The 238535-nt window shown below is 39.5% G+C and overlaps 8 protein-coding genes and 5 long non-coding RNA genes across 16 annotated transcripts; 5 read left to right on the top strand and 8 right to left on the bottom strand.

Moving 5' to 3' along the window:
• Positions 1-52002: 52002 nt before the first annotated feature.
• Positions 52003-62485, bottom strand: LOC135075624 (uncharacterized). The gene is made up of 3 exons (XR_010258074.1): positions 62309-62485; positions 52596-52739; positions 52003-52111 (listed from the first exon to the last, which is right to left on the bottom strand). It is a non-coding gene; the product is annotated as an uncharacterized LOC135075624 (long non-coding RNA).
• Positions 62486-71691: 9206 nt separating this feature from the next.
• Positions 71692-90752, bottom strand: LOC135075344 (ATP-dependent RNA helicase DDX42). Its single transcript, XM_063969778.1, has 16 exons — positions 90294-90752; positions 89984-90077; positions 89331-89500; positions 88691-88931; positions 87944-88100; positions 87252-87391; positions 86846-86945; positions 86601-86732; positions 85414-85588; positions 84518-84614; positions 83236-83386; positions 81713-81906; positions 78080-78189; positions 77207-77351; positions 74991-75169; positions 71692-74664 (listed from the first exon to the last, which is right to left on the bottom strand). Exons 1-15 carry the CDS (start codon positions 90521-90523, stop codon positions 75038-75040), a joined length of 2268 nt encoding a protein of 755 aa, XP_063825848.1. The 5' UTR covers positions 90524-90752; the 3' UTR covers positions 71692-74664; positions 74991-75037.
• A 479-nt stretch (positions 90753-91231) lies between these two features.
• On the top strand, positions 91232-91805 carry LOC135075623 (uncharacterized). Its single transcript, XR_010258073.1, has 2 exons — positions 91232-91508; positions 91608-91805. It is a non-coding gene; the product is annotated as an uncharacterized LOC135075623 (long non-coding RNA).
• Positions 91806-91876: 71 nt separating this feature from the next.
• LOC135075341 (partner of Y14 and mago) lies at positions 91877-93093 on the bottom strand. Its single transcript, XM_063969775.1, has 3 exons — positions 92914-93093; positions 92360-92632; positions 91877-92276 (listed from the first exon to the last, which is right to left on the bottom strand). Exons 1-3 carry the CDS (start codon positions 92945-92947, stop codon positions 92005-92007), a joined length of 579 nt encoding a protein of 192 aa, XP_063825845.1. The 5' UTR covers positions 92948-93093; the 3' UTR covers positions 91877-92004.
• A 10463-nt stretch (positions 93094-103556) lies between these two features.
• On the top strand, positions 103557-105621 carry LOC135075326 (uncharacterized). 2 transcript variants are annotated; one of them, XR_010258009.1, is made up of 2 exons: positions 103557-104134; positions 104655-105621. It is a non-coding gene; the product is annotated as an uncharacterized LOC135075326 (long non-coding RNA). The 2 variants fall into 2 exon arrangements; XR_010258010.1 differs by having other exon boundaries at positions 103557-104142.
• Positions 105622-106081: 460 nt separating this feature from the next.
• Positions 106082-109954, top strand: LOC135075325 (protein lin-37 homolog). Its single transcript, XM_063969738.1, has 6 exons — positions 106082-106303; positions 106738-106855; positions 107319-107504; positions 107965-108100; positions 108815-108963; positions 109744-109954. The coding sequence occupies exons 1-6, from the start codon at positions 106207-106209 to the stop codon at positions 109751-109753; spliced, it is 696 nt and encodes a 231-aa protein (XP_063825808.1). The 5' UTR covers positions 106082-106206; the 3' UTR covers positions 109754-109954.
• On the bottom strand, positions 109911-112438 carry LOC135075323 (rRNA N6-adenosine-methyltransferase ZCCHC4). Its single transcript, XM_063969737.1, has 6 exons — positions 112075-112438; positions 111686-111927; positions 111211-111414; positions 110620-110827; positions 110214-110543; positions 109911-110040 (listed from the first exon to the last, which is right to left on the bottom strand). Exons 1-6 carry the CDS (start codon positions 112369-112371, stop codon positions 109924-109926), a joined length of 1398 nt encoding a protein of 465 aa, XP_063825807.1. The 5' UTR covers positions 112372-112438; the 3' UTR covers positions 109911-109923.
• A 155-nt stretch (positions 112439-112593) lies between these two features.
• Positions 112594-118897, top strand: LOC135075322 (complement component 1 Q subcomponent-binding protein, mitochondrial). Of its 2 annotated transcripts, XM_063969735.1 has the most exons (6): positions 112594-112942; positions 113078-113116; positions 114043-114193; positions 114905-115101; positions 116436-116524; positions 118072-118897. In XM_063969735.1, the coding sequence occupies exons 1-6, from the start codon at positions 112705-112707 to the stop codon at positions 118222-118224; spliced, it is 867 nt and encodes a 288-aa protein (XP_063825805.1). In that variant the 5' UTR covers positions 112594-112704; the 3' UTR covers positions 118225-118897. The 2 variants fall into 2 exon arrangements, with proteins under 2 accessions (XP_063825805.1, XP_063825806.1); XM_063969736.1 differs by lacking the exon at positions 113078-113116.
• An 811-nt stretch (positions 118898-119708) lies between these two features.
• On the top strand, positions 119709-183646 carry LOC135075472 (amyloid protein-binding protein 2). The gene is made up of 18 exons (XM_063969911.1): positions 119709-120239; positions 158726-158839; positions 161584-161698; positions 162689-162815; positions 163299-163499; positions 164035-164151; positions 164339-164455; positions 164491-164607; positions 164643-164726; positions 165731-165799; positions 165837-166178; positions 169372-169579; positions 170838-170996; positions 172570-172675; positions 178467-178609; positions 180013-180178; positions 181340-181468; positions 183365-183646. Exons 1-18 carry the CDS (start codon positions 120048-120050, stop codon positions 183469-183471), a joined length of 2613 nt encoding a protein of 870 aa, XP_063825981.1. The 5' UTR covers positions 119709-120047; the 3' UTR covers positions 183472-183646.
• LOC135075321 (uncharacterized) lies at positions 128692-134832 on the bottom strand. The gene is made up of 6 exons (XR_010258008.1): positions 134124-134832; positions 133156-133362; positions 132793-132906; positions 132451-132609; positions 130757-131863; positions 128692-130216 (listed from the first exon to the last, which is right to left on the bottom strand). It is a non-coding gene; the product is annotated as an uncharacterized LOC135075321 (long non-coding RNA).
• A 2470-nt stretch (positions 183647-186116) lies between the features above and the next one.
• LOC135075320 (annexin B10) lies at positions 186117-207693 on the bottom strand. The gene is made up of 9 exons (XM_063969734.1): positions 207438-207693; positions 206573-206749; positions 198720-198812; positions 197113-197224; positions 196191-196270; positions 193022-193135; positions 189761-189893; positions 188597-188778; positions 186117-187274 (listed from the first exon to the last, which is right to left on the bottom strand). Exons 1-9 carry the CDS (start codon positions 207447-207449, stop codon positions 187218-187220), a joined length of 960 nt encoding a protein of 319 aa, XP_063825804.1. The 5' UTR covers positions 207450-207693; the 3' UTR covers positions 186117-187217.
• A 4773-nt stretch (positions 207694-212466) lies between these two features.
• LOC135075319 (uncharacterized) lies at positions 212467-223466 on the bottom strand. Of its 2 annotated transcripts, none has more exons than XR_010258007.1 (3): positions 223348-223466; positions 219069-219133; positions 212467-213648 (listed from the first exon to the last, which is right to left on the bottom strand). It is a non-coding gene; the product is annotated as an uncharacterized LOC135075319 (long non-coding RNA). The 2 variants fall into 2 exon arrangements; XR_010258006.1 differs by lacking the exon at positions 223348-223466 and adding an exon at positions 223006-223074.
• A 76-nt stretch (positions 223467-223542) lies between these two features.
• Positions 223543-228771, bottom strand: LOC135075471 (SPRY domain-containing SOCS box protein 3-like). Its single transcript, XM_063969910.1, has 6 exons — positions 228472-228771; positions 227707-227903; positions 225070-225298; positions 223860-224081; positions 223688-223783; positions 223543-223646 (listed from the first exon to the last, which is right to left on the bottom strand). The coding sequence occupies exons 1-6, from the start codon at positions 228620-228622 to the stop codon at positions 223543-223545; spliced, it is 999 nt and encodes a 332-aa protein (XP_063825980.1). The 5' UTR covers positions 228623-228771.
• Positions 228772-238535: the final 9764 nt, after the last annotated feature.

The raw sequence follows: 238535 nt of genomic DNA, 5'->3' as shown, positions 1-238535 counted from the left end.
CGTTAACCCCGTCTTTTTTCAAGTTTAAGAACATGTTTTAGTACAAATAAAACAAGAACTAGTTACTCCTAACTAGTACGAAATGCATTATTTCCAACCTTCTCATTAAATTCCAGCAAAACATTACAGTTGTGGATAGCAGTAATTAAACAGTCACGCTACGGCTACGGTGCTACGCGCTACGACGCTACGAGGCACGTAGCCGACTACGAACTAATTCGGAGCAATACTGCATTCGCTAGAGTTAGATCTTTAGCATACTAAATAGAAATTAGACTGGTTTAGTTTGTATTAATGCATTATGATTTATGTTTTAAATTTTAAACACCATAATTTATGAAATGTCTATTTTAGACTCGAAAACTAATTTACTCGTTTATGTTTTCTTAAAATAATGCTGTACATTAATGTCATCGATCGATTTTAGTCCTTTCACTTGGCTAGGTACGTCTAATCATGCGAGATACCTCTGGTGTTAACTATGTGTGACATTTATGCCATACTAGCAGCTGCCCGCGACGTCGTACGCGTGGATCCCGTTTTACCCCTTTAGGAGTTGAATTTTGCCGTTTTATTGAGCACCTACGTTCTAAAAGGAACCCCCATGCAAAATTTGAGACTCCTAGCACTTGTAGTTTCTGAGATTTCGTGATGAGTGAGTTAGTCACTCAGTGACTTTTCGCTTTTATAGATATAGATTTTTCAACTAAAGTTTAAAGTCTGATATGCTGCCGACTACAAAACATCATTTTTGCAATTATTAGAATCACTCCCAATTAAATGATACCTACCTTTAACCAGATAGAAACACTTTTATCAATTCTATTGACGTTAGCAGACAATTCTCTCAAACTTGAAACCGAATCAACTGTCAATATAATCTGTTCCATGAAAATGGACACGTAGTAATCCGTTCCACGCGCCTCCAGAGTCCGAGCCCGGGACAATTCCAGGAGCTTCTGGAATATAATCCTGGAATGCCGACTGGTCAGCATGCCGCAGTAATCCTCCTAATGGGACATTAGGGCAGCTCAGGAAGCGAGGCGACGGAATCCCCGGCCTCGCAGACGTATTGGCTCTAGTGTTGTGCAGGACTCGATAGTTTAGACATCGATAATTTTGTATGTTTGGCACTAATCCTGTTAGTGGCACATTAGGGCAGCTCAGGAAGCGAGGCGACGGAATCCCCGGCCCCGCAGACGTACTGGCTAGTGTTGTGCGGGACTCGATAGTTTAGACATCGATCATTTTGTATAATTATAATTTAATCTTTTTGGTGCTGGATGTACGTCTGATTTCAGTACCATAGTATCGTGCTGGGATCTATAGGACATCGATAACTTTAACTTTTTTGCAATATTGGATTTTTTTTACTTATTGCTAGCTGGACCTATCGCTTCATTGATATCTTGCAAGAGGGGGGAACCTTAAACCAATTTTTATCAACTCGTCTAACCAGAATTTAATATTGTACCTTGTAATTGTAATCTCTCAAAACTTTAGAATGGCTCTCTCCTTACCTGTTACGTTTCTGTCTCAGTTTTTCTTCTATGGATCACAAAGAAAGACAGCAGAACATAGTATATTATACTCTCTAGCAAGTTAAATGTTTTGCCAGTCACAATCACTCTAAAAATTAATAAATAATTATTTTAATAAATAACAAATTCCATATACACAAGCCTATTTCAGTGTAGTGTGGTGAGTCAAAAAATTAACAAAGGATAAAAAACATCTCATGAACCTGAAATAAAAATTCTGCTGAACAAACATTTTAAAATAAACCTAGACATAGATAAGCTCGATAGAAAATCGTCACAGAACGAGGATTCCGGAAAATCAGAATTTCAATGTCGGAGTTGGCTCATTCTAAAAGACGATTTTTTAATTAACCATCCGTTCGTATAAATATTTGAGGTTGGCGAAATTGATTTCAATCGTTTTAATTGACTTCAGGAAAATTATTAAAAGAGAGTACGTAGTTTCATAGCTTTTTTGTAGAAAAGTTTAATTTAACGCTAGTAAATGTTCTGCGGTTGTTTGTATTGCAAGCAAAGTCATTGCTGTTGTTGGATTTGAAGTTCGCAATTTTATTCTTAATATCATTTGATGTATATTACGTAATGAGGCCTAAACTTGTGTAATTTATAAAAAAAAAACATAACAATTCACATCACTACCCTTAAAGTTTCCACTTTAAACTTTTTCTTTTTCAATAAATCAGCCCTAAACTAAGCAGACTATGTACCTACTAGCGCCACTACGGAAAAACCTAGATACATTTGAATACACAATTTTTGAAGATTCACAACTCAAGTAACCCCCGTTGGTAAACAACCAAAAAAATGCTCTAACGGTCTAAACATATCAAGAAACATAAGTCTACTCGTAGATTTCAGTGGTTAACGATTCATCAAACAGTCTTCTCGTACATTTGAGTCTACCATTCTACGAACATCACGAAGCTGCCTTTATTCTATTTAACGGCGAACATGCCAACATTAGTCCTGCCTTTCATACGTCCTAGCCCATCACTCACGGTCACCGAGCGACGAGCGAGCGCTCTCGCACGTTCTTTATCCAATCTACCAATAACACGTTCGCCGCCACGTGACGCGCACGGGCCATTGTGTTCGGGGCACAATAGACCCAGGCGTAGTAGTCACGTTGTAAATGCTCACATGTATCAATTTTACAATCTAAGAGGTACGACCAAGGATGTGCGAACTGGATTTTGTAGGGGATACTTAACGTAAAAATATTAATGGGAAAGAAAATTATTACCAAAGAACTGGGGCAATATGTATAATATTTAGATATTATGTATCTTTGTAGTATAAAGATTATAATTTAAAATGACACAGAAGACGGAAAAGACTTTGGAAGTGCCTCTTAACGTTACATCACAAATTTTGGTTTTATGATAGGTATGTTTGCTGAAAAAAAAATTTTTTTTTCTCATAACTTTGGCAGCCCTGGCCTACTGCATCTAGTTTTGTTGTCATATTATAGTATGTAGACGCAAATATACTCGCACATACGAGTATTTGCTCTTGACGTAACTCAATAACAAATAACCTTATTTCTATTTTCAGTCCTTTTATTAGGACAACTTGCCCCTCTTTGTAATAAAGTAACTCTAAACGGAGACTTCACGTGACATAAAGTCATGGTTTAATTTTTATTATATTAAATTACCCAAGTATGCCGCCATAACAACAATGTTAACAGCATATTTGTGTTTCGGCAGTTAAGAGGTAAGATAGCCAGTTCCTCTGTGGTTGAGGATTCCGGGTGAAGCTCGCTTTCACCTTCGGCCTGATCATCACTTACCATTAGGTGAGATACAGCTACAGGCCAAGAGCTTCCTCGTTGTGGTTAAAAAAATTAAGGCATTTGAGTCGACAAGCGACCAAAAATGTTTACTTTTGGGATATTGGAATAGATAGAAAGATTATTTATTATTATAATATTCGAAGCTACCGTTTCAACCATAAGTACACTATAGCCCGCTTGCGAAGGTTTGCTTATTTATGAACTACCCTGCAGGCGCCACGTTTAAGCATAATTTCACGTCTGGCGTGTTATCAATTAGTCAGCCTATTACAGGATTACTTAATGCTAGAATTTGGGATTAACCTTTGATACGAAGAATGTTACCTTACGATTCCGAAATACTTCTGTGTACATTTTGACCTCAGATCATAGAAGGGAATAGATGTGAAACGGGGGCGTGGCGCGTGTCTCCGCGATATGCCCAGAAACGAACATCGGCCGCGTATCTAGGTTAGTCGCGATTCAGTCGTACTAAGGAAATGTTCTCCGATATTTTGGATAATGCGTCGTTACGTTCAATAAAACAAGTGAAACGCAGAACTACAGGAACAATGGAGTCATTTACTACATGTAAGTATTGCAAATCCATTAGTATTTTGCTTATAAATAAAAAAAAACTAAACATTTTTACGAACGAATTCAGTGCCGTAACAGTTACTGCGATATCGAAATCAGTGGTGATAAAAATTCTAACACACTTGTACATTGACGATTTAGTTAGCAACCACTTTATGTCATACTCAACTACTGCGCAATGTATTTAATTTCTTCCGATATCCACTGTCGTGTGAAAATACACAGTACGGCCGCATGTGCCGGTCGTAACATAGTGCCGTGCTCGTGTTCTAGTGCGGTTTCTTATTATCGATAAATAGAAGTAAATTATAATTTTCTATTTTGTAATTTTAAATAAAAAAATGATGTGTTACTTGCGATTACAAGATTTTACAAAAAAAATAATAACAGTAGAAGTAATTAGTAACTGTCAACTATGTAATTACTATAAGAGCTAGTTGAAAGCCTAATATAGGCATTATTTTTGATAAACATTATGCGGTACGCAGATCGCCATAATTAAAAAGTAAATGCGTGATAGTAGTTAATAATAACGTATAATAATAAAAAGGTTTTCATACATAATTTTTGCATTTTGTGAAATCAGTTTCGATCCTTGCCCCTAGCGATTTAAAGTATCGATATCTTGTCGACTCCATTTTATCTTTGTTCTCTCACTAGCGTTTTCAATGTGTGCGTCACGTCACGCGGCCATTGATTGGCCATAAGGCATGCCTTCTGGCCAATCACAGCACTTTTAAGCCGGTTGCACATGTTGTCGTAAACTCTCAGTCGCTTTGTTTTTACACAGTTGAATGTGTGTGTGGGAGCTGTGGTGGGGGAAATGTGGGGACACTGGTTCTCGTTGTAGTTACGCGCGACTTCATATCTATTCTCTTTCTATGATCTGAGATTTTGACTTTCTTATTAAGATACTCGTGTTCTTACTTTCAAATAACGCCACATTACCTTAACCCGTTCCCTGCCACAAACGAGACCCAATATGAAGTCCTACATAATCTATTAGTCTATTAAACTGTGCATTAGTACTTGTTTACTTTTCTTGAATTATCGTCATGGAAATGAAGTAACTTGTGAGTAGGCGATTTTATGGATAGATTAAACTCTTTGCGGAATTTTATAAACACATCATAATGTAAAGGGTATTAAGTTTCAGCTGGATAGAGACCCTGAAAAATATAAAATAAAAATAACAAAAGTAACTCAGACAATATAATTGAGGGCCGCACTTGGTAACCCGATCGCTGCGTGTCGCGTCCCCGATAATGTAGCAAACTTGCTACCAACAGAAACTGATACAGAAATGTCTCTTCTCAGATACTGTTACTCGCTTTATTTCCATTGATAGGCTCATTGATGTAGTGCCTTATGTATAAGCAGGTATAGATGCGAATTACAATATAAGTAAGTCTAAATATACCAACTATTAAATAAGTAAGTTCTTTATTGTGCTTATTATGTTGTAATACTTTATTGCTGCAAACTATCAAACTTTTCAGTAGAGACAAAAACTTTTTGAAACTGAGTGTGATTTACGAGGCATTTTCAGGCAGACATCTTTGGACTATTTCACAACGCTATCTAGCCCCAAAGTAAGCAATTATTTGTGTTACCCGGGACCGGAACCGTTATCGAAACCGGGACCTCTCGGAATAGTAGTCCGTTTTAGAACCACAACACCAAACGCCCGAAAATAGCACCTATCATATTATATTACCTACTTAAATTATACATAACCTATGAAAAGTGAACCTACTCAGTATAAAATGATTCTAAAAGTACGTGCTACCCCGTATAAGTTGCTAACTTCTTACTCGCCCTTTGAAAAGTGGTTCCACAAAGTTTTGTTCGCGAACTTATAGTTGGATATTTGATACATTTGTCTAGCTTTTTACCCTTATTTTTAATTAATAAATAAAGGACATAGATGAAAATAAAACATTTGGTTATTCAGTATAGTTACATTTAATTTAAGCACGTGATCAAAAATAACAATATTAAGTACCAACTAAGTCATGAAAATCATATTTTCTCTAAATTTCCTATAATAATAACAAATATTATAAAATATTGAAATCAATAACTTTATTAATAACACCTTGGTCAATTCTGAAGTCTATGAAACTACAAAATGGTTAGAACAATCATCTTTGGCTGCACATAATAACAAATATAGAGAACCTTTTTATGTTATTTTAACATTGTTAGTAGGTACTGTTTCTAAACTATCTTTCGCCGTTGTCTAATTCAAATTCAAATTCTTTATTGCTGTTCCACACGTTTAAGGATGTTCTAACATAATAAAATCTCTTACTTAAATATTTTTTTCCTATTAATTAGTAATTCACTACTCTGTAGATCGAGGAATTGCATTTATTTTTATTTAATCAATAGTCGCTCTACTAATCTTGTACGAGTCGCCCACCACCTCAGCCGTGCTAAACCGCTGGAAGAAATTACTCTTAGGCTCCAAACCCGTCTCCCCAGTCATACCAGTGATCGCCGTCACCACATCATTGGTTCTCCTCCCACTTTTATGTCCTAGAGTTATATTGTACCTGGTAATTTCTAAGTTAAGGTTTTTGTTACTGAAACTTCGACCGAGGGATTTTGATCTCTTAACCCTGAATTTGTCTCGGGGTATTTTGATGTCGTATATGGGGTTGATGATGCCCGTGTATTCTTGGGAACGGTTGGAGTGCTGGTCGAGGTTTTTGTAGGTTAAGTCTAGAGGCTGGAGACGATTTGGTGGGTGGAAGTCTGGGTAGCGCGTTTGGACCTGGAAAAAAATGGATTTTAAATTCTGTTGCTGTTATGATTATTGAGTTTTTCTCGACAAATTCTCTTTGGTAGTTATTGAGAAAGCCTACGCCTTTACTCGCACAATAGAATCATTGTGTAAGTCGTAGCTTAAGTTCTTACACGTGCTCTAACATACATACGCAATACGCATTTTGGAGGGTTTTGAGATGTTGATATTCTTTGTTAGGGAATCGAGAGCCGCATCGACAGGGCTAGTAAGAAACGAGAAACTTACTTCCAAGTGAGACTCACTGAGTAAAAGAAATGGTGCAGTACTAAGTACTAATGTGTAGGAAAAAAATCTAGGTTTTTTGCCCTTCTGAAATGTAACTCCACAAGGCATTGTCTGGAGAAACAAAATTATCTTGGGACAAATGGAAGGCAGACGTGCTCGGGGCAGGGCACCGATGAGATGGTCGGACGCGGTGAGGAAGACGGTGGGCGGGAGCTTGTATCGTGCGGTCCACACACCTTATGACCGCAGTCTGTGGAGGAACACTATCTGTGGTCGCGATCCTCATTAGTGAGGGACCGAGGAAGAAGAAGAAATGTAACTAATTTTTCTAAGGTTTACGCGTTGCGCGTTGTTAGAACTTAAGCGACGATATGTATGTGTGTGACTACTATCTACTATCGTCAAGTATACCTACAGATTGTTGTTTGAAATTAATACTAAATTATATCTAAGGTATATCCAATTTAAGAAGCCCACTTTGCCAATCTCACATTCACATTTCATCGTCCATTTTTCTGTCGCAGTTCCGGTCAAGGCAATTGTACGAGATTGGCGCACCTTTGTTGTCCAATTGTATTTTTGCTCCACCTTTGTGATTTCATCAACTTCTGTAATTTTCTGAGTCGCGACACAGGTTACAGTGTACCTACATCATTTATTCCCAGGATTGAGTCACAATTTTACCCAGGAATGGAATAGATGTGAACAATTATTATTGATTTTATTAATATAATCTATCTATCTATCTACATGATGAAGTTTAAGTCGTTGGCATCCTTTTAAAATAAGACTCTACTCATGATACATAACATTCCCCAAATACCAGCAAATACAGAATACCAGCGTTATACTCTAGGTCTTGACCTAGGGCATAGCACATGCTGAGTGGCTGCCATTTTAGTTCAAATTTAACTACATAAGTAAGTAATTATGTTGTTGTAAGTAGTCTAAGGATGTTTGGACTAAATAAAAATATTTTTCTTTCTTTCAAAATATGTAACATGAGTAGTCTTATATTAAAAGGATGCCAATGATTTAAACTTCGTCCTGTATAAGTATTATTTCTAAAATTTACATTAAAGCCACGTAGTAATGCGTATGTACTACACGAATAAACTTTAGGAATCCTTTACGACTTGAATTATGTGAACAAAATGCGACTGTGAATTCTAAATTATTCATATCTCAGTCGGATTTAAAGTTCTAAACAAGCAACGTCGTAACAAACTGCAAGTAAACAAGTTAAGAACACGAGCTTAGGACTCGAGGCACATTTAGAAGTATTTCCAAACGACGACGTGAGCTCAACTTACTCGTACTTAAAGTTTTATATCAGTATTTATTATATTCGTAATGTAAGAGAGTGCTTTTCTACGTACAAACTAGACAAAGGATTGATTTGATTATATCTATACCATCTTTTCTAGAAGTTTCCGTGACCTGAAATACCTATTTGTACCTGTTGCTATACCTGGGCAGTAACCTCGACCTAATTGTGACCTGATCATACAACTGTACTTATTTGTACATACTACACCCTGGGCATTAGCGGTACTGTGTCTTCATCTCCAGGCAAAATCTTTCGTAAGGTTGCTTCTATACCTTTACTTCTGGAAGCTTCGATAAAACTGTACGTTTTGGTACTTTCTTGACCTTGAAAGTGTCAATTCTGGAAGTTTCCACAATTTAACAGTGGACGTTCAACACTATACCTGTTTGTGCCTGCTGCAGCGTTGCCAGACGTCCCGATTTTGGCGGGACGTCCCGATTTTTAAATCAAATTTAAATGTCCCGCGCGGGACAGGCTCGGTCCCGCTTTTCGGAGAGCGACACTCACACTTCACCAGATTTTTTTTTTTTTGTTCCATTCGTTCCTTCTGGAACAGGCTAAGGTCAAAGACCATGCTGCCTAGTCATCAGTAATCTTCTTGATTTTTTCATTTCAGACTATTGTTTGAAACGCCATATTATTCTAAAGAATTTTTCTTTTTATTTCGATTTTTGTTTTTTTTTCTTTTTTTATTCTAAAGACGAATTTAACGATTAAATCTGATTTAAATATTTGAAAACCTTTGATTATACATATACGTTTTTTTACTATGTCCCGCTTTTGACGGAAGAATCCCGCTATTTTCACTCAAAAAGTACCAAAGTCCCGACTTGGCGAAAAAAAAAACTGGCAACGCTGGCCTGCTGCTATGCCTGGGCAGAGGCGGGGGCGGTGGTGGCCCTTCGTCCCCGGACACGTAGTCCGGAGAGCGGACGCTGTACTTCTGTGGTGGAGCTGGAGCTGTTCCTTCGGCTTCTGGAAGCTTCCATGATTGCGGGGTTACTCCGAAAAACGTTATCCGAAGTTTTGAATGTTGCCATCTCTCTCACGCAAAGCGAGGTGCCAGTATGAGCGACGGTGACAGACAGAACCGAAACTACGTAAACAGCGTTTCGTAGTAGCTCTCCTGTTCCTTCCGCTTCTAGAAGTTTTCATAATCCAGCAGGGATCTTGTAACTGGACAGCGGCGGTAGATTGTGGGCTCTGCTCACGGGACGCGTAATCGGGAGAGCGGGTATAGTAGCTTTCTCTCTTACCTTGATCCTTCTACCATGATCTAGCAGGGATCATGCAACTGTACCTGTTTGTGCCTGCTGCTATGCCTGGGCAGAGGCGGTGGTGGTGGTGGTCCCTCATCTCCAGATACGTAGTCCGGAGAACGGACGCTGTACTTCTGTAGCGGAGCTGGAGCTGTGGGGTTACTCCGAAAACCGTTATCCGAAGTTTCGAATGTTGCCATCCCTCTCACGCAAAACGAGGTGCCATTATGAGCGACGGTGACAGAGAGAACCGAAACTATGTAAACAGCGTTTCGTAGCAGCTCTCCTGTTCCTTCGGCTTCTAGAAGTTTTCATAATCCAGCAGGGATCATTAAACTATACCTGTTTGTGCCTGCTGCTATGCCTGGGCAGAGGCGGTGGCGGTGGTGGCCCTTCGTCCCCGGACACATAGTCCGGAGAACGGACACTGTACTTCTGTGGCGGAGCTGGAGCTGTTCCTTCGGCTTCTGGAAGCTTCCATGACCTACAAGATTTTAATTCAAAATAATGAGAAAATTCTTAATTGCTATGTAGGAGCTTTTATTTAGAGCAACATGTAAGTTGAGGTGGAAACTTCAAAAATGATTTTTTTTTGTTAGGAACAACAAACAAAATACATAATATTATGGCTTAATAGTATATCCTATATCTGGAAAATCCTAAATTTTCGCTAAGCTTACACGCTATATTATTACACGCTACTCACGTAGTGGCCCTTTCACTGCTCCTCGACCGGGCAGCGCGAGCGAGCCGGTGCAGTGCGAACAAGGCACCCTCGCTGGCATCACCGAGCCATGAGCACAGCTCTTGAAGGATCTGGAAGGTCATAAGACTTGGTGGAAGAATTGGAAGAGTTGAGGTCTGATCGATAGAATTATCTGTCTCGTTCTTTCTCACGACATTTAGATGGTTCATAGCCTGTTAAACATTCATTACTTTGAAACTGAACTACCTAACCAACCTCCATCCTCGAGGTTAAGGCGTCTCGTGACCAACGTGTCAAAGTGACCGTTACATGACATATTATGTAGGTATACCGAGGTTTGGCATTTTGTTAACAGAACTGTAGAAGCATAATTTACAAAATATCCTTTTATTATAATACGACGAGTATATCCTCTTACTGTTAAAACACTCTAGCCAAACGTTATAAGAAAAGCACTGGTAAATTCCATAAATGAGTTTGTATTGGATAATCTTAAACGTGTATTATGTAACTTACTGTAAACCTTCCCCTCTGTAGCAAAGCTAGCACCAAGTCGCCTAGCAGCAGGTGGAGCGTGTGCGACCCTGACCTTGCCACCAGCAAGTTCAGAGGTGCTGTCTGACCAGACAGCCATTCCTCTTGCGCAGACCAGCCAGAGTCTTCAGCATCTGATGCGCCTGATTCTTCAACTAGACAATAAACATTCATGTCTGAATAAACCACGGTATACGGATACTCTCGGCGCACTTAAGGGACTCTTATCTAGGTATAAATAAGACGTCAATATGTAGGTGACAATTTATTGCTTGACACAGGTTGTCAATGGTTCACAAAGGTTAACAGATGTCAAAATACTCCAGGTATATAAAGCCGGGGGAAAAAATCTGGACACCGCGGTACAGCTTTACGCGTCTCAAAGAGCAGTGACATCTCTCGGCAAATAACACAAACAAGTTTCATGGAAGGTTTATACAATGTCTTTCCTAGAAGACTACTTTCACGACTAAGAACTACTTTGCTGATGCACCGATAAAAAACAAGAAGGTAGTTACCCCATAAATAAAAGATATCCTTACCGCACAACGCATCCTTCACGCTATTAATGAAGTCCAAAGTCTCCAAAAGGCTTGGCCTGGTCAACACCTCCTTATTCCTGACAGTAGACCCAGCAGACCGCGGCCTTTCCCTCAACTCTCTAATACTTTCCACCGGCTCAGTATACACCAAACTCTTCAGCGTATGGTACTTCCGCCTCATGGTCTTCGTATCCCCTTGGTCTGTCAAGGAAATTTCTGGAAACCCATAGGAAGTGGCGGGACGGCTTCTACGGGACCGTCTTCTGACTCTGGGAAGGTCGTCTTTGCTGATGTCCTGTATGGAGGTGGAAGGTATGATGTCGGGCTTGGTGTTGTTCCGCCAGTAGTTGCCAGTTTTGACGCTGGCCAGGATCTCGTCTGTGCTCTCGTGGCGGGTGATTTTTCTTGGTTTTACCCTGTAAAGGAAAATAAATGTGTTAATCCTGCAGGAGGGATTCCTAAAATGTTACCTATGAAACGGCAAATAGGATAATATGGGACCCATTTATTAAAGTTATTATTCAGTTTTATCGTTTTTAGTATTTTTAATAAGAATCGAATACCTTCAGAGCCTGTTGGGTGAAAAGAATACACTATAGATCAAGTCGAACGAGTTGGATTTGCTTTTAATCATTAGCATCATCTCGATTGCATCATCGACGAACTAATTAAAAACCTCATAGCAAAAGTAATTTATTGAATTTGATTTATAAGCCACTTACGACCCCTTATTGATGGATGTGCCGGGAGAAGTGGGACCATAATGTAGAGAAATTCAGTAACATTATCAACAGACATTCTTTTACTTGGATTTTCTGTAAACTTAGTATTTAACTCAGATCATAGAAGGGAATAGATGTGAAACGGGGGCGTGGCGCGTGTCTCCGCGATATGCCCAGAAACGAACATCGGCCGCGTAGCTAGGTTAGTCGCGATTCAGTCGTACTAAGGAAATGTTCTCCGATATTTTGGATAATGCGTCGTTACGTGCAATAAAACAAGTGAAACGAAGAACTACATGAACAATGGAGTCATTTACTACATGTAAGTATCGCAAATCCATTGGTATTTAGCTTATAAATAAAAAAACTAAACATTTTTACGAACGAATTCAGTGCCGTAACAGTTACTGCGATATCGAAATCAGTGGTGATAAAAATTCTAACACACTTGTACATTGACGATTTAGTTAGCAACCACTTTATGTCATGCTCAACTACTGCGCAATGTATCTAATTTCTTCCGATATCCACTGTCGTGTGAAAATACACAGTACGGCCGCATGTGCCGGTCGTAACATAGTGCCGTGCTCGTGTTCTAATGCGGTTTCCTATTATCGATAAATAGAAGTAAATTATAATTTTCTATTTTGTAATTTTAAATAAAAAAATGATGTGTTACTTGCGATTATAAGATTTTACAAAAAAATAAAATAACAGTAGAAGCCTCTTTATTTATTTATTAGAGAATAAATTTTACAATAATACATTAACTTAAATTAGTAACTGTCAACTATGTAATTACTATAAGAGCTAGTTGAAAGCCATTATTTTTGATAAACATAATTATGCGGTACGCAGATCGCCATAATTAAAAAAGTAAATGCGTTATAGTAGTTAATAATAACGTATAATAATAAAAAGGTTTTCATACATAAGCATTTTGTGAAACCAGTTTCGAGCCTTGCCCCTAGCGATTTAAAGTATCGATATCTTGTCGACTCCATTTTATCTTTGTTCTCTCACTAGTTTTCAAAGTGTGCGTCACGTCACGCGGCCATTGATTGGCCATAAGGCACGCCTTCTGGCCAATCACAGCACTTTTAAGCCGGTTGCACATGTTGTCGTAGACTCTCAGTCGCTTTGTTTTTACACAGTTGAATGTGTGTGTGGGAGCTGTGGTGGGGGAAATGTGGGGACACTGGTTCTCGTTGTAGTTACGCGCGACTTCATATCTATTCTCTTTCTATGATCTGAGGTATTTAAAGATACCTTAGTGGGAACTGATTTCTCGCTACATTTCAATTGAATCAGTAATGAATGATTTCTTATTCATATGCAAAATTATGTTACTCATAATAAATATTACCCATAAGATGATTGAAAGAGCCCATTATATTTGTTATAACAAAATGTTAACTGTTAACAAAAGAAAACCTTTTTTAAGGCCACGAATTATCCTGTACCTACTATTTCAACATGGTATAGACCTAATATATAAACCTAATACAGAATGAACCTGCTGTAATATAGCCATATTTCGGCTTAAGCCATAAAAATACCTTACCATCAAGTTTCGAGAGCGAGTGAAGCAAGATTGATCGTCGCCCGAACACTAAGCTATATTTTCTTTAATTATCAGTCAATGGTGGCAAACGTATTTGAGTTTTAGGGTTCCGTAGCCAAATGGTAAAAAACGGAACCCTTATAGATTCGTCATGTCTGTCTGTTTGTCCGTCCGTCCGTCCGTCTGTCCGTCCGTATGTCACAGCCATTTTTTTCCGAAACTATAAGAGCTATACTGTTGAAACTTGGTAAGTAGATGTATTCTGTGAACCGCATTAAGATTTTGATGCAAAAATAAAAAAAAAATAATAAATATTGGGGGCTCCTCATACTTAGAACTGAAACTCAAAAATTTTTTTTTCATCAAACACATACGTGTGGGCTCTATGGATAGGTCTTCAAAAATTATATCGAGGTTTCTAAAATGTTTTTTTTCTAAACCGAATAGTTTGCGTGACAGACGCTTCCAAAGTTGGTCCCCCCCCCCCTCTAACTTCTAAAATAAGAAAATGAAAAATCTAAAAAAAACATGATGTACATTACTATAAAAACTACCAACGAAAATTGTTTTGAACGAGATCTAGTAAGTAGTTTTTTTTTAATACCTCGTAAATTGTAAACCACTTATAATCTTTCATACAAATAACTTAAATTAAAAAAAATATATTTTCATAAATCAATGGTATGGAACCCTTTGTGCGTGAGTCCGACACGCACTTGGCCGGTTTTTCCCAAGTGTCTTTGACATAAATTAGGTAGTATTTGTATTTTTTGCTAAGCAGAGTTTCAAGACACTACCGGATCCAAAACAAGCTTAAATTAAAAGTCTCTTGATGCTCGATGCTCGTTAAAATTAAAAGACAAACAATATTTTTGACGCCCTCTATAACTTAATAACCTCAAACCTAATAGACTCGTAATATTTGAAAATATTTTTCTTTAATTTCAGATAAATAAGTGGAGTCGACCTAACATGGAGCTGTTTTTCAAGAATAAAGCCGTTGGAGTGGCTGGCTTACGGTTAGGGATTGCAATCCGGTATCATTTTCAATCCGGCCGGATTTCACCGGATTGACGCTAATCCGGCCGGATCCGTAATTGTAATTTTTGGTAAGTACCATTTGTACTAATAAAATTATGAAAATTCTAAATAATAAAGTTAGTAATCAGTCTGACTCTCACTTATTGCTGTATGTAAAGTATCTGAAAGTACTTAAGTAATAATACTATTAAACTCTTATTAATAAAATCTACACAGACTTAAATCAACAAAACAGTCTTTTAAAGGACATTGTCAGAAATCGCCTAAAAAACCGCCCAAAAACATTAACCCATCATAATTATTTTTTTAATACATTAAGCACCCTTTCATTCTAATGGACACTTAAGCATTGAAAAATTAAATAAATAAGTCTTTTAACGTTTATTCTATAATGCTATTACAACTTCCGGACGTTTTGGTGCGTGGCATGGTCTAAAACCTATCAAGTTCCATAATTTTTGCCGATAAAATCTGTACGAGGCATTACCGTACTTTATTGCTGGGAGTCCATGTATAGTGATGTTCCTGCGGCCATCATAGACAATAAAATATCGATTTTGAAAATAAAATAAATCGATTAAACTGCTTTGAAGACTAGATTTGCGTTAAAAGCTAAAAAGATATTGACACTATTACAAGAAGCTATCTAAAGTGTCCAACTGGTCGAAGGTCGTAAATAAAATAAAAATAATTAGGACCATAAACTGATATTCATGGTATCATAACTGTAAAAGTATCAGAATCCGATGTTGAATCCAATGCCAGTTGAAGTGAGAGAAACATAATAATATATCAACCTAGTATAGTTGCCAGTCTCTCATAATCTATGCCAATGAGGGTTTTCGCGATTGAAAAATCCGCCAGATGGCAATACGTAGACGTGAGGTCCAAATGCTGCATGATTGGTTATTTTTGACATGACATTGACAGATATGTCAAAATCCACCAATCATGCAGCATTTGGACCTCGCGTCTACGTATTGCCATCTGGCGGATTTTTCAATCGCGAAAACCCTCACTCATAGCACATGTATAATAATAGACCAAATGAACTTTTATAGATTGTGAAAGAGAAGATATCCTAGATTTTATTATTTTATTAAAATCTTGCCACGAGGTAGTTTTTCAGTAGAAACCAGGATTGGATAATCGCTACAGGCAAGTATCAGAACATTTTATAAATATTTTTAATCGATTATATCCTTGTGAATCGTTTTATTAAATTGTCATTTTACTTTTTCAATTAAAACTTTTTCAATCCCTAGTCTTGTCAAACTGTCATAATGTCAACAAATTATAAATGTCACGTCTGTTGACTCAATTTCAGTCTTCTGTGCGTTTATTGTATTTTTATTTCAATAAAATAGTGCTAAAGGGTTAGTACTAAAAGTGAAAGCCTTTCTTCAGAAAGAAAACCAATGTGGTGTCCTTATTATTCATACTGTTTGAAAGTTACAAGTCAGTGATACAGAGTTGCCGCCATTATAACTCCGTGGTGATACCATACCAAAGAAGAAGTTTTCCTAAAAACTTGTGTTATTTTTATATGTGATCAAATAAAAAGGATTAATTCTACTGCTCAAATGGAATAACTTATCCCAAGAGACCGAATATAAAAAAAAACCTCTCCATAGAAATTATCACCATCACGAGGATGTGAATTTTTTTGAGAATTTGATATTGGTCCTGTAAGAAAAGTAGTTGTATTTCAGTAGTAGAATCAACCCTTTTTGTTTCATCAGCAAGAGTAACTATAAAAACGCCCTGTAGGTAGGTATTATTAAGCTGAAGAGTTTGTTTAGTGTCAAAGACTGTCACACAGTGTAACTTAAATTGGCATATTATGATAATGAACATAAAAACTTAAATAAATATTTATGTTAATATTTTTTCTATTTATTTATTTTCCCAAAGCTTCACAGTGACAGCTGAAACAGCAATACTGTTGTAAAACTAAACTTAGAACAAACTGTTACAAATATTTTACAAATTAAAATAAAACCGCATGTTGCTTTACTTTCTCGTATAGGTAATAAATGTAATTAATGGCTAGATTATTAATGTTACTTTGTTACCCTCAATAGTGAGGAGATCTTATAAAATGGTAACCCTGATTTTCATTGTCATTCAAGTGCTCTTTCTTCGCATAGGCTTCTGTGATTTGGCCAAGGGCCACACACATTGCGATAACATTATGCGACATTGATTTGACAGCAGCGGAGTGAAGTCTTGCGACTTTGCAAAATGATACCCTGTAATCGTACCGCATATAGACATAGACGGGGCGGGGCACATAGCTCGTAGAGCTGATGGCCGCTGGGGCAGGAAAGTTCTTGAGTGGCGACCACGAGCCGAAAGACGTAGCGTGGGCAGGCCTCCCACTAGGTGGACCGACGATCTGGTGAAGGTCGCGGGAGGTGCCTGTATGCGAGCGGTGCAGGATCGGTCTTCGTGGAAATCCTTGGGGGAGGCCTTTGTCCAGCAGTGGACGTCTTTTCGGCTGAAACGAACGAACGAACGATACGTATTACCACTATTTACCAGACATTACTATTTATTGTATACTCGCCGGATTACACGTAGGAGCACGCGCGTTACAGCTTCGGCCTTGCATTATTATAAGATCTTGTTCCGCCATTTTTCGAACTTCCTCCGTGAGGATATCCCCGCCGAATTCTATGATAAACCTATCAAAAGTCATATTCTGCAATGTCAAAATTAATTTGCCGAAATTCGCCGAGCCAGCTATGTCAAATAATATTATTAGGTGTCAAACAGGATACGTTCAGAAATTAATATTACGATTTTAAAGACATGACAAGACAACTTTTTATTGACGAAGTTGCTGGGACAGCTAGAAACTATTTTTTTTCCGGCACTTTAAGAAAATAATAAATGAATGAAAACGCAGCGTGGGACGTCCACCCACAAGGTGGACCGACGACCTGATAAAGGTAGCGGGAAGGCGCTGGATGCAGGCCGCTACCAACCGTGCGATGTGGAAGTCATTGGGGGAGGCCTATGTTCAGTAGTGGACGTCCTGTGGCTGAAATGATGATGATGATGATGAAATGAATGAAAATGACAAATCTTCGAACGTGTATAATACCGTGCCAAAGTAATCATATAATTTTGGCACCTTAATAACTATTGCCGTTTTTGTTGTAAAGATCATGCAGCGCTACTTGCGGCAGGCCAGAGCCCCGATTACGGTAATTTTTAACGTCAACAATCCAGACACGCTTCTCGATTCTGCGATACGATTGGTCGTTCAACAGCGTACGTCAGCTGTTTTGACCAATCGTATCGCAGAATCAGAAACGCGTCTGGATTGTAGACGTTAAAAGTTACCGTAATCGGGGCTCTGGCTCACTCCGCGCGGTACATCCTATAATTACCTACAGCGAAGCGCCCCGCCGGCGGGTATTATATCAGTCGAGTGTCACGCGCGCGCCCGTCATGACGCTGGCGTGAGTTGTAGTACCTAATTCTATGATCGAAGTATTATTTAAAAATGGACATATAAAGAGAAAGAAATATTGTGCGGCGTTCGGGTGTTTAAATTCGAAAAGAAATCTACCGGATTTATCTTTTTTTTCGCTTCCCAAAGATGCTGAAAGGTATGTTGGCCATGTAGGTAATCAATAATTCTTAGGATAGTATAGGAACCTAACCTACTATGACTACTGCTCAGAATGCGTTCGTTCGTTTCAGCCAAATGACGTCCACTGCTGGACAAAGGTTTTCCATAATGAATGCGTACTTACCTACATACGTACCTCATCACAAATAAGTAGATTAATTATTTTTTCACTAGACAGCAACCCTAACAGCGTAAGAAGAGTTCAGAGGCACGCGATAGAAAGAGACAAAACTTGTAGGTGAATAAAATTGTAGGTACGTAGTGCTGTGCGAGCTGAATTCCACTGTATCGCGTCGTAGCAAGACTTGCATTTATTTAAATCGTCTTGCGGAGTAATCCTTCTGTACCTGTACTATTACTTATTCTGTGCTTGCGGATATTATTGGAAAGAAAACTATGTAGGCTCTAGATCTGAAGCCGCTTTAACGAACACGAAGTGCTCATACAATGCGGCGTATTTTCTTCCAGTCTTTAGTCAGGACTTTAGTCGAATTAAAACCCCGGTTGAACGTGATATAGCCGCACTAGAATACGGTGCTTTTTTGCATTTCGTTCCGGTGTCGACCGAATGTTATCACGATGTATGTGGCCCAGGGGTTACTGTAGCCGCTAAGGTTTGAAACTTCTTGCTTAAAATATTGTAGTCTTTGGCATAGACTACGACGGTAGTCATGGAGATAGGAGTTTGTTATCTCGTGTCAGATGTAAATGGTGAAAAGAAAACTCATGATTCGTGTTATTTTTATGCAATATGTAGGTATTTTATAAAAGTGGAACCCCGAGTGATCTCCCAAACCCATTCTATTATTATATACGATTCGGCTTCGATATCTATAATACAATAGGAGTTTATTTCATGTGTCAGATGACAAGGGTGGAAACAACCTACGATTCATGTTGTTTATTTACGTGCAATATGTGGGCATATTATAAAAGTGGAATGCCGAGTTGTATTTCTAAAACTTGTTCTATTATTTTATACTATTTGGCTGCGACTCGGCGTGACGACAATACAAAACATTTTTCGCGAATCGGTGTTCATACATTCACACAATACAATCAATGTGATTTAGACGCCATGTTGTCATAAACGACATATTATAAAATCGCTGTGATTTAATATTCATAATCATTAATTTTATGGCAAGTGTCCATCAGGAATCATTGTTCTTACACACAGAATTGTATTATTTCGCTTTCGGGTAGTAATATGTCAAAATTGTTGGTTCTTAGGCGAACAATGTATGGAGAACGAACATTGTCCTTTGTACTTATAAATTCAACTTCAGTTCTTTTTAAGAAACAATCTGACTCCTAAGAAACAATAAAACTAGAAGCATCAATTTTTTGCAAAGGAAAATGCAATGTGGGACCTAGTGTTGCGACACGTCTAGCGATCTGGGAAATGCGCGCGCGCTCGACTTTCCCAGTTCACGTTCGCGTATTTTTTGCTTTACCGGATCCGCCATCGGATCCGGCGCCGACTCACCGGATCCAGTAGGTCCAAAAACACACCGGATCCGCCGGATTACCGGATCCGCCGGACCGGATTGCAATCCCTACTTACGGTAAGTTGTTTTTTATAAATCCAAAATATAATGGTTTCACAGTTATAGTTTTTATGTCCAACCACGCACACCCGAAAAATTGTTAATACTCGTAATTATAATCTCGATCCTGCCACCTGACCGTACCAGGATCTACAATTTAACCGCCAATTGCTATTAATTTCCCGAAGCAAAAAATTAAGATAGATCAATATGTACCGATAACCTTCAAAGGTTTCCCAGACGAATAGGCTGTGCTCAGCTGAAACAACAATGGATCAAAACTCAGTAGGCTCTATATGATTGCTAGCTGCTTTTTTCAGTAGGAATTGTAACTACTATAGGCTGGTGTCAAAACAAAAATGCAGTCACTGGAACTACAGGGCTCTTAATTTTTTTGATATTTCCATACTGTCGATAATATCTACCTAGAAGTAGACGAATAGGTTCTAATTAGAAAAAAGTTCTGTACCTCTAGCATGAACAACTTTCGTCTTCGAATCGTTTGCGTATTCGATGAAATTTGATACTCAATCTTCGTATTAAATGATAACGTGACAATTTTGATGCTCAAAATAAGTTTCGTGCAACCACATCTCATACTAAGTTTACTTTACGACACGTTCACAAGGGCGCTGTTGTAGTTTTCTTACTAAATCTTTTGATGGTGATTCGAGTACGCAAACGATTTGAACTCGAAAGTTTTTCGTGCTAGTGGTACTGTTCTAAACCATGTACCCAACAGGTTAACTCAAGAGATTTTTTAGTAAACCCTTTAACAGTCATAATACAATCAAAATTTCACGATCGACTGGTCGATCGCGATCGACTGTGTTCGGAAGAGGGTTAGTCAAACTCGTAGAGTATGCTCGTGTAACTAGGGTTATTCTGAGAATACAAATTCGGTCATTTGACCCTAAGTGAGTTATTTTGTATGGTTGTTTTTATTTGTATTTAATATTTTCCGAAATAAGACCTTAAAATTGCTTCCGAACATCCTATATGGAATTCAGACCTCATTTGTTTTGTCTGTTTTACTACGCGCTGCGTCACCTACAACATGTTTTACTCGTACGCGTACAATATTAAACTGTAAGACTTTAAAAGCTGCTTTTCAAACTAAATTCACACACTCACTAGGCCAATGTCGCTTTATTTCCAGTGTCTCTAATAATAAGTCACTGTAAAAGTTTTAACCACCCAATCGATAGACCCAGATTCAGCTGCCAGTGCCGGGCCCGTTCCCGTGCTACCCTCGTTACGGGACGCGGGACATAAAACGCCTGGTTTATAACAAACAAACTACCAACTTGACTTTTCTAGCAGTTTTCGTGAAAAAATCTTGACTTTCTTGTATGGGTATTGGAGATTAAAGTTGGGTGTGGAATGACCCATTTAGTTCTAAAATAAATCCAGTTAGTTTTAACCTATTATTAATTTTTTTGTAGTCTACTTTCAAATTGTGTAAACTATTTTTTGATGCGTCATCTTAGAAGAGAATTTATTTTGCAACATTGCTAGAAGCAATCATCGCTGCTCTTTGCTTAGCAGGTTGGCAGCCCCCTAGGCTCTACATTAGAACCACCGTCTGGAGCAAGCTAGGTTAGATAAAGACCTTTACCTGTGGTTTCCCACTAAGGCAGTGCTAAATGCCACCTACGCTGCTTCTCCCCTAGTATCTCCTGGTAAGTATTACAGCCAAATCTAAAGCAAGCTAGAAGTCCGTTATTTACCTGTGGTCTCCCACCAGGGCAGTGCTGAAGACAACCAGCACATATCTCCTCGCTAGCCGTAACTTGGCTTCCAACTTATCCCTTCTGCTAAGCGTGAGGGTGCGAGCTGAACTAAGCTAGACTAGATCAAGTCCGTTATTTACCTGTGGTCTCCCACGAGAGCAGTGCTAAAGGCAGCCAGCACAAACCTCCACGCTAGCCATAGCTTGGCCACCTTATGGCTTCTACTGGGTGTGAGAATGCGAGCTGAACTGAGCTAGACTACACAAATGCTTTCTAGAACCAATTCTTAATTCAACTAGACTGAGGTCTTTATTTACCTGTGGTCTCCCACCAGAACTGTGCTGAAGGCAAGCACACACCTCGCTAGCCGCAGCTTGTCTTCCACCTTGTCTCTCCTGCTAAGAGTCAGGGTGCGAGCTGAACTGAGCTAGACTAAGACTAGATGAAGCCTTATTTACCTGTGGTCTCCCACCAAGGCAGTGATGAAAGCAGCCAGCACACACCTTCTCGCTACCCGGTTCTTGGCTTCCACCTTTTCCCTCCTGCTGCCTATTAGAGCCTATTCTATACTGAGCTAGATTAGACCAAGTCCTAAATTTACACGTGGTCTCCCAACCAAGGCAGTGCTAAGGGCAACTATCGCTGCTCTTCCCTTAGTCTCTCCTCTTAGAGCCAATTCTCGAGCAAGCTAGATTAAATAAAGGTCTTTATTTACCTGTGGTCTCCCACCAGAGCTGTGCTGAAGGCAGCCAGCACACATCTCCTCGCTAGCCGTAACTTGGCTTCCACCTTATCCCTCCTGCTAAGAGTCAGGGTGCGAGCTGAACTAAGCTCGCGGCGCGTCGGCAGCCTGATGGGGTAGGAGATCGCCATGCCGTCACCCGTTGGGAATACTAGGCGGAAATCTAGAAACAAAATTCAGTATATTATGAATAATACCAATGTGTGTTACCAGTGATAACTTATGGCTCGGAAACGTGGCCTCTCACTATAGGATTTATACAGAAGCTCAAATTGCACAGCGTGCTATGGCTATGCTTGGTGTTTCTTTGCGAGATCGAATCATAAATGAGGAGATCCGTAAACGAACTAAAGTCGCTGAAATAGCCCGACGGATTAGCAAGCTGAAGTGGCAATGGGCAGGGCACATAGTACGCAGAACTGACGGCCGATGGGGCAGCAAGGTTCTGGAGTGGAGGCCGCGTACCGGAAAACGCAGCGTGAGACGTCCACCTACAAAGTGGACCGACGACATCGTAAAGGTAGCAGGGAAGCGCAGGACGCAGGCCGCTACCAATCGATCACAAGGAAAGCATTGGGGGAGGCCTATGTTCAGCAGTGGACGTCCTATGGCTGAAAGTGGCAGAAAATTTCTTCGTCATCATCATTTTCATAATTAGGTAATATAGTAGGTATCTACTGCAGGAGCACGAGTATTTTAATTCATCAAGCATTCAGCATTGGGCCACACCTACGCGCTAGCCAGACGTGTTTGTTGTTGTAGGTACTGGTTTCCTAATACGATATGCTAAGCCATACCATGTTAATCAAACAAACTTATATTTTTCTGTATCTCAATTAATAACAGCTAATATCGATATACGATATTCAATTACCTAAACACTAATAAAATCGCATAAATCTGCAACGTTACCAGAAACCTATAAGTATTCTATATCACATAACAGCATTGGGATTACTTAATGAAAATATATTTCTCAGCTACAACTAACTTCTTCAGTAGCCAGATTAGCTTTGTATCCTTAAGGTTTCATATTATAATGTTTGGAACAAGTTCATTTTAATATCGCGGTGCTCCCATAAAACTTGTTTGTCTGGTCTTAACGTTCACGTAAATCTGAGAAAGCAATATGTTTTGACAAGTTCAGACAAACAATTCGGAAACTGTAAACGTCGGATCATAATTTATTAGTTAATATGAGCTAAAATCCTGTAACAACAAACACCGAGTTTCGTTTACCACTTATTTCTATGCCTCGAAGTAGTGGTAGATCAAGTAGTCATTTAATTGGGAGGAGAACGTGCCCTGAAATCATCAATCAGAAGACTTTAAACTTTAACTACTGTAAATTTAATAATCTTAAATCAAGTCATAAAACCTTTATACTTATTTCAGTTCAAAAAAATCTAACTAACAAATAATTAATTAATTATTATTAGTCCATAAAACTTCGTTTATAAGTTATCGTTTTCTTCAATAAATAGCAACCTTTATTCAGTGAAGAAACCCTTGGAGAGCCAAAATGTTTCCATCGTCTCATTGAGGATAAACAATGGGAACCCCTTCAAGTGAAGATGGGCAATACAGCTCGTCAATTGAGTTCTTATCTCTTAAATAAAAGGCTACTGAAACATTGAAGTTTCAGACTCTTTGAAACCAAATAAAGGTTAATTCTCATCACTGAGGACTTGGAAAATTAAGTAAAATGGTTATTTGTACAATGAACTGTAGACCTAGATCTATAATATGCTAGAAGTTTGATACTACGCTATGAATGGACGTACTTGCTTGCACGGAATTTTGAAAAAGCTCATGTTGATTAAGAATAACATTACCTATACCAAACAAACGTAGGTACCTACATAATAAGTATAATACATTTTAACCTTAATTGAACTAAAGAAAGTACATATAACATGATGCTAAAATTTAATATTTTTTCCTCTATCAGTCGACCTGTCGATAAAAATTGGTTTTACCTAATGTTTTCCATTAACGTGTTTCTAGATTCTATACCTACTAAGGATGACGATGTATACTATACTAATACGTTTTACTCGTATATTTTGTATTTGTTTTGTTGTTGTTAGTTTTAATAGAAAATTCAGATAAAGGCACTCGGATAAAAGGCCTGACTATAAAATCCAAAATATTTCGGCGAAACGAGCGGAACCCGCCGGAAGTCCCTGGACGGGACCGCTAATTGCCTGGGCTCGTTCCGAATTCCGAAGTAACGATATTGTTATTCCAGGATTTCCTATTACAGAGTGCTGAAGCGAATGTAACAGCTGTAGAATCTTATGTAGTGGTATTAAGTTCGATTTTGCAACGTAATAGAGCCTGATGTTCTCGCGACTGTACAACTTGAATTGAAACTGAAAGTTATTGTTTCCTTCGCAACAGTAGCTTTTCCCAAATGTTTTTAATCTAATTTAAAAAGCCCCGCCCCAAAGCTTTTTATTTTTGAAGTACTAACTGAACATAATATCTTCTTGCCTACATTTTACTCGTACATTTTTTTTTTTGTACATCAGCTGAAAAAGTTTTAGTAACTAATTAAAAGAAAACAGAAAAAGTGAGAAACAGAAAAACTTAAGTAATAAATATTAAGTTGTGCACTTTACGCCAGCCATTAAAGCCTACGAAACTGCGCAGTCTTTTAGTGAAATATGAAGATAGATCATAGTCTATGTTCACTAAGTATTACGCTTCAGTAATTCTATTTGCTTAATGGTCTATGAAAATATTTTCTTCTGGTTAATGAATAGACTCCACTAACTACACTCGCGAGCAAAAGTATGGAATCACTTACATGAAGTTGTATCCACGCGATCTTGTGTACTAACGAATTTGTAAGTAACAAAAAAAGTAGCACCATTTTAAAGATTTAACTTTTAACTTTAAATTGATACCAAATTCATTTAAATCACACCGGTATTTAAAAAGATATCCCGGCTGATGTGAAGAAGTAAGAAAAAAGACATGTACCAACTGTTTGATACGTCGCGAGTTGCGGCCTATTTACCCCCTATAAAAGCACGTGTTTTCGGATTTTTGCGTTCACACGTTGATCCATACACATCTCGGCTTCTTTTGACACTTTACCTGGGATTCTACACCTACAGAAGCAGCACAAATCGTTGCACTGTTGCAAGAAGGGCTCAGCCAGCGGGCTGTCGCACGTCAGCTCCACATAAGCCAGTCCTGGGTTTCGAAAGTTTTAAGACGCTTTTGGGAGACTGGTGGCTTTATCCCGAGACCAAGTTCTGAACAGCGCCGGTGCACATCGCAGAGGGATGACCGTTTTTTCATGTCAACCTCTCTATGAAATCGTCATTTGACTGGCATCGACGTCCAGCAAGAGCTCAGAAATGTTCGTAGGATAGCTGTTAGCGAGTGGACAGTTCGTCTAAGATATGAGCAATAAAATTTGACTCCAAAAAGGCCTGCCACAGGCTGGAAACTGACGGCAGGTCACCGACAAGCACGCTTTCAATTAGCTCGCACTCGGAAGGCGAGTAATGGAGGCGAGTTTTGTTTTCCGATGAATTCAGACTGTTTTTGCAGTGCAGCAGTCGAAGAGGTCGGGTCTATAGACGGCCTGGGGAGCGATTTGTGCAGTGCTGGTTCGCTAAAACATTGGCTTATGGGGGTGGCTTGCTCGACTTCCCATCGAGATGTGTAGGAGCAAATTGAAAGCGTGCTTATCGGTGACCTGCCGTCAGTTTCAAGCCTGTGGCAGGCCTTTTTGGAGTCAAATTCTATTGTTTATATCTTAGACGAACTGTCCACTTGCTAACAGCTATCCTACGATCATTTATGAGCTCTTGCTGGACGTCGATGCCAGTCAAATGACGATTTTGTAGAGAAGTTGACATGAAAAAACGGTTTTCCCTCTGCGATGTGCACCGGCAATGTTCAGAACTTGGTCTCGGGATAAAGCCACCAGTCTTTCGAAAGCGTCTTAAAACTTTCGAAACCCAGGACTGGCTTATGTGGAGCTGACGTGCGACAGCCCGCTGGCTGAGCCCTTCTTGCAATAGTGCAACGATTTGTGCTGCTTCTGAAGGTGTAGAATCCCAGGTAAAGTGTCAAAAGAAGCGGAGATGTGTATGGATCAACGTGTGAAAGCAAAAATCCGAAAACACTTGCTTTTATGGGGGGTAAATAGGCCGCAACTCGCGACGTATCAAACAGTTGATACATGTCTTTTTCCTTACTTCCTCACATCAGCCGGGATATCTTTTTAAATACCGGTGTGATTTAAATGAATTTGGTATCAATTTAAAGTTAAAAGTTTAATCTTTAAAATGGTGCTACTTTTTTTGTTACTAACAAATTTGTTAGTACACAAGATCGCGTGGAAACAACTTCATGTAAGTGATTCCATACTTTTTCTCGCAAGTGTAGTAGATACTACTAATAATTCTGTATAAAACGTTAATCCCCGCTCTATCATCTAATCAGTTATGATTCAATTTGAAAATAGTCATTTATTTTCTGCTTTTAGGCTTTTAAAAAGGGTTTATAAGGTGAGTAAAGTAGACTAAGGCCCAGAACACACGGTGAAACGCAACTGCAACGAAACTGCAACTTCTAGTTACTTTTGAGTTGCATCTAAGTTTTTGCCATAGATTCCGTTGAGAGACCACACATGACGCGACCAGTTTGAAACCGGTTTGAAACGCGTTGCAATGTGTGGTCTCTCAACGGACGCCATGGCAGAAACTTAGATGCAACTCAAAAGTAACTAGAAGTTGCAGCTTCGTTGCAGTGGCGTTTCACCGTGTGTTCTAGGCCTAAGAGAGCATTATTGTAACAGAACAACGAGTCGCTCTATGAAATGTTCTAGTGTTCAGGGTGAACGTACCAAACGTCTTACATTGTAACTGTATTTTACCATTTGTAAGAAAGTTACATTACATAGAAATTATCTAATCTACGTTATGTATACTCACCTTTACATGTACGTTCACTGTCTCTGTAAAGATGAATCCTTCCATATACGAATACATCTTTCTTACGAAATCATTGCATAAACATGTAGGTGTTTGAATATTTATAAAACGGAATAAAACTCAGTTACTGTGGATATAGCGTGGGAGTGAAATTAAGAGTTCTTGCAATAACAGGTACCAGCATGCAACGCTATAAAACGAATTCTGATAACGTCACTCAAACTGTTGCCAATTTAAATAGATAAGACAAGTACTGAGCTGATTTCGCAAGCAAACCATTTAACTACAAAATATACCTGAAATGATAGCTTCTTCAAATTGTACAAACAGCGCAAAAGGTGCAGCAAAATTTTCTTATCCAAACTATTACAGCACTTTCTGAGTCCGTGCCAAGAACTGTGAATACACAGTAGTAAGAACATTGGAGTATCAAATGTCTTCTTTTAATACTGTACAGTTATTCGTAGTTAAAATTAAAACGTTTTGTGAACGAATACGAAGCGTTCGCACTCTATAATGATCCGAGCGAGCCGGTGAAAGGTCACGTACTTTGCGAACGTTTAAAACTTTTCTAGCGGCAGATGGACGGCGGTTTTGATAAATTTTGCACGTTGAACGGGCTGTGGTTGGGTATTTAGTTTGTAGTTTGTGAGGATTATTGTATCTTCTATCATAATACTCGTACAACGCCTCTACCTACATATTTATGGAGTTTAACATACCTACTTTTAGAAATCTGTAACTGTTCTTTAATATCAGAAATCAGGAATGTAGATATTTGTAAATATTTTCTCTCCATGAACACGATTTTTAATGTGAATATCAGGGTAGTAATTTTGTCACACTTAAAATTAATAAACATTTTACTACCAAAAATTAAGAAAACTAGGCAAATACAATTTAGTAATACTCCCGTTAACCCCTCGTGGTAAGCTAAATATGCTTGTGTTACGAGTGGCTCTAAATAAAACAAAGAAATGCTATTGGGGATTTGTTAAAGTTTTACTAAATTCTCTCTCAAACTTAGTAAAATGACTTTGGAACTTTGTCTCATAATAATTGACTATGAACTACTTCTCGTCAAATGAAACCGTACAATTTTCTGGTCGGTCAAACTGTGTTCATCAAAGGACAATAGTGAACCGACACAATCGCACAAATGAGTTCACCGGGTAATTGATTCGCAGCGGTTATTAGCTACGCTGTCCGACTGTACAATGCACTTCAAGCAAAATGCACTCGAAATTATGAACTAGCTATTAATTTTCTCATCATTATTATCCTTTGTGATCATTTATATTTACAGTTTAACCTCGCTTGATATTCGGAATGTATATTTTAGTTGAGTGTACTGTAGAAGGAATTTTTTTACAGATATACCTGAAACTAATGATTGTTATCATTCCATAGTATAAAACAAAGTCGCTTTCCACTGTATGATTTTATCTTTAACAATTTATTCAACGGATTTTCAGGCGGATTTTTTTTAATTAGGGAGATTTCATAAAATTTTGCGTTTCTCTCTCAGACTTAGTTAAATGCTTAGGCTTCAGTACCCATATCATCTACTTCGGGCTGTGTCTCAACTCTCAACATCATTGACTATGAATGAACAATATTTCTCGTCAAATGAAACAGTACAATTTGCTGGTCGGTCAAACTGTGTTCATCAAAGGACAATAGTCCACCGACAATCGCACAAATGAGTTCACCGGGTAATTGATTCGCAGCGGTTATTAACTGCGCTGTCCTACTGAACAATGCACTTCAAGCAAAATGTACTCGAAATTATGAATAGCTAGTTATTAATTTTCCCATCATTATATGGCTTGACCTCGCTTGATATTCGGAATTTTCGTTTTAGTGTACTGAAGAAGGAGAAAACATGCCAGATACCTATCATCTAATCATTTTACAGATACCTATACCTGAAACTAATATGTAATACGAGGGAAAAAAATATTTGAAGTTGGCATCCTCTCCACAAATGAGACAAATCCAATTAGTTGTTTTTTGTGAGTGTACTTACTCTTTTATAGAGTTTGAAGTTGTAGTATAAAGTTTTTAATTATTGGATTTGTCTCATCTTATCACGAGTAGAGTCTTATTTTAAAAGGACGCCAACGATTTCATTTTCACCTATAGTATCTATACTATACCGTTCTACTTCAGCTATGAACTTAATTAACTTACAGACATTCTAAAAGCTCATTTACTTTTTGATTAGGTCTCTCACTAACGGAAATTAAAGACTAAAATAACGTTAGTATTTTAGTTAGAACTTGTTTAATTAGTGCGATGCTTAAAGGGTTTGAATTTTTTAATAAACTGAAATCCACCGCGTTTTTTTGTCTTATTAGTTTATTAAATCATGCATAATAATGTCTTAATCCAACGACTGAATGTTCAATTGCAACTTTAATGAAGAATTTTCCATAACGAAAATATCTTCAGGGGAGGCCTTTGACCAGCTGTGGGCGTCATTTAGCTGAAACGAACGAAGCATTTTCTTTTATGTACCTATAGTTTGTGGTTTGTGGCCTTATTAAGATTGTTCTGGGTTGTCACAAAAACTTTAAGCAATTTTTTACGTCCATGAAAATTGTATGAGACCCAACAAAACTTGTATAAAACTAGTGGATAAACTAAAGGATAGAGGAAGCCTGACAGGACACTGTATCGAACTTTGCAGATTTGCAAGTCGCCAGTCTCCACACTCACCAACTTTGAGGCACCAATCTAGAGTCACTGGATTTGACAGCCTATCCTTGACAAAGATCCATAAAATAGCTAACGTTAAGAAGGTTAAGGCCGAGTAGCACCACCAACTTTGACCGTAACTATAACGATAACCGGTGTGTTTATGGAAATTGACAGATTTTTGACGTTTGTTAAAGTTAAAGTAAGATGGCGCAACTCAGCCTAAGTGAAGGACTATAATATACCTACCAACATTCGTCTACCAACGTATTATTTTTGTTACGAATTTCGCGTGGAAAAGGAATATGACGGGGGATAGGCATACAATTCTGATAAGAAACGGAAAAACTCTCGCTTGCTGAAGCGTGAGATTCACCAAATCAGTATTATAGGGCCAAAACGTTTAATAGAAAAGAAATCAAACTATGTATCTCGTGCTAAAGTGGCGCCGCTTTATTAGCAAAAAACTAATATGATCCCATTGTTTTTATCATCAAACCTATACAAAAATTAGCACGTCCAAAATATTTTAAGTCCGTTAAAACTATCCACTATCACGTCCAGCGACTCTACGTCTAAAACCGCAGCCTCAAACGGAATTCACTTTTGACCAGCCTCACTTGACCTGCCGACTTCACTGCCTTCCCCTAAATCACTCCACGCGAACTATACTCAGAGCTCTACTTACACTGGCTATAGTTTGAAAGTTAACGTCATATGCAAAACTCGTGGAAATTTGATCCATTTAGAAGAGGGCCTACTCTGGAAAACGAGTTCGATGAAGTTGTGATGCGTCGCTGTCACTCACTATGGAATCTTATCAAGTGGGAAAGGGATATAGAAAATATTTTAAAACGTTTTCCTAATTAAGCATAGGGGATGCTGGAGAGTCTACCATAGGCTTGTCATAAAATGACTGAAACGGAAGGTTTAGATTTTTCAAGAAAGTTATTTTATTACTAGGAGCTCCAGTACACAAGTACAATTTCATAATCGTTACAAGATTGAAGTTGAGTGTTTAATATGACTCATTTGAAAAAATAAACTCGTATGTATAAAATTATGTTTATTTATGTGTCACTTTCATAGAAATCTAAATTTGGAGTCTACCCCGAATTTCCCGTATCCAATATCCATTATTTCACTAAAAGATCCTACAAAGCCTTTCAATTGCGAGTAATTATACTACTAATTAAGAAGGCTGATACCACATCATCACATTATAGCTATTAATACACAGTCATTCTTTGATTACTCACACAATACCATAGGGCTCTATTGATGGTTATCAAATTACATTAGATGGAAAATGACTTATGTATTCTGTGGGATTACTCCAAAAACGTTATCCGAAGTTTCGAATGTTGCCATCTCTTTCACGCAAAGCGAGATGCCAGCATGAGCGACAGTGACAGATAGACCCGAAACTAGTAAACAGCGTTTCGTAGTAGTTCCCTGGTGTTGTGACATGCGGGTCCTATTACTATTGTTTGGGAATAAAAGAGGTTCTATAATGTGAGAGTATTTGTTTACTGGACTGATGGGTCACCGGATGGTTACCGGATTACTATGGCAAAGGTCGAAGGTTTGATTCCACAATACAAATATTGAACATATTCGTTTGTATTGGTTTGGGCTTATTTATTTAAGAACCAGTTTTTTGCCAGTGACCTTGTCTATGTAGATTTAGATTAAGAGCCATTTTACATTTTCGTGCAAATTTCTAAGATTTTGGAAGCATGAATTACTATCTTAAGCAACACCCAGAGATTATTTAATTACTGCAAAAGATAGTTCAATCCTTGTTGTTGACCAATAATGTAACGGATTTACTAAAACTCTTTTGATTAATTCTCAGTACCCCATCTCCCACAACCATTTTACGGAAAAATTGCCGCAGACTCAATTTCAAAGTCCTGTATCTATTATTTATGCTCGTATAATAAGCTTAAAAATATATAGAAATCATCGGACATATATTCTTGTAGTCCAATAATCAAACGGATTCTTGAATTTCATTACCATTATTGAGTAAAATCTAAAAATATTTTGGCAAATTTTTAAGATTTACGTCACATTTTGATCGTGATTTTTGGTTTTAATACACAGCAATAACAGCAATAAAAGTATCCCAAAATAAAGAATATTCATTGGAGAATTTATTTCCACAGTTATTGTTTAAATATTAGTAACTACTTTGTCAAAATATTGATGTGAATATCGGTATAAATTACAATGCGGAAGCCGACATTGATTAGTACGGCGCGAGCGCCCGTCAAGGCAGGACCTGTGTCATTTTTCCCGCCATGACGTTTACGTGTGTTCGTGTCATGAAGCGGAGATTTATACGGCGACCAAATACTTTTGATACTATGCCGGGAGGTCCGTTTTGAGTCTGCCGTTTGGTGGTTCGAAACGGACTAATATGCCGGGACCTCTCGGCATATTAGTCCGTTTCGATTCCCGGCCGAGCAGAAATTGAAATGATGAAATTTAATTTCTTTGACGGGACTGGGAGTAACTATGTATTTATGTATGAATTTAATTTAATAAATAAATTATAAAAAAGGTTGTAAGTACATAGTATATCCATTAAGCTAGCACCCTTAACACAAGCATATTAGTTGCTTATTTTGGGACTAGATGGCATTGTGAAATTGTCCAAAGATTTGTTTATTTATTTATCCGCTTTGAGTTTTGTTTCGTGAAGAAGAAAAAGAACCGTTTTGTTTCGAGAGGGAAGTTTTGTTGTTAAATCAATAGTAATAAAAGAGGAAAGATTTGATTATTTGTTTGTTTGAAGGCAATAGGCTCCGAAAAGAAATTCTTTCACTAAATGTTTCCTATGTTGGCTATAAAATATTTTCAAAAACTTTACTCCAAAATCTTCGATAATTGGTCGTTTAATAAATAAATTAGATAACATATTAATATTATTTTATTGTTTCCAGTACGATTTCAGTACTAGTTTTTAGAAATTCTATGATTTAACTAAAGTGTTATTTTATGCATAATTTATTAACTTCTAAAATATATTCCCTATTGATAGATGACGTGCTTCGTATTTGGTTAAAAAGGTGTAGAATGTTATTTTGAAGATAACTTGCTTCCATAGAGATATAGAAAGATGCTAAGTAATGCGCTGAGTTCGAAACTCAGTGCCAAAGAAATCAAAATATGTGCTCATTATCCACTGCGGTATCAGTATTCAACGTTCGAATAATCTTTAGTAGTATGCAAGCAATGTAAACTGTTTACATTATAACGTCGCTGCTGTCATCATTGCTATCACAAGCAATATGTTCTGTTTTTGGGCATATTGTTGCGACACCGGCTCCGCCCCCTTATCACATTTCCCTTTAGTTTCTGTGATCTGTGCTTGCTTCGAAGTTGATATCAATTAAATATTCCTTAGTGCTTTTGATTTAAATTATTTTTTTTATTTTGACACGTGTTTGAAAAATCAAGAAATAGTCAATAATACAACAAATGAAAACGAAACATTGCATTGCAAGTTGCAATGTTTCAATATTGATGAGGAGATTCCATTGGAAAGTCTGTATTCATTCCTAGGATTCCCCTAACACCATCAAATTCAAGAGAATTCTAGAGAGTGCAGTTTCCCATCTCATGCTTAGGGCCACGGTTTAAAATAGCGTGGTTGCATAGAGCCTGCAACGGGCAACCGCGTGCGCTGCTCATACTAATTTTCGATACAAAAACAAGTGTTGGCTCACGAGTTTTAGCGGAGTTCCATGTGGTAGCGGGAGTAGACTTAAGGGAAATCTATGCTTCTCCGACGGCCAGTTGTAAGTTGTATGCTCCAGAGTGTGCACACAATAGCCTGGTGATTTTAGCACCCGAAGGAAATGTTTCAATTTTGTTGTAGAAAGATATCATAATTTTTACCCGACTACGGCAAAGCAAAAGGAGGGTTATGATTTTGACAGGCTATGTATGTATGTATGTATGTTCATCTGTTCCCTCGTAACTTCTAAACTACTTATCAGAATTCGACAAATGACATATCACTAGAAGCGTCTTAATTGTCCACTGGTTATAGGCTATATGGGGTTTCACAAAATCTAATGTGGCGCCCTCTAGCGGACGAAACATACAGAGTAAAAAAATAAAGTTAAGATAAAGATGCCGTGTTTGGTATCATTTGAAAGCGCTTTACTTGTACATTTTGAATATCAATTTAACTTTTCTTAATATTATGCGCCACAAATACACTTTAACACCAAAATAGTACAAATAATAAATAAAAAGTAAAAAAACTAAAACCCAACTACGACAAAAAACGACGCTGAAAAAGTATAAAACAAGATTTTCAGAATACTGAACTGAACAAAGTTGCTAATGTAGTTGCATAGTAATTTTCATGTTTGGAAAGGCGTAGTCACACGTTACATATACCTACCTACCGTAGCACTTTGATAACGTGTGACTGCGGTTTTCCAAACATTAAAATTACTATGCAACTACATTAGCAACTTTGTTCAGTTCAGTATTCTGAAAATCTTGTTTTATACTTTTTCAGCGTCGTTTTTTGTCGTAGTTGGGTTTTAGTTTTTTTACTTTTGTAAGTATTCAGATATTTAAACATACCTAATAATTTGTAGGTTTTATATTAAAAAATATTATCATATAACAAAATTAATAATTTCTTAGAATAATTTAGTTTTATTAGAACCAGTTTCCACTTCGAAAAAGTCGCGGGCAAAAAGCTAGTATGGAATATGTAGTATTGCCCGCGGCTTTACTCGCGTGAAATTTAGTTTGCTACAGATCGTCATAAATATATTGTTATTCTGGTCGACGCCAGGGATGGATGAGCATCGCTGTCGCTGGCGACAGGGTCTTCTGGTTAAGGGTTCATGACGTAGTTCTCAGGCAAAATGAAATCCACTCATAGAAATTAATAAACTTAGTGTATTCACGAGAATAATTACACACAGCACTAGAGTCGTATCGGAACTGAGTGAACCAACGGTCTTGCGATAGGAACGTCCGACCCGAGTGATAGTTGAACACAAACTGCCTAGTACTGCTGTACTGTACTGTAAAGCTTCATCAAAATTTGTTCAGTAGTTTTTACGTGAAAGAGTAACAAACATCGAAACATCCATACAAACTTTCGTATTTATAATATTAGTAAGACTTGTAAGAAGAAAGATAGTAAGATGAATTTATTTTAGTTATTTGTTAAATAATAATAATATTTATTTATTTCTTAGCTCTGTCTGATAATGGATCTGGAGGAGTTGCAATGGCCACCTCCATTGCAACTCCATAACAAAACAATAGAACCCTATGGAGTTTGGGCTTGTGTAATTCGCCTTGACGAATACTTCGTCTAGGTAAATGATAATATCCAGGGTCCGATGATGGAGCTGCAAGGGGGCAGATTTTTTTTCACTATGTGACTGTCTTTATTTTGTACTTAATATAATATATTTTACATATTATACCTATTCGTGTTTCATTATTAATCGAAATAAGTATAAAAATCTTTAAAAGACTAAATAAACTCTATTAAAATTTTAAATTAATTTATCATGTTTTAATACCTTATTCTACCTTAAAATTAATAACTTATATTAAGTCATGGACCTATAAAAAAAGGCGGACGGAACTCGCGCTGCAACAAAACTGTGACGCAAAATTTTGGCGTTTGTCTATTGTGTGAGTGAATTTAGGGATGCCATGTTAGCCAAAACATTTTACCCATTTATTTTAAGAAAAACATAGATCGGCAGATGTTACTTGGAAATGTAGACAGAATTATTCCGTGCCATTTTAAAAGGATGAAAGGTGAATGCGGTGAGGTTGAGGCGCGAAATTTTCAATGTTCAAATTTTCTTACATTGTTTGCAAGTCAGTGTGTCAGGGTATGTACATAATCTTGATCAAAAATGATTCACGCAGTTACAAATTACGAATCTTGTGTACATTATAATCATAAGCTTATGCATCATCAATATATTATTATTATCTCTGATAGATTTTAACATACAACCTGACACTGACTTGCAATCAATGTAAGAAAACTTGAATTTCGCAGTTCCACATTTTTGGGAAGGATCAAATTTGCCTATGAAAATATATCCCATTAAAACACAATTATTATGATAAATTATTTTATTTCCATAGTATGCGTAATAAATAACTAAAAAGTCCTAAAATTATTATTAATTTCCCATATTTCGGGTAATTTTCCCACGTAAATAACTGAGAACACTAGTCTTTGACGTATTATTTTTTCGAGTGAATGACGTTTGATTTCAATTAATTTCAATATTTTAATGTCGGGAAATAAGTGATTGGATTATTATTTTGCCTGTGAAATGTGATTCCTTAATTTTTGTTTGTTCGAACAGAACGGTTTTTACACAATTTCGTCACACAAGACATGTCGTATTCTTGTTGTTTTTTCGCTGCTTAAATGAGTCAACTGTGTGAAGTTTGCATTCGAAGTGGTGTATCAGGGTGTGAATGTGTGCGTGCCGGCCTATACGTACAGGCAAGCTGGTGTATCCTAATGTCACAGTATTTTGTTGATGAGAATCCGTCCGACTTTTTTTATAGGTCCATGTATTAAGTCTTAATACGGTCACGGCTCAAGATTTTTTTGTCCATTTCGGCGTTCTTTTTACTCTTTTGTCGTTGCGTTGACAGTTTGTAGCTAAATTCGCGCGGAATATTTTTGTGAAATGGCTCTTAAATGTATCCTATAAATTATAGCGTATTTAGTATTTACTACTAGCTTTCCGCCCGCGGCTTCGCTCGCGTGGAATTTTGTCTGTCACAGAAAAACTTTATCGCGCGCGTCCCTGTTTCAAAAACCGGGATAAAAACTATCCTATGTTCTTTCCCGGGACTCAAACTATCTCTATGCCAAATTTCATCAAAATCGGTTGCGAGGTTTAAGCGGGAAAGCGTAACAGACAGACAGACAGACAGACAGACAGACAGACAGACAGACAGAGTTACTTTCGCATTTATAATATTAGTTGGGATTATGTCGATGAAAAGTTATACCGGTACTTTTTACCATATTCACGTAATACAAGTAAATATGTATCTAGTTTTATAATGAAGAAAACCATTAAAACAAATGACTACTCACCAACATGCCGAAACCGGTCCACAAAGTCCACCATTGCCTTAGCCCACGCCATCCTCTTAGCTGCATCCAGCAACCCCATACATGGCTCAATATTCCCATCATGTACCCCTACGCAATACTCCTTCAGCCCCTCAAACTCCTTCTCACAGCATTTCGCGTCAAAGTCCTCCAAAAACCAGGAGTTCTCCAAAGAACTTGTGAAAAGACCATCTAAATACGGCTTTAGAACTGGTCCCAAGTACTTTTTATCGTCTTTCGCTCCTTTGTGTAGCCAGTGGAGGATGTTCTTCATGATGTTGAGGGGGTCTTTCAGGTCTTCTCTTCGGAGGTCTGGGTCTCTTCGGACCGCGTCTATGAGGCAAGCGGATGACGCGTCGTAGTATTCTTTGAGCTTGTTCCACTTTTTTGACCTTGAAATAATAGCATTTTGGTTAGGTCAGGTTACACTGAAAAATACTTTATTTTGTTTAGAAGGAAACTTAAATATTCTCCCAGTTATCGTAGATGCTTCAGGATTGCAAGAAACTTGAAGATGTTTCGTTTTTCATAGCACTTATAATGTACGAGTATGTTAGTTGTTACTTCTCAGGTATTTTTTAAAACGATAATAATATTACAAACAGAACCTACTCGTAATGGCATAAATTATGTAAAAATAACGGTCACTAGATGGCCATAGTTTTCTAGTTTTGTTGCCTGCGTTGAACTTTTATTGTGCAATTTAGAAAAGTTTAAAGTAAGTTTAAGAATAAAGTGGATTTGCAAGGAAGTTTGTTCTTTGTTGGCTTCCTCAGCTCTTTGTAGAGAACTGTCTTAGCGGTTTTGATTTTGTTTAATGTGATATCAGATGCTTTTATTGTACGCAACCTCGCATAGACCAGGGGTAGGAGGTTCGAATTTAAAGGAAAAACCAGTGAAAGCCAAGTTTTTCCCATGGGAAGTTAAACTATCGTGGGACCAGCAACAATATGAGTTCAACGTCGAGGATTGACTTCCCAAGTAGTTAGTGACATATGAAAAACAAAGATATAATGATTGAGAAAGATATTCACCACTATGAGAACCCATCTCGTGAGCTGTTGTTAAAGGAATTTTCAATCCCCATAAAAACACAGGAAGTTTCTGTCTATTGCGACAAAGATAATACAAACAGGAGAGAATATTACCTGTACTGAAACAGTTCCCTGTCGAACTCGCCCAAGCTTCTGTACTGCAAGGTGTTCAAGTAAAGGTCTCGAGCCTGGTCCAGGGCGATGGCGAGGATGTGGATCAGTTCCTCTATAGGCTCATCACCCGGAGCCGTTGCTTGGATCAGGTTGGCGCGGAAATTGCTGTGGCTCTCCTGGTAATGGAGAATATCATGGAATTAGGAAATACATTGAAACATTTTGGAGATGGATCATGATTATTTGGTGGCATAATGTCTTGAGAAAGGTATTAATAAAAGGAGTTGTTCCTCAACGACTATCCACGGGGCAGAAAGGTTCTGGAATGGAGGCCGCGTACCGGAAAACGCAGCGTGGGACGTCCACCTACAAGGTGGACCGACGACATCGTAAAGGTAGCAGGGAAGCGCTGGACGCGGGCCGCTACCAATCGATCAACATGGAAAGCATTGGGGGAGGCCTATGTTCAGCAGTGGACGTCCTATGGCTGAAATGATGATGATGATGATGACTATCCACGAGTCTAATAAATAGACGACATGCAGAACAGCAGCTGTCTCCTGGAGTACTTTGAACCGAAACCCGGCTTCATCTCCCTGTTGAAGCTCTCCCAACAGCTGAACAGGACCATCTCCTGGGATTCCCACGGAGTCATGAGTATCTATTGGTGAAATAGGCCTAACCACCAGGCTGTTAAGAACTGCCTATACCCAAACCACCAGGCCATTGGGAGCTGGTTCATACCAGATATTGCACCTTGCTACTTGCGCAAACCACCATGGTCTCACTCATGCACTGCAACAGCTCGTTGGCCACTCGCCACAAGTACCACAGCTGTCTCCTGGAGTACGCCGACCTGGAGCCAGCCTTCATCTCTCTGTTGATACTCTCTCAGTGTCTGAAGAGAACCCTCTAGAGAATATGGAATATCTTGATGATACTTACCTGTACTCGAACCCTCTAAGCCAAATAGCCATCAAGAGCTGGGACATACCAGATGTTGTATCTTAGAACTTACACAAACCACCATGTTCTTGCACCGCACCAGCTCGTTGGCCACTCGCCACAAGTAACGCAGCTGTCTCCTGGAGTACGCTGGACCGGAGCCTGCCTTCATCTCTCGGTTGAGACTCTCCCAGCGGCTGAAGAGGACGGTTTCTAGGGACTCCGATGGCGTCGGCGGTATCTCTTCGCTACCTGATATTTAATAGAATTATCATTCACTATGAAAGGGAGAAGATGTTTCTTGCTCACTAATTTAAAATCATTCATCCCTCGGTGTACAAAAATGTTTATAACTACGCTCCAAAGTTTCGAAAAGTAAAAATTGTTACAGCAGTCATGTTAATGTATAGCCCGCTGGCTGCCACAATCTATTCAGGGAGAATATTTCACGGAGTAATAGCTGCGGGCTTTCTTTAACAAAAGGGCTGACCCTAAATATAAGGGAAAAGGCACTGAAGAAGAAGGTAGTTAAGGGGCTGATCATCTCTTTTCATTTGGTGAGATGCAGGCCAAGGTTCCCCCGTCATGGTTAAAAAGAAGGCTTTTACACTGTAAAGATTAGCAAACCTGTAGTCCACTGGAGGTGCGTGACACAGTTTTTTTATTTGGTAAGATGCAGGCCAAGGTTCCCCTGCCATGGTTAAAAAAGAGGCTTTTACACTGTGTCGGCCGTTTGGTGTAGTGGTTCGAAACGGACTACTATTCCGGAGGCAGCGGGTTCGATTCCCGCACATTTGAAACATTTGTGTGCATGAACATATTTTTTTGTATTGGACTGGGTGTTTTCTATGTATAATAAGTATGTACAAAAAAAAGTATTTAAGTATGTTTATATCCGTTATCTAGTACCCATAGTACAAGCTTTGCTTAGTTTGGGACTAGAAGCGCAGTGTAAAATGTCCAAGGATATTTATTTATTACTAGCTGACCCGGCGAACTGAGTTCCTCCTTAAAGGCAATAAATAAGCAAATCTTTCCTTATTTGCTCACCGTTTAGACCTACCCTGGACTACGACAAACATTTTAACACCAAAATCAGCTCAATCGGCCCAGCCGTTCTCGAGTTTTAATCAGACTAACGAAACATCAATTCATTTTTATTTATAAAAAAGATTATTTTATTATTAAAGTAAGCAAACCTGTAGCCCTCTGAAGGTGCAGCAGACAGTTCCTGAGGCAGGCAGCGTCGGAGCCCCACTCGGCGTCGCGCCCCCCGCGCCGCACCACCGCGCCCCGCTCCACCCCGCACACGTAACCAGCCACGCCGCCGCGGAGGCAGATCGACACCAATCTATAACACCGGTCAACAAAAAAAAAATTTTTTTTTGCGCATGGATTTTACTTATTATATTCTGATTATATAAGCAAATTTATATAAAAAAGTGCGATTACAAATCGAAAACATTTGCTTTTTAAGAAGTTATAGCGATTTCAATTTTCCATCTTCATAGTAGAATGTCTCTAAAGATGCACGTCACATTCTCATTGGGATATATTTAAAGATAATTATGTGGGCTTATTCGCAAGAACAAGGGGCACGCTTTCATCAAAATATAGTGGGATTTGAGAAACGACGTTACCAAGGCCAGTATACTGAAAGCATGATAGGGTTAGATTTCTATGAAAAAAAATCTTCTATGGAACTTGACTGGAAATTAGAACTTTTCATTTTTAATAAATATTTGGACTCTATTTTAATTTTTCTCTTGTGAGAATGAATCTTAAATGGATGTTTGTTATGTTTTATTAATTAGAAAGAATGAAAGAAAGAAAGGAAAAAAAATATTTGGCAACAAATTAAATCACCTCTATGTTCATATTTCATACATTCATTGATATGAATTTTTCTATTTTTTACACATAAAAGCAAATTCAGAACAATTTTTTGTTGTTATTCTTGTTTCTAGGTTATAAAGCAATAAAAATAAGCTATGCATAACCCGTGCGCAAAAATACTGTAGACAGTTGTAATCGAGGAATGGTGAACTTTAACCTGAGGCAGGCAGCGTGTAAGGTCGCGGGAGGTACCTGGATGCAAGCGGCGCAGGACCGGTCTTTGTGGAAATCCTTGGGGGAGGCCTTTGTCCAGTAGTGGACGTCTTTCGGCTGAAACGAACGAACGAACGAACGAACTTTAACCGCCTAAACCTTTAATGGTTTAACCGCCTCTGTGGTCTAGAGCAGTGTTTTTCAACCTTTTTCATGACACGACCCCCCCTAGAATGAAAAAAAAATTGGCGACCCCCCGACCGTTCTCTTTTTTTCATGCATTTTATAATGTCACAAAGATGTTTGTAGGGACCGAATACTTCAATCCATACAACATTTGCATAATTAGATTTCGGATTAATCTGTCTTTATAAGAATATTTTTATACTCAAGTAGTTTTTACGACCTCTCGCGACCCCCCTATAGAGGCTTCGCGAACCCCCGGGGGGTCGCGACCCACAGGTTGAAAAACACTGGTCTAGAGTAAGACCACCTGCTTCAGACGCAGAGGTCCCGGTTTCAATTCCCAGTGGGCAGATTTTTCTGTTCGGTTTGGTTGGTGGTACGGCTTGTTCTAAGTCCGCCTGGCTAGCTACCACCATCTTACCTAAGTCTGTCGCCATAACAACAATGTTAACAGCATTGTTGTGTTCCAGCAGTAAGAGGTAAGATAGCCAGTTCCTCTGTGGTTGAGGATTCCGGGTGAAGCTCGCTTCCACCTTCGGCCTGATCATCACTTACCATCAGGTGAGATACAGGCCAAGAGCTTCCTCGTTGTGGATAAAAAAAAACTTCCAGCGATTTTGTTCTAAATCAGTACTAGCCAGCGGTTTAAAACTCCAGCGATTATTAGTGTCGGCGCAAATGGGCCACCGACCACAGCCACCGGTGGCCAGCGACGGCGACTTAACACACTTTTTAAATTTTGTATAGACGCGCCCCGCGCACACACACGTGTATCCGGTGACGGTCACTCGCTACATAGTGTCCGCGACTCGCCACTATACAAAATGACGTGTAACACACTTTTTGTATAGTGGCGAGTCGCGTCGATGTCGCGTCGCCGTCGCTGGCCACCGGTGGCTGTGGTCGGTGGCCCATTTGCGCCGAGCATTATAGATGCTTATAGTCTAAATCAGAGCTACCTAAAGTCTATATCAGCCACCAGGAGTCTATTTCCAAGGTTGCAATGCAAAATTAAGCAAAGCATTACAGTAGGAGAATAGTAGTGCATATTTTAAATAGGTACATAATTATACAAAATGCTGAGCAGGAAAAGGATTTTTATTTACAAAAAATCTTCATTTTTTAAACGAAGAAGGTTCTTACGAAGAAATCAACTTATTATTCCGGTATCATTCACCTTAACGTACAATTTCAGCTTAACTCTGGGAATTGAGCCAAATTAAACTTTATGATTTGATTACTCAAAGAAGGACACCGAGAAAAGTGATATTAAATGAATAAAGTTTGTAAATGGTGTCCCTTTTACAGCTTTTAAAATATATCAATCAGTTCAAAATTAAAACTCACTCATCCAGTATGAGCAGCAGGTGGTGCGGCGCGTGCGCTGACACGCACACACGAGCATGTGTTTGCGCATACGCGGCGCATCGGTGTGCGCGCCTTCGTAGAGCGCACATAGCCATGTAGCGGCTTACTACGCGAAGTGTGCCCTGGGGAGAACAAACATTGTCACTGTCATCATTAGTTGCTGCTGTCTGGCATAGTGGTCCATGTACCGGTATACTCGCATAGTGACTGAGTTTCTAGCCCCAGCTTCTTTTCAACTGATAGGTAAAAATTATCCAGTGACATGTGTTTTTAGCACCCCCCGCCCCGCTGTCACCCTGACCGCTACCGTAGCCAGGAACAGCGTAGTCATTGGAGACAGGGGGCCTGGTCGCTGTTTTAAAACTTTCTGTACACATTTTTTTTCGTAAGGAAAATACATGAATTTGTATACCCACCAGTCGCAGGGGCAGCTAGTGAGTTTTGTGGGGGTTTTCCCTGCCAGAAGGGCAGGACCTATCCACAAAAAATCTGACGTTGCCTATCGGCTTTTTTCTTCAAGCATTCATCTGCGTTAAACATCGCTACCTGAACCTCCTATTGAAGACTACACATACCTAATAAACCCCCTCTCTCATCTTGTCAATAAGCGCGTTCAAGGCCCCAGCAATCCTGGCTACGGTGGACTGGTCCGAGCAATGGGCATCCAGAGTCGCCTCCAAAGCAGGGTGCCACAGCTGCCAGGTGACTGATCGCTCGCCGCACACTACTGAGAAAAGCTAACCCACTGCTGCTAATAACTCTGGATGAATAGACTCAGTAGATACCTGATAAACCCCCTCCCTCATCTTATCAATAAGCGCGTTCAAGGCCCCAGCAATCCTGGCTACGGTGGACTGGTCCGAGCAATGGGCATCCAGAGTCGCCTCCAAAGCAGGGTGCCACAGCTGCCAGGTGACTGATCGCTCGCCGCACACTACTGAGAAAAGCTAACCCACTGCTGCTAATAACTCTGGATGAATAGACTCAGTAGATACCTGATAAACCCCCTCCCTCATCTTATCAATAAGCGCGTTCAAGGCCCCAGCGATACTGGCTACGGTGGACTGGTCCGAGCAGTGCGCGTCCAGGGTCGCTTCCAGGGCCGGGTGCCATAGCTGCCAGGTCGCTGATCGCTCGCCGCACACTACTAAATAAAGCGGGTCTACTGCATCTGCGTAGTAACCCTGGATGAATAGACTCCGTAGATACCTGATATACCCCCTCCCTCATCTTGTCAATAAGCGCGTTCAAGGCCCCAGCGATCCTGGCTACAGTGGACTGGTCTGAGCAGTGCGCGTCCAGGGTCGCTTCCAACGCAGGGTGCCATAGCTGCCAGGTCGCTGACCGCTCACCGTACACCACCGAGGATGGTGGGCCTACTGCAGCTGCGTAGTAACCCTGGATGAACAGACTCTGTAGATACCTGATACACTCCTTCTCTCATCTTGTCAATAAGCGCGTTCAAGGCCCCAGCGATCCTGGCTACAGTGGACTGGTCTGAGCAGTGCGCGTCCAGTGTTGCCTCCAGGGCCGGGTGCCATAGCTGCCAGGTAGCTGACCGCTCACTGCACACTAGTGCACACCACCGAGGATGGTGGGCCTACTGCCGCTGCGTAGGAACCCTAGCTGAATAGATTCCGTAGCTACCTGATACACTCCCTCCCTCATCTTGTCAATGAGCGCGTTCAAGGCCCCAGCAATCCTGGCTACGGTGGACTGGTCCGAGAAGTGCGTGTCCAGGGTCGCTTCCAACGCAGGGTGCCACAGCTGCCAGGTCGCTGATCGCTCGCCGCACACTACTAAAGAAAGCGGGTCTACTGCAGCTGCGTAGGAACCCTAGATGAATAGATTCCGTAGCTACCTGATAGACTCCCTCCCTCATCTTGTCAATGAGCGCGTTCAATGCCCCAGCGATCCTGGCAACAGTAGACTGGTCCGAGCAGTGCGCGTCCAGGGTCGCCTCTAGAGCTGGATGCCACAGCTGCCAGGTTGCTGAGCGCTCGCCACACACCACCGAGGAAAGCGGGCCTACTGCGGCTGCGTAGGAATCCTAGATGAATAGATTCCGTAGCTACCTGATACACTCCCTCCCTCATCTTGTCAATGAGCGCATTCAAGGCCCCAGCGATCCTGGCTACAGTGGACTGGTCTGAGCAGTGCGCATCCAGGGTCGCTTCTAGTGCTGGATGCAACAGCTGCCAGGTGGCTGATCGCTCGCCGCACACCACCGAAGATGGTGGGCCTACTGCCGCTGCGTAGTAACCCTGGATGAATAGACTCTGTAGATACCTGATACACTCCTTCCCTCATCTTGTCAATAAGCGCGTTCAAGGCCCCAGCGATCCTGGCTACAGTAGACTGGTCCGAGCAGTGCGCGTCCAGGGTCGCTTCCAACGCAGGGTGCCATAGCTGCCAGGTGGCTGACCGCTCGCCGCACACTACTGAGGAAGGCGGGCCTACTGCCGCTGCGTAGTAACCCTGGATGTATAGACTTTAGTATTATGGATACCATACTATAATGTCTTAAGTGCGCATTCCATTATTACACATACATCAAGCTGGTGTCTACACCTTGGCATGGGAAAACCACTTAAAAGTTGTTTCATCAAGTATTAAAAAACAGAAGTGAAAAGAGAATTAATGAAACAGCATTCTCCAATTACTCTCTTAAAAGACAACCCCACTGAAATTATGAATGCCAATGAGCGGTATGAAGAGTAATCTTACATAAAAAAATTACATGGAGTAGTAAATTCAGGAGTACCTACTAAGATCAACTCACTAATGAGTCAACTTTAGCTGCTAGAATTGATTTAGCTTTTTGTTTGAGAGCGGAATAGCAAAAATTTAGGAAGAGGAAAATGAAAAGGGTGCTAAAATCTAGAGAAACTCACCCCTTGAGCGCTAGTATAGTGCAGCATAGCCAGCGGATGCGTTAACGGCACCCTGGTGGTGTACGCCGCGGCGCTGCAGCCCTCGACCCTGGCTCCGAGCACCAGCTTGGCTTCAGCTTGGCCCCCACCCACCCGTACCATCACCCAAGCAGCTCCTTCCACTATGGCCAGTCGGCGATCGGAACTGGCCTGGGTGGTGGTTGCTATGGAAATAAAAATGTCTTTAAAGATAACGACAAAAACTTTGTTGAAATTTTAACATCACCGTTTACACTGGTCAAGCTCTTGGTTTTTTGGTCTGAAGCAATTTGTACAATTTTATATAACGCCTCATTTTTTCTTTTTCTTATTCTTCTATTTCTTTTTTCTTCTTTCTCTAAAAGGGTGAACTTAGTTACTCGAGAATAATCTTTAATATTTATGTACCTAAGTGCTCAGAAATACAAGTTCAGAAACGTCTCGTTTACCCACCCAGAAGGTCCCGTCACTGCCGTCTATTGTATTTGTTGAAATAATATTTACATTGTGGTATCAAAAAGTTCTCCTCGCTACAATCGCTCACAGCAAATTGAAAAGTTGTGCAAAACTACAATAACATGTCACAGTAAGTTCAACAAGCGGCGTAACTGGGACATAATGAACTGTCATCAACTGTCCAACTTTAACGAGTTCCCAGATTTCCCACAGTTCACAATAATATGCGTCGGGAACATTGTCGTATGTTATTACATGTTATTAAATCCAAAAATGGACAAAAATGTCTATTACATCCCTGTTTCAAACTGAACCGCCTCAAGGCACAAATTTTCACATGTATAGTTGTATGAGATACAAACTTATTCATTCGAGAATCTCACACAAAATATCTTTACATTTACCTAGCTTGCTGTTGTTACATATCATTTAAAGAGAGAAAGATTATGAGACCATTGGGACAGACACATTACAAATACTTAGTCAGAACCTTTTTTTTATAATGTCTACTTAATGGCAAATAAAATGTTTGAGTTTTGAGTTTTTAAAACGAAAGGGGGAAATTATTTAGGAATTTCGCCATTTTAATAAATTTATATACTGAAAAAGATTAGGTAACATTTATTTATTTGGTAAATATCTAAATCCCATCAAAAACAATACTTGTCAGAAAAACCAAGTCTCGCAACTCAGTTGTTCTACGGTAAAAAGTTGTGAGATCCATGTTATACCAAGTCCAGGCCAGGAAATCTTTAACGTTTTACATAAATATATTGACTTGTCCATCGCATGAAAACACGTGTAAATTAAATTATTTAGTGCGATGGCCAAGTCAATAAATTTATGTAAAACGTTAAAGATTTCCTGGCCTGGACTTAGTATTACATGGATCTCACAACTTTTTACCGTAGAACAACTGAGTTGCGAGACTTGGTTTTTTTTGACAAGTATTGTTTTTGATGGGATCTCATTTCTTTTTGTATTTTGTAAACAGTTCTACTTTTTTCCTTTTCGGTACCTTCTACTTATTGTATGTATATCTAACCAGCAACGAATTTTCTTAACGTCCTCTCTCTGACTTATGAAATTTTCTTATTTTCGTAGGTAGCCTTCCGTTTTCTCTTTTCCGGTTCTACTTCTTGAACTGAAAACTGGACCGAAATTGAAAAATGTTACTCGACTTGGCGGGGACACTACCGTGTGCCTTTATATTTAATTTTATATGGTATTACAAACTTATTTAGGTAAGTAGTTAAATATTTATAAAACTGGACCGAAATTGAAAAATTTTGCCAGACTTAGCGGTTGCACTACCGTGCCCCCAAATATTTTAGTATTTCCTTGATTCATACACCAAACACTACTTATATTCCAAATTTGAAGCTTCTAGGTCTGCTAGAAGTGCCTTAGAATTTTGATGATCGGTGAGTCAGTCAGTCAGTCAGTGAGTGACAAAATTAAGAAACTTTGACCCGTTATAATTCTTAAACTACTGGTTCAAATTGAATGAAATTTGAAATATACCGTGTCTTTACAATGCCTGCATGGTTACTGAAAATTCAGTCTTCTAGTTTTATCCACAACGATGATACAGGGGGTCGAAAATGGCCTGAATTGCTTCGAGAAAAGGATGGTGCCGCTTTTTTGCTCGACTTGGTGGGGGCACTGCCGTGCCCCCAGATTGACGGACGTTTCGATAATACGATAGTTGTCAACATAACATTCTAACATTCTCCGCTAATCATGCTATAGCAGCTGTACAGCGTCAACCAGCAAGTGTAACGATAACTTCGTCAGAGCCGGCAAGTTTCCGCCGCCTAACAAGCTCTACTGTGGCGCTGGGCTGTACAAAGGCTGTATAACTAGCTGCCGCTAGTTGTATCATCTCAATGCGTAAAAAACTAGTTCATTTATTATTGAAAATTCTTCCTTTAGAAAGAAAGAAAATACATTTATTTGGCACACGTTATAAAACACAAATTACAAAACTGAACAATATAATAAATTAATTAGCAAATGATGCCAAGAATGTTTATTTTCAATAAATATTGCAATCTTTACGAAAACCTAATTTTACAAAAACCTTATCTTTCCGAAACCCTAACTTTACGAAAATCTAACTTTCCAACAACCTAACATACGAAAACCTAACTTTACAAAAACGTAACTTACGAAAACCTAACTTCATGAAAACCTAACTTTTCAAAAACCTAACCTACGAAAATCTAACTTTCCGAAAAATTAACTTTACGAAAACCTAACTTTGCAACAACCTACTTTGCGAAAACCTAACATTCCAAAATTTTTGCCACCTGTCTCTGACGTCACAGTACACTAGTATACTCACCCCGCTCTAGGTAGCAGTAGTGGTAGGGGCGGGCGCGGGCGGCGGCGCGCGCGCACAGCACCCGCGCGCCTGCGCACAGCGCGCCACCAGCTCCACCCAGCGCTCCACCACCTGTCTCTGACGTCACACTCACCCCGCTCCAGGTAGCAGTAGTGGTAGGGGCGTGCGCGGGCGGTGGCGGGCGCGCACAGCACCCGCGCGCCTGCGCACAGCGCGCCACCAGCTCCACCCAGCGCTCCACCACCTGTCCTGACGTCACACTCACCCCGCTCCAGGTAGCAGTAGTGGTAGGGGCGTGCGCGGGCGGTGGCGCGCGCGCACAGCACCCGCGCGCCTGCGCACAGCGCGCCACCAGCTCCACCCAGCGCTCCACCACCTGTCCTGACGTCACACTCACCCCGCTCCAGGTAGCAGTAGTGGTAGGGGCGGGCGTGGCGCACTGCGCTACCATCTCCCCCCAGTGCTCCGCCACCAGTCTCTGACGTCACAGTACACGCCACCCATCTCTGACGTCACAGCACACTCACCCTGCTCCAGGTAGCAGTAGTGGTAGGGGCGGGCGTGGCGCACTGCGCTACCTATCCCCCCAGTGCTCCGCCACCAGTCTCTGACGTCACAGTACACGCCACCCGTCTCTGACGTCACAGCACACTCACCCCGCTCCAGGTAGCAGTAGTGGTAGGGGCGGGCGCGGGCGGCGGCGCGCGCGCACAGCACCCGCGCGCCCCCACCACCACGCGCCTGCGCACAGCGCGCCACCAGCTCCACCCAGCGCTCCACCACTTTGTCTCTGGTGAACAAATTAAATTCATCATGACACCAGACCTGCGAGACATAAGGGAGGCTTGATTACGTCAGAAACTGTAAATCCATGTAGATCCTGCTGAACCACCTGATTTTGGACAACTAGCTCGCTGCTCCACCTAGCTTGGAGCACTTTAATTCTGACTGACAAATGTGGAAGATGGTCATCATCAATCGCTATGCCAGTAGATGAAGGGCCTTGACTCCTCACACCTCGAAAGGTTCCAATATTGTCACTATAAGGAGTTGAGTAATTAAAAGGAACCTAGGACCAAGCTCTAGTTCAGATAAGAGGCTCTGAACTTTATTAAACCCGCCATGAAAGGTTTTGATGACCATCGCGGAATAGCGAGGGCAACCCTTACTACTCACAGTCAAGGATAATGAAGGGAGGAAAAAGGTAGTCATCTCATCCTCTTCAATAAGGGTATATCTATACTTATAATAAATCTGTAGAGAGGTCAATTCTGTACATGAAACATATTTTCAAAATAACTATCACGGGGTGATTAGTGATCGATACTGATGCAAAAAATGCAATCAGTAAAAATTTTGTCTGTCTGTCTGTCTGTCTGTCTGTATGTTTTTTATAGAAACAAAAACTACTCGACGGATTTTAACGAAACTTGGTACAATTATTCTTCATACTCCTGGGCAGTTAATAGTATACTTAAGAATTCCCACGGGAACGGGAATTAGCGGGAAAATCCTTTTGTATGAAAAATCTAAACCGCTTAAGTTAGACGCTTGAAATTTGGTATGCAGGTACCTTAGTAAACTTAAAGCTTAGTTACAACAGGATATTGCAAAATTCCCACGGGAACGGGTATTAGCGGGAAAAAACATTTGTATGAAAAAATCTAAACCGCGTAAGATAGATGAAGGGAGTAAAACGGGATCCACGCGTACGAAGTCGCGGGCGGCCGCTAGTATGAAATATGCTAATAAGCGGTGGTTCGCATGTCTTTTAGCAAGCCACAAACCCATTTCACTCTCCTCTAAAACCATTTTCTTACCTGCATAGATACCCCGAAGGTGTCATGAACTCCTCCCATTTATCAGCGTCCCTGCCAGCCATCCTGATCTTCCCGTACCCCAGGGGCCCGTCCTGCAGGCGGCAGTTGTCGCCGCTGTTCAGGACGGGCAGGGAATCCAAGGTCACCAGGTATTCCAGGGAGCGGGATCGCATCTGGTTTGAGAAAAATAGGGCTCAAACACGAGATGATGCTGTTTATTTGTCAGGAACATTTTATGGATATAATCAGCACTAGTATTATTTAACAATAGGTAGTTACATTTATACGAGTACGAGACCATTTTAAAAAAACACATAACAAGCATCAGTTAGTGAGATCTCCAAAGAGATTTCTTCCAGCTGACAGTAAATTATTTTATTTTATTTTACCTACCTACTCATAATGACTGAAAACTTTTTAAAACTCATTTAAAATCATTCGTTTCATTCCCTGGACTAATTTTATCAATGTAACACTTCTCAATTTATTCCCAAAGTCATCTGGCAACTTTAGAGCCATTATTCAAATCCTGTGGTTTCGCTCCGGCAGTAAAACCAGGGTCAATAAAAGTTCCTCATTGCCGGGTTGTCGTAGCACTTGTCAACCGAAACTTTTACGAGCATAGAAAATGTTGTTTTAGCTGAATCTGGAGCCATTTCATTAGAGGCATTGAGTTAGTGAACATTTTCATCAATTTTACTCATTTATTTATTTGTATTTGTTTGTTAAAATAAATATGTGACGTCCCGTACGCGCACATTTTTAGATACTTATTAAAATAGTAGGTATTTCATGTCACTGCATTGTTTCTTAAGAATGTTTTATAAATTCTGCAATCAGAACTTTTCTTCACCTTTTGCTTATCAGGGTGAAATAAGTTCAATGCATCGACTCAGGAACATATTTCAAAAGAACCCCACAAGAAAGTGAAGATCTTTCTGGCTCTACCATGTCTAAATATCTATACTTATAATAAATCTGTAGAAAGGTCAATTCTGTACATGAAACATATTTTCAAAATAACTATCAGGGGGTGATTAGTGATCGATACTAATGCCAAAAATGCAATCAGTAAAATTTTTGTCTGTCTGTCTGTCTGTCTGTCTGTCTGTATGTTCCTTATAGAAACAAAAACTACGCGACGGATTATAACGAAACTTGGTACAATTATTCTTCATACTCCTGGGCAGGTTATAGTATACTTAGGAATTCCCACGGGAATCGGAATTAGCGGGAAAATCCTTTTGTATGAAAAATCTAAACCGCTTAAGTTAGACGCTTGAAATTTGGCATGCAGGTACCTTAGTCAATTTAAAGCTTAGTTACAACAGGATATTGCAAAATTCCTACGGGAACGGGAGTTAGCGGGAAAAAACATTTGTATGAAAAAATCTAAACCGCGTAAGATAGATGAAGGGGGTAAAACGGGATCCACGCGTACGAAGTCGCGGGCGGCCGCTAGTTTCAAATAAAAGTTTATTTTCCAAAGTGTGAACAGGTGAGCGCTAAGTAATATGCTACGAGTATTCTGAACTATGCACAGTATATTACATATTTATAAATAGACATGCCTAAAAGATTTCACTCCAATGGTTCCTTTAACTTTTAAAGTAACAAAGTAACCAATCATACCTTCTTCCCCCTGTGTAGAGCAATTAGATGGCAGCACCTAAAGCGAGGGTCCCTCTGGCCTGCTCCGTCCACGATCCTCTGGACCAATCCCTCCACTGCACCTTCCATCTCAGTCGTCATCCGGCCTGGATACGAAGAAATCATTAAACTGAGTGAATAGTGACTGAGTTTCTTGGGCTGCTTCTTCTCAGCACTGGCTCATTTATTGTCCCGTCCCGAACCGTGGTAGGGTTAATACTGAACCTTGTAAAAGTGCTTTTAAAAATGTGTTTTATAAGTTTTAAAGTAGTAAAAACAGTGTAGAATCCATTCTGTGCTGCAGTAATTGAACTATGTACCTAATTTTTGTACTGACTTGAGTTTCTTTCGTTGCTTCTTAGCATTGTTAAAGTATTACTGGGACAAATCAGATTTTTGAATGTATAGAAATGTATTCTTTATACTGAAGGCCATTAATGACTCAATAGTTGCTAGATAAGTACTCCTTTTTTGGACCTCCTGTTTACAGATTTCTATTGGAGCTAACTGCCTGTGCTTGGTAACATCTCTTAACACATTGACATATAGAATTACCTTAAATATCTCATGGTAAATAGCTCTTTGTCGTACCTTTCTGGTCATCCTCATTGAGCGCGTCCACGTAAGAGTTGAGGGCTCGGAGCTGGTTTGCGGTGAACTTCAGCCCGGTGGTCGGCAGCCGGAGATCTGTGCCGGGCACCTCGCCAGCCACTGCTGATGCCCCGGAACCCATTGCTGGAAGGGATTTAGCTTTTAGATATGTTTGAAGTGGTTTTAGATTTATTTCCATGGTCAACAACAACCGGTCTTGCGCTACCATCCAGGAGCTTTCAGCGACCTTCACCAGATCGTCGGTGCACCGAACCTGCCTATTTTTTTAGGTCCGTGTTTGATCACCGCTCGAGAACTTTCTGCCTGCCTCTAATAGCCATAATCTCTACGAAACATGCCCATTGCCTCCTAAATGGCAATGCCAGATATTGTATGGAAGGTGGCGTCTTTTTTTTTCACGCGGCCATCGACCAAACTTTGTTTTTTGATTACAATATAGTGTAATAAACCAAACTTACTATCACATGTATACCTCTAAACTCAGTCTGAACTGAGTTACGAGCGTTAAAAGTTTGATGATTTACATACTAGATTTGCTTTTTACGAGCAAGTTTTGTAAGAAATGCAACAAAATATTCCGCTATTTTTTTATTGCGCTGATTCTACTCCACACTGATGTCTGGAGCCTTTAATGGATGGTATTGTTTGTTTACACATACAATGTCACTATATTGTTGCAATTTCATACAAAACTTGCGCGCAAAAAGCAAATCTAGCCTATGTAAAATCATCAAACTTCTAATGCTCGTAACTCAGTTCAGACTGAGTTTAGAGGTATACATGTCATAGTAAGTTTGGTTTATTACACTATTTTGTAATCAAAAAACAAGGTTTGGTCGATGGCCGCGCGAAAAAAAGAAAGACGCCAATTTCCGGCATTGTCTTTTATCAATTCTGCTGTGCTGCTACTTTGGTCCTCCTACCAATCTCCTCATTTCTGATTCGATCACGTAGAGAAACTTTGAATATACTCGTAGCACGCTCCATCGTATTTTTGGACTATAAAAATTGGATGGAATGCTCCAGAACCAAAACAATAACCTTGAAAAACTGTACCGCAGGTGACCATATTGTGTAACATCGATCATGCGCGCGCACAATGCCAGATCAACATGGCGGCGCTTCCGCCGGAAGCGCATTATCTGCCGGTCAAGCGCAGGTGACCGTGGGGTGATGCTGCACTCACTAATGTTAACGTTGGTTATTCGGTTAATGGTGTGGATCATTATGCGAGTAACATTAAGTGTTTGTTTTCGGTCTTGTTAATGAGGCGATTTGCGTAAAGATACAACTATGTACTGAAATTTGTTAAGACTCGTTTCAAAAATAGACCCAAAACTCTCACACTCCGAGGCTTCGAATCGTACATAGAGCAAATACTGTTAATATCGAATTTATAGTATCTTAGGTATATTAAGGCTGAGTTGCACCACCTAACTTTAACGGTAACTATAACGATAACCGGTGCTTTTTGTATGGAGCTTGACAGAATTTTGACGTTTGTTAAAGTTAAAGTAACATGGTGCAATCCAGCTTAAGAATCCTCTTTTTAGGCTTAAAGTATTCTCATGAACCCATAACATGTACAGTCAGCATCGAATAGTTTGTGACACCCGAAGTAAGAAACCAACATGTTCGCAATACGTCTTTGTTACATTTGGAATAAGGTAGTGTTATCAACTATGTGGCCACTTTAAAATGGGGTAAAATGTTACATTATTTTATTCAACATTTACACGATCTACATGATAGCCTGTTAACCCAATAAATTACTTCTTTTAAGGCTTGGTATTTCTGCTAAAGTAGGTATTTCGCGCTGTCAAAATCTGCGCGCGCAATACTTCGCCGAAGACAGCGCGCCAAAGAGCTCTCGCGGCTACACAGTATAGAAATACGCAGTTTAGAAATACGCAGTTGGTTAGGTTAGGTTGACTTCCTTCCGTTCAAGCGTCACACTCACAGCACTTTCTAATACAAATCATATCTAAGTGATACAAATTAAAACAACTTTAAAAATTTTTGGGAATATATTTTAGAATCGAATAAATATAGAATATAATTTCCAAAGTAAACACGGTTCAAAGAGGCGTGGCGTCACCCGACCTTCCGGAAGTTCCGCGCCGGCTAAAAGAATTTCAAGATTACGTCACCCGACCTATCGGTAGATCCTCGGGAGCTTGAGCGATTGGAAAAACATTTTATGATCAGTTACTCGTAGTAGTGATTATTTAGAGCTTGGATAATAAATTATAGTTGTTGCAATTCACAAAGCTTTGCATGTGGTTAATTACATTAATCAGTACACGCATCAATTTTGTTCAGTCTTTTTGTTTATTAATAAATAAAAATATCATACTAAAATTGCATACATATTTGTTTGTATTGGTCTGGGTGTTTTCTTTCCATAATTTATGTATAACGTATGTACGGGGCTCTGTATCGAAAATCACTATGAGCAATAAGCATCACACACGGTTACCTGGAGTGCATTACCGCAGCAAAAAGCTTGCCATCTTAAATGAACGGTATAATATCGAGGTTTCGTCAGTACAGTTGCGAACAAAGGTGTTTGTGTAGTGTAGTTGAGTTGAGAGGTCAGATTATTGAAATAATAAAACGAACATTTTATTTTTTAAATACATTTTAAAAATAATTTACATTACAGATAACAATAAGATGATGACATTGCAAGGTGGTGCCAGTCCAGTCTTAAATCCGTTGATATATGCTGCATCTGCCATGTTTTTGGCTAAAAGATTCTTCTATCTTGCAGCTTAGACCTTTAGCTACAGACCTTAGACAGTATTTTTGAAACATTCTTACGCATGGTGGAGGAAGGGACGCTCTAGAGACTCAAGTCTACAAGGAGTCATATGAACTCCAGTTTTAAATCCGTTGACATCTGCTGCATCTGCCATCTTTTTGGTTAAAAGATTCTTCCATCTTGCAGCGTAGACCTTTAGCTACAGACCTTAGACAGTATTTTTGTGAAAATTCTTACGCATGGTGGAGGAAGGGACGCTCTAGAGACTCAAGTCTACAAGGAGTCACATGAACTCCAGTTTTAAATCCGTTGACATCTGCTGCATCTGCCATCTTTTTGGCTAGAAGATTCTTCTATCTTGCAGCTTAGACCTTTAGCTACAGACCTTAGACAGTATTTTTGTGAAAATTCTTACGCATGGTGGAGGAAGGGACGCTCTAGAGACTCAAGTCTACAAGGAGTCATATGAACTCCAGTTTTAAATCCGTTGACATCTGCTGCATCTGCCATCTTTTTGGCTAGAAGATTCTTCTATCTTACAGCTTAGACCTTTAGCTACAGACCTTAGACAGTATTTTTTATTATTTATTTGTGTCAGTGTGCTCTTCTAAAGAGTGTAAGACGATTGTATGTAGGTACTATTAAAATGTAATTTTAACTCATTGGTTTTGTCTCATATTTGAGGAATGTACTATGTATCATGAGTAGAGTCTTCGTTTAAAAGGATGCGAACGATTTAAATTTCAATAGGTAGACAAAATTGATAATTTTTAATTATCAAAAATTTAAGCTTTCTCCAGTAACACTGATATTATTATACTGTGACTCATCAAAGTCATCATTGTCAAAAATATTGACAAATCGCGAACTGTCACGGCCAAAAAACTGACACGCGTCCGTCCTCCGTAAGCGCCACCGCGCGACTGATTGAGATTGTCCAAGCCGTCATGGACGAATTTTTCCACATTTTTTAACATAGTAACTAAATAAGACGCAATATAAAAATTTCATCCGTTAAAAGCCCTCAAGTTATTTCTGAACTTTAGTTTAGTAAAAGATTTAGAATCTCAAATCGCTTATTTTAAAAATAAAACCATAAATAGAAAACGAATAGAGGTAACTTTGGGAATTTATTCTATCGAGTCAACTTCATCAAATCGTGTTTCCATCCGTTAATAGCCCTAGAAAATATCCTCAACTATGCCCAATAAAAATCTTAGCCTTTAATTTTACTGTTTAGTACCTCAAAAATGAAAAATGAAAACCTCATTTTCGCCATTTTCTCTGCTACCCGGCCTTAAGTCATCATTCCTTTTATCTCAATGGCGTAACAAAGGCCTTCCTTATCTTACATATTTCAGCTGGAGATTAGGTCACAAATCTCCGACCGCGATACAAGCCCTGCGAGACGAGCTATGAATCATATATTGCACACATTCAACCGAGTTCTTAACGTGAAAAGATACAAAACTTTTTTAAACTTTTATAGACTTCACCTTAGTGGCGGCGTAGCATGGGTTGGCACCCGGGGCGGTAACCCCCAGGATTTTGGGGTTACCAACCGATTGATTCGATAGAAAGACAATCGCATCCCCCACCCCCCCCCCCCGTATCATGACATAGACCGCAGATTTGCCATGCAGATGTGCCAGTGAGTACTAATCTACGCGACTTGTGTCACCCCCTGATGCTTGGCACCCGGGGCGGACCGCCCCCACCGCCCCCCCCTTACGCCGCTACTGTTCACCTTCTGTGACTGAGTTTCTTGCGCTGCTTCTTCTCAGCACTGGCCCATTTATTGCCCCGAAGCAGTGGTAGGGTTAATACTGGGACGTGTAAGTGCTTTTTAAAAGCCTACTTGCAAAATAGAATGAGTTTTATGTAGAGTGGCTGGGTCTGAAAATAGTGATAACCTAGTTTTAATTCAAATTTAACGATTAATGGGTATTTACACTGCAGCATTTCAATCTTTCATGATCAAAACAAAAACCTTTTTGTATTTATTTTCGGATTTTATATCACAGTTGCATGCCCCATGATTACCGATGAATTACAAAAGAGCACAATATGGTGGTAATTCTGATAGCGTAGGTAATTAGCAATTCTAACAAAAATACCTACTCATTAAATAAATAAACATGGAAGTCCAGTAAGCGTTAACTCTTATATCTATAAAATTAAATAATAAAAAAAAATATCTTTGGACATTTTACATTTTATCTACTCTGTTAAAGTGAGTATAGAGTAGATAATCTTCTAAAGCATTTCTATGTAATGTAACTTTCTTATGAATGGTGCAATACAGATGAAATGTGCGACGTTTGGTTCTTGAAAGGGTTTTGAAGGGTTCTAAGGTATCCTTAGAACAGGGGTGGCCAACCGGTCGATCGCGACTATTAGTCCAGTCGATCGTGGCAAGGCAAAAAATACTACATGAATGTGTACTAAAAACTATGCTGTTTCATTTAAGATTTCAAGAAGTATGAAAGTGGTAGATGCCCAGGGTTTCGTTAGTAAACAGTAGATCTTATGTCTAATCAAGTTGGCCAGGCCACCCCTGTCCTAGAACATTTTATATGTAGAACGGCTCGTTGTTCTGTTACAAGTAAATGCTCTAGTCTATACACACCTTTACCTTTTATAAAAAGTCTGACTTAATTATAAACGTCACGCTTGATGCATGTCATCAATCAAGTTCAATAAAGGCTATACACAGCCTTATGTATACCTTATACCTAAGTAGAGCAGTAGTCTAATCTGCCTGCCGGTATACAGGGTGGAAACGATAAGTGATCTCACTCGATTATTTCTAAACTATACAAGATATCTAAAAATTGGTTACTGATCCTGAAAGTGCTTCTCCAGCTCTATCCAACGGTATCAATAATAGGTTACAAAATAAACTGGATCTATCCGAAAATTCAATGTTTCCAGCTTCCATACATTTAGTACTGCCACAGTCATAGCAAGTAAAGCCTAAAACCAATATTTTCCATGATTAGTTGTAAATTAGAATGCAATTTACGAGTTCAAATTAAATGTTTATTATTTAATAAAAAAATTAACACTTCTAATATTGTGTGGCTGGCATACATTTAGTATGGAGACTGAAAACATTTAATTTTCGGATAGATCCAGTTAATTCTGTAGCCTATTACTTATACCTACTATTGGAAAGAGCTCGTGAAGCACTTTCAGAATCAGTAACCAGTTTTTCGATATTTGTATAGTTTAGAAATAATCGCGTGAGATCACTTATCGTTTCCACCCTGTATACTCGTATAACATAATCTTTACTAATCTTGTGCTACGTTAATTGCTCGTAGGAATGTGTGCCAGGAATGTCATTAATGGTAATCGGTGTCGATCAGGATACACCTGCCGGATAAAGTGCGTGTCTAACGCCCGTATCCACAAACGATGCTTGCTTAAGTGAAGCAGCAAATCGAACGCATAGCGTTGAATAGAGCTCTGTGATTGGTTCGTGTGTCACCCTGTGCGTCCACGCGCATTATAAAAACTCATAAAAAATCTGTCTAACGCCCGTATTCACAAACGATGCTTGCTTAAGTGAAGCAGCAAATCACGCACAGCGTTGAATAGAGCTCTGTGATTGGTTCGTGTGTCACCCTGTGCGTCCACGCGCATTATAAAAACTCATTTATTTATACAAGTAGGCTTTAAAAAAGCACTTACACGTCCCTGTATTAACCCTACCACTGCTTCAGGACAATAAATGGGTCAATGCTGAGAAGAAGCAGCGCAAGAAACTCAGTCTCTATTATGAGGCCTCATAGTAATGTTAGTGAATACGGGCGTTACTTAATTATGTTGATACAAGTACATATGTACAGTCGAGACAGCACATTTATGTTGCAAAATAACACGTATTACAACGACATTGATGCCATAGTCTGTGCCTTGATGTGCCGTTGGTGTACTTTGTAGTCGAGTTCGGGATATGCCGGTAATCGTTGGAGAAATTGAGTTTCCCGGTGAAATGAATGGCGTACGTAATTCCCAAGGGAAAAAGGATAGGTTCAGGTAGTTCTGTGAGTGTAGATTTTTATAAGGCAGCTGAAATTAAATCAACTTAATCGGATATCTGTTACGTGGTCCAATCAACAATACTTCTACCTTACTTCAAACGGACAGAAACCAATGGTTTCTACATGCACTTATTTTACTACAAAAATACATTATTATCTCACGATATCAAGAAGTATCTAGATTTTATTAAGCTGTGTAGAGTTAAAAATTACTTTAGTTAAATATTACATTAGTACCTTTACTTTAGTTAGTGTATGAGTGTGGTTACGTGTCTAATCTTACTTAATATTAAAATTAGAAAATCTAAGAGTATGTATGAATGAACGGATTATAGAGAGATGTTCAATAGAGATCCACTAAAAAGCGTTTCAATATTTGTACTTCCGATACTTCCGGCCCATTCAAGTATTTTGAATCACTCTATCAATCGCCTTGGCCAGAACCAAACCCATCGATTGTCATCACAACCAACAATCACAGGCCATTGTGAGAGGCGGAAGGCGCCCGCGCAGTCGGCTGTGACGCGTGATTCGGACAAAAACAACACTTAATTAGGGAGATGATTGTTAGTTGTTTACCCAAATAGACATGTGCAAAGAGTATGGATGGGATTAACTTTGGGGCCCAAATAGTTTTACTATACCTCCGTGGTTGGACAATGTTGATACGAAATACCAGGACAAGAAGTTATGGTACTTTTTGACCGCTCCGAAAATCGAATCCCTTGAGACAGCGAGGTAACTTCATACATAAAAACGCCGGAGCAAAAAAAAGACTAGATTACAACTGTCACGTTTTACCACTCTTGCCTCCGGGCTGAACCGATTCACAGTAAGTCACACTACACTTCATAATCTACGTCACTACTCTCTATAAATCTTTATAATCTATGGTAATCTAGTAAGTCCTTAGTAAGCTTAGGTCCAATACATAATGCTGTTTGAGAGTGTGGCCTATAGTTTCCCTTCGAAACCTATTTCAGGATCCAGTATACCTCACTATTTAATCTACATTCTACAGTTCTACACCAAGTATGAGATTCGTGTTACTTAGGTCATTATAATTAGAAGCTAAAATGTGAGGGGATTAAAAATATTATTTGAATTGTGGATTAAGGGGAAATTAAAAAGTTTTGGTGCGTATTTTTTACTACTTGACCTGTTGGTGAATAAATAATAATAATTACATGATGACATAGCTAATGCGGTAATAGCCGGGCACTATACATACATAGCTTGTCAGTACATAACGTTATTAACTTCAACGGAAATCATACATCAAATGACCAGCGCTTCGGCAATTATTTAGCATTATACTTGGCGAGTTATTCGAATAAATAATCTATTTCCTCTGTGACTGCCATTTGCTTGATTAAAATAAACTTACGACTCATCGTGTGGATATTACGAGTACCTACTTTGACATTAGATAATTTACCTAATGTGATGGCTTTTATTTATTTGTCTGTCACATCTTTTTTATTTTATGAGTAGGTAAATATGTATTAGGTATAAAATCAAAATCAAAATCAAAATTTTCTTTATTTGTTTAGACTAATTAAATTAGTTCTTGCAAATCGTCAAATGCTCTTAAGGAGCCTATACATGTCTCATTCTTTTTTTGCCCTACCAGCGCTTCGAGACAAACATTTGGCAAGTGCTGAGAAGAAGCGCCGCAACAAACTCAGTCACCACTGTCTGCCGGTTTAAAAATATAAAAAAGTAGGAAGTTACAATACATTCAGAAGCAAGTTACTTACCACGCGCTCCCGTTGATAGAAGGTGGCCTTTAAGAAATATATATCCAAACAGAATACCAAGCTACTCAATGGAGTTCACTACGTAGTTTCGAATGTCGCTGTAGCGACAAACGCTATTGCGATTTTTTTTAACTGCTTCATAGGTTCGAAAGCTTATGAACTCGAATGATGTACTTACTTAGTTGCGAACGATGCTATTTCGATAAACACTCAACCACCCACTCTACCCATATTCACAAACGATACTTGCTTAAGTGAAGTAGCAAATCGAATGCACAGCGTTGAATAGAGCACTGTGATTGGTCCGTGTGTGACCCTGTGCGTCTACGCGCACTGTGAAACCTCATAGTAATGTTTGTGAATACGGGCGTAAGACAAAATCATTTCTAAATTAATCCAATCGGTAATCGATCTCGGGACTCATAAATACTGAAGATGAAATCCACTGCACTATTGAGTTTAGAATTATTGGCACAGTACAATATATTATTCATTTTAACCGTTTCATTTCATAACGAATCAGATGCATTCCATACAAACTCTCTTTGTCTTTTTCTATACCAACTAATTTATTCTAGAATATTTTCTAGAAGAGAATATAATTTATTTCAGAACTGAACTCGCGATCCCTCATGCCCAAAGTAATTAGCAGCACCACTGTGCCATCTGACCGTCTGCATACACTCTTATTGCAATTTAGCACCTATTCCTAACACATAAAGATACCGCAGTGTTCAGCTTACTGTACATAAAGGACACATTTCCATGGCTGTACATTATCTACAGCTGGCAATTACGAAATAAATCACAATAAATAACAAATAGCGACAATAGGCTAAGTTTTTACATGCATTGTTTTCAGGTGCTAATTGTGGAAGTATGAAATTTTAATTTAGTAACGGTCAACGTGGACAAAAAGAATAATGTATAATTAATTACAGTGGGCTTAAAATACTTTTAACACATTTTGTCATGAAGTACGAAAGGCGATATACCGGTGATAAGTAGGTATTTGTTGCATTTTGTTAAATCCCAGATTAGGCAACCAAAACCATCATTTTTTTTATTTCAAAAAAATAAAATATAAATTTATTTTAATAGTCTAAAGTAAACGCTTACCTTTATCCTTGTTTTTCTAAAAGGTGCCAAAACCCATTAGTAGCATAACTAATTTTTATGTTCATAAAAAAATCCACCTGAAAATCAAGTTCACTACTTTTCACAAAACAAACCGCGCGAAATCACAGTCTCACAGACAAAAAAAATAAATTAAAAAAATATCCTGGCGCGCAAAGGCGTTCACAGTTCACGCGTTGGCGGCGCGCCATACAGCCAGTGTTTGTGTTTCGTTCCACGCAGCGCGGAAGCGTTTAGCTTGTCCATTATTGTTTTGTTGCAGCTTACAACGTCCGATCGTCGGATAAGCGGTGGACTTGGAACTAAAAATACAAGAATGGCGATGTTTATCCGAATTGTTCGACTGATTTCTGGATTTGATTTTTGCTTTTGTTTTGTCGAATATTATTTTAATACTGTTCATTTGTCCTGCTGTGGACATCTCTCGGCTGAAACCAACGAACGAACGAACTGTTCATATATTTTAGTTCACAGGGGAATGGAACACCCTAATGGAACTGATTAAATTTCTATAGCCTGAAAGTTATTCTTACCCTACTTATAATTACAGAATTGCAAATGACACATTTATGGCAGAATCGGTTTACTAATGTGGACCTAAAACACTACTTGACTAAAAGCCCCTTATGCAAATTATGATGATTGATCATGTGCCATTTTCAGTCATTAATATTATTAGCACTTAGTTTAGTTATTTTTTGTAACTTTTCCATGCGGTTAGAACTAACCCGATCCGATTTATAATTTGAGTCGCAAACAAGGTGTCGCAAACTAAAACTATTTCCTAGACAAATGAGCGCCAGCGCCGTATCGGGTGGGTGCACAGCCCAAACATAACAAATTCATTTCCAAAACATACTCGTTTATGGCTAAATATTTTTTCCACGGGCTTTAATCACCCCGAGAAACCAATGTGATCTCTCAAACATTTTCAGGAACTGACGCGTACCTACTTATCTATCTATGATCATTAGTGATATTGTAATTAGTTTCTTTCATCCCAAATGACTATTGATGTCACACCTTTATGGCATTACGAATCGAAAGCAACCTGACTCCAATCCGCTATGAGATTAATTGTGTTAATAAACAGTATGATTATAAACCTGAAATGATGGTAGCTAGCTGTCCTGACCGAGGTTTAGCATTGACAGCTGAAGCTGACACGGACAGCTCTACATTTATTTACCAGTAAGATAACAGTGTGAGCAGTCCTCACACTAGGTGGATCGATCTTGGGGGAGGCCTTTGTCCAGCAGTTTTCATCATTTGGGTGAAACTAAGGAACGAAAATACGATACAAGCCCAGAAAGAAACTAAGGAGTCGATGCATTAATGTGCTTTTTCTGCAAGTATCTTTTTGATCCCAGTGAAAAGAATGGCTAAGTTTAAATCGAATTGAGCTGGCTGTCTTGCCCGAGCCAGAACAAAGATGGCCGAGGCCGACATAGTTCTGTTATCAGCCGAAACGCTTATCCGCTGCAAGTAGGGCGCTTGCTCAGTGGAATTAAAAAGCTATTAAGGAACTTCCACGGCCTATAAGGTATACCTATGTAGGATTAAACGTGTTGTAAAATTACGTAACAGCTGAACGTTAAGTTTAGTCATTAAGCTACTTTTAATATTTTAGGATTCTCCTTTAATCGCAAAGGATTTTCAGTTTCAAAGTGTATGAATGTTGAAATAAAATATTTTTTTCGTTGAGCGGCTGGTGGTTCTATCTAGAAGTCCCAGTATCACTACGACCGGTACCAATCTATTGTGATCGCCACTATTTTCCTTACAGTTCGCCTCCGAGTCCTGCATCCATTAGGTAGTGCAGTATTTATTGGGGGGTGATATTTTTTACAACTCGTGGGCTTAGGATGTGTTTGCCCAGGTGTAAGCTCCGCTTGCGCATCAAGGTCCGCAGTCCGTGAGAATGTGTAGTGGCGTTTCATCTGCCTTTTGGCACATCCTGTACGTTCTTGTTTCGGACAGTCCCATAGTGGACAAGTGCTTGTTTAAACTGCAGTGTCCAGTGAGGGCTCGAACTAAGAAATAGAATAAAAGATTCAAAGTTTCACCATCATGAAACTCCTAGCAGCTATTCCATTCTTTCTCTAGACACCGTAATTTACTTACTTAACTATAACACGCAATATTACACCTCGTTTTTAACCGACTTCAAAAAAGGTGGAGGTTCTCAATTCGAGTGTATGTTTTTTTTGTAATAATTTTCATGGTTTACATAGAGATAGATCTAAGTAAATGCAATGGACGTTTTCAGGTCAAATTAGATATAATGACTCTACATCACTCAGATACTAACGATGCTTGCAGCAAATCTAACGCACTGCGTTGAATAGAGTTCTGTGATTGATTTGTATGTCACCCTGTGCGTCCACGCGCTCTGTGAGACCTCATAGTAATGTTTGTGAATACGGGCGCATCATATTCTTATTGAACGATTTCTCATGTTTGTGAAGAAGTCAGCTGTATAAGCAGGTTTGTTAGAAGTCATTGATTAAAGGGTTTTCAGGGAACCTCTTAATATCCGTGCCAATTTCAAATCCAATTTCGGCTTGTTGCTGCAATTTGGCAATAATAATAAAGTTCTAGACTGGCATTGAATTTATACAGGGTATCTCTATTGATATTGCTTCACAATTATCCAAAATTGTATACTGATGACAAAATCGAATACCGAACAATCATGCTTGTTATAATGTAGTTCGCAGTTGATAAGTTTTTTAAAGCAAATATCTCAAATAATCAATAATCTCAAAGAAAGATGAAAACAGTGACGCTACAGCCACACAGACAGCCATAAAGCTATTAAAAAAATAAAAAAGTAGTTCCTTCTAAAAACCAGTCCTCGATTAAAATTACGCATTGTATAGTGTATAGTGCAGAAGTTGTGCAGCGACTGAAATAAAAGAATAACAAAGTAAGTAGTTCCTTTAAAAAAACACTCCTCTATTAAAGTTACATCCTGTATAGTGTACTCATATAGTGCAGAAGTTGTGCAGCGACTGAAATAATATTTCATTTCGTACACGTGCAGTAGAACAAAACGCAGCAGAGCGAGGGACAACAGTTGAAGCGGCTCCAAACTACTGATTAACCTCGCACAAATGAATACCCAACTTTCTGTGGCGTGTGGAAACATACGGATGGGAATAACAGGCGGGCGCGTCGATTAAAATTTAACATAATTTTTAAAAGAATTCGTTCACAAAGCGATGTAACTCCATACAAAACAACGGCCTTTCGACCGTCTTTGGCCATTACAACTGTCACGTTTTGCCACTTGTCTAGGGGAGCAGCTACACTAATTAACTGCGCCTAGCCTAGATTGTAGTCATTGGTATTATAAACTAACTGATTTAGGGTTTAGTAAATTCAGTCGGCTTTTAAGAAGCTCTCTAGTAAACCCTCTACATTACCCCTCTTAAATGCCTCTATTATTACCTTCTACGATTAACTCTAAACATTGTGTGGTGGTGAAACTTAATCAAAGATTATCTACTGCTGCTTACATTGGCTAAGCTGTAGAGCCTGGTTACATAATAATGGCAAGTAAAAGAGAGGTAGGAAAATCATCTATGTATTCAATTTGCCTGCCAATACTAACAAACAATATAGCAGCTAGCTTTTCTATTCTAAAGACTTTATTCGACACAAAATAAACAAAAATAATAACAGACTAAACATAAAATATAGGTAGATAATATTATTCGCGGACTTGCCCAAATTCTGCCCCCGTGTGTCCCCAAACTAGCGGCGCAAGTTCATTTCGTTTTCAATTTGGGCGGAACACATGCTCGCGAAGTTAAACAGCCGAAATTAGGACAAATAGGACTAAGCCGTGTTTTAAGTATTCCGTGAATGTGCCTAGTTCCGACGTGTTAGATTTGGTTAGATAAAATGTATATCTAGGTACCTACTATTATGCCAGACTCCCCAAAGACTGTACCTACTACCAGGCCTGTTCATCTCCGCGAGTTTACATCGAAAACAAAACACGCACGATGGCCCACCTACAGGATACTATTCGACAAGGCCTCACATACGAGCGAACATTAACTCACGCACGCGTATTCTTGTGTATGATGGAAGAAGATAAAGAAAATGGTGTACTAAATACTGTGCAGTATTTAACTGCCTAAATAATAATAAAAACACAGAATGTACTTTTTTAAGTTGCCTCAAGACACTGAGAGGTAAATAAGTAGTTAATATTATTCATGATAATTCATGCTAAATCATGTATTTTTTTAATATTTCATCGGTTTGACTATTAAACAAACTCCATACCAATCGAAAGTATGAAGCCCATAGAATATGCAAACGTTAGGTTGCCTATTCTTTTCCAGTCATAACTCTCGGGTTGCCAGGTATAAACAGGTAAATTGATAGAGCATTTTGCACCGGTCTGATAATTTAATCAAATTTAAATGAAAATAAAGATTATTTCATTATGAACACGGTGGTATAGGGTTGCCTGCGAAAAATCAGTCCTGAATGACGGTTGTCGAATTTTGTAAAGTGAAATTAAAACTGAAAGGTGACATTTTTCGAGTAGTTGGCAACATTTGGGAAAGACGAGTTGTATGAGGCGTTTGTGTGTCTTGTCAAGAGGTATCGCTTGGGTGAAGAAATTTCTCCAGTGTTGCCATGCTTTGGGAGATTTGGTCCAAAAATGTCGAAAGTGGAAATAACGACTTCCGGTCAAAAATTTGGATGACGCCTCCTGCAAAAGGGTCGTGCAAATGATATTTGACCATTTTCATCTCGATCACCTGGCAACACTGGCAGCTACGGGGAAAAGTATTTTTTTTTGACATGGGTGTCTTTAAAGTTAAGGACGGACAGAAGGAGATATGGCAGAAAAAATCCAAAAATGGGGTTTGGTCGGTTATACGACCCAAATTATGGGAAAAATCCGAAAATTCAGAAAATCAAGATGGCGACCGAGTGAGCGGCCATTTTGTAAAAAGTTTCAGATTTCTGATTTTTCAAACGCATTTTTTTGGCAGTTGGCAAAATTTGGGAAAGTCGAGTTGTACAGAGCGATTACGTAGTTTGCTGAGGAGTATCGTTTGGAAAAACAACATTTTCCAGTGTTGCCATACTTATTGCATTTTTCGCTTAATCTAGACCATTTTCCGCGCCGAAACCCATTTTTACTTTTTTTCTAACTTAAAAAAACCGTGAAACAATTCCTTAAAACCACCCAAGTCCCAAAATTTTGTGGCCCCGTAACTGCCAGTGTTGCCAGGTAATCGAGATAAAAATAGTCAAATGTCATTAGTTTGACCTATTTGCAGGAGGCGTTATCCAAATTTTGGACCAAAAGTCGTTATTTCCATTTTTGACATGTTTTGATCAAATCTTTCAAAGTATGGCAACACTGGAAAATGTTGTTTTTCCAAACGATACTTAGCAAACTACGTAATCGCTCTATACAACTCGACTTTCCCAAATGTTGCCAACTGCCCAAAAAATGCATTTGAAAAATCAGAAATCTGAAACTTTTTACAAAATGACCGCTCACTCGGTCGCCATCTTGATTTTCTGAATTTTCGGATTTTTCCCATAATCTGGGTCGTATAACCGACCAAACCCTATTTTTGGATTTTTCTGCCATATGTCCTTCTGTCCGTCCTTAACTTTAAAGACACCCATGTCGAAAAAAAATATTTTTCCCCGTAGCTGCCAGTGTTGCCAGGTGATCGAGATGAAAATGGTCAAATATCATTTGTACGACCCTTTTGCAGGAGGCGTCATCCAAATTTTTGACCGGAAGTCGTTATTTCCACTTTCGACATTTTTGGACCAAATCTCCCAAAGCATGGCAACACTGGAGAAATTTCTTCACCCAAGCGATACCTCTTGACAAGACACACAAACGCCTCATACAACTCGTCTTTCCCAAATGTTGCCAACTACTCGAAAAATGTCACCTTTCAGTTTTAATTTCACTTTACAAAATTCGACAACCGTCATTCAGGACTGATTTTTCGCAGGCAACCCTATACCACCGTGTTCATAATGAAATAATCTTTATTTTCATTTAAATTTGATTAAATTATCAGACCGGTGCAAAATGCTCTATCAATTTACCTGTTTATACCTGGCAACTTGAGAGTTATGACTGGAAAAGAATAGGCAACCTAACGTTTGCATATTCTATGGGCTTCATACTTTCGATTGGTATGGAGTTTGTTTAATAGTCAAACCGATGAAATATTAAAAAAAATATCTATTTTTAATTATTTATTAATCATATCCTGGACTGAAATTTATTAGGCAACCCTTAAGCAATATAATTATTGACATGTTAAATTGAATATAAAATATGTTTCATCAAATAAGCATCTCGGTGAAGGTCGTTGTATAGCGGGATCTTATACTATGTGCTACTACTGACAAGATGTCTTGAACTGAATTCATATTGTTAACTAAGTTTGTGACACCTGACCACAACTTGTTTAGTTGATTGCGAGCAAGCAAGAGCAGCGGATAAATCAATGCCAATCGAGACTTAGTAGTTAGCCGGTGCACGCCCGCACTATGACACGGTGTTTATTTCTACACTCGACATCAAATAAATCGCACCTCCCGCGACAAGCATTTTCAAACGTATGCATCCCCACTTCTCACCAATATTGGCACCATTTAAAAGCCTAGTTCTAACCTTAATTTCATTAAAGGAAAGGTTTTTACCCCAAAAATGTGTCTTTAGAAGGATCCAGAGTCACTATTCAAAAAATAGGTAGTTACGCTTGAGCCAACTTTTATGGATATAAAACTGTTAAGTTGGGATTAATCGCGGTCCATCTGTTAAAGAGGACACGTGTGATCATTATTTGGTTTTATAACCATAAAATTTGGTCTAATTGATCCCAGAGGTGAGCCCAAAGTGAGGTCTTTTTTCAAGTCACATTTATGGTATATGTTAATCATTTATTAAGAAATTAAATGTGTTTTTCTTAAAGGATATTTATTGGGCTTTCAAATAACACCAATATTGTTGGAGCACTATGATTGTGTCAGAAGAAAATCTTTAAAGTTCGCGTCGCGGAAGGTGCGGTTTATTTGATGTTGAGTATAGTTACTATCTGACCTTGTCTAGTTCAAGTAGATATCGATAGGGTGTGTATCATATTAGGCCCTACCTGTAGCCCTAGATATTCAGCCATGTACCTAATAATGTTCGTAGGCTGGAAGTGTGTAACAACCCTGCCGTCAATGTATGAGTCGCCTTCAGCGTCTGCTACAACTCAATTTCATGTTTTAACGCGCACACAGATATGTGATTCTTGCCAGTAGATAATTTTCCAACTACATATTTTTACATACAATTTTTATTATTCGTTACAGGTGGAAGGCGATCTTTATCAGTCCATGTTCATCTCTTGCCGCTGCAAAAAGGTAAGTGAGTTCTTATTACACCATGATAGTTTTTCAGCTGAATATTTTGTGCGATTTAGTGATCCTGGAAAATGCAATAAATCACTTCCGCTATGTACACAAAGCGCGAATATTATCGTGCCTTGATTCTTTGGAAAACATGGAAACATTTTCTTCACAGTTAACATTATAAAGATTCAAAATGTTTTCAAATCTTTCCAAAAAAGTACGCAACAAAAACAAATTGACTAAACTGTAAAGAATAATATCAGAAATGAGATATAACATCAGAAAGTATCCTGAAGGTGCCAAAACTTTGTAAAGAGGGGAAGGCGTTTTTTATAACGGCCCTGAAAGTTGGCAAAGCAATTAGTGCTGTAAAAACTTGGGAGTTGTATCACGTAAGCGATCAGATAACGGTTCAACTATGCCGAACAACTTTGCCACCACATATGTACCTACAACACACGTAAAGGGGACTCTACATTAGAATTACAATGTAGCATTTTAATTGTAAAAGCTCCTGAAAATTTGAGTTAAGGTACAGCAATAGAATGTTTTAATAAGGTAAACCGACAGTCATTGGACGCTGCCAGTCATTGGACAAAACAACCCTTGAATTTTCTTAAAATGAATATTCCTTCAAATACAATGAATATTCCTTCCAAAAAAAGGCCCTTTTATCTCCATCAGTCGGAATCCCTCAGTTGTTGAAATAGAAATGATATTATATTTTTAATTCAGTAAATAACTATCCAATACTGGCAGTTTACCCTACCTAGGTACAGTCAGCGTCAAATTTTTGGTTACTTTACGTTTACTTTTTGTGTCACGAAAGGCTGTATAAATTACTTTCAAGTTCAACTTATTATACACAGGATGAGTCATAATACCTAGTTTTTCCGGCGACTTTTTCCACGTTATTGCCGTAAGTTACTGCTAAATAGATAAGAAAAAGTCAACTTTCAGGCCTCCGGTTCACGTTGTGCCATCCCCTTTACAGTGATAACGATCTGCCAGCGCGTGGGAAGTCCGCCTAATTCGCGATTTGATTTTATCTTGTTATGCTTACCCACACCGCCCACACGAGAAAGTGACTGCCTGTGTTTGTGAACACTGACTTTGCATTATGGAAGCTACCTAGGATCAGAGGTGAGGATCAGTTGTTTAATAGGATGAAAAAGGTCCTTAATGTACCTATGTTTTTTTTTGTTTTGGTGTCAATAAAGTTTTTTTTCTAGCACTGATGCTATAGTGTAGGCATTTGACTTTACAATGTAGGCATTGTGCATTGCTTAATGCTTATGTCTAGTTAAATCTACGAGCGAGCATGTAGTACACATGTTAGTAGTACGTCCTCCTTTTTATTCTTTTTCGTGTGTGTGTAACAACAAAAAATAGATTTTACACTTTACGCCCATATTTCTGATCTTAGAACGCACGACAGCAGCGGGCAAAAGCTGTACCTACTTCATAAGTTACAGTCGACATCAGACTATTCGCAATAGCAATCACGAAAATGGCTACGTCCACCAGTTTCATGAAAGCTCTTAATTCAGTTCACAACTCAATCGGAGTGTGCCGTGTGGAGTGGCAGTTAACGCGCTTCATATCGAATGATCATTCGATTCCACGGCAGTAATCGTTTACAATCGCGGTTGATTGCGAACGATTATAGGCATCGTAAAGTCGTAACCCGCAATTTTTTTGTGTGATGTTCTGTAAATGTTTTTCCTTCTTTCTAATATTTCAGTGACTGGAGATTGATTGTGTGTTATGTTTCAACGAATTCTTTTGTCTATTATTAGAGTTTTGCATCAAGTGTCGTGTCAAGTATCATGCTTGCCTCAACTGGAAACTTTTTTATGTGGCGTGTAGTTAAACATAAAAGTTAATCTTTGGCAGGCTGGCGCGTTCGATAAATTCCCTCACGTTTTAAAGGTTGTGTGATAAAAAAAAACACAGAATAACCTTAAATATAATTTATTTCTATTTACAGATTATATGAATTAATTTACATACAATCGTTCACTCCATTTCAAACAAAGATTTTAAATAACCACTCGGTATTTGACACACTGTACAGAACCCTGATAGAATCTGGCAATCTTGTAATCGGATAGGGCCGACTAACATAGCAATGAGCGGTTGTTTTGTCTCTTTCTTTCCTTCCTTTATTTCTTTCAAGACAAGGCAAGTCCTACTTCATTTTAACTTGGGATGCGTTTCAGCGTTTGCCCAAAATTATGTACGCTATCTGCACATATCTGTTTTAGTAGATTTTATAATATACTAGCTTTCCGCCCGCGGCTTTGCCCACATGATTTTTTTTCAAAAACCGGGATAAAATCTAACGTCTGTCCTTTACCAGGATTCACCATCTCTATGACAAATTTCATCGAAATCGGTTCAGTGGTTTAGGCGTGAAAGCGACACAGACAAGCAGTTACTTTCGCATTTATAATATTGAATAGGGATGTTATTTATAAGATTGGCAAATTCTATTGGCACTGACTTTACATAAGACAGTCAAATTGTATGAGTTACTAGCTACGGGGCACTAACAAAATACCTTAGCGGTATTGTATAAAAGGATTTCATTCGTTGGTGTAGGAAAAATAGTGTATTTTACAATATTATTGCTTCGAACAAACGTGTTTTATATCTATTTACTCGTACAACTCTAGTATATTTGACATTTAAATATAAAAATAAAATGTTAACGTGATTGTTTTTGCTTTATTTTAATAGGCTATACGACTCATTCATTATTTACTGAAAGTATGACTTAAATTCATATTTTAATACTTTATATGCACGCCCTACAGCAATATTACGTCATACTGACATTTGACATGTATAAATCTATGCCAGTTGACAGGCGACACTCAGAGACGTCATGTTGAATGTTGATATTGACGTCATTAAACAGAATCTGATGTGTTATTAATATTTTTAAAAAATTCTAGAGTTCAAACTAGCTGATCACATAGCCTATTAACAAGATCTATGTATATTATCTTTTATAATTCACATAAAACTAATGCCACGGTATGAAAAAAATTGGCAGGGGTTTCAAGGCAAGGCGTGAAACTGAGTGAACGTATTTACCAATCTATCAGGGCTACCTTATTTGGCGCCAATTGGCGATTAAAAATACGATATACCTTCTATCGTATGATCGTGCAGCAGTTGGCGCCACTATATTACCACTAGCGAATAAGGTGAACTTTACTGGCCAGTTGCACCAACTATCGATTGGAAATACGATATTTCTTCAATTTCCTTCTATCGTATGATCATGCTCCAGTTGGCGCCACTGTAATAGCTACTAGCGGATGAGTGGAGCTTGCTCGCTAGTGGCGCCAACTGATGATTGAAAATACATACGTTACCTCTCCTATCGCATGATTGTTAACCAATAGGCGCCACTGTAATAGCTACTGGCGGATGAGTGACTTTACTCGCTAGTGGCGCCAACTGATGAGCGCAAATACGATAACCCTCATTTTTTAAAGTGAGCGAAATACATACAAGTCAAAAATGTATTCTCTGGCAGTAACCACGCCTTGTTTTAAGCTCCACACCAACCTCGGCGAATGACACACAAATTCCACACATATTTGTTTTCACTCCGTTTTGTGTACTTCTTTACATAGCTATTTAAGTTTGACAGAAAAGTTCAATAGGTAAAACAGTGATACAATCTGTGTCTTAAATAAGTTATCATTTAAGCAAACAACATGTAAAACCAGACATCTTTTATACACACTTAACATCATTTATACAAATTAATAAAAACGCTTAATATTATAAAAAACAAAAAGGACTCGCTGTCACTATAGACATTGACAATTAACTATCCGAACTATCATCGCATTATTTTAATATTTTAGCACAGGAATAATATCATTGATATAGATTTACTTAGCTCACAGTACATTATTCTAAGTGCAACCTTAGCACTATGATAATATTGATCGATGAACGAGTATAACCTGCCACAATATGAAAAAATTCTTATGGATTTCAGACTTTATGTCCACACCATAAGGTTCAAAAAGTTCACAATTTACTTATCGTATCGGCGTCCTTTTGCGAAACAAAAGCCCTAGTGCAATACACTATTTATTGTAATTGTGCTAAGCTGTCTGTGATCCGTCTGCTCGTTTGCTTCTTGTCACAAAAAAAAAAAAAAAATAAGCGCACTGCACCCGCCAATATTTCGCGCGCAATACGACTATCACGTGATCTAAATAAAAAATATCCCTGAATTTACTTTGACGTTTAACTTTTATTATTACTAGGGTTTTCACTAATAACGCGCTCTTGCGCATGCGCTCGCTTAGGGGTGCTCAGGGTAACAACTGAATGACGCGACGGGTTAACACACAATTTTCACCTTTATTGCCTAATGATAAAGTTCAAAACAAAACATTGTGACTTGTTATGCTATATCTATTCCCAGCGGCTGCGCTTGCCGCTCTTGCGGACGCGCTCGCTCAAGAAGACAACTGAATCACACGGCGGGTATACCAACCAAGCAATAATTACCAAATATATTAAACTTTATTGCCTAATGATAATGTCCAAAACAATGAAATATTGTGACTTGACGCCTGTCTGTTGTGGCGGACTCGGTCGCTCAGGGAGACAACTGAATCACGCGACTAAGTGCGCGATAAAGTCCAAAACAAAAAATTGTGACTTGTGCTATATCTATTCCCAGCGGCTGCGCTTTCCGCTCTTGCGCACGCGCTCAAGAAACAACTGAATCACGCGACGGGTTAAATAAGCAATTTTAAACTTTATTGCCTACTGATAAAGTCCAAAACAAAACATCGTGACTTGGTGTGCTATATCTATTCCCAGCGGCTGCGCTTGCCACTCTTGCGCATAAATGACGCGACGGGTTAACACACAATTTTCAACTTTATTGCCTAATGATAAGGTCCAAAATAATTACAAATTGTGCCGTATCATGCCTTTAATGCGACTATTCCCAGCGGCTGCGCTTGCCGCTCTTGTGGTCTCACACGCTTAGGGTGACAACTGAATCGCGCGGCGGGTTGACACACAATTTTCAACTTTATTGCCTAGTAATTATAGTTCAAAATCAATGAAACATTGCGACTTGGTGTGCTATATCTATTCCCAGCGGCTGCGCTTGCCGCTCTTACGCACGCGCTCGCTCAAGAAGACAACTGAATCACACAGCCGGTTCACCATCCAAGCAATAATTACCAAATATATTAAACTTTATTGCCTAATGATAAAGTCCAAAACAAAAAATTGTGACTTGGTGTGCTATATCTATTCCCAGCGGCTGCGCTTGCCACTCTTGCGCACGCGCTCGGCGCGGTCGTCGGGCGCGGCGGGGGCGTTGACCCCGGGCTGGATCGACTGCAGCGTCTGCTCCCACGAGTGGTCGGACGACGCCGTGAACTGGAGACGAAAGAGCATATAAAGAAAGAAATACATTTATTACAATGGACATCACACAAACACAGGCAATTACATAACAGTGGCACATAATAATAATAAAGAAAAACAAGAGTGAACTAAGCAGTGCCAGCTACAGTGTGGTCGCCGAGCACGTATAATTTTGACCAATGACCTCAAGCTACCCATCCTTATCGCTCGCGCGTAATTATATGAAACCTGTTTTGAGACAAATAAATACCCAGTTCACATGTAATTTGCTTACTTAGTTTTGAATTGTTTTAGTGTTCACCTACCTACCCACGTTAACTTATTTAAAAATGTTTTAGTAATAGAATGTGTTTCTTTAATTGGCTTATGTTCAAGTTGTATCTTCCTGCACATTTATGTACAATTTAATGCTGTTGAAACATTGTTAAACAAATAATATAAAATAAAATAAATAAATAAAATACTTTCTATTCTATTCTATATTGCTGTCGCGACTGTGCGACGGGCTGCCGGCGCTGCCGCAGTGAGTGTGGGAGCGCAACAGCAACATAATTACGCGCGAGCGATAAGGGTGGGTAGCTTGGGGTCATTAACAAAATTCTACGTCCTTAGAGACCGGGCTTTAGTCACAATCAGGATTCACACTGCACCGGAACCCCACTCAGTATAAGCCGTGGCCCAATTGATTTTTTTTTAATTTGCCGCAGTATTTTATTTCCACAATAACATTACATATTCATTTACGTTTCACGTTATTATGTTGTGAATGGTATGTCAGTTGAACTGACAGCTGTCACCTTCGACATTCTGCGTCGTCTCTGTCATAATAACGCAGCCCCCCTAGACAAAACGCACTTTTTGATCGAATCGAAAATCGAATCCGTCAAAACTCCATACAAATAACTTTTAAAAAAAATAAAACCGACTTGAAATGCGTGAACACAAAAAAAAACTAAAAATTAAAAACATTGCGTATAAAAAAGTTCATCCCCAATTTTCCACCCTTGGGGGTGAAATATTTTCTTCAAATTCGCATAAAAACCACCCTTTTGATAATACCTATTCAACAAAACAATAATCGTTCAAATTGATTTATAATCGGCGGAGATATTGCGTATAAAAAAGTTCATCCCCAATTTTCCACCCTTGGGGGTTGTTTTTTCTATTATTAAATTTAAATGGGACCACCCTTGAGGTATTACCTATACGCCGAAAAAAGATTTGTTCAAATCGGTTCATAATTGGCGGAGTTATCGCGTAACAAACATAGAAAAAAAAAAAAAAACATACGGGTCGAATTGAGAACCTCCTCCTTTTTTGAAGTCGGTTGAAAAGGGGCTTTTCGACCACTTATCGACTGGTTTGCGATTATAATTTGCACTTTGTCTAGACCCACAGAACCCCTCCCCGCGTCATCACTCTCACCCGTATTCACAAACGATGCTTGCTTAAGTGAAGCAGCAAATCGAACGCACAGCGTTGAATAGAGCTCTGTGATTTGTTCGTGTGTCACCCTGTGTGTGCACTGTGAGATCTCATAGTAATGTTTGTGAATACGGGCGTTGCCGCTGGGGCAGGAAAGTTCTAGAGTGGCGACCACGAGCCGGAAGACGTAGCGTGGGCAGGCCTCCCCCTAGATCAGTCTTTCCCAAAGTGGGCGATAACGCCCCCTTGTGGGCGCTGCAGGCTTAAAGGGGGGCGGTAAGAGACCCAGAAAAAAAATCGGGACGTTGTGTAGAGGCTTGGGAGGTGTCATTTACTAGGAGGTCTCTTAGGCACCAACTGAGCACTCGACTCTCGACTACAAATGGGGGCGCTAAAAAAAATATTCTCAAAGTGGGCAGTAGACAAAACAAGTTTGGGAACCGCTGCACTAGATGGACCGACGATCTGGTGAGGGTCGCAGGAGGTGCCTGGATGCGAGCGGTGCAGGACCGGTCTTTGTGGAAATCCTTGGGGGAGGCCTTTGTCCAGCAGTGGACGTCTTTCGGCTGAAACGAACGAACGAACGCGCGTTAGTGTTGTACGTTGGTCTAACAACAGTCTTACCTGGTTATACTGCGAGCGGAAGGCCTGCTTGAGCGAGGCCAGGCGATCGGTAGCAGGCCCCCCGGCGGGCCGCTCGGCGGGCCCCCCGGCGGGCGCGCTGGGCGCGTCGTCGTTGTGCTGCGGCAGGCCTGGCCGCTCTTTGTACCTACGAAGTGTCATAACTTTGGTCATATCAGTCTGCCTGCGTTACTGCCTTCAGCTGCAAGGTAATATACAGCCTTCAGCTTAATAAATAATAATAATAAATATCCTTGGACATTTTACACTGCGCTTCTAGTCCCAAACTAAGCAAGCAAAGCTTGTACTATGGGTACTAGACTACGGATATAAACATACTTAAATACTTTTTTTTTTGTAAATACATCCTTTTTTACATAGAAAACACCCAGTCCAATACAAACAAATATGTTCACACAAATGTTTGTATTGTGCGGGAATCGAACCCGCAACCTCCAGAATAGTAGTCCGTTTCGAACCACTACACCAAACGGCCGACATAAGACCAAACGGCCGGCTTGAAGGTGATAGAGCCTTCAGCTTGAAGGCAGTAACTCATATGGATTCAGTTTAAATACCATAAATTGTGTTTATTGACAGAGTAAATAGATGGGATTGAGTTTTCTAATTGAGCAATCGGGGTCTAGCAGCCGACTGCTCGACTAAAATAAAAACCCCGAGGTATTTTGGGGGGATTGCCCTGACATTTTTAGTTGGGTGTTGATTTGTCAGAGGTCTAGTAATCGTAAGGTGGAGTCGAGTAGTCATGAGCTCACGTTGATGGGATTGAGCGGTCCTGGTCGAGTTCTCTCGTGGGTTGAATTGTCATGATACCTTCACTGACATAACAGATGACGTCATCATAACCCAACTCACCCTAGGCCGCAGCCGCCGACGTTGAGGTTCTTGCCCTTGCCCTTCTTGAAACGCGACTTGCGGAACCATGCTGACTGCATCGCCAGGTTTAAGAGTTCTTCTGGCACCTCCTAGAATACATTAAAGAAAGAAATCTTTTATTTGGTTTACAACTCGGCGGCACTATAAATGCAAACTTTATACTTAAAAATATATTTTACGAAAATAGTTTTCAACAGAATTTTTGGTCTCAATATTGTCACGGTCATAAATGACACTGGTGTACATCGTAAAGAAAGAACTATCGATCATATGTTAGAGATGTCTTTGAAATGATGATTTCATACCAAATGTTCAGGCACACATGCTTTCAATGAGCACGGTATTGCGCGGGACCTATTTAAATCTGCCGCCAACTCCGTCCCGCCAAAACTTACACGGCGAGCGCGCGCGACTACAGCAGCGCCGCGCTCCACGACGGCAAACGAACGAAAACTACGCAACGCGCTCTCTCGCGTTTGGGCCGGCATCGCGAGTGCCACGCTTATTGTGTGCTCCAACGGAAATGTGAAATTTGGTGACCTTTTGGAAATGTTTTGTGTGTGAGGCCTCCACCGTACTTTGCTTGAAGTTAGTGACTCAAGTGAACCACCGAAGACACCGGGCGAAGCCTTAACCACCGGCCGGCGCCGTCCTACAGAGTACCTACCAGCAGCAGCGCGGCGGCAGACAAGGTATCTGTTCGTTTTTTTCTGTGTTTTGTTGATTGTGTTGTGCCTGGACGACACTGGGGAACTCATATTCGGATAAGCTATCGAAGTAGTTAACACCAAATCACACGAAATCACTGGGTGACCTGTAAACTGGACTAGTGGTGGCCGGCAAAGCCGCTTTTACGGGCTCCCGAGCCTCATGCTGTGGCCACTGTGGCTTACCTGCTGCGCGCCCTCCAGATTCCGCAGCAAGTGCCCAGCGAAGTCGCGGTCGCGGTGGCGATCGAGCAGCGTGTAGGTGGCTACTGCAACACTCTAGTAGCGAGTAGGACGGCCAATGAGGCGCTCTAGCAGCGTATAGTCGGGGACGGTGGCGATGGGGCAGCCACTGTGGCTTCATACCTGCTGCGCGCTTTCCAGATTCCTCAGCAAATGACCAGCAAAGTCGCGGTCGCGGTGGCGGTAGAACAGCGTGTAGAAAGCCACTGTGGCTCCCCTGAATCTAGCTACAGCCAGTGTCTAGGTTACATACCTGCTGCGCGCCCTCCAAATTCCGCAGCAGGTGTACAGCGAAGTCGCGGTCGCGGTGGCGGTCGAGCAGCGTGTAGGCGTCGCCGCGCACGCCGGCGCGGCCCACGCGGTGTATATGTGTATCGATGTCGAAGTTACTGAGGTAGGTACACTAGCAGTGTGTGGGCGGCCACTATAACACTTTAGTAGTGTGTAAGGGGCGGCGATGTGGCGGCCACTGCGGCTTTTTACCTGCTGTACGCCCTCCAAGTTCCGCAGCAAGTGCCCGGCGAAGTCGCGGTCGCGGTGGCGGTCCCACGCGGCTCACGCGGTGCGTGTGAGTATCGATGTCGAAGTTACTGTGGTAGGTACTCTAGCAGTGTGTCGGCGGCCACTGTGGCTCCCTTGTCTCTTGCTACAGCCACTGTGGCGCGACCCACGCGGCCCACGCGGTGCGTGTGAGTATCATGTCGAGGTTACTGTGGCACTAACAGTGTGTGGGCAGCCACTGTGGCTCCCCTGTCTCTTGCTACAGCCACTGTGGCTACATACGGACACCGGCGCGACCCACGTATTCTAGCAGTGTGTTGTGGACGGCCACTGTTACTCCTGTTTATTGCTACAGTCACCGTAGCTACTATGGTTTACCTGCTGCGCGCCCTCCAAGTTCCTCAGCAAATGTCCAGCGAAGTCGCGGTCGCGGTGGCGGTCGAGCAGCGTGTAGGCGTCGCCGCGCACGCCGGCGCGGCCCACGCGGCCCACGCGGTGCGTGTGAGTATCATGTCGAGGTTACTGCGTCACTCTAAGAGCGCTTTCACATTAGGGCGTTAGTAGCGCGACTGCAGCGTTACTGTGGCACTTTAGCAGTGTGTGGTATAGCTCCCCTGTATCTTACTAGGCACGCCGGCGCGACCCACGCGGCCCACGCAGTGTATATGTGTATCGAAGTCGAAGTTACTGTGGTAGGTACTCTAGCAGTGAGTGGGCGGCCACTGTGACTCCCCTGTCTCTTGTTGTGGCCACTGTGGCTACATACGGACGCCGGCGTGACCCACGCGGCCCACGCAGGTATTCTAGCAGTGTGTTGTGGGCGGCCACTGTGACTCCTGTCTATTGCTACAGTCACCGTAGCTACTATGGTTTACCTGCTGTGCGCCCTCCAAGTTCCGCAGCAAATGTCCAGCAAAGTCGCGGTCGCGGTGGCGGTCGAGCAGCGTGTAGGCGTCGCCGCGCACGCCGGCGCGGCCCACGCGGCCCACGCGGTGCGTGTGCGTATCGATGTCGAGGTTACTACGACACTAACATTGTGTGGGCGGTCTCTGTGGCTCCCCTGTCTCTTGCTATGGCCACTGTGGCTACATACGGACGCCGGCGCGACCCACGCGGCCCACGCAGTGTATATGTATATCGATCTCGAAGTTACTGTGGTAGGTACTCTAGCAGTGTCTGGGCGGCCACTGTGGCTTCCTTGTCTCTTGCTACAGTGTGGTTTACCTGCTGTGCGGCCTCCAAGTTCCGCAGCAAATGCCCGGCGAAGTCGCGGTCGCGGTGGCGGTCGAGCAGCGTGTAGGCGTCGCCGCGCACGCCGGCGCGGCCCACGCGGCCCACGCGGTGCGTGTGCGTGTCGATGTCGCGGTTACTGTGGCACTCTAGCAGTGTGTGTCTTGCTACGGCCACTGTGGCTCCTCTGTCTCTTGCTACAGCCACTGTGGCTCCCCTGTCTCTTGCTACAGCCACTGTGGCTCCCCTGTCTCTTGCTACAGCCACTGTGGCTCCCCAATCTCTTGCTACAGCCACTGTGGCTCCGGGTGTCTCTTGCTACAGCCACTGTGGCTCCCCTGTCTCTTGCTACAGCCACTGTGGCTCCCCTGTCTCTTGCTACAGCCACTGTGGCTCCCCTGTCTCACTGTGTCTGGGTTACATACCTGCTGCGCGCCCTCCAGATTCCTCAGCAAGTGTCCAGCGAAGTCGCGGTCGCGGTGGCGGTCGAGCAGCGTGTAGGCGTCGCCGCGCACGCCGGCGCGACCCACGCGGCCCACGCGGTGCGTGTGCGTGTCGATGTCGCGGTTATTGTACCACTCTAAGAGCGCTTTCACATTAGGGCGTTAGTAGCGCGACTGTAGCGTTACTGTGGCACTCTAGCAGTGGGTGGGCGGCCACTATAGCTCCCCTGTATCTTACTAGGCACGCCGGCGCGACCCACGCGGCCCACGCAGTGTATATGTGTATCGATGTCGAAGTTACTGTTGTAGGTACTGTAGCAGTGTGTGGGCAGCCACTGTGACTCCCCTGTCTCTTGTTGTGGCCACTGTGGCTACATACGGACGCCGGCGCGACCCACGCGGCCCACGCAGGTATTCTAGCAGTGTGTTGTGGGCGGCCACTGTGACTCCTGTCTATTGCTAAAGTCACCGTAGCTACTATGGTTTACCTGCTGTGCACCCTCCAAGTTCCGCAGCAAGTGTCCAGCGAAGTCGCGGTCGCGGTGGCGGTCGAGCAGCGTGTAGGCGTCGCCGCGCACGCCGGCGCGGCCCACGCGGCCCACGCGGTGCGTGTGAGTGTCGATGTCACGTGCCACCGTGTAGTTGATGACGGTGCGGATGTGTGGGATGTCCAGACCGCGCGCTAGAGAAATTCGAAATTCAAGAATGTAATAGGTCCTTCTCACACAAATGAAATGCCCGATTGTAATCGTTCTATCAAAATGACACGTGAATACGGATTTAGGACTGTTTTTCAATAGGACGACTTCTAAAGGTCAACGACATTTTGACTGTTTTAAAATACGCGAATTAGGCCACGGGACGTAAATCAGTATGGATTTGGACAAGAGTTAACATTCCTTAATTAAACCAGGTTGACGCCACTGTCGAGTAAGGTCCTATGACTCGCCCGTGACGCAAACTGGTGATTGAGAAATATGTGATGCCTACATCCTACTTCTTCAGCGCTCACCAGTTGGCGCCACTGTTTTAACCACAAGCAAGTGACAGGAATAGTCCTTTCTAGTATGAACTCGCAATCAAGGAAACCCTAATTGAAAATCCTTGACAGAGGCCTTCACGTGGACGACTCAACTAAAAAGCGAAGGCAGCAGAGCCGGAAGACGTAGTATGGGCAAGCCCCCCACTAGATGGACCGACGATCTGGTGACGGTCGCGGGAGGTGCCTGGATGCGGGTGGCGCAGGACCGGTCGTTGTGGAAACCCTTGAAGGAGGCCTTTGTCCAGCAGTGGACGTCATTTGCCTGAAACTAACGAGGCAGTAAACATAAAAAGAAACGCACCAGCGACGTCGGTGGCGACGAGTATATCGTTGTCGCGGCAACGGAAGGCCGTGATGAACTGGTTGAAGTTGAAGACAGCTTTCGCACAATTTAAGGGAGAGGCTGCGGCCGTAGCATGGGTTTTTTGACTCTCGTCATGCCCCACTAAGCGAGACCAGTAGGCCTAAGATGCGCGCCGTAATAACTTTTATCGACGTCAAAATGTATGGGCAAAATCGATAAAATGGCGTGATAACCGCTTACCGCGGCTCGCATCTTAGGCCTACTGGAGGGACCTGATTGGTTTTTAGTGGGAAGGCTCTGTTCTCCTAACAGAGAGAGTCCCACATAAATTAACCCATTGGTTCCCCCAGGCCATTGGGTGTATTTTCCAGTCACACAAAAAAGGGTGACAAAACTCATGTCATTCATTATGCAGTAGAACATGTCATACGCACCGGCGACGTCAGTGGCGACGAGTATATCGTTGTCGCGGCGGCGGAAGGCCGTGATGACCAGTAGGCCTAGGATGCGCGCCGCGATAAGCTTTTATCGCATCATTTTATCGTCTAAAATAATTGATAAGATTTTATCACGGCGTGCATCCTAGCCTGGCTGGGTGGAGACGCTTAAAAAGCGAAGGTAGATAACGAAACATGTTTTTACGATGTGAAGCATGTCATACGCACCAGCGACGTCGGTGGCGACAAGTATATCGTTGTCGCGGCGGCGGAAGGCCGTGATGACCTGGTTGCGGTCGGCTTGCTCCATGTCTCCATGTAACAGTAATGCGTCGTGCTCCGCCGCCCCCAAACTCGCTGCCGTCTGCTCTGCCTCCAACTACACATACATACACATTAGTACGGGTCTATTTATTTATTTATTTATTGCACACACATGTTCATGAATGTTCCGTACAAAAAGGCGAGCTTAATGCCATAAGTCATTCTCTAGCAGCTGACCTTGAGCAAAACAGATTATTCCCACCTCTCGTTACCACCGCTGCAACTCCTGTGTAGCCAGGATCTACAGCTTGACCGCCAATAAAAACCCAACCAGTGAAGGCCAAGTTCGTCCCGGCGGAAAGTTAAACTGTCATTGGACCCGCAACGAAATTAATAAGAAGAACATAGGAATTCGAAATTAAGGTTCGACTTCCCTCCGTTGCAAAGCGGATGACAGGTGACAAACAAAATTAGTAGTTACGTTTGATCGGTAGAACTGTGTTCAAAGGCAACGTTTTTTTATTAAGTACATACTTAGTCCCTTTTCTGGGCACTTATACACGTCCCAAATAGACTAAACGGGTCTCTCACTAGACAAGCACAGTCTCGCAGCGAGCTCTGTGCTGAGATGGAGATTCTTGATAGCGAAGAATACTTCACAAATAAATTATTTAATTAAACCAAAGATCACACAAAATCGGTACTGCACGTCGCGGTACAGAGCGTCAAAATATTAAGACAGTCCCTCCTACTTCTTTTCTCTAATACAGTGTTTTTCAACCTTTTTCATGACGCGACCCCCCTAGTCTACATAAATAAAAATGAATTGATGTTCGTTAGTCTGATTAAAACTCGAGAACGGCTGGGCCGATTGAGCTGATTTTGATTTTAAAATGTTTGTCGTAGTCCAGGGTAGGTCTAAACGGTGAGCAAATACGCGCGCGATATTTTTTTTCTGTGACAGACAAAATTCCACGCGGGCGGAAAGCTAGTATGAAAAAAAATTTTGGGACCCCTCCGACCGTTCGCTTTTTTTTCATGCCTTTTACAAAGATGTTGTAGGGACCGAATTCTTCAATGTATACAACATTTATGCATTTGCATAATTAGATTTAAGATAAATTTAGCTTTAAAACTTCTCTGATTTTACGAGCTCTCGCGACTCCCCTAAAGAGGTTGAAAAACACTGCTCTAATAGAACAACAATAGGTGGACGCAAAACTCAATTAACAAAATTATAGCATACCTTTTTTGTGACGAAAATTAGGACACTGCCGGCTGACAGGAACTCGACCAAGTGCTTAAGTAGCCACGTCCATTTGTCTTCTGGTTTAGTGAATATCCTGTGTACAAAAAAATATTTATTTATTTAACCTGTGTAGGAATATGTCAATTATTTGAAGTAGACTATAATGGCTGTGGGTGGGGCACATAACTCGTAGAATTGAGATTGACTGCCTTTAGGGCGGAAAAGTTCTTGGGTAGCAACACCGACCAAGAGGTCAGGGCAGGCCTCGGGACCACTTTTTGTGGAAATCCTTTTGTTCAGTAGTGAAACAAAATAGTGATTGTAGTTCGAATTCGGAGAATGGTATAGCGCGCTTGGGAGTTGCCAGCATGTCTGGACTGTGACCTGTCATGTTGCGTGACGTGACCGGGCCGGGACTGACCTGGCGTGCTGCGTGACGAGGTCGCTAGCCTCGCTGGCGGCGCCGTGCAGTTCTCAACTCATCATCATCATCTCAGCCATAGGACGTCCACTGCTGAACATAGGCCTCCCCCAATGATTTCCATGTTGCCCGGTTGGTAGCGGCCTGCGTCCAGCGCCTTCCTGCTACCTTTATGATGTCGTCGGTCCACCTTGTGGGTGCCCACACTGCGTTTTCCGGTACGCGGCCTCCACTCCTGAACCTTGCTGCCCCATCGGCCGACAGTTCTGCTTACTATGTGCCCTGCCCATTGCCACTTCAGCTTGCTAATCTGTCGGGCTAGTTCTTAACTATACGCAACGAAAGACGTTGTGGACATTCTTGAGACAGGCTTTTTGTCCAAACTATTTTCGTTTTTCAGACAGAAACCAAGGAATGATTGCAGGCCATAAAATATTTGCGGTACGTGTGGCATTGCCAGTATGTCACTGACCTGGCGTGCTGCGTGACGAGGTCGCTGGCCTCGCCGGCGGCGCCGTGCTGCACGCGCACGGGGTCGTGCAGCGCGTCGCGCGCCAGCCGCTCGATGCGCCGCGGGAACGTCGCCGAGAACAACAGGGCCTGGCGCTCGGGACGCACGTGCGCGCAGATCGAACGCACTTGAGGCTCTAAAGGGCACAGAAAATAAGAACAAACATTGACCAACTACATGTTTAAACCCCAAAAAAATTATTAGTCACACGTTGGGCGCCATTTATAATTTTGGCGCCCAACCTGTAGCTTACGTGCGCGCAGATCGAACGCACTTGGGGCTCTAAAGAACACAGAAAATATGCCGTTTGATAACATTATTCAACTTGTTGACTTTGTTGGTGTACCTAATAAATAAAATAAAAATAAAAATAAAAAAAAACTTCAGTGGAACCCATAAAACGACAAATTACAAAGGCCTTACATGCGCGCAGATCTAACGCACTCTAAAAAGCACAAACGATAAGCACAAACATTAACCAACTTCATGTTAACCCAAAAACGATAAGTCCGTTGATAGTTAAACAAGTTCAGTATAATCCAGATACGACAAATTAAAAAGGTCACACGTTGGGCGCCACTTATGCACTTTAGCGCCCAACCTGTAGCTTACGTGCGCGCAAATCGAACCTACTTCAGGCTCTGGCTGGCATTAAAGGTTAAACCAGTTGATAACATTAATCAAGTTCATTTTAACACAATAAACGACAAATTACCGGAAATCGCACGTTGGGTTCGGCGCCACTTATACACTTGGCGTCAAACGTGTAGCTTACTTGCGCGCAGATTGGACGAACTTGGGACACAAACGATAAGCCAGTAGATAATTTAACCAACCACAAAAAACAACAAATTACAAGAACTCACACGTTGGGTACCAGTTTGAAATTTTGGCGCCCAACGTGTAACTTAAACTTGAAATTCAAATGACGCATCTAATCATCTAATGCATTTTACTTCGTATATAATATGTAGTTTCGTCACCTATCATCATCATCATTTCGGCCACAGGACGTCCACTGCTGAACATAGGCCTTCCCTAATGATTCCCACATCACCCGGTTGGTAGCAGCCTAATCGTCATCTATATTCAAGGTTTATGTTAAAGATTTACTACTAAATAAACAATATGTGCCATAGAAAACTTACCGAAACCCATGTCAAACATTCTGTCGGCTTCATCGAGAACTAAATAAGTGACTCTCTTCAAGTTAGTCGCCTTACATTTGATTAAGTCTATGACGCGCCCAGGCGTGCCCACCACAATCTCTGCTCCACCACCTACAAAAAATAATACCATATCAAGGAAATTGCCTAAAGATCTGTACCAAACGTTAAGAATATACGCTGTAACTTTATCGGCCGTAAATAGCATATTATTATAGTGAATTCACCTTCCAAAGCTTTGGTTTGTTCCCATTTGGAGCCTCCACCGTAACAACACACACATCGTATGTTGTACACCTTGCCGAATCTTCTGGCTTCCATATAAATCTGACAAACAAAATGCATTTTACTAAAGTAAACTTTTACTGATTGAATCTAGAAAGTGCATTTTAATATTTAGTCATTAAATATTATGTTTTATGAAAACTCATCAACAATCTAATGAGCTTACGCACACGTATAACGACATATTTATCAATGCAAAATATGTTTAATAAATGACAGAGTTTAAAAATCAGCTGAATTTAACACCTCATTAAAGAGAAGAGTGAATGTAATGACTATTAATTAAAAACACTATAAATCAATTTATACTTGCTAATTTTAAAGTTTTTTCCAATTTCATAAGGTTACCTGTTGCGCCAATTCCCTGGTAGGGGCCAGTATTAGACCTATGGGTCCATCTCCCGGCGCCAGTTCCTTCTGGTCCATAATGTGGATGAGAAGTGGCCAAAGAAACGCGGCTGTCTTACCGGACCCCGTGCGAGCAATACCTAAGGATTTGATTCGGATTTAGAACCAGAATGTGACAGTCAGAATCAATTCCTGATTCTTCTTCTTCTTTCTGTTGATGACTGTTTCATTGCCATGTCACGTGCTCAGCTGATTGCATTATTATTTTAAAATAGAATGTGACAACTAATAGTTACGATTGCGTTTAGCTGTTGTGAATCGTTTGCTACATTACTATTTGTTGTCTAAACTACACTACATTTCAAAGTAACTCTTGTGCCTTATACATATAAGGTATCTACAGAAAAACACGACGCAATAAATGCGCAGGAGTTTATGCACGAGTTTCGGCTTCCTAAAACTGTGTTATTGCAAGATGATCCTATGTTACAAAGTCAAAATTCCTCTAATGCATGGTGCTTACAAACCGTCCAATATTAATACATAGTGCACACTTTAATATCTCTACTGCACAACACAAGTACACAACACACCGCGAACAACCGTCATTATAAGAATTGGATAACTATTCCTTCTTCCTGATCATTGTAGTGTGACATGATTTATAGCAATATGAATCTTATGTCTCATACCTATAAGGTCCCTGCCGGACAAAGCCGCAGGCACGCCAGCCGCCTGGATAGGTGTTGGTGACGTATATTCAGACTTCCTGATCGCCTTCATGAGTTGCTCGTCGAAGCCAAGATGGGCGAAACTGCTCACTGGCTTTGGCGGGTCTGGGCCAGTTATCTAGTGAAAAGATAAACACATTTATTTTTATCATTAATGGTGCTAAGCTTTATTTTATTTTATTTTTATTTTTCTTTATTCAGAAAAATTATATTATTTTGTTTGCATATTTCTGCGAATAAACACTTTTTTCTGTGAATAATCTTTGTTTAAAATCATTGATAAAGTTCTTAGGTTGACAATAAAGAGCTTGGTTTCAATTTAATGAATATCTTCTTGGGGACTCTGTCCCTATTGGATATTTAAAACCATGATATTTAAAACTTATTAAACTCAAGTTGGGTACCCAAACCCAACAGGGTATATCAAAATATTTGACTACTAGCGGCCGCCCGCGACTTCATACGCGTGGATCCCGTTTTACCATCTTAGCGGAGGAGTTTCATGAAATCCCGTCTTAGAACGTAGGTGCTCAAGATGGGAGTTCCATGCAAAATTTGAGACTCCTAGCACTTGTAGTTTCAGAGATTTCGTGATGACTGAGAGAGTCAGTGACCTTTCGCTTTTATAGATAGAGATTAATTAAGAGTAATTATTTAAAAAAAAACTATTAATAAGACAACACCATGTCAAGCTTAGCTCTTACTTACCTTCACTCCCAAATTCTTCTTGAGTTCCTCAACCTGCTCTGGGGTAAGTTTCTCAATATCCTCATGAGGGGTGTAGAAGTTCTTTTCAAATGGCTCATACACTATCTCTGAGTGGTCTATAGGGGGTAGTGGGTCAATGAACCTTTTTTTGGGGGGAGCTATGGGGTTACCATCCTCATCATATTCTATTTCTATGTCTGAACCATCATCACCAGTGTTGAGAGGGTTTTCTTCCATGTATCTGCAACATTTTTACAGTTTGAAATATGCCAAACTTAAGGCAAAAAGAGCGCTTTCACATTAGGGCGTTTAAAGCGCGACAGCAGCGCGACAGCAGTGCGGCAGCGGCGTTTTTATAATGTGAAGGCATGCATCTGCTGTCACATAGTATGAAATTTTCGGCAGCGCGTCTGTCGCGCTGCTAAAACGCCTAAATGTGAAAGTGCTCTTAGATAGATGAAAATGAGAAAGATTACCTACTACTTCTTTTTTGATAGTATTTTAATTTTTATATTTTTAAAGAAATTGGGTTGGGTCTCAGATTTTGCAATTTCAATGATCACTGAAATATTTTTTAATGTTCTAAAGGATCCCATCTGGTAAATAAATCCAGGATTATAAAAACATTAATACGACTCACTTGTAGTAGCTCTCTTCATCGTCCAACTCATCAATGTCTCCCCGAGTGCCCCGGCCGCTGTCGCTCTTGCCGCTGGCCTCGTTCTCCTTGCTGGCCACCAGGTCCTTGGCCGCCTGCTGCTCCAGCCCCGCCATGAAGGCGTCCAGAGGGTCTTCTTCATCCTCGTCAGGCTGAGATTACAAATACACAGATTACCAGATGTTTTGCTAAAAATTAAGAATCAAGTCACCTTTTTTTTTAAAGGTTGCAGAGTGGGGGGTAAGTGGAGTCAACTATGGCGCCCAAAATCACTTGGGGGTGTTAGACGACACCCCTTAAGCCCCCTATATGTATATCCAGTATCCTCAAATTCAGGCGACTTGATTCTAAATCCAACCCAAATTTTTACTTGCCATTGAAATCAAAATCAAAATCAAAATCAAAAATATTTATTCAGTTTAGACCACAAGTGGCACTTATGAACGTCAATAGAAAATAATAAAAAAAGAAAAAGGTAGCCCTTATGGGGCACTTTACATGTCTCCTTATCTTTTGGGCCCTACCAGCGCTTCGAGACAAACATATGGCAAGTGCTGAGAAGAAACGCCGGAACAAACTCAGTCACCACAACTGAGTTTATTTTATAATATGAACAGTTATGGAATTGTGAATACCTTGGAACTGGATGCAGCTTCATAAGAAGGGCTGCCTGGAGCTGGTATGTATGCTAACGCTGGAGTAGCAGGCTCATCATCTTCATCAAAGTACCTGCACAAAACAGGTTCTATATGATGCTTTGTGAGCTTTTGTGTGTATTGGTAGAGATAACAGACTTTACTTATTTGTTTGATAGCATTTGTTACTTGGAAAGGTTAAAGAAGTAAGATCCTCCCATACTAAAGCGTATTCATGTTTGCAAGCACAAAACTGAACAATCCTACTTTAAACACAAGTTGCACACATAAAAATAAAAATCCAACTTACTCGTCCTCTGTTTTAGATCGCTTCTTCCCTAAACTGCCCCAGTTGCCCGTGACGGCGTTTTGAGTGATAGAAGTCATGGTCGAGTAGCCCTGTTTGGATAGCCCCGCTGTAGGGGGCGGCACGGCGTGCATAGAAGCCGACGGCGGAGGAACAGCGTGCAGAGACACGTTCGAGGGGTTCCGCTTGGGCATCGTGAACCCAGCGAACCCAAACCCCTTGCCGCCACTCATCGCGGGAAATTAATATAACACCAAAGCCAATTTACATCAAAATATTGAGGTTATTTAAGACAGTGTTTACACTGAGTTCATAGCCACTAAACTATCCTAAATACATGTAATGATAGCTATTTAACTAAGAAAACATAACGATCTTATAAAATCTTGCAGAGAAACAAATAATTAGCAATTTTTTGCCGATTAGACTATTGACAAAATTTACAGTGCACCAACGCTGTCATCTGTCATTTTTCGCGTATCGTATTTGACAGGTCACAGCATAGATTATTGACAGATAGAGGGGTGCAGACTTCTTATTCGATTATACTTAGTCGAGTCGAATTTTAGAATAAAATCTTTAGCGCCTATACGCACCACCACGGCGCGCGATGCGCTTTTTTTCCTATACTCGAACGTATAGCGCACTGTCGACGAGCATTTGTAGCGATACAGATGCGAATGATGAGATACACACTGCGATACAATACACACAAAAGTTGAACCCAATTTAGAAACGCCGTGTGCGTACATGTGATGTGCATGCATCAGTCCAAAACTAATGCTATCGGAATAGTAGTATAGAGGAGAGAATATATTTTGATATCCCGATACGATACTTTTTTTACCATTTTTGAAAAAGTTTTGAGAGTGAAAACTAAGCTTTAGTGGACGATTTTTTACGGTTTTTTTTGACAGCTCTCATAACTCATTGTCTGTCAGTTTTTTGACACCTCATCTTATCATCAAACAAACTTTGCGAGTCGTCTGATTTTTGCTTCCTAACTTATCAACAAAAATGTATTTAAAGTTACTTGTTTTAGTATTTGCGCTAATTAGCATTAGCAACGTTGAAGCCACCCACGGATATGACTTCGGCGACTTTTTGGCCACGGTGTTGGGCCTGGGTATTGCAGTTATAGGTATTCTTGCGTGTTTAGGCAACTACGCACGACAAAAAGCCAGGAACGAGTTCATTTAAATAATCGCTGTAGTGTAGGTGAGTACCAAACTGACCTTGATGCTTGATCAGTGGAATATTTTTTTCTTACTGCCTACATAAATCATTATTTGGACTAAGTATTTCAATTTTTTTCAGATGTGAAGTGCACAAGGGGCTAATGTATCTACCCTCATAATTATTGTATTACAATTTTGACAATAGCTAAATGGAAATATGCCACTAATATTCGAATATTATTATTTTTAAGCATAGAAGATGTCATAAGAAATTGTGATTATTTTTTAATATTATTAGCAATTATGTATGAGGTTAATTAAACCACCTTTAGAATAATTTGAGGTTTTGTTTTGCACTTCCGAAGATAGATCTATCTAAATCCCTGAAATCCCAATAAAAAACAGAGGTTTGTTAGTAAATAATTTATATTTAAAAGAACATTTCATCACTTCTCACCCACACTTACAAGACAACATAATAAAAACCAATAGACATGATTTCATTTTAATAAATTCAATTTTAATTTGGCTTGTTATTAACTAGTTTGAGTTTCTAAAATTTCTATTTCTTTTATAATGTCACCCTTTTTTGACATTTTTTCAGCCTGATCTTTGTCAGGGTTCTTGAGGAGACCAGATTTGATCTTCTCTTCAAGGTATTCTATGTCCCTGAGCTTCTTTCTCAAGTTCTTAAGACGCTTGGCAGGGTCTGTCTGCGTGGAAGGGGTATTACTAGATGGGGAAGGTGTGTTGAAAGTTGGCTCTATGATTTCACACTTGGCAAGTCTCTCAGCTGCCTCGTCAGCTCCTGAAATAACAAGAAGAGTAAAAATAATAGACACCAAAAGTTTTTGACACTATTCCTAAATGAAAAGTAAGTATGTTACATACCTGACTTCTTTTTCTTCTTCTTTTTCTCAACATTGATAATCATGCCTGGTATTGGCTGAATAGTGCCACTCTGGCTCTTTTTGGGTTTCTGGGCAGCAGCCACAATTTCTGGAGTTAGTCCCACAGGCAGACCCGTGCTCTGCCGCGCCTTGAACTGCTTGCCTTTGCTCTCGTACAGGGGCACTTCATCCTGCGGTACGTAGCCCTCCTTAACGCGGCGCGGCTTGCGCCATGTTCCGTCTGGTCTTTGGGTGGCTGGGATAAACTTACATCCTGAAACACATAATCAACCTTTAAAAGGTTTAATTAACCACAAGTTAATAACCAGCACGACCACAAAAACTATAAATTAATCATTAAAGTACGTATTGATAATGGTAGCTTCGTTGATAATTAGCAATTCATGAGTTAACTGGATCGGAACGATCATTTACTCCGCGTGCAAGCAACGAATGAAAAGTTCTTCAGTCGAAATTCTTTACTGTGAGCGAGGGAACAGCAATATGTTAGCATTTCAGTGAGAAACCAAAAAGACCGTGCCTTTGTACACTCACCATCGGCGTCGTGTTCATACGCCGTCGTCGCCATAACTACACATGGACTCACTTATGAGTTTTTCACTAATCTAGCGGGAATTTATGAATGTACGTGCAAAATTGCAGATTTTCTTGATTTTTGTTCTATTTTCGTTTACAACTACTTTGACATTTCGCCCAAGATTGAGCGAATGAATGAGGGTACAAACCACAGATATGGATTAGAGTAGATACAGCAAGTTGATCGTCAAAGCGTGCCATTCCGATATGTCCAAATGGACATACATGGTCGAGTGATGTTCATGTAATCCGATTACAACAATCGGTTACGATGATTTTACGAGGACAGTAGTACGAACACGGTAGAAAGAAGAAATTATTTACGAATTGAGAATTGTAATTAACAGCACAAGTAACAAATAATTAATTAGAATAAAGTAGCAGTAGAAGAAGTATAAAGTAGCATTGTTTTTAATACATATCCTGCGATGTACTCTTAAGAGTTAAAACCATGGTCCGTGTATGTGGTGCACTCATACCGATCACAAGGAACCGTACTTACTTTTATAACAATAAGACACACACTGATCCATGTATTTGTTACGGTCAAAGTGATAAATGTGAAAATTATGAATAATCGCCGGTTATTATGAATAATTACCGCATGATTTGGTTAATGTGATTAATATGAGGTCATTTATGTGTGTATAAAACTAAATAGGCGGCTTAGGCCCAGTTTTTTGATTCATAGTTAAAATAACAAATTGTTAAATTTTGCTACTAATGGTTAAATATTAACAAAATGTTAACTAATAGTTAAAAAATGTACTAAAAGTCAAGCTAACCATTGTTCGAAAAACATTTTTTTCTGAAATTTAACCACTTGTCACTTGACATCTGTCAAATTTGACTATTGGTTATTTTAACTACGAATCAAAAAACTGGGCCTTAGGGTTGGCCCAAGGGCCACCCCCGCCGCACCTTAACCTATTTTTCACTTTAAATCAAAACATTATGTTATAGGCATCATGGAAAAGTAATATTATGCAAGAAACATTCCAAACTCATTATGCCAAATTATATTAATATATGATATCAAAACGTTCAAAAGTTTGGCTGTACACGAGCATGTACACAAGATGTTGTTCTCTTTTATGAAATTTGTTAGTACTAAGGTTGAATTATTAAATAATCACTGTTAAATGTGATTAATTTATCACTTTTACCGCGACTGTCGGTAATTATTCATAATAACCGGTTATTATTAATAATTTTCAATTTATCACATTAACCGTAACATATTCATGCACTTGACCAATTTTTGTCTTGAAACGCTGGTAGGGTAAAAAAAATAACGAGATTTGACGACGCACAGTAGTTTGATTTTAAAAAAAGGTGGACTTACGATCGAAAGTCATAATTTTACCGAAACAAAAATTGTTTTGGATAGCATTTTGAATGCTGATCAACATTTGTCATTATGCATTTTTCGATAAAACGAGCCTTTCATGCTTAAAAAAAATATGACAAGAAAATTTGTATGGAGGAAAATCTTTTTTATTTTTTTTCTGGCTACTGTTGCAAACTGTAGCGGTCAAACCTTATGTAGTCGTAAGTACCTATGGTGCCTAACATTACTACATAAATACTTTTTGCGGGCACGCGCGGCCAAGCGAGTAATGGACATGCAAAATTTTAAATATTTTTATTTATTCATTATTGATTTTAATGCACTTAAAGTAATTATTAATAGATAAATATACTTAGTCTAACTTACTACAGCCCCCTATTACCTCATTTCACGCTAAAACCTTTCAAACTAGAACCTGCAAAAGAAATGTTTAAGAATAATTATAAATATAAAACAAAGAGTCAGTTGCAAACCACATTTTGTTAAGGAAAAAATGTTAACTCTACCATCTATTTATATTTTAGAATCAGCAATATTTGTTAGAAAGCACATGTACTTATTCCAGCAAGATCCAAACCCCCGCCGCAGGACTAAACTTCTCCTTCCAACCCCTAACTCTGAAATGTTTAGAAATAGCCCAGCATATCGTTGCATACAAATTTTCAATAAAGTTCCTGATAATATTAAAAATATAGATATAGATAAGAATCATATGTTTAAACAAAAGTTTAAAGCATTCCTAATAAGTAAATGTTTCTATAGTGTCAAAGATTTTATGGAAGATAAGTAATAAATTTTGTTATAAGTAAGTAGTAGATGTATATATTGTTATACTTTGTTATATAAATATAGTAACATTTTATATAAGTCTATTAAAAACTAAAATAAGCATGTAAGTTAAGATATACCTACTTATGTAAGTAGATTGCTGTACCCAACCGGGTGTGCATAGTTACCTAAGTCACCTAGTTTTAAGTTTCTTAGTGTACTATGTATTTTATTGCAATAAATAAATAAATAAATAAATAAATAAGTTTGTAGGTACTAGGTAGTCTAAGTTGTTTTTATTGTCATTATAATATTCACTACTGGTCTACTGGTTATCGTGTAAGATAGATTAGGTAGATATCAACCCTTTACCTAGGTATATACCTACTTCTTGGCACTTATAATACCGACATACATGATTAAAAAAAGTCTTCAAGCAAGAACCCTTGACTTCAATGGTTATGAAAGATTTTTAACTTTCTAGAGTAGTCCTGAATAGATCCTTAAATCATTTTGACTGTCATAATCGATTACAGTAGGCAGCGGGATACTTTCAATTTTGATAGAACTGTAATTTCCAGTTCTTTTGTTGAATAGTCTTATACTTTCGCAAAAATATTATTTTTCTTTTGGCTCCTTTAAAGAGGTGTTAAAGTTTCTTTCCTTTCGTCTAAAAAGATAACGTACATAACACCTTTATAAGTAGCCTTAAACACAAAGCATACCTTTACCCAATCATCGAACTGAGAAAAATCTGAAATCCGACATTTATCACCTTCTTCCATTCATGTCTTCAATTATTATCTTCGTTCGAAAAACAATCAAAAAAAGATATTTTAGCCTATTCACTTATCTTGATCAGTGTTCAAAATAATCAAAGTCACTCACATACTTACTTTTTCAGAAAGAATTCAATAGGCAGGTTTGCAGTACACCAAAATGTTATCACATTATCTGCACCATGTATCAGCAGTTTTTGTGTACGTTAGCTGGCATATAAAACTATAGGTAGAGGTGTACATAATGGATCTGCAATAATGTGTGGCAATACGGCTCGGAAACGTGGCCTCTCCATATAGGCCTTATAAATAAGCTCAAAATTGCACAACGTGCTATGGAGAGGGCTATGCTCGGTGTTTCTTTACAAGATCGAATCAGAAACGAGGAGGAGATCCGTAAACGAACCAAAGTCGTTGATATAGCCCAACGGATAAGCAAGCTAAAGTGGCAATGGGCAGGGCACATAGTACGCAGAACTAATGGCCGATGGAGCAGCAAGGTTCTGGAGTGGAGGCCACGTACCGGAAAGCGCAGCGTAGGACGTCCACCCACAAGGTGGACCGACGACTTCATAAAGGTAGCAGGAAGGCGCTGGATGCAGGGCACCACCAAGCAGCCATTGTGGAAATCAATGGGTGAGGCCTATGTTCAGCAGTGGACGTTCTATGGTTGAAATGATGATGGATGATGAGTATTGTTTACTATATGGGTTGAAACCCTTACTGTACCTACTACCTACTGTAATCGATTATGACAGTCAAAATGATTTAAGGATCTATTCAGGACTACTCTAGAAAGTTAAAAATCTTTCATAACCATTGAAGTCAAGGGTTCTTGCTTGAATACTTTTTTTAATCATGTATGTCGGTATTATAAGTGCCAAGAAGTAGGTATATACGTATATATGGGTTGATATCTACCTAATCTATCTTACACGATAACCAGTAGACCAGTAGTGAATATTATAATGACAATAAAAACAACTTAGACTACCTAGTACCTACAAACTTAGGTTCTAGTTTGAAAGGTTTTAGCGTGAAATGAGGTAATAGGGGGCTGTAGTAAGTTAGACTAAGTATATTTATCTATTAATAATTACTTTAAGTGCATTAAAATCAATAATGAATAAATAAAAATATTTAAAATTTTGCATGTCCATTACTCGCTTGGCCGCGCGTGCCCGCAAAAAGTATTTATGTAGTAATGTTAAGCACCATAGGTACTTACGACTACATAAGGTTTGACCGCTACAGTTTGCAACAGTAGCCAGAAAAAAAATAAAAAAGATTTTCTTCCATACAAATTTTCTTGTCATATTTTTTTTAAGCATGAAAGGCTCGTTTTATCGAAAAATGCATAATAACAAATGTTGATCAGCATTCAAAGTGCTATCCAAAACAATTTTTGTTTCGGTGAAATTATGACTTTCGATCGTAAGTCCACCTTTTTTTAAAATCAAACTACTGTGCGACGTAAGAATTAATTTATTTAAAAAGGTAAATAAAGATGTTTTTGGTTTTGTATTTAACAAATTATCAGTTTTATCGGAATTAATTAATTGTCGAATCGAGTCACATGATATCTTTCGATGACTTTGCGAATGCAGTACGATGATACGATTATTTTTACGTTGCGGCAATCACTAAAATTCGCTAAAATGACACTAATGACGTTTAAAAAGTGGCACGCTCGGCTTCATACAAATTTTTTCACATGCTGCATCTATCTATATCTGTGGTACAAACAAGATTTCTTTTTGACAACAAATAATGCATTACGAGAACGAATGATTTAAAGTTATTTCTTCTTTTTTTCTTCTTTTTTTTTGTTCTTGGCAATACTCGTCGAGGCCGACTTGATTTGTGCCATTTTCATGTGAGTGTGGGACGAGTTAAGAAGAGGGACCAAGTGGGATGGGACTTGGGCTTGGGCTTGGGATATTAGGTGCGGTTGAGGTCGTATAAAATACATAAATTTAATATATAAAATATAAGTTTAAAGTTTTATAGAGTGGTGCTTAATGAATTTAACAAGGGAATGTACATATTTTTTATTAGTAATACTTAAAATAGATGAAAGATTGTAAGGAAGGGGGGCTTTGTTTTTAATTAATATACTATGTAGGGGCAGAGAATTATATAGAGTACAGTTAAATAGAATATGTTCTATACTACCTTCCTCCAGGCCACAATCACAAATTGAGGAATCTAAAATGTGAAGTTTCGCCAAATGCGCTGGAATAGAGCAATGACCAAACCGTAAACGGGATAGAGTGGAAGTGATATCCTTGCTTAAACGAAATTTTGAGAACCAAGGCTTCAGAGAGACACTTGGTTGAAATTGGTGAAAAAATTTACCTTTGTGTTGGGAAGAACTTTCCCAATCCTGACTCCAGTCTTGTAGCATAATATAGCGCGGAATCGAAGCCAGATCCTGACAGTAAACACTCTTATTATTATAGCCTTGTCTTGAAGCAAGCTTTGCCAGTTTATCAACTGATTCATTACCTTTAATACCCGAATGACCAGGAATCCAGGCCAACTTCACGCTTAACATCTGGTCACGGCATTCTCTTAATTTATATTTCACCAACAATGATAAAGGGTTATACAAATTTTTATTGAAAGGGTTTGCCAGAAGAGATTGTAGAAAACTCAGAGAGTCTGATAATATCAGAGAATTACTTATTTTCTGCTCTAAAATGTACTTAATACATTCCAAGATGGCCAAACCTTCGCCGCTATAATTGGAAGCCAAACTTGGATACTTAAAAAGTTTAAAATAACCTGTAGACTGTCTTAAAAAGGCAGATCCGACAAAGTTATCAGAGTTCAAGTCAAAATCTTGATCTGGTAATACGGTTTTAGATGCATCAGTAAAAAATATTTCATAATCTGGGGCATTCTGCTGAATGTAGCGTTGTATTTCTTGATTTGGGTTAATAGTGTCTTTACCAATGCCTATAGAGAGAGATACATCTGGTTCAAATAGAATATCAATGAATTGATAATGAAATAACGGATGACACGGGAACTTAAGTATATCACCATCAAGTTGAATAAGTTTACGGTAGCTAGAAACTAAATGTGGCACACGCTTGTTACGCCAGAAACTATTGTTACCGTTGATGAATTGGTTTAGAGTTTGAAGTTTGCCGAAGAGAGGATGGTCTGTGAATTGGGCAGTTTTAAAGATGAACCTGTCTGAAAGGTATTGTCGACGCATGTTCAATGGAGGATCTGCACCCTCTACCTGCAAGGCGTTGACTGGTGTACTTCTCATAGCACCAAGTATAATTCTGAGGCTACGGGATTGTACCAAGTCAAATTTCCTAAGGGCAGTGTTACAGGCCAAGCTGTTCGTGAAGGAGCCGTAATCTAAAAGACTTCGTACTAATGCGTTGTAAACAAGCTTAAGAGTCGTAGGATGAGCACCCCACCACACCCCTGAGAGAGCTCTCATGACATTTAAACCTTTCTCACATTTGTCCACAGTGTAGTTGATATGAGATTGGCCATTACATTTACTATCAAACTTCCTTCCCAAGAAAGAAATTTCATTAGCGATGGGAAGCTGATTGCCATTGACTTTAATAATTATATCCGGAATCAACCTTTTCCTAGAGAATACCACTATAGTACTTTTTGAGACGGATAGGGATAAATCATGCTTTGATAACCACAGGGATAGGTTGTTTAGAGATTCTTCTAGTGTCGAGGAAGCCGTAGCAATACAATTATCAACTGAGTATACTAAGACATCATCAGCATATTGTAGAATTGAACTGGAAGGGGCAATAACGCGTTCGAGTTCACTAGTATACACATCGTACAATAGAGGGCTTAGGACGGATCCTTGAGGGACACCTTTCCACAAAAATCGCTTGATGTTATCAGTACCAGGAACTCTCACAGTAACCATTCGTTCAGTAAAAAGATTGAAAATGAAATTTGTAAAATTAAAAGGGATTTGTAGCGATTCTAATTTTTGTTTTAAGATTAATAAATTAACATTGTCATAAGCGGTCTCTATATCTAAAAATGCTGCTGTTACTGATTTATTTTCTGAAAACGCTAGAAGAAGGTCTGTAGAAAATATACTCAAACTATCCGCTGTACTTTTACCTTTTCTAAAACCAAACTGAGTTTTACCCAACAAATTATTTCGCTCTAAGAACCATTCTAATCTATTTTTAATTAAGTGTTCGGCAATTTTAGAAAATACGGATGCTAATGCTATTGGCCTATAAGAGGATGGTTCTGCAGGATTTTTGAAAGGTTTAAGAATAGGAATAATAATATGAATTTTCCAAGCAGAGGGAATTAAGCCGGATTCAATTACAATATTAATAATATCTAACAAATAACAAGGAGAAGGCGCAGTAAGATGTGATAAAAACGAGTATGGAATGCTGTCTTGGCCAGGGCAGGAATCTGATACATGCTCTAAAACTAATTTTAGTTCTCTCATAGAAAATGGCGAGCTAAAATAGTCGTTAGAACAGTTATTATTAGAAAGTGAATATGTGTAAGGCATTTGAGTAGCGTTAGGAACGTAGTTAGGAGCTAATTTGTTTGTAAAAGCATTTACCCAGTCTAAACTAAAAGAGTTACGATTTGCGTTTGATAAAGAAGATCGAAAACGTTTAATATTGTTCCAAACAATAGTGAGTGGAGTGTCTGGCGACAAAGAAGAACAGAACTTTTGCCAGCCAGCTTTCTTTTTTTTCCTCAACAACCGCTTGGTTGCAGCAGTAACATTTTTTAACTTTAAATAGTTTTCCATACTTAGTGAATCGCGACATGCTTTTTCGGCATCTTTTCTTTTTTTAATAGCCGCCGTGCATTCTGGATCCCACCAAGGCGGTGAGGGTAATTTATTGTTGGCAACATTTTTACGTTTAAAAACTGCATCAGCTGATGATTGAATGGCTGACACTAAGCCAGGGTACGGAAACTTCCATACTACGATCAAACTTGCTTCCAAACAGCGACTTCAGTCGATAAATTCCAATACTTTTTTTTTTTTTTTCTTCTTTATGGCTCTCGCGGATTGCGTTTAGCCACGACGGGGTTCTTGATTTTTGCGTTCAGTTTTGCCATAAGTTTTGCGGACATTGCGTTTAGACAGGGTGGGATTGGGTTAAAGTTAAAAGGTAGGGAAACGAATCAATTACGGAAGGAAACGGAACAAAGGATGGTTTTCATAGGATCAATTTAGGTGTGATATAAGTACAAAATAATAAAAATAAAATAATATTTACATAAGTACAATATACATTACTATTTACAATTTTATATTATTATGGGTAATAAATTCGGCTAGGATATTATAAACATCAATGTTATTGGTATATAATAGGCAAGTGATGGATGTAGGAAAAGGAATTTTAATGGCTAAAAGAGAACTAATAAAAGAGGAACGATCATATAGGCAACAGTAAAAAAATATGTGATTTAAGTCTCCGACGCCAGAACCACAAGTGCACGAATCATAATCAAGTACATGAATTTTAGCCAAGTGTGCTGGAGTGCACACGTGACCAAGTCGCATTCTAGTTAAAATGGTAGTAACTGTTTTGGAAAGATTAATTTTAACAAACCATGGTTTACAAAGGATGGATGGTTGAATGAGCTTGTAATGTTTCCCCTTAGATTGGCTAGTGAACTCCCAATTCTCATCCCAGGCAGATTTGAGATAAGCTTTGGGAAGGGCTGCCGTTAAGTCATGGCAATAATTTGTGTACGGATGTATATCTCCACACTCAACCGCTTCATTGGCCAGCTTATCAGCTTTATCATTTCCTGGAATATTGGTATGACTAGGAATCCACGCAAAATTAATTAAATGACTGTTAAGACTACATTTGTGAAGTAATTTCCTGCATTCTGTAATAATAGGATAATTAGTATTGTTCTTAAATGGAAATTTATGTAATGCCTGCAAAGCACTTTTAGAGTCACAAAATATTACAGTTGTGTTTAATTTCATAAGGAGAGCATACTCTAAAGCCTTAAACAGTCCAAAACATTCTCCTGTAAAGACTGATGATTCTGGACGGAGTTTTATTTTCTGGACAATATGATATTGTTTATGGTATGCGCCAACGCCAACATGACCCGTTGGAGAGTGCTTAGATGCATCGCAATAGATATGATGCCAATCGCCCCAGTGTTCGTCTACGATCTGATTGAACTTAATGTTAGCATTGTAGTCATCCTTATGTATGTCTAGGTTGAAATGAATTGTCGGAGTAAGAATAAGGGATTCAAAATTTACAGAAAATATCGGAAGAAAGGAGGTTCTGTGGACTGGGGCTTGGATTGATATAAATTTACGAAAACTAATAATCACACAAGGAGGAGATTTACGTGACCAATAAGAGGAAGTATCAATTAAATCATTAAGTCTGTTGAGTTTGCTATATATAGGATGGTCAGCAAATTGAAGTACACGGAAAAGATACTTGTCACATAAATATTGGCGGCGTAATTTCAATGGGGGCTCAACACATTCAGCTTGCAAGGCATTGATTGGACTCGATTTCATAGCACCAGCTATAATCCTTAGCGCTTTAGATTGAATCGCATCCAATTTACTTAAACCAACTAAATTACAAGGCTCTAGATAGAAACTGCCATAGTCAAGTACACTTCTTATAATAGCATTGTATAAAAGTCTTAATGACGCTGGGTGAGCACCCCACCAGACTCCAGAAACACATCTTAAAATATTTAAAAGCTTTTCAGATTTTGCAGCAATGCTATAACAATGAGGAAGCAATACTTTTTAACTACCCTAAAACGCTTTAGATGTCGCTGCTCCTGTTTCCTTCATATTTTCATTTTTTTCTTAATTAAAATATATTTCAGAATATTGTTAATTACAATGTGAAAACTTTTTTTAAAATGAAATTAATTTGTTTTAATTTAAAACTGAACGGTGACATTTTTTGTTATAATTTACATAATAGAGTAGTAGAAATTACTATTTAACATATGGCAACTTTGTTTTTCCTCCAAAATGGCCGGTGTTGTTTTTGTTAGGTTGAATGCATTCTTGTTTTCTTAGCCATCGTTTATGAGTTCTGTGGCCCTATTAAAGTATTGAAGAGTCGAGTCAAATTCAAGTTCATTCCTTCGTACCTGCTGCTGTTCTGGTTCATCGGAGTTTTGTTCGTTCCTTCGTGAATCGCGAAGAAACTTTCTGTTATGTTCACAAGTGATCTGAGTTTTCTCAAAGTGCAAATGCTTTTTTAGTGTTGTTGAAAACTTTGCGAAAAGACGCTTTTGGTGTATAATATTATGTGTGTTCATAAATAAAGTAAAATTATTAAATTGAAAAGTTTTTGTTTATTTGCATTTCCATGTGCAATGTAGAATTTTTCCAAATCCATTGTTTTGAAAATAATACAATACGTACACCATAAAGATAAATACTTTCAAAATAATGGATTTGAAAAAATTCTACATTGTACATCAAAAAAACAATAATTCTTTGAAGGTTATGAGGGCCTATGTGTGCGTGAACTGTGTGTATGTGTGCGTGGACTTTATGTATGTATGTGTGCGTGGACTATGTATGTATGTGAGCGTTACGTACGTAGGTTAAGTACAGGGAATTTAACACCAGGCTGTCAATTAGTAGGTTCAAAAATTTGACAGAGAGGGTTCTCTATTTCCTATGTATTACTTTTCTCTATGCACTAAGCTGTCAAATGAGTTATTGAGGTTATCTTTACAAACTTTCGGCAATAACTTGACTTTCTGCTCAACAGATATGCTAAATGAATACCAATCACAATTGTTTAGAATATATTTACGCAAGGGAGGAAGTGGATCTACAGAACGGTTGTTCTTTGGTAACGTAATGACAATCGGAACATGGTCACTACCATAAGTGGATGATAAACATCTCCAACTCAGACTCAAAGATAGCGTAGGTGAACAAAGTGAGATATCGACAAAACTTAAAGATTGGCCGGGACAGGGTCTCCTTGTTGCTGAACCATCGTTTAAAACGCACAGATTTAACTCGTCTATAAGCTCCACAAGATCACTACCAAATGAATCATTGACTGGTGCACCCCAAAGAGAATGGTGTGCATTAAAATCACCTAAAATTAACACAGGCGCAGGAAGAGATAGGATTAAATTTCTTAAAATCGGAATAACAGATGAATCTTTGCAAGAAATGTATACAGACAGTACTGAAATATCCCCAATTTTTGCAGCTACTGCATTCAAGTGATTATTATTGTAGGAAGGAAGTGCTAGTGATGTAAATAAGTAATGTTTTTTAATCAGTAGAGCGGCACCACCCCACCCATCATCTCTGTCATCTCTCAAGACTGAATAGCCACGAACTCTAAAGTTATAGCCTGGCTTCAGCCAGGTTTCAGAGACAGCTATGGCAAATGGCTGGTGTTGGTTAATTAATGTAATGAGTTCAATTGTTTTAGACGAAATGCATTCCACTGGAGGATTTGATCCATTTTTGATAATGTTATAAATAGAGACTGACAAGTTGTTAATTAAAGAAATGGCAACGGAGTACGGTAATGCAGAGTTAACTATAATATTAATCAATGAAGACAGCAGATTATTTAGATCCTGAGAGGAGACAGAGTGAGAGTCCCCCGCAGATGAGGGCTCAGACAAGAAACCACAACCATTTTGTGGAGATGGAATATGATCAATTAAAGACTCGTGTGCTTTCTTGTCATAGCCTGGTGGGAGCTGAGTAATTCTTTTCCTATTTATAAAAACTGTCTTTTTGTATGAATTTTGTTCTGTTACAGGTTTTGAAGGTGAAGGTGATTTGGGAGAACTAGCTGTGACATCTGAGTATGACTTAGTGAATGGAAACTGTTTAGAGGCTTCTAGATATGATACTGTGTTAACTGACATATAATGCTTTATGTTTTTTTGTCGTATAAATTCAGGACAGGTTTGTTCATTTGCTTGATGTTTCCCTGCACAATTAATGCAGGAAACATCTGTCTCGTCGCAATTAGAGCCTGAGTGGTCCCCGGTGCATTTAAAGCACCTGGGTTTGCTTCTGCATTGAACCCTGGTATGTCCAAAACGACAACAGTTAAAACACTGAATTGTTGGGAATATGTACTGGTCAACAGGCAGTGAGGAAAAAAAGGAATAAATTCGGGGAGGAAGAGCTTGACCATCGAATGTAAGGACTACCGTCTGAGTGGGCAACCATTTAGGGCCTTCAAGTGATGTAACTTTGCGGCTTAGCCGGCGAGACCGAATGATTGGACCAAAGCCTTCAGGAACTCTTAAATTTCCTACAATCTCTTCATGCGACCATTCGCAGGGAATGCCTTTGACAATGCCCATTTTGGTGATATTGTATGTTGGGATAGATAAAACATAATCATGTAATATAATTGGATTACACAAAAATGAGTTTGCCGCACCAGGTGTTTTGAATGTCACTGCCAATCGATTTCGCCCTATTCGTTTAATGCCATCATCCAAAATATTTTTTAAATTATTTCTGAATAGAAAATTCCCAAATTTGATGGGGTGAAGAGTGGAGCCAGAGTTGGGAGTTTCTTTTTGTTGGACATGTACCAGAAAAGGACCTGCATCCTGATCCTGGTAATTGTTTCTGCCTATTATATGGTTATTCTGTTGAGAATGTTGGATCACCGGAGCTGGAGGAGCTTGCGTTAAAATTTCTTGAAAAGCAGTGGTAATGTGCATTTTAGGAGAGGATTTGGTCTTTAATAAATGTTTGTTAATTTTTTTCTGAGTTTTTCTATTTGTTACTAGTTTAAATGACTCAAATTCTTTTACATGTTGGTTAGATATGAAATTATCAGCCTCTATTAAGGTCAATAAAGGATTGGACTGAGATTGTGGAGTGGCTGGGGGAGGATCAGGGTCAGGAGCTGGTTCCGTCTCCATAGTTTATAAATATGCAAATGGACTTACCCCTATATAATATATACACTAATCACACTAAATTACTAATTTACAACAATTTTTTTACAAAATATACACAAACTAACAATAAAATACGAATTAAATAAAAACAAATAGACCGCCCTTTTCAACTTCCCGCCAAAAAGTCTAAAGTTATTTCGGAACTAGTATCTGATGTAGAAGGAATGTTTGATACCTATCCTGTGATTGAGCTCAAATAGAACAACACTATGTTTTTTAATTTTTTTTACAATTGTGGCATTACTGATTTTCTTTCATCTGTGGATCTGACGCTAGCTTGACAGATCAGTCAAAATCAATTCAAACTTTATTTTCTTCTTTCGTTCTAGTGTTTTTGGCTACATTTACATTTCATTTGTTTTAATTAGTGTGATTACTTTTACAATGCCAAAACGGAGTAGGAGATTATTAACCCCATCCAAAAAAGCAGCTAAACAAGTCGTCCAAAAAGAAATTATTGAGGAAGAAAATGAAGACAAAGGTTTGTACAATGTATTTTTTTATTAGAATTTAATAAAAGCGAACTTATTTTATAAAAATCAGCAATATAAAGTTTACTTAAGTATTTAGGAATAGGTCACTTAGTATGTTAAAACAGTTACGATCTTAAACGTGCCACCAAGTGAAAGTTACCTCGTATTCGTCATTGTTTGCGTAATAAATAAAGAAATGCACAAAAACGAATAATTCAAATATATCTGGGTCAGAGGGTAGGGTTAACTCTACTAAACCATGTCAATTTTACAGTAGGTATTAAAAAAATCATCATCTTACAAATCACAGCAATTATTATCAATACATTAGTCATAATATGACAATAACAAAAATATTTACAACTTCTAGTGGAACTCTACAATTTGATCACAATCACTCTACATGTATTTCTCTACTAATAAATAAGAAAAATAATTTCAGGAGATAAAGAAGTATCTACAGCTCGGGGGCGTCTCAAAGGAGCCCTATTGGAGGTTCTCGACCCTCCTGCTGACGAATCTGATGAGTCATACGAGCCCTCTCCAACCAAGAAAGAAAGGTAAGTTTTAAAGTGTGGCGACATCTGGTGGCGTATCGTCCACTACAAACGTGTACCAACAGATGGCGCTGTTACGACTGCACTATGGCACACTCCGCCGCTCATACAAACCTGCATCGCGGTGACGGAGTTTTCTACCCTGCCAAGTATACATATTTTATATAGACAAACCAAGATGGTGTAAATCGGACCTTGGTCCCTGAGCATAACACCCGCTCGGAAGGAAGCACTAACATCTAGCTTCCTTATAGTGGTTGAGCATCATATCCCACATTACAACACCCGCTCGGAAGGAAGCACTAACATCTAGCTTCCTTATTGTGGTTGAGCATCATATTCCACAAAAGTAAGAAAAATATCATTTTTAAAGACTTGTTTTTTATCATGTACCCATCAAGTTAGTTAATTTTACCGTTTAATGATGATTTTAATAATTTTACTTTCCTACATTTTGCATCCTCAGACAGGAAAAGAAAGATTCAGAAGAGGAATATACGCCAAGGAGGAAGTCTCCAGTCCGCCAATCATATGTGCTGAAGCTCTTCGACAGGAGCGTAGACTTATCGCAATTTGAAGAAAACTCTCCGCTCTACCCCATATGCAGAGCCTGGATGATCAACCAACCCAAGGAAAATTATGAGAACTTTGGGTAAATTAATTTTGTATTTTAACTGTGTAATATTATTTTGGAAAATGAGAGGTATCCTAGCAAATTTAAAGTAATTTTTGTTGCAATTTAGCAACTTTAAAGGTACAATATTAAAAACTAGCTTTCCGCCCGCGGCTTCGCCCGCGTGGAATTTTGTCTGTCACAGAAAAACTTTATCGCGCGCATCCCTGTTTCAAAAACCGGGATAAAAACTATCCTATGTTCTTTCCCGGGACTCAAACTATCTCTATGCCAAATTTCATCAAAATCGGTTGCGAGGTTTAAGCGGGAAAGCGTAACAGACAGACAGACAGAGTTACTTTCGCATTTATAATATTATATTATTATTTGGGATTGTGTAACAGTGAAAGTAAATTCTCAGCATGATCTGTTTATTCCAAGTCTTATTACTATAATTCTGTTTTGTGAATATTTTGTTCGTTTATTTTACTTCCAATAGGCAAAGTTATGAAGAACCTGAACAGACTGAAGAAAGTGTTGAGTTACCTGGACCCGAGGGGCCACCTGTCAGCCGGATCCCAGAGCTACTACCAGAACAGAAGGCTCGAAATAAGGATAACATCAATCTTAACTATGTAAGTAAATAAAATTGATAAAAGTGTTTCTTTAGAGTCATAGTCCTAGGGTACTTAATTAATGATAATAAGTGCACAATGTAATTAAGTGGTGTGACAAGATAACACATGGCTTACTGTTTTCCACCAAAGTAATTCGCGCCATCGAAAACGTTTACAAATGAGCAAAAAGCATAATCTATCCTTCAAGAATGTTACTTAGGCTAGGGGAGCTAATGATAATGATAGCTAAACTAAATATGTTTCATCAGCGAGTACCCCCTCCTCCTGGCATGGCCCCTATTCGATTTACTTAGATTTCTAGAACAGGGGTCTCCAAACTACAGCCCACGGGCCATATCCGGCCCGCGACAGCTTAAGACTAAGCCTATGTTTGAATAGGTGGACAGAAAAATTAAAATTGTTATGGCCCTTGCAACATACCGAAAAAATTAAATATGGCCCCAAGGCTTCAAAGTTTGGAGACACCTGGTCTAGGGGACCCGATGATGATGACGACCTAAGAAACCTGTGGGTCTAGACAAAGTGCAAATTATAATCGCAAACCAGTCGATAAGTGGTCGAAAAGCCCCTTTTTTGTATGGAGTTTTGACGGATTCGTTTTCGATTCGATCAAAAAGTGCGTTTTGTCTAGGGGGGCTGATGATGACGACGACCTAAGAAATCTAAGAATGTCCTCTGGGTTCTAGACTTATTATTATTCTGTGGTTCCAGCGAGAAGCGCCGCCCCCGAGCCGCGAGCAGCTGCTCCGCTGGCACGGCGCTCGCTGGGCGGCGGTGCGCCAGGCCTGGCTGGATCAAGCGCAGCGCGTCGAGGCGCGATACGACGCCGCGCAGAACGTGCTCAACAAGATCAATATCAAGTGAGTATAGTCTAAAACCTGGTCCGTGAGCACGTAGAATCCCGTCCAATGACCCCAAGCTGCCCATCCTTGTCGCTCGCAAGTAATTATGTTGCTGTCGCGCTCGCACACTCACTGCGGGCGCGCGTCGCACAGTCGCGACAGCAATATAATTACGCGCGAACGATAAGGATGGGTAGCTTGGGGTCATTGGACGGGATTCTACGTGCTCACGGACCAGGCTTTACTCAATATTTTATTGCATCCATTATGTACTTAAAATTTAGAACATTATGGGCCCTGTAGGGCACGGCAATTAGAAGTCTATACTCAATAGTATAGATAGATATAGATGAACTACACTGAACTGTCCCACCAAACAACACATTGACAGCGGGGCGCCACCATCGTTCAACTATAGTTTCCAACGTGGCAAAAATCGGAACCAGCGATCCAGTAGACCCCCTGTCAATGTCCGGGTGAGACAGTTTGTTGTAGTTCATCTATACCATTGTGACTATTCATAGCCAATCGGTTTTTTTGTGAATTAATTACTGAATCTACAAGCCCGACGCAATCGGTGCGGGAGTGAATCCACTCCTAACTTAAGCTAGTAAATGAATAATTGCACTAATAGAATAAATTAATACACAATATCTACATAATCAAAAAAGTACTGTCACTCTTTCACTCAACCCCTAATGGGGTTATTCCAAAGGGTTGAATTAGTATGCTACCGAAAGTTTAAAATTAATTAAGGTTTGATTGTGCGAAAAATATATTTGTTATTTTTTGTTACAGTGCCCTATAATAAACAATGCTGTGAAAATTACGCTTTTAGCAAATTAAGTGAAGATTTTAGAGTGATATTTTACTTACATTGATTTATGAAGAGTTTTATAATTATAAATCAAGAATCGTGAGAATGTATATTGATTGACAATGATGATTGAAATGAAAGAAGTGGGTCTTAGAGATTTTTTATTGTTGTAAATAAATCATTACGCATGAACTCTCTTCTTTTTTTTTCTTAGGGGTCCCTTCAAGTTGTGGGCAATTTGATTTCTTGTGGCCTTTTTCATGGCAGTTGTAGCAAGACTGTAAACAAATAATTACAATTAAAACAGAATTGCCAAACAATTTGAATGAAAAAGCACAGGATAGATCATCTGCAATTCTTTTAAAAATAAAAGTAAAAAGTAAATCTAGAAAATTCAATAAAGTGAAAAAATGAAGATTCTGTTTGAAATTAAAGAAGAAAAAATGTTTACCTGGCTCTCCACAACCACACCACAAACATGACCTTTCTGTTGGCAACATCTCCCACACTCTTCACAGTGGAAGAACGTCGGCTTCACGCATCGTTGACAAGTATTACAATGTTTATACGTCATTCCATTCTTGCTCGTACACTCCTTGCATTTGCCACAATGTTTATTGGTTGCGGACACCCAGTATTTGCACTTGTCACAGAGTTTGTAGTTCTTGTCGTTGGATAAATCAATTGTAAGCAATGGGAGGTTGGTGAAGAAACGAACTGGAGATCCAAATTTACGACCCTTTACTTTGTTGTGGAATTTCTTGTGGTTTTCATATTCAATCTTTAAAACAACAAAAAAATTAGTATTTGAGCAGACAAAAAAAGACTGGTGTTCATTGCTCTAAAAATTTAAATACCTGATAATCATGCATCTTCATTTCTGGCATGATGTTCCTAATGTAGGGCTCTGCAAAGTAAGGGAAAGCCCACAGCACCGGTAGACTTTCATCGTCAGGTTTATCACAAAGCCTTCTGTATGTGGCCGAGAGCTCCTTTAAGGTATGCACTAGTGGTTCCACACGGCCACCAAATGGCGGATCCATCACCACACATAAGCCTCCTTCCCTGTAATGTTACGTAAAAATTAAGTTTGTTATTTATGTTAATTAATTGGTTGTTTGGCATTTTAATGCTAAGATTATCATTACCCAACTGCGTCAGAAGGAGACAGACAGACAGATTTTATTTGCATGTTTTTTTAATAAAAATCACTGATTTAAATCAATATCCGAAAATGGGATTAATGAAAAGGCAATTATTGCAAAATTAAATACAAAAAAATCCATATTTAAAAAAAAGTTTTGATAAAAAAACATGATCTTTTTCAACCCTGTGTTGCGAGACTTCAATACATTTCACCATGAAAAGAACTAATCATTGATGCCTTTGACTGTATTTGTGAAAACTAAGTTGTATTGTTTTTATCATTTTATCAATAATTTTCTTACCTGGAACTCTTGAAGAACTTCTTAAGCACCTTCTCATCATCATTGCCATTAAACAAGTAGTTATTGAACATATTGTACCACAGGAACTTTCCAGGGTGATTAAACAGGGCATGTCTTGCATCAAAGTCCAACAGTATCGAGTTGAGCCTAGGATCAGCCTGGGCTGCCTCATGGATAGATGGAGTACCAATGCATAGAATGTTTCTGAAAAAAATATCAGATTTACCAAAAATGTAATCTTATTCAAACATTTTTGATTGATTCTAGGTTGTCCTTTCTACCAAATAGATTTGAATACATCATTTGATAACATTATGGTTGGGTTGCACCATCTTACTTTGACTTTAAAAAAACTTCAAAAATTTGTCAAACTCCATACAAAAAACACAGGTTATCATTATAGTTACAGTTAAAGTTAGATGGTGCAACTCAGCATAAAAGTTTAATTTGTAACAGAAATAAATATTGAACTTACTTGATATTATTATTTTCAAGAATGCCAAGAACTGTGCTGACAGACTTCTTGCTAAACAAGTACTGGGCTTCAACGGTGTCATTGTCTAATGCTGGCAGCCATGTTGTTGCGTTCGCCAACTGTTCATCAGACAAGGGAGTGATGACTCTGTGGTCTTTGATGTGTTTCCTGCTCTGTGACACTATGTAAAGCTCTTGGCAGGTGTTGCAGTAGGCTCTATCTGACGAATGCCGAGATTTCACCTGGAAATTCATAAATATATTTTGCTATGAGCTGGAAATTTAATCTCAAATGTTTGAAAAGTATAAAGAAAATTTGTAATATGATGATAGTTCATTCATAGTAAAGTAATTGTTAAGTATTCTTATCAAATGATAAATTTTAATAACCTCTTTCAAGTTGCTCCATGCTGAACCCTTATCAAGTTTGGGAATTAAGCTGTAGTACTTTTCGTTCCTCTTCTTGACATTTTCTTTCTGCCAATCTTCCTCGTCAATGTGCACTGTACAGTTCTTCTTGCTCCGACACAGAGAGCAGGCAAAATATCGGCCTTTTTCACTAGAAAACAGCAGTGTAGGTCCATGCAGGCACAACGGGTGTGAGTCCAAATCCTCAACAATAACTTCTACCGGTGAAGACTTTTGGGCCTCCTGTGGTTTCGTTTCTAGCTTTCGCTTTTTACCCATGGCGATATTATGGGGATAAATTCAATGAAAAACAAAATTACAAATCCACAAATTGCACACGTGAATGTGACAGAATCGGTTTGACATTGACATTGACACTAGTATAGTGTATAAAGTGATATGACCTAGTATGATACTAGTGATTTTGTAATCAAATTATACTGAGCTATAGCTCAGCACAAGTAATTATTTATCATTCGTTCATTGACAGTATTTTTTTATTTCTGGCAACACAGACTCTTCCTGTCTGTGAGCCTGTAGCGTTCTATTTCTTTGTCAAATTTTCGAATAATTTTCTGTAAAAGCGCATTGTTTTGCTGCTAATTAATAAAAATGAACGGTTTAGTAAAAACCGCGCACAGAGTTATACAAAGTTGCGTCAAGCATACCGGTCTGACCGGGGCTTTAGTATCGCGTTCTCAGACCCCAGTGAAACGTGATTTCACGCGAGGAATATGGCACATGAGCTGTTCAAAGAGGCTAGATGGGCCGCCAGCTGCCTCCAGCTTGCTCCACAACCATTCCAACACATGCAGCTGCGGCTGCGGCCTGAAGGCGCTCCACACAAAAGGTAACCTAACCTGTACTTTTATAGGTTATGTGATTGCACCATGCAAGGCTTTTATGGATAATACATGTTGATCTCCAGTATAACGCTAATTCTTATGTGTACTTATAAAACTAATGATAAATATTTATTTTCTAGCCGATAAAGACAATGAACCTACCAAAACCAAAGCTATTGGTGAGTCCCTATCCTTCTATCCTATACCTCCTTCCCATATCCATTTATATGAACCATAAATGAAAAAGTATCAAAAATTTTAGTTTTGTATTGTACCTATATTGTTGTAATTAATTAATTAGTTCTGGTTTAATTTAGTCAATCGGCTTTCATTATTTCCCTGTATAATTCTGCCACACTGGACTCTTCATCTCCAGAAGAGGTCCAGCGCCAAATACAGGGTACATTAACATCATATTCACATCCAGAGACTAAACAATGTGTTTAATTTCTGCATTAAAATATGAGACAACTAAGTTTACTGTAAGTAGTAATTTTTCTGCATAACCCAAAGGTAAACTGGATGAGAATGCCTTATGGCATTAAGTTCGCCTAATGTTAATATTTTTGGCATTGAAGTATAAATAAATAAATAAATAAGTAGTCAATAGAATTTAGTTCCATTTTATACAGGGTGTTAGGTAAATGGGTATATGAGCCGACACTAGCCCATGTTAACATGGTCATATAAATGGTATGGTGAAGTCAGAAATTGGATATCATCATTTTCATTTTTTTAATTTTCATACAAAATTAATATTATAAAATCCGATTTGTATGAAAAATAAAATAATTAAAATGAAGATATCAATTTTCTGACTTCACCATACCATTTATATGACCATGTTAACATGGGCTAGTGTCGGCTCATATACCCATTTACCTAACACCCTGTATAGAGTGGGAAGAGTACTGAAGTAGTATGGATTGTAACTTATACTGCATATAATGAATATTAAGTTCACAGTTATTCTGTTTTCTAGTCACCATAGATAAAATCACAACACAAGCTTAGCAGAGCTAGATTAACTACAAAATTCAATGTGAAAAAATTAAGTGCATTTCAATACAAAGTAAAGTTTTTACACCACTCATCCTCTATTCAGGTGAGAGGGAATTAGTGGAGTTTCTCACCGAGGAGATTGTGGCGGAGCGAAAGGCACAGAAGACAAAGGCCCTGCCCGCCGAGGTGGAGGGCTTTGCGGTGAAGGGAGACGGAGCAGAAGTAGTCCTCACCAAGAAACTGCAAGATGAATTGTAAGTTTAAGGAATATTTTTCTCATCAGTACCCTATAGTTTTTTTAACCATATTCAGGCAGGAAGCTCTTGGCCTGCATCTCAACTGGTGAAAAATTATGATCAGGCCAGAAATTGAAACAAGCTTAACCCAGAATCCTCATGCACAGAGGAACTGGCTATCTAACAGAACATTTACAGCAATATTGCAACCAATCAAAATACAATTTATTCAAAAAATTAAAACCAATTTTATTGAACACTGGCTGAGGCAGTGAATTCTATTTTCATTCAACTTGTGATTCTCAAATCTAATAATAGCAAGTCAACATGGTGTTAAAAATAAAAAGGATATCCACACCCTTGTTCATACTGTATTATGATACAAAAATGAAAAATGCTAATAAATACACAATCTTTTGCCTTACACAATATCTTTGTTGTCTTTTGACAAACTTTTTCCATAATTTTCTATAATTTATCTTTCTACTTATGACTGCTGTTCTTTCAGAAAAAAAATTATCCAAATCAATTGCAAAACCTAATAACTCACACATTTTATGTATTTGTACTATTTTGCACAGCCTACTCAAATTCTCTGTTTTGCCTAAGGTTAGCTGGTTGAGAATGCCACATTAGCATTAGGCATTGGCATTAGGTTCGCCGTTCGTTTGTGTGTGCAATAAAGTTTTTAAATAAATAAACCTAATAAATATATTTCACACATTCCAGAGTACGAATCACATTCAACGTGAACCACACGGTGGACTCCGACGACTTCGAGGGAGACGCTCAGCCGGAGAAGCAGGAGTTCGCCGAGATGCGCTCCAAGCCGCAGTTCGAGGTGGACCTGGTCCGCGGGGACACAACGCTCGGCTTCACGTGCTCGTTCCTGCAAGAGCCCCCGCCGACCGCTGGCGATGAGTACAGTAAGTGAAGCAGCAACTTCATTTCAGCCAGGAACTGAAACTATGTAAAATTTCCGTGCTTTTTTAAGCAATTTTGTGGCAGGTAGCTAATCTATACTATAATATTATAAATGCGAAAGTATTATTTTTCCTCTCCCAATCCTTCATCCTACCTACCCTTTTTTTCCCTTACATTTTAATTTCTATATTATGTATTTATTTGTGTTGTCTCAATTTGTGTTGTCTTTTTTGTTTTAGGTACTCACACATATAATTTTGCTTTTAATTAGAAATGTAAATACTTTTGTTCTTTTTTTAAACCCTGTTACACTCTGTCAAAGCTGTTTACGTGACATTGGCGAAATCATGGTTCTCAATGCCAAGTCGTTGCCATAATAAAAGAAGAAGAAGAACTCTATCTGTCTGTCTCGCTTTCACACCTAAACCACTGAACTGATTTTGATGAAATTAGGCATAGAGATAGTTTGAGTCCCGGGAAAGGACATAGGATAGTTTTTATCCCGGTTTTTGAAACAGAGACGCGCGCGATAAAGTTTTTCTGTGACAGACAAAATTTTAAAGTGGCGGAAAGCTAGTAGCTCATAAGATAGGCCTTAATTAATGTTTTTTGTCCGTGGTGCATATCTTTTTAGGTTACTAAACCTTTGTTTGTCACCTGTCATCCACTTTGCAACGGAGGGAAGTCGAACCTCAACTTCGAACTCCTCCTATGTTCTTCTGATTAATTTTGTTGCGGGTCCAATGACAGTTTAAACTTTCCGCCGGGACAAATTTGACCTTCACTGGTTGGGTTTTTATTGGCGGTCAAGCTGTAGATCTGGCTACACAGGAGTTGCAGGGGTGGGAAAGAGAGGTGGGAATAGTACCGTGCTGAACATAGGCCTCTATAATTTTTAGATTGACAATAAGTAAATGGTGATTAATATGAGGAATGTGACTTACATTACTATTTGTCTCAAAATATTACCTTGGTTTTGTAGTTGTTTGTTCTTCCTTATTTTTTTTAAATTACAGTCTTTCTAAAGCAGATATCTCGAAAAAATAGTTATAGTAAATTAATTGAACTTTCCAAGATATAATAAAAAAACCGAAAAATGAGACCTTCAAACGCTCCCTGTCGGCTCTATGGCTAAGTTCACCCTAATCCAAATCCTATCTTTTTTGAGCATTGATGACACATTGACTGGCTGACTATTATAAATATTTAACATTCTTATCCTGTGCTATGTTTCTGCACAGCAGTATGATACAAATGATCTACCTAACAAAAGATAATTGTCCTCTATTAAGATGTTTTTAACGTGTAATTTTAATTGATAAATTGTTAATTTTAGACGACATCTTCGGGATCGATGAGGTGACCATCTACAAGGGCGAGTGGAACGACAAAGTCTACGCAGTCGCGGGAGATGTTCTCGATGGGGTCAGTATTTTTAATGCAAATAATAATATTTTTTGTTGGTAAGTCAGCGTTTGTGACACCTAAAGTGGCCAAAAATTTTACAACATAACAAAGACGTGCTTAAACTATTAAACTTATTGGTTACTGAGTGTCACAAAATATTTGACGCTGACTGTACTATCTTGTAAATATTTCTTGACATATATTTTTTTCCTTTACCTGAGTCCTTAAATCTTGGTCGACCTTTTTTCTTCGTCATATTTTTTGTCGCAAGCTTACGTTGCCGAATGACGTCATATTCTCCGGTAAACTTACCATGGTGCTACTAATTCCGTCCCTTCACACGTTATCGCGTTTGGTTCCGTGGTCAGAATCTCTGCGCCTACGCAAGTGACGCGGGTTCGAATCCCGACCTCGGTCAAGTTTGTGTAACCCCATTTCTTTGCCACACTTGGTGCTATTCAACATGTAGCGTCGAGTGCCTAAATCGGGGGATATCACCGCATTGAATTGAAGTCGATTTCCGATACTGTGTGGGAAATATTCGATGATGTGCAACATGGAAGAACTAACTTTTTTTGTAACATTAAACTTTATACAGAACTTAAAAATTTTTTTTGAAAACTAGTTACGTATTTGTTTTTGTTTTGAAATAAGAATTAAAGTTGATACATATTTGTTTTTTCTAATTAAATATTTATAGACATTGTTAATGTTCTTTTTTGTTAAAATGTAGACATTGTGGCTAGGTTACAATGTTCAGACAAAAGCCAAACACTGCCAACAAATATAATAATTTGCTTAGGTTTCATTTGCTATTCAAATGAATTTTTTTCCTTCGTAAAGTCATAATATTTTTCAGTGTCGGTCTTAGGAAGACATTTACCTTACTTATATTGATAATGAAAGTCAAATAAATATTTTTCTTCCTTTCAAATTGTGTTCAAGAGAGTGTATGATCTAAAAATAACAGCTGAAGGTTAACTAACTTTCTAGTAAATAAATAAATTGGTATTTTACTTTCTTTCTAGATGAAAATCAAAATGATTAGACTATTTTATCAACCGATTCTTTTTTCCTTATTGAGGCGATTTGTAACTAAACTTATTGATGAAAAAAAGTTTATTTTAAGAAATGAATCATGTTTTATGACTTATCATGTCATTTCATATATTATGTTTAATATTATGTATGTATTTACAAAAAAAAAAATTTAAGTAACTATGTTTATATCCGTTGTCTAGTACCCATAGTACAAGCTTTGCTTAGTTTGGGGCTAGCGGCGCAGTGTAAAATGTCCAGGGATATTTATTTATTACTAGCTGACCCGGCGAACTTTGTTCCGCCTTAATGGCAATAAATAAACAGACTTTTTTTTTAATTTCGAACGGGATAAAAAGTATCCTATGTCCTTCTCCTGGCTCTAAACTACCTCCCTGACAATTTTCAGCTAAATCGGTTCAGCCGTTCTTGAGTTATAAGTGGTGTAACTAACACGACTTTCTTTTATATATATAGATTATTTATTTAAGATTCAATATCCTAAATCATCTCTCCTCTATTCCCAGTATCTATACGACCTGCTGATGAATCTGCTCGAAGAGAAAGGCGTCAGCAACGAGTTCGTGCAGAAGCTCTCCGACTTCAGCACCGCCTACGAACACGCCGCCTACATCAACCTCCTCGAGACCATCTCCAAATTCACCATCGGGAAACAATAAACCATCAGTCCACATAGTTAGATAGCTGGTGGCATTATGACCTCTTTTTAAGCAGTAAATGTTTTAGTTTACGGCTCAGCGATAAGCGATAGATCAGTGACGTTGTCTATGGTTCTATAGTTTAAAAAAAGCATGCTGCTTATCGCCGACAATGAGAGGTCATAATAATCCATTAGTACTCTAGCTGTTGGCTCTTGAATAGTGATAGACAGGACGACGCGTAGACAGATTGGTAAACATTACAGACCCAACTGCTAAATTGTGCTCTATTCAAATTTCATTATACTGCAGGCTCAGTACTATGTTACATCTTCATTTCTATTATCAAGGTTTGTTAAAATTATTACGATTAATCTGTTAAATAATTTTCCAATTATTTTCATTGAGTTACTTATTTATTTGTACCTATGCAATTTGACAGTTACATTTATAACATTTTCAAAAGTCATTATTCATGCCTTATAAAGTCATTAACTGAAAAAACTTGACCACAATAGTGTGTTACCCTGGCGACAGACGTTGGAAGGAAAGGCATTTATTTCCTGTAGGACAGCTTTAAAGGTGTTAGTTTAGTTAGTGGACACGTATGTGTCATTTGTTCAACAATTTTAGTGTTAAATAATATGTTTAGTTTAAAAAATGTCTGAATAAAAATGTTGAAATAAAATATAAATTGTATTTATTTACTTTTACACCGTGATCAAGCTCGTTAAATAAAAGGGTGCTATGATATGATAAGGCCAGCCCGCTTCAGCGTGAAAATGTAATCCTGAATACCCCCCCTGCTCACTTTTAATCAGTTGAAATACTTAGCAAATAGCTATGTTCACGGATCATGTGCGTGACCCACCACGATTTGTCCGCTTATCACGCACGCTGGTGTAAAACTACATCATAAGTATTCATCATCATCATTCCAGTCCAAGGATTGACTTGGTCCAAGGTTGACCTGTGGCTTAAAAGTATTAGTTTGTTGTAATCAATGCTAGAACCAAGAACATTTTTAATCATTAAAAAACTAGAAATTGACTACAGACGTTGAACACGTGTTTAAATAACGTAATTTTCACTAAATGAAAATGTAAAGTGTTAACGCGTGTTTAACTTTTTGTAATTAGCCCCCAAAATGTATGTAAATAATAAACATTGTACCTATGTTGGTCACATTGTAATAAATAAATCGCCATAAATGCACCATTGCATCGTGATCATAAAAAAGATGCGTTTGTCATGTGCACAGATATATCTGTGGGTTGAGAAAAATAATAATTAGGGATTTCACCAAGGGTGTGTCATGTGTGTGGAAGTGAATATTATCGATAAGGTATTTATTTATCCTTAACGCACACCCATGGTGGGTGTGTGATACAAACGTGGACGTTATCAATATGATACAGCATACAAATATACTGAAGATAATACTCATATCGCTCTTGTATAAAACCACGAGCGCGTTTCATTTACTTCTCAAAGCTTCCCGCGATCTGACCCGACATCAGTCAGCTGACGTTTCTCTCAACCAGCTGTTTTTTTTTATTACAAGTAGAAACATGAATACATATTTTTGACTCTATCACACAACGCATATTTTTGTTGTGTTGTTTTTATTCTTACCACATTAACCTAATGTTAGAAAAGGATAGATGATATTTTTCCAGCCGAGTCCGAGTACAGCCGAATTCAGTCGACTTCAAGGTTGACACGGCCAATCAGCCGACAGTTTGCGAATTTTACACGCGAAATTGACCAATAGAAAGTTGAAGTAAATAGTGTGAAGTTCGTGCGAATAATTCCGGAAACCTGTGACAAGACGAGCCAGCAAAATGAAGCGAGTTTTTCTTTATCTCGCAAAAATGGCTGACGCGTCGTCGGCGTTGCGCGCTAAGAAAATCCCTGATAGTTTGTACGAGTTGTGTATTCATAACGTGGTGAAATGTTATAATAAAAGTAATAAGTGTTATCGAGATGAGTTACGTTCGCTGCCAGATACCATACTTATGGATGTTTACTTTAAGGTAAGTTTTCAAACGCAATATTGTAGATAAAAACAGGCGGTCGGATAGTAGGTACCGTTATTTCATCGGATAATTCAGGTTTGGCTTGCCAGTTGTTATCAGACGGGGTAAAATCTCAGGGTTGCAGAGATGCGTCGTTGGGCCGAATTCACGTGACCATGAACCTATGGCGTGGGTGCCTGGCAGCAGCCAGTGGCACTTTCACTCTTAGCGCAGACATCCATTCGTCATGACACGGGTTCTTTGTTACGAAACAGTTTAGTAAACAAAAAACCTGAAATACCTAAGTGTTTAGGTTTGCAAAAGATGATTACATGGCTAATGGAACTAAAAATTACACCATAAAATCACTGAAAGCTTAGTAGCTACTTCAGTTGTACATACGTAGAAGTGTTACTTATCTCTGTCTATTGGCAAACACAGCTGAAAGAGTGTGCATGCATTGTCTACAATACTGATTATAGTAGGTAGGTATATTATGATGCATCATTTTAGAAGATATAAAAAATAGTTATGCAAGATATTATTCAAATTTGTTCTTCATTATACTACCTAGCTTTCGACAAAAGCAGGAGGTTTCTCAATTCAGTTGTTTTGATATCATTATTGTTTATTGAATTACCTGCTGTTATGTAACTCATATGATTGCTTATAATACTCGCTCTTCATTTAATAATATTAATTACTGCCAAAAATAAATTTTTTCCTAGAGTTCTTTTGACCAACTATTTTAACATAATAATTTGAAAGGAATGGCTCCTTCACATCCATTACAGTATGTAGAATCTTTTGCCATATCCTGATAATATTAACACGGTAAGATATTATCAAGATTGAAGAAGGCTGGAATTGATTGAGGAAGCCGTTGACAACAATCAATTAATCTTTATAAATATTTCAATTTCCTATGCGTATGAAGACCAACAAGTTTCAAGAGTAATTTTCCACTGTGTTACACAAAAAAAACATTTTTAATATCTTTTTAATTCAAAGTAGAACAGGTACACTAATTTGCAATTTTTATTGTAATTTATAGATAATGACAGTGTAATTAGACGTCCATTAGTTTTAATGATGAAATTAGTTAAGTATATTTAGTTTGTGAAATTAAACAGACAGATTAGCTTAATATCTATCTTATGAAGGTGTCCTTCCGTCTAAGAGTATGGGTCACCATACTGTAAGGGTAACCTTTTCCAGGATCTTGCAAGATTTCCCCAGCCTAGTACCTACAATTTTTTTCCAGGATCTCCAAGATTTCCCCAGCCTACTACAAAACATCCTTCTCCATCCTGTGGTCCATAATCTGTCTCTAAATGAACATCCTTATCAATTCTTGGAATATTCTGGGCTGTCCAATTGAGCGCAGTTTTATTGACATTTGAGGCACAATGCAGGAGATTGCTGCAATTGCGGCGGTGTCAGGTTTCATTGTGACTGCACGGTGTGACGGAGCCTGCGATTGGCCGACAATGGACCCTATTCTGAGATGTTTAGGCTAACCAAATACCGCCAAGGTGTCTAAAGAAAGTCATAATATGGGGTAGTCCAAGATTACAGAATGATTGAACATTTAAACCTTTACCTGGTATTGGCAGAATTGTTGCCACCATATTTTGAACCTTATTGAGAGATGAGATTGGGCGTCACATGTTCAATATTATGTTCTTGTCAACCCTTACCCATGTGACATGCAATAAATAATTTGAATTTGAATTTGATAACATAAGGTACAAAACTAATGAAAAATATTTTTCTCTATACCAGTTAAAGGGTTAACCAGTAATGAGGATCATTTCGATTTTTAGCTGTGAATGCAGATTTTTAGGGCTAAGAAATCCTTAATACACAGTGCAAAAATTTTTGTTCTACGACAAAAATTGACGAAGTTATGGCCAAATTACTAAAAAAGTTCACTGACCGCCCGGCGCGGGGACGATGACGTCATTATATCCGATCCGAACGCTGCCGACGTACTGCGTGGATAGAAAATATTTTTTTCTGGCCAAATTATCAGTTTTAGAGAAAAACTTGTAATGACATTTATTCATCAGAATAAAGTAAGCTATCGATAGGTAATTTTTAAAAATAGAAATTGTGAAAAATAACGCAAAAAATCCATACGCTCATACGATTCAATGGCACGCAGAGACGCGATTGGGGTCTCCGCGGTGGTATATTTGGCGATTTATTCAAATAAAGTGTTCATAAGTGTTGTTAGAGTCATAATTATCTTCTTCCAAGTAAAATATAAAAATGTATAAGTATTAATTTATTTACTTCTAACAATAAGGTATAGCTGAGGCAGATACACTCTGCCTAGGCTACAAGACATTGCTATGAAAATCATTTAGATGTACACGCAATACCTGCCTGTTATTTAGTTTTTCTGAGTTAAACCTACGCACCTACCTATCTATTCGCCGTTCCCATGGGCCAGCTGCTGCAGGAAAGGACAGCCGCTCCGTGCTGGAAATCTATTTAATCTTAGCCTAGAAGCTGGGTATGACTACCCCGCCCCTCTCCTCTCCCCAGGTCATAAGCTGGGCATGACTTCCCCCTCGGCCAGAAGTTGGGTATGATTTACCCCCCCCCCCCCCCCCCCCCCCGGCCCGAAACTGGGTATGACTTGACCCCTACCCCTCCCCCCAGGCCAGAAGCTAGGTAAGGCTTGCCCCTACCCCCAGGCCATAAGCATAAGCTGGATATGACTCCCCTTCGGCCAGAAGCTGGGTATGACACCCCCCCCATGCCAGAAATGCCAGAAACTGGGTATGACTTGACCCCCCCCCCCCTCCCCCAGGCCATAAGCTGGGTAAGGCTAGCCCCTCCCCCCAGCCCATAGAAACTGGTTATGACTTGACCCCCCCCCCCCCCCCCCCTCCCCAAGCCAGAAGCTGGGTAAGGCTAGCCCCTTCCCCTGTCCATAAGCATAAGCTAGGTATGACTCCCCCTCGGCCGGAAGCTGGGTATTACTTACCCCCTAAAGCTGGGTAAGGCTTGCCCCTCCCCCCAGGCTATAAGCTGGGTATGACTTATCCCCCCCCCCCAGGCCAGAAACTGGGTATTAGCATCATATTATGTATTTATTATGTTCAATACAAACAATCATTAAGTTACACTCACCCCAACCGCGTCTCCGCATTGCATCGAATCCTATGAAAATGTGGTTTTTGGACATGGCAATACTTATTTTTCACAATTTTCATTTTTGAAAATTACTGGTCGATAGGTTACTTTATTTTGAAGAATAAATGTTATTAAAAGTTTTTTTCTAAAACTGATAGTTTAGCCGGAAAAAAATACTTTCCATCCCAATAGTACGCCGGCTGCGCTCGATTCGGATATAATGACGTCACGCGGCCTTGCGTACGTTGACTTTTAGCGGCAAAAACGGCCTATGTTTATTACTTAATATCTTCGTAAGTAATGGTCCGATTTGGATAATTCAAAAAGATATATCTTTCTTATGTCTTAAAGATTAACGTAGATACTAGTTTTATTGAATTTTCTACAACAGTACTGATCCTCATTGCATAATGTTACAGTCATAAATTAGAATGTTCTTGAGATAAGAGTTAATAACAATGAAAAAAAATTCGTTAACTTGAATTCTGCAAATTGCGTCTATGAAGTCCTAAGAGTTCAATACGGTATCCAACTCAAACTTGGATATACGGAGTTTTTCTATGTAATCGTCAGTAATCGTGATCTTATCCATCCTCCACCGAATCCAATTCCAAAATACGGAGTTCACGTCGGCAAAAAAATACATAAGTCGTCAATAAAGACCACAAGTGTGCAGCCAAACCAAACAAAGCCTGTTTTAAAATAAAGCTTGCAAAAAATGAGTAAAAATAGCCAAGACTCAAATGTTCAAGACCATTAATCCACCAACACCAAGGTCTTTAGCCTAATCCTAGTTGGACAAAAACTGCATCATGATCGTGGTGACATAAATACCACGGATTGGACAACTATCGCTACCGAATACCGATTTGTACCGCAAATAAAAACACTCATAACCTACTTGCAACATTTAAAGCCCAGCAGAATATAATCGATAACAAACAGCTTGTGATACATTCGATATCTGAATACCCTATATTTTGTCTACCAATCTAAAATCCAATAACGTCCAAACTCGTGGTGTATTGAACGCTATACGTTCACCAAGTTTAAGCATTGATATGGCTTCGTCTGGACTCTGGCGAAAGGCAATCGTTTATCATTCTCGAGGGTTCCCACATCGAAAGTCGGCACCCCACGTCGCATACAGATTTCTACAAACAACGCACTTCCTACATTATGTGAAAGTTATTCGCGATTCTGCAAGCACCGGTTCTCGCGAATTATTGTTATTGTTACGCAATCCTTATTATGAATGAGCAGACGCTCTTTCATGTTTTGATCCAAGGTGTGACTGATTGGTAATCAACCTTTGTTAACTGACGGTAGATTAGCAACAGCCTTTTTAATATCAACCTTTTCCCATCCCTGCTTTTAATATAAAACATAGGCAATTAATTTAAGGCAAGTCGGTAACGAGACATCGAACACGTCTTTCTTGTACGCGTTAGATACAAACGAGCCGATTATATGGAATTCAAAATCACTGTGCACACTATGCAGAGGTAGACCGTTGGTCCCGACTTCACAGAATCGATAACCTGACCCCACTAATCAAGTTTCGATAGTCACGGGCGAGAGCAATCTAAAATCAATTTATCAAGGCAAAAGTGACCCGCCCCGGTTTCGCAGTACACGGTTATAATTTTTATTACCGGATTCTGTCTGGCCGAATCAATTGATCTTTTAAAAGACCACAAAAATTCCTGATACTTTTATAAACTTTGTTTGCTTTAGAATTAGTTACATCTACTATTTTAATAGTAACTCCATAAGTTGTGTCGCCTTCCCAAGGAACTTTTCTTTTATAATCCTGGCCGTAATATTAATTTCTTGTCCTTTGTTTTATTTAAAACATATTTTGTTAAAAGACTCTGTGCTTGATTTAACCGTAGTTTAGCATACTGATAGTTACAATCCAAACATAGTTGCGAACAGAACTAGTCTTCCATTTTTGTCACCACGCATCATCACAACTCACAACCACGTCTCAATCACGCCCATATTCATTACCATTTCATCATCCACCACAAACCATCTTATCATGATATTAATATTTGCTTTCTTGTAACTTTAATCTTTTGATACAGAGATAGTTGGTTGAGGTGTTTATAGTAATTATCATGATACAGCTTAAATCCGTGCAAAGTTGCAAACATAAGTGCAGTGAGCACTAGCATTTTTCCAATAATTCATTAGTTATCTAATTTCACTAGAAAAGTTAAGCAATATTCTAATAAATCAATAGTAGTACCTATAATTTGGGATCCCAATTTGCAAATGACCAATTTGTAACCTAGTTAATTTTATCTTTGATCGAACTCGTTATCGTTTACAAAATTGCATGTAACATTTTTCGACGAAGTAACCTAATTGTTGCGGTAAACTTATGACCTATGTAATAAACATTTGGAATGCGGTCGATTTGCTGTCCTTTTAAAATGCTGCAGAGTCCGTAACATTTAATGTGGAAAATTCCATCTTACATTATAATGTCGAAGCAAGTAATTCTGGGTAAACTAATTAATTATTTAAAGTCAATGCGGATGCACATGAATCATCAAGCTTCAATTTGAGTCTATTTGGAGTATTTGCTCGGACATTTGATCATGCTTTTTCATAGATCTACTGTGCCTTTTTGTTAACAAACCAATTGATTCACTATGTTACGTTTAGCCTTACGGTATACCGCGATGAATGAACTAAATCACATCGACAAGACTCAACTCTTTAGAATATTAAAAAAAACGGGATTAAACTTGAGAGTAGATGAATTTCTTTCCATTAATTATGTATTTCTCGACTGTGTCGCTATCGCCTATGAGCTATGAATCTAGTATGGATTTACAGTAATATGGATGGATGCATCATCTGACACGGATGGGTATTCCACGGATGGACTGGTCAAACCAAAGAATGACTTTTTTTTAAACTTCTACTAACAGACAATCTCCTGACCAGACTATGTAGGATTGTAGGCGTAAGGTGGGCTAGACAAAATGACTGAGACCCCGATTGAGTTGAATATTGCACTTATCGCAATTCACTTTCCTGTCATGTTATGGGAGCGGCGCGGTTACAGTTAGAAATCTGCGGGCGCCGTTAGCAAGCGATTTGCATTTTTGGGTGAAGGCGAACCGCCTCCTGTCTGGATCTTTTGTAACGATAACGGTTTACTGTGACGGAATAAGGTCGACAATTGGACAGATTTTTAAGATATGAACCACCCATAAACAGTAAGGTTTGAGGAAAACGAATATACAGGTTAGTTTAACCTTATATCTGAGGTTTTACAAACTAACAAAGCTTTAGCTGTGTATGTAGTTAGTTAGGTTCCAAAAAAGTCGACTGATAATGCCAGCTTCCTTGTTTATCTTTATTTGTTCTGCTAAAATTATACTTAATAGAACTTGATTTATTTTTAAACTACAAGATTATTTTTGGACATTTCGGTCATCATAAAAATAACGTCAGAACAAACCGCTACCGACATTAATGTTATGGTTAACTTCTATTTTTAACTGTCCGCATTCCAGATTGTTAGCAAAAAGAAGCGAAAAAAATATAGTTTTATTAGATTTGTTTACTTGTCATTGATTTCTACATGCACCAGCAAGTGCTTTTGACCAATGTTACGCTTGTTTCTGTACTGTAATATTCGAGAACTTCACTCATTCAGTAATTTTCCAGTCGCACCCTCTCAAACACTGAACCGGTTGTTTTACAAACTTTCGACCGGGTTTTTTATTTCACTTATCATCGTGAGTCATTTATCAGGTTTGTTTGCGAATATTGTCCCAAATATCTCAAGTTGGCGAGACTTACGGTAAAAATGTATTTAGGTATGTACTTAAACTATCTCTAATTGCCACTTTCTGACACAAATAGAAAGCTTCGAAAGTCGAGTGTTAGTTGACGTTAATAAATTTTCTAAATCGCGGGGTTACGCAAGGATCTGTGTTTGTGCCACAACTATAATATTTGCAGAACTATGAAGAAAATTTACCTCTGATTGCATCAGGTAGTCTTGACATTTTGTGTCTATTGACGTGCATTGGCGTAAGTGATAACAGCGATAAGATTAGACAAAACTATAGAGAAAACCAACTACGGTGAATACATTTTAAAATCAATGATAAAGCTTTCCTGTGTTTTGTTACGTGGGTTACAACAAAGGAACGGCTAATGAAATTTCGCTGGCTTAAATAAAGCTAAATATTTTGTTGCATAGTTATTGAATACACATGCAAGTGTCAGTCTGGTGATTCAGCTGACTGGCACACGATGACGAACCATTGTACATTCATTCATACTTATTATGTGCATTATTTTTAATGACTTTTCGGGTTAGGAACATCCTCCAATTTTTCCACAATTTTGATGGCCATGCTTGGCTTTATTATGAGCCATATCATATCTAATCCATACTGGACTTTTACTTTATATCTCTCGATCTATTTTCCTCAACATTAATAGTAGGTACTGCTATAGTTTCAAACGGCTCTGCTATCGCCCTATCGCCCGTGTCGTGACGTGTAAGCCCCTTTCGCTTTTATAGTGAATTTCTCTTAGGCACCGCGCTCACTCTAGGCTCTATGTGACGATTGACGGCACAGAACTTAATTTATATGAAGCTTGTGAAAGTAACACGACCGCAAATCGTGATCATTCATAACCTTAACTTTTCAGATTTTTAAAGAATTAGACTTATACCCGTTTTCACCATAAAAATTCCTGTTATGTGTTACCATACTAGGGGTCACTTAAAAATTAGGGATTGATGGTGAAAACTGGCATTATTATCTTAAATTCTCTTATTCTTTTATTTGGTTATTCTGGTATTATAAAAATAACTACTCTGGTTTTATGCTTTTGTATTATAGCAATTACAACAGTAATTTCAATAATCATTACATTGTCAAGGAGAGACTCCAGAGTTTAAATGCAGAGTAACAGATTCACCAGTACCAGATTCGAGTACCTGAGCGTCATGAAAAAAATCTTTACACCAAAGACTACTATTATATACTGGAGATAGACAGGCAACTTGACACTTTACGCAACTCGTGATACAGCGCCATCTATCCTACAGATATAGAAACTTTCGTACTATAGCCATATAGGTAGCTATAGTACTGTATTACTTTTTAAGCATCCTTCTGTGTTTTTAAGAGTGTATTGAAATATTTCTTACAGTTGCCTGAGAATTTAATTCACACGTTTTACCAAGATGAAAACCTAAATTAACAGGCATGTGTAACAAATATTTCATCATTTTATAGTCAAATAATGCTTTGGGTATTGATATGAAAAGTAAAACGACTTCTATATTATAATTTTATTTATAATTCAAAGATAATACAAACATAATGATACAACAAATGACGTATGTATAATGTTTTAGTAACTCCAACATATTACTATATGCTGATGACACAAAAATTACTTATTAAACATACACGCTCGTTGAACAGTGTGACGTTTTGTATGGAAATGACATTTTAAGAATAAGAATAAGATTAATTATGAATATTTTTATTGATGTAATACACTGTAACATTTTATATTGAAGCCCTGGCTCCTAAACTAGTGTAATTTTAAAACAGTGTTCAACAACTGTGTAACTTTTTATTAGTAAGGTATAGATAGTATTACCGTGGTAAGGGGGATTAATGTTTACAAAATATTCTAAACACTAACTATTACATTCGTTTTTGTATTACGTTTTCGGCCTTTGTTTTTGGTGTAGTGACGGAGAGCTTTTTTAATAATTAAATTATTTGTATCCATCAAATGTGTTTTTCCTGTGAGGACATTATTTATCTCCTTGCACCAATTATTTATGAAAAACATTGTACTTTTATTAATCAAAAATTTTTTTAGGTTTTCTTCGTGTTGTGAACAAGTTATAAATACAAGATTTATATTTACATTTACGATTAGTCTTAAATATGTGAGTATATTTTTTCGATTACAATCTGTGTTTAAAATTTCATGGCAAACCTGTTCCACTTGAGCGAAAAAATCAAAAAGTGCACGAGTTGGATAGCACAGCCATTGTTTGTTTTCAAATTCTTTAATTTTTATAAATTTATGAAAACTTTCTGGAACCTCTGTTTCTAAGGCTTTGAGGCAAATTTTACAATTTTTAAAAATATTTTTCTTTGCTTGTTGTGCTATCCAACCACTGCAATATCCTATTGCTGCGCTCTTTACCATGTGTATTGGCAGTGTGCTTTTTAATAAATCCTCTGTATTTAAGAGTGTCATACATATGTGGGCACTGTCAATTTCGTTTTCACAGTCAGTTGGGCCATTGTCTTTTTTTTCAATTGACAAATATTTTTTTAACGTGGTGAGACAAAAACTGTCATCTTTTTCACAATTTGCGCCAACTGAGTGTGTAGACGAAATATTATTGATTAACAAAGTTTTGAAGGCACTCTCAAATGCAGAGGCCGTTGGCATAATATTACTGCAACCATGTGCACGTACTGAGCCAAAGAAATTCTCTAATGGATCTTGGTTTATGTTTCGCAGCAATAGAGACGTTATTCCTTTTGTTTGCAGAAATTTTGCTAAGTTTTTAAAGTTCTCTATCGTTTTTATCCAGCTGGATAGAGAAGGCACTACACCTTTATTTTGAGCATTTTCGAATTTCATACTTTTTAAAACTTTTAAACTTTCGTTCCACAACTTGTGGTGTGGTGATGTGGGAGTTACAGCTGCTCTATAAATTTTGCCGCCTTTTATATTGCTGTAACTCCCATTCACGCTGTCAAAAATGTCGTCGAAAAGCATCAAAAGGTCAGCAGTATCCGTCGCTTCTTTTTCAATAGCTCCAAGTTCTGGAAATGAGAAAACAATTATGTATTAATATCACAGATAAATTTGGAAAAAATACTTTTAATCTATCTCCAATTGCATAAAATAATATTTATTTTGAGATACTGTGTCCTAGGCCTAGGGCCTAGGTACTCTTTATTTATTTTTAAGATTGATTATAATAATACAAACAATTAGCCAATGAATTTAAATACCTAATAATAAGTAAAATAATAATAAATATCCTTGGACATTTTACACAGCGCTTCTAGTCCCAAACTAAGCAAAGCTTGTACTATGGGTACTAGACAACGGATTGTATAAACATACTTAAATACTTTTTTTGTTTAAATACCAATTTTAAGTTAATTTTAAATACCTAAATACATAATATACATAGAAAACACCCAGTCCAATGCAAACAAATATGTTTATGCTCACAAATGTTTGTACAGTGAGGGAATCGAACCCGCAACCTCCGGAATGGTAGTCCGTTTCGAACCACTACAAACAGCCGACAAATGAAATGAAAATGTAGGCATACACATTATTTTGTTCATTACCTGCCATAAATCCAAGTGCTGCTCCAACAGATTTACTGAAGACCTGAGTGCAATTCTTCACCCGCATTTTAGGTATCAAGTCGGGCATAACATGTTGAGCCGTTAATTTTGGTACTAATTTTACGCCTTGATATGCAGGTGACTTATTATATAATGCCACAATATGGCTCCATTTCGCAGTGCGTTCTTTCCCATGCAAAGAGTATTTTAGGTTTTTTGTTATTAAATTGTTCCTAATACCCTTGATTAAGTGTGGTGGGTCATATATGGGAAAAATTTGAGCATTTCCAATTTCAAATGTCCCCTCTAAATTAATTTCATTTTTTCTCAAATAACTTTCTTTAGTTTGTTTAATTAGGGCATTGATGGCTGCCACATTTGAAGTGCCTTGGTCACACACTGTGGCCACGACTTTTAAGCCAGTCTCTTGGAGTTTAATTATTAATTTTTCAATTTGCTCTTTTAATACTAACGTTTTCGTGCTTCCACTGCAAAAATAGTAGGCCAAGTGCTGTTTATATTTTTTAAATATACCTCGCACCATAAAAACTAGCACATGGTCGCAAAAATCTTTTTCAGTGCTTGTGCCATTGTCAACAAATCCAGATAATTTGTCTTCTGTTTTGTTAAAGGAAACACCTGGTCCAATCGCCATTTCGTCAAACAACAGAGAGCAATATTTATGGTTTTCAGGCATCTTAGAAACCCTGTTTTTTAAATTTTCAAAAATAATTTCATTAATTCCAGGTCTCAAATTAATTTTGCGCAGTAAATTTTGCAGCGTTTTTCTGCTCGGCATAATACACTTCGTGCCTAATAGTCGATATGCCTTTGGCGAAGGTTTATAAAGAGATAATGCCAAAATTTTTTCGTCAATTGTAAAACGCCTTCCTTGCTTTTTTTTCCCGCTTTGGGTAACTTGCATTTGGCAAAATAGTTTTGCTGACGGTGACAAATTCTTGCACATTATTTGAAATGCTGTCGTTTTCATGAGTTTTTTGGCAGCTACGTATTTGCATTTCAACTTCTTTTTCTCATCTTCACATCTCTGTAACTGCTTCAAAGCACGCTTATATTGCTTCATTTGCAGGAATGATAGGCGAGGCCCTGAAAAAATCCATTGTTACACTTTAGTACCTGCTAATGCATGTGTCATGTTTATTACATTTTTTTAACGGTGAAAAGAGTATCTCAAACAACCTTGTTACTAACTTTTGTCATAATTTATCAATCCAAAAATCGAATATTACTATACAGGGTGTTAGGTAAATGGGTATATGAGCCGACACTAGCCCATGTTAACATGATCATATAAATGGTATGGTGAAGGCAGAAAATTGATATCTTCATTTTAATTTTCATACAAATCGGATGTTATAAAATTTATTTTGTATGAAAATTAAAAAAAATTAAATGATGATATCAAATTTCTGACTTCACCATACCATTTATATGACCATGTTAACATGGGCTATTGTCGGCTCATATACCCATTTACCTAACACCCTGTATACATTAAATTGAATATGGGACCAAATGGCAAGTATCTACTATCACAAAAATAAAGAATCAATCAAATCGGACGAGAAATCTGTAAGTAATCGGTGAACATCGATTACTTAAAAATACCTAGACGACGTAATTGTCACGAACAAAGTTTTCACGTGAGCATGCTAAAAACTAAAAATAGTAACCTTTGGATTTTTTGGTTTTATTTTTTGCCTTCTTGTTAGTTTTGTTAACATTTTGAGCTTCTCTGGACTGCTCTACATTGTCTTGTGTGTCACCAAGAGTCTGTTTGAGAGGAGCTTCTCCAGTGACATTAACTCCGACAAGAGATTGTGGTTGGTCCTCTAGAAAAATAAAAACCAATTAAGAATTAGTGTGTAACAAATAACATAATGTCCAAAAATAATCTATACCTTTGCTGTTATACATATGTTTATGTAGGTATAAATGATTATTATGATTGTATTTTACTTCTAATCTCTCTCAATAGCATATAATTTTATCAAAACATGTTATATAGTCATTACCTTCTATTACAGGGTTAACAGACAGCTCTGTATTCATTGGAGAATCACCAAAATTTGGCAAATCAAATTTTCCAGAAATATGATCAATTTCTTTAAGCCTTTGTGCTTGCACACCTGAAAAAATAAAGACATGAATGTTATTCAAATTATGTATTAATGCTAATTTACCCACAATTTTCATAGGTTTTATTGTGTTTGCCGAACTGCATTTGTCATTTGTATTTTTTACACTGATACTGACTTTAAAAATAAATGAAAAAATCAAATATCAATAAAACTAGGTAGATACCTACCTATAATATTTTATGTACATATTTCAGATAATGAACAAAGTTATTTGTTGAATAAATAAAATAAAATTACCTGGTAAATGCAGTACTGGCATTGCCAATTGACTGAGTCGGTTCTTAGGATATTTATAAACGTCCTCGAAATGATTACGACATACACGTCTATTATTATAAATTGTTGTTGCATCCAATGTAGCTAGATCGCCACCAATATTTGCAATCCAGGTGTTAAACTTTTCTGCATTTTTTTCCGGGTCAGGAAAGCGATGCAGTGGAACACCTGAAAATTTTGGATAAGAATCAAATAACCATTAAGGTATTCATCGAATAAATTAAAAGGACATGTACTGTTAAAGGATCAGTGGAAACAATTGTTATTATGTAATTAATTAAAGAAAGATTTCTTTAAGGAAACACTTTTGTGTTTGACTTAGTCAAATTACTTGGTCTTAACACTTTGATGAAAAATAATTTAAAACTTAACATAGTTAAACATTATAAATAATGGATTCTAACAAAAATGTATAAAAAATATGTTATGTGTATTACCGGTTATTATGAAAAATTACCTAATGATTTGGTAAGTGTGATTAAAATGAAATCATTTATAATATATATGTATATAAAATATAAACAGTATGTTATGGGCATCATAGAGATATACATGAGCCTTTGTAGGTTACATTATTAAATTCACTGATGAATGTAATTCATTTATTACTTTTACCTCGACTGTCGGTAACTATATATTCAGTAACCGGCGATTATTAATAATTTTCAATTTATCACTTTTACCATAACATTTAGCTTTCTTTTACAACAAGTACTACATACTGTCAACCAAGAATCATGAGATTTGACCTTATGTAAAGTTTTAGCGTTTTGAACTGTTAATGTGTTCTTGGTATGCAGTCCGGCAACAGAGTAATTTTTTGGGAGGACTCTAATATGGTTACTTTGTTATTTATTTATTATCATTTACGAAGGCTACATTACGGCTTATTGCAAGTGAATAACAAATAATAAAGATTAAAAACATACCATCACCCTTCGTTACTAAACAGTCAGGTACACAGCATGTCTTCTGAGACATGATTCCAGTTTATTTAATGCACATTCACAAAACTAAACACTGCAATTATGGGTCCAAACTCCTAAGAGGGCCTATGCTCGGTGAAATAAAGAACTAATCACTGCAATAATCGGTCCAAACTCTTATGAGCGCCTATGCTTAGTGATTCACTGCACTGTTTCACAAGGTCTTCGATTCCTAGATGCCGAGGAGGATACTCAACTCGACACAAAGATTATAGCGCAGCAAAGCAACACGGAGGAACAATAAGTTCAACTCAACGTGAATAGCACAGTACGAAACAACCAAATTAAGAAATCGAACTCAAAATCACAAAATCAGTGCGCAAGAGTAGTAAATTTAACAAACGATGAGACGCCGACCGCCATTGTCTTAAATTGCCATATGAAACTTCGAAAATATTACCTTTAAAACATAAATTTATGAAAAGTAAAGAATTACAGAAAAACCTCATTAAAATTAAAGAGATTAATGATTTAAAATAATTTTCAGACCATTTAACTAATATATCGTATCTTTTTACTGTTTAATTAATATTTTTACTTTTTACCATAATAATGCAGCTTCACTATAATTCTTATATAGCAACACTTTACATTTTACTTCGATATCCTTCGGATAGATGGCGCTTTTTTGATAAAAAAAGCAAAGTTCCTAGTTGCCATACCATGCTTTACACTGTCAGGTAGGTTTGGAAAACAGAAAAAAGTGTGCCAAGTGATAGCAGGCCCTAACCGACCGCGTTAAGGGACAGTTCTGCTCCACAAATCTATTTTCACTTTCGAATACACCATTGTGCTTGACTCGGCTGTGTGAACGCGTGATAGAGTTCACCGCTCACGGTACACGTCGTTTTGTTTGATAGACGCCTCGTGAAAGTGGAGTGAAGAGTCAAGGTCAGAATATTGGGGGCACGTTTTTATATTGAGCTCTTCTGAGACAGGTGAATTTGTACAGATACAAGCGACATCAAGCTTGACTTTGTGGCAGCTTATGTAGTCGTAATAGTTCTATATCTGTACTAATATTATAAAGCTGAAGAGTTTGTTTGTTTGTTTACTTGAACGCGCTAATCTCCGGAACTACTGGTCCGATTTGAAAAATTCTTTCAGTGTTAGATAGCCCGTTTATCAAGGAAGGCTATAGGCTATACGACATCACGCTACGATCAATAGGAGCAGAGCAACAATGAAAAATGTTGCGAAAACGGGTTTTCACGCGTACGAAGTCGCGGGCACAGCTAGTTACTGTATAAAGTTATTGGCTGATGTGCTGTCAGCCGTGCCGAAATAAACAAAGTTTTTGCTGTCTTCACACCCAATCAATTACTCAAATGCGTCTTTAGCTTCCTCGTGCAGGTTTAGGAAGCTGCATTTACTACTATTGAAAATATAGGTCATCAAAGGTTATCTGGGTCCGTATCAGTATCAGAGTACTCGGTACTACATTTAACATTTTATTATTCTGTGGTACTGGTGTGGTATTATGTTACAAAGGCCGCCCTACCCTCTTTTAGGAAACGTGCTCTGGCTACTATGTATAGAAAACATAGGTTGTATTAAGGTTATCAGTGTCCAATCAGTTATGATCAGCTGTGTACAACATCCAACCATTATTTTGCTACAATGTGCGATTATAACGACGTCTTCAAATCTGTTATGTTGTCCCAGAGGTGGTATATTGGGCCCAGAAAAGGACCTACAATGAAATAATTAGATTTTAATTGCTCCTCTTCAAAACAATCTTTCTGCTATCACCGTGTAACATAATTTTCAAGTTCTACTCACTACTTTGGTAGCTATTTTAGTAGTACGGGTCGGTAAATAATATAATCTGTATCCTTGAACATTTATTAAAAACCCAGTAAAATTAATAACTTACCGGATGTAGCAACAAATTAGAATTTACAGCTAAATTAAAATTAATTCAAATGATTTCTAATTCCAATATTGCTATTCCAATACGGAATGAATCCAATTTATTAAACTCGCCCATTTTGTTAGTTAGGTATTCGCTATAAACTGGTTAATAAATAATTTAGTTTGGCTATAAATTATTTAATGGAGCTGTTAAGACCAGAGAGAGAAACATAAATAAGCTACAATAAAATGAACGATATGCATAATAATTTGCCATTTCTGTGCTTATTCGGTTTGAAATAAATAAGTAAAAAGAGGTTATATGCAATTTTAACGAGGGATTCTTGAGCCCACGAAGGTTTGATTTATGATACCAATAAAAAAATATTGCTAATTGAGTCGCAGGCGCAAGAATGAAAGAAAAGAATATAATGATTCGACTGTCAATTAAATTAACTAGTAAAACAATAAACAATATAAATGGTACCTATTTAAACTTTTTGTTATTCGTATAATAATGCATTGAACTAAGAAACCATAAATATTAACTCGCGTTTTATAAATAATAACGCCGATAATGTTATTGATTATTTCAGCCTGGCCGAGATATTCGTGAGTAATAAATTACTGAAGAAACAAAAATATTTTTATTTGTTATTTGCAACATGTATTACGTACGCACTTAGTAAGTGCCAGTCTGTGCCAGTCTTTACTTATGAGTATGAGTAACTTTACATACTCAAGACAACAAATAATAATTATATTAATTTGAACCATTCTTGGCGATCTACAAGTGTATTCGAGAAGATTTTCTAACAGACACAATTTAAAGGTCATGAATATCTTTTAACCCTGTCAATTGATTGAGAAGTTACTTTAAGACAAATTAAAAGATTCTTCGTTAAAGACTGAGCTAAATCTAGCTAACCTAAAAATATAAGTAAATCGAAACATTACGTACGGTGAAATCCATACATAATGTCATCCAGATACGAATACTACATACATTTATAATGTTCAGGAATACGTAAAATTCCCTGAGAAAAAGATTTATTTGTGTAATAAGATACGCGCCATTCATATTTTGGAGCTTGGTTTTACATTTAGAGAATAGAAAACTTTTTATTTGAAAGAAAGGTATACAAGCAGGCTAGACATAGATACAAACAGAGAGAAATATACAAGTGAACAGTTAACTGTTTGTCCCCCTCTGACAAAAAGGTACACGCTCAGCGTACATCAAGACCGCCAGGGCTTGTCTTGAAACTGATTTTCAGCGGGAGCCCTTTAAGTGTAGGGAGGGATCTTTCCCCATATTGAAACTCAATTTTCTCGATAACTGTCACCAATTTGATTGACCGGCGTCAAGAGAAACCGCGCCATGCAACTGCAACGACGCAGCCTGCAGCGCTGCAGCGGTTTCACTTTCACTGGCTTACGTAAACCGACCTTTTGTTCACGTTTGTTTTGCTCACTTTTTGAGGCTGCCAGTGCCAGCACCGTGGCTGACCGATTTTTATTGCTCGTTGTGACCTGGTAAGTGTGCACATACAACGACGATGTGCAAGTGATGTACTTCTGCTTTGCCATTTAAAGGAAACGGAGTATCCTGCTCAAATTACTCATAATGCATTTCGGTTCTTTGTTCTGGATTATGAAAAATTGTTTTGCTCACTTTTTGAGGCTGACAGACAGCACCATGGCTGACCGATTTTATTGCTTGTGGTATGTGTGTGCACAATACAACGATTTGCAAGATGTACTTCTGCCATTTAAACGAAAACGGGGAATCCTTCTCAAGTTACTGAATATTAATTTCGCTCTTTTGTTCTGGATTATATGGAAAAAGATTTAGTTCAAGAGCAGAGATATTCAGGTCAAATAAAACTCTCTAGGAAATTCTGCGATAGTTTTTTTCGTATGTCTGCCCAAAAAAATGTCCAACCATCTTCCTTGACAAGACTGCCTGCCATTGCTTCATCAATTTATGGGTAAATTCTGTTTCGATTGGAAGCAATTCCCGTGTCCACATTTTAAGCTCCATTTTACGGACTAGTTGTGAGAGTGGTTTGGTTAGCAATAACCGCAACATTGTATGCTGGGAGCGGTTTCGTTGCAATAATGGCACTGTCAGTGTGTGTATCATTAGCACCGAGTCAATCTCGACCGGTAAAAGTGGCTGATTCAATTTTACTGCATGTCACATGAAAGTTGGTTGACAAACGACTATCTGTGAATTGGAATTATGGACCACAAATTGTTATTGATTTCATGTCTTCTAAACACATTGGAAAGAATTACAGTATACTATTTAGAATCAAATTGGGTTTAGGCGCAAAATGTCAAATACATAAAAAATCTTAAACCTAACCTATTTTACCTATTAACTCAGCGGTTAAACTAATCAACAAAATTAAATTAGGATAAAAATATCATAAATTAAGATTTAAAACCTAGCCTAAACCTCAAATTGTCCCCGAATTTTCATACCATATTTTTAACAACTGTTCTTTTTGATTTCAGGTAATGACAGCTGTTCAGCATTCAGTATGTACTTGCTACTTTCAAAAAGGAACATTTCTTTTCTTACTTACGATACTTGAACAATGTTATCAGTAACATTGAGGGATTCCTGTGCGCCAGAGGTCAGTGTCATAGCGGCTACGACAATGAACCAAGATAATAACTTGAACAAACATCTCACCTTGAGGAGAAAGTGATCACTTATTTTAATAACCTAAAACAATAAACATAAAAGAGATTCTCGTTTTATCTCGTTTGAATAAGTAATTCTGAATCTATCCAAGCACATGAGGTCTTTACAAACCGTTTAACAACCTTATGCTTCAGGACATCAAAATTACTGCACAATACTTCTTCGATCCGGTTAGTTCTTCGCTCGTCGCTTATTTTCCATCGCAAAATCGTTCTAATGTATTCTCTTCTTTACACGTGAGTTGATTATTGAGGATACAACCCTGATGTCTGATTTTGTGAACCATCCAGCCTTATTAGACGTCTGAATCGGAACAATGCCGTGTCCTATGAAGCACGAATCATATTAATCTGTGTGTCCCAATAGGAATCAAATCCAGAATCTCCGGATCATGAGAAATTCCAGTCTCTAAAACACGTTCAATTTTGTTAAACCGAGACCACGTTAACAAACTCTTAGAAAATCTTAAGTGGCTCACATAACATCTTGAGGGTCTTATTAACTATTAACTACTCGATAGTTATGTCAACCTCTGCAGGATGCATGATTAACCAAACCTAACTTGCACTTAGGTAACGATGACTTAACTCACTCGAACTAATGATGCTAAACGCAATGCCCTAACTAAACCGCAAATTAACCTTTTCATTAACCTTTATGTAAGGTTGATTTCCGCAAAAAACTTTTTAAAATGTAATTATTTGGACACGTTAGTGTTGTAATGTTAAAACGAATAACATGCAAGAAATATTACAAATCAATCATAAAAAAAAAACGTTTAATAACCTAGTTTGTTGGTAAAAGTTTAATGAACAAAGCATATTTATTTTGTGTTGTTTGATTACATATTATGTAGATACCGAGTCGTCGAGTGTTATCGCTTTAGTAATAAATTAAGTAAGTTACTCTGAAATTAATGGCGTAATGTTCGTCACTAATTTAGAGTGTATACTAATTTAGGTCATCACTATTATTTTGTACGCTTTTGACCTTATTCCAACCCAATACCCCTAAGTGGATACGCTAATTTTACCAATTTTCCAAATTAGTCCAATCAACATGGACATCCAACATCACAAACGCGCATGTATATATCTAAGATTTTTAATATGTTGTAGATACATGCGCTCTATGTCGATGTTGACTGGACTAAATGCAAAATGTGACAGTTTAATATGAAAATATACTTGATTTACCATGTGCCATTTTAAATAATTGCAGTGGTTATATGACTATAAATATCGTCGGCGTCTAATGTCAAAGTCCTCAATACATTCGATATGAGAACCACCGCCGCGAATGGCAATTGAGGAGTGGCCTCACACATTTTTGCAACCCACTTTTGAGCTAAACGTAAACTTTTTAATTGCCCGCTTTTGCTAAATAGTGTCCAACTTTAGTTTACATAACCTCTCAAACGATTCTCTTGCAGAATCTCCGTTTATAAGTGAGATAGCACCAGCGTTGCCAGACGTCCCGATTTTGGCGGGACGTCCCGTTTTTTTAATCAAATTTAAATGTCCCGCGCGGGACAGGCTCGGTCCCGCTTTTCGGAGAGAAACACTCACTTCACCAGACACCAGACTATTGTTTGAAACGCCATACAATAAAACTTTTTTAATTTCGATATTTTTTCTTTTTTTATTCTAAAGACGAATTTAATGATAGAGTAAATCTGTACCTCTAGCATGAACAACTTTTGTCTTCGAATCGTTTGCGTATTCGATAAAATTCGATACTCAACCTTCGAATTAAACGATAACGTGACAATTTTGACTGTGACTTCAAAATAAGACTTCAAAATAAGACTGTGACTTCAAAATAAGTTTCGTGCAACCATTTCTTACACTAAGTTCACTTTACGACACGTCCACAAGGGTGCTGTTGTAGTTTTCGTACTAAATCTTTTGATGGCGATTTGAGTACGCAAACGATTTGATCTCGAAAGATTTTCGTGCTAGCCGTACTGATTTAAAATATTATTTTTTTGTTAAAATTCATTTTCTATGGCTACTTTTGCTATCTATTGTCACGTAAACGTAATTTTAAGTCAAATAAAAAGATAAATATTTGAAAACCTTTGATTATTATACGTTTTTTTACTATGTCCCGCTTTTGACGGAAGAATCCCGCTATTTTCACTCAAAAAGTACCAAAGTCCCGACTTGGCGAAAAAAAAAACTGGCAACGCTGGATAGCACTTACAACGAATATACTTTAGATTTGCTTGATCATGATAATTTCGGAAAAAAAATCATCACGAAGAACAAGCTATGCATCCAGCATTTTGTATATCTTCACAATCTTCACATGCATGTAGGGTTGCCAGGTGTCCGGCTTTAGCCGGACATGTTTGGCTTTTTACGGTCTTGTCCGGCCAAATATTGTCTCGTCCGGCCTGTCCGGCTTTTGTTAGGCTTTTTATGTGGCTGCCGCGCCAGGCTAAAGTCGAGCTACACAATAATATCAAGCGCACGCATCAGGATGTTAGGCAACCGATGATAATACTCACTCGTGAGCTATGACACTAATTGCACCCCATCCGTGACATGCCCGGCTTTTAGGGTAAAATGTCCGGCCAAATGAAGCACAGAGTCCGGCTTTTGTGTTTTTGGACCTGGCATGGCAACCCTACATGCATGTCATATTGGTAGCTTAGCCTTGGCTATGTATGCCAGCTAGTTGTTCGCCTAGGCTACCTAGCCAGACTGGAGGCATTCTAGACTCCACATCGCGGTCACCCGGTGGCCCGCTTGCACACTTGCGTATGCTTGACTCGTCGGAAGACCGCAGCCACAATCGCGTCTATGTTAATTGCCAACTACTATGGCGAGGCTCCGGGTACTTACATTTAACTAGCCCACGCTGTGACGGCTTCGCTGGAAAGAACACAGATGATTGAGGATAGTAGAGAGACGAGCGTTTTGATCTAAAAGTAAAACTAGTTAGACCTTAGAGTTTATGACAAGCTTCATAAATTGCACCGGTTATAAAATGCATTTCTTGCCGTCGGCGTTCAACGCTCTAAATTGTTTGAAGTATCACTCGTTGTGCAAATTGGATGTTTCCTCCGTAACGTATTATGCAACTAATAAAAATCTTGTTGTCACTCTTGATTGTCTTGTTTATTCTGCCTGTGGCTTCATTAATGCTCGTACGCAGCAAGGTTATAGTGTAGTGGTATATTGTATTCAAATTATATCACAGTTACGTGATCGCGTCGATAGGAATTTCCTAAATTAGAATTTATACTCGCGTATTTCCAGTGGAATTGTTTTCGAACTGCTTGGCTGACGCTCACGCATCCATGATCATGAATTATAACACGAAAAATCTAGACTATGTAACTACAGGGGAAAATTTTGCTCTTGAGTTCATAATTAGAAAAGAGATCCATCCAATCATGAAATGTGAAGTTGTAATTGATTGCTTTTCTTTCTTTGATTGGTATGAACGATTCCTATTTCATTGGTTTCATTAAGAAGCTGATGAGTTTATTAAAGGATAAATTAAATAAGTAATATCATCGAAACTCGTAGACACGTTTTACAGCTTCTTTGTGTAAATTTCGTTTGAGATCTACACGTCTACACAGTTTTTTATATGTGAAAAAATACATTTCTTCCGCGTTTTTATTGGCGAATCTTTACAAATCACGAGCCCATTATAATTTAAGAGGCATAACTGGGAACTGTTATCATTTGACAGTTATTTTGCGACCGCAGACTACGTTTTATGTGCCCGTTATCGGCTGCTTCGGTTTGGGGGGGTACAGTCAGCGTCAAAAAGTTCGGAACATGTCTTTGTTACAGTTGGAATAAGGTTGTGTTGTCAACTATTTGGACACTGGGTGGTACGAACTATTTGAAGATGACTGTACTTCATACTCTTGTCTACCAAAAACAACAGTGCATTGACCGAAGCGCGCGTGTTTAGCAAGCATGGGTCAAGGTTGTCGGCTGTCGGCGGTTGTTATTAGAGCAATCGTGAACTTTAAACGTTTCATTGAAAATTGATTGGAATTTCTCAAGTACGATACCAGTGAAGGCAGTAAAATGCACGCTTAATTGGATATCAATATTTGTATTGGCTGCGGAAATTAAAGTCACGATTGAAAGACGTTTCAATTTAGAGGAAAGATCGTGCGATATTACATTAATTTATATTCAAAATGGCGCTAGAGATCTCAATCGCATAATAAATTTTGGTTTTAATAGCAAAATACGCATGGTGAATAAATAAGGAGACGTAATTGATGGTTTTGGACCAGTAAAACGTGCCACCAACAAAGACCCGGTAGTGTTTGCTGGGTGTGGACCGATAAATTTAGACGCGTGACGTCACGTGGCCTGCCAATTGCCGACCCTGACTTGTCTGTTACGGCGAGCGTTCGACAACAATCGGCATTGTCTGATGGTGGTCGCTAGTCGCCAACCGCAGACCGGATTCCTTATCCGCATGGTTAACTTGTCGCTAAGTTATGTATCGAAAATTGTCTACGCTTTCGAACACGAGAGCCACTTGCTTTTGATTGGTCAATAATTGAATACGTCCCTTATTTACTTACTGTAGTATTTCATTACCGCACTTACACATTTGTGCATCAGTGGTTTTGTTCTGCAGCAAGACTGAATAAAATCAATCTATCTAATTGATATTAATATTTGTGAATGATACATACCTACAATCGAATAGAACAAGAATAATTAACATTCCGCAATCCTTGAATATTGACTCGAAACTCGAATATCGATAACCTAAAATAAACTGAGTGGTCTGGTCTATTGATATGCTAACCTGATTTCTGTTGACACCAACCAAGTTATGTACAAGTGAATGTTGAAGTAAATTATCAATTTGCTATCTAGGCTATCAACATTTTTCGACGAAAAAATAACTCATGAATTTTGTAAAATATGCACAATTTGGTTCATTTAATTAACGCGTCGTTTCTGCAAAGCAGTTTCAAAAGTATCCTATTTTTTCTTTAGAGATGAAAGCATGGAACATGAGTTGAACTTTAGAATAGAAATTTCGACACAATATTTTTGCTTACTTTGTTGTAGCAGTAGAATAAAAAACAGCAGTGATGCTACGACTAAATCTGCTGTATTGTTTTGGTCCAAAGGGGTCACTAGATATTACCTATGTGGTATTGGAGCTGGGAGCTCATTATCGCTGTCGGGGTTACTACTAGTGTGTGTGGCCGATATTATCGAATACTTACATAAAATACAAAATACATGGGTACCTAAATACGAATAAGACATTTTCTTAGCTCTTCAATGCTTCTTCTTATCTTCTGCTCAATACTTACTTATGTAATCATTGTATTGTGTATTATGTAATTGATTTTTATAATAATATAATGTATTCTCTCCACCCTAGATTGATGTTCAAGGTGATTCGATGATGAATTATAAGGCGGCGAAGTAAATTCTAAAAAAGAAAGGAAAGTACCTACTACAACATTAATTATAATAATTAATATTATGTTTCATATGACTGTATGATAATAAAGTATGTTTTACATAAATGTCATTGATGCTAGGTATAATGTTGACAACATCACAAACAATACAGAAATAAATCAAAACAGGTGAGCGGCGCGGGCGCATTGCATTTGAGCGGTGGCCAGCGGCCTTGTGTAGACCCGCCGAATGTCTTCGATCTTATCTGTATGCTAATAAGGTCTAAAATGTAATTGAAATTTGTATGCGCTTGCAGTTGCAGTTATGTAAGGAAATGTCTTTTGAAAATATCAGGTATCGGAGACAAATAGCTTTCAATGTTTTTGGAACGTGGGGTTGCCGGATGATGAAAAAATGGATAGACCAGTCCTGGACAATTTTTGGGTTGATCTTGTGTGTGTTAGGTTAGTTTTTTGGGCACGTTATAGAAGAGAGATCAGAGAGAAACTGTATGAAATTAACGTATTTAAATTATTAGAATCAATGTAACCTCGTATCTAGGCATAAAATTTGACCTCTTCTTTGGCATAATACGGCGTGGCATAGTCAATGCATTTGCATATTCCATTCTTCATGTTTTATGTTGGTTCCTTATTTTTCCTTATCCATGCTTCCTGTTTATCTATTTCTTTTTGTCTGTGTTTTCCCTTTAATTTTTAATTATGCGTGCAATTCAAAATAACTTTATAATTATAATTGTATTTTGCTGTGCATCGAAATTACGATAAACTATTGTAGCATACCGGAAAGTGTGCCCTCGTTTATTTTCTGCATATCGTAGCGCATACGTATTTTTCATAGTGAATGGATATCTTCCGGTTTTCTTTACGAGCAAATTATTTCGGCAATGATTTTTCTGAATCTGAAGGATCATCCATAAATAAATCAATGCAAAAGTTAGTTCACGAACATAACACTTGATGGAGATGAAACTTTGTATGGGGAATCAATTTTTTAAGTAAGGAATATAAAACTCAACATAATTAACTTTTGATAAGAAACAAGAGTTTTGATCGGAGGACGTACCTTTTTGAGAGAAACCGTAAATAGGGAAAAGTCGCTAGTAGAGGGCAGTCATAAGTAATATGTAACAAGTCATCTAGGGAATTCGTGTCAGTAGATTGTGTACAACTGCAGCAAAGTTCTTTCTGCGGTGTAGGAAGTTCTCGAAGGCAATTATTTCTTTCCCATAGCGCACATCTGTGTCAACTGTCAACACCCGGCATTCTCGCAACGCTTCCTAGAAAAGAAAAGTGTGACAATTTAGCGATAGGCTTAGACTGGAGAAACGCTTGGCCCTCATTTTCTACTTTTTCCTACTTGGGGTGCCTTATTAGTAGATAGAAATTGAGGGTATGCAGCGAGACGCACCACCTGAGTGCCCAATCTCCTAAACTCTCATAACACCCAGCAAAAGGGTAATTTTTGCACAATCCAATTGAATTGTTAAGCAGTAGGACATAGTAGTCATCATTGCATTCAAGTGTTTTTATCGAGTTCGTTATCAATTTCTTTGTTATATGAAGTCGACTTGCATTTTTTTATCACATAAGCAATAAATTAAAAGTGTGGGATTTTTATTCTGTAACATAATTTTTACAATGAATCATTTTAATTAGGCTGTTGTCATTTCAATATAATTTCACAATAACAATAAAAAATATACTTTATGCGTATTGTAAAAATATTTTGTCTATTGACGGATCTTTGTGTCCTTTTAACATATTCAATGACTACAATCCGTTTGTCTTTTCGCAAAGTTAAATATGTATTTGCAAGAACTTACTAACGGTGCATAGGCTCGGCAAATGCGCGTGCACATTCTAGAATGCACTCATGGCACAAATCGTCCGCGATGGCATTGACAGTCCGATGACACCATTAGACCCAGCAGGCCTGTTGTGCGGACTAGTGCGGGGACGGTGTTCGGCCCATATTCTGATATTGTGAATTTAACACAAATATACGAATTTTTAAACATAACAAAAATGGAGGACAATGGCGGGCGTTATCAGGAAAACGTGAGAAAAAAAACAAAAAATATAAGCCAGAAAAATCGATAAACCATAAACTTCAGTAGCACGCTATTTAATTTTCACATCCATCATGTAAAATGGATGTGAAAATTAACCTAACCTACCCTACTTAGGAAGTTTAGAGCAGTTCAATATAAATAGTATTTAACCGCTGGCTCCTTTTAAACTTAAGAAGGGGTTAAAGCAAATTACAGCGTAATTATGAATCACATCATTAGCATGAATACATAATACTCTTACGCCACGCGCCCGCGGTCACAACCGTCTGCGCCGTGTCACGTGCTGCCACAAGTCTTGTTTACTTAACTTCCGCTCACAGTTCACCGTTTTAATTGGCTGTTACCAAATTGTACTTTAATTGTTATTGACGGGTTTTCAAGTCAACAGATTAGTGATTACCCTGTTATGCTGCTATTTGTCAATAGTCTTGCACTAATCGGATCAACAAGCGAAAAGCAAGTTCTATTTACAAATGGAAATATTTTTACTTAATAGTAATCGATGACTAATGCCAGGCTCGAGAAATAAAACTATTCATATTTGTTACAACCCACCTCTGGTGTTTGATACAGCATGTATTTGTAAAGTAAAATTCTGTGTCAGAAATTCAGTATTCAGGACTTCTACCGAATTGTGGCCCCTCAACAATAAATGGATTTTTAAGTCTTTTCACTAGACACCCCGAGGACTGCCCTTTTTTCGGCCTATAGTTCGAGCAGTTAATTAGTAAGGGCAAAGGGCACGTATGGAAGTGCACGCCATGACATAGGTACACCGATTTGTTAACGGATTCCACATACAAATTGTAAGTCGACCAAAGTATCGGCCTAATAAAAGTCTGTATTCTGCGGGGTGTCTTAACGGCCGAACAGATAGCCGAAACCACAAAGCAATGACAGCACTAGCAGACATTCTGAATGGTTACTGCGGGTTCTAGCGCTGGCTACTGATATGCAATAAACTGGTAAGGGGCCGTCCATAAATTACGTCATCCATTTTTTCAGATTTTAGACCCCCCCCCCCCCCCCTACAATCATCCTAGCGTCATTTCTTAATGACACCCCCCCCCCCCTTCTCCCAAAATTGACGTCATTACCAGTTTGACAAAATTAAATCACTTCTAGAATCACCTTTTTTTTTTTTTTTTAATAGATAGAGTGATTCTTAAGGAAGGTTTATTATGTATAATACATGTAAGTACCACGGGCGAAGCCGGGGCGGGCAGCTAGTATCATATGTAATCAGTAGCGGCGGAAGGGGGGGGCGGTGGGGGCGGTCCGCCCCGGGTGCCAAGCATCAGGGGGTGACACTCGCGCAGATTAGTACTCCCTGGCAAATCTGCGGTCTATGTCATGATACGGGGGGGTGGGGGGTGCGGTTGTCTTTGGATCGGTAGGAAACCCCAAAAATCCTGGGGGGGTACCAGGGGGTGCCATAGGACTTGTGACGGGGGGGGGGGGGGGTGATCGCCCCGGGTGCCAACCCCTGCTACGCCGCCACTGTATGTAATATTATTGTTAGAGTATTTTATCTGTAGTTATTACTGTATTTGTGTACATCTATGTTGCATTATGTATGTTTATTATGAGTTTTTTTTTAGTATTGTACGCGCCTTAGCCGCCTCTCACATTTGCAGTCTCACTTATTAGGTGTGCTGGAAGAAATTTCTTTTTAGAAATAATCTTTTTGTAGGTGAATAATAAACTATAAATAAATAAATAAGAATGACGTAAATTTCGAAACACTTACCGTCATCCGCAGACCAACCCCCCCCCCCCCCCCCCCCTAATTTAGAATGACGTAATATATGGACGGCCCCTAATGAGAAGCGCATCGGCGCCGTACGAAGGTTTTATAGTCTGTGTTATGGCGAATTCTGGTCCTTATCGCATATCGCCTACTAAGCTTAGCTCAATATTGTGATGAGATTGGCCATAATATTATGAGACAAAATAATGTCGAACAAATACTTGGAGATAATGCCGAGGTGGGCTTGCAGTCTGAGTCTAGATGAGGTTACTTACTGCACGGTTTTTCTTCGGGGTTTTCAATGAGGCCATCGCACTAAATAATTTAATTTACACGTGTTTTCATCGATGGCCAAGTCAATAATTTATGTAAAACGTTAAAGATTTCCTGGCCTGGACTTGGTATTACATGGATCTCACAACTTTTTACCGTAGAACAACTGAGTTGCGAGACTTGTTTTTTTTGACAAGTATTGTTTTTGATGGGATTTTTTATATTAACCGGCAGACAGTGGTGACTGAGTTTGTTGCGGCGCTTCTTCTCAGCACTTGCCAAATGTTGGTCTCGAAGCGCTGGTAGGGTAAAAAGATTATGAGACATGTAGAGGCTCCTTAAGAGCAAAATGACGATTTGTAAGAACTATTTATTAGTCTAAACAAATAAAGAAATTTTGACTTTTTTGACTTTGACTTTGACTTCATCATGAGGTCATTTAGTCTCCGCTGCAGGAGCACAACCCTCTAATTCACATAAAATGAAAATTGATGATATGTCCTTCTTTACTTCCCATGCTGGTTGTCTAGCTAAAGATGCATTATTATCCTTTTCCTTCAAGCATTAATGGAACTAGCACGTGGAACTTTAATATGCATATAATAATAATAAACATAAACTTTTAGCTGGAAAACCACTGCCATATTACCAATACAACCCGAAGCCAGTGCTGGAGAGCAGCACCTACAAGATATACTTTGACCGCGCCATACTTACCGATCGAACTATACACAATAATAGACCTGATATCACCTTAATTGACAAACAAAATAAAACAGTACATATTATAGACATAGCCGTTCCTAACACACACAATTTGCATAAAACCATAACAGAAAAAATACATAAATATACCGAGCTTAAAGAAGAAATTCTGAAAATATGGAAAATGGAAAAAGTATACATTGTACCGTTGGTGCTCTCCAGCACGGGTGTCATCCCAAACCACTTGCTAACTGCCCTACGCAATTTGGACATTAAAGAAAATATCTATATGACTATGCAAAAGGCAGCGATTCTCAACACCTGTCGTATCGTCAGAAAGTTCATGCAGGACGACTCCAACTCCGCAATCAACTCTGAACACGTAACTCCTCAGATCATAGAAAGAGAATAGATATGAAGTCGCGCGTAACTACAACGAGAACCAGTGTCCCCACATTTCCCCCACCACAGCTCCCACACACACATTCAACTGTGTAAAAACAAAGCGACTGAGAGTCTACGACTACATGTGCAACCGGCTTAAAAGTGCTGTGATTGGCCAGAAGGCGTGCCTTATGGCCAATCAATGGCCGCGTGACGTGACGCACACTTTGAAAAAAGCAATTAGAGAGAAGAAAGATAAAATGGAGTCGATAAGATATCGATACTTTAAATCCTGGGGGCAAGGCTCGAAATTGGTTTAAAAAATGCTTGTATGAAAACCTTTTTATTATTATACGTTATTATTATGTTCTTTAACGATTTTTGCATAAAGGAGTCAGTTCCATTTTGTATGGACGAAAAACTCAGAATCAATTATTGGGACTAAATGAAGTTACCTTACATTAATTTACCCCAACCAAAGCTCAATGTCGTTATCGATGGAGTATAGAAGTTATAGACTGACAAAGTTTGTATGAAAAGTCATGGGTTAAGTAGGTACTTGCGATTTTTACCAGTATTTACAATATTGGTAATATATTATTATTTACTTTAATAATAATAACAGTATCACTGTAATTATTATTAACTACTGTCGCGCATTAACTTTTTAATTATGGCGAAATTCGTACCGCCTATGTTTATCAAAAATAATGCCTATATATAGGCTTTCAACTAGCTCTTATAGTAATTACATAGTTGACAGTTACTAATCCCTTCTACTATTGTTATTGTTTTTGTAAAAACTTAAAAATCGCAAGCAACTCATGATTTTTTCATTCAAAATTAGAAAATAATAATTTACTTCTATTTATCGATAATAGGAAACCGTATTAGAACACGAGCCCTGCACTATGTTACGACCGGCACATGCGGCCGTACTGTGTATTTTCACGCGTCAGTGGATATCGGAAGAAATAAAATACATTGCGCAGTAGTTACGCATGACATAAAGTGGTTGCTAACTAAATCGTCAATGTACAACGTGTTTGAATTTTTATCACCACTAATTTCGATATCGCAGTAAATGTCACGGCACTGAATTCGTTCGTAAAAATGTTTAGTTTTTTTTATTTATAAGCAAAATACCAATGGATTTGCAATACTTACATGTGGTAAATGACTTCATTGTTCCTGTAGTTCTTCGTTTCACTTATGTTATTGCACGTTACGACGCATTATCCAACAATATCGGATAACATTTCCTCAGTACGACTGAATCGCGACTAACCTGGCGTCGCGGGCGATGTTCGTTTCTGGGCATATCGCGGAGACACGCGCCACGCCCCCGTTTCACATCTATTCCCTTCTATGATCTGAGCGTAACTCACTTGGCATGAGCCCGTGAGTTAACGTTATACCGAAGAACTTATGGACTTCGAGTAAAAAAAAAGCCTGAAAAAAAATAATAATAATAAAATCTTTATTTCATTACCAGCGGAATTGCTTATAATTAATAGTGATCGATGTCTCCTTTTAAGCTTAAAGAAGCCTGTGCCAGGAGACATCGCTCTTCCTTGGAATATTACCTATGTGTGCGTAAATTCAATAGGTACTTATACAAAAATAAAAGTAAGCACTAATGCTACATAATATCAACTAGGTATACTAAGTAACATATCTGTAGTGTGTCTGTAGTAACAAAGTAAGGGGGATGGCGCGAGCGGAGTGAGTGAGTGTGTGTGTGTGTGTGAGTGTGTATGTGAGTGAGTGAGTGTATGTGTGAATGTGTACATGTGTGTTTTATTTTTATTTATTCTTTATTAGTTTAGTTTAAGATTGTCTCAATATGCAAGAACTTTCTTTCTAATCAAGCCAAACAAATTGTCTGCTTTCTGATGTATGTTTGGGCTACTTAGCCCACAAGGCTCCTATTGTTATCTGTAGGCCTCCTTTCTTGGCTTACAATCTCACTAAATGTTCTACAATTTACTATTAAATTCTATTTAAACCCAAAGTAGCCAAAAAGCAACACGTCTTTGTTATAATTGGAATAAAGTAGTGTTAACTTTTTGGCCACTTTGGGTGTCACTATTTTGATGCTGACTGTACTCTTCGGCAACTATTCATTTCCATAGAGCCATTGCGTAGGTTTCGCCATGAAACGTAGTAGGCCAGTAGAATTAAACACAAAAATTGATTAAATCGGAAATAATTCCTACAAAAGATTTTTTTGCTTTAATGGCTTCATTGGTTGCCCATTAAGACTCTCCTAAGTTTTCGACTTCGACGGAGTTGTGCTTAAGTGGTGGGGGCCCCCGAAAGGGGCGTTTTTTCGGTTTTCCGGTTATACCGCGTAAAGGACTTACCCTATCGAAAAGTGGTCTTCATGACGGTTAAAGGGCACTTAATCCTGCATTGAATAAGACCAAATTCATATGTTTTGGACAAACCGTTCTCGCGCTAAAGTTCGGCAAAGTAGAAAATATACGTATAATTAATGACCCTCTCCACGTCCAATGGCTTGTTACCCACATGCTTCCAAGCCTTGTAAAGGGTCGCCTTAACCAGTGTAACCCTAACAAGGCTCACGAGTTTGATTAGCTTATCCTTGTTCGTCCCAGCCGTTCCTTAACTGCGGTTGCTGCACCTCTTCCTGGCACTCTCCTGAACGACTCTGTGTTACCTAATGTGGCTGCCCCTCTTCCTTGTACCCTCCTGTACGATTTAATTGCTTAGCCATATGCCTGGTCCAAGGTTCGACGCCACAAAATCAACTTCGTACGAGTGAAAATAGTTTAAATACTATTTCCCGTGCTTGCAATATTTTTCTTTACTGCTTCGCCTCTATTAGTCGTAGAGTGATTGTATATATCCTATAGCCTTCCTCAATGTATGAGCTATTCAACACAAAAATAATGATTTCAATCAAACTAGTGATTCTTAAGATTAGCGCGTTCAAACAAACAAACAAAAAACTCTTCAGCGTTTTAATATGAACTTGTTGTTGTTGATTTTTGGCGTCGAACCTTAGACCAGGCATACGGCTAGGCAACGTAGTCATGCAGGAGGATACAAGGAAGAGGGGCAGCCACAGTAGGTAACACAGAGTCGTTCAGGAGAGTGCCAGGAAGAGGTGCAGCAACCGCAATTAAGGAACGGCTGGGACGAACAAGGATAAGCGAATCCAACTCGTGAGCCTTGTTAGGGTTACACTGGTTAAGGCGACCCTTTACAAGGCTTGGAAGCCTGTGGGTAACAAACCATTGGACGTGGAGAGGGTCATTAATTATACGTATATTTTCTACTTTGCCGAACTTTAGCGCGAGAACGGTTTGTCCAAAACATATGAATTTGGTCTTATTCAATGCAGGATTAAGTGCCCTTCAACCGTCATGAAGACCACTTTTTGATAGGGTAAGTCCTTTACGCGGTATAACCGGAAAACCGAAAAAATGCCCCTTTCGGGGGCCCCCACCACTTAAGCACAACTCCGTCGAAGTCGAAAACTTAGGAGAGTCTTAATGGGCAACCAATGAAGCCATTAAAACAATAAAATCTTTTGTAGGAATTATTTCCGATTTAAAAGCTAATTCTACTGGACTATAGGTTTACAGCGGAGCTTTATTGATCGAACAGTATTGTTATGTGAAATGTTATCGTATTGATTTATAAAGCAATCTAGCTCGGCCTGTTATCGAGTTGCCTTGATATTAAATGAAACATAACACAATATAATATACCTTAACATGACGCTATTTTTGCTTTTTATCACTTAATTAATTCTTTAATAAAACATCGTGTGAAAAACTGGTCAGTCTTTAGTAAAATTTCTCAAGACTATCCCGAGTGCATCGGCTATTAATGTATTTCGTTTATGAAATGCAACATTGATAACTATTTAATTAACGTATTCCGCACACATTAACTAAAGATTCAGAAAAATGACGCTATCTGCGATGTTGCACCACATTTGCAATGCTCCGATAGTGCCGTCCGACTATATCAGCTAAATGTCGATATACTTACTTACTGACGAAACATTCTTGTTAAAATATCAATTAGTATTGCATAATATTTAATGATGATATCAACGTCGTTTATTGCTGGAAAATTTCGTTTTTGACAGTGCCAAAAAAGTAACTCTATCTTTGCTGCCAAACAGAGAAGCAAGAAACTTCTAAAATATAGGAACTACCTAAATTACAAACATAACTATAGTAGAATTACGTTAATTCGTAATGATTTGAAAATTGCATCGCAAGTTCGCAACCATTGTTGCTTACGTTTGAGAATTGGACGGTTTCCAATAATGAATGACTTGAGACTACCTAATTCTTTTTTGAATGATCGTCTGCAATAACAATTCATTATCATATGTTTATATTGCATTTGCATGCCCTTCTATGTTACTTTACAGTCACTTTGTTTTGAACTTTTTTGTTCTACACATTTATTTTTATCGTGTCGATAATTTTTTTGACTGCATTAGTGTGCAGCTTGCACGTAGCGAGCAGCTGGATGATGCAGTTGAATATTTCAAAGTAAGGGCACTTGGATGTGCGATTAATGGCATTCCATGACCTTAATGACGATGATTATGTTCACTGTGGTGCGGTGGTTATGTCAATGCAAAGGGTTTTGTTTTGATTCCTTGGTTAAATATTTGGGATTCCTCGTTCCAATAGGTTGGAGAAAATATGGAATGCTTAAAAAAAGAGAAGGTAAAAATCCCAACCTTATTACATTTATATGTAACCGTGAAAGTTAAAAACAATATTCAACTTTTTAGAGAAGTGTGTGTATTTGTAGGTATTGTATCACTCACCATTTTACTGGCTTTCAGGAAATCCTTGAAATAAATAAGAATAGGTGTTTTTCCGTCGCATATTTATAATTATAAAACAATGGACAGTTAAAATCCTTAATATTTTTAAAAATGTATTTAAATGTAATTGCGAAAGTTTAGGATAGAATTGCCTTGCCTTCGTGTGAGAATATAAACAAAGATAATTTGCTGTCACCTTTCTTCGACTTTTTCCACTGCGTCTAAAATAGCCTTATCTCATACGTAATACTAGGTAGAATTGAGATCCCAACTATATTAATATTATAAATGCGAAAGTAACTCTGTCTGTCTGTCTGTTACGCTTTCCCGCTTAAACCTCGCAACCGATTTTGATGAAATTTGGCATAGAGATAGTTTGAGTCCCGGGAAAGAACATAGGATAGTTTTTATCCCGGTTTTTGAAACAGGGACGCGCGCGATAAAGTTTTTCTGTGACAGACAAAATTCCACGCCGAAGCCGCGGGCGGAAAGCTAGTTTATGAATAAAAATATGAGTCTTTTTGTGTGCGACACCGGCACATAGGATAAGTTGTTAAAAGATTTGCTACCAAATCTTTTCATCGGGCAAGTTTAAAGAGAAACGTAAGAGAAATGTGGCTTTTATTTCATCCTCCTTAAATAATTCATGTTGTTAAATGTGGCTATTAATATAACTCTTTAAATTGAAATCGTCAGTCATCCGTCACTATCAGCGTCAGGCCATGGCAGTCCAGTGAATAACGACTGATACGGTAGACCTTGCATTTTCCTTGCGTTTTAGGTAGCCATTTCTGTCGCGCATGAGTACTTCATAAAAATGTTGCCTGTTGCCAGTTTTCAAGATTGTAGTGTATTTTTCCCCATTCGTATACCGTAAAAATGTTGCATGCAACAATGCACCATGTTATTTTCCAGACTGATTCATGCCTACAATTTCCTATGTTTTATCGCCTGGAAGAATTATTGAGCTTGACATTAACCGGCTCCGCAAATATCTACAGAATCGTCGGTGTAAAGTTAAACTACATTGTTTGCAGATAATAATCAACGTGAGTTCTCAGAATTTCACAATGTAGCATAGCAGTGTACGCACTGCTTGTTTTTTCGCCCAAAGTATTCCAGTTTGTTTACAAATTAACAGCGATACAATGTGAATGAAGCTGCGTCGTTTAAAGGCGTCTTTGTAGCCTATTTAAGTTGATTAGCTCAAAGTGTTTACTATTGAAACATTGTATCTTTTTACTCTCAAGATGTAATTAAAAACAATGTCCTTTGAAGATATTCTCGATGTGGAAAAAAATGCGACCTAAAATAGATCCCTGAAGAACTCTTAAAAATTACGTAACAGACACAACGGCCTTCGACTAAAAAGCAATTGCCAGCGTTACCCATTATTATGGTACACACAAAGTGCTTGCGTTTTCTATAGGTGCCAATTGAAGCTTAATCTTACTTGGCAGGAGGCCATTCTGTTGAACTTTAACGGTACTTTTTATATCACAACAACACTTAACAGGCCACAGATATCAGCCAAAAGTGTCGTTGAGCTAGTTTTCATTTGATAATAAGTTAAGTTACACGCTTTGGTTTTTATAGGCTCATTAAATTTAATGTGTAATTTCGGATAACGGTAATACTCATGTGTTTATGTAATCTCTCATCTAGTTATTAGGCACCATTTATAATGTTTTTAAAGAAAAAAAGAAAACAGAAATTGTACTGTTTCTCTATCAAAGGAGTTTATTAAAGTTCTTAGTTTTATGTCCTTATCTGGAATGAATGTTTCTTCAAATTGCTATTGTACTGATTAATATAAGCATTAGCAAGGTTTCACCGCGTTGCTAATTACCATGGTCAATTAGTGTGCAAATATACTTAGCGGTCGTGTTGTGAATGCTAACTAACAAGTTCGACTGGACATGTAAGCACCCAATTATTTTAGTTTCGACCGGTTATTATTTCGTTAAATTATTATGTATACTTTTTTAATTAAAATTCAGTTAACAATTTTGATGTCTTAATAAATCAATGATGATTAAAAAGCTTAGTTTGCAATTCATGCTTTAAAACTACAGCTTATAAAGTAAACACAGTTTTTATTCAAAAAACTAATAATACTGTCTGCTGTAAAATTAAGTCTTGTCATGCAATTTTATGTGGATAATTGAACCGTTTGTTATAATTGCCGTGTCAGCGTACAATTACCCTGGGCATGAATAGCGCGGCAATAACAATCGTATTTGTTCAATTTATAGTCAATAGCACGTAGCCCTGCACTTGCGCACGAGTGGAAACAAATGGAACGTAATGAATCGTTGTTATCGTGTATCGGTGATGCAGTGATATCATACGGCCGCGAGAGAGTCGCGGAAAACACTGAATTATTGAGATTTTAATGAAAAATTACAAACTTCAGTCACATGGACTAGGTAATAACTAGTAAGTCTAATGCCCGTTTTCACCATTAATCCTTATTTTTTTAAGTGACCCCTATAAAAACAAAATTCCTGATGGGCATAAGTCGATGGCTTTTGCATTCTTCCTGCCATCAGGCTTAGGTAGACATTTTTAAGGATACGTTCTTTCACCGATTTTTGCAAAATGTCGTCTAAGCCTGTGTTCACTATTATGTATTCTTTCAGCAAAAGGCACCATCGTCGCCTGACCTTTATCTGTGGTTTGGTAAATAATAAGAAATTCTCTTACTAAAGCAGGATAAAACTTATACGGCGGATTCGACCGTGTGGTCGAGTCTTAAAAAGAACACTATTGTAAGTATCTCTTTTTTGTTTTCAAGCTTTAAGCTGATGTCTCAAGAACGTCCTTTATACCGCTACATTAGCTACATATTAACCTTATTTTATGACCACTCCGGTCTAATTTTCAAATGAGAGCCCACTACGTTGAGTGGGCACAAAGTAAACATACTTGCGTGTTCATACTCGTACAGCGACCGAGGACATTGTCCGTGCACGCGGTTCAAGCGACGTGCGCAGGAGTTTATGTAACTGACCTAGGGCAACAATGTGTTAATTGAAACGAAAATTTAAGTCCAAATTAAAGTAAACAAAGCTAATAAATTGGTATTACGTAAATAATGCTTCATTAAATGAAAAAGATAAAAAAATGTTCTGAAACCCTTTAGACTTCACCGATTAAATTACTTTTGCTTATTTCAAGACGGGCAATTTGTTTTCACAAAACAGTTTTTAATTGAATTTTGCTAAGAAAGAACACACTTAAAGTTCACCTTGGTTTGGTATCGGTTTTCGGTAAACAGCTTTTATGAAGCTTTAAATAAGATTTTGTAAGTTAATCAACCTCTTAGTTCAAGTCTAGGCTCTCTCATCGTGTTTCTTGGGACACCGGCTTTACTACATTGAAAATAAACAACATTTTGTAGTCATATTGCAAGTTTTTACACCACGAAGCCCTATAGCATCCGTTCGTTGACATACAAAATTGCGTTTACTGCACTCCACATAGTAACGTGATGTTTTCTTCCGTGGATTACAATGATCAGATGAGGTATCTTGTGTTGGATACCTTATGTATTGATTCGTAAGGTTCAAACTAGTAAATCTGGCTTTTTTTACGGTATTTTGATGCAAACTACTAAATAAATTGAACCATTAGCAAGTTTTGTTGCGCGCAACAAAATATTGACTCAAGATGAACTTAGTTTCATCCATTCTTGGAATTCTGACAACGTTATGCCACATTGTATTTATAGTGTGGGTAATTTTAGAATCTTGCAAACTAATAAGGCTAGCAAACATACACAACAAAATGTGAGTGATGTTCATTACTGATACTCTGTTTCAATAAATCTTTGTCACTCTACCTACAAAATTGCTTTTAACGCGTGGTATACATTATAACACTTTGTATCTTATGTCTCGTGTACACATAAGAAATTAATTATGTTGTATGTTACGTATATGGCTATCGTTAACAAACAAGCAGCTGGTGATTCATTTATAGTGTAGGTACATATAAACAAATTGTAATCGTTAATATACATACAAGTTTGTTGCATGTAGATGACCCCCGATTTTTGGTCTTCCTACAGATTGTAATCTGTAATTTATTATTTGCTGGAAAGGTTCTGTTTAATGCCAATATACCGTTCGCCCCTGCTATGGAAACATTTCTACATTTTGCCAATTAATTATTTGGTTTTAGTTCATTGTTATGAAGGTATAATCGCTTTCGTTGATTAGTAACATAATTACTTCTAATTGAAGGCAATATTAGGCTTTCTACAACATTGGAGTGACCTTCTAGTATTTTTCACACTGGATGCGGTCAAAATCAAAGTGAACGCAGCCCGCATCATGTATGAACAACAAAATCATCAAAATAATCAGCCCCCTAGACAAAACGCAAAGTGTGACAGTTTTTATATCGAAAGATGGTCGAAAAGCCTTTTTTTGTATGGAGTTTCGGAATTCGATTTTCGATTCGATCAAAAACTGCCTCTTGTCTAGCTAAACCCACTGTTCTAACGGGCTTTATTGTATTGTCCACAGATGTACCTGGAGAAGAAGCTCTGTATCCTGGGCGTGGAGCTGTCCTCCCTTGACACCATCGAGCGCCTGCTCCGCTTCACGGGCTCGCAGCTGAGGCTGCTGCAGTGCTTCCAGGTCAGTCAAGATAGTTTTAGAACACATTGCTGAGTTACAGCTTCGATTTGTATTACTACGGCTTTTTTAAACCCCTCGTGGTGATCTAAAGCTTGTGTTACGAGTTGGTTCACCATAACCACAGTTGCCATAACAGTCCAGCGGTGACGGGATTCGAAACTTCCAACAGCGTTTCTTGGATATGGAGTCTGTTAGTCCTACGCCTTCATCGTTGGGCTATTGTCGCCTCTTTTCAATTACTGAATTCCTTCCATTATTGTCTTTCTTCTTATATTATTATAAACGGGGGTGCATCTGCATTCCGATGGGCGGAACTGCGAGCTAAAGCTAGTCTAATAAGATTGTTACATTTCGGTGATACTTGCCACAGAAATTACGGAATCTGGACACAGACGAGAGCATCCTAGTTCGCACTAACAAATACTTTCTAGCCTCTTAAGCCTCCTAGCCCGCAAATTATTATGACTGCGCTAATTCAAAACTCCGGGATATCTAATCTTAAATTGACGAGTTTAATTTCGCAAGTGCAGCATTGGCCAATAATGCATTCAGACCTTGAGCTGCATAGTGGAGAACCCGGGCTAGCTAACGGCAGTGTCCACTGTTACATGGCGGTCCTAACAGTATTCATTTCACTTATCTTGTCCCCTCGTAGACATGTTGTTGGGATCTAGAAACTATGTAACGATAGTTATTTTCTTTTATCATGTTTTCTTGCTAATTAAGTCATTATGCATGCAAGTGTGCATTGCACGCGGAAAGGCGTGTTTTCAACAACAAAAATATTTTTACGTTATCTTTTTGCCTTCGTATCATACATATTTGATTTGCATTTCCAAACATTATCTCTATTGGAATTTCAAGTTTCTATCACTAAATAATTAATTAACCAAATTACCAAATTTTATCTCCTTTTAAATCAATACTTTTGGCTGTGCTCTAGTAGACAGGACAAACGATTTTCTAACTGTAGATAGTCTATGAGTCACGTTTAATACATAATATCACTTATCTTTATGTCAATGGCGTTCGTAATGGTACTATTATTTTCTTTGATGTGATTGAGGAAAAGGTTATTAACTGGATGACAATATTTCGCTTTTGAAGTTTAGTTTGCTACAGCAGTTTGTGAATTACTCTGAATTTATTCAGAAACATCATTAATTAAAAAAAAACATGTAAAGGTCGTGTATTTAATGTACCTACGGGCTAAAAGACGTAGTGTAGGCAGGTCTCCCACTAAGTGGACTGACGATCTGGTGAAGATCGCGTGATGCACCTGGATACGAGCAGTGTAGGACTGTCGTTGCGGAAATCCTTGGGGATGCCTTTGTCCAGCAGTCGTCGTCATATGACTGAAACGATCTAAAGTATGAAAACTTAGACCGGCAATACACGGACAGCTCGAGCAGTTAGTCAGTGATCAACATACACGGACCGCTCTTGCAGTCAAGAGTCAACAGCTTGAAGCTGCCAGTGATAACTGCTCGAGCAGTTGGTATTAACTGCTCAACAAATCACAAGCGCACGAGAGCTGTCGACAGCTCGAGCAGTCAGTGTATGACTGGCGACTGCTTGACCGCACGATGAAAATTCACCGTGCTGTCGACCGCCCGAATCAGTTGCAACCGCTCGAGCGGTTCGTGTATGTGCGTCCATAGAACTCTGCAGTTCACTGTGCAGTCGCAGCTTGAAGCTGTCGACCCTGACTGCTTCAAGCGGTCCGTGTATTGCCGGCCTTATATTCTGTTGCGTAGAACAAGTAGGTAGGTATTCTGAACTCGGGTCTGTTTGTTACCTATTGTCTACGTTTGTCTAGGTATTGTATTATATCATTGACTTGCGTCATCCCTAGCACCGCACAATGTTCCTTGACAATGCATGCAAATGACCCTATAGGTCAATATAGAAACAGCCTTTCAATAATACTGTTTATTTAGATTGCGTCTATTTTTACTATTATCTATTTTGCATACAATTGTGTAAACAGTTACAATTATTTATTCGATGCGATAGTTTTAATAAACTTGAAGTATTCAGGAAGTCATTGATAGCCAGTTAGCCAGACAATGTAGTTTATTGAATACCTTTCACCTTATTAAAACTTGTATAGTTTGTTATTTAGTAAGTTACGCCCAGTAGGTAGACCTCTTTGGAGTTCATAAAATATTTACAAAAAATCGTATACCCTTTTAAGCTTTTGTTAAGCTTGACGTGCTATCGTCTGTATTGTACTGTATTATTGTGTCAGATCCATAGATTATTTAATAGGGTACGTGAATACGCACTCGCTTTAGTTTTAGCGAGGCAGACCTGAATGGCCTTCAAAGCAAATGTTTTTTTTTAATTCTTTAATTTAAGGAGGGTTTCTTCTGAAAGAAGATGACACCCTCATAGAACTCGCACAATGATTTACACCTATAATCTAACTTACATTATGACGTAGTCTTATCGATATTTACAAGAGATTACAGTTTTAATGCATTATCGGAAAGCGGGTTAGCTAGAATTCTATTACAAATACCAATCTCATTCATATGCTAATTTCATGCAAGAATAACACTCCATCATGATGTGATACGCGTCCTCTATGACGTTGCATTCGTCACACATAGGCGATGGTGTTTTTTTGTTCATAAGAAATCCAAAACTAACAAAAAAAAATCAAAGAAAAGCAAATGTTTATTCGGCTGATACTAGTGCGCTGTCACTTCGAACTCTTCAATAGCCCGTGTTGGTTGCAGGCGGTGATCGAGCACGGCTCGAAGCTGTCCACAGAACTGGCCACCATCTACACCAGCCGGTGCGACGCCGGCAAACACAAAGTGGAGCACCTCATCAACTTGGGCCTGAGACTCGGTCAGTACCACGGTTCAATATAAAACAACACTTAAAACGCCCATAGAAATAATTCTAAAGCCTGGTCCGTGAGCACGTAGAATTTTGTCCAATGACCCCAAGCTACCTATCCTTATCGCTCGCGCGTAATTATGTTGCTGTCTCGCTCGCACACTCACTGCGGGCGCCCGTCGCACAGTCACGACAGCAATATAATTACGCGCGAGCGATAAGGATGGGTAGCTTGGGGTCATTGGACAAAATTCTACGTGCTCACGGACCAGGCTTTACTACTACTCAATGCCGTATGTTCTCAAATTCGGTTCGGACGTAGTGCTAAACTAAGAGTAGGCGCACACCGTTGATTTTTAGTTGGCCGATAGTTGTGCCCGATTTTAAATTGTATGAAGAATCGGCCAAATCGAATCGGCGTAGTGTGCGCACTCCCATACATGCCCGTACTGATCAACAGCCCGACTACACTATCGGCCGACGAAAAATCAACGGTGTGCGCCTACTCTAAACGGTTATATCTCACTTCCCCGAAAAATAAAAATCCTACATTACTTTACTGTTTTGACTCGACTCTAGCTTGGAGGGGCCTCATAACACGCGTCGGGCACACTAAAGAAGCACAACCCTCTCTCAAGACCAAAGGCAGATGGAGGATTTGGCCTACACCTCATGTTGCCAGAGAAACCCCATGTTTGGGTGGTGGAGAAGCCAGATTTTCGCATATTTGTCTCTTAGGCCCAGAACAGACGGTGAAACGCAACTGCAACTTTCTGATCATTCTGACGAATGAAACTGAAAGTTTCAAACTGGTCGCGTCATGTGTGGTCTCTCAACGGACTCTATGGCAGAAACTTAGATGCAACTCAAAAGTAACTAGCAGTTGCAGTTTCGTTGCAGTTGCGTTTCACCGTCTGTTCTGGGCCTTAGTCTCCTCTTACGACATACACGGGATGAACACGCGGCTGCTTTGTGAATATGGTTTCATTGTTTGTGCAGGCGGGTTCTTGAACGAGGCAGGCTGGTATGCGGATGCCGAGCGTGTGCTACAGCGCTGTCGTGAGGTATGCCAGGCGCAGCCACAGAGCACCTACTACAAACGGCTCACGCTCGAGTGCTGTCACAGGTCTGTATCACGTTGATTACCTTCTTTCTTGTGTATTTAATTCCTGTACCATCATGAAAAACTTTAGAAATACTGTCAATGCGGGCTACCGTATTGGAGATAGATAAACGGGACTATTCCCACCTCTCTTTCCCACCACTGCAACTCCTGTGTAGCCAGGATCTACAGCTTTGGATTGGAGATAGATAGCTATAGATCCTGGCTTTCAGCGGTGGAAACGCGAAATGGGAATAGTCCCTTACACTATTGGAGCTCACCAGTTGCCGTCACCAGGGCATCAACTGGTGGCGCAAATACCGTTGACTTCATTATACTTTAACCACACTAACCGACCCATGACATTCCGCGCGACCTGTCATTGGCCTATGATCGCGCCGGCGATGACGATCTTGGTGTGATTGGTGTGGTTGAAGCTTTAATTCTCTATCCAAAAGCGAAAACTGGTCTCCTCACCCATATTTACAAGTTCATATCCACCGCCAGGTTATTGAACACACAGTCGTCTTACTGCTGCTTCCCCGCGGCGGCGGAGACCTATGCCCTGTCCCTCCAACTGCTGGGCTGCAGCGACTCGCGGGACGAGTCCAAGGGCGGCTACGACGAGGCGGCGCCGCACGCGCGCGCGCCCAGCCGCGACCAGGCCTGCCAGACCGACCCACAGATGTATGAAGACTACATCACCAGGTGAGGACTCTACTTGACTTAGTGCTTGTTCACGTTGACTCGCGGGCGCGGTGGCGGGCGGGGTGACGAAATATCAAACATATGTAGTGATTCCAAGTGTTCACGTACGAAACGCACGTGCGGTCTAACTAGCGGGCAAGCTAGCGACTGGCGCGCGCGGAGCGCTCGCGGTAATTTCAACGCGTGAAGATGTTTGTGTGTGTTCATGTCAAACTAGCGGCGGCGCGCGCGTTTCACTCGCGACGTCAGGTAAGTTCAACCAGTTTGAACTTGTCGCTAGAAACGATAGTACGTCACACTCGCGCGAACGCCTGGTCGTCAATGTGAACACGAGCTCGCGACGTTTCCCGCGTCCGTGCCCGCGCGTGCCTACGTGAACAAGCATTTATAGCTCTACTATAGCAACTCGCGGGACGAGTCCAAGGGCCGCACGCGCGCGCGCCCAGTCGCGACCAGGCCTGCCAGACTGACCCACAGATGTATGAAGACTACATCACCAGGTGGGGACTCTACTTGACTTATAGCTCTGCTATAGCAACTCGCGGGACGAGTGCAAGGGCGGCTACGACGAGGCGGCGCCGCACGCGCGCGCGCCCAGTCGCGACCAGGCCTGCCAGACTGACCCACAGATGTATGAAGACTACATCACCAGGTGAGGACTCTACTTGCCTTGTAGCTCTGCTATAGCGACTCGCGGGACGAGTCCAAGGGCGGCTTCGACGAGTCAGCGCCGCACGCGCGCGCGCCCAGTCGCGACCAGGCCTGCCAGACTGACCCACAGATGTATGAAGACTACATCACCAGGTAGGACCTCCACTTGACTTGTAGCTCTGCTGCAGCGACTCGCGGGACGAGTCCAAGGGCGGCTACGACGAGGCGGCGCCGCACGCGCGCGCGCCCAGCCGCGACCAGGCCTGCCAGACTGACCCACAGATGTACGAAGACTACATCACCAGGTGAGGACTCTACTTGACTTGTAGCTCTGCTACAGCGACTCGCGGGACGAGTCCAAGGGCGGCTACGACCAGGCGGCGCCGCTCGCGCGCGCGCCCAGCCGCGACCAGGCCTGCCAGCCTGACCCACAGATGTACGAAGACTACATCACCAGGTAGGACCTCTACTTGACTTGTAGCTCTGCTGCAGCGACTCGCGGGACGAGTCCAAGGGCGGCTACGACGAGGCGGCCTGCCAGACTGACCCACAGATGTACGAAGACTATATTACCAGGTGAGGACTCTACTTGACTTGTAGTGAGGCTTCAGCGAATTTGGACTTGCTGTAGATAGGGACTCCACTTGACTTACACATTTGTCATCGTCATTCTATTGTTTTTAGTATTAGGTAAAGTTAAACCAGTTTGCTTCACTAGAATGTCAATGTGGTGTCTTACGTCAGCAAGAATCGACACGTTCTTTTAGACTTAGGACTCCGTCGCATCCCGCCGCATATGACAAGTAGGCCGCAAGCAAGGAATGACATTTGTTTGATCGTGCTTGGCGCGTCGTATCACATCTCGCTCGTCGTTGACTTACGACATCTCCTGGCATAAAACTCCGCAATAGACTGAGCTGAAGAGCACCGCTTCCCCGCCACGCTATCGCGTGGTTTTCCAAACCGTGACCACTTCTTCCTTGTGATGAAAAAACTTTTAGCGCTCCTGCACACGACGCCGCCACCGCGGCGCTCCTACACTGTTCATACGCACCGAGTAAAGCCCGCCGCCGCGCCGCCATCGCGCCATCAAAGCATAATGAGGGCTATCGTTTTAGCGCTCACCAGTTTGCGCCACTGTAGAGTAAGGTCCTGTCACTTGCTAGTAGCGAAGACAGTGGCACCAACTGGTGAGTGCTAAAGTGGTAGGAGGACTATCGCATTTGCACTCATCAAGATGGCGCCACTGTAGAGTAAGGTCCTGTCAATCGCCAGGGGTGCCAACTGTTAAGTATAAAAACGATAGCCCTCATTTCGCCAGCGGCGCCGCGGTGGCGCGGCAGCGGGCTTCACGCGGCGCGTATAAACAGTTTAAAGGCGCGGGGGCGGCGCGGCGGCGGCGTCGTGTGCAGGAGCGCTTAGGACTAATTTTAACGCGGGTTTTTTTTTTATCCACAACGAGGAAGCTCTTGGCCTGTATCTCACCTGATGGTAAGTGACGATCAGGTCGAAGGTGAATTTTTGTGTGTTTTGAAGATTTTGTGTGTATAATATCGTTATAGTATCACTTTCCTTTCCAGCTTAGAGAATCCCCCGCCGGACGACGCTGAAGAGGTGGAGGGCGGGTTCAACGTGCAGCACCAAGCCGTGTGGGGCATGGGGGCGCTGGCGCCGCGCGTTTTGAAGGAGTTCAGCGCGCTCATGTTCGTGCGCTGCGACTACAGCGCCGCGCACCGCTGGAGCCTGCGCGCGCAGCGGCTGCTGGCGAGGCACACGCCCGTGCGGTGAGTGCACGCGGCCGTGTGAAGGAGTTCAGCGCGCTCATGTTCGTGCGCTGCGACTACAGCGCCGCGCACCGCTGGAGCCTGCGCGCGCAGCGGCTGCTGGCGAGGCACACGCCCGTGCGGTGAGTGCACGCGGCCGTGTGAAGGAGTTCAGCGCGCTCATGTTCGTGCGCTGCGACTACAGCGCCGCGCACCGCTGGAGCCTGCGCGCGCAGCGGCTGCTGGCGAGGCACACGCCCGTGCGGTGAGTGCACGCGGCCGTGTGGGCATGGGGCGCTGCGCCGCGCGTGCTGAAGGAGTTCAGGGTTAAAACCGGTAGGCCGGGTTCCCACTATGCCGGACCGGCAGATCTCCCGGTCCGGTAAAATCGCCAGAAGATTGTATGAAGCTGTTCACATTATCCCGGATCCGGCTTTTTCGCCGAGCCCGGCATTTTTACCGAGCGTTTTGTCGCTACACAATGCCGGCAAAATCACCGGACCGGAGTAATGTGAACGAGTTGCGGCCCACCCCGCCGCGCCCGTGCTTCCCGCCCCGCCCCACCCGTGCTCCCCGCACTTCATTCGGCTCGGATTTCGGATCCGGTGATCCGGTGTAATGTGAACACCCTTGTCCGATGTCCGGTTTCCGGCAGAAATGCCGGTCCGGCATAGTGGGAACCCGGCCGTAGTGATCACCGAATGGTCAGAGGCCTACTAAATATTAACGTCAAGCTAAAGCCTGGTCTGTGAGCACGTAGAATCCCGTCCAATGACCCCAAGCTACCCATCCTTATCGCTCGCGCGTAATTATATTGCTGTCGCGACTGTGCGACGGGCGCCCGCAGTGAGTGTGCGAGAGCAACAGCAACATAATTACGCGCGAGCGATAGGGATGGGTAGCTTGGGGTCATTGGACAGGATTCTACGTGATCACGGACCAGGCTTTAGAAAGGTCCCGTCTGATGAAGTCTACGCTCCGATCCTACAATTCCCATATTCACTGCCCCGAAAGCTTTCAGCTCGAGTTTTGCATGCCTTGAAAACTGCGAGTCAGTGGACGACATTAATAACGGGCTCGTAGAAACTGTCCAGGCGGCTGGGTTTAAATTCTTCAGACCCCGTCGTAAAGACAGGCCGCAAAAGCTAACCGACCACACTCTCACTATAGGCCTTATACAGAAGCTCAAAGTTGCACAGCGTACTATAAAGAGGGCTATGCTCGATGTTTCTTTACGAGATCGAATCAGAAATGAAGGGGTCTGTAAACGAAATAAAGTCGCTGACATAGCCCGACGGATTAGCAAGCTGAAGTAGTAATGGGCAGAGCATAGTACGCAGAACTGACGGCCGATGGGGCAGCAAGGTTCTGGAGTGGAGGCCGCGTACCGGAAAACGCAGTGTGGGACGTCCACCCATAAGGTGGACCGACGACATCATAAAGGTAGCAGGAAAGCGCTGGACCCAGGCCGCTACCAACCGGGTAACATGGAAAGTATTGGGGGAGGCCTATGTTCAGCTGTGGACGTCCTATGTCTGAGATGATGATGATGATGATGAAAAAACTCGATCGGATTTTTTATACAAGAAAATAAAAATATTGGAAAATACATCTAACAAATCTTGTGTCCAACAATGTGACTTAACCGTACTTGTGACCCGCAGGATCACAGTAGAGGTGGTGCGATCGTGCGACAAGGCGTGCGTGAAGCGCCTAGCTTTGCTTCTTATTCAGTGTCTTACCAACTGTGTTTCTTGCGTTAGCGCAGTGTTTTTCAACCTTTTTCATGACACGACCGCCCTAGTATGAAAAAATTTTTGGCGACCCCCCGACCGTTCGCTTTTTTTTCATGCATTTTATAATATTACAAAGATGAAGAGAGATGAGGGACCGAATACGTACTTCACTCCATACAACATTTGCATAATTAGATTTCGGATTAAACTGTCTTTATAAGAATTTTTTTTTACTGAAGTAGTTTTTACGACCTCTCGCGACCCCCCTATAGAGGCTTCGGGGGTCGCGACCCACAGGTTGAAAAACACTGCGTTAGCGGATCTGTGTAGTTTGTGGCGTCATTTCTTCAATTAATAAAGTTACCACGAAAAGAATTAGTCTAAAAATAAGCAAAGGACAGTGCCAATCCATGTATGGAAGTTGGACCAAGTGCTGCCCAGAATGAAACTATAGTGCATTTTGTTCCTCAGGCCAATACTAATTTGTATACCGGAGCGCACTGAAATCTAACCCTGGAGTTAAGAGAAAAAAAGAGTTTTGTTTTGAATTATTTACATACAAAATATCATCGATGTATACCTACTACGCATAAGATTTGGCGATTTTGGCATTAAATAACACTCGCTATGTTGAACTTAACCATACTGCATCCGTACACCTTACTTTAGTACGACTTCGACATTATTTATAAGCGATCAAGCGCTGTTTCAGTAGTTTAGTTAGTTGACCGAAATTAATTATTTCCTAAATGGACCAAGAAGTTTTAGCTTACAATAACTTCAATAATCGATTGTAATACACCAATAAATTGATTTTTCGCAAGGATAGAGAACTAAAACTTCTTGCTTCATTTTGGAAATAATGATTTCTGTCAACTAACCAAATTATTGCAACAGCGTTAGATCGCTTATAAAGAATGTCTAAATCGCACTAAAGTAAGGTGTACGGATGCAGTATGGTTAAGTTTAACATAGCGAGTGTTATTTAATGCCAAAATCACGAAATCTTATGCGTAGTACCACAGAATAATAATAAGTACTTCGTACAGAAGATTTTCTTCGCGAAGGTATTTAAAAAAATGTATGCTCAATGTCGTTAACAATATGGTGTAATTTAGCTTGTCTCAAGAGTCGAGCACCATTTTGTTGACAAACGTCAGTGATCGGTACTGCGCCGAAGACATAGGGCTGACTTCGGTAAAATGATGTGTGACGTGAGGTGCCAAACTGCGAAAAATGGCGGAGGAAATACATGAATAAGCATGAATTATATTTTGTGTTTCTAATATTATTCAGGCAGTTAAAAAATACTGCAGAGTATTAATTGCTCCACCGTTTTTACATGTGGTTTATTGTCTTTACAATGCAAATGGGTGAAGAATACGTGCGTGCGTCAATACTCACTCGTGATTGTCCTGTCGATTTGGTATCTCAGGAGGGGTAGTCGCGCGTGTTTTGTTTTCGATGCAAACTCGCGGAGATGAACAGGCCTGGTAGTACGTATATTATATCGATGATATTTTGTATGTAAATAATTCAAAACAAAACTCTTTTTTTCTCTTAACTCCAGGGATAGATTTCAGTGCGCTTCGGTTTACACATTAGTATTGGCCTAAGGAACAAAATGCACTATGGGTTGATTCTGGGCAGCACTTGGTCCAGACCCTGGCACTATCCTTTATTTATCATTCACCTAATAGGATTTTTTTTGCGTATGCGCAGGATCACAGTAGAAGTAGTACGAGCGTGCGGTAAAGCGTGCGTTGTGAAGCGCCTCTTCAGCGCGGCAGGCGTGGCGGTGCGACACGCGGTCGGCCTGGCGCGCGCCGCGTGGGGGGCGCAGCACCCGCGCTACGCCGGAGCCCTACTGGACTATGGGTTCTACCTGCTCAATATCGACTCTATTACGCACAGTGTTGCTGTTTATGAGGTGAGCGTTGAGGTCTTATTAACAAACGAGATTTTTGTAGTGTGTTTTTTTATATTAACAAGAATCGTCAAACTAGACTTATAGAGCATAGCCATTTATTTTGATTCATAAATTCTAAATGCATGTATTATCTAAACATGTATTTATATGTACAATTTTTCTTTTTCTTTAAAAAATAAATAAATTATCCTTGCCAAGAATTCAACATTAAAAAGCTTACGCGATGCGGTATCATATAACGTAGTGTTTATTAGCCGGGTGTACAACTGTACACCGGACAATCCTCAGGGCTCCTTCAAATTAGAGACGTGAATAAGCGCTGCAGTGGCGCCATTGTGGTGCCGCACTACGAATCAATTTTCATATAATTTCTAGAAGCGCAGTTGCAGTGCTACTACCATTTGCATTGTACAACACCAGTGCAGACTACAGCGCTTCCCATCGCCTCTAATTTGAAGGCGCCCATACGCCCCGATCGCAATCCACATCACACCTAAGTGCCTCGTACGACCGGAACGCGGCGGGTCGATGTAGACCCGGCTTTTAGAACGCTCGAATGTCGTACGCGGCCGATGTTAACATCAAAGGAAATCGAACCTTAACCGTTTCAAAATGAATCTACTTAAGAAAGAAAGAAAGATACATTTATTACAATGGACATCACACAAATACAGGCAATTAAACTGAGCAGTGCCACCCATCCACCAACAAGATGCCCACTGCAACGGGACCCCACTCAGCATATGCCGTGGCCCACGGTGACGAAGGCCACGGCGCTGGTTTTCAGTGTGCCCCATGCCGAGTGAGGGTCACGGACCATTGGTAAAATAAAAAAATAAATAAAAAAGCTGCATAAAATTGTCTAGATAAACATACATAAATAGTAATATTAGTGCACAGATAAATACAAAAGGCGGGAAATCGGTAAGGATGATATGACTACGTTTATTAAGAACTAGCTTTCCGCCCGCGGCTTCGCCCGCGTGGAATTTTGTCTGTCACAGAAAAACTTTATCGCGCGCGTCCCTGTTTCAAAAACCGGGATAAAAACTATCCTATGTCCTTTCCCGGGACTCAAACTATCTTTATGCCAAATTTCATCAAAATCGGTTCGGTGGTTTAGGCGTGAAAACGACACAGACAGACAGACAGACAGAGTTACTTTCGCATTTATAATATTAGTATAGAAGAAGTATAGAAGATATAGTATAGATTAGTATAGATACTAATGAAAAGAATACTAACTTACGTTTAACAGGAGGCGCTAGGCACCCTTCGCAGCGTGTTTGGGTCTCGCAGCCTGCACGTGGCAACAGCCCAAGAGGACCTGGCGTACGCGCTGTACGTTCTGGAATACTCCTCCGGCCGCTTCTACAAGGCGCGCGACCACGCTGAGCGCGCCATACACATCATTGAGGTGATTATAGTCTGGTCTGCGAGCACGTAGAATTATGTCCAATGACCCCAAGCTACCCATCCTTACCGCTCGCGCGTAATTATGTTGCTGTTAAAGATGTGTCGTTATGGGTTTTTGAAATAACGAAACGCGACGGTTTTCGAATCACGCATAACGTTTTCAAAACTAGTTTTTTTTAAACGAAGTTATTTCCACAACGCTCAAGCAAGAGTGATAATAATAACGTTAGGTGTTTGGTTAGCTGCAAGGCCTTTAGGAACTTATGACCTTCAAAATAAGACTCAAATTCGATTGAATATCTAACGTACGACGAAGATTATACCTATTTCATCCACACTTATGTTAACGTCCTATGGCTTTCTCACTCGCACACGCACTCGATTCGTTGCGATCCTTATTATTTGGTCACCATACATTACTCGCTTTACTCATTTAGGTTGCAAAAAATATGTTCAAGAATCGTCAATGTACGACGTTGTCCTCAAAACTGTCATAACGAAGCGGGAAACACGTTATTTTTTGTGTCAACCAAACATCTACCTTATGTTGTTTGCTTAAGCTTAAGAGTGAATTTAGTTTGGCTTTAGAGCGTTGTGGAAACAATCGTGTTGAATAACGAAGAGATTCTAACGTTGTATGACGTTAAGAAAAAAACTAGATTAGGCGTTTTTGAATAACGAGTGATCACTGGTCAGGCTAATCACTCGTTTAATAACCCGTGATAACGAATAACGCCCATCGCTAGTTGCTGTCGCTCTGACACACTCACTGCGGGCGCCCGTCGCACAGTCGCGACTCGCGACAGCAATATAATTACGCGCGAGCGATAAGGATGGGTAGCTTGAGGTCATTGGACCAAAATTATACGTGCTCACAGACCGGGCTTAGAATAAAACTTTGTCCAACAGTGGACGTTCTAAAAACAAAATGACATTTATCATAAGCGAGGTTTAGACTAGCAATAAAACTTGCAGAAATTGACTTCCGCAAGCTGTTTACCACTGTGTAAATAGCTGTGGCAAGCCAACTTTTGTATGATTTACACTATGGTGACTTTGGCGGAAGTCAATTTTTGCAAATTTTATTGCTAGTCCCATGTTTTAAGGCCTACGCTAAAACTTACGGGCCAGTGCCCGCTTCGGATAAGTATTCGATGCAGGTTTGGGCCCACGCGAGCACTCGCCACGTGCGCCTGTCTGCGTAAAAATACACGCCCGTTCCTCGCCGCGCGCGAGGAAACGTCGCACGCATTCGCCACACTGTGCTGTTCGATACAGACCGCATGAGTTTCAGCAAAGGCCCTTAGATTAATTCATTAGTGGCTTTAGTGACCCTCTGACTGCATAAAAATCTTTCTCCATTTTGTCATAATGTCATCAGGCCATCTTTCTTTGAATCTCCCAAGTCCCAACATTTCTCTACACTCCTTGTAACGTGCAAGAAATAAAGCTATTTTATATTATTTTGCATGCCGAAAGGTGAAAGATAGCCACTTCAACTCGTGTAACCCCGTGTATGTAAAGTTAAACTCATGTTCGCAGCTAACAATGATTTGAATTTTTTTTTCATCCAGAACCTGGTGCCCCCCGACCACCTGCTGCTGGCTTCAGCGAAGCGCGTGAAGGCGCTTATCCTGGAGGAGATCGCGCTCGACACGCCCGCCGGGCAGGACCTCAGCGGTATGCACCAGCGGCTACGCTCGCGGGTCCGGCCCTTGCATATTTACCGCAAGCGCTGCCGATATAACTAGACCTTTGAACCCTAGAACTAATTTACTAAGAGCCACTTAGCACCCTAAAACTAATTTACTAAGAGCCATTTTGAACCCTAAAACTAGTTTATTAAGAGCCATTTTGAACCCTAAAACTAATCTACTAAGAGCCACTTTGAACCCTAAAACTAATTTACTAAGAGCCACTTTGAACCCTAAAACGAATTTACTAAGAGCCACTTAGCACCCTAAACCTAGTGTGGTAAAAGCCACTTTGAAACCTAAACCTAGTGTGGTAAGAGCCACTTTGAACCCTAAAACTAATTTACTAAGAGCCACTTTCAACTGCCATTCCTCCCACTAACTGACGATACACCGACTCATTTTGAACCTTAAAGCTAGCTTACTAACGACCCGTTTCAAATGATCGCGCTCGACACGCCCGCCGGGCAGGACCTCAGCGGTATGCACCAGCGCCTGCGATCGCGCGTGCGACCCTTGCATATTTACCGCAAGCGCTGCCGATACAACTAGACCTTAAAGCTAGCTAGCTAAGAGCCACTTTCAACTACCATTCCTCCCCAAACTAATGCCGATAGAACCAGACCCATTTTCGACTTTAAAACTAGCTAGATAAGGGTCAGTTTCACCCGTATTAACTATGATCGCGCGCGACACGCCCGCCGGGCAGGACCTCAGCGGTATGCACCAGCGCCTGCGATCGCGGGTCCGGCCCTTGCACATCTACCGCAAGCGCTGCCGATATAATTAGATTTCTACGCTCATTTAGAACCCTAAAGCTAGTTTACTAAGAGCCACTTTCAACTACCATTCCCCTTACTAACTAATGCCAATAGAACCAGACCCATTTTCGACTTTAAAACTAGCTAGATAAGGGTCAGTTTCACCCGTATTAACGATAATCACGCCCGCCGGGCAGGACCTCAGCGGTATGCACCAGCGCCTCCGATCGCGCGTGCGACCCTTGCATATTTACCGCAAGCGCTGCCGATACAACTAGACCTTTGAACCCTAGAACTAATTTACTAAGAGCCACTTAGCACCCTAAAACTAGTTTATTAAGAGCCACTTTGAACCCTAAAACTAATTTACTAAGAGCCACTTTGAACCCTAAAACTAATTTACTAAGAGCCACTTTCAACTGCCATTCCTCCCCAAACTAATGCCGATAGAACCAGACCCATTTTCGACTTTAAAACTAGCTAGCTAAGAGCCAGTTTCACCCGTATTAACTATGATCGCACTCGACACGCCCGCCGGGCAGGACCTCAGCGGTATGCACCAGCGCCTGCGATCGCGCGTGCGACCCTTGCATATTTACCGCAAGCGCTGCCGATATAATTAGACCCATTTTGAGCCTTGAGGCTAGTCTACTAAGAGCCACTTTGAACCCTTAAAATAATTTACTAAGAGCCACTTTAAACCCTAAAACTAATTTACTAAGAGCCACTTTAAACCCTAAAACTAATTTACTAAGAGCCACTTAGCACCCTAAAACTAATTTACTAAGAGCCATTTTGAACCCTAAAGCTAGTTTACTAAGAGCCATTTTGAACCCTAAAACTAGTTTACTAAGAGCCACTTTTAACCGCTATTCCTCCCACTAACTAATGACGATACACCTAGACTCATTTTGAACCTTAAAGCTAGCTTACTAACGACCCGTTTCAAATGATCGCGCTCGACACGCCCGCCGGACAGGACCTCAGCGGTATGCACCAGCGCCTCCGATCGCGGGTCCGGCCCTTGCATATTTACCGCAAGCGCTGCCGATACAATTAGACCTTTGAACTCTAGAACTAATTTACTAAGAGCCACTTTGAACCCTAAAACGAATTTACTAAGAGCCACTTTGAACCCTAAAACTAATTTACTAAGAGCCATTTTGAACCCTAAAGCTAGTTTACTAAGATCCACTTTGAACCCTAAAACTAATTTACTAAGAGCCACTTTGAACCCTAAAACTAATTTACTAAGAGCCATTTTGAACCCTAAAACTAGTTTACTAAGAGCCATTTTGAACCCTAAAACTAGTTTACTAAGAGCCATTTTGAACCCTAAAACTTGTGTATTAAGAGCCACTTTGAACCCTAAAACTAGTTTATTAAGAGCCACTTTGAACCCTAAAACTAATTTACTAAGAGCCACTTTGAATCCTAAACCTAGTGTGGTACGAGCCACTTTGAACCCTAAAACTAATTTACTAAGAGCCACTTTGAACCCTAAACCTAGTGTGGTAAGAGCCACTTTGAACCCTAAAACTAATTTACTAAGAGCCACTTTGAACCCTAAACCTAGTGTGGTAAGAGCCACTTTGAACCCTAAAACTAATTTACTAAAAGCCACTTTGAACCCTAAACCTAGTGTGGTAAGAGCCACTTTGAACCCTAAAGCTAGTTTACTAAGAGCCATTTTCAACCGCCATTCCTCCCACTAACTGATGACGATACACCTAGACTCATTTTGAACCTTAAAGCTAGCTTACTAAAGACCACGTTTAAACTATGATAGGCCAGGACCACAGCGGTATGCACCAGCGCCTGCGATATAATTAGACCCATTTTGAGCCTTGAAACTAGTCTACTAAGAGCCATTTTGAACCCTAAAACTAGTTTATTAAGAGCCACTTTGAACCTTAAAACTAATTTACTAAGAGCCACTTTGAACCCTAAACCTAGTGTGGTCAAAGCCACTTTGAACCCTAAAGCTAGTTTACTAAGAGTCACTTTGAACCTTAAAGCTAGTTTACTAAGAGCCACTTTCAACCACCATTCCCCCTACTAACTGATGTCGGTACAACTAGACCCATTTTAAACCTTAAACTTGGCTTAAAAGACCCGTTTAAACTATGATAGACCAGAACCTCAGCGGTAGGAACATGCAGCGCCTTCGCTCGCGCGTCCGCCCCTTGCATATTTACTGAAAGCGCTGCCGATACAGCTAGATTTCTAGGCTCATTTTGAACCCTAAAGCTAGCTTATTAGCGCCCACTTTGATCGCCCTTATAATACTCGCCAATACCGCAAACGTTGCCACTACAAGATCCATTTCTAACCTTAAAGCCAGCTTACTAACGACCAGTTTCACCCGTTTAAACTATGATTGCTCGTAATGGCGCTCTTCTTGGAGGAAATCGCTGTGTGTGTAGTATTGGCGGTTGAAAGTGGCTTAAGAGCCACAAATAATGCCGATACAACTAGACTCACTTCTAATCTTAAAGTTAACTGGCTAAGGGCCACTTTAACCGCCTTAAAGGTAGACTTTTAAGGTCCTAAATGGCAACAAGTGTTGCTACTTACTAACGTCCGATTTTGAACTTTAAAACCATCTCGTTAAGGCTCTCTGAACGCTGTTTACAGCCATACCCGTGCCCCCACCTATTAGTGTTGCCAAGAGCTGTTCATAATTAAGTTCTAGACTTATAAGTCATTATAATGAAGAACGGAGTAGACCGTTTACCAAATGAAAATAAAATCTATCTAGACTGATAGTATTAATCTAGGAATAAAAGTCACGCCGCAACTGTGGGATAGGCTAAGAAAATTTTAAATAATCTAAGGTAAAAATAGTCTAAAAAATGAATAAAAATTAAGAAACTGACCAATTTAACTGATAAGATCGAAAGGTGTCTACTAATAACTAGTGATGCGTATTCGTAATTATTATTTCACCGAATACAAATATTCGTATTCGCCGAATAGTAGACATTTACCGAATATTCGTATTCGGTGAAATAATAATTACGAATACGAATACCTACTTTTTTAAAATTGTGTCTCACACGTGTGTGTCTCCGAACACTCTAGCCACAACGATACGACGAGAAAACCCCGGTCAGTATGTAACAAGTAGTAAGTTCTCTGGAATTTGACAGTCAATAGCAGGTCGATTGTACAAGTATTATTTTGTTTTGTGATTAGTTAAAAAGTACAGCGATACAATGACAAAAAAAATGCCATTTGTAAATGTTAATTACTCAAACATCAACCACAATAAAAAGAGTTAAATTTATGAGTATTTCATGATAATGTAGAGATATTCGTATTCGCCGAATATTAGATTTAATATTCGTATTCGTAAAAGCAGTATTCGTTGCATCACTACTAATAACTCATATAATAGACACCTTTCGACCTAAATTATAATTTGACTAGTCTTATCTATTTTTGACATTAAACTAGAAATAGTTACAATAAAAAAAAATTTTAAAAAAAAATGTAATTAAGTTCTTACCAAATAAAAAATAAAAGTAAGTAAATTGTCAGAAACACTGTAGAAGCACAAAATAGATAGGAGCAGAAGACAATCTACATACAAAGTGCGCTCGAGCAACGCACACATCGACAACGCTCAAAGACACATTGCCAATAATAGCAAACCAGTCTAAACCAATGCGAGCACAAATGCCGCCAACTTGAGACGCGCTTGTCTTCTGTGGGCTGAGTGTGAGAGCTAGTGAGCGTAAAAAATGTATGAAAATTTTAGTTTTTGATAGTTTCCCGCTAGGGCGGGATCCGTCATACATTTAATGTCATTTTTTGATGCGCTCACTAGTGAGCGCGTTTGAAAAAAACTCACACTCAGCCCTCTGTTACTATTTTGTAGTAGAAGTGTGACAATTTGATATTATTCTCTTATCGCTCATATTGAGCTAATCTGTGTTAATTTTAACTAGAATAATAAAAAATACTATAATTTCTAATAAAATTAATTTTACAAATCTTCTTTGTTCCTTGTAATATACTTTTCTTGCTATCCTTAATTCGCCTATCTTGGTTGCTTTATCATTTCATGTATTAATTTTTCGAGGTTAAAGTATGTGTGTGTATTACTGGTAAAAGATTAGCAAACGTATGATTTCGGTATATTGAAAGTTATGATTTTCCACTTTATTTAATTAATTTAGAGTGCACTTCTATTCACAAAGTTTGTCAATAGATGTGCAATCTAAATATTCAATTCGACTAAAACTTAATCTAATTCATGTGTAAACGAATTAACATTTTCACCAACGTTACGGAAAAAAATTAAGATCCGTAAGTCTGAAATACATTTGGCGCTTGCTTTTTAACAAATAAGCATGCAATTAAAATCAAAATGCATCCCGCAGTTTGTGCGACTCACTTTGGTTGTCATTGAACTCGCAATTTTTCGTTCTTTTGCTTTTTTATTTTATTAAGGAATGTGCTGTTTTTTTACGATAATAGTTATAGTACGAAACAACTTGGAAATAATTCAAATAATCGGGAGAGGTGCCATGTCAGCGATGAAGCGGTAGGACTGCCGTATTTACACTCATCAGGTTGGCACCACTGTCACAATAAGATCTTATCACGACTCGACAGTGACGGTCACTACAAACTAAGCTGAGTCTGTCGAAGGGGTGTCAAGTGAAGTGACATTAAAGGTCTGTCACGGTAAAATCTGTAGCAGTTTTTGTGACGTCAAAGGTCAGCGAGACCAATGTGCTCCAGAATTTATCGTGGCAGCCCTATTCAGTCATATCACTTGTCACTCTCTATTGCCGTACCGCAGTAACTTCCTCAGTTAAACGCTATACTTAAAATGAGCGCAAATACGGTAGCCCTTATACTGCCGCCGCACCACAGAGATTTATGCTTCATTTCGTTTAGAACCTACATAGTCAAGTATCAATTCAGTTGTTTCGTACTATATCTTTTCACAATCGCTATTCACATCAATATTTCGTCTCGACGGTTGATCATACGCTTGTACAGAACCGAGCCTGCTGGAGGAGTCGGAGGCTCTCCACAAGGCGGCTCTGCGGCTGTCCATGATGGCCTTCGGCGAGAACAACGTGCAGACCGCCAAGCACTACGGCAACCTCGGCCGTCTCTACCAGAGCATGCAGAAGTTCCAGGTGAGCCCATAGTCGAGTAGAGTTCATAATAAATCAAATCAAACTCACACAAATCAGCACTTGCCAAATGTTTGTCTCGAAGCGCTGGTAGGGCAAAAAAAGAATGAGACATGTATAGGTTCCTTAAGAGCATTTGACGATTTGCAAGTACTAATTTAATTAGTCTAAACAAATAAAGAAGATTTAGATTTTTTTGATTTTCAAATATTTATTTGCATTTAGCCGTGTGGTGATGGCAGAGTAGAATACATTTGTCAGTTTTGTCACCAACCCATACTCTTCCCGCGGGTGTTGTAAGAGGCGACTTAGGGACTACACATCTAACCGAGAAAGGGCAGCAGCGTTCTCTGACAAACACCAATCTTTTAAACTGCGATCTCCAACCCGCCTGCCAAGCGTGGAGATTATGGCAAAACCCTCCACTATAGTCGAAGAGGCTCATGGTCCAGCAGCATAGACTGTAAAGGGCTGATCAATCAATCAATCAAGGATGATGATGATTTATTTGCATTAAACAAATTTGTGAGTGTTATTACATTTTGTCAGTTGTAGTTATTTATGCCTATTTAGCCATCTTAAATGTATAGCAAGCAAATTCTACATTTTTTTCCTACATAATCTCAGCCACAGGACGTCCACTGCTAAAAATAGGCCACCCCGAGGATCTCCTCATTCCTGATTAGATTACTGAAAAAAACACCGAACATAACTATCCATAACACACTGTGCAATTTTGACCCTGTACAATAGGCCACATTTCAGAACCACATATTTTTGGTAACACACTGGTTTTAGACTTTCGTCTTTAGGCACAAGAATTTTGGACGAAAAATGTGTATGGTACAAAAGACGCCAAGCAGCAACAGTCTATTGCACTGCACCATACTATACATTTTTTCGTAACAGACGAATAGTGCTTTTCAAGGCGCCCTGCTCGTTTAGGGGAACTACCCTAAAAATGTATTTTTCAAAATTTTATTCTACCACTTTGTCGGCGTGATTAATATACCTCCACAAAATTACAGCTCCCTGGTACCAATAGTTTCCAAGAAAAACCTCGGACAGACAGACAGAAATACCGAAACTATAAGGGTTCCTAGTCAAGACTACGGAACCCTAAAAAGGCGACAAATAGACCAATAGTGTCGGTGTCGAAGTGCCGAGTTTTACGTTATGACTTACATGGGGCTCTCATTGTCAAACGGGCAGGGTCTACCGTCCAATTATAACCTGACGCTTTAAACGCAACACATCACTCCAATAGGCCGAGGATGCGCGCCGCGATAAGCGGTTTAATCACGCCATTTTACCGATTTTGTCCACACATTTTGGCGTCGACAAAGTATATCACGACGCGCATCCTAGCTCGGCAGGCCTTCTTTAATCATTATTGTGTTCTCTAGGACGCGGAGACGATGCACCTGAAAGCCATCGCCATCAAGGAGGAGCTCCTCGGGCCGGAGGACTACGAGGTGGGGCTCAGCATCGGGCACCTGGCCTCGCTCTACAACTACCACATGAACATGCACGTCGCCGCCGAGACGCTCTACCTGCGATCCATCGCCATCAGTAAGTGTCGAGCCACCCTACACTTGCTGGTGGCTACATTCCTCCCAGTACCGTTTGCTTTACCGCGGCGGTATGTTAACGCGGATCAAGAAGTTCGTTCGTTCGTTCGTTTCAGCCGAAAGACGTCCACTGCTGGACAAAGGCCTCCCCCAAGGATTTCCACAAAGACCGGTCCTGCGCCGCTTGCATCCAGGTACCTCCCGCGACCTTCACCAGATCGTCGGTCCACCTAGTGGGAGGCCTGCCCACGCTACGTCTTCCAGCTCGTGGTCGCCACTCAAGAACTTTCCTGCCCCAACGGCCATCAGCTCTACGTGCTATGTGCCCCGCCCACTGCCACTTGATTTTAGCGATTCTGCGGGCTATGTCAGTCACTCTGGTTCTCCTGCGGATCTCCTCATTTCTGATTCGATCACGCAGGGAAACTCCGAGCATAGCCCGCTCCATCGTTCACGCTCCATGGATCAAGAAGTGCATTTATAGAAAAGTTAGTGCCTTATATCCTATATGTGCCGCAATCTAGAATTTGTGCCCAATAAGGTTTAGGAGTAATTGGAGAAAATAAGATTCCGCTGCGGTAATGCTTGAAAACGTGGTTACATTTACGCGCAGCGGCATGATTTTACTTATTAGCCTTAGCCAAATTTAAAGTAGCTTAAAAGGTAGTATATTTTGTGCCTTTCCTTGGTCAAGCAGCGGCATTTGTGCCCCCTTTAATTTTTGAGTAAGGGAGCAGTTTCGTAATGTTGAAAACATAATATTTATACGGGGTTCAAATATAGACCAAAACTAAAAAGACGGTCAAGTTTTTTTTTAAATGCATCAAGAAGAAGTTGCTGTCTGCATCACTGGTCCGATTTTTTTTAACTAAATAATATAATTTTGTTATTTTGGTAGTGTTCCTGTGGAGACCGCATGATTTGATTATGATAATGAGGGCTATCGTTTTTATACTTAACAGTTGGCACCCCTGGCGATTGACAGGACCTTACTCTACAGTGGCGCCATCTTGATGAGTGCAAATGCGATAGTCCTCCTACCACTTTCACGCTCACCAGTTGGTGCCACTGTCTTCGCTACTAGCAAGTGACAGGACCTTACTCTACAGTGGCGCTAACTGGTGAGCGCTAAAACGATAGCCCTCATTGTCTACGCTTGCAGGCCTGAAGCTGTTCGGCGAGCGGTACTCCGGGCTGGAGTACGACTACCGCGGGCTCGTCAACGTGTTCACGCAGCTCAAGCGCCACGAGCGCGCCGCGCACTACAGCCGCCTGCTGCAGCGCTGGCACGGTACGTGACACCCCCTTTTTTTTTTTTTTTGGGCAGGAAAATACTTTGCGTATACCCGCCGCCTCGGGGGAAGCGACGGGTTATGTGGGACTCCCTTGTCGGCTGGCAGCAATAGCGGCTGACACCCGACAAGTATACCCACTAAAAACCTGCGGTGCACCCTCTGCGTTTTACTGGCACGACGTGGGGTCCTACAGATTCAGACCACGCCGTGCCGACGCATGGCCCAGCCTTTGCCGGGCCTCCCGCGCTAAAGAGGGGGTCTGCCGGTACACTGGCAGACCCCCCCAGACAGAGTGGGACCATGCAATGTGGGTGATGGGCCCCCCGGCCTAACACCCACTGGTCTCACCTAGGGAGGCGGAAGGAGGCGAGCGAATCTCCTCCTTCTTCCCCCCGGCCGTCTGCGCCGGAGCGCGTGGGCTTCGGGATCTACTTCCCTAGCCCGTTCCGCGGTCTCCTTCTGCAGCATCACCTCTTCGCAGAAGGAGACTACGTGACACCCCTAGCGAGGGCTTGACGCAAACTGTAATTCGCATTACGTCACGAATTCTAAAATGGACATACTACAGGGTGTTAGGTAAATGGGTATATGAGCCGACACTAGCCCATGTTAACATGGTCATATAAATGGTATGGTGAAGTCAGAAATTTGATATCATCATTTTAATTTTTTAGAGGCTCACTAAATTGTGGTTATTGAAAAATTGTTTCTATAGTTTGAAAGATTTTATGGAGCATAAGGAATAGTTTTTTAATTTTAAGAGAAATGTGTATACACCTGTAATGGTAGGATTTGGCAATCTAACTTTATTATTGCAATAACTACTGCAAATGTAATGTACCCAAATTTATGCACAATAAATTATTTGATTTTTTTTTTAATTTTCATACAAAATTAATTTTATAAAATCCGATTTGTATGAAAAATAAAATAATCAAAATGAAGATATCAATTTTCTGACTTCACCATACCATTTATATGACCATGTTAACATGGGCTAGTGTCGGCTCATATACCCATTTACCTTACACCCTGTATACTCTGATAAAAGTTGTTTAACATTTTCAACCTGCAAGCTACGATAGCCGAACGGTGAAGGGGTCGGACTGGCCGACTCCGACTCGTGATCCGAGGAACGCAGGTTCGAATCCCGCCGCCGCTCGACTGTTGTGGTGAGCTCACTCGTGACAAGCATATTTAGCTAAGTACGAGGGACTAACGGAACTATTAGTAATTTGTGCAATAACAAATTATTACTAAATACATAATCTTAAAAAAAAAAGCTATAATTTCAAAAATTATAAGCTTTAACTTTTATCTGAGTGTGACCATTTTGCGAATAGGACGGTCTGAGTCAAATCCCCCTAGCACATGCTCATTTTGATCCGTAGGAGAACCAAAGCGACATTGCTCACGTAATTCCCGAACGTAAGTAATGTTCGGCGGAGCACATAGCTCGTAGATTTGATAGGTTATTGGGGCAGACTTTAGCTACCACAATACTTTACAGCTCGGTAAACCGACGATAAAGGGTACTTCGGTAAAGGACACGGGAAACATTAGATGCGGACGGCACTGCACCGAACATTGTGAAAATCCTTGGGGAAGACCTTTAGCCAGAAATGGTCGTTCTTTTATGATAGTTATTTAATTTTTAGCGTTAAGAGTCGTATCTCAAACTAATTTGAAAATTATAATTAATTTGAAAAAATCGAACTGCGTAAGGCGGGAATTGAACCCACGACCTTCGAACGAGTAGCTCAGTTGGAAGAGCAGTCGCCCGGCAAGCGGAAGGTCGTGGGTTCAATAGCCTTAGGCAGTTCGATTCTTTCAAGTTATTTATAATTTTTAAGTTCTTTTATGATGTTTACAATAAGTGTTTCCATTTGCAGAACTCCGTGAGCAATCCAAAGCGGAGCAGCAGCAGCCGGCGCTCGGCAACGAGCAGATCGTGCCGCTGTCGCTGCTGCGAGAGAAACTCTTCGGCGCCAACGACTGAGCGGACCGCAGCGGAGCGGACATGGGGCTTGACATCGGGGGAACCGTTCTAGGAACTTCGTCTAAAGCCCGGTCTGTGAGCACGTAGAATTATGTCCAATGACCCCAAGCTACCCATCCTTATCGCTCGCGCGTAATTATGTTGCTGTCGCGCTCGCACACTCACTGCGGGCGCCCGTCGCACAGTAATATAATTACGTGGGTAGCTTGGGGTCATTGGACAAAATTCTACGTGCTCACAGACCAGACTATAAGTAATCATTAAAATTTTGGAAAACTAGATTGACATTCTAAATTATTTCTTGAAAGGTCTAAGTCCAAGGGCTATTCGATTGAAAATTCTAAGGCTTTCAAAGTTTTTTCGAATTGTAAATACTTGTACTTTTACATAAAATAATCTAATTTTTGCAATCTCTTTTATTGATAATCGATTGTTTCTGAAGGCCTTTTTTCGCTGGAAGTTATGAACTTCCCCCAACGACAGATCTCTTAACGTTCATTCAAATTAATCATGGTAGAAAATAGGGTAGTTGGCGGTCTAGTCGATTGAGATTTTAAAAAGAGTATCAAAATGCGATCTCTTGATAGTAATGAAATTATAAAATATCTTGTATTATAAAATTATTGATTGTATGTGTTGCCATACATAAAACGTGGGGACCGAAAGTTATTATCATGATAAATGAAGCCCACTTCGAAAAATAACTGTGTTGTTGTCAACTACCCTATGAAAGAATTTTATTCTAGCTAGCAGGATTAATTGTCTTCAAATATAAATCCGATTGTATATGTTACGATTAATGTGATAAATTGAAAATTATTAATAATAACCGGTTATTATGAATAATTAACGACAGTCGCGGTAAAAGTGATAAATTAATCACATTTAACAGTGATTATTTGATAATTCAACCTTAGTACTAACAAATTTCATAAAAGAGAACAAAATCTTGTGTACGTGCTCATGTACAGCCAAACTTTTGAACGTTTTGATATCATATATTAATATAATTTGGCATAATGAGTTTGGAATGTTTCTTGCATAATATTACTTTTCCTTGATGCCTATAACATAATGTTTTGATTTAAAGTGAAAAATAGGTTAAGGTGCGGCGGGGGTGGCCCTTGGGCCACCCCTAAGCCGCCTATCTAGTTTTATACACACATAAATGACCTCATATTAATCACATTTACCAAATCATGCGGTAATTATTCATAATAACCGGCGATTATTCATAATTTTCACATTTATCACTTTGACCGTAACGTACACACGGCCACACTGTTAACTATCCATTTCCGTTTTGCTCTCGCTCTCATCAAATTGTGATTCTTTGCGATAGAACGAGACGACATGACCGGCAATGGGTACTAACACTGTTGCCACACTGTTGTACATCAAATAAGAGATAACTATGCGCAAATTGTAATAGTTTAATCTTATACTGTGTAATTTAATCGATGTTAACAGAGCACAAATTAGAATCGATAATGTAAGTCTTCTACTAGCATACATACAAGAATATTGTTTGTATTACTGTTTCAAACTTAATTCATCATGTTTTTATCTATCGAAGATTCTGTGGAAAATTATAAATAATTTAGAGGGCGAGAAAGTGCATGAATAACAAATGAAACTCGCACACCAAAAGATGTGTAATACATGAAATCAAAATCTTATATTTAACGTAAATTTTTAATATAGTTCAAACTTTTACGAATAAGTCCTTTAGAATGGTACCGAATTCTTTTTTTCCGTATGAAAGGTGTCCCTGTCCCATTTAGGACTTGTCTAACGATTACAATTCGATCATATATCCGCGATCGAACCTTCGTAGTATGTTCCTTAGCGTTACTTATGATGTATACTTTGTATAAAATTATTAGTTATAATGTTTTCGTTGCAGACGTGGCGAAATTATCGTGTGATGTGATGCGGCAATTCGTGTACATATTTATAAATTGTTTGCCAATGTTGCCACTATTCTTTGTGACCAATTCTGATGATTATTATTTAGCTACTCATAATAATGTTGTTGGTACATTTGATGTACGCGGGGCCCTCTGTGCCGAAGTCGTCTGTGAGAGACTTGAGAAGTGTTCAGAAACTCAACAGCACTTTTTAAGCAGGTAGTTAACAAAAGGTGGTGTTAGATCTAAGTAGAAGGGCATGCATGACCATGATATCTGAAGTCTGTAAGTCCTTAATTTAATGAACCTAAAGAAAATACACCATAGTTTTGTTAAGTCCTGTGAACACTGCTGATGAACCACAGACGGTGCCCCATCGGACTTACTACTGCCTTTACATCTTAAAAGTATATTTAATCATAATAAACCAAATGTGTGTATAAAACAGAAAAATAATTAAAAACATATCGTCTATTTACTTTGCAAATAACATCGCTTTGAATGTCGTAGAAGATAGTATTCGTAAGATACGGATGCGCCCACGCAGCGCGTCGTTGCAGGTTTATTTACTTTGTATTTACTCCGGATTATTATACTGTTGACTAAGAATGGCTGTTACGTGCGGTGGCCGACAACCGGCCATCACGAAGATGTGAATATATAAGTTTGTGATGAAGCTATGTATTTGATTTCACACAAAACAAATTTGGAAAAGGTATGTAATAAAACGCGACATTACTATTTCTTATTTATTGTGATGTAAGAAAATAAAAATTAAAGCTAAACTTAAACAAGGGGAATGTTATATTATGGCTCTCAGTCAGGATGTAATTTTAATAAAATTCTAAGAACAATCAACATCAATAAAATTTTAATATTATCAATTGACAAATAATACAATCTCAAGGCACTGCATGAAGGCAAAAGCTCTATATTATAGGCTATATTTGATACAGTCTATAATACAGCATATTTCTGCAACTGTCTATCACTTGAAAACTATGTACTCTTACATCTACACGTATACACCTACGCGACACGAGCACAGTAAGCGTATTCGAGATACAGCTTGAGAAATCAACATTAGAAACAATATCCAATAAATAAATTAGTAATAATACTTCCCAATCAGATTCAATTATTTAACGTAGCAACTACATTATAACCAAATTACAATATGAGTAACACCTGTTTCAACAGAAAACAGACATAATAATATCAATACAAAAGAAATACAACATCAATTCGCTTATGTAAATTGTAGCCCGAAAGCTGATCAAGAATCTTACTAATAATAATAATGTAAAACGTTTTAAAATTGTATAAGAAGTTAGCTCTCTAAGGAATTGTATTTTTAACACTGGCAACATCTACACGACATTTAGACATAGACACCGAAAAGAAAGTGTTGCCATTATTCCATGTGAGCAACTTACATTAATTACACAGCGCCAACTTATCTGATCTGATGATAATAGCTCAACAGAATTTCGGGAAATACACCCCAAGTTTGGTTTAGGTGCTCTTTAATTTTTGTTTGCACCTCACACATGACATTTTCAAACTTCTATTTCTTATTTTAGGCCACACTGAAAAGACTTAGGGTGATTGTCATAGTAATTAGCCTATACATAGTTATTGTATTGGCATATTGGATTGTTAATAAGTAAGAGACAAAAATATTTACTACATTGGACTGCGTATTGCTCAGAAAAAATATTTTCATTTTAGGCAAGTTGGCCAATAACTATGTATTGGCTAATTACTGTAGCGATCACCCTTTCATACATCTGATCAGATAATTGTCTATGGTACTGTGCATCCTCCTTGCATCCTCTACGCCGGTCCGAGGAGTGCGACGAGGGCCCTCTTGTAGTCTCCAGATGTCTCTCCCTGCTGCGGCGCCGCGGAAACAAACGGGTAATGTAGTGCGGAGCCGGTAGGTGGCGGCAGCGGCGGGCGATGCGCATGCGGCGGGAAAGAAACGCGGCGGAATTAGTATTGTGGAAGAAGGTTGAAATTGTGCGTTATTTACTTGGAAGATTATTGTAAGGATATTGAATAGTTTTGCGTGAATAAGTTTAATAATTATTGTGATGGGTTGCTTATGCATACAATTTTATTAAAATCTGTATGAAGTTTTATCACGATTTCTATCTTAGTTTGTGATCTACCAAATAATTGTGAAGTTAAAAAGCCTTGTAAGTAAGATTATTCATGATTATGAAATTACAGCAACCCTTAAATAATTTTACGATCAATGTGTAAACGTGTTCACCTTTTTTCACCCAACCATAATTACAAAACGTACAAACAGATAAATATAAAAATAAAATAACAATAACGAATATCTCACCTCCTGTTTCCAAACCACCAAAGTAGCGACATAAAAATAATGTTAAAACCATTATAATCAACACATGACTACATAAAAGTAATGTAATTTGTACGAGTACGACATGGAAAGCGTATTATAGAGCTACGAATGTATGCATTGCATGCAATGTTATATTTTTGTAGATATTGATTGAAGCATTACTTTCATGCTAGTGATGTGCTGGATTATAAGTGCAGTGGACTGAGATCGAGCTAAAAAGCTAGTGGCAGTATTTGAGTTCGAATAACTAACTAATCGAGCATTTAATAAATAGCTAGTTGAATATGGTACTTGACTATAAAAATAAGTATTCTTTTTACACAGTAGAAAATGGTGTGAACCAACCAATGAACACACGGTGTTGCCACTAAAATATTTGATCAACCGAGCTGTATTATTTATTGTGTGAGCTCCGAGCTTGAAATTTAAGACCTTTAGCTTTCCTAGGTCATCGTCTGTACAAGCCTAACAAAAAATAACTAGCAAACTCAAATACCACCACAGAACGTAATAAAAACCGCACTGACCTTGATGTCGCTCTCCAGCGTCTTATCGTAGATCTTCTCGTACTCCTGTTTGACATTGCCGAGGTCAATCTCAGCTCGGCTGACGATGATTCTTATCAGCGTCTTGTCCTCCGTTCCCGCGCCTTCCATCGCCTTGCGCAGGCGCTGCGCAAACCAGGCCGGGGCGTTTTCCACGCACTCCACTGGAAAACAGAGAAGACACTACATACCGGGGTTTTGGAGGCTGCTTTTGACCTGGCGACACGCTGCTGCTGAAAATACCTCCAGTTTTGGGACCTGTGGAGTGGACTTGCAACGCAACAAACGCATACCCTAATCTCGCTCTCCAAGGTTTTATCGTAGAGGCGTTCGTACTCCCGCTTGATGGTGCCGAGGTCGATCTCGCTGCGGCTGACGACGATGCGGATGAGCGTGCGGTCGTCGGTGCCCATTCCTTGCATGGCCTTCCGCAGGCGCGTCGCAAACCACGCCGCAGCGCTCTCCACGCACTCCACTGGAATTGGCCGGTTTAGTGGGAGGAAAGTGGACTAGCCAAGTGGAAGCTAATTTAGATACTGGAGTTGGAGCTAACCAAGTCATTTAGTAAATCAACAGTGCTGATAAAAGGTTACTAATTGGAGAAAAGATTTAGGTCATCTTATTTAATGATGGAATAATTTCGATTTATCTATATCCTTCATCCTTAAAGGGCTGATTTTTCAATCGTCAGATATCTTTTAGCTGAAGAATAAACTTTGTCATTTTGACATATTTCCCATACTAAAACTGTCAATGTGCCAAACTTAATTCTTTAGTTAAAAGTTATCCGACGATTGAAAAATCAGCCCTAAATAAAATAAGAACTTTAATTGATTATACGAGTGTAATGTAGGTAATACTTGTATGACATTCCTCTCGCATTCTTTGACCTAATAAAGTGATCCACATGTGCCAAGAAGTAATTGAGTCTTTCCGGGCGAGTCACTTCACCAGCATTGCGCACTCACGAGGCAATGGACTCGATCGATCTCGCCTACTTTTTGTAACAGCTGACAATGACACAAATTAATGTAATGACGATTTCGCTACTCTTCAAGCAGTCTTTACAAAAGTACTAAATAACCCTCTTGTAAAGTCTGCAGCTCCTGCTAATTTTGATCGCCAATAAAGAGAGATTATTTGCTTCCCACTACATTTTCATTATTTATAGATCATAAGATAAGAAATATGGTTAAGTATAAAGTGGGAAATATATTCCCTCTGTCCTATTAGTAGTTAATGAATGAACTGATCCTTAATTATATTCGGCGTACTGAGCGATACGGTAGATCTTGGCTACACAGCAATTCAGTGGTGGGAACGAATACGGTGGGAAATATATTCCCTCAGCCCTAATACGGGTTCATCGAATGAACAAAATGATGCGTACTGACCGATAGGTAAATCCTAGCTACACAGGACTTTTACTGGTGGGAACGAGAAGTGGGAATACTGACCGATGGCCGACAACGCGTCCTTGAGCTCGCCGCCGATCTCGGCCTTGATGGCTTGCTCGATGGTGCGGCCCGCGATGTTCTTGTACTCCTCGAAGATCAGCCGCAGTTGTGCGAAGCTCTCGTGCGCAAGGATCTGTGATAGAATGATAGTATCAGAAATAAAAAAGTTATAGATGATCACATTTGCAAGGTAAGAAGTAATATCAGTTATGTTATACACAGTGGCGGATTTACAAATTTGCCGCTAGTAGGCCATTCAATTTTTGCCGCCCCTACTGACTTTTGAAATACAATACGTTAGTTTAATCCCGTTATTAGTATTATTGTGAACTTAATGATATTTCTGTCAGTTACTAGATTATTATTGCAACCCGCTATGTACTGAAGAGTCTAATGTTGACCTAAAAACAGCAGCATATGTACTAATTATAAGGTGGGGAACGGCATGACTTAAAAATACCTACACTATATGAACACAGACAAAATAATGTGTGGTCAGTAAACATTGTTTTTGTTAAATATTTTTTATTGCACTTAACAGTTTAAAAACAATACAAACAATTTCTATTAAAATATAACATGTTAACAATCCAGTTAATGGTGACAGACAATGAGATCAATTAAGTTTTACATTAATCATTAATTATATCGTCGTATGAAATCTTTTTCATAAATTCTGACTCTATGCACAAAAGAGATAAAGCGTTAAGCTTTTCTTGACTTAAAGTAGATCGTAGATAGTTTTTAACCCGTTTTAAGCAAGAAAAGCTTCTCTCACCTGAACAATTTGTCACCGGTGTACACAGAGCCATGCGAAGTGCTATATCCAGTATAATTAACTAAGAACTACTTAAAGGTAAACAGAAAGACCAAGGCTTGGTAATACAGGGTGGCCCAGAAGAATATTCACTTTTTAAAATTCAAGGAAACGAAAACTGTACATTTTTATAGAACTTTAACTATTGCAATTTAAATAAAATTTAATGCAATTTATTTTTAAATTTACCTTTATTAAATTACATCGCCCAGGAGATTTCCTTGACGCTTACAACATTCGATCAACATACATCAAAATCTTAGAATGCGTTCGTCAGAATTACCTCGAAACCTATTTTCAATTTTTTGCCAAATGCTCAGCTTCAGTTGCTGCATGGTTGTTGGATTTATAAAAGTATACTCTATTCTTAATGTAACACCACAAAAAATAATTTTCTGGAGTGAGATCAGGGCTTCCTGGTGGCCAGGAGATGTCACCCCTGCCAGAAATTATTTTTTTGTGGGAACATGTCTCTTACCATCTAAATGCTTTCAGTTGAAGTGTGACACGTCGCCCCATTTTGATGAAACCAAGTGCTCCGGTCATAACCTTGCGAATCTTGCAGCTTTGAAATCAAAAAGCTTTTCAGCCTACCAGTATAGCGCTCTCAAAAATTAATCATCCTTTCAATGCAACAAACCAATTAAGCAGTGGTGAAATCTCACTGCCTCTAAGAAGCGCTAATCTCATTCCAGCAGACTTCTTTTTGTGGGGTTACCTTATGAGCAGACAGAGCAGAGTATACTCTAATAATCCAAAAACTCTGCAGCATTCATCTATCCTTAATCCATTTTGAGGTAACTCTAAGGCCTCAGCCTCGAGTTTAGCGGGCAGCGGGGCGGGAGCGGCGGCGGCGCGGGAGCGGCAGGATCTTATGCGTAAAATCAAATAGACCGGTTCTCGAAAACAACGGCGCGGCAGCGGGCAACGAGCGGGCAGCGGCGCTTGAGCGGGCAACGAGCGGGCAGCGCACTCCTTCTTTTGCCCACAATAAATCGAGCGTTAGGAATAAATTTGAATCGAAATAAAATTGTCGCCGTTGTTAAAACATTTCGTTTGCGAATAAAACAAATATCTCGACAACACAACCCCGAACACAACATTTCACCGCTAAAGCGCCGCGCGAGCTGCCCGTTTGTTTCGAGAACGGGTCTGCGTTGCCCGCCCCGCTCCCGCGCCGCCGCCGCTCCCGCCCCGCTGCCCGCTAAACTCGAGGCTGAGGCCTAAGGGCGCCGTCGCCGCGCCGCTACACTGTTCATACGCAACGAGTAAAACCGCCGCCGCGCCGCCACCGCGCCATCAAAGCATAATTTCGCGCGCGTCGCGGCGTCGGCGGGGCAGTGCGATGGTCACGCGGCGCGTATAAACAGTGCAAAGGCGTGGCGACGGCGCGGCGGCGGCGCGGTAGCGGCGTCGTGTGCAGGAGCGCTTACGAAAGTTTTCTAAAATTTTGATGTATGTTGACCGAATGTTGTACCTAAACGTCAAGGGAATCACATGTACGATAAAATTTATAAAAGATAGTAAATTTTAAAATAAATTGCACTAAATTTCCTTTAAATTGCAATAGCTAAAGTTCTAGGTACAAAAATGTACAGTTTTCGTTTCCTTAAATTTTCAAAAGTGAAATTTCTTCTGGGCCACCCTGTAAAACAATATACACGAAGTTGTGGAGAGATGGTGCTCGTGCTAGGCTCCGAAGATCCTGTGTTACGAGTTTTTTTTTTTATTTTTTATTGAAACGCTATTGGAATATTTTAAAATTCATGATCACATAAGTATCTAAGTTTAAGTTACAGTGCGTTTATTAATCGTTTATTTATATGGATTGTGTATACGTATAATTTTTTTCCTGTAAAAAAAAATTGCTAAATTTGCCGCCCCTCTAAATCTGCCGCCCTAGGCACTGGCCTACTTGGCCTATTGGTAAATCCGCCACTGGTTATACAGGGTGTCCAAAACAGTAGCTTCAATCGTGTGGACTATATTCAGATTGACCAGTAGTCACCTAGTAAGTGTTATGTATTTAAAGAGTTATTGTAGATAATTCAAGAGGCAAATGGAGGATTTGGCTTACACTCCCAATGCTGGCTGAGATGTGTTAGAGAAGCCTGGTTGGGGATTTATTGGCGGTCAAGCTGTAGATCTTGGCTACACAAGAGTTACAGCAGTGGGAATAGTCCCGTACATACACTGGCGATCCCGATCGGCCAGTTGTTATGCGCAAAGCATTTCCCTACGGAAAAAAATACTACTGGCAGCAGAATAAGGCCGAGTTGCACCACCTAACTTTGACCGTAACTATGACGATAACCGGTGTGTTTTGTATGGAGTTTGACAGATTTTTGACGTTTGTCAAAGTTAAAGTAAGATGGTGCAACCCACCCTTAGTCTTTTTCTTTTCTTTCTTTACCCGACCACCAAAAGGAGGTTTACACACTGACCTTGTTAAATATCTCCTCATCGGTGCCCCACTTGGCCTCGCCGGCGTCATACAGCGCCTGCGCGGACTCCTGCGCGCGCGCCGGGTCCACGCCCGCTTCCTCGTCGCGCGCCCCCTGGTTGGCACTCTTTGATATCAGACGTAGTCACTCTATGGTTTGGATGCCTTGGGCGGTGACGGCTCGTGTTGAAGATGAATGAATAGCGAAGTTGTTTTATTGAAGATTACTAAAGCCCGGTCTGTCAGCACGTAGAATTTTGTCCAATGACCCCAAGCTACACATCCTTATCGCTCGCGCGTAATTGTATTGCTGTCGCGACTGTGCGACGGGCGCCCGCAGTGAGTGTGCGAGCGCGACAGCAACATAATTACGCGCGAGCGATAAGGATGTGTAGCTTGGGGTCATTGGACTAAATTCTACGTGCTCGCGGACCAGACTATAGCGGTGTACAAATTGAAAATCTACAGTTTTTAAAACGTTTTTAAAAAACATCATTTCATAGAATATAATGGAAAACGTTTATTTTGCTGCCACATGAAAATACACAGAACAAACGTCAACATTACAGTATCAGTTCATTGCGTCAACTATTTGACCGCTTTTTTTATTTGAGCCAATTTTTATAAACTATGTATAACGAAATTTTTACAGTATCTGTGTAAAAGTTACAAACTTGACGTCTTCGCTCCGGCGCGTTATTTTTATGTTACTTTGCTCCGTGAAGCAATTTCAATATTAAAAGTGTCTTGGAAATTACTTTGTCTAGGCCCTGTTTCATATTTGGCCTGATCATCTCTTTCGGTTAGGCGGAATACAGGCCAAGAGCTTCCTAGTTATGGATAAAAAAAACTATTTTCGATACTAACAGCTGTAGTAGTTATTATTATACAATTTTAATTGCAAGGTCGAAACATCCGCACGTAATTATTAATAAAGTAAACACACCCGCTGTACATCGATTCATCAACCGCGAGCAACGTCAGCCGCCCAAGGCCGCGCGACCCGGCACAAGCGATAGGAAAGAAAGTGGCGTTGCACCCATTACGGCTAGCAACAGATTGAGATTTTACTACCTACTAATAGGTACGCTTACTGAGTAAGTGCCTGAGGTAAGGGAGGGGTAACATTGACATTTTATGACGTGACAGAGCATACAAATCTGTGCCCCGATTACGCTAATTTTGACGATTACGCTAAGCTGACGTCAACTGTTTTGACCAATCGTATCGCAGAATCGAGAAGCGTGTCTGGATTGGAGACGTTAAAAATTACCGTAATCGGGGCTCTGGGTGCTTAGTGCGAGTATACATCAAACGTATGACGGATAGTTACAGCGTCCCTAGCGGATTCTTTTAAGAACTAAAATCTTTATAGACCCACTCGCTAGCGACGACGTTTAATGCAATTGCAAACTCGTACTAAACACATTGAAGGAGATCTGAAATCTCTCTCGTTGATGTTTGGTGTTTACAAAAACACTCTCCCTTGCCGCTCTCATACCTCAGGCATTGACCCAGTTAAGCGATATACATGTCAACGTGAAATTGTGAACTCTGTCAGTTTATAATATAACGCGTTAGATTGAAAACTAACAGTGGGTTAGGTTAGGTTAGATTGTAATTTAACTACGTCAGATTATAATCTGACGGAATTCACAATTTTACGGTGACATACATACACATTCATACTAAAGTTCTCATTTTAAATTAAAGACTGTCAAACAAAACAATATCGTTTTTTTTTATTTCTCTCAATTTTCATTGCTGACCGTAATTCGATTAGTTAGAACCATGTCCCATTTAGCCACTCCTTGACGTGGCATAAATTAAAATGGTACCGGGAAATAGTAAACATGACATGGTGCTACCCAGCCCTTGGTGCTTTGATGAGTCATGTAGTTCAGGGTCTTTCATGATTACTTGCAGTTGTATTGTGTTAGCTGTTTCGTGTGAAAATGTAATCTAAAAAATATCAGCCCCCCTAGACAAAACGCACTTTTTGATCGAATCGAAAATCGAATCCGTCAAAACTCCATACAAAAAAGGGGCTTTTCGACCACTTTGCGACTGGTTTGCGATTATAATTTGCACTTTGTCTAGACCCACAGATTAAATCAACATAGCATCGAATGTATTTTTTATCGATTGGATGTACTGCAACACACTTTAAATTAATATTTTAATTCAAAAACAAACACCAAACATTGCATACAATTACCTCCGGAATTATGATAATATTAATTAATAACTTGAAATTATTAGTTATGATTAGTGTGCAAACGAAAAACAAACGCACAAGCATTTTTCTTAAGTACATACTCGTATATTGATGGTGATGGGTTACATTGTTATGGTATCATGTCGTAACTAATATCTAGTCTGATATCGTTTTGTTAAATCGAAGTACGGGGTGTATGGGACTTATTGGCAGTCACTAAAAAGTATAGAACTACTGCCCTAAATTAGATAATTAAATTAGTTAATAACATTAGTTTTTCCGAATTTATTTCCTCCATTAAATTACTTTTTGATAAAATGTCCCAAACATCCTGTATAAATAACAAACAAATTGTTAGTAGACAAATACAAGTAAATAAATAATGGGCCCATTTTTAATGATTTCCCAAGGCTTACGTAAAAACTACTTAAATCAATAGGCCAAGATTCTTTAGTGAGCTGGATCTTAAACCAAGACAAAAGTTTTCCGTCTTGTCTTTATTCCCACTTTTTTAATTAAGCACTTGCATATTTCAGTGACCCCTAGGCCACACACATCGCAACTTGAACATTCTCTCTCATTAAGTAAGTTAATATTAAAGTGTAAAATTAAAGCTTATTAGTGACCTGAGGTGGTGGGAGCCTGATGACCTGTAATACAGGTATACTAAATACCTAGCATAGGCATCAGACTCACACAAGAATGAACATCAAACGTATCTTATACATTCACTATGTAATTCTGTTCGATTTTTTGTGTGAGTAAAATAAAGATTTTTTTTTTTTATTTTTTTTTTTATTACTATGTGGATCTCTTTGTTATCTCTAAATAAACAAATTGAATTGAATTATCACGACATGTGTAGCGTACGTAGCCAAGTATTCGTGTATACTTCAAGTCGCAAATATGTGGCACAGGAATGAGTGATAAGATGATGGTGATGAAGACTTACAGTGACGATGAGCGTGAGCAGGCGGCGGAAGTCTCCAGAGGTCTCGGAGCACATGTGCTCCGCCAGCGGTCGGTCGTACACTGCGTAAAGGTTTTAAGGTTATTAAAGTTTTATGATTCGTTTGTTTGACAAATCGTCAAAAAGCTAAATCACATCGATTGCTGAACAAAAGAAGGAATGCTCAACGACCGGTCCTGCGCTGCCCGCGACTTTCATCAGATCGTCGATCCACCTAGTAGGAGGCCTGCCCATAATGCTTAGCACAGGTCGACATCTTGAGCACATAATACCTGATAGTTCCAAACAGGACAATCACCCCGCAAACGTATTTATAGAAATAGCGAGTCTCACGACGTAATAAAATATGCAATTAAGTTAGTTTGGTGTAAAAAAACAAATTACGATCAAATTCTTGGACATAAAATAATTGCTACTATCATATTTTATTCACCCTCTATGCTCCGTTGCATCTTGCAAATAACGTCCTTCACATCTGCTTAGTGTCTGCTGATAGCCAAGTTCAAGGGCGAGTGGTAATTGGTAAAGCACCCAAGAGTTTAATGACCAGGGATGTCAACCGAGACCAACTCACGTGACTTCCCAAGCATGGAGACTGTCAGTGACAAATTGTACTTATTGAAATTACAATTTTATGTATAAGTTGGATTGCTAGTGAAAATGATGGTCTTCCTTTCATCCATCATAACAGAAACTTTATTTAGAAAAAAAAAGAACCAACCACCTTTCGTTTACCGAGCGAATGTTCTGACCACGGAGATACGAAGACATAGAGCAAATGTGTCAAAATTTTCAAGCGTTTTACGCTTTATTTCGACGAATAATTTTCCAAGTTTCGTTAAAACTCCTGAGTGAGTTGCATGCTGTATGGCGATAGGTAAGAAAGGTATGAAGCGTGACTCACAGCGCTCGTAGGCTTCGACAATGGCGGCGATCTCCTTCTTAGTGCGCGTGCACAGGATCTCCACTAGCGTATCCTCGTCTGTGCCCATGCCTTCCATGCAGTGGTGCAACTCCTGGATAATCAATAATATACTCAATATCCTCAGGATAGCTCGTAAATTCCTTTAACTCCAAGACAGATTATGTTTTTTTTTAGATTATTGTAATTTGTTATTGCACAAATTACCGTTAGGCCCAGAACAGACGGTGAAACGCAACTGCAACGAAACTGCAACTGCAAGTTACTTTTGAGTTGCATCTAAGTTTCTGCCATAGCGTCCGTTGAGAGACCACACATGACTGACATGAATTTCGGTATTTATCGAATGTCAAGGAACAATACCACACAAGGGTAAACATGATTTGTGTTTTTGCAGTTGTAAGCTTTTTCTCAAATATCAAATCAAATATATTTATTTGTATAAAACAGGGTTACATTTTGAAAGTTTCAAACTTGCAGTTGCGTTTCACCGTCTGTTCTGGGCCTTAGCCCCTCGTACTAAGCTAAATATGCTTTTGTCACACCGAGTGAGCTCATTACAATAGTCGAGCGGCGGCGGGGACCGAACCCGCGTTCCCCGGATCTCGAGTCGGCCAGTCCAACCCCTTTACCGTTCGGCTATCGTGGCATTTCAAATACAAATAATGGATTGCAACCTCAGCTTTACTTGGCAAAAAGCCACTAAAATCGTTAAAGTCCTTTCATGGAGGGTAAATGGATAAAAAACACAAAACATTATTAATCAAAGAATAAAGAAATGATGTTATCAAAGAATAAAGAAAAGAACGAATCATTTCCGCGGCACTGCAATGATTCATGTACAGTAGAATCCCGATTATCCGGATCAATTAAAACCAGGGGTGTTCCGGATAATCGAAAATCCGGATAATCGATTTCAAAGTAAAATCAAACAATTATGAACATTCTTCAATAGAAAGGGTTTCCAAAACATCATTTTAGAGTCTATAAATCTAAATTTTACACTATTGAATGAATCCATTTCTTTTAACAATGAACTAAGACGACGTCCGTACCGTGTTACGGTGGCGGACCTTCGGTTTTTATGGGTCCAGAACCTAAATCGGTAATTAGAAACCGTGAAGAATGAGTCCGGATAATCGGATATCCGGATAATCGAAGTCCGGATAATCGAGATTCTACTGTATGTGTAAATGCAATTGATTTAATAACGTGAATCAGTGTAAATGCTAAATGGTGTGTACAACAATTTGTTATTAAAAAAAACCCATATCGCTAGGGTAGGATAGGTATTGTCATCCCAAAATAGAGTATTATCAGAGTAAATACAAATGAGTAGGTCATCTTCATAGAAACGCACCGAGCGCGGTTTGTATTTGAGCGCGCGCCAATACGTATGCGGCGCGCACGCACACACTGACAAAATTAGGGGCAACTCACCGCTAATAATCAACGCTAAATTTTGTCAGTGTGTGCGTGCGCGCCGCATACGTATTGGCGCGCTCACATACAAACCGCGCTCGGGCGTTTCTATGAAGATGACCTACTCATTAGTATTTACTTTGGTATTATAGGTCTCAATAACGTACCTTGCAGAGGTACTCCTCAGGCGGCAGCATGAGCGCCACGATCACGTCCTCGAAGTGCCCGCCCAGCTCCGACTTCAAGTCGTCGATCAGGTCCTAGGGCAAATGAAACGGTCATTCTTCTTCTTCTATAGTTTAGGTTGTGTTGTAACTACTGAGGTCCCTACCACACCCTACTGATTAATTTCGTTGCGGGTCCAATGACAGTTTAACTTTCCCCCGGGACAAACGTCTTGACCTTCACTGGTTGGGTTTTTATTGGCGGTTAAGCTGTAGATCCTGGCTACACAGGAGTTGCAGCGCTGGGAACGAGAGGTGGGAATAGTCCCAAACATTTTTAGCGCTAGTCAACGTTCGACACAAGGATGCACGCTCAAATTCACAGTCATTAAAACAGATTGACTATGCACGCTTTCCGGTCAACTACCCTCCACAGAAATGGAATCTCGGCTGGTTAAGTCGGACTCGTGGCTGTCAGGCGAGAAGTATGCCTAATTGCCTACCCACAATTTTTAAAATCTTGTGGCCTGATGTACACCCTCAGCGTCGTAAAAAATGATTTTTATTTTTTTGCCAGCATGCACTCATCTTGAAATAGATAGATAAATTTTAGGATTTTTTTCGATTACTTCGTAACCAGGAAAAAAGTTTTAGTTCCTAACTAACTACCTAATCTAAAATCATTCATGTTTCCTCATTCCTGATTTTAGATAAGTATTCTAATTACTGTGAAGTGTGATTTGATAATTAATTTTAATCATTTAAAATTTCACAACTGACCTATTTGGAATTATGTTTACCAAATTATTATAATGATTAACATGGAAATTAATTACATAATACAGTTTTGCATGGTTAGTGGTTACAGGCGTTAGAATGTTTTTGATAACAGTCTGTGATATCATATCAATATTTACATATTGATTGCTATGGCAACATTGTATGTGTACTGCAACCAATTTATTTGATAAGGCTTGGTTTTTCTGAGTGGGTACTTGCATTATTTAAGTACCCACTGCACCAACCTTTAAAATATTCAACACGAATTTCGGCATTTATGGAATGTCAAGGAATGTTACCACACAAGGGTAACATGATTTGTGTTTTTTGCAGTTGTAAGCTTTTTCCGATTCATTAATGTTAAACATACACTGAGACACACTGAGATGTGCATTTATTCTTCAGATCTATAATGATGATTGCATGGTCAAGTAAAAATCAGTATGAGTCAATGTAATTGAGTCACAAGATTTTTAATTAAGGGTTCGCGCGCTCGGGTGACTTTTGCAATAGCTTTTGTCGCCGTGACTATTTCGTAACTCATACCAAATCCGACTCATCAAATATAGATAGATGTATGTATTAAAAAGTCCCTTGATCCTAATGTGCCTAGGGCGCCTAGTACGTTAAAGACGGCCCTGGACAAAACTCACGCGTGCGTGCGAGCCCTAAGGCCCAGAGCTGGTCGCGTCATGTGTGGTCTCTCAACGGAATCTATGGCAGAAACTTAGATGCAACTCAAAAGTAACTAGAAGTTGCAGTTTCGTTGCAATTGCATTTCACCGTGTGTTCTAGGCCTAAGTGTCATGCAACCTCACCCACATAGCATTTCGGTCTTCATATCGTTGTTTTTATCGCAAGTTAAACTATACTGCTATTACCTGAATGGCCTTGATAATTTAACGTAGATTAAGTAGCATAGTACGAGTTTTTGTGATGAATCACTACGAGACACGCGGCCTTGACTGGGGCAGTGTATGGTGTTTTACGTAATGTACAGATGTACTACTCTGAGTCAGTTCCTGTTGGAGTTCTTTATTAATGAGCTTTTTATCAACAAGATTTTCACTACAAAACTATTTTGGCGTAGTTACGTGATGAATCGCCTTGAGCGTAGCCAGTCCACCAGTCTCCAGCTTAGGTTTGATGAGGAAGATGAGTGTAATTATTTTATAATGTAAAAAGATAAAACATAAAATATAAAAAATATTAGTGAAAGAATTTTTTCGATATCTCAAAAACTGAATTTTCTATGGGCATTCAAAGTTGGATGTTTTAAAAATCAACTCGCACTTGACCGTTTAGCGCGTGACGTCACACCGCCCGTTACCTCCGCCGGGATGGCATTGCTCCTTCGCGCGCTCATAGACTCGTACAGTCATTTTGAGTTTTATAGAATTATGGAGTAAAAAATACCATGCAGATATTGTATAGTAACCCTTTTATACTAATACAATGGTTAGTGCCCCAGAAAATTACTTTTAAAGCTAAGAAAAGCTGATAAATACATAAATGGTGTAAGTTAACGAAAAGGGAGAAAGCGTTATCTACAAAAACCAGTCGATATTATTGCAAAGATCATTTTAATGCGAGTACCTACCTAAAGACAAAACACCTACCATTGTATATTTTTCATTACAAATTTTTTATAAAGTATTTTAGTGACATTTTATTTGAAACAGTAGACAAAAAATAGAGAAACAAAACACGAGGCACGCACGCAGATGGGTTACTTAAAAAGTAAATTGAATCCTTTGAAACTTTAAAGACAATACTAAAAACTCTCTACCTACTTTAGCCCTTGTTATTGACTATGTTTTATAGTGGTAAAATAATGTTGTCGCTTCTTTGAGTTATCGATAAAAATCTATACGAACAAAATGTATTAACACATACTTTTCATTCTTGTAATGTGACAATCCGCCTGTAGAAGTCAAAGAGATAATAATACTCTAGAATAGAGTTATCGTCATCATCATCGTCATCTCAGCCACAGGACGTCCACTGCTGAACATAGCCTCCTTCAATAACTTCCACATAATATCGCACAGTTGGTAGAGGCCTGCATCCAGCGCCTCCCTGCTATCTTTATCAGGTCGTCGGTCCACCTTGTGGGTGGACGTCCTACGCTGTGTTTTCCGGTACGTGGCCTCCACTCCAGAACCTTTCTGCCTGGGGCAGAGCTGCGGCAGGTTATACAGAAAACTAAGGAAGGAGTATAACTTGCCACTATGCTTGACGTTCGTGGAATATGAGAAGAAGGCCTTCGATTCGATCGATACTTGGGCAGTGCTGCAGTCTCTCCAGCGGTGCCATATTAATTATCGCTACCGTTGCTGACGATATTGTGGTCATGGCACTCATGGCAGAGTTGCTGGAAGACCTCGGCACAATGCTCAAAGTCCTTAATCGAATATATCGGAACAGGTAGGCATTCGGATGAATACGAACAAAATGAAGCTTATGTCGAACTGCGCCCTACTCAGTTTCGTTTCGGAGCTTAATTCTCGCGATTGTTGACAAGTATTGTCTACCTTAGACAAACGATTAATAGCCCGACGGATTAGCAAGCTGAAATGGCAATGGGCAGCTAGGGCACGTAGCGTAGTATGCCGAATAGAGTTATCTGCAATAGAAATAAAGACGAGAGATACGAAGATTCAAGTAGAACAGAAAAAGAAAGACGTAACAGACTCAAACTAAAAATCAGGAAAAACGTTGACGACCCTCGATAGAGTTAGAAACCAGTTTTAACTGTGACAAAACAGACTGTACCTTACTTCCGATTCATGATCGTACACTGATTCCATAGAAAGTTACAAAGTGTATACTAATAACTTTTTAAAGTGAACAAAAAAAATCATCAAGCCCGATGGACTGATCTTTGTGTCAGATGGTTATGGTGGTAGTACTACTGACACATATATTTTTGATACTGCCTTGTATAGTTCACATCTTTGACTTTAATAAATTTTAGCTGAGATCCAACTTGCACAACAGTTTTGGTTTCCTCCAATAGCACGCTACTTCGGTACAAGCGGGATCTTCACTACGTCTATACATATAACCTTAAAACCAATTAATGCCATTGTATGTTTGCATTCTTCATTGCTTGCTGCACAAACTCCGCATTCCAGATTTTCCAATTTATTCGTTATCTTCAGCACAAACAAATGTACAATGATATGCCGTAGCTCTAACTTTGTGTTCAGGTGTAGTAACTCTTGTTTTTACTGTACACTGCGGATATAGTCTTTTCAAATGAAATTACCCTACGAGTATTACATTATGTCCATAATTCGATAGTTGGATAGTTAGTCTATAACACGACTGGACTTGATCGTCCAACTCTGTAAAAATAAAATATTAAGACATAACGTTGCTAAATTATTGATGGGTATTATTTTCTATCGATAACCCACAGCAATCTGACTGACAGCACTAGTACTTTTACTTTTAAACTAGATAGAACTTTTATAATCTACCTCAAATACTACAAAAAGCGTAAATACTAAATACTCAATTATTTATTGCATCCATAATAATAGGTTCACTTACCTTGCAAATTTTAGCACTTGGATTTCTGCAATAATATAGGTACTTTGCATGTTTTCTGAAAGTATCCGCAACCATAAGTAAATCTACTTTCGGAAGATTATTTGGTTGGCATCAGATACGGTTAATATAAATAAAAAATGTATCGAAATGAACGAAAATAAGTTTACAGAGCGCAGCTAGCACCCGCGCCGCCCGTCCGTCGTTGCCCAACGAGCGGTGTGACGTCATCGCCCGTATTCCAGGGGTGCTATCAGTTTTCGCGCGTTCCCATATTGATTTGCTTATAAAATATTCAATTTTCGTGATATCAACAAAATTTTTTCACAGTTAGTCTTATTTTAGCTTAAAGTTTTTGTTAGGGCTGAAAAAGGGGAATAAATTTTGATTTACATCTTCCTCAATTGAGGAAGATGAGTGTAATTATTTTATAATGTAAAAAGATAAAACATAAAATATAAAAAATATTAGTGAAAGAATTTTTTCGATATCTCAAAAACTGAATTTTCTATGGGCATTCAAAGTTGGATGTTTTAAAAATCAACTCGCACTTGACCGTTTAGCGCGTGACGTCACACCGCCCGTTACCTCCGCCGGGATGGCATTGCTCCTTCGCGCGCTCATAGACTCGTACAGTCATTTTGAGTTTTATAGAATTATGGAGTAAAAAATACCATGCAGATATTGTATAGTAACCCTTTTATACTAATACAATGGTTAGTGCCCCAGAAAATTACTTTTAAAGCTAAGAAAAGCTGATAAATACATAAATGGTGTAAGTTAACGAAAAGGGAGAAAGCGTTATCTACAAAAACCAGTCGATATTATTGCAAAGATCATTTTAATGCGAGTACCTACCTAAAGACAAAACACCTACCATTGTATATTTTTCATTACAAATTTTTTATAAAGTATTTTAGTGACATTTTATTTGAAACAGTAGACAAAAAATAGAGAAACAAAACACGAGGCACGCACGCAGATGGGTTACTTAAAAAGTAAATTGAATCCTTTGAAACTTTAAAGACAATACTAAAAACTCTCTACCTACTTTAGCCCTTGTTATTGACTATGTTTTATAGTGGTAAAATAATGTTGTCGCTTCTTTGAGTTATCGATAAAAATCTATACGAACAAAATGTATTAACACATACTTTTCATTCTTGTAATGTGACAATCCGCCTGTAGAAGTCAAAGAGATAATAATACTCTAGAATAGAGTTATCGTCATCATCATCGTCATCTCAGCCACAGGACGTCCACTGCTGAACATAGCCTCCTTCAATAACTTCCACATAATATCGCACAGTTGGTAGAGGCCTGCATCCAGCGCCTCCCTGCTATCTTTATCAGGTCGTCGGTCCACCTTGTGGGTGGACGTCCTACGCTGTGTTTTCCGGTACGTGGCCTCCACTCCAGAACCTTTCTGCCTGGGGCAGAGCTGCGGCAGGTTATACAGAAAACTAAGGAAGGAGTATAACTTGCCACTATGCTTGACGTTCGTGGAATATGAGAAGAAGGCCTTCGATTCGATCGATACTTGGGCAGTGCTGCAGTCTCTCCAGCGGTGCCATATTAATTATCGCTACCGTTGCTGACGATATTGTGGTCATGGCACTCATGGCAGAGTTGCTGGAAGACCTCGGCACAATGCTCAAAGTCCTTAATCGAATATATCGGAACAGGTAGGCATTCGGATGAATACGAACAAAATGAAGCTTATGTCGAACTGCGCCCTACTCAGTTTCGTTTCGGAGCTTAATTCTCGCGATTGTTGACAAGTATTGTCTACCTTAGACAAACGATTAATAGCCCGACGGATTAGCAAGCTGAAATGGCAATGGGCAGCTAGGGCACGTAGCGTAGTATGCCGAATAGAGTTATCTGCAATAGAAATAAAGACGAGAGATACGAAGATTCAAGTAGAACAGAAAAAGAAAGACGTAACAGACTCAAACTAAAAATCAGGAAAAACGTTGACGACCCTCGATAGAGTTAGAAACCAGTTTTAACTGTGACAAAACAGACTGTACCTTACTTCCGATTCATGATCGTACACTGATTCCATAGAAAGTTACAAAGTGTATACTAATAACTTTTTAAAGTGAACAAAAAAAATCATCAAGCCCGATGGACTGATCTTTGTGTCAGATGGTTATGGTGGTAGTACTACTGACACATATATTTTTGATACTGCCTTGTATAGTTCACATCTTTGACTTTAATAAATTTTAGCTGAGATCCAACTTGCACAACAGTTTTGGTTTCCTCCAATAGCACGCTACTTCGGTACAAGCGGGATCTTCACTACGTCTATACATATAACCTTAAAACCAATTAATGCCATTGTATGTTTGCATTCTTCATTGCTTGCTGCACAAACTCCGCATTCCAGATTTTCCAATTTATTCGTTATCTTCAGCACAAACAAATGTACAATGATATGCCGTAGCTCTAACTTTGTGTTCAGGTGTAGTAACTCTTGTTTTTACTGTACACTGCGGATATAGTCTTTTCAAATGAAATTACCCTACGAGTATTACATTATGTCCATAATTCGATAGTTGGATAGTTAGTCTATAACACGACTGGACTTGATCGTCCAACTCTGTAAAAATAAAATATTAAGACATAACGTTGCTAAATTATTGATGGGTATTATTTTCTATCGATAACCCACAGCAATCTGACTGACAGCACTAGTACTTTTACTTTTAAACTAGATAGAACTTTTATAATCTACCTCAAATACTACAAAAAGCGTAAATACTAAATACTCAATTATTTATTGCATCCATAATAATAGGTTCACTTACCTTGCAAATTTTAGCACTTGGATTTCTGCAATAATATAGGTACTTTGCATGTTTTCTGAAAGTATCCGCAACCATAAGTAAATCTACTTTCGGAAGATTATTTGGTTGGCATCAGATACGGTTAATATAAATAAAAAATGTATCGAAATGAACGAAAATAAGTTTACAGAGCGCAGCTAGCACCCGCGCCGCCCGTCCGTCGTTGCCCAACGAGCGGTGTGACGTCATCGCCCGTATTCCAGGGGTGCTATCAGTTTTCGCGCGTTCCCATATTGATTTGCTTATAAAATATTCAATTTTCGTGATATCAACAAAATTTTTTCACAGTTAGTCTTATTTTAGCTTAAAGTTTTTGTTAGGGCTGAAAAAGGGGAATAAATTTTGATTTACATCTTCCTCATTGTTTTGTAAGATTTAGACATAACTTACTGTGACTGAAATTCAGTAAAAATTAGACTAAAATCGAAACTTTACTGCTAGTTTGGGAGGAAAGATGGAATTTGATAAAACTTGTTATATGTAGCTTATAACTTTTACATCATGAAAATACCTATGTATGTGTACATTTTGCTAGCAAAAGCTTTTGGACATTAATAAACATGAAAAACAATGTAGCAGTCCAACTGTAATGTTTTCGTCTGAACCAACGTTAACAACTAACAGCTCTCCTTTTAACTTTAAAAAGTTATCTTTTTGTTTACTTACTCTGCCGTACTCGTGGGTGAAGGCCTGGGAGATGGCCTGGCGCTGCTGGTTGGAGCGCGCCGTGAGGATGTCGATGATGGCCTGCTCGTCCGTGCCGAAGCCCTTCATGGCGGCTCGGAGGGTGTTGGCATCTTCCAGCGCATTGAAGTTCGGTGCTCCGAATACGGTTGGTTCACGCTTTATGGAAAAAGGATTTTACGTTCATACAATAAAATGTTTTTGTTTACTTTTAACTCGTTGAATGTCAAGATTCCAGACACAATGCAAAGGTGATTGTATCTCAACCTGATCAATGCTAGCAATGGCAGCCAAAAGGTTAACTTGTAAGTAACCTGTTTTGAGACAAATAAGTGCTTTCTATTCTATTCTACTGCTTTTGCAATGATGCTATTGATAAAATAATAGAATTAATTACCAGGATCATTTCTAAATAAGAAATAACAAGATAAAGATACCTAATTATTTAATGAAGCCTGCATTTAAATCTTTTTTTAAACAGTGTATGGCCTTCTTGAAATCTAGAACATCCATTTCCTTGAGTTCTAACTCATCATCAACGAAATTGACTAGGCGCGTATCTACCTCACGCGCCCAAATATACTCTAATATTCATACAGTACATATACTAGAAGTCAGCAAGATATAAATAGGGACTTGTACCTAATGGAAACTATGAATTAGGTGAGTCACCCTACTCATTCTAATTAAGTTCGGAAGTAATGTTATTGTATTCTAGTTTTTGTGACCCGGCCAAGGCTACTCCCGGCTCCCTTCGACCTATTTACGCTCTGACGTCATCTGGGACCGCCCTTACTATATCACTTACAAAATATGTATACTAAACGAATAAAGAAGGCATACTTACGTGGTGAGACATCTTCGCTGTTGTCAACGTCGATCAAAACCCAGAAACGGCAAGTAGGGCGAACTACTTTAGACTTTACGGTCAATTTTAATTATAGATTCCTGCAACAAAGTGTAAGTTACTCGTAAAGAATCTTTATTTAATTGGCGACCATATTAACTACAAATGAACAACTAATTAAGTCCAGTTATTAACATTACGTTAAGTCGCCAACGAAAATTGGTAATTATTTACAAAGCAAAACAGCTGCACTCACCAAAAATCACAAATCGACTGAAAAAAAAAATAAACAGCAAAAATGACAACGTCAACTGAAAATGTCAATTTACTTTTTTATAAGAGCAATGGAACACAGTTGTTGGCCAACTCAGTACCGCTTTAATGATAACGTTATTCTAATCGTTATGCCGCACTATGGAGCGAAATTGCGATTTATGGACATAGCGACTTTTTTCACAATTTCTATTTGAAAAAAATACCTATCGATAGGTTACGTTATTCTGATGAATAAATGCTGCACAAGTTTTTCTCTAAAACCAATAGTTTGACTGGAAAAAAATATTTTCCATTTTCGTTGTATGGAATGAAACATAAAGTGGTCGATTTCGACTAAGCCTTGACAGATCTTGCTTTGAAACTACTTGAGCCTTGTTCTATGGCTTGTTGACTGTAATCCTACGCTATCAGCGCGTATCCAAAGTTGCCCGTTCACAAGTTATGAGGTGCTGAAAAATTAAAAAAAAGTAAGTAAAAGTGACTTTTTTTTGGAATATCTTTAAAGATTTAACAAAAATATAAAGATTTTATACGTTAATAATGTAAATTAACCTTAAATTACTGCTAAAAACACATTTTAATAAACTTAAAAGGAATTAAATCAGCGATTTTTTTTCACAATTTCTGTTTTAAAAAAATACCTATCGATAGGGTATGTTATTCTGATGAATAAATATTACGAACGTTTTTCTCTAAAACCAATAGTTTGGCTGGAAAAAAATATTTTCCATTTTCGTTGTATGGAATGAAACATAAAGTGGTCGATTTCGACTAAGCCTTAACAGATTTTGCTTTGAAACTACTTGAGCCTTGTTCTATGGCTTGTTGACTATAATCCTGCAAAAACAGCGCGCGCCCAAAGTTGCCCGTTCAGAAGTTATGAGGTTCCAAAAAATGAAAATTAAAGTAAGTAAAAGTATCTTTTTTTGGGTATAAATCTTTAAAGATTCAACTAAAACATGAAAATTATATACTTTAGTAATGTAATTAACCTTTCTCTTGTCGTCTTATCTAAAGAAAAGTCAATTTTACTTACTTTACTTTTCATTTTTCGGAACCTCATAACTTCTGAACGGGCAACTTTGTGCGCGCGCTGTTAGTCTAGGATTATAGTCAACAAGCCATAGAACAAGGCTCAAGTAGTTTCAAAGCAAAATCTGTCAAGGCTTAGTCGAAATCGACCACTTTATGTTTCATTCCATACAACGAAAATGGAAAATATTTTTTTACAGCCAAACTATTGGTTTTAGAGAAAAACGTTCATAATATTTATTCATCAGAATAACATACCCTATCGACAGTTATTTTTTTAAACAGAAATTGTGAAAAAAAAATCGCTGATTTAATTCCTTTTAAGTTTATTAAAATGTGTTTTTAGCAGTAATTTAAGGTTAATTTACATTATTAACGTATAAAATCTTTATATTTTTGTTAAATCTTTAAAGATATTCCAAAAAAAAGTCACTTTTACTTACTTTTTTTTAATTTTTCAGAACCTCATAACTTGTGAACGGGCAATTTTGGATGCGCGCTGATGGCATAGGATTACAGTCAACAAGCCATAGAACAAGGCTCAAGTAGTTTCAAAGCAAAATCTGTTAAGGCTTAGTCGAAATCGACCACTTTATGTTTCATTCCATACAACGAAAATGGAAAATATTTTTTTTCAGCCAAACTATTGGTTTTAGAGAAAAACGTTCATAATATTTATTCATCAGAATAACATACCCTATCGACAGGTATTTTTTTTAAACAGAAATTGTGAAAAAAAAATCGCTGATTTAATTCCTTTTAAGTTTATTAAAATGTGTTTTTAGCAGTAATTTAAGGTTAATTTACATTATTAACGTATAAAATCTTTATATTTTTGTTAAATCTTTAAAGATATTCCAAAAAAAAGTCACTTTTACTTACTTTTTTTTAATTTTTCAGAACCTCATAACTTGTGAACGGGCAACTTTGGATACGCGCTGATAGCGTAGGATTACAGTCAACAAGCCATAGAACAAGGCTCAAGTAGTTTCAAAGCAAGATCTGTCAAGGCTTAGTCGAAATCATGTGCATGTGGATTGAGTGATCCTTGCTTCAATCTTAACAAAAATCGAGGAAGTTTTACTTAAAATATGTTAAAACATTGCGATGAAGTTTAAAAATTTGTTAAACCTAAGATAAAAATGTTATGGCCAATAAATAGGAGCACTCATACCGCACGCTTTAAGAAAACGTCAACATGTTTATTTCAGAAAATAAAGCCTTTCCACTTCTTTTTATAGTATAGAAAAATTGTTAAGAATATGTTAAAACTATTAACAAATTCAGAAATTCCTTGCACGTCCCGTTCCAAAGTTATGACGATTATTTAGGATCACTCACACCGCACACGGGCCGTATGAGTGCTCTTCAAAATAATGACTTTTTATTAATAAATACGTTTTATTTCTGTTGGGAAATGTGTGCAAACTGACGAGCGAATTTGTTAAAGAATAAGTGTGACAAAACTTAAAAGCTGAAGGAAGAAATTAACCTTTATTCTTTCCTCCAATATGCCGTGTGAGTGATCCTTACTTTTACCTCTATCTGCTCATTATGTAGTTCGTAGGCAGACTGAGATAGTATCTAAAATTGTTAATTGTTTTTAACAATTATTTGGCATATATTTTGCTTTTATTAAGGTCATAAAATTTAAGAAATATCAGGCTTAGATGATTCCTAAAGGAAAATGTTGATTAGGGTACGCATGATTTTTTATTTTGAGAGACTGTTTCGATTCATCAGAAGTTTTCCTAAGGACGTTTTATCAAAAATAATCCTAAAGGAATTATTTGAAAAAATCTGCTACTAGCAGCATTTTTTCAATTTGGTGGCGCCCGCGGAGACAATAGGAGGTCGCAAAGTTGAAATTCGTAAAGAGCACATCGAAATCTATACATTTCTAGATGCCTGCCGTGTGTAACCTGTACTTATAAACCTACATCCTTAATTTTATATGCAGCCTTTCTACATTGTTTATCATGCCATATAGCATGACATAAAGAAAATTACATCAAAAACATAAAAAGTCATGAAAGTCTAACATGAAATTTGTTTTATTCATTTACATGTGAGATTTAATAATATTATTTTATCGTATTTAGTTTATTATTTGGTTTTGCATTGTCACGTCTGACGAATCGGAACAGTCTCACAAAATAAAAAATCATATGTACCCTAATCAACATTTTCCTTTAGGAATCATCTAAGCCTGATATTTCTTAAATTATGACCTTAATAAAAGCAAAATATATGCCAAATAATTGTTAAAAACAATTAACAATTTTAGATACTATCTCAGTCTGCCTACGAACTACATATGAGCAGACAGAGGTAAAAGTAAGGATCACTCACACGGCATATTGGAAGAAAGAATAAAGGTTAATTTCTTCCTTCAGCTTTTAATTTTTGTCACACTTATTCTTTAACAAATTCGCTCGTCAGTTTGCACACATTTCCCAACAGAAATAAAACGTATTTATTAATAAAAAGTCATTATTTTGAAGAGCACTCGTACGGCCCGTGTGCGGTGTGAGTGATCCTAAATAATCGTCATAACTTTGGAACGGGACGTGCAAGGAATTTCTGAATTTGTTAATAGTTTTAACATATTCTTAACAATTTTTCTATACTATAAAAAGAAGTGGAAAGGCTTTATTTTCTGAAATAAACATGTTGACGTTTTCTTAAAGCGTGCGGTATGAGTGCTCCTATTTATTGGCCATAACATTTTTATCTTAGGTTTAACAAATTTTTAAACTTCATCGCAATGTTTTAACATATTTTAAGTAAAACTTCCTCGATTTTTGTTAAGATTGAAGCAAGGATCACTCAATCCACATGCACATGTCGAAATCGACCACTTTATGTTTCATTCCATACAACGAAAATGGAAAATATTTTTTTCCAGTCAAACTATTGGTTTTAGAGAAAAACTTGTGCAGCATTTATTCATCAGAATAACGTAACCTATCGATAGGTATTTTTTTCAAATAGAAATTGTGAAAAAAATCGCTATGTCCATAAATCGCAATTTCGCTCCATAGTGTGCCGGGACGGACGCACAGAGCACGTAATAGTACACGGACGTTTTAGCGGAAACACCTAAGGATAAGGATACAATCCTAGGGGTCAATCACATTATGAGAGTTATTCGTGCCCACGGTACTATCTTCCATCCATAGGGAAAGGGAAAGGAAGGATATCGCAATCTGATATGGTGGCTTTAATAAAACAAATATTTAACACGTTTTAAAATTTTATTTTAATCTTACAATGTATCCTTATTCGATGATGCATGCTCTTATAAAAATACTTAAAGCAATTTTTGTCTAACTTAATGCAATGCTACAAGACATCATAATAAAACTACACGTACTAAATAATAGCCTGATATACTGTAACTATCAAATGAGAGAACCGCATAGGAAAACCTGAAAAATATAAACTCCACCCATTTTTCCAGAATAGCTAAAAAATAAAACTAGCAGCGAAAAATTAATTTAGTTTATCATCATCATCATCATCAACAGCCCTTTACAGTCCACTGCTGGACTATGAGCCTCCTCCACTATAGTAGAGGGTTTTGCCATAATCCCCACGCTTGGCAGGCGGGTTGGAAATCGCAGTTTAAGGCCTCAGCCTCGAACTTGAGTTCAACCTCGAATTTAGTTTATCAATGATATCATTTCATCCATAATTTAAACTTCATAATATTATTCACTAGCTTTCTAAAGATGTCATTAAAGATTTCCAAATTAATATGATTTTAAATAACATAATTTGGATTTTATTTCTACTTACACATAAAGTCATGAACGTATACCTAATTGTTAATGTTTAAACCTTTAAAATACTATAAAAGTGGCAGTTATCTACTAGTTTTGTTTCACAAAAGCTGGCACAAAAGGATTGAACAAACAAACGACAAATATATTTTTTAAACAGGTAGGTACTATGCAAAATATTTGAATGCAAGTACTTATTTGTCAGCTATTACATTACTATAATGATTAGGTATACGATTTCTTAGAGCCACCCTTGTACTGTTCCGATACCCTGGATTGTTTGGGGCAGAAGATTACGACAAACGACAATCTACCAACCATCTTAAAATATTAATAACTATTTGTAACCACAGAAATACCTCCTTTTGGCATAAGTGGTGCAAAGAATCGAATTAGGCGCGCACGGGTGACTTTTTGTCCCCGTGACAGTGTATCTGTCTCTTTTACACTTTTGTAGGCAGAAAAAGAGATACCTACCTACATTCATTCGAAGAAGTATTTAATAATATTATTCTGTTGAATGGCTTCAATGGTGCGTATTTGAAGCAATAGTTTCTCCAATGTCGAGTGTTTAAAGAGACGGTGGACAGTGTAATTTGAAGGTTTCCCGATGAGAAGTATTTTGAACAACCAATGAGATCTGGTCATTCAGGTCGAATGAAGTTGACAGAATGACATCTGATTGGTTATTCAATCACAGCAAGCATTTCTCCGCTAAGCTCTGCCTTGGTGGAAGGCCTTAGATAGACTCTGTGAAGGTGTCCAAAGGTATTTAAATAGAATCTGTGAAAGTATCTCAGGGCTGAGTGTGAGTTTACATCAAACGTTCTCACTAGTGAACGCGTAAAAAAATTACATTAAATGTATGACGGATTGTACAGCGCCCCTAGCGGAAACGTTCAAGAACTAAAATTTTCATACATTTTTTAACGCACTCACTATATGTATAGTGAGGACGTTTGATCTTAACTCACACTCAGCCCAACTGAAGGTATTTCAGTGATCATGTCCTGCGGGCGAGTCGGTGGCTGCTACTCCCACACCACGACGCGATAGTCGCGGTCGACGCTGTCCACGTAGAAACCGTTCATGTACTGGCTCGGCAGGATCTCACTGAGCTGTAATTCAATTGATGGCTATATTAACACCTTGTTAAAATTATATCTGGGAAAGACTGTCCCTTCTGGGACTTGGCGAAGAAAATCGGCAAGACGAAGCTCAAGACCGAACACGATGGAGGACTGTTGTCGACGCCCTCTGTCTGTCCCATCCAGCCCCTTCTGGGGACATAGGACATTAATCAAGTCTGGAACGTAACTGCCATGTTCTGCCGCCAGAGTGCAGCACTAGCACAGAGTTTTTGATAAGTGTGTCGTTCTAAGTGGGAATAAAATTGCAAAATATTTTTTTGTTAGAGTTGTATTACAACAATGAAATTATTGGGAATAAATACTAGAATTTTTTACTGTGCTAGCAGCGCCCTCTGCAACGGGTTTTGCCTAATATTTCAAATGAATTTTTGCTTTTTATGAGCAATAAATGCCGATTTTGATGTTCAGTCTTCAACTTTTTAAAGATAGTATAGCATCGGTCAATCTCGAATTTGACTGCTAAGGCCTTAAGCTAAGGCTATGGATTCTATAGAACTAATTAGCAAATTCTAGCTAGCAAAGCTACCAGTTCTAGTGCCAACAATAAATAAAAACCAAAAACTATGAAGAATGAATGGAAACCATGAATGGAACCCAGTGAAATGAAGGCAAACAACAAAGCCTTGTACGCTAGGTAGTATACTTACTTACTAACCTAGAGGATAACAATAAAATAATATATAGTGTATCACAGTTATTTTATTTTATAAGAAAACAATAACATTCACCTTTTAGTCAAATTACAGTCTTACATGAAAATAAACATTCTTTTAGCACAGCTTAACCACCTCGCCACCTTATACCAGAGCTATAGTCTGGTCTGCGAGCACGTAGAATTTTGTCCAATGACCCCAAGCTACCCATCCTTATCGCTCGCAAGTAATTATGTTGCTGTCGCGCTCGCACACTCACTGCGGGCGCCCGTCGCACAGTAGCGACAGCAATATACGCGAGCGATAAGGATGGGGAGCTTGGGTCATCGGACAAAATTCTACGTGCTCACAGACCGGGCTTTAGTTACCGGCGTATAATGTACAGTTAGTCTAGCTATTCCAGTTACTATCCTATTTAACTAGTTGGCCGCGACATATTATTATTACACATTACATTTCATCAAATCATCAATATACTAGAAAGATTTTGAGACGGTTACGGCTGTCGGCCTCAACCTCAATGTTCATTGAGAGATCAAAATATTTTAATTTTAGTATAAGTAATTAAATTCTACAACTGATTACAAAAAGACAGTATTAAGTACTCCATTTATATTACGTATTAAAATAATCTCTTGAGTAATTTGACGATTATTTGGTTACAACATTTAATTACCTAGACGAGACAGACATAGACCAAAGTAAACACAGCGAAGGCCGTTGTCATATTAGTTTTGAGATTTTCTGTCTGGTGATAACTTTTTATCAATAATAGTTCATAATTAGGTAATTTTCTAATTCATCTATAAATATCCCTCCACCAAAAAAAAACTAATAAATGCTACAAATGCTGCTACATTATGCACAGTCGACAACTACAACTTTACATTTTTTAAATAATTTGCACCATCATTTATAATACTAACGCGTGACATTTTAACTACCAGTGGGTTAGGTTAGATTGTAATCTAACTACGTCTTATAATCTGACGGAATTCATAATTTTACGGTGACATATTTGCCGTGCAGTCGTCCGTATATGACGTGACAGTAAAAGTACTTTACAAACAATGTGTAAGCCTGGTAATGCACTTGAGTCCAAATAACTTTATAACATAGATAAATGCTGTGTGCAAGCGTATACCTACACTACATTTACAATTAACATTCAGATGTGGTATTATAAAATAACTGCCTTATGAATATAATGAAGAATATTAAAGACATCTATTGGGGCGTTATATTAAATTTATAATATTGCGATATTATTACACATTGCATATTCAGTGACTGACAAAGTTTTACAAAGAACATTTTGAACAATTAGTGAATTCCGCACGTCTAAGAAATTGGAACAAAATACTCAGATCTGGCACAAAAAATCATATTATAAAGAAGTAATTCTACACATCATCAACAAGAATATTTTCACTATCGACGAGAAAATCAATCATAAATACTGAACACTTATTTAGCTATCTGATATTCAGAGACAAATGATATGAAAGCAAATGAAATTAAAACAATGCAAGAAATATTTTCACGGTTCCTGACCGAGTCAAATAAGAGTCATACTGCATACAAGATTATTGGCCAAAATGTAGGAGATTTTTGAAGTATTTGGCACAAGAGATAATATTAAAATGATTTTTCCTGTGTCTAGAGTTTTATATAGAACATTATTTTTGAGTTCTCATTATTAAAAATCTATGTTTAATTTCCCTCTGAACTTAGCCTTAAATACATAAGGGTGCCTATCCATTGAGGCGGAGCAAGAGAGTAAAGCGGAGCGGAGTTGCAGACTCTGTTTGTCTATTGGAGTTAGTCCAGTTAGAGCACCTGCCCAAATAGCACCTAGCTTAGTCCACGAAGAGTACCTATCGATATTTCCGTTTCTCTCTGTTCGTGGACAAAAAAAAATGTTACAATAAATTTGAATCCACGAATAGCGTTATAAATTTATCGATAGGTGCTCTTGGACTAGGCCAGGTGCTTTTCCTGCGGGTGCTATTTGGGCGGGTGCTCTAAGTGCTCTTTTCGTCCAAAATACCTCAATGCCTGAAGACTAGAGTGTATAACCAATGTGTGTTACCAGTGATAACTTATGGCTCGGAAACGTGGCCTCTCACTATAGGCCTTATACAGAAGCTCAAAGTTGCACAGCGTGCTATGGAGAGGGCTATGCTTGGTGTTTCTTTGCGAGATCGAATCAGAAATGAGGAGATCCGTAAACGAACCAAAGTCGCTGACATAGCCCGACGGATTAGCAAGCTGAAGTGGCAATGGGCAGGGCACATAGTACGCAGAACTGACGGCCGATGGGGCAGAAAGGTTCTGGAATGGAGGCCGCGTACCGGAAAACGCAGCGTGGGACGTCCACCTACAAGGTGGACCGACGACATCGTAAAGGTAGCAGGGAAGCGCTGGACGCAGACCGCTGCCAATCGATCAACATGGAAAGCATTGGGGGAGGCCTATGTTCAGCAGTGGACGTCCTATGGCTGAAATGATGAGTAAGGGAGCCCAGAGCGCGGTTTTTTTCTGCTTGTCCGCTCCATTTCCGTATTCTGTTCTCCGCTCCGCTTACACAATTTGCTTAAAAAATCTTGCAAGCTAGATTAAGAATTCATTTTACGGAGCAGAGATTGGTTTAAGCAACTAGTGTAACACTGCACAAAATTAAGATAAAAATTGAGATCTATTATCAAAGGCTAGAAAACATCTTAAGGTCGTTGGGCTACCGGATTAAATAAATATTAGTTAATATTGGCACTGTTCCGCTCCGCTCTCCTCTCCGCTCCGCTTCAGTGGACAGGCACCTTTATACCGGTTAGATGGTGAGCTTGGACCGGAGCTGGTGGTCCAAGGTCCTCACTTAGGGGCCTTAGATGGTGAGCTTGGTCCAAGGCCCTCACTTGGGGGGCCTTAGAAGGTCAGCTTGGTCCAAGGCCCTCACTTGGGGGGCCTTAGACGGTGAGCTTGGTCCAAGGCCCTCACTTGGGGGACCGCAGCGGCAGACACGTCTGCCAGTGGCGCCGCTTCAGACCCGCGCCCGATGGCCGCGTCTGCGCACACGGACCAATAGCACGCCGAGGGTGATAAGGAGGACTTACAGTGCTTATAAGGCGAGTGCGTTTCTTAAACTTAAAAACAATGCTACGAAGATATTTATTTACATAGGAGTAACTCTGAAATATTTAAGGCTACGGTCTCTTATAAACGATATACGCGGCATCCGTCAGCGTTAAACGTTTCTATGGACGCCATACGCCGACGCCAACGTCTGAACGACACCAGAACAGTGCATTCTATAGTAAGCATTGGCTGCGTTTGTTGGAAAAAAGCACATGTAAACGCTTATAAGCAAATGGCGATCGCTAAGCGGTAAGCGCTGTCACTGCTAAAAAATCAATGTAACAACATTGTTGAAGTTAGCAAATGTTAGTAAACGTGTCCTCACCGAAAACTAAAGTTAGCGATCACCATTTTGCTTATAAGCGCTTACAAGTGATTTTTTCCGCCAATCGCACCCATTGTGACGTGGTCTATGACGACACTATACGCAGCCTATTTTATAGGAGACTATTGCCTTACTATTTCCACCAAGCCTCAAAATCTAAATAAGCAAAGCTAGAATTACTCTATCAAACCTAGATTTGAGTATTAAGTAAATTTTAACAAAGCTTTTTTAACGATTATTTTAAGCAAAAATATAATTATTTCACCTCCGCTCCCGCCCTTCCAATCTTAACAATTTACATTCTTATTATATCATTTTATAGAAACAATACTCTACATTCCTTTTCTAAATGTTAAAGAACAATGGTTTCACATGCAATCACGTAGCTTAAATTGTAAATTTTTTATACAAGGCTTTGTTGATTTCATGAAGAATACTCAATAATACATACACTACAATCTATAATAAATAAACATTGAATAAGCTAGCGATATGTGTGATTATAATTTAGATAAATGATATTTGGTGCCCATGAAAATACAGTGCATTTAGATTAGGGTTTTAAAATGCTTAGATTACGATTATATAATTATGGCACTAGATTTAACATTTCCTGGTGATTCCGACGTAGCCATTTATTTTTATTAAAAACTTCAGTATTATGATAAGAAAAGTGACTTCACAATTCAGAATTCACATGAAATTTTTATCTAAATCTACTGTTGAAATATTAATCCTTTGGTAACAAAGATTTGAAATGTAAATACAAGTCACAAGACAGTCTCACACTCAAAAGTCATTCAACTGCAACACGTGTTAATTAATTTTTTTTTTTATCTTACCATTTATCTCAACTCGATTGCCCAATTTTAGATTTTAGTTCAGGACTTTCTTTAAAAGAATATTAAATTGTAAACACAAATTACTAATTCCGTTAACCCCTCGTGGTAAGCCAAATATGCCCGCGTTCCTCGGATCACGAGTCGGCCAGTCTGACACCTTCACCGTTCGGCAATCGTCGCTTCGTCTATGATAGCATCATGGACAAGCAAGTCTAGACTAAGGGCTGATTTTTCAATCGTCAGATACTAACTTTTATCTGAAGAATAACCTTGTCATTTTTACATATTTCCCATACTAACTGTCAATGTGCCAAACTAGAAGTTATCCGACGATTGAAAAATCAGCCTTAAGTCTGGAAAACTAGGCTAGTGTCGGAACCCCAGGATAGCGCATCGCTAGCAAAAGTAGAAGCTGGTCTGCTCCTCACTCACCAGGTTGGCAGACTTCTGTTGTTCACACTCCATATCTTTTTCTTTAGCCTCTTGTTCTATGTAACCTGAAAAGAGAAAAAAGATCTAAAAATCTTGTTAAGGGATGTTACAACCCGGTCGAATGAGCTGCGCACCCGACGGCCGTGACGTCACATCGTCGCATTCTAGCGACGTGCGCAGTTAGCTCGATGGGGTTATAAATATTATTTTCAAAATACCGTCTTTTTCGTATAAGGTTTGTGTTAATGTTTGTCGCGGACTATGGAAGTTTGGGACCGATTTTTGCTACCGTCGTAGGTGATCAAACAACAGGGGGATTAATTGACTTATTGGGAATTTCCAGCAAAATTATTCGATATTTTCGATTCCATAGTATTACTGTGGTATTACGTAATAAAGAAACACGTGCTATAAATTTCGTTAAGCCTTTTTATCTTGCGAATGCCTCTGCATGCATCGCAATAATATTGTAATAAAGAAATAAATATTTATAGTACGATTCGAGTCACAAAAGTACTACAAATACTACAATGTTCTTGTTTGCTCTCAGTGCATACGATTCCAGTCAAAAGTACTACAAATACTACAATGTTCTTGTTTGCTCTCAGTGCAATCTGCATTAAAATTAAATCTCTTTATCTCTTGTGAATTAACGTTACTTTGTCCTAATTTAAACAACGAGGATGCACTTAAATAATCGTATAATGAACTACATATCAAACTTCACATTTTTGTTGCAATATAACTCTTATTGCAACTGAATAGGATGCTCACAGCTTAAGAGTGAAACAAGTCAGGTGATATCAAATGGATTGTATGCACACGAGTCACGATGTAACCTTTTGTTTGCTTATGTAGTGTAAGTAAAGGTGCATTTACATTTCAATTATGTAGTAAGAAAACTAGGCTTGCTCTATGTGCTCGCGAACGCAAACAAAAACAACAAAAAAACAAGGAACAAAAGAAAGAGAGAGATAAGAACTAGGAGTGCTAATGCACATTTTGTAATCGTAAAGGGTGTTGTTTTGCAAACAAAAAATATTAGTCAGATGTGCAGGCGCTGATAAAGAAAATCAAATCAAATCAAATTGACCAAAACCCCCGTCAAAATTGACAAAATTTCAATTGCAAAACAGCATTCAGAAGCAATATTCCCAAAACAATCAATAAGGCCCGATTCGACAAAACTTTTATCTGAGAATAACTCCTGGTATAATTGGTACGTTGACAGTTTCAGTATGGTAAATAATATGTATGTCGAATGACTGATGATTTATTTTGAGATTAATATTTACTCTTTTTTGGTCGAATCCATCCTAAAGGCCTATTCAAACCTGAGCGATATTCGCTGCCGCTGTGGGTAGAGGTACATACCGCGCGGGTTTCGCTCAGGTATTTAGTATCAAGTATCGCGGCTAGAGCGACCTGAGCGATATTCGCTGCCGCTGTGGGTAGAGGTACATACCACGCGGGTTTCGCTCAGGTATTTAGTATCAAGTACCGCGGCTAGAGCGTTTTCTCTGCCGCAGACGGTAGCGATTACCGCTTAGGTCTGAACAGTATTATTACCGCATACCCACTGGGTTTTCTCTGCCACAGACGGTAGCGTATTCGCTAATACCGCTTAGATCTGAATAGGCCTTAAATTGATTTAGATGAGAATGAGAATTTCTCTAATTTTCACAGGTATGATTTCCTCATAGCTCATTTGCTCTTGTGACCGCACCTAGTTCTTTGTTTAGAACATGACTGAAGAATGCACTTTACTCAACTAATACCCTTTAATAGTTTATAATGCAGTGATAGCGCAATCTCCCACATTGTAACTCACTCTATTTCTCGTAGTGATAATGAACTAAACAGGGTTCACGTTGTAGGTCAGCGGTCAGCGGGTGGTTATCTTGTTTTATAATAGTACTAATTAACTGGCGAGATATAAATCTAGGTATAGTTTGTGAAGACCTTTTGTTTTGATTGTTGGTTGGGTTCCAAAAGGACAGGCTATGAAACCTAAACCTTATGGTGTTGTATGTTGGTAACTATAGGCCTAACTAAAGCCTGATCCGTGAGCACGTAGAATCCCGTCCAATTACCCCAAGCTGCCCATCCTTGTCGCTCGCACGTAATTATGTTGCTGTCGCGCTCGCACACTCACTGCGGGCGCGCGTCGCACAGTCGCGACAGCAATATAATTACGCGCGAGCGATAAGGATGGGTAGCTTGGGGTCATTGGACGGGATTCTACGTGCTCACGGACCAGGCTTTATACGCTTAACTGAGTCAGTGCCTTCGTAGGGTAGCATTGACATTTATGACGTGACAGAGAATTTTTTAAGGGACGGTCTGTCTTCTGCCAATGACATGTAGGAGAGATAGAATACACGTGACTATTGAATACAAATCTAAGGTGGAATAAGCATTAAGTCCGCCACTGTACAGTTTGTATGTGCAAAAGTGTAGATAAATAAAATAAAATAAAATTGTGTAAAGCAATCGTAATCATTTGACAGTTCATAACGTACGAACAAAGACAAAGCGTTTGACAGAATAATCGTACGTTATGAACTGTCAAATGATTACGATTGCTTTACACAATTCCACCTCTGAAACACATCTGAAGTCTCGCTACCGTTTGACGTCATCAAAAATATCCTCCCGTGCCGCTCCTATAGCTCAGGCACTGACTAAGTTACGTGCTATTGCCATATGTTTGTCTCGAAGCGCTGGCAGGGCCCAAAAGATAAGGAGTCATGTAAAGTGCCCCTTAAGGGCTACCTTTTCTTTTTATTGTTTGCTATATTTGACGTTCATAAGTGCCACTTGTGGTCTAAACTGAATAAATATTTTTGATTTTGATTTTGCTAGACCTATAAAGAGACAAGGCTAATCAAAAATAAATTTGTATGTTTGTAATCAATTTACAGTGAATAGATATAATAAAATTACATAGATTGCTCAACTTGACCGTTTGCACTAAAGAAGCCGGTAGTCCACCAAAATACACCCTTAGGCCCGGTTTTCACCAAGCGAAGCGGAGAATTGTTTTGTATAACCAGATTTCCTGGTTACCTGAATAATGAAATCTGATTTGTTATTTATTTAAAACACTTCTCCGCTTCTTCATCATAGTAAGGCATTCGTTTTGTGCCAATTTAGGTATCTATTTAGCATTAAATAAATAAATAAGCCATAAAGATCAACTCACACGACCCGCTATACTTTCACAAGATACATATTTGTGTACTATTATCTGAGTGGGTTAATTAAAGCTTGTCCCACTAATTATAGCTAACTAATTATAAATTAAGCGATAACCGATTGGAATTGTTTGGTTGTTTTTATGAATTATCTATGTTGGTTTATTTTTTGTAGGTAATTAGAAAAACATCAAAATATTTTCGTACACACTGATTGGAAAATGAAGATCAGAGGTGACCATGAATGAAACAAACAACTACAGTCATATGGCACTATTTATCAGTTTTAATGCAACTAAAAATAGCAATTGCTAGTTGATTGTAGGTATGTTATCTAAGCTTTATTTGGATACTAGCCCCTTAAGGTGGAGTTTCGTAAAATCCGTTCTTAGTGAACACTGAGCACCTACGTTCTAAAAGCAACCCCCGTGCAAAATTGGAGACTCCTAGCAGTTGTAGTTTATGAGATCTCGTGATGAGTGAGTCAGTCAATCAGTGACCTTTCGCTTTTATAGATAGATAATGGAGTGTTATTTAAAAGAAGTTCAGCCACTGTTCAGAACAGTGGCTGATTTACCGGCATTGTAAGCCAGAACTGGTTGCGCAGCGCGTAAAACAGACCGGGGGGCAGCTTGACCTGGTCCACAGAATCTGCCAGGATCTTGGCTGCGTCCACCAGGAGTGAGGCGCGCCAGGACGTCGCCTATATCAGCTGTTGGAACTATTATACTGCGACGTACCTCCATTGGGCATCGTGAGCCAGAACTGGTTGCGTAACGCGTAAAACAAGCCGGGGGGCAGCTTGACCTGGTCCACGGAGGCCGGCAGGATATTGGCTGCGTCCACCAGGAGTGACGCGCACCAGGACGTCGCCTATATCAGATTTTGAAACTACATATTATACCGCGACGTACCTCCATTGGGCATCGTGAGCCAGAACTGGTTTCGCAGCGCGTAAAACAAGCCGGGGGGCAGCTTGACCTTGTCTACAGAAGCTGCCAGGATCTTGGCTGCGTCCACCAGGAGTGACGCGCCAGGACTCAGGATATATCAGCTGTTGGAACTATTATACTGCGACGTACCTCCATTGGGCATCGTGAGCCAGAACTGGTTGCGCAGCGCGTAAAACAGGCCAGGGGGCAGCTTGACCTGGTCGACAGAGGCTGCCAGGATCTTGGCTGCGTCCACCAGGAGTGACGCGCACCAGGACGTCGCCTATATCAGCTGTTGGAACTATTACATCGCGACGTACCTCCATTAGGCATCGTGAGCCAGAATTAGTTGCGCAGCGCGTAAAACAGGCCGGAGGGCAGCTTGACCTGGTCCACAGAAGCTGCCAGGATCTTGGCTGCGTCCACGAGTAGCGAGACGCGCCAGGACTCTGGATATATCAGCTGTCGGAACTATTATACCGCGACGTACCTCCATTGGGCATCGTAAGCCAGAACTGGTTGCGCAGCGCGTAAAACAGGCCGGGGGGCAGCTTGACCTGGTCTACAGAAGCTGCTAGGATCTTGGCTGCGTCCACCAGGAGTGACGCGCCAGGACTCTGGATATATCAGCTTTTGAAACTACATATTATACCGCGACGTACCTCCATTAGGCATCGTGAGCCAGAACTGGTTGCGCAGCGCGTAAAACAGGCCGGGGGGCAGCTTGACCTGGTCTACAGAGGCTGCCAGGATCTTAGCTGCGTCCACCAGGAGTGACGCGCGCCAGGAGGCGGCGTATATCAGTCTCATGGACGACTGCGCGGCCGTGGAGCAGATGATTGGATAGAGTTCTTGATGACGCCGCAGGTTGTAGAACGATATGCCTGGAAGATGACATCAGGATCAGCATCAGGGCATTTATTTTCTCTGTAAGAGCACTCTCTAGAGTCAAGAGGCAAATGGGTTCGGGAGACGAAGAAGTAGTGAGCTAGAAATTCGGACGTTATCTAAGGCTTGATAGGGCACATGCTGTGCAGCTCTCTCAAAATAGAAGAAAATCAGTAAATTATAACTACCCCACTTCCTACTTGGAAATAACACCGATATAAAAGGCTTTTACTCTTTTACAAAGGAATATAGCCCCTGATTTTTTCATTAAAACCGATGGAGACGATTACCTAGATCAAAATAATTGGGATATAACAGATCGAAGGCAGCATTTACTCTTCGTGTACAAGAATGAGTGTTGGCAGTCTTGGCACACAAAATATTTAGAATGAACCAAGTAGGTATTTTCTGGAAATATTTAATGACTAAACCGATTACTAAGCGGCCTCTGACCGAATGTTTCGTCTATATGTTATTGCTATGACGATAATTAAGATAAGTACCATGTAAATTTCCTGGTCTTGTTGCTAACTAACGATAAACAAATACTAAAAAGAACATGAGAATAACATGTTAATATAAGTAAAAAAAAAGTGCGAGAGGAATGGCGACAGATTGTGAAGCTTGCCACCAAATCAGGTGTGACGACCACGACCACTCCTGCCAAGAGTGTAGCGACGAAGACGAAGAAGAATTATAAATAAAATCTATGTAATAAGGCTACAAGCAAATTGGCAAGATTAGTGAAATAAGGTAATGTTCTATTAATGAGTAAAGGGCATCGACCTTTAAATGTTTAATACTTGTACTTGATAACAAAATTCTACTTTTACATTAGGTATCTGAAGTCTGAAGACGATCGGCGATAAGCCTTTAACAGTAGTTCCCCGATTGTTCCTAGCTACTCGGAAGCGGTTGCAAGTATTTTGACAGACAGAGAGACAAACAATTCCTCTTTCCAATAAGTGGTTGGATGACACCCACCTTGCGCCTGCCTGTTGAGGTAGAACTCTAGGGTCCCCTGCCACATGTTGACCCTAACGCCGATGATGGTCCCCCTACAGAAACCAGGCGATTCAGCGCTGGATGAGGCGTTGTGCCGAACGGCCCCCGTATACGAGAGCCCGTAAGACTCCGTGTCAAGTCCGAGGAGAGATGTGAACTTGAACTGGAAGTCTGACACGTTCACTTTTTCCGAACCCAGGCCCACCATCTGGGGACAAAGTTCGATGTTAGATCTTTCTGAATTTCGATGCTTTGCCGCGTTATCTGAAACAGTCAGCGTCAAATAGGTCGTGTCGTGACACTCAAAGTAGCCAAAAAGTTTGCAGCACGCCTTTGTTACAATTTGGAATAAGGTTATCAAGTCAACTTCTTGGCCACTATGGGGGTCATGTACTATTTGATCCTGACTGTACTACACTGCTCAGATCGACGCAAAATGTCTGCGCCTAGTAAATCTCATTTACTGTCGTCGAGCTGGAGGCTCGGCAAACGCAGTTGCAAACCAAGATGCATTAAGTGATAATCTGAAGAACATATCTGGAGTGGCTGTAAGAAAATAGCTGTATATCGCGCTTGTGGTGCTCCACACTTGTAGTCTGCTCCAGTCCCGAAATAGTGGCCTGAATAAATCAGAAGACAAGAATATGATTCTATATTCATTACAATAATTTACATAAATGTCATTTTGTGAAATGATTTCAATACTCAACGATTGTGGAGCATCACTTGCACAGAAACGACAAATAAACTGACGTGTATAATAGAAAGCTTGATAACGATTCCGAGTGTTGAACTTTCTTTGGCCTTTCTCGACTATTGTGTAACAAGATAAATTATATAATGCAGCAGGATGCTGATAAACCAGACAAAGTCTCGAATTCTCCATGATAGGAATAATTGTCCACTTCATATTAAATAGTTGCGAGGTCTTGACCCATCTCGCGAGGTCGGCCGGTTAGCTTCTGATTATTCTCTTAGTTACTTGCACGATAAGATATTTTGCCCTTCAATTAGCACACAATGTTACATCTAGCAAACGTGTTAAGGACATTATATGTACATCCGAGATCTAGTTATCTATAGTACACCTAGTTATAGCGCAGAGAAACAGTTTTCTTACGCATACAGTTTCTACGTCACTGCATGAGAGATGTTCGTGCGTCACATGCATCATGAATGATATTAGGAAGAACGAGAGCCGGTATGCTCGACTATTATGAAAGGCAATGAAAGAACACAGAGAGATGGCAGGACGGGAGATCGTGCGGAGAGCTGTATCCATTCGCCTCTAAAACCAATGTGAACAACGCCTCAACGTGACCACGACCGCTCGGACAGTGGCGTAAATATATTTATTTATTTAAACTTTTATGCCAAAATAAATTTGAACATAAGGCGAACTTAATGCACTAAAGCATTCTCGACCAGTTTACCTTTGGGTTGAGCAGAAAAGAAATTTGAATATACCATCCGAGGCTTATGGCAAAATCTGTGCATGGGGCCCTTGGCGTATCTATAGGGTTATTTTTCCTGGGGGCCTCGGCCACCCTATAGTTACGCCAATGCTCGCCCAAGAGGGGCGGAGGAGTAAAGAAAAATGTGGCAAAACGGGAAATATCATTCAAACTATTTTCATGCGTACGAAGTCGCGGGCACAGCTAGTAATCATATAAAATTAAATGCGTAAGTGAATAATAGATAAAACAGACCAGTTCCGGTCAATGCATTTGCCAACTGCCTGACATTGGGGCATTCTGCCAAACGAAAGGAAAACTATTCAGAAAATATCTTACAGTAGTAAAAATATTACACTTCAAGTCCAATTGCCCAATTGTGAACTTGGCAGACTCTGTATACAATTTACAGCATTTTAAAGTTTTCTACCTTGACTTATGTAAATATGTACGTACACATACGGATTGTTTTCCATATTAATATTTATAATTAAAAGATCATGATAATTTGCTACGTTGTAAATAATTTAATATTCAATTTATTACAATTAAAATAAAAAAGTACATGTCCTACAGTGAATTTGCTATTGTCCTTAATAGTCTAGTAGATTACTAAAACATAGCTAAAATGTTAAAGATGTACTAATGTGACCGACCTAGTTTCAATTTGTTTACAGTTCAATGACAATTTATCAGTTTAGTCAGTCTGCCTGATTCATAAAACAATAAAGTGATGTTGGAAACTAAAATATTTTGATAAAGATAAGGAGAAGTTTGCAAATGGATTAAATAAATTGTTATCTCCAATGTTTAGTGACTAGTGGTTTAAATGTATGCCTGCAATTCATGTTAACGAACTAACTAACCTTTGTTGAATGTAAATGTGACGTGACAAGCAAATAAATAAATGGGTGCATTATGCGCAAAGTTTCTACTTTGTACTGTACACACGGCCACACTGTTAACTATCCATTTCCGTTATTGCTCTCGCTCTCATCAAATGGTGATTCTTTGTGATAGTACGAGATGACATGACAAGCAATGGATAGTTAACACTGTTGCCGATAGTACATAATGTATTTTACTTTCCATTTATTTGTTGATGCGCAGTGCAACAATTAAACGAACACGAATTTTACTACATAAGTAAAAAAAAACTTACAATATCAGTTCCATATGTTTCAGTCAGCATTTTGACTTCCCAATAGTAGTGGTAGTCCAGTTTCATCGGTGTGTCTCCCCGGACGGCCGCCGTGCCGGAGCTGTAGAACGGGTGGAACGTCACTTGTTTCTGGTCGTCGCTGATCACCACCCAACTCAGTCCATTGTCAGCTGGATGTTCCCATTTCCATTCGCTTACTAAAAATTTGAATGAAAATGAAAAATGTTTATTTTGTTAACAACAATAATTAATAGAATTTGAAGTGCACTCTTTCTTGTAAGTGCAATGGCACCTGTGCCAGAAGGAGTGACTCCCCTTAATAAAATAACATAAACTAAGTAAAAGAATGGAGGTAGAGATGGGCATGGAAATTCTATGAAAAACAGTGTTTTTTAACATTTTTATTGAATTAATTTTATTGATTTCATTTTACAGACTTAAATGATATGTGGATGGTATCTCCGAATATATTATTGTAAGATTCTGAGGGTAATGTTAGGAAAATCTAAGTAATAATAAGTTAAATATTAACTAGACTGTATAACATCACAAAGCTCTTGGAATTGGCATTTTTTTAAACTAATTAATTATTGTCTTCTTTTTTTATTTTGGCAATGACTTGGTTTTGAGAACCAGCATCCAGATTCTATTGAATCTGCTGTTATGATTACCATAACAATAACAGCAGATTTTATAAGAATTCTGAACAACTGATGTGATTTAAAAAAATGTTTGCCCAATAATACAAAGGTAGCCACAGCTTACCATCGTATTCTTCTCCACAAGAACAAGTATTCAGCTGTTTCCATTGCATTGGAGTTCGCTTTGACCAGCATTGGCAGTAGGATGTCGGATTCGTGCGTTCACACTCCCTGCTCGCGCGAGTTCTATATCCAACACACTTATGAACAGTCATGTTTGTTTCAAACTCAACACTCAACACAAAGTATATGCTTTCTATAACTGGCACTTGGGTAAAAATGTAGGACAGTAGAGTTAAATAGCACAAAATAAATAAAAACAGCAGTCAACACAAAACACCAACAGACTTATCTGACAGACGTCATAAAATGAATGAATGTTGGCAACAGTGGAGGTTGTATTTATAGCTTTGGAGATTTCGTTTAGAAATTTCTCCTTAGATAAAATTACAAAACTGAAAGTTGTATTTCCGAAATCGCTTCGCTCCCGTGGCCACAGTTAGTTTCAAGATTTTTAAGTGTAGTTTAAAAAAGACGACGCCCCCCTAGACAAGTTGCACTTTTTGATCGAATCGATTTATGAAGGGATTCGATTTTCGGAGCGTGTAGTAGGTAGTAGGCTCACTGGTTTCTGAACGAAAAGCGAAGTAGAACTTTCCGGAAGTATCTAGTATTATTCTATTGAAATAAGTTGAAATAAGTATTCATGATTTAATTATTTATAAATAGTATTTAAATCAGTTATCAAATATTTTATTATGATTTCATTATTATCCTATTAGAAAATATTAAAAGTAATTAGTTTGATTAACTACATTTTATTGATTTTATGAATTTATAGTTGGTAGCACTGATTGTTTTGATTTGCGCTTCGCGCGCGCACCCCGCCCACAAAATGTGAAAGAAATGGCTGTCAAGAGCAAATGCAAGTTTTTAATTTGATAAATTTTATTCAATACTTATTTATTCGTAGGTGAATGAAATATATTTGTTTTTGTGTGGTTAAAATGTGTATGTGAAAAAATAATGTGTAAATAATTTATAGGGTAAAGAAATAGTGCTGTAAATAATCATTCATCTCATATTTTCATCTTCAAGTGATTGTGAATGCTCGTTCGTAATTAAATCTAAATGTGTTGGAATATACGAAATTATTTGTGGATTGGAGCTTAGTGTGCTAAATTCCATTCGGGAGCTGTAAAACAGGTTACTGCGAAGCATGAATGAGCAGTGACCTGGCGCCCCTCGGTCCTGGTTGGAAGTCAGCGCCCCGCGAGCACCGATGCATTTCTGGATTGATAAACGCAGCCAGTGTGCTTACAGCGGCAGGCACCGTGTTCCATCTTCCTTATCTTCTGGTAAATAAATTTATGAATATGCTTTTCCATACTGTGTATTATTATTATCCAGATTATTATTATCAAATTAATATTTCTGCAACATTGCCAGCTGTTCAAGTGTTCATTAGTCCGAGGAATGACTAAATTTTGAAATAATTTGAATCCTTTTATTTCAATAAGTTCAAAATGTATTTTAATCCTATAAAAGTTTTTTAAGTACAAACAAAATTTTGTACGTAAAAAATCGATTTGAGACAGTAAAAACTTTGAGCCTGATTTAATAGTAAGTGCTGGCTGATTTTTGACAACCTTTGTGCTTGATCCGTTACTGGGTCCTGTTACAGCTTATTTCTGTAGTGTAGTCGTTAAGGCCCAGTTTCAACCAAGGCGAAGCAAAGCAGAGAAATGTTGTGAATAAACCCGGCCGGACATTTTACCCTAAAAGCCGGGCATGTGACGGGAGGGGTGCTATTAATGTAGTAGCTCACTAGACACCTGGCAACCCTAGTTGTGTATTTGGCCCGACAGTTGACTCGCCTGCGCTCGGCCACGCTCGGCGCTCGCTCGTTTGCGAAATGTAAAAAGCCGGACAAGCCGAACACCGTTTGTTTTTGCCGGATACACAATCAAAAAGCCTGACTATGTCCGGCTTTATCCGGACGCGCCTGGCAACCCTATCTGTAGTGAGTACTATCCGATCGCGATAAGTTTGCCGCTGGCGATATGGCGTCACTCGAAGGAAAGCGTCTATAACTTCATCAAACTATATTTAAAATATTTTTTATTTATTATCATTGATAAAAATTGCGTATTTGCGTAAAATAAGACACATCAATGAGGGCTATCGTTTTAGCGCTGACCAGTTAGTGCCACTGTAGAGTAAGATCCTGTCAATCGCCAGGGGTGCCAACTGTTAAATATAAAAACGATAGCCCTCATTGCGTTTAATCGCGGTTGGGGGAGGGGACGCGCATTCCACGGACGGGCAAACTTAGCGCGAACGGGTTGTAAGGTTGACGTGGTTGCTTGCAGGTGTAGGTCGCGGGCGCACGCGCGTTTGCGTGGCGGGCGGCGCGCGCAAGGGCATGGCGGCGCCGGTGCACCGGTTCGCCGCCGTCGACTGCCCGCCGCGCCGCCCGCACCGGCCGCATCGACATTACAAGTGAGTGCTAACCTCAGTGTTGCCAGTCGGGTCTTGTCAGAAATTACCAGAAATATGAAAAAATGTAACCTTTTTGAATAAAAAGTAACCTTCATTCGGGGGGGGGGGAGAGCGATTGTTCATGGATGGAAAATGAATACAATTGATCATCGATCGTTTACCTAAATTTAAATTTTTTACCATTCCATGAAGACCGAAAAGTGACCGGTCGCGGTCGTATAAAAACGTTTCATGGATTTGCGTTTTATTATCGAAAAACATTCGCTAAATCTCATTTTTTTAACAAATAATAATCTAATTCATGTTTAAATGCAGTTTATGACATAATTTTTAAATTGTCACTATTAATATTTTTTACTAATTAACCTGTAAAAGTTGATTCTACAATTTCTGAAAAATCACCTAAAAGTAACCTTTTCATTAGTGTAACTTAAAAGTAACCAATGCAGTTCAAAAGTAACCTTCTGGCAACACTGGCTAACCTGCTACTGAAACAATGAGGGCTATCGTTTTAGCGCTCACAAGTTAGCGCCACTGTAGAGTAAGGTCCTGTCACTTGCTAGTAGCGAAGACAGTGGCACCAACTGGTAAGCGCTAAAGTGGTAGGAGGACTATCGCATTTGCACTCATCAAGATGGCGCCACTGTAGAGTAAGGTCCTGTCAATCGCCAGGGGTGCAAACTGTTAAGTATAAAAACGATAGCCCTCATTGCTGTAGAAAAAGAAGCTGTGTGCTGGAAATGTGGAGAATATCGATCTTAGATCACAACACTTCTTGTCCTAATAAGAACTGTTTCCTCTCGTTCTCACTGCGCTCTATCTAGTATCTCTATAGAGTATGTGCTAGAAATATTTAACAATCTTAATAGAGCTGGCATTTCTCTCATCTACCATTAGGAGGTCATTACTGCCTTTTTACATTTCATCGCCTGCGATGTGATTCCCGTAAGATTTCATTGAACATAACAGCTTCATGCTAATGTATGATGTATCATCCTCCAAAATGATAAAGTGTTTTCATTGGACGCTTTACGGCAGAATCGTGAGCCCGTGACCAATCGTTATCTCCAGCCCTGGCAACGCGTAATTTGCGTGATGCATTGCTTCGGCTTAGCATTGCTTCGGCTTCGAAAGTGAGCTCAACTTTACCTTTTGAACACATCCCACGTGCGTAAGCGATTTCACTGGCGGACAAGCTGAAGTCCTTGTGTCAACAACAAACCCTAAATACCAACTCTGAACGTAGCTGAATTCCTGATGTTGCAGCATTCACATTAACGAGAGTTTCTGTGGTGAGAAAGAGAGGTTTGAACAGTCTTGTATTTATTGCCATGGCTTTATCGTAGATATTATAATATTATAATGAAAACCAATCTCTAGCCCGCCAGCATATGCCCTCTAGATTAGCCCAATATAAATAACAATAATCCATTCTTCAGCCCGCCAGCGCAACCGGCGCCGTCGGGCGGGCGGCGCGGCGCCAGCTTATATGTGGAAGTAGGCGAGGCGCCGCCCACCATCGCCAGCCTGGCGGCGGCTCGCAGCGTCACTCCCGACACGTTACTACGGACCGCAGCCCTGGGGCTCCAGCACTCGCCCGTTATGGCACCCCACCTGAAGTTCGGGATGCTGGTGTCTTTCGCGCTGGCTACTGTCTTCCTAGCTGGAGCCAAGTACTACTTCGATAAGCAGGTCAGTAGTCAGGGACCCTGGGGCTCTAGAATTCGCCTGTTATGGCACCGTACCTGAAGTCTGGTGTCTTTCGCGCTGGCTACTGTCTTCTTAGCTGGAGCCAAATACTACTTCGATAAGCAGGTTAGTACTGGCATGGTAAGGGTGAGGGGTAGAAGGCGCAACCTACCATCGCCAGCCTGGAGGCAGCTCGCAGCGTCACTCCAGACACGTTACTACGGACCGCAGCCCTGGGTTCCAGCATTCGCCCGTGATGGCACCCCACTTGAAGTTCGGGATGCTGGTGTCTTTCACGCTGGCTACTGTATTCCTGGCCGGCGCCAAGTATTACTTCGATAAGCAGGTGGGTCATTCCATCGTTTCGGGTGTTACGTTCGTACACACATATTCAACAATTTCATGTATTTTGAAATAGTATTTTAATAATGTTAGTGCCTTAATCTGTCCGTTTTTAGTTGTTTCATCTAAATAATAAAGTTTGTACAGCTTAGAATGTAGGATAACGAAAATATAAGTCGAAAAGTGTGCGTTTCGGGCGTTACGAGATTTTGCCTCTATGTTCTGACTGTTGCTGCATTTACTCGAATTTTAGCGAATTTTCTTAAGGAATCATACCTAAAACTTACAGGACTTCTAAAGTATGAAATTTACAAACCATGTAACATACAATCAATGTTAAATAAAACCTTTTACTATTTTTTTATAAATTTTTTCTTTGTTTCGGGTGTTACAATGGTTTTGTTTCGGGTGTTACGAGTACGAAAATTCAAAGCGTTTTATCGATAAAATCGGTGTTTTATTAGTCTGTAGGTACTACAAAATAAGGAGTACAACAAATAAACACAAATGGAGCGAATTCTGGTTTGAAATTACGAAGCAGCTTTTTTTCAAAAATATACAAAGTTCAAGTTTAATTTTTCCTCAGAATATAGCTTTTTCTATTGTTTTTGGCTTGAAATAGCATTACTTTAATTTTTAATTACGATATTTATTGGAAATGTCAAACATCGACACTTTTTGGCAATACCTTAATTTTAGTGTTAAGTCGACATTTCAAAAAAGTCTTAAATTGAGAAATATGACTCCTTTTCCGATGCCAGCGCTAGTGGGAGGTCAAAGGACCCTCACAGTAATACTTTTTCACTTCTCCAAGCAATATACACACAATATTGACATATAAATAAAAATGTAATACCCGAAACGTTTCGGGTGTTACAGTTTTTAATCAAGAAAGAAACATACTAAATTAGTATCATGCTCAGATATTAGTTAGTATTTGAAATCATTACTACCATGACCTTACTTTTACCAAATATTGTTACCCTAATCCATGTGTAAGGTACAATAATAAAACAAATACCTGTTTTTCTGTTTCGGGTGTTACATCGCCGAAGTAACAAGAAAACACACTTAAAACTTGATGATTATCAATTTTTTTGGGACTATGACGCTATCTACCAATACTATGATAAATACCCTCGAATTATATAGTGGCAAAACGTTTCACAGATTGATAGTTTTTTTAAAATCGTATTACCAATAATTAGAGAGAAAATGATCATTCAGACAGTTGACTTAAGTATAGACTTTGAAGACTAATAACTTAAAAATTACTTGTTTCTTTCAGATTTTTTTTGTTGCACATTATAATTTGGAATGTTTACTTTCAAAATTCATCAGATTTAATGCGAATAGAACATATTTAGTTTTTCACCCTCGGTAACATTTGTCATGGAATGATCCAGGTCAGTGTTGATGAGAGGCAAACGTTTGTCTGAGGCGCTGAGGTTGCAGCACTCGCCCGTCATGACGTCGCAATCCAAGTTCGTCACCGGACGTTGACGTTGCGGTGCCGCTCCGTAGTTCTACATATTGTAACCTGACGAAACTGAGATGTGACGAGGTGCCGCTGCGATGCACCGCAACGTCAACGTCCTAGCGCCATCTCTCTATACTCCTAATTTGACTGACTTTGTGTCCTTCTTTTTGGGACAAATCCTTTCGTATCTCACTTCAAATGTCTTCCTTCTAAGGTTGGTTTTAGTGTCACGCGGACTGTCAGTGCGGATCGCTCTGTACAGCCGATCTGTATGAACTGCTAGGGAGCGGAACGGTTCATACAGATTGGCCGTGCGGTGCGGGTCCGCACCGGACGGTCCGCGTGACACTAAAACCAGCCTAAGGCCGTTTTCACACGTCCCGGTTGCCGGCTAACCGGCGCCGGGTATCCGGTGGTGAAGTGTATGGGCATGGTACGTAGCTTTCACATGTTCCGGCGTAATTAATCCGGCATGCCCATACACTTCACCACCGGTTACCCGGCGCCGGATAGCCGGCTACCGGAACATGTGAAAAGGGCCTAAGAGCGCTTGTAGACGTCCGTTTTTTCACCGGACGACGGACCGTCAAAAAACGGATATCCTTTGTTTGCTGTCAATTTTCTCGCCGGACCTATGTCCGATGCATGTGCACACGTTCATTATAAACCATACGCCACCGCTAAATCCGGTGAAAAAAATCGGGCCGTTGTCCGGTCAAAAAAACGGACGTCTACAAGCGCTCTAAGGATCTCGTCGCCATTGCAGATCGTCCGCGAAGGCAGCGGCGCCGGCGCCGGCGGCGAGGCGGGCGTGGTGTGCGCGGCCGTGGCCTGCGTGTGCGGCGTGGGCTGCGCGCTGTCGCTGTGCCGCGCGCGCCCGCCGCCCGCGCTGCCGCCCGAGCGCGTCACCTCCACCGCGCACAGGGAGCCGGTGAGTGGGCCACGTGGGGCACGGTGCGGCGTGGGCTGCGCGCTGTCGCTGTGCCGCGCGCGCCCGCCGCCCGCGCTGCCGCCCGAGCGCGTCACCTCCACCGCGCACAGGGAGCCGGTGAGTGGGCCACGTGGGGCACGGTGCGGCGTGGGCAAGCGCTGTCGCTGTGCCGCGCGCGCCCGCCGCCCGCGCTGCCGCCCGAGCGCGTCACCTCCACCGCGCACAGGGAGCCGGTGAGTGGGCCACGTGGGGCACGGTGCGGCGTGGGCTGCGCGCTGTCGCTGTGCCGCGCGCGCCCGCCGCCCGCGCTGCCGCCCGAGCGCGTCACCTCCACCGCGCACAGGGAGCCGGTGAGTGGGCCACGTGGGGCACGGTGCGGCGTGGGCTGTCGTTGTACTCGTCGGTCCACCTAGTGCGAGCCTGCCCACACCACGTCTTCCGGCCCGTGGTCGCCACTCGAGAACTTTTCTGCCCTACCGCACCTTACGCGACCTTCACCAGATCGTCGGACCACCTAGTGGCGTGCCTGCCTACAATCTACATCACGTCAACCGGCCCGTGGTCGCCACTCCAGATGAACACGGCAAAGAGTCGCATTCCATAACAGTTGGCACCCCTGGCGATTGACAGTACCTTACTCTACAGTGGCGCCATCTTGATGAGTGCAAATGCGATAGTCCTACCACTTTCGCGCTCACCAGTTGGTGCCACTGTCTTCGCTACTAGCAAGTGACAGGACCTTACTCTACAGTGGCGCTAACTGGTGAGCTAAAACGATAGCCCTCATTCATGACGTCGACAACTATTACAATAATAACTAGAGATGAAACGGATATCCGGTAACTATCCGGTAGGCCGGATATCCGGCCTAAATTTACTATCCGGCCGGATACCGGATAGTAACTCACTATTCGGCCGGATACCGGATATTAAAAAACTACGACAATTTCCTATTAATAAAATGAAACACATTAATCTTTGAGGTAAACATCAATAAAATGGCTTATAATAATGACGGCTTTTATTAAGTCCAAAAAGTTAGAAAAGGCCATATTAAGGCCTTTAAAAAAAACAATTTCTTTTTCTGGGCTATTCACTCTAATGACGAATACATAAATAATAAATATCTGTTAAGTCGAAATATTGCCAAATTAATAACAATAAGGCGACATTTTTTTCACTGATGGTCTGATGTCATCATGATGTAGTTCAGTCAGATTACGCAGCAAGTAAACTAATTTAGTTTTCGCTATTAAATCACACACTCACGATGGCAACCGAAATCGCTCGAATTGATCTGCCCCCTAGACAAGTGGCAAAATCTGACATTCTATTCGGACTGATTCGATGTTCGAAAAGTGTGACTAGTCTAGTCTACTAATAGACCCACTGATCGCGTTAGAAGCACCTGTGCGGCGTTAAACTCATCACGACATGCAACGAGACAATGGGCCAACTATCCGGCCGCCGGTAATCCGGCTATCCGGCCTAGCAGCTGGCCGGATATCCGGTATCCGGCCAAACCACTATCCGTTTCATCTCTAATAATAACACCTGCCTATTGTTTCCAGCAAGCTCCCTCCGAGCCATCGGACGACATCTCCCTCGCTACGCTACTGGGACCGGAGCGACCTGTCCCGAGCGTGGCGCGCGAGACGGCGGAGGCGCCGCCTCCCTACAGCGTGGCGGTCCTCATGCCGGGCGTGGAGCGCGAGCCGCCGCCATACTCGGCGCTCAGCTAGCGCCCGGGGCCCGAGTATATCATCTAGGCGGATTTGGGACGGTGAGGTTAGTGCGAGTTGTAGTTATTAAAATAATTTGTTCTGCACAATGAGGTAATCACAAGTGTAAGGCCCTTTTCACACGTCCCGGTTGCCGGCTAACCGGTCGTGAAGTGTATGGGCATGCCGGATTAATTACGCCGGAACATGTGAAAGCTACGTACCATGCCCATACACTTCACCACCGGATAGCCGGCAACCGGGACGTGTGAAAAGGGCTTAAGGCTTCTTGTACACGCTAAGAATTTCACCGTGTCTGCCGCAGACGAGACAAATTTTATAAATAAACTAGCTTTCCGCCCGCGGCTTCGCACGCGTGAAATTTCGTTTGTCACAGATCGTCATAAATTATAGCCTATATGTTATTCTGGATTATGAACAATAATACTGTAAAGTTTCATCAAAATCCGTTCAGTGGTTTTTGAGCCTATTCATTACAAACATACAAAAATAGGTACAAATATTTCCTCTTTATAATATTAGTAAATAAATAAAGTTCTTTATTGCTTCTACAACATACTTATCTAGTTACAATAATGTTGATTGATAATGCGAACAGCTAGGGACTGGAATTCGCTGCCTGCTGCTGTCTTTCCTGAACACTATAATCCGGGCCTTTTCAAGGCGAGAGTGAATAGGCACTTACAAGGCAGATATGTGAACCATCCTAGACTGCATCTTACTTAACACCAGGTACGATTGCGGTCAAATACCTGCCTTGTCCTGCATAAAAAAAAAACAAGAATTTCGTCGGACCTAGCTACGAAAATTTGTCACAGTGCGCGTACGCCGCGTGTCGTATCTAGCGCAGACGAAATTATTTCTTAGTCAGCGCCGAACCAATCAATGTACGTACACGGTTCGTGTGTAGAAACTACACGAATACTTGCGTACGCCCGGCGACTTTTCTTAGCATGTACAAGCGGCTTAATGCCCCGATGCTTTATGAACACTCCAAACTTTATATTTATCTAAATACATAGGGACAAATGAAGCGAAATGTTTCATGTCGCTTCATTTGTCCCTATGTAAGTTACATGTCGTTTCGGTTACATGAACCCGTCAGTCAATTTTCAGAACCATAATTTCATTATTATTTCTTCTTATATACCTACCATATACTTTACAATCTATGCACAATTTTAGGTCACTACTAAAATTGACTATACCTTTTAAGTTAAATGACCTATTTGTTGACGAACCTTACCCGTAGGCCTAGTTAGGATATACTCCCGGCTTGCACCGCGAGGCATGGAGGCCTCGCAGACCAGGAAATGACGCTATGTGTATTGATTATAATAAAATAACTTTAGTACGTACATTTTAATAAACTTGACTTTAACTGGGATGACAGAATGTAGCGAGAGAACTTAGTAATGGCCATGAAGCTACAGATAAAAATG

This window comes from Ostrinia nubilalis, chromosome 10 (assembly GCF_963855985.1).
Source record: "Ostrinia nubilalis chromosome 10, ilOstNubi1.1, whole genome shotgun sequence".
In the NCBI taxonomy this organism is placed as follows: domain Eukaryota; kingdom Metazoa; phylum Arthropoda; class Insecta; order Lepidoptera; family Crambidae; genus Ostrinia; species Ostrinia nubilalis.
Note: the sequence above shows the minus strand (reverse complement) of the source record. Positions and strands in the feature narration are given on the sequence as shown.

Excerpts from the sequence above, each read along its gene's own strand:
- LOC135075344 (XM_063969778.1), bottom strand. The coding sequence starts at position 90,523 with ATGAGTGGCGGCAAGGGGTTTGGGTTCGCTGGGTTCACGATGCCCAAG. Across the intron at positions 86,946-87,251 it reads CCAGGGAATTGGCGCAACAG|ATTTATATGGAAGCCAGAAG; the intron begins GTAACCTTATGA and ends TTTGTTTGTCAG. Across the intron at positions 81,907-83,235 it reads TGTCGCCACCGACGTCGCTG|CGCGCGGTCTGGACATCCCA; the intron begins GTGCGTATGACA and ends GAATTTCTCTAG.
- LOC135075341 (XM_063969775.1), bottom strand. The coding sequence starts at position 92,947 with ATGGCGACGACGGCGTATGAACACGACGCCGATG. Across the intron at positions 92,633-92,913 it reads GTATGAACACGACGCCGATG|GATGTAAGTTTATCCCAGCC; the intron begins GTGAGTGTACAA and ends TATGTGTTTCAG. Across the intron at positions 92,277-92,359 it reads GAAGAAGAAAAAGAAGTCAG|GAGCTGACGAGGCAGCTGAG; the intron begins GTATGTAACATA and ends TTGTTATTTCAG.
- LOC135075325 (XM_063969738.1), top strand. The coding sequence starts at position 106,207 with ATGCCAAAACGGAGTAGGAGATTATTAACCCCATCCAAAAAAGCAGCT. Across the intron at positions 107,505-107,964 it reads GAAAATTATGAGAACTTTGG|GCAAAGTTATGAAGAACCTG; the intron begins GTAAATTAATTT and ends TACTTCCAATAG. Across the intron at positions 108,101-108,814 it reads ATAACATCAATCTTAACTAT|CGAGAAGCGCCGCCCCCGAG; the intron begins GTAAGTAAATAA and ends CTGTGGTTCCAG.
- LOC135075323 (XM_063969737.1), bottom strand. The coding sequence starts at position 112,371 with ATGGGTAAAAAGCGAAAGCTAGAAACGAAACCACAGGAGGCCCAAAAG. Across the intron at positions 111,928-112,074 it reads CATGGAGCAACTTGAAAGAG|GTGAAATCTCGGCATTCGTC; the intron begins GTTATTAAAATT and ends ATGAATTTCCAG. Across the intron at positions 110,041-110,213 it reads GTGTGGTTGTGGAGAGCCAG|TCTTGCTACAACTGCCATGA; the intron begins GTAAACATTTTT and ends ATTTGTTTACAG.
- LOC135075322 (XM_063969735.1), top strand. The coding sequence starts at position 112,705 with ATGAACGGTTTAGTAAAAACCGCGCACAGAGTTATACAAAGTTGCGTC. Across the intron at positions 114,194-114,904 it reads AAGAAACTGCAAGATGAATT|AGTACGAATCACATTCAACG; the intron begins GTAAGTTTAAGG and ends CACACATTCCAG. Across the intron at positions 116,525-118,071 it reads CGGGAGATGTTCTCGATGGG|TATCTATACGACCTGCTGAT; the intron begins GTCAGTATTTTT and ends CTCTATTCCCAG.
- LOC135075472 (XM_063969911.1), top strand. The coding sequence starts at position 120,048 with ATGAAGCGAGTTTTTCTTTATCTCGCAAAAATGGCTGACGCGTCGTCG. Across the intron at positions 165,800-165,836 it reads AACGTGCAGCACCAAGCCGT|GAGTTCAGCGCGCTCATGTT; the intron begins GTGGGGCATGGG and ends CGCGTTTTGAAG. Across the intron at positions 181,469-183,364 it reads CCTGCTGCAGCGCTGGCACG|AACTCCGTGAGCAATCCAAA; the intron begins GTACGTGACACC and ends TTCCATTTGCAG.
- LOC135075320 (XM_063969734.1), bottom strand. Across the intron at positions 197,225-198,719 it reads CTGAGGAGTACCTCTGCAAG|GAGTTGCACCACTGCATGGA; the intron begins GTACGTTATTGA and ends TTGATTATCCAG. Across the intron at positions 187,275-188,596 it reads CCTTGGAGAGCGAGATTAGG|GGAGAGACATCTGGAGACTA; the intron begins GTATGCGTTTGT and ends GCGCCGCAGCAG.
- LOC135075471 (XM_063969910.1), bottom strand. The coding sequence starts at position 228,622 with ATGACTGTTCATAAGTGTGTTGGATATAGAACTCGCGCGAGCAGGGAG. Across the intron at positions 223,784-223,859 it reads GCTCACGATGCCTAATGGAG|CCAAGATCCTAGCAGCTTCT; the intron begins GTACGTCGCGGT and ends TGGTGGACGCAG. Across the intron at positions 223,647-223,687 it reads GCTTACGATGCCCAATGGAG|AGTCCTGGCGCGTCTCGCTA; the intron begins GTACGTCGCGGT and ends TGATATATCCAG.